At 38.1% G+C, this 227,516-nt stretch overlaps 7 protein-coding genes across 19 annotated transcripts; 6 read left to right on the top strand and 1 right to left on the bottom strand.

The window, feature by feature from the left end:
• Positions 1-10,459: 10,459 nt before the first annotated feature.
• Positions 10,460-24,443, top strand: tspearb (thrombospondin-type laminin G domain and EAR repeats b). Of its 2 annotated transcripts, none has more exons than XM_079881679.1 (13): positions 10,460-10,565; positions 11,841-12,023; positions 14,245-14,465; positions 14,591-14,817; positions 14,966-15,056; positions 15,150-15,306; positions 17,516-17,647; positions 18,001-18,233; positions 19,715-19,904; positions 20,442-20,674; positions 21,286-21,464; positions 21,562-21,663; positions 23,798-24,443. In XM_079881679.1, the coding sequence occupies exons 2-13, from the start codon at positions 11,942-11,944 to the stop codon at positions 23,949-23,951; spliced, it is 2,001 nt and encodes a 666-aa protein (XP_079737805.1). In that variant the 5' UTR covers positions 10,460-10,565; positions 11,841-11,941; the 3' UTR covers positions 23,952-24,443. The 2 variants fall into 2 exon arrangements, with proteins under 2 accessions (XP_079737805.1, XP_079737804.1); XM_079881678.1 differs by having other exon boundaries at positions 21,535-21,663.
• Positions 24,444-26,109: 1,666 nt separating this feature from the next.
• tra2b (transformer 2 beta homolog) lies at positions 26,110-32,020 on the top strand. 10 transcript variants are annotated; one of them, XM_079882350.1, is made up of 10 exons: positions 26,166-26,223; positions 26,300-26,353; positions 27,132-27,391; positions 27,733-27,878; positions 29,964-30,132; positions 30,237-30,425; positions 30,777-30,892; positions 31,100-31,210; positions 31,456-31,532; positions 31,679-32,020. In XM_079882350.1, exons 5-10 carry the CDS (start codon positions 30,100-30,102, stop codon positions 31,687-31,689), a joined length of 537 nt encoding a protein of 178 aa, XP_079738476.1. In that variant the 5' UTR covers positions 26,166-26,223; positions 26,300-26,353; positions 27,132-27,391; positions 27,733-27,878; positions 29,964-30,099; the 3' UTR covers positions 31,690-32,020. The 10 variants fall into 10 exon arrangements, with proteins under 10 accessions (XP_079738477.1, XP_079738482.1, XP_079738480.1 ...); XM_079882351.1 differs by lacking the exon at positions 27,132-27,391 and having other exon boundaries at positions 26,110-26,223; positions 29,964-30,144; positions 31,100-31,219; XM_079882356.1 differs by lacking the exon at positions 27,132-27,391 and having other exon boundaries at positions 26,149-26,223.
• Positions 32,021-33,647: 1,627 nt separating this feature from the next.
• On the top strand, positions 33,648-103,687 carry igf2bp2a (insulin-like growth factor 2 mRNA binding protein 2a). 2 transcript variants are annotated; one of them, XM_079882096.1, is made up of 16 exons: positions 33,648-34,080; positions 35,114-35,174; positions 71,209-71,257; positions 72,424-72,475; positions 76,934-76,997; positions 77,757-78,044; positions 79,407-79,541; positions 79,633-79,755; positions 82,984-83,119; positions 84,108-84,242; positions 86,884-86,952; positions 88,553-88,669; positions 89,673-89,747; positions 89,946-90,077; positions 98,726-98,839; positions 99,893-103,687. In XM_079882096.1, the coding sequence occupies exons 1-16, from the start codon at positions 33,906-33,908 to the stop codon at positions 99,986-99,988; spliced, it is 1,821 nt and encodes a 606-aa protein (XP_079738222.1). In that variant the 5' UTR covers positions 33,648-33,905; the 3' UTR covers positions 99,989-103,687. The 2 variants fall into 2 exon arrangements, with proteins under 2 accessions (XP_079738222.1, XP_079738223.1); XM_079882097.1 differs by lacking the exon at positions 33,648-34,080 and adding an exon at positions 34,213-34,516.
• Positions 102,318-112,121, bottom strand: tmem41aa (transmembrane protein 41aa). The gene is made up of 5 exons (XM_079882098.1): positions 111,840-112,121; positions 106,591-106,741; positions 105,707-105,868; positions 105,478-105,616; positions 102,318-105,400 (listed from the first exon to the last, which is right to left on the bottom strand). Exons 1-5 carry the CDS (start codon positions 112,010-112,012, stop codon positions 105,180-105,182), a joined length of 846 nt encoding a protein of 281 aa, XP_079738224.1. The 5' UTR covers positions 112,013-112,121; the 3' UTR covers positions 102,318-105,179.
• Positions 112,122-112,476: 355 nt separating this feature from the next.
• On the top strand, positions 112,477-121,338 carry ehhadh (enoyl-CoA, hydratase/3-hydroxyacyl CoA dehydrogenase). Its single transcript, XM_079880682.1, has 7 exons — positions 112,477-112,801; positions 113,117-113,220; positions 113,377-113,546; positions 113,752-113,863; positions 114,910-115,014; positions 118,580-118,921; positions 120,000-121,338. The coding sequence occupies exons 1-7, from the start codon at positions 112,728-112,730 to the stop codon at positions 121,250-121,252; spliced, it is 2,160 nt and encodes a 719-aa protein (XP_079736808.1). The 5' UTR covers positions 112,477-112,727; the 3' UTR covers positions 121,253-121,338.
• Positions 121,339-123,830: 2,492 nt separating this feature from the next.
• Positions 123,831-132,515, top strand: LOC307164718 (UPF0524 protein C3orf70 homolog B). The gene is made up of 3 exons (XM_079881778.1): positions 123,831-124,232; positions 124,537-124,725; positions 131,624-132,515. Exons 2-3 carry the CDS (start codon positions 124,542-124,544, stop codon positions 132,211-132,213), a joined length of 774 nt encoding a protein of 257 aa, XP_079737904.1. The 5' UTR covers positions 123,831-124,232; positions 124,537-124,541; the 3' UTR covers positions 132,214-132,515.
• Positions 132,516-190,250: 57,735 nt separating this feature from the next.
• On the top strand, positions 190,251-201,767 carry nup35 (nucleoporin 35). 2 transcript variants are annotated; one of them, XM_079881619.1, is made up of 9 exons: positions 190,251-190,401; positions 190,731-190,892; positions 191,008-191,135; positions 193,299-193,353; positions 193,439-193,574; positions 193,726-193,795; positions 193,881-194,009; positions 194,123-194,278; positions 201,045-201,767. In XM_079881619.1, exons 1-9 carry the CDS (start codon positions 190,389-190,391, stop codon positions 201,120-201,122), a joined length of 927 nt encoding a protein of 308 aa, XP_079737745.1. In that variant the 5' UTR covers positions 190,251-190,388; the 3' UTR covers positions 201,123-201,767. The 2 variants fall into 2 exon arrangements, with proteins under 2 accessions (XP_079737745.1, XP_079737746.1); XM_079881620.1 differs by lacking the exon at positions 201,045-201,767 and adding an exon at positions 198,432-198,734 and having other exon boundaries at positions 190,262-190,401.
• The last annotated feature ends 25,749 nt before the right edge of the window (positions 201,768-227,516 follow it).

Below are 227,516 nucleotides of genomic sequence, written 5' to 3'. Positions count from 1 at the left end.
ATGTTTTATATAAGAAATTTCAATCAGCATTACTGGACTTCAGTTACTGGAATGTGATTTCAGTAACATGCTTTTGAACCCACTGTACATTCTAATGGACAGACACATTTGAAAAAATCCTGATTTAAAACTTGCAATTCTACAATCGATTTTTAACTTTAATTAATAAGTTATATCTTTCTATTTTACATGCAAACTATGAAATACTAGAAAACATATAAAAAAATGTAAATAAAACCATAGAAAATGTTGCTGGCTTCTGTGTTTGGAGTGAAGTGCTGCCATGCTTCTCTTCAATGAAGTGTTTTTTAATAATTACTACATGCAGAGCTTTACTGCCATTTGATTGGATGACAAACGTCCAATCTCGTGGACTGCAGGCTTTAAACGAGGTGAAATGCTCCAGAAGAAAAAAAAAAAGGGGGTTGACATGTGATGTCCATTGTAATGGACGCAGGGTCCGAAAGGGTTAAGCCTCTGTTATACTCCAGTTTGGACGCGCGTAGGCTACACGACAGCTGCGCACAGCTCGGACGCGGACTACTTGTAACTTTCTGCTGAGGTCCGCTCGGCGAACGCATTCAACGCATGCGCAGTAGATCGGTCTGGACGGTATCATCGATAATATTTTTTATATTTATAGTTTATATTTGCATTTATGTCAAAACCTAGACACTTTAAAACATCAAAATGACATTTATTAATATGTATTCGTGTCAAAATGACATATAAACATCTTTTCCTATTCTATTTGGCCTGGAAACGCTTCCAACAGGCTTCCAACAGGCTTGCGTGAAAAATAGGCATTGGTTCTATTTCTAGCATGCACGCGTTTTCCGTTTTTTAAAATCGGCGTCCATGTTATTTCCATCTCTTTCCTAATGAACGCGCGCCCTTTTGTCCGCGTTTTTACGTCACGCGGACCCTCGCGCCCTCGCGGTCGCGGAAAGTAGAACAGAGGCTTTAATTACTCACCCTCATGTCTTTTCAAACCCATAAGACTTTCGTTCATCTTCGGAGCACAAATTAAGATCTTTTTAATGAAATCTGCGAGATTTCTGTCCCTCCAGTGACGCAACTACAACTTTCAAGCCCCAGAAAGGTAGTTGATACATCATTCATTAATCCATGTGATTGTGACCCCAGTGGTTTAACCTCAGCTACCACGCGTCAACAAAACACGCATGCCGTTTTGTAAATAACGGCAAACAATCGCGTCACTTCATAAAATTTAGGTTAAACCCCTAGAGTCACATGGATTACTTTTATGTCTTTACTAGCTTTCTGGGGCTTGAAAGTGGTAGTTGCATTGGCTGTCAATGGAGGGACAGAAAGCTTTAAGTCAGATGTCATAAAAAAAGATCTTCATTTGTGTTCCGAAGATGAATTTTCATTTTTTTGGGTGAACTAACCCCTTAATGTTAACAAAGATCATTAAATGTTGTAACAAATGTATTGCTCATCGTTAATATTAGATAATGCACAAACTAACATCAAATAATGTGTAATGCCATATGTAGATCTTAATTTAAAATTCCATAAGTATGGGATGAAATTAAACTAGTTCCAGTAGTTATGAATGATGTTTTCTTATATCAGTCACTGAATCTCGCTGAAGCTAATGTTGCAAGTGAAGTGAGATGGCAGTCTTTTTGGTTGCATCCACTCAGTATTGTCTATAGGTTTCTTAATATAAACTCAGAAAAAAAGAGAATCACCCTCTCACTTTCAACTGCTTTTATTTCCAGCAAATATTAAAGTGTAAACATCTGAATGAACATAAAAATATTTAAGTGATACAAACTGAACAAGTTATACAGACATTTGATGAACATAAATGAAATAATGAGCCTCTAAACAAAGGGGGTGTCAATATCAAAGTGTAGAAAACATTGTTTAAACTCTTCCCAATAAAGATGTATATATGTTTGACTAAGGAAATAACAGCCCAGAATGAATAGATCTATATAAAGAGATCTTTGTCTTCATTATGAATCTCTAAAAGTCGGACCCCGGAAGCATTATTATGAAACAAGTGAGATATAACTGGTTGAGTTACAGACTGTCATTTTCAGCCCTCGAGGTGAAAGTGTTTACATTTTATATATCAGATATGAATTTGTTTAAGCTTTGAAACCTGACTGAGAAATGAGGAAGATTGATAACACTGTTAAGGAAATAAGATAGGAGGGATTATTTCCATCAGCATGTTTCTCTCCCTTTGTGAAAAACAGAATAGCAGCTTTGCATGGCCTGATTTGATAATTCAGCAATTAAATAATGTTATAACCACACAATTAACATGGTTCGGCTGTGAACTAAAAAAAGCAATATTTGCATTTCAATTTGCACTCATCTTCTGGATGGCATTTTAATACCAAAGCTCCATTTGTTTATTGGTATCAGTGTGTTTACCTTCGGTCTGTGTGGGGATTCAAACAGAGAAGTCCCACTGTGCTAATGAGTGAGTTCACAGCAAGCTGCAAAATACCTCCCTCGTACACTGCAACACATTTTGCAACAGAGAGATCAGAGAGCGGGAGCAGAGAAGTGTGTTTATCCCAAGCGTTTAACTTGAAGCACTCAGTAATCCCCTCTAAAGGCAGATGAATTACCTCCTGACCTGCCCGTACATGTGGAGAGTCAATGAGGGTACAAAGGGACATTTACCATCCCAAACATTCAGTGGGAATGTCGTGGTTTGGAAACATCACGCATTTCTTTTATTGAAAGATTTCACAAACATTGTAAAGCGAAGATTTTTCATAATAATCCCTACTCAAAAATTTTCCATCTTCATTGTGTCTCCACAATCCCATGTTGACATTTTGCCTACATGATTGTTTCTCAATCCCGCTCTTGATCCGCAACATGACGGCTAACAGTAATGGTGATGGATAAAATGACTATTTGGGTTACAATGAAGTACACAAAGTCACTTTCATTGCCGGTCTGTTGTAGCAGTATGACAGTGAAATCCCTACGATATTACAAAATTTGTTTTAGATTTTTAGCTAGCTGGAGACAAATTGTTCCTTATTCTTATTCCAAACCAAATGCTTGCTTCAAAGGATTTTTCCTTCTTTGCCCTTAAAGGGATAGTTCACCCAAAACTCAAAATTCTCTCATCATTTACTCACCCTCATGCCATCCCTGATGTACATGACTTTCTTTCTTCAGATAAACACAAATTAAGATTTTTAGGAGTACCATACCATACCATACCATACCATACCATACCATACCATCTACTTCCGCTTATCCGGGGCCGGGTCGTGGGGGCAGCAGTCTAAGCAGAGATGCCCAGACTTCCCTCTCCCTAGACACTTCCTCCAGCTCTTCCGGGGGGACACCGAGGCGTTCCCAGGCCAGCCGGGAGACATAGCCCATCCAGCGTGTCCTAGGTCTTCCCCGGGGTCTCCTCCCAGTGGGACGCGCCCGGAACACCTTCCCGGGAAGGCGTCCAGGAGGCATCCAGAACAGATGCCCGAGCCACCTCAGCTGACCCCTCTCGATGTGGAGGAGCAGCGGCTCTACTCTGAGCTCCTCCCGAGTGACCGAGCTTCTCACCCTATCTCTCACCCTATCTAAGGGATCGCCCAGCCACCCTGCGGAGAAAGCTCATTTCGGCCGCCTGTATCCGGAATCTTGTCCTTTCGGTCATGAGCTGTGGGTGAGAGTATAGGAACGTAGATTGACCGGTAAATCAAGATTTTTAGGAGTGATTCCATATAATGCAAGTGAATGGCTGGCGCTCGGTTGGCGCTTGAAAAACCTCACACAGCGATCGTAGCGGCAATCCATACGACCCTAGTAGATGAATCAATGTCTTCTGAATTTAAATGATAGGTGTGTGAGAGAAAAATACTATTATTTTAAACTCTTTTAACTATAAACAATCACTTACGGCTTGCTGTACTAGGTGTGTTCAGCTTGACATAAATGTAAGTGCGTTGTAAAGTGCGCGCGAGAAGTAGTGCGGAAGCACAGAGGACCGAGCAAACTTCACGACGCACTTACGTCACGTGTCACAATATCCCTCTCGTATGACAGTAGACCGGAAGCAATGATTTATAGTTTAAATAGTACTTTTCTTACACACACCTATCATTTCGCTCCAGAAGACAATGGTTCATCCACTGGGGTCGTATGGATTAACGTCATGATCACCAATTCGCCATGTGTGGCTTTTCAAGCGTCAACCAAGTGGCACCCATTCAATGGCATTATATTGACTCAAAAAGATGGATTATTTTACACATTTTTTTCGTTTATGTTTATCTGAAGAAAGATAGGTAAACGATAAGAGAATTTAAATTTCTGGGTGAACTGTCCCTTTAATTGTCACAAGGTCAGTCCCTGTTGTATCTAATTCCTTGGATTTGAGATCAGAGTTCAAATCTATTCACATATTCTGAGGTCTTTCAGTCTTCGTGCTGTCTGCTGGCTTCTGACAAAGGCCATGTGATGAACCGCATTAGATAAAAGTTGTCTTCAATGGCAGCAGGTGAAGGGCTGCAAACCTCTTACAGCCCACATCAAGGCCTAATAGGATATTGACTCACATTAAAGGGCTGAAGAGCGTGTTGGAAAATGCCACGGTATTCTTCATCCCTTCATCTGAATGATGGTGTTATTTGATATGTGCAGGTGTTTGTTACACTTATAAAGATTAAAACTTTAATGATACATGCTGGTCTTGTGCAAAGCATCAGCTAGCGTAAACAGAATTCTTGCAATGGATTCAAATCGAATTCTTAAACGTTCGAGAACGTTGCTTAAACCTTTCTCTATTCACACATTATTGACTGTACAGATGGATATGATTACAGGGTTGTCACTGTCCGTGTGTGTTTGGGTCTCTAAAGGAATGCCCTCACCACCAGAGTCTCTGGTGCTGCTGCTGTAAATTGAAGAGTAACCTCACGGTCTGATCTCACTGGGGAATGCTGTTGTGTGAGCTGATGAGCGGTTGGTTGGTCTGATTAAAGGATCCCGCCGCTCTGATGTTTCTCTCGTGTCATGTAGACAACCATCAGTCTGGACACAGACATAAACACGCTGACCTTATTTCAGCTATTGTGTCATGCATTCAGCAAGACATTTGAGACAAGACAAGTGTGAGAAAACAGCAGTGTATGTGGACGTGCTTTGTGCGAGACTGAAACTAACTTGAATAACTGCGTTTTTATTGAGTTTAAAAACTAACTCTGTTTTGAATGTCTTTAAAACATTTTATTGGATGAGGGGTGAGAACAGTGAGGCGATTACAGATTCGAAGAAATGCTTTAGTGGGAATTTCTTGTGAACGAATAAGCGTAAAGTATAGGCATACACATTTCATATTTTTTTTTTTATGATTTAATGATTTAACGGTGCAGTCGGTAAAAGTATCACTGGCTCTTATTTGCTACATATATGTAGAAAACAAATAAGCAGGGACACGTCTATGATTACAAAAATGATATTTTTAATAACATTATATATTAATAATGATTTTAGAAACACATTACACTAAAGTTCACTCCCTTCTGTTGTTGGTAAGATGATTTAATATTTTTGAATTTCTTTCAAAAGAAGTCTTTTATGCTCAGCAAGGCACAACAGATTTAAAAAAAATATACTGTATTATTACAATTTTAAATAACATTTTTCTATTTTAATATTTAAAAAGTGACATGAATGCCCCTTTTGCAAATGTATAGTAGGGAAGAATGCGATTTCAGATGCAGCCATAGAGATGCAGAATCCTTGCATTGTTGACCCGCTGCAGTCACGCGATTAGCCGCTGCTGTAAAACAGAAGAGCGATTGGCCACTATTGTAGTCAAACGAACGCGCGAACAGTGAACGAAATCCCCCATTCTTTGAAATGTCATCTGTGATGCGCAATGAATACTGGGATAGACAAGGCAGCGAAGGATCCATCTGTTGTATCCTTAATTTCAAGGGAAATGAAGGATGCTTTTGGAGGCCGCATTTGAAGGAACCTTCGAATTGGGACCTTCGTTGTTCTGCGGTGACGCAATCTTCGAAGGATGCAGCCTCTGAATTGGGATGCAGCATTCATGTGCCGTGCCATGCCGTACCAGGCTCAAGTGGAAATATAACTGGAACCGTTCCTTACCATTCTTAGAACCGTTCGGCCTGACAGTGGAAAAGCAGCTTTCATTGGTGTCTATGCAGTCTCAGACCTCATTCAGCATTATGCAACACTTCATTATACACATGTATCATTCCAGCGATTATACCAGCCAATCATGTCCCCCATGTGCTTCATGTTCTGCCCAAAACACCTCAGGGCTTTGATAGAGCATCACGGAGCTGCTGGTGGTTATCTGCTACTGTAACTCTTTGGCTTCAATGCGCTGAGGGGCCCTTGCGATGTGAAGAGCTGTGGGATCAGGGAAACGGTGAGTCTGATAAAGTGTTTCCTGAGTGGAGCGCATTATCTGCCCTGTTGGCTCTGACACAGAGAGCTGGAGGAGTTATCAGATGGTCTCAGCCTCTAGATTCAGAGCCTGGGCACTGGAGTGGCAGATAGCATCTATGGTATAACTGCAGTCCATGCTATGGGTATGTAGAGGCTTTGAAATGTCCTGACGTAGGTTGGTGTCTGAATGGATTTGGATCTTTGACTTGCGTAGAAGTAGAGAATATGGTATGATTCGACCCTGAAGTTAGCATCACTCTGGTTCCTTCAACAAAAATCCAATAGGCTTTTGGATTATTGCAGAAAATAAGCTCTGATGCTTACACGTTGTTTTTTTTCATCCTGATAATCTTCACAAATGATCACAACTTTTATGAATTTTGAAGCCTAAATACATTCGGCAGAAGCCAAAAGCTAAACGTAGGCTATAAACAAACTACAATGCGGTCGCATGACTTCAACCAACCAACACCAATCTTCCATTAACTCTTTCAGTCTTTATTTAAGGAACATTTTGCTTGAAAGTTTGAGTTAGAATAGTTTGCAAGAGTGCGATCATAAACACAACAAGGCTGTGAAAGCGGACTAGTGAGTAAAGTAGTTTACCTGTTCAGTGTGATGATGTTTAATGTCACTTACCATTTAGCCTTTTGACACTATAGCAAACACCAAGTAAAAGCTTTAATAAAATCACAAGAAGGTATTACTGATGTCGTAGAATAAAACATGAGAACATCTTTAGCTTGTGTCAAACGCAGACCTGATTTCAGGCATTTAACCAAAAGCCAGTTCAAAAAACCCATTGACATTGGAACCGGAAGTGCTGAAATGATGACTTTTTCCCAGGAGGTCTCCCATCCAGGTACTGACCAGGCTCAACCCTGCTTAGCTTCAGTGTGCAACCAGTCTTAGGCTACAGGGCTCTCAGTCTCATTCATGCTTGCGTGAGTCTGTGTTGAGTTTGGTAACAAGGCACATGAGAACATTTCACATCACCTTTGTTATATTGTAGAGGGTTCTTGTATTGCTGTTTGGCTCTTTGGTGATTACAATTATATTGATGTTACATTATCCACCATATTTTTCAGTGCCAAAGTAAGCTATTTTGTGTGAAGGTGTAAGACTTTTGATTCATTAGCCACTATAGGTAAATAACTAAAAGAGTAACAAAGTGCAATAAATGGTAAAACTATTTGCGCTACTTACCCATCTTTATCTCTCCTAAGGCTTTGGGCTATAGGGCTGATAGTTTGTGACTGTTCATGGCTCTTTGGATCAGATGACACTTAAGCTCAGAATAACAAAAGAACTGATCACACAATGAAGCCACTGACAGAGATGTGATACATTTCCCCTCCATCTGTATACTGAACACTATATGTGAATATGTATGTTATAGACAAAGGACACACCTTGTGCCAAAAAAATAAAATAAAAAATGTATTTGAAGAATTAAACTAGAAGTGACTAAACGTTTGTAAAGTCTAATGTCATGTGTTCTCGTTTTAAATAGTTAAATAACTGTGCACATAATTGCAATGCCTAACATCTACAGTATCTCTCACTGTTAAAAAAATCCAACTTCCAACTTTTGTTAGACCCTGCTCGGCTTTGTGCCCCTTAGCTGTTCTGAAATCACTGTAAGCCTGGACTTTTTGTGGATTATTGAACCACATCTGCCTGCGAACAACATCTACTTTAATCTTCCTATAATTTTACAATATAAAAAAGTTTAGTTCATGTTCATGTTGTGCATACTATCACATTGAAAAGATGTTTTAAAGAACTATAAGTAACTTTGCAGCCTCATGTTAACTAACTGTCATTAGAGTATTAGTAGACTGATATATCACGATGCCATCCTTACTGTTTGTATACAAGTGCTGAGGAAGCCTCTGGAGATGAAATTCAGAAATGGTAATAGGAGTTTTGTTTCCAACACGCAATCTATCTATCTATCTATCTATCTATCTATCTATCTATCTATCTATCTATCTATCTATCTATCTATCTATCTATCTATCTATCTATCTATCTATCTATCTATCTATCTATCTATCTCTGTCTGTCTGTACTGGTAGAATATCATGCATATGAATATAAATGTTTCTCTGCTGTCATTAGATCTGCCGTGTCTCATGCCATCATCATGTAGTGGGGTCAGGCTCGGGTAGTTGCGTGTGGAGCTCCTGAGGTCAGGTGGTCAGTTGGAGGGTTAATGAGTAGGTGAGATGCAGTGATTGAGGCAGAGAGCTATGAGGAGCATGTCCCTCAGTAATGACTGGGGCTGCTTCCCTTCCTGATTACAGGCTTACTGCAAGTGTCAATGTTGCCGCCCAACTATTAGCTGCCCCTTTACAATGTATTAGAGTGAAATATCACAGCCACCTGACCTCACACAGCCCTCAGGCTGAACAATAAACACAGATGTTTGCTTTTAATAGTTTTGTCACTGCAAAGAAAAATGTATGGTTGAGGACTTGTAACTAACTATATTTAACTAAAGTTCCCATCATGTTATGCTTGAATGTTCTCTGAACGTTTTAAACTTCCATTTTTTAGGAACATTCCATTTTATTATTTTGCAACCAGTGGTAACATTTTCAGATAACAAATACCGTTTTATAACTTGATGGCAACATATTTTTTGTTAGCTTGTCACAAGTCCTCCCCCATATATTTTTCTTTGCATAAACGCTGTAAAAGCATAACATAAAAAAATAATAATAATACAAATAAAAAAGTAGCCTACAACTAAATTCCAGAAAGAACGCTATGTTAACGTTACTGGAAGAACGTTCGTTCCTAACTTTGAGAGAACCTTGTCAGAGCGTCATCTAAAGTTCTGAAAATGTATTCTTGAACATTGGTTGGAAGTTTTTTTTTTTTTTTTTTAAGACTGCTTGAAAGAGACACATTTATTTTATTTTATACAGGACAGTTTTTAGAATGTGTGTCAATGCCAAAACTGTTGACTGGTTTCTATCACATTTCCCACATGACACATTTTAATCAGGTAGCCTATGGGAATCTCATAGAGTTAAAAATGTAACAGTCCAATCTGTGTAAAATAAGAATAAAATGATGGGTTTATATTGTGGATGTCACAGTTGTAGGTTATTTCCCTCCAAAGGGAACTTCAAATGCAAACAGTAGCTGTCATTTCTCTCATGCACTGATCGGATATTCTCCTGCCCAAACACGCCAGGATTCTTCCTCAAGCTGATAATGAAACAAAAACAGAAACGTATAAGAGCCGCTACTTCCATAGAAAATAAGAAATGAGCTTCAATACTGCTGCTTTTTTTGTAGTCTCTTATGTTTTTAGTCTCCTGTCAGGAAGAAATTAGGATTTAACTGCTGTGACTGAACACTATTTGACATCTGTTTACATGGCAGAGTTTCATCCATTATGCTGGATTTAACTGAAATTATCTTTGGCATCGCTGCACAAAATCAGTGAGGATTTTGAGCAGAGAGAACAGATAAATGTCGATCTTGAAAGATCATTTTCCCTCGTGTTGTAGTTTCTGTTTTATTCTCCTTTAAACGTAGTCAAATTTTAACACTACCAAACATTTGACAAGGTCTTTGATATAATCTTGCAGTTTTGTTTTATGTAATATTTTGTCATTCCAATCTCCTCTTGTTTCCTTAAAGTGTAATCTATGTTTTTTTTTCTTCACACCTTCAGAATCCATGACAGATTTTCAGATAAGCTGGAGCAGCTTTGATGAAGGAAATTGAAGACAAAATATGAGTATGTTCTTATTATTGCCTCAGTTCTTTGATGTACAATTTTTTTTAATCGTTTTTATTGTCAAAATGAAATCGTTTGAATTAATTGAAAGGTTGAAATGCATGGTGAACATTATTTTATTAAATTCATGTAAGACTTAATTAGTTTAATATACTCGGATGAATATATTTTAGAAAAAAATGATTTGACACATTAAACATGAATCATTTAAGATAATTATGTCCCACTTAGACAGTGGCTGCATCCGAAATCGCATACTTCTCTCCTACTCTCCGGCGAGATTCTGAAGTGTGCATACGATGGACACTTTACTATCCCATGAGGCCACGGGAGAGGATTTATGAACGGCAGTGAAGCGACGCAACTGACGCTGGTAGGTCACATGATAATGACAACATGGCGAATGTAGTAGAACATAGTTTTTTAGGGCTCGCAAGGTAGGCTAAGTACTTATTCAGCCATTAGCTTTATAACACATTATTCCTGACAAAAGAATTATCACCATATAATGGCAATAAATAAATAAAGGTTCCAATGCAGTTATTGTGACAGTTTAACTTCATATATTACATTAAATATGATAAACTCTTTGTCAGTGTCAGAGTTTTTATGATACTGCTGACATGTTAATACATCTCTTATATCAAAAGATGGTAGATTTTAAGTAGTCTGAGACTTATGAATGAAGGATAATGTAAAGTAGAGTATTTTAATGTTATTTTACAGTTTTTGTTTTCTGACTAACAAAATATCCACGTCTTGCTTCAGGCAAAATTACACAACTCCCCTTTTACTCACACACAGTGTGATATGAACATTACATCAGAGTCCCAGTGCTGCTGAACTTTATACCAGCACTATTGCACCATTAATCAACTATTATTAACGATGACCAGAGCTTTATTTGTCAAATTAGAAGAGTTAAGTTTTTTTTTTCTTCTAAACATTTGTAAATGTTGTTTCCCCTCCAGCCAGTCGCATGGGGTGTTGTTCAAGACATGGGTTGATGGGTTGAGATGCAGGTGAGGAAACGATTGATTGAAGGGAGATTTCCTTGACAAAGAGTCCTCGGGGTATCGCACTCATCACACCGATCGAAAAGAGCCATGCAGTTTAGAACAAGAGCAACCTGACACACACATGTACAACAGTGGGGAATTCCTCATGAACCTTTAAGACATGAGATAAGAGCTGGAAAAAGCCTCCCTCTCCTGTGTGCTTCATTCGCCCCACCTTTCTCTCTCTTTAACGTCAACCCCTCCTTTCTACAGCTGACTTATTCTCATTTAAATGTCTGCGGGGTAAAACACCTCTCCCTGCTCATAACTCACAGGTGGAGTTTACACTCCCCTTCACAGCACACTGACATGTACAGCAAAGCAGAGCGACCTCAGCCGGACACCATTTAAGGAGGACGTTCTTCACAGTTATGAAGTTTTGATAGACTCTCAAGAGATTTTTGAAAATGTATTTTGTGAGAAAAGTGCATTGTATTTTATTTTGTTTGATCACATATTAAGATTGCAACGCTCATTAAGATTAAAACAGGACATCAGAGGACCACAGCCTCTACAAGAGGAAATGAGATGCCAGTTTAATTAAGAGTGACACTCTTCTCATCCTCAACATTGATTTGTTGTGTTTTAAGCTCTGTGAGCCGTGCGGATGTAAGGATGGTCTCTGGGCTTTGAGAATGGGTTTGTTTCAGTCTGTCCGTGTGTGAATGGAGCTGAGCGAGTGGAGAGCCTGATGTCGGAGCTGCTGCTGCTGGCCTGTGCGCTCCTCTCCTGGATCATCACCTGCCAGTCTGGACCATGGAGACCATGCACAGGTCAGACCTACTCGCTGATTTCACATTTGCAGCTATAAACAGACACATTCTAGTAGCATTTGATGGAAGAATAATCAGTGGGAATCATTTAAAATGAGCTTTTTTTTTAATCAGATTTGATTTGGGAAAAAGTCCAGTCTCAGTCACAACTTGTCCTAGTTGTTAAAGACACTATCTGAGTCATGTTATTCTTAGTAATTATTGCAGACTTTCTACTGAATTGCCATTGGATTATGGGCTTTATGTTCAGTAAACCATTTCGGAAAAATAATTAAAGGCAGATGTTCGTGATCATTCAGAAGAATGAAAAATCCAGACACAAATGTCAATCAATTGTAATTGTCACATTACTATATTGTCAGCCTGTTTTTGGTTTATTTAATCGGTCAGGAAAAGCCGCTCTGAATATCTCAGTTTCCAGGGGAATCAGGTGTATAAGAAGACACAGATTAGATGTGGTTGCCAGGTGCTGATGTAAACCATTCTATGAAAACCTCTGGTGTTGCACAGTGGTTTCATCTGAAAGACGTCATGCACCATAGAATGATAATTAGGGAGCAATTCCATACCATGTATATTTGCTCACTGTTTGTAGCAACTGTTGCTTGAATTAAATGTCTTCACTTGTTAGTGACACTGTGAAAATGGGACATTTTTACTACCGTTCATCACTGTCTTGCATGCTTTTATTTGAATAAACTCTTTGAGAACATAAAGGGGCTTATAATAGATTGTTTCCCACTGGGCAAACTAAGTCTGCTAACATGTTGATGCAGATCTATTAACAGATCTATTTATATTTAAATAGAATTATGATGTTATTTTATCCCACTGAATATGCTGAAGAATAATAAATGGCAAAGATTTTGACGGATTTTCGCACAAACTGACTTAAGCTGTGATCCTGTTTGTCCTAAAAATTCTTCAAGCGGAACATCATGCAGAATTTTAATTCATATAGAAATAAGAGTTATGAGAGTCATATACCTTTATACACGTTTTATTATGAAGCATTACAGGCCCATTGAATCTCAGGTGTAGTCTACCAGAACACAGCTGTATATGTGAATGTGAGATATTTTGTTTGCTCTCCAAAATGTGTTTTTTGCTTTGCTGAAGTCTTTGAAATATGATCCATAAAGTGTTCTTCACTCTAACCATTTCCCTCTTTGATGCACTGAAGTGGGTCAAAACAAAACAAGAACACTTGCCCTTTGAATGTTTCATTTATAGTATTAAATTACTATTTAATACTATATATTACAAATTTTTAAGAAATTATTCTATTGCATGAATATTCCTGTGCAAAGCTGATTTTCAGCATCATTACTCCAGTCTTCAGTGTCACATGATCCTTCAGAAATCATTTTAATATGCTGATTTGCTGCTCAAGAAACATTTCTTATTATTGTCAATGTTGAAATCAGTTGCGCTGCTTAATATTTTTGTGGAAACATGATACATTTTTGTTCACGATTCTTTGATGAATGAACAGTTCAAAAGAACAGCATTTATTTGAAATAGAAATTTTTGTAACATTATACATTTGTTTACTGTGACTTTTATTCAGCAAGGATGCATTAAAAAGGCAAGCAAGGAAAGTGCTATATAAATGCCTCATTCATTCATTCATTAAATTGATCAAAAGTATTATTTAAAAAAAATCTTTGAAACAATTTAGTGAGCCCAAACTTTTGAACTATCCAAAATGTGGTTTACCTTCATTTATCTTTTATGTGACTCTTTCATTGAGTGGTTTCATATAATTTTGCTGTCTTCAAAGTGTCATAAAAGTCACATTTTTACAATATTCATGGCTTTGTCTTAAAATCTGTTACGTTTAGTGATTTTCTATTTAAAATTTTTACTTTAGGGCTGATCAGGATAGGATTACTGAAGTCTTCATTTGTCATAAAGCCAATATTATGTGGCTCTCCAGAATACTAGAATATCAACTAGATATAATTGATATAATATAATAAAATATATAATATTAGAATAATTGTCTCAAATTGTATAGTTGTATTGCCTGTAGTCTCTCTCTGTACAATCTATCTTCTCACATGATTAAATAATTTCAGCTCAAAACAATATTTAATTCCCATTTAATTATTAATTTGGTATTTTATCGCAGCTGACAGTACATAATTCCTTACATATAAAGCAAACAGTATAAAACATGCACATGTTTATGATGAATTTATGTGAATTTCTTTTACAGATCTGTTACAACTGGACTTGCTGTCTCGGGTGCTTCCTGGGACCGTCACGGCGCAAGACGGGATACATATAGTCCAGTCCAGAGGTTCTCGAGGATTCCAGTTTTCTGGATCTCCACAGCTGTTCAGCTTCCCTGCTTCTCAGCTCTTCGTTAATTGTAACTTCTTTCCTGCCGAGTTCTCCATCGTTGTCACATTGAAAATCCCACAAATTACTCCTGAGGTGAGAACAAAAAAAGATTAAGATATTGTATAGCTTGAGTTTGAAAACATCAAAGATTCTTCAGAAGCCTTTTCCTTTAGAATATGTTTTAGTGATAGTGATAGCGATCACTGTTTGATGTGCAGAAGAGTGAATACATCTTCACGCTGTTGGACGGAGATTCAGATGAGCTGCTCCTCGGCCTGCGACTTTCCCAAAACAATCTTCACTTCCTGCAGAAGGGCCATGGTCGCAAGAAGCGCACCACTTTCAAGGCAGTAGGACTGGATGATAACCGTTGGCACACTGTGATCTTGGCAGTGACGGGACACTACACAATTCTCACTGTAGACTGTGGCAGACCCCTCGAGCTGTAAGACTCTTTGGGAATACTGTAGATGTCAGGTTGTATCATTTTAAATGATATATGATCCAAAATGGCAATGAAATCTGTGTTTATGTGTTGAAATATATCATTTAGTTGCATAAACTTATAAATGATTCTGTTTGGTCTCAAACAGAGTGCTTGAAAGCCCCTTCACCGATGATCTCGATACAACTGGTTCCTCATTCTTCATTGCTAGCAGACGGAGATGGAATGGCTTATTTTCTGTACGTATCTCATTTCAGTGCTCTTTATTATTTTAGTAAGATTTTAAATATACTTAGAAGTCTAAATGTAATGGTTCATTCCACTGTTGACAGGGTTTGATTCGGCAGCTAGTTCTGTTACCTGGTTCAGATGCTACCTCACGAATATGTCCCTCATCTGAGCCCCGGCTGTCTGCACTCTCTGTTCCTCAGGCTCTCTTACACCTGCCAATCAAACCATCATCCACTGACCTTCCCCTTCACCCTTATGGTGAGACTGCTAAAAACATCAACACTACTATCATCGGCTGCATGTCAATATGCATTCTAATCACTAAAAGTATATACTTCGCTGGTGATGGAAAATTACATATTTTGAGTATGTAGTAAGAACGGACACACTATCATATTTCATCAAGTCTTTGCTCAGTAGCTTGAAGATGACTAACGACTAAATGTAAGCTAATCTTGAAGAGATGCAGGTAGTATAGTTGTTTTATAATGTCCACTATGTACTGTCTTGAAGTCCTACAGGAATGCGGTGTGTTTTAGCTGTAAACACAGGTCTGTGATTGTATGGGGATGTGAGTAACTCTATCTCACAGGTCTGTTACTGATCCGCTGACATTGACTGACAGCCTTGAGCTTTGAGTTTCTCTCTGGCTCAGATGAAGTGCTGGTGTTTGAAAGCAGGGTGTAGTTGTGCAGAGATCACTGTTATACTGCATACTGTGGGCCTGTTGAGAGACATGTCACAGGGCAGTGAGAGGCCATGTTTGCTTTATTTCCCCTTATGTAATGTAGTCTACAGATAGATTTAGGATGGAATATCTACTATCTATCTATCTATCTATCTATCTATCTATCTATCTATCTATCTATCTATCTATCTATCTATCTATCTATCTATCTATCTATCTATCTATCTATCTATCTATCTATCTATCTGTCTGTCTGTCTGTCTGTCTGTCTGTCTGTCTGTCTGTCTGTCTGTCTGTCTGTCTGTCTATCTATCTATCTATCTATCTATCTATCTATCTACCTACCTACCTATCTGTCTGTCTGTCTGTCTGTCTGTCTGTCTGTCTGTCTGTCTATCTATCTATCTATCTATCTATCTATCTATAGACTACATGTCAGTAGCTACTCAACCACACCCATACGAAAAAGAAGTTTATTCAAGTGTTCTATTAGTATACTTCTTTTACTGTAAACTAAAAATAAGCAAGTATACTTTCAGTCTACATTTTATATACTTCTAAAAAATATACTATATGTACTTCTCAGAAATATTCTTAAAATTGCACGTAAAATTTCACTGTATAGGTCCTTTCAAGTATAAAAAATAATATCTACATTTGAACATAGTAGTATACTGCAAGTGCAAAAATAATATATAAATAGTAAACTATTAGTATAATGTTATGTTCACTTAAAGAAAACTTACAAGCATACTTGCAGTATAAACTACTAAACTAGTAGTTTACTGAGAGTACACTTCAGTGTGTACTTTCATAAACTAAAAAATATACTACTTTTATTAAAATAGTAAACTACTACACTTATAAGTTCACTTGTAGTATAGATGCATTACAAATGAGAAACCTAGTTGTGTACTTAAAGTTTACTACTCTTACACTTATAGTACACTTAAATGTATACTTTTATATACTAAAAGTGGGCCAATTTAGTCCCAAGCAGTATTGAAATAGTACATTTACAAGTTTACTACAACTACACATTGATATTAGTATACTTGCTACATAAAGTATACTTAAAAATATACTTGAACATTACTTAAGTATACTTCATAAAATTAACTTGAAGTATACTTCTTTTTCGTAAGGGCAGTAAAACGAGGGAGCTGAAGAGATGACAGGCGAGAAACAGATCTAAAGAAGATCTAGAGAATCATCTGTTTTATTAAACAAACATAAACATAAGCGAGAACCAGTAAACCCAAGGAACATGAAGAACCAAGAAACATAGGGAACAGCCATCTACAACTTACAGCAAACATTGACTGACAAAAACAAGGGAAACACAAGGGCTATACACAGTGGATAATAAACTATCAAAACACACCTGGGAACAATAAGACTAATCTACAGGGAAGACTACAAAAGACTACATACAATACATGGCACTAGAAACGGGAAGTACAACAAAAGTCCTGACAAGACACAGGGAACATATAGTGTAACAACCACCTTACTAGGCCTATTATTTATTGGATATTAAAACTTTTTTTTTAAAAATGTGTTTTTTTCCTTTCATTTTTTATTTTGATTACAGGTTATATATTACAATCATATAATGTAAAACTAACAAGAAGGATAGGCTAATTCTTCTAAAAATTACATGCAATAAATGGTGAAAACTAAGCTCCCTATGCCATCCATCTGTGGAAGGTGTCATCAACATTATTTATTCAGATGATATAATTTCTTAAACCGAACATCTCTGTTTATTTTGCACAGAGGCAGAGGTTCGAGTGACTGCGGGTGTGAGTCCTCCCTGTGGACACTCTGAGGAGGGACAGCTGTGGTTCAGCACACTGAAGAAAGGACTGTTTCTCTGTGATGGCATTGTGTGGCTCACTATGCTGCAAGGTGATTTTCTAACAGTAATTTGCAACTGCAGTTTGTAGCAGTACAGCTACTATTTATAGTTTGAAATAGGTATTTTCAGTCTTTATGATTTGCGGGTTCGATTCACAATACGGGAAATGACTGAGGTTCCCTTGAGCAAGGCACCTAACCCCCAATCACTCCCCGGGTGCCGGTGTGAATGGCTGTCCACTGCTCCACGGTTTGCAATGTGTGTGTGTGTGTGTTTTCACCACTCACTACTCCTAAGGTGTGTGCACTAACTTGGATGGGTTAAATGCAGAGGACAAATTCCGAGTCATGTCACTTTCACTTTTCACTGTATGGTATCTGACTATCACATTGCATCTCTGCAGTGAAAGAGAAGCTGGATTACGTGGAGGATCACCAGGATTTATTCACCAGTTCTGAGACATTTGACATCGAAGTTTTCCACATCCCTTCTGTAGGGCTTTTCATTGCGACCGCCAACCGTGATTCCAACCTCGGTTCAGGAATATACAAATGGACAGATGGGAAGTTTGAACGATATCAAAACATCAGCACGTACGATGCACAAGCATGGCAATACTTCACAGTGGGCAAAAAGGTGTGTGTGGACTTTATGCTACCAACAGAATGTGATCCCAGCTAACACAAATATGTTCTAAGAACTTTTAGCTAACATTCCCATTTAGTTATGTAATGTTAGTTGTGTTAGTAAATGTTTTTGGTTATAAAAACTAACGTTTAAGGGAACATTCCATTGTATCATTCTTCAAACATTATAGGAATGTTTCCTTTGAATTTTCATGTTCTCTGAACATTCTGAAACAAGTAGTAACATTTAAATAATTAGACAAAAAGGTTTTTTGAGAACATTATTAAATAGCAGATCAATTTGAATGAACATTCTATTAACGTTACTGGAAGAATATTTGTTCATAACTTTGAAAGAACCTTGCCAGAGCATTCTGAGAATGTTCCCTTTTAGCTGGGTTATTGCTTTTATACAACAGTCAAATAAGCAAATATTGAGTAACTTGCATTTTAGAAAAAAATATTGCTGGACAGGTTACTTTGTCTATTTTTGCTCCGCCAACAAAAACAGTCCCAAATGAATTCACAGCACAATCAACCGTCCTCAAACAACATAGTAGTGTTCTGGATGAATAAGTGTTTTTACACGAGTCGGTTAAGTGAATGATTCAATGACTCATTGTGTGTTTTAATTGGTTTAGTAAATGATTCACTCATTAAAATGAAAGAAATTGTGAAAAATCCCCAACACTAATACACAGTCTGACAGTATATCTGAAACAAACATACACAAGAGGAGTGATACAAACAGTTAGTGCTGTTGGACTGATATATAACGTTTGAGGACTGGAACTAACTGAAAACCTGTGATATTGATTGAGCTGTCAATTGGAACAGCTGCTAGCACTATCAAAAAATGGAGCGGTGTACTGAACGTCTGAATGGGGTGCATCCCCATCTGTTCTTTACACATTAGAGTGATTTTTGATGTGGTTTTGAAGTGGGAGAAGGGATGGAGACCTGGCTCTCAAGTTTTAATGTTGTAAATCACATGTGCATAATAACAGAAATTAATTTTGTCTGATGCTTTACAGCAGACACCTCCTGCTTCTCTTCACCGTAACGTACTGCATAATTACAGTCAAGAGTTGGAAAAGCCGTATGGGACTCTGTTCATACCTGCAGTGCAATTAACCATATGTTTTCTTCTTGAAAGTCTAAGATAATATGATTCATATTAAATTTAAAGTGAGATAGAGGGAGGAAGCCTTTGTAATTGCACCAGTGACCAGTTATTAAAAGATAAATCAATGCACCATTAAACTGAAGTTTTGAGGTAGAGGCAATTCATTAAAATACTCCCATCAGCACAGCCCTTTTCCTCTGTCTTTGAAATCCAGCCTGGATAATTAAAGGCTTGTGAAGATGCAGAAACTACCGAAAATTATGAAGTGCAAAACTCATTACAATTTAATTTTGTTTTTCATCACAGTACCCTTTAACTAACTGAAGCTACCGTTATGATTTCTTACCACCATTTTCCTGTAACAGAAGTTCCTGGTTGTTGCTAACTGCAGAAGTAAGGATGCAGGGGACCAGGAGCAGTCGGTCATATATAAATGGAGCTCAAGGAAGCTGAAATTCATTCACTATCAGACTCTGAACACACACAGCGCACGTGACTGGGAGGCTTTCAACATTCAAGATGAAACTTTCCTCGCCGTGGCCAATCACAGGCAAGGTAATGTTTATCAGAACAGCTCAATGCATGTCTGTCATCTCATGTGGCACTGTTGTTGTCCTGTGTAACTCCACAGCTTTTGTCTGTTGAACAATAACGGGAGGAAGTTCATTTATACCATTTCTAAAAGAAGGTTAAAATTGAATTCCATACAAATCTCATACAAATCTGTGGTCTTTGAGGCACACAATCTGAATAAAAAGACCACCAAGGAGATCTTTTTAAGGCTAAAAGGTCTCCTTGTTTGTGGTTCACTTTGATTCTGCATTTAATTTCTATTTGCTTATGAGTGTGTGTTCATCCGTTCGTGTGAAGTTCTTACGTGTGCCTCTGGCATTGATCAAAGCGGAAACACAAGCATAAAAGTAACCTTTCATAGCACTTTATAACCATACAGGCCCCATCTATACACCTGCATCTGTTGGAATACATCCAAACTGAGCCATGCCAGTCCATGTGGATATCTGTGTTACAATGGGCTATATGACTGATATTTTTTTATATATATGTTTTTTTGTTTTGTTTTTTTGTCCAAAGGGGAGAGAAACCATAATATTGACAGTGTAATCTACAAGTGGAACCCAGTTACCCAGTTTTTTGAGGTCAATCAGACAATCCCGACCGCTGGTGCTTATGATTGGGAGTTTTTCACCATCGGCCCATATTACTTCCTCGTAGTCGCAAATACTTTCAATGGAAGATCAACAGTCATTGATTCTACAATCTATATCTGGCTGGGAGGGATGTTTCAGTCTTATCAGTCCATTACAGTGAGTGAAATTATGTTATTGTATATTCTCTCATCATGATCATGATCACAATTTTTTTTTTAAAAAGGGCACATACTGTCCACATTCACAAACCTTTTCCTGATTGACATACGCTTACGTTCAAAAGTTTGGGGTCGGTAAGATTTTTAATGTTTTTGAAAGAAGTCTCTTTTTTATTAAATTTTAAGCAGCTCAACTGTTTTAAACATTTATAATATTAACATATATATATATATATATATATATATATATATATACATCTTGAGCAGCAAATCAGCATATTAGAATGATTTCTGAATGATCATGTGACACTGAAGACTGGAGTAATGATGCTAAAAAATCAGCTTTGCCATCACATAAATTAATTACATTTTCAGAGAGTATATAACAGATTAAAATAGAAAAAGGTTCATTTAAATTACAATAATATTTCACATTATATTACTGTTTTTACTAAGTTTTTGATCAAATAAATGCAGCCTTGGAGAGCGTAAGAGACTCATTACTTTTTTAATCTTATTGTCCCCAAACTTTTGAATGATAGTGTATAGTGTATGTGTATGTGAAAGAATTCTGGGGTTTGTCATTTAATTCTCTCATTGTCCTTTCAGACATTTGGGGCAATAGACTGGGAGATGTTCCAGATTGAAAACAGGGTGTTCCTGGCTGTTGCCAACAGTCAGATGCTAACGGAAGAAGGCAAGATTCAGTACTCCATCAACTCCACCATCTATGAGCTCAGCATGGCATCTCAGACCTTCATCAAGTTTCAGGATATTGAAACGAACAGGTGAATTGTGAACTAGCCTTCATAAGAAAAAAAAAACTCTTACTTTCTAGCTGTCACATTTTTATTTAAGGGACACTTTGTTGTCTGGATCTTTCAGTGCTTTGGACTGGGAGTATTTTACTGTGGGAGATGACAAGTTCCTGGTGGTCGCCAACTCCTATGATGGAACCTCATACTCTCTTAACAGTGTTATATACAGGTACAGCTCTCATCCAGTATACACTAAAATAACAGTGTCCATTTACACCAAGTGCAAATAGCCCGCCTTGTTGGCAAAGGCTATTTACAGTTACTCCGTCCATCGTTGTCTGATCGAGCCAGTCAAAATTACAAAAGACATCCCGCTGATAATCATTGATGTGGAGAGTAAGATGGGTGTCGTCGACTTTTTCATTTTAGTAAGGGTTAGTGTGTTTTTAATAAATATAATCATATACACTGAATATGTTGTTATAATTGCATACTGTTTTATTGTACAGTATACTGAAATACACTGAGGTGCAAATAGTATCTCCCACTATTTGCGCGTAGTATAAATAGCAGAATCTAACACTTAGTGCAAAGAAAATAGGTTTTGTTGTTGTCTTAAAAAGGGAAGAGATAAAATGAAGCTGAGAAAAATTACAACTTTCATGTCATTTTCACTTCCAATTTAGCCTAGAAATCGAGACGCACCCTAGCGGCAGCAAAAATGTATTTTGCAGCCAGGGTAGTCTAGCAACTCTCCATTGACTTTCGGAGCTGTAAAAACCTAAATTGGGTCAGGCCAATAACATCGTGTAGAGAGTAGGCGGGGCGGGCTTAACATAATGACGACGGTTCCCTGCTACTTGAAAACAAAGAAGAGTTGCTGCTGCTGGAGAACAGTCTTTCGAATCGGCTTTGGCCGTGACTCTGGAGGACTTGGAGTTAAGTTTTTCTTTGAGAAAAGAGCAAAGAACGGCACTTAAGTCATTCTTAAAAAAGGAAGATGTGTTCGTAGTTTTGCAGGCCAGATTCAAAAGTTGAATCTATCAACTAACGTTAGCTCCGCTGTTGGGAAAACGCTCTGGTTGGTTGAAGCGCTGTCCTATTGCGAGCAGAGGGAATTTGAAAGACAGCCGTTTATCCCGCCCCTCGGATTGAGCCGTGTCTATGGTGAGTTGCCAGACCTAACATCTTGATCTACTTCCAATTCACAACGGAACACAAAAAGAGATCTGCAGGTCCATTAAGATGACAGGAGTCATAGACATTTCTTAAAAGACATTAAAATATGCCATATATTATTTCAAAATGTCATTCTCAAAGTCTTTAATTTGTACTAAAGTTTCATTATAAAAAATGGTCAAAAGAAACAACCTCTTATATCATGTTTGGTTGATTTGGATGATTCTACAGAGAATAAACTAATGTAAATGTCTTTCTGTCAGACATGGTTAAAGATGCAAAGGCAAAGGTTTCCTAAACAGATAGTCCTGCACCAAACAGCCCGATTGCAATTCTGTTTGTTACCACTTGTGTGCCTTAAATTACACACTGTAGCTTTAAAGGGGCGATATAATGCCCCTTTTTACAAGTATGTGTATGTGAAGTTTTAGCTCAAAATACCCCACAGATCATTTTTTTATAGCATGTTAAAATTGTCCCTTTTTGAGGGTGAGCAAAAACTGGGGAAGTTGCTATAGTCTTTTCTTTCCTATTGTGGCACATATCAAAAGGCTTGTTCGATCGCACATGACATCACAGTACATCAGGCGTTAATGCTTCTCATTTACTTTGAATGGGTAACGTTATGCATTGCCGAACTGAATTGTGGGTTCCATTGCGTCGCGTCACTTGCGATGCTTGCAGCAGAAGTTGACAAATTTTCAACTTTTCAATCGCCAATGCAGGCGTCAGCCAATCAGATCGCCTTATGCAAATACCCTAGCGTAGATGCTTGCCAATTTCGTTCATGCAACACCGGAATGTAATGTGATTGGCTGTTGTCACTATGCACCCAGCTTCAGACACGCCCTCCGTCAAACATTGACGCCGACGACCCGTGTGAATCTAACGTAAAGTGAAATGGGTTATCGAACAAGAATTTTTTTTGGGCGGGGCTTGATTTTGTCCAACGGGAATTGATTGGATGGTTGTGGTTTGGTACTGCTGTGATGTCACGTGAGTGACAAGTTGTCTCGCCTTTGTGCCAGTAGACACATCATCAGAGAGGAGAAGATACTAGTATAAGTAGTAAATCCTGCAATATTATATGAAAAAAAGAATCGTCGTAAGAGTAAACTGATGATCTGACAATGCAATGCATTCTTGCAAATGTTTTAATATCTTCATAAATGTGTATTTTGCAGGTGGCAGGGTTATGAGGGCTTTGTCCCTGTGCACAGACTCCGCACCAATGGTTGCAGAGACTGGGAATTTTTTAACACAACCGATGGCTCCTACCTCATCTACTCCAGTGCTAGAGCTGCTCTCTCTAAAGTCCTTAAATTAAGGACCATATAGTGACACTGGACATATGGACTGTATATGGGACAGATCTGCTGGGAGGGAGACTAGTTAACCAAAACGATAACTCAGATCATTAACTGGAAAACAAATGAACCCCTAAAATGAGATACAAAACTTGAATCCAAAATCGAAATCCACTTCATGTCTTGAAACCCGCTGAAGGATGAACCTCCACACTAACACTCAAATCAGTCCACTGACCTCCTGAACGACAACAGCACAACAAGACGCTCCCAACATGCAAAATAACACATTTCTGAAGACCCAAACCTGCACTTACTTGCACACACTTCATCAACATGCTTTGTTGATTAAAATGTCATTATGTCCTTTGGTTATGCATCATTACTCTGCACATGAAGGCAGCTAACTATTCTACTACCACAATTTATGAACGACTGGAAAAATAGCTTTTATCTGCCATCAAAGACACTATTTAACTGTACTGTACTGTTTGTAAGCTACTGATTTACACTGTTTTATTAGAAGGCCTTTACATGAAATGGAAGTATGTTCAAGTATATGCAATTAATAAATAAAATCTTCATAATATTTATAATAGATAAATAATAATGAAAAATACACAGACTATTTTCTTTTTATATTACAACTATAACTTATTTTAGAACTTAATTGTGTTGTTGGCCATCTTATGGACAATGTGTTATCTGTTTTGTTTTGATTCTCTGTCATAATTATAAACCAGCTGTGCCATTTAAGCTATTATATTGATATATTAGTGACTAGTGATTATTAGTCATTTACTGATGTTCCAGAACAGCGTCATTTTGGTTGAATTAAACTTTTTTTTTTTTTAATTTTAGTACGTTTTTCGTATTTTGAGTTTGTAATGAACTGCAGGCCATATTCATCTTGTCTTGGAAGCAAAGGCTGAAGGGCGAAATGATTGTCAAATCAAAATGATTTGTCTTGTGCTACAATATTGATGTGTTGTTGGTATAGTTTATAGACCACATGTGTTTATTTATTGTGTTATTGGATATTTATGAGTGGAAAGTCTTTGGAAGATGTTTAAATCTACAATAATGTTAAGGGGATGACATAAATGACCTATGCCACTCATTACAATGAATTACACAAAAATGGAGAGGCCTCTCACTGCAGGCCTAATGGGTGGAGCATGACATGCAGCTCCCCCTCTCTGAATATAATCTGGGCGTAATGGGTGGAGCTAACCCTAACCTTACCCTGCTGCACAATGTAAAGCTCCACCCGTGACGTCCAGAGAAGGGAGCTGGACGTCATTTGGCTCTGCAGTGAGCACCGCTTTTGAAAAATGCAATTTTGTATCGTATAGGCGCCATCTACTGGAACTTCTGTGGTATGACAAAACTGGACGGTGAAAAACAGTGAATTCAGGTCAATTGGGTCACTTTTGAGATTAACTGCAAAAAGTTGTCCAGTTTACCTGAATTTGCCATATAGTTTTTCTTTCTTTCTTTTCTTTCTTTCTTTCTTTATTTGCTCAGTAGGGGTTTCTTAATCTGTGGTTATATAATCAGTACAGTTTTCATAATCTGTGTGTGCTAAATACATTTTGTGTATTGCGTTCTTCAGGCAGGGTTAGAAGGTTAAGAGTTGCAGAGAAGAAATTATACATTATTCTCATCATCCCTATTATCCGGTGGAAATCATATTACAAGGCATTATTTGTATTATCTATACGCGCACTTCTACTTGTCAAATGTAGCTACTTGTGCTCTGTTGGCTTCAAACGAAACAATACAAATGCAACAAAACTGGCATTTAAATACGAGAAAATAAATAAGTGTTTAATTGTTCAGGGTATCTCATCTCAAAACAAAGTCAAGTGAAGAAAATCGCGGAAATACAATTTAAACTCTGCTATGCGGCAGTATCTCCCATTCATATTTTCGAGTGTAGTGAACTTGGGAAGAATCACTATCAGCGCCGTCCAATTGCTGTCTTGCACAAGATAACAGCCACTATTTATCGACCAATCAGCTCTTTGCTTACTGAGTAGTAAAGAATCTTTCTATAAGAAAAACAGCCACTCCGTGTTTTGGTTAACCTTAGCATTAAATTTCTATGTGATCAAAATTAATTTATAAATGTTTGTTTGTGTACGTCTACTATAAACGTATAAATAGTGTACATGCTTTGCCAAAATAGCATTTATCTGTGAGTAGTATTTTTGACGCCCTCTTGCGGATGTTGGTTGGGAGTGGAAACGCTAGTTTCTAAATAAAGCCTCTACGACCGAGACAGGCGTTCATTAACAGAGGTCCGATTTTTGTGTGTGTTTGGGCGCTTTATTTGTATTGTTATCTGCAATTTCTCATATAGTGTTACAATTGCAGGATAATATATATTAAACCACAATGAGTGACGCCGAGAAGGAATTCGTGAAGCGGGTATGTAGTGTTTTTAACGTACCGTTTTCTCTTTTTGCACGCGCCATGTTTCTTCTAGAAATGGCCTCCATATTGTATGTTAGCCAGCCAGACAGGCTTCATTCATTTTTTTAATTTTATTTGAAAGCCGATTATGTACAAATGCAATGACTCAAACGCCTTTACTCCTTAACATTTCTAAAAATAACTCTGTAAAATGGCGTAGCTACACGTAACAAGGATTTGTACCGAAATCCAAGTATCCAGTTAACGTTAGCCACCTTCAGTGCTAGCAGACAGACAACGTGCTTTCATACTAGAAATGCATTTATCTGCTTTTCAGTGCTCGCTTTTCTCTAGTAAGCCAAATGTTTTACAGTCCTTACTAAGTGTTGTTTTCTCATTGCATGTTTAATTAAACAGATATAACTTGTATGAGTAATATTTTTATGCTAATACATGATAGAAGGTCATCCTGAGCCTTAAAGCAAAAAAAAAAATGCAAGTTAGATTCAAAATCACATGCATTTTTATTGAACAGTAAGCTAGAAATGTATATTGTAATTGTAAATGTTCTTGTAACATTACAAGAAATGCAAATATGTACATTTGTTTTTGCATGAATAAGGCTCAGGATGCATCTGAAAGAATCTAATTGTTTGTCATAATGGAAATTAAAGCTCACTTTACATTTCTGTTGGTTCATCTATAATGTTTTTCCCACACTAATATATCAATAGGATTCTTGGTTGTAATGTCCAGTGTTTACACATTCTTCATCCTTTTCTTTTTTGTTAAGGTTAAGGTTGGAAGAAGAGAAATCTGGACGAAGTCAAATGTCAAGTTGTTAATGCGAATAATTTGAAGCTGAATTTTCAGTGCATGCTAATATTGCGGAGCAAAAGAAGTTCCCATATAGCATTTATGGGCAGTGAGAGAAATGGGGGAAGAGGAATGAAGTCAGAAATGAAATTGAAACTGAAGAAAGAAGAAAAGATGTGTAATGAAGTTAAGATCAGAAGTTATCTGGGATAAGATCGCAGCGCTAAGTAACTCTTAGTATGTTTGTCCCATGCGTGCATGCATAAATATTCTGTTCATTTTGTATTGCAGTAATAACTATTGTCCTGTAGCATGAGAGATTTACAACTAGTTATTTTCATACATAATTTGATGCATTACATGTCAAACTACAAATTCTTATATTGTAAGTGTATTAAAGTAAATTGCTTTTACACTAGTTCATATGCCTGCGATGAAAAGGCCATCATCGCTGCATATTATCCTAGTCTAGATTGGTCTCAAACTCATTTCTATATATATACACAATTATTAGTTTAACATTCTTAGTATGGCCATGTTCTCTGGCTCTTAACGTGATTTGGATGTGGTTGGTTTAGGAGTCCCGTTCGGCCTCTAGGAGCGCAAGTCCTAGAGGATCTGCTAAGTCGGCCAGTCACTCACCGGATCGCTCCCCTGCTCAGTCAAAAGAGGGGTCCCACCACACTCGCTCAAAGTCTCGTTCACGCTCCAGGTCCAAGACTCGGTGAGTATTTCTTGTCTTTTGAGGTATTCTGTTTTCTATTGGTAGGTCAAGAGAGAGCAAACTTTATTATTTGTATGAATCTATCATACAAGGTAAGCAGTGTTTTACAATAAAAAAAGCATTAACATAAGTAACAAGTAATTCACATGAATGAAAAGGAAAAATGCCATAATCTTAATAACATAAAAAAGGGTTAGTACTGTATACAAATTATGGAATTAATTATTAGCCCTCTGCTGCGCTTCAGTCACTTTTGACACAATCTTTTCTATTACTTAAATTAGAATGTTTTTTTTTTTTTTTTTTTACTTCAGATTTTTTTTCTAGTGAATTTTTGCCCCCCTTTATAGTCACTTTTACTCCTCACAAGTCAAAAATGGCTAGCATAGAAATTAATGTGAAAAAAAACTAAAATGCAGATTTTTTTTTTGTGGGTACAATCTATAAATCAGCTAAAAAAATGATCAATAAATGTTACAATAATTATGATCCATTTGTTTCCACAATTTTATAAATATTACTTGTTATTAAGGGATGTGCACGAGTACTTGGATATGACAGCGAATATCAGTCTTGAAAAGGATGATCACTGTGAAAATATATATATATTTATATATATATACCTCAACCACCACCAATGTGCAGCATCCACCTGGATGATGCGACGGCAGCCATATTGCGCCAGAACGCCCACCACACACCAGCTTACTGGTGGAGAGCAGACAGAGTGATGAAGCCAATCAGTATATAGGGTTGATTAGGAGGCCATGATGGACAGGGGCCACTGGCCAAATTTGGGATTTATTTTGTGGCCACAGAGAGTCAGGACATCGGTTTAACGTCTCATCCGAAGGACGGTGCTCTTTGACAGTATAGTGTCCCCGTCACTACACTGGGGCATTAGGACCCACACAGACCACAGGGTGAGCACCCCACACTCTAACACATCTTCCAGCAGCAACCTGGTTTTCCCAGGAGGTCTCCCATCCAGATACTAACCAGGCTCAGCCCTGCTTAGCTTCAGTGGGCAACCAGTCTTGGGCTACAGGGTGATATGGCTGCTGGCTATAGATGCCCGTGTTTCAGCGCGTTTCACTGGATGAGCACATCCACAACAGGAGTAACAGATTCTGGCTAGTAGCATGTAACTTCATTTAAGTTCACTTGCATTTTGTCCTTTTTTGCTGATGCTAGTTGTAATGTTGCGCTCTTTGTGTATGTAAGGATATCTGATTAATCTCATAGGATATGTCATAGAATGGGTGTTCATTCACTCATTTCTTTTAGATGTTTCTTTTTCGAAAACAGATGCATTATTGATAATGTAGTAGTGTTATTTTTCTAGTCATATTTTATTTTCATATTTTAATAGACATAATGTTAATGTCATATTCTTATGTCAACATTAATTTTCATAACAGTGATTTAATTAAAATATTATACCCCGCCCACAACTCGCAAGTTGTTGTTTTTTTGAGACCAATCAGTGCTCGCAAATGAAAAATTGACAAAATGCCCATCCATGCTTGATACCATACAATTCCATCAAAATATTAAATAAAAACACATTATTGAACAAAAATATATTATTTTACTGAAAAATGGCCACTTTTGACTGGAAGGATTACGAGTGTGACTCGTGAATGAGGAGCACCAGAGGGTTAAAAATAATTCTTAAAAGCAATTGTTTATTTTACATTAATGTTAATGGATTTGTTTGCCAAAGTTTTTTGTGATGAGGATGCAGTATTGTTTCCAAAATTGCATGTCATTTAAAACTGTTGAAATGGCCATGTGACTCATCTGCAACTGGAATTCACAGTACACTGTCACACCTGCTGCTTTCCAGTTACAAGTTGAAATGATATTTGGGCCAGATTTAAAAAAAAAAAATTCTCTCACCCTGGACTGATTTTATGCACTCTACAGTTGATCATTTGACGTGTTGGTAGCAACTTGATATATAATGAAATTGAAGCTGGAGGTTGTGGTCTGTCTAAGGAGTTTAAGACAGGACTTATCAGTTGGTAACTTGATAGATTGCATGTCTGTTGCTCTTTTTCACTCAACTCCATCCTTACACAGGTCTCGTTCCCATCGGAGCTCTCGCAGACATTACAGTCGTTCCCGTTCACGCTCCCATTCTCGCCGTAGACGTTCACGCAGCCGTTCATACAGCAGCGAATACCAACGCCGCCGCAGTAGTCACAGTCACTCTCCCATGTCCAACCGTAGGCGACATGTTGGTGACCGGGTGAGACAAAGAGTCAGTTCCATACGTGCCAATTTCTTCAAATTTTTTGCATGAGGTTTTTTGTACTGCTGTCTTCTAATCTGTATTGTTTTATTTACCTTTAGGCTAACCCAGACCCAAACTGCTGCCTGGGAGTGTTTGGGCTGAGCCTGTACACCACAGAGCGAGACCTGAGGGAGGTCTTCTCCAAGTACGGCCCTCTGAGTGATGTCTCCATCGTGTATGACCAGCAGTCTCGGCGCTCCAGGGGGTTTGCTTTCGTCTACTTTGAGAACAGAGAAGATTCAAAAGAGGTGAATTCTCCAGTTGAATGGATTGTATGGATTTACTTCAAATGAAAGGCTGTTTTGTTTACTGAAATTGCAAATTGACAAGTTTATGCAGGTTTTTCCAAATTGTTTAATTCCGAAGGTTAAGTTATTTGTAATTTCCTGTGTATTGATTCTAGTATGCTGCATATTTGACAATACTGTGGTTTGTCAGTAGTTGCATTATGCAGTTTATTTGATTGAAGTACTGTACAGAATGTACTGTTTGCTCCAGCTATTTTATGGCCAGCAATACAGACACCTGGGATTAATGGCCTTAAGCAGAAGGAATATTGAATGCTCAGTATGGGTTATTCTGGTCTGTTTTGGTTCTAGGCTAAAGAGCGTGCAAATGGTATGGAACTAGACGGCCGCAGAATTCGAGTCGACTACTCGATTACAAAGAGGCCTCACACACCTACTCCTGGAATATATATGGGCAGACCAACATAGTGAGTCTGATTTCAGTTCTGTGATTCTCACTCTTGTCAAATGATTCATCTGAATGTTGTTGATCAGGGGTGCAAAACTCCCCTGGAACTGAGTTTTGCACTACTGTTCTAGATTACACTGATCATTGTGAATATCAATTGATCTCTCTCTCTCTCATGAAGATTTAATCAATGTTGAGCCCAAATAACTTTTTCCCTCATGTGCAGTGGCGGAGGCCCGAGTGTAAGTCGTCGTCGGGATTCCTATGACCGAGGCTACGAGCGTGGATATGATCGTTACGATGACCGTGACTACTACAACAACAACAACAACAACAGGTCATACAGGTGATCCCCTACTCTTCAGCTATCTGTGTGATGTGTTTGTATCGACCATTCTTCATGGTACAACACTGAGATTTCCTCTCTGCTGGCCCAGTAGCTCAGATATGTGCTTACCTGGCTGATATTGTCACTTGTTCTGCTACTATAAATGGTTCAGTATGCTACAGTTTGAATGTCACCTCTTTGTTATGAGCTGTAAATGCTGGTGTTTTCATTAAATCCCAGCTTTCTGTTCACAGGAGAAGATCCCCTTCTCCATACTACAGCCGAGGAGGACCATACAGGTCACGATCACGCTCTCGTTCCTACTCTCCTCGTAAGTACTGCACAAAGCCAACCACAATAAACCTGAATGAAAGTCCTTTGTATTGTCTACCTGGCTTTATGTTTTGAGAGTGTTTAATCTCAAAGCAGTGTAAACGCATGTGAAGGCAAACAAATCCTTTATATTTTTTTTTACAGGTCATTACTGAAGTGAAGTTCAACTCTTTTCACCCTTCCTGAAGACTATGATGACAGTGACATTGTTGATGACGTAGATGTTTATTTCTGGTGGCATGAGTTTGGATGTACTTTAAACTCAATCCCTTCGATTTCTTGCCTAAAGGTTTCATGTGTCTTTGACCGGTCTGGACGTTTCAATAGTTGGATGAATATTTTTGCAGTGTTGTTATTTTCTTTCATTTCTGATCTGATGCAGAATTTGTTTATTTTATAATATGATAGTGTCCGGCTCACACCTCCTTGTTTTTATGCATTTTAAGATTAGCGGTGGTCTTGCAATAAAATGCTTTATACCTCCCACCTGGTGTGAGTTTATGCTTGAATCACTCAAAACATGAAATATGTATGATTTTATACCTAAAGGATTGGATTTAAATTCTTGAGAAAAGCTACAAGCCATTGTCTTGGAGTTCAGAATCAGAAAAGGGAGGTGATTTCATTGCGGAGTTATGGACAGCATATTTATGTAATGCATACAAATATTCTCTTGAGGCGTTTGCCTTAAACTGTTGAGAAATGAATAGGTTTATTGAATAGGAACGCTAGAACACCAGTGCCTGAAAGAGCACTGTTCCAATTTAAGTCTAGTTACCTCAGAGAATATATTGTTAATAATAGTATCAACTGAAATACTTCTCCAGCATGTGTAAAAAAATTAGTTTTGAGTACTTATGGATTTAGCATTAATTTGGACACGGTGTGGGTGTCTGCATTAGCTTACCAATCTGGGATTCCCTTCCTTTACCGCACCTGGCTGTTGGAGGGATTTGAATGTCGTCTTTCTGAAGATCTGGAATCAGTGTCACTAACATACTCTGTGTTTTAAGCACACCAAACTCAGTAACTGTTGTCAATTTGGTTATAGATTATGCTACAGTATTAGTAAAGATAAAGCTGCTCTAAGACACTTGCTATATGGCACTGCTGCATTTGGACACAATTATATTGTTGCAGGGTCTGATTTGGAGATCTGATAAGTGTTGTATGAAACACTGATCGCTGATGTATAGACATACAGAAAAAAGCAAAAATATACAGGGCTAACAATTCAATTCAACATTGCCAGATTGACTTTAAACACTTTTAATTAATGAAATCTAGACATTGCATATTAAATGGTTATCTTTGGGTGTATGTGTGTGTGTGTGTATGTATATATGTGTGTGTATATATATATATATATATATATATATATATATATATATATATATATATTTTTTTTTTTTTATATATATAATACAATACACACACACACACGGGTATGGCATGATGAAAAGATTCTGCTCAAATATTAGAATCATTTGTGATAGGCGTTTACCAAAATCTACATAAGTGGAATCAATGCATTGCTTTCATATATAACGAGCATGCTCCTCCTAAAACTTAATTCCATAAGGTTTCTTCACATTCCTGTTTCTTTTCCATTGACGTGGGCGTTCCCATTTTCCAGCTGCTATTCTCTTTGGAGTCTGTGTTTACGATTTTACAGCCCTAATTATTAATCGTAGATCGTAGAAATTTAGAATCAAACTCGAAAAGTGTAAAGCAATATTTAACAAACGAGTTATTCTCTCAAGGGACCCAGGAAAACGCCCATCAATCCACAACACCCTAAAGATGTCAATCAATCAAGCTGCCAATCACGACTGTAAATGAAAGCAGCCTCTGAGAATAATACACATAACCTACATTCGTTTATTAACACAAGCTTAAGGGCTGTATATTACTTGTCACTTACAATATACTTACTGACTTGAACAGACATTCTCATTCTGTAAGTGGATGTAAATTGACCAAACCATCCTGTGTTGCTCATTGAGTCTCATCTTTATGCCTTATCCAATGATTTATGCTGGCAAATTGAACACTAGAAAGTCAATAAACACCTCAAAAGTAATTTTGTGATATTTAAGAGCGCTTTTATTTAGAGGCGGCGCTTGTTGCCAACAGAGTAACGTCGCAACGACACTTTTTTTTCAATCCCTGTAAAAGAGTTTGAGCAGGAACATAGTTGTGTATATGTAGCAGGGGGGTCCGGCTGCATCTGGGGGGTGACTGCTGATTTTCAGCACATTTATTTTATTTTTTTTCTATTTTATTTAATCCTTGTTTTCCTTACTTCGAGCAATCCATTGCACGCCCGCACACGCCGATATATTTGGACGTTAATATTTTCGTATAGACCATGAACAAACTCTATGTGGGGAATCTGAGTCCTTCGGTGACCGTGGAGGACCTGAAGCAGCTCTTCGACGAGAGGAAGCTTCCCGTGACCGACCAGGTCCTGCTCAAATCCGGCTATGCCTTCGTGGATTTCCCCGACCAGAACTGGGCGATTAAAGCCATCGAGACTCTGTCCGGTAAGTGCGTTTTTCACATCGCGGAAAGTCACGGGTATATATATCTGGGACTGACACCGTAAAATACTTTCTTGGAAGAGAAAAGAAAAAGTATCGCTCGCGCATCAGCCGCGCGCTGCTCCCAGTTCTTCACGCGAGCGGACCAGTGCGCGAATGAACGCCCGCGAGCTCAATCACACTCGCGCGCGCTTCCAATACGCGATACAAGTTGGATTTATGATATAATTCTTCAAAATGCACGCTCGTTTCGACAAGCCGGGGTACTAAACGTGGGCTATTTCTCAGTCATCGGCCCATAGGAATGTATCGGATGGGTCTGATGCTCGGGTGGTAGGGATAATTATTTTTCAGTTATTTTTTGTCTTGATTTTATTGAAAAGAAGCGAGCGAACTGAGCGAGGAGAAGGCGTCACATGCATGTTCCTATGGTGTCCAGGTATGTTTTTACGAGGTGTCTTGAAGGTGGGTGATGGGGGTCTGGAGGAAAGTGCTAATAAACAGGTAGCTGGGGGGGACGGAGGTGAGATGCCAATTTTTGTGCTGCGCCAGGCCACTAACAGATGCACAACACCTCTATATTCTCTTTGCACGCTCGTGAGTCTTCGTGAATGCAACATAAAAGTACACATCTAAGCCTACTTGAAGAAACAGGACAAATTTAGGCAGAAAAGTCTTATCCTTAAACCTCCCATTCTTCAAACTCTCCTCTTTGCTTGTATGTGGTTAGTGGGAGTGGAAAGCATGGCTGCCCCTTCTTTATATCGTATCGGCTCATCAAGCATTTCGCATTAATATCATCAGGCATAATAGGAAATGTGGTTAAGACATTACACCTTACATGTAGACATGATAAAACTCACTTACGTCGCCGACGAAAGCACTTGCACGTGTGATTGTATCTCACGTATTTACGTTTCACGCACGGTTGTTTGTTTTACAAATATAATAAAAAAGCTGAAATATATCAGCTGTGTCGATAATGCACTGGAGGATTGTAATTGTGATTGTTCTTTCTTTCTTTTTTTGCTCGCAGGGAAAGTTGAATTACATGGGAAAGTGATCGAGGTCGACTACTCAGTTCCTAAAAAACTAAGGTAATAATTTGACTTTATTTATATTCTTTTGCAATGCAAAGCATGAAGTCTGCTATATTTGGAAGTTGGTGGTGAAGCTGTGATGTGTATGGCGAAATTGAAATTTAATTTGAGAAGCTTTTTGTAGGCTATATTTTCTCCTCAAGTATCCTATTTACTACTATTTTTTTCTTGCCTGTTTATACTATCTTAATTCATATATTTCTTGGCAGGGTTAATGAGCTCGTGATTTTTTTGCATTTCATTTTAAACACTAGTTGTGACTATCACACTTGACTCAAACAATATACGCTGTCTTTAAGTGCTTTAACTGTAAAGCACTCTCTGAATGTATGTCAGGCATAAAAAAAAAGGAATATTGATATTGGGTGTTTCTTTGCGTTATCTAGCACAGACTGCTATCATTTTCCCCCTCACAAAAAGCTTAAAAACACAGTGCGATAGATCCAGGGTGAGAAAGCAAACATGGCAATGAAGTTATAACCAACACATAACCGAAATCAGAAATGACTCTCTTTTTTCTGATGCTTGAATTGTACTATAGCAAGATCATTGTGCATGACCTCATGGCGCGTGTTTAGGCCCTTCCGTGGCCCACGTGATTTCCCCTATAGGCCCTGCGTGTGTGTTCCACGGGAGGGCGGCATAGAAATGCCTAGAACAGCCCAACCTTGAGATTTAGGGCTTACGTAAAATTACATGTAGCCTACAGACTTTAAGTTTACATCAAATGCACGCTTGTTGCGGCGTTTTCTCGTCAGACGAGTCGTCAAACACAACGTTTAAATCGAAAAATAAGTATTGCTGTAAAGGTGTGAGTGAGTTATTTCGTAAACCACAATCATACTGGTATCTGGCGCCTCATAGGCATGTAAATTCGGGGTGTGTGTTGCATAAAGTCCGCAGTCAATATGCACAGTCTTTGATTTGGAAGAGTCGGCCATGCTGCTGCTAGACTCAACCTAACATGACTGAAAGCAGCATGCACGAGCGTACGTGTGTGTGTGTGTGTGTGTGTGTGAAGCTCGTTCTGGAACGTTTCACGCAGTTCTAGAGTGCTTCTAGAATCCGAGGCGTAATCTGAAGCGAACTGGAGCAGCTCATGTTACATTTGAGCGATATCTGGACATATTTATGTCGGGATATAATCCTCACACACAAGGCGCATGTGCGTTTTAGGTTCATTAGTCTCCCATGCCCAGTGTTTGTAGGTATTTCAGTTAATATTTACGTCAGTGTTCATTTTAGTTCGTACGTATGGAGTAATGCTAATAAATACATTACGCACGTGACGTAGTTATTCAGTGGAGCAGCACATATGTTTGCTGTTGCTATTGTGATTTGTATTAACTCGGATAGTGTAATAACGAGACGTGTGATATCAATATTTCACTAAAAAATTTGTGATTATCAACACAGATGTTGTTTTAATATACATGTATCAGTTTTATATTCATACTCTGGTTAAATACCTTATGATAGCCAACTTGTGAGTTTTCGTGTCTTTTTCATTAGGCCTAAAGAAAGTGGCATTTTGGAGTATGAGTCAATATTTTACATAGGCCTAAACATTATTATTATTCAGATTTTTCATACCCTGACTTGCTTGTTTACAGAATTGTTGGCTTAATAACTAGTTTTGTTGTTTGGCAATTGGTTTACATTGGGATGCTTTTTTTTCTGGAAGATTTTACAAAAAAGATATACACTAAATAATTTTTTTGTTTACTAAACTGGCTTCTCTTAGAAGAGACTAAAATGATCAAACTAAATCAAAGAGTCTAAATTAGCCTACATAAATGAATATTGTAATTGGATTTGTTTATTATGGTATATTGCATTTGCTGAACAGACTTGACAATTTACAGAAATAATTAAAAGTAAACATGCTTTTTACAGGGTTGAATTCTTTGTGAAATATTTTAAGTAGTTATATTATGTCTGTTCTTTTAATTAAATTATATTACATGTATGTGCAATTTAATATAGCATGTACAGCAATGTTCAAATATTTTCACGTAGCATATGGTGAAATAGATAGACAAATTACATTTTAAGTGAGTATTGTTTTTGCCATATTGCCATATTGATCTGTAAGTGACTAACTATTGTTTCAGTGGCCCATTGCGTTTTTATTTTTTTCACAAATCAAGCTGTAAAACAAGTCAGACCAGGATTTTAACTTGAATCTTTTTACCTGAATGTTGAGTCAGCTTTCTCTAAACATTATATATAATTTTAATAATTCAATCTAACAAAATAGATTTGTGAGAATTATCAGTTTGTACAATGGTCTAACTTGAATAATCAGAATGAGAATTTGTAAGATAGAATTATTTAAAATGATATTTTTGGGAATTGGTTTTGGATATCTATTTAGATCAGAAATGTTCCAGTAATTTTTTTTCCTGTGTATTTTGTGAAAGATCTATTGCAGTGGTTTTGTTGGTTTACAAAACCTTTTGGAATAGCAGCTGTGCTTTCCATTGATGTATGTTACTTTTGGATTGTTAAATTTGTGGCTTGCAATAAGCAGTGCTTTCAGGATTCTCCCTGTTTTCCTGTGATGTTTTATTTTGGAGTGGAGTCCTGTATTTGCAGTAAGGGAGTGGAAGCATGAGAATATATAGGGAAGAGCAGAGCTGCACTTATGCAACAGATAACATTTAATGCTGTAAAAAGTTTTTGCTGTAAAATGTCATTTGAATCTGTTTTAAATGACACATTTTACAGTGCATTGATAATGTTTTAAAATGGATCTGAAATGTGTCCAAAATATATAGATTCACATCAATGTGCTCACAGTTAAAATGTATAGCTTGTTTTATGGCTGTGCAATTAGTTGTCAGCTAACAGTAATTAACCAGATATATCTTTACTTCATACTCTTGTTATTGAAGTGTCTGTTTTTGTGAATTTATTAAACAATCTAGTTTTTCAACCTCCAGGGAAGGTTAGACATATTTCCTATTTTCATTTGTCATATCTTGATGCTGTGCTTGTGTGGTGGCAAGTCTGATGTTTTAATTATCTAGTTTGTTAGGAATGATTCTTTTTTTTTTATTGATCTGATAAAATGGTTGTTATTTAGCCAAATGAGTTTAAATCTTGCAGTACAAACATTCATATTTAAATTCTAGTGTGTTATTTAACAGACACAAATTGATAATAGAAAACATGGTTAAATTAAAAATAATAATGCATTTAATTTAGTTGTTAATGGTTTTTAAATTGAGTGAAATTGTTCCTTTATTATACTGATGCTCAGTAAGTTTTCCATGATTATAGTTCTTACAATCAAATAATTTGTTATGTAAGTGTTTTTAATCTGTTGATCATGATTTTATTGGCTTGAAAGGCAGTTTAAATTAACTTGTTACCCCCTATTTTTTAATTCTCAATAACCCTGCTTATCTGTTTTCAATTTAAATATTTAGTTATGTCACATTTATCTCAGAATGTCTGTAAAAGGATAGACTGTAGATTTGATGGGTATATCTGGATGGCTAAAAATGATCCACCCAGTTCAGATGATTTTTCTCCATTTGTTCATGAGTTGAAGAGATTGAGATGATGAAGGCTAAGAACAGAACTGTAAAGTGGAAGCTGGAAAAGTGGGTTATGAAGTTGAACTCTCAATAGAGAACTAGTCACAAAGCCCAGGGGCATTAGGATCTCAGAGATGAGGTTGATTCAGTAATACCCCCCACCACCCCCCCCCCCCCCCCAAATCACAGCTTCATTTATTGTCACTTTATATTGCAAACAAATGACCTGAGTATTTGTGCAAAATCATAAAAGATCATGAAAACGACTCATGCTTGCTTGATTGTTTCTTTTCTAAGAGTAGTATGCAACGAATGTTATACTAAAAATCATATTCATTTCAGTTTTGAATGAATACTTTAGGTCCTTTTAGGTTTAAGGCATCAGTCCTGACATAATTTGTTTTCATAAACGCATCAGTAATCATTTTTAAACTCTCTGTGAATTCATTGCCTCGTCTTCTTTCACACGTTCAAGATGTGTCTGTAAGAACGTGCTCAAATAGAATATCAAATGATTTGTTCTCTGTGAACTGTGAGTATTTGAGTTTCAATTTGCAGAGGTTTACAACAGGCACTTCAAAATCCCCATATTGGTTTGTCAGTACATTCTTACCTTACGAAAGCAACCGGGAATTATTCATTTTGTTCCTCTAAATCTTTTAAGCCTAAACAAGATATTATAGAAAACGAGGTTTCCCTATTGTGGATGTTATGTGATGTGCAGCTCCTTTCATGGAGCTCAGCAAATCTATTTTACCATTCATTGTTTGTTATTGAACTGTTACTGTACTTTGTTGTCTTCTAAGCGCTCTGTAACCTCGCCTCCCTTGAGATTAAAATACTGTAACGCATATTTCCTCGTTTGTTAATCCCTTTATCGTTATAAAGGGGGCAGAGGAAAGAAAGGGATTTTATCATAAAGAATGTGAGAAAGATTGTCGTATGCTGTAATCTCCTCTGAAGCAGCTTTGGCTGCTCTCTTCACTCGCTCTTATCAAGTGTTTGTTTGTAGACTAGTGGGCTAATGATGATGTTTCTCATTTGTTAAGTATTATTAAAGTTTGAGTTTGAGCCATTGTTGAACCTGTAAACCGGTGTAATGTTTTATTTTGTTCAGTGGAGAGGACTCTGTCCTTCAAGTGGCAAAGGGGTGAAAGTTAATGGTTTTGTTGCTGCTTATTTGTATGTTTACTTTAGCAGATTATTGTGTGTAATTGTCCATATGGTGACAGGAAGTACATGAAAGGTGCGGGACTATAATCTCAAACTGTACTCCGACTCTGTTCCAGTACGTACACTTAATCGTCAGATTAATCTTGGTCTGTCTGTATGTTTCACTGCGATGAGGAAAAAGGCTGATGGGGTTAGTATGAAATGGACACGATTGAAAGAAATTACAATCATTTCCTGCTATAAATTTGGATGGATTAAGATTTAAAGTCTATTTTCTAAAAGCACATTATTGTGAACGATATATTTCAAAAAAATATTTGACCTTGTAATGTTTAATAAAAATATCATAATAACTCAATCTTCTGGTGAAATGACAGACTTCTCTCTGCTGATGTATGCCGGACTTCTCCTATCATTTAGTCCTTTTAAACTCTGTCTCTTTCTTACAATCAACTACAGCTTGCATTCAGATCTGCCTCCATTCAATCAACAACTGATGGATAGAACCGAGTCCCTGCCCGACATTTTCTTTTTCGATAATGTGTTTCACTTAGATGTACACCACAATGAAACAAGATCTGTCCATTATATCTGCTTCTTTATCCTGTATTCACACTAAAAAAATTGTGGTTAGGCAAGGCAAGGCAAGTTTATTTATATAGCACATTGGTTAGATGTTCCCTATCTTTTCTGATAATGTAAACATTTACCAGTGCAAATATAAAATGATCATACGTTTTTTTGTTGTTGTCAAGCATGCCGTAAACTAATACTGTTTCTGTTACATTATTTGCAAAAAACTTGGATGAAAAGCTTTCGAACCAGTACTAAATTCGGATGTCTCGTTTTATATCCACTAATATTTCTCCACTAGATGCACATCAACTGTAGCCTTGGCTTGAGGGAAGCCTACCTTTGCAGAAGAGGACTGTGGGATATCTCAGCTGAGCAGGGTGCTGCTGAGCGGCCGCAGCGTGAGCGTTCGTACATGGCGCAGTGGCACTGCTTTGGGGTTTGTCATGCTCTTGGGTGGCATCGCAGGCGGGGGAAACGGGCAGCTGAGATCCCAGCAGGTGCCACGTCTTGCACTTTGCTCACTCTGACTGAACGCTGTGTGAGTGTGTGTGTTGGAGCAGTTGTTCGCCCCCAGTGTCAGGCTTGGTCAGTACCATCTGTCCAGTACAACCTCTTCTTCTAATCTCCATTCATGGTTGTGCTACTACGAGGCTTCATTTGTTGTCCTCTGGCGATGCCAGTCTGCTGAACTCGATGGCATTCATCTTGTCCTTCTGTGCAACTGTCACAAGAAATATGTGTAATATAGAAGGAGCTGTAAATATTTCATTGCAGCTGCATCAAGGGCACGCTGCCTCGTCTTACAGCGTTCAGAACAGAAGAGTGTGCGCCATACCCTTAAAGGGAGCTTTTCCTTACCCAGCGGTGTTTGCAAATATTATCAGTTCTCCAACTGTTCTGTTCTCCCAACAGTGAGAATAATCCTATGGTTACTATGGCAACCGAATAGGAGTATTTCTTTCTTTTTTCTTGAGAGGTCAAAGATGGATGGATCGGATCCTGCATTATACATTGCATTTTGTAAAAGTGCCCGAAGGAAATTTTATTGCTCAGAGGTTGTTCAGTTATGTTTTATTTAAATATCAGCTTTTTTGTCTCAGAAGGTTCTGCTAAAACTCCCTAGGAGGAATCAAAACAGACAAATAAGAGTATAGCATTTCAATGCAAAGTCATGGGTTTGATTCCCAGGGAATGCATGGACCGATAAAATGTGTTCCTTGAATGCAATGTAAGTTGCTTTGGATAAAAACACCAAATGCATACATGTACAATGCAAATAAAATGTTAAATGGGACTAATTTTTGTCTTCTGTACTGAGCATGTTTGTTTTAGTTTTGAAATAAATTCATTTAGATATTTGTTTGGCATAAACTCAACAAAAGTTAGAGTGATACAACTGTCCGGAGATCATAATGAAAAAAAAGGCTCATTAAATGAGCAAAATTGTTTGGCATAATCTTTTATTATTTATCAGAAAAAAATATTTTAATTAAACCGCTTCGCTGCGACAGTTTCCCGCCAAATCGAAGTCATGTGTTGAAAATAAAGAAAAAGATGTGCAACTTCACATGTCATGTATTGAAGGCATTCAAAGGAAACAAGTTTACTTTATGGTCCCACCACATGACATTTTTAGAGTCATTAAATTTAAACTTGTTGAATTTTTTATTTTTTATTATTTGAAACCAACATGAACTTCTCACATGCTTAACTCGATTTTTAAGACTTTCACTTAGACACTCTTATATGCCATTGACCCCAAATTAATGTAGAAAACACATCTTAAATAATTGGCAAATCTGAGCACAGTTTGTGACATTATTGAGATCTTTTTTTAAAAGACTTGGTTGAGATTATCTTTTTCTCAGAAGAAAAGAGTATACTTACACATACTGTCTCTATTTGCTCTTCATTTAATCTCATTGCTCTCTAGGAGAAACAGTTGTATTAAATGGATGTTATTTGTGATTTTTCTTGCCAGTATCTATTATTCAGAAAGATTGTGGATTTTGTATTGTCGCTTGTTAAATTTCATGATTCGTTTTCATCCTTTTAAAACTTGCTAATATTGAAATTGTCACTGTCCATCCCTCATGATCCATCTGCATTTGGCATTTAAAGCACAATGTGTCTGGTGTTTGTGGGATCTGCCCCTACGTAACTGTGAAACTTTGCCAGTGAGATTTTTATTCATGAATCCCACTCGTGCATCGTCCATTTACATTTTGTCTCTCCATATGTATGATTGAGAGGGCATCAACAACATGTCCTCAGAAACCTCTGAGCACCCACCAGCTCCCTGTGCACAACTCTGAGTATTGTTTTGCTCAGTTTGATTAGTTATGAATGTCCTGTGTCAGTGGACTAGAATGATGGAGGGATCACATCCATCCACAGGCCTTGAGAACATTACTAATGAGTTTTGATGGAATTTGAATGATTAATTCAGCGTGTCTGTGAAATGGGTGCTTTATTTGATGGACCTGGAATTTTTTTTATACATAATGTATATACGCTGCTGTTAGAGAAACATTTTTTGGATATATCTACCAAAGAGTGTTTGTTATACCTTGAGAAATCTGTTTGCGTGTCCATTCATCTCAGTGGCAGTTATTTTACATTATAAAGTACACCTTATAATGTAAAAGTAATGTAAATGTTATATGCTAGCCTACCGTTAAAAGGTTTGGGGTCGGAGTTTGTAAATGTAATGTATTGTGAAACAGTTTTATTTTCTATTGTTTTCTAACTGTTTTTAGAAAGCAATATTATCTATTTTAATATATTTTAAAATGTAATTTATTCCTGTGACGGCAAAGCTGAATTTTCAGCATCATTGCAGTCTTCAGTGTCACATGATCCTTCAGAAATCATTCTAATATGATGATTTGATGCTCAAGAAACATGTCTAATTATGAACAATGTTGTGCTTTTTTAGGATTATTTGATGAATGGAAAGATTTCTATTTGAAATATAAATCAGTTTGAAACGTAAATGTCTTTACTGTCACTCTTGATCAATTTAATGTGCCCTTTCGGAATAAAACGATTAAACCCAAATATACTCATTTTAACAAACAGATTTTAATTGATTAAAAGTTATTAAATGACAAACATTTTGCATTGTATAAAGAAAGGCTCTTCTGTTACAGCAGGTAGATATTATAAATATGCTATAATGAAGCAGAATTCTGCTCTTTGTATATTATTGTTAGCAATATGGCAACAAAAAGCGTTATCAAATGTTAAGCATCATCATACAACCTCACACTTGGTACTAGTCAATTGATGTCAACATTTTGTTCCCTACAAAATGAAAAGTGATATTTAATTACTGCTGTTGATGTAAAAATTCATTGAGTCATATTAGGAGAACCATTAGCTGTTGTCTACGGGTCTCTGAGAGTCGCTGACAGAGGGCAGTGTTTCAGAGGTGACAAACAGTCTACCTGCTACAGTATGGGCTTGTGGCATACGTAAAGGCATTAGTAAGCCAAGAAGCTCAGTCAAGTGCACAGAAGGCCTCTATGCCCTGTGGTCTACTTATAGATAGGCTGTTGTGGATGCAGTTTGACAACGGACGAAACAATGTCAGCCACGTCTTTCAGTTGCACCATTTTTGGACAGTGTCTCTTTGTCACCCTCTTACTGAGGGAAACGCCTCTGCCTCAGCCTTCATTGTGGGAATCGGTGAATGAGTACATTGAATGAAACTCTCCCTGATAAATATTTAGCCTGTTTGACACAGACTCTGCAGGCCAGGCACAGAGAAAGAACCCCTTGAAATCATCATGCTAGCGAGAGGCAGTTTGCGATCATTGGTAGATTTAACAGGCTCATCATAAATCATTTTTAAACAGGCTTATCATCCCGACCACCTTTCACTACCGTGAGACCCTAAAGAATCCGTTAGATTTTCCCCCAAATCCGGTTAAAAAAGCCTAATCAAATGAATGTGTTAACAATAATAGGTTACGTGTACAGCCTTACTTTTGGTTTATTCATCCAAATTTTTGTCAAATTCTGTGACATTCCACGATATACAGTAAATTCCATTTCAATGACTGGATTGGATTCAGAGATTCCATCTGTGTTTACCACATTGCAGAAATCATAGGGCCCTAATTATGTCTGCCGAAATATACCTGTTATTAGGGGTTGATGTGCTGCCTTTGAACAGAACAAACCCAGTGTGTTTAAGGTAAAGAGCTTGTGTCTTTTTCAAAAATGCTAGACGTCACTCACTCTCCATCTCTAGTACTTTGAGAAGGGACAGGACATATGCTGGTGGTATATCGAACCATGGTAAAGGCTTTGGGTTAGGGTTACATAACATTTGTAGGTAGCTTTATTTGTGCGGCTGTGGGCAGAACTGCTTTATTTACTACATTTAGAAACATGTAATGCAACAGTAAGGAGGGACGTGTCCCAGACAAGTCAAAATGAGGAATAACTTGTTACTAAGCGGTGTTTGCAACAGCAGGAAACAATTTTAGTTTATGATGAGCAACATCACAAACTTGTTTCACTAATATAGAATTTTTGTGGTGTGTTGACACAGGTGCATATATTGGATATTTTTCAACAGCTTCAAATGTGACTCATCCAAACAGAATTTTGATTAATAATTACCCCTTTTATGCTAGCTTTAGCATTTTGAGTCTTGTTTTTAACCCATGTTAGGTACACTACCATTCAAATGTTTTGGGTCAGTAAGGTTTTAATACTTACAAAGATGCATTAAATTGATCAAAAGTGACAGTAAAGACATGTTTTAATGTTACAGAAATATTTATATTTCAAATAAATGCTGTTCTTTTGAATTTTCTAAATATTAAAAAATCCTGATTTTTTTTTTATCATGGTTTCCAAAAAAATATTAAGGAGCACAACTGTTTTCAACATTGATAATAATAATACATGATACTTGAGGATCACATCAGTATATAAAATATTAGCCACAAACGTTGACAAAGAATTCCTCTGAAATTCCCCTGTACTGACTTGTGGCTCATCAGAATATATTGGGTTACGCTGTTGAATCAGTCCCCTGAGGAAAAAATAGTGGACTTGTGTGATGGCCTTGACGACAGACTGAAGAAGTGAATTTGTTGAAACTGAAATCTGAAAAGACATTTAGATTTATTTGACCCATTTGTGCCTTCGTTAAAGCCTCTCTTTTGCTGGTGCAAATGGCGCTAACTGTCTCAGCGATATTGTTCACTAACAGACATGTTGCTAGGATACAAAATTACTTCAGTTGTTACTGAGTATCAGTGCTTTGAATATGACCATGGTGAGTGGTTTGTGTCTTTCAAACTTACTAAAAGCGTATTTAGAAAGAAATGCAATATTTGCTGCCATCTTTCACTTCTTGTTTACTATAATAGGACATTTTATAAGACATTTGTTTGTCACTTCCTGTAAATGTGACATACAGCAAAACACTGTTTCAATGTGCCACTCTCTTTTCTTCTCTTTCCTTACTTATCAAAGGAACATAACCTTTTCTAAGATGACACAGTATTTTTAATGTTTATCTCACGATGAGATTTGACACCTGAAAGCTTTCCAGAGATGTTCACGGGTCTTTAATCTGAAGTCCAAGTCAAGCTTGATGTACTGGAGTACGAGCCCACCGGCAACTATAGTTGCCGCAGTGTATTGTCATTTTCATGTTACTAATAAGTATTTTTTGTTGACATATATATATATATATATAATCATGAAGGTCTCTAGAATCATCTAAACAAAACAAATCTTACAAGAGATCTATAGTTTTTTGTATATTTAGTCAAAAGTCCAAGTGGCAACTATAGTTGCCGGTGGGCAAATGCCTTGTAAGTACATATATCATGTGAAAATGGGGTATACTGTGTTAATAGGAAAAATAAATCAAGGTTATTGGTCTTGTTTAGTGCATAAACATAACTTAACCCTTTAAATGACATCTCTACTGTATAGTTATTTTTTGTTGATTTAATTTTTTTTGTTATATAGATGTACTTTTTTTCTTCATTCTATTTATTTTTATTTAATTTCATTTAACTTTTTGATACACAATGCCCTGGTATGGCTGCACCTTGTTCTGCACTATGTTCCACCACTTAAACCCTTGTGCGCTGTTCATTTGCGGTTTACAGTTGGGTAACTGCACAAAAAGTAATTTTACTCAGTTTATTAATGTTTTAACTCCACATTTGGACATTTTTACTCCACAAAATATAAATAAATAAATATTTTTTAAATAGGTTTTTATATAAAGCCTCTGAGTGAGTTCACGTTGTGTAACAGAAGAAAAAGCTTACCCACACAGAAGAAAATGAATAGTTGAATAAAGTCGTTATTTTTGCAAACAAAAATTATTCTTGTCGCTTGATAAACTTATGGTTGAGCCACTGTAGTCACTTGGACTATTTTAAACATTGTCTTTACTAACTTTCTGGGCCGGCAAGTTTCTATAACATAGAAGCCTATGGAGGAGTGAGACAGCCCTCAGATTTAATCTAAAACATCTTAATTTGTGTTCCGAAGATGAATGAAAGTCTTACGGGGTTGGAACAACATGAGGGTGAGTAATTACTGACAGAATTTTATTTTTTGAGTGAACTAACCCTTTAAACCTCAGTCCAAAGTGTGTCTGCATGTGATCAGCGATTAGAATTTAAAGCTTACAAAATGTTTATCATAAACTAGCGCTAAGACCCAGAATCTGCCCAACCTACATTTATGGCCAGGAGCCGCTTCTGGTTAATGTGCTGGTAGTTCTGGCATCATAACAGTGTTTCAGTCTGAGCTTATATTCCATAGGCTGGGTAAAGCTTTGAATTGTAAACATTGGAGTGTGTGTACGTTGTAGAACTAGGTATTTTCTGTAACTGCTCATAACAATCCAGGACAAAGTATTTTCCCTCCTTTTGCAGGCTGTCAAACTGTTATATGGTATTCAGAGAGATTTATTTTTCAAATTCGGAGGCCTGTAACTCTCTGTGCACAGGTGGATTGTGATGGATGTCACTTTATGGAGTGGAGAAACTGGTTTCTCTGTGGCAGAGCAGGCTCAGAAAAAGGGTGGGGGTGGGGGGGAGAATGTAAGCACTTTTTATTTTACTATATCTCTTTACATAAATATTTTTTTCTACTTAAACTATAATTTCGTTATTTTACTAACCCAACTAATTACTCATCCAGGCTTTCCAATAGGTTGCACGTAAGGGGGAAAAAATTAGCACGATTCTTTCTGCCAGTCGGACTGCAGCAGAGAAACTGTATACAGCTTTGCAAGAATCGCCGACAATTCCGCGATGGGCCCACGGAAGAATTCCGTGAAATGAACACGGCCCCTTAAGTTAAGGAATAGGTCGTGGGTGGGCTTACGTTTCCATGACACACGGGACAACAACGGGACGGTTGGGTTTAGGAAAAGAAGAACGGGACGGTTGGGTTTAGGAAAAGAAGAACGGGACGGTTGGGTTTATTAAAAAACAACGGGACAGTTGAGTTTAGGAAACTTGACTCGCGGGACACGATCCCCGGTCTCCTGGGTGAAAGTCCTGTGTTGTTTGACCCATCCACCACCCCAACCAACCGGATTTTCGGCCTTTCATACTACTCGCTACTGTAGTCGTTCTTAATGCTACGGAATCGTGCTGACCATCACGAAAAAACAAACAAACAGATAAACGTGTCCGTGTACACGAATCAATAGATTAAATTACGTGACGATGATATCGTCCATAGGCACAACCCTATACTTAATAAACTTCCAGAAGCACAGAAACTTTTAGCTTCGCTACTGAATCACTACATTATATTTCTCAGGAAATCAAAACATCCCTGGTTTTGAAGTAAATAAACTCACAACTTCATTGTTAGTAGAATTCAAATAAATGTTATAAATCATAAATTCAAATAAATGTAAGTGTGACGGAGTTAAAGGATCAGGGACATTTCACTGTTTCACACACTACAATAAATAAATAAACACAAAACGAAAGTAAAAGCGGCAGCCCCTCATGGACGACTGCCGCACACATAAACAAAACATAACGTAAAACAGTCCAGGGCTGGTCCTTCACTGACCATGCTCCTCCTTTTATGCTTCTGAACCTCCTTTTGTGAGAAACTCTAGAACGGTGCGTCGCACAGGTGACGCTCATTATCAATCACGCCAGCGGCCTCGCCCCGTTCACACGGCCCTCGGCCCCGTCCTGCTTGCCACAGTAACCTTACCACGCTACTTCATCACTCTGGCTGATTTATAGTGATGGGTCGGTCATGAACGATTTGTTCATTTTGAATGAATCTTTAATATGACTCGGGACTACCGAGTTGTCTCAGAGAGTGATTCGTTCATTTTGTGTTGACCGTGCAAGCGCAGCATCCTATTGGTTCTGTACTGGAAACAGAAATGATTAGTTCATCTCTCGAGTCTTCGGGTTCGGGTCAGAGTCTTTTGTTCTTCCCATCAGTCCCATAGCGGCTATACTGTCAGTACCGGAAAGAGAAATGATTAGTTCACCTCTCGAGTCTTCGGGTCTTTCGTTCTTTTGTCACGTGACGTGATGTGACAGCGCTGGACACATAAATGAGTTAATAATTCCCCAACTCACTCATAAACAAGCGCGTAGTCAGTTTTTTTTACTGCGGTTTTGGTCTAAAATTAAAGCTTTTTTATTTCTTTCAATTTATAATTTTTTTAAATTTCTGTCATGATGGTTCTTTTCCATATGAGTGTGGTACTAAAGAGTTGGTAATGCTTTAAACTTTATCTTTGATGGGGAAAATCACTTTGATAAAGATACCTATATATATAGCCTAATAACAACATGCAGTTACGTGACATAAAAACGAACGACTCGAGAGATTAACTAATCAATTCTGTATCCGATACCGACAGCATAGCTTCACCAAATGGGACTGTCACGTGATGAACGAACGACTCAAACCCGAAGTCGATAGACTCGAAACGTGAACTAACCAATTCTGTATCCGGTACTACAGACTGCAAAGCTCGGTTTATGAGGATGTCACGGGATGAACGAACGGCTTCAGGAGGTGAGGTTAACTAACAGACTGCATAGCCTTAAGACCCAGATAAATTAATGAATCGTTTCTTTTTCTCATAATTTGGCCTTTTCCTTGCATTGCAATTTTTTTTGATCAACATTTCATGTGTTTTTAAATACATTCTGCTGAAATGAACGAAATGACTCGAAAAAAGATTTGTTCATTTTGAAGAACGAGATTCAAAGATCCGAGTCAGTAAAATGATCCGAACTTCCCACTACAACTGATTTAAAGCTGGCAGAATTCTAGATCCAACGAATCTTAACCAACAAAACGAACCGTCATTTTTACCCTTGAGGCCAAATATTGCCTCAAACATCAATAACAGCTTTAACTTGTCAAACCTGGCAAATGACCATGGTAAAAGCGGGATGATCCATAGCTAGCTGTGCTTCGTGTCGGGTGGTTCTTTGCCTTCATGTCAAGCGTTAGAATTGTTAATGTTTAATATATTTCAAATAATAATACAAAACTATATTAGCTATATAAAACCAAATAAACTAAACATAAGCTTTGAACCTAAATCTTAATTAAAAAAAATCTCTTTAAGCTTCTTTTTGTGAAAGAAATACAAAATATTTGTACATTATTTTATGTAATTTTTTAAAATTATTTGTTTAATTATAAACTGAATTTGCACTGAAAGTGAAATATAATAAAAACTAAAATTACTGAAGTTAATTTTAACAAAAGCTTTTAGCTCAAATGAGATGATAATACATCAGTGAATCTAACAGAATTCAGAGTTTTGTTAAATTCTGGAATATTCAAGTCAAGTCAAGTCAAGTATATTTGTATAGCGCTTTTCACAATACAAATTGTATCAAAGCAGCTTCACAGTATTAAATTAAAATAATACAACAAGGTTTGTTTCTAGTGGAATTTATTGATTGATAAAAATAAATTAATATTCCCAAAATATCCCCAACTGAGCAAGCCAAAGGCAACAGTGGCAAGGAACCGAAAAACTCCATCAAGTGACCTGACGGTGACCTAAAACTCCATCAGGTGACCCAATGGAGAAACAAAACCTTGGGAGAACCCAGGCTCAGTCGGGGGCCAGTTCTCCTCTGGCGTTTATGAACTAGAGACCGGATTTAAAGGGACACTATGCAAGTCTGAGTGTTTTTTCTCTACGAGCTCCCCCTAGTGTCTGGTAGTATAATGCTTTCAAACACTCTGTCGTAAAAACGAACTGTTGTCCCTCCCCCCTTGCCACGAGCAACCCAGCTGATCAGCTGTCAACCCAGCTGAGCAGAGGAACCGGCTATTTCAAAACCAGTTATGTCTACCGACCGAGGCAAGTAAAGCAATACTTTCTTTCCAACTGATGGCGATTTTTTTATTTATTGTGTTGTCATGCATACTAGTATTTTTACCGGGAACGAACGATATGAACGAGGCGAACTACTGCTTTCGTGTTTGTTTGTTTTTGGGAGAATGGGCATGAGCATAAAAAAAATATATATATCGGAGGCTAATATTTGTCTAAAGTTATATTAGCAAGGTCTATAAGTTCATCTGGTAGAATGATGGTTTACCTTTGCTTGTCTAAGAAAACATCAGAACGTTTTTTCTAGCTCGATCATGATATGTGCAACATTTTGCGCGTCTGATATTGCCTACTATCAGACGCGTTGACTTAGTGACATAAAATAAAAGTGTAAGTTACACAAATAAAACCGACAGAGGAACGGCCAAACAACTACAGAAATCAAACGTGTTTGCTATGACAATGCCTAACATCAAAGTTATAGTATCTAGCGTACTAGTAAGCCCCTAACAGACAGCGATCATAATAAAAACCTTTACAGACAATAGCAAACATCCTGAGGTCGCAATTACTTGAAATTTAAATATTAAACACAGTTTATTCCAAAGATACTTAACTTACAAGTGCAACAGCAGGATCAGCATCCGTTTTGCAGGCTTCTGTTTCTCTCAGTTCTCACCATTCTGAAAAAGCCGGTCCGATATATTTACTCGAGTCTGACTTCTTGCTCGGTCAGTCTCCCGTTTCCTCTTTCGTTGGTCCTCCGACAAAGATTTCCTAGCTTTCTGCTTCTTTTTTACAGGCTCAGCCTCAGCCATAACTCAATCTATCGTTGCCCTTTGCTTATAGCTAGCCCGCCGGTGCTTGAATGGGGGCGTGTAATTACGTGTGCAGTGCCGTCAAGCAATTCGTTACATCGCGAGACCTGATATCACGCGATACTTCCTGACACCGACCCGCGTCCCAAAGTTGCAAGTGAGTTTTTTCCGCTCTCGGGCACCAGGGGGGTGCGAAACCACCACCATTCAACCCGAAATAAGTAATATAACCATTCCACTGACTCCGAAGCTGTTCAGTTAAGGTTAAAAAGTTACCTAGAGCACCTTTAACTGTAAGATTAAAAATATTATATGAATGCTTGACTGAAGAGATGCGTCTTTAATCTAGTTTTAAACTGGGAGAGCGAGTCTGAGCAACGAACAGTATCAGGAAGGCTATTCCATAGTTTTGGAGCTAAATATGAAAACGCCCTCCCTCCTTTGGTGGATCTGGATATCCTAGGTATGACCAGAAGCCTCGAATTTAGTGATCTTAAAGAGCGCGATGGATTGTAGGGCGATAGAAGATCCGTTAAATAGACTGGAGCTAAGCCGTTTAGGGCTTTATAAGTCAGTAGCAATACCTTGTAATTAATACGGGACTTTATAGGTAACCAATGTAGTGATGTTAAAATCGGTGTTATATGATCATATTTTCTTGATCTAGTAAGAACTCTAGCGGCTGCATTTTGGACTAACTGTAGCTTGTTTATTGAGGATGCAGGACAACCAGCTACTAAAGCATTACAGTAATCTAGTCTCGAGGTCATAAATGCATGAACTAACTTTTCTGCATCAGAAACTGATAGGATATTACCTAGCTTAGCAATGTTTCTTAGCAATGTTTCTAATGTTTCTTTCTTATTAAAGAAAATTGGTGTCCTTAAAGGTTGGATTTTTCCTAATTTTTTAAATTAAGGCATTAAGTTCAATTTCCAAAAGATGATTTTTTATTCCTCTTTTTAGTCAACTTTGGCATGGGTGTCTAAACTTATGCATAGCACTGTATGATCGATTTTTCTCCATTTAAATAGACAAAATGGTAGCGGTCAGATAGGTATGATCTGAACCAGCTTAATGCTTGTCCTTGAACACCAGTATAATTTTGTAGTCGATCTAAGAGTATTGTGTGATCTATAGTATCGAACGCAGCACTAAGATCAAGTAAAACTAGTATTGAGATACAGCCTTGGTCAGAAGCTAAGAGTAAATCATTTGTGATTTTAACAAGCGCAGTTTCAGTGCTATGGTGCGGCCTGAATCCAGACTGAAACTTTTCATAGATATCATTTTCTTGCAGGAAAGAGCCTAGTTGAGCGGACACAACTTTTTCTAGTATTTTAGACATAAAAGGAAGATTTGAAATGGGTCTATAATTTGCTAGGTTATTTGGGTCTAATTGTTGTTTCTTAATGAGAGGTTTTATAACTGCCAGTTTAAATGTTCTTGGAACATGACCTAAAGATAAAGATGAGTTAATAATATTGAGAAGAGGCTCTTCCAGTATCGGTAGCACTTCTTTCAGTAGTTTAGTGGGTATAGGATCTAATGAACATGTTGTTGTTTAGATGAAGTGATAAGTTTATTTAACTCTATTTGTTCTATAGTTGTAAAGCATTGTAATTGTTCTTGCGGGGTGATATTGAGGCTGAATTATAAGGCGCGATCGAAGATTGAACTTTTACAATTGTGGTTCTGATGTTTTCTATTTTCTCAGTGAAAAACTTCATGAAATCATTACTACTAAACTGTAACGGAATATTTTGTTCAGGTGACATGTGTTTATTTGTTAGTCTAGCCATGGTGTTAAATAAAAACCTAGGATTGTTTTGGTTGTTTTCTATTAGACATTCTATTGTTTTCTATTTGCGGAGGTGCTCAGCCCTGGCCGCTTTTAGGGCCTTTTTATAACGTGACATACTGTCTTTCCACGCGATTCTAAAGACCTCTAAATTAGTTTGTTTCCATTTATGCTCTAAATTACGGGTTTCTCTCTTTAAAACACGCGTAGTATTGTTGTACCATGGTGCTTTACTTTTCTATATTCTACAGTAGGTGAAAATGAAAGTAAAACTCAAAACAGACCATTTGAATAGCAGTTGGTGCTGCCATATGGTGATGTGATGGATTCAGATATGCATGTGTAATTCAGGTAATTATCTTACTTTAAGTACATCTTCATCGGTAGGTACACCTCCTTGAGTTGAAAATAGTTTTCTTACCGTAGATGTGTGTCATTACTCCTATTGTTAAATGTTGACACATTTCCTGGCATGTTTTCTTGAGAAATAGAGTATCATACGGATGTATCTGTAGTGTCATATTGAGGTCTGTTCTTCTGTCACTTATGATGTGTCAGCTTATAGTGCAGTGAGTGATTGAATATGAAGATTTTTGGTGCTTTTCACAGGCTGAAGTTTGTGAATCAGTATGTCAGTGATGTTCTCCTAATGCCTGAATTTATCTATTAATATTTGATGGAATATAGCCTACTGTATGCTAATCATGAGATAAAACATGTTATAAGGCTATTAATTAGGAAAACAACATATAAAAAGACTTCGTTTTGTTGCTTCATTCCATGAATATTATCCATTCATTATTTTGTCTTTTTACTGAATAACACTGTTATTCAGTCCTATGGGATGTTCTTAAAAAAAGCTTGTAATAATCCAAGGGAGCGAAGCATAGTGAAGGATCAATTGCTGTTCATAAATAAATGTAGGCAGGTATACAGTGGGGAGAACAAGCCTGATACACTGCCGATTTAGCAGGTTTTCCCACTTACAAAGCATGTAGAAGTCTGTAATTTTTTATCATAGGTAGTACTCTTCAACTGTGAGTGACGGAATCTAAAACAAAAATCCAGAAAATCACATTGTATGATTTTTAAGTACTGTAATTAATTTGCATTTTATTGCATGACATAAGTATTTGATACATCAGAAAAGCAGAACTTAATATTTGGTACAGAAACCTTTGTTTGCAATTACAGAGATCATACGTTTCCTGTAGTTCTTGACCAGGTTTGCACACACTGCACCAGGGATTTTGGCCCACTCCTCCACACAGACCTTCTCCAGATTCCTCAGGTTTCGGAGCTGTCGCTGGGCAATACAGACTTTCAGCTCCCTCCAAAGATTTTCTATTGGGTTCAGGTCTGGAGACTGGCTAGGCCACTCCAAGACCTTGAGATGCTTCTTACGGAGCCACTCCTTAGTTGCCCTGGCTGTGTGTTTCGGGTCGTTGTCATGCTGGAAGGCCACGACCCATCTTCAATGCTCTTACTGAGGTAAGGAGGATGTTGGCCAAGATCTTGCGATACATGGCAGAAAAGCATCCCCAAAGAATGATGTTTCCACCTCCATGCTTCACGGTTGGGATGGTGTTCTTTGGGTTGTACTCATCCTTCTTCTTCCTCCAAACACGGCGAGTGAAGTTTAGACCAAAAAGCTCTATTTTTGTCTCATCAGACCACATGACCTTCTCCCATTCCTCCTCTGGATCATCCAGATGGTCATTGGCAAACTTCAGACGGGCCTGGACAAATTAATTATTTAAAAATCATACAATGTGATTTTCTGGATTTTTGTTTTAGATTCCGTCACTCACAGTTGAAGAGTACCTATGATAAAAATTACAGACTTCTACATGCTTTGTAAGTGGGAAAACCTGCAAAATCGGCAGTGTATCAAATACTTGTTCTCCCCACTGTATGTTCATGTCAGCCACGGCTCATCTGCAAGGGCAGGTGGGGCAAAGCCCAATTTTCCAATGTAAAACGATGTGGAATGTGGAACTGTAGTGCACTCTAATTGAGAGCCATTGAGGCAGTTTACCTAATGTAAACCTCGCTCCAAACCAAGACGATATCAATCCGCTTAAGCACATCAGGCCAGTAACTAGTTGACATGTCTGTTCTTCCTATCAATAGCCTAGTGAATAGCCTTTATATAGTTCTGTTGTGTTTGATTGATGTTTGTTCTGAGAATAGAACTCGGAACTTGTAACATTCTAAAACAACATTCTGAGGCAATAAATACTACATTAAGGCAATACTAAGATAGCGTTCTATGGGTGTGTTTTGTGTACGCCTGTCAATCAACATTAGACCGACACCCTCAGACTGAATAATGCAAGGACATTAAACCTCAGCCCAAAGTGTGTCTGCATGTGATCAGCGATTAGAATTTAAAGCTTACAAAATGTTTATCATAAACTGAGAAGACCCAGAATATGCCCAACCTACATTTATGGCCAGGAGCCGTTTCTGGTTAATGTGCTGGTAGTTCTGGCATCATAACAGTGTTTCAGTCTGAGCTTATATTCCATAGGCTGGGTAAAGCTTTGAATTGTAAACATTGGAGTGTGTGTACGTTGTAGAACTAGGTATTTTCTGTAACTGCTCATAACAATCCAGGACTTTCCCTCCTTTTGCAGGCTGTCAAACTGTTATATGGTATTCAGAGAGATTTATTTTTCGAATTCAGAGGCCTGTAACTCTCTGTGCACAGGTGGATTGTGATGGACGTCACTTTATGGTGTGGAGAAACTGGTCTCTGTGTGCCAGAGCAGGCTCAGAAAAACGACTAGCCTGCCAAGGGCAGTTCATGCTATCATCAGCCCGTTGAATGAGCCAACTGGGTTTCAGATGAGATACAGTCTCTCTCACACATCCCTGTTTTGTCAACACTAACATTTTAAAATGTCCTCTACAACTTCCTTGTTGTCTTATTAAAATACTGTTGATGTTCTCAGCTGCCGTTTGGTTCTATTTCTTTTGCTGTTGGCCTTTTGACTAGAGCTGCATAATTAATCGAATAAATAATCAAGGATACTATTGTGCAATATTATGTTGACTACAGTGTACAGTATTGCATTTAGGTCTACTCCCATTGCATCAACCTTCACTGTTGGCAGTGTGTTTTTTGTCAGTGGTTGAGCTTTGTAAACAATCACAGACATTTCTGTTGTTTGTACTTAATTTTATGTAAATTCTATTCATCAAAATAATGATAATTACAGTATCAGGGAAAACAGTCAACATTAATGATTTTTGCCATTATACATCATTTGCTGTAGACTTGTAGTATCAAATCAGAAGATTCCCTAAGTCAGATTTGTAATGAATTACAGCTGTATAAATGATGGGGTAAATTAGTATATAAATGAATGTTGTGGTGTATATAATTCATTGAATGTGTGAAAAGCTGCATAAGATTACTTTTGTTTCTCTCTCCATCACGGTGATGCATGATTCTGAGTTTTATTTACACTCCTATCAAACCCAATAGAAAATAAATCTTCCTGAAGAACAATACATGCTTCTTGTAAGCAATAAGAGTCTAAGGCACTGGCTTCCTCATTACATTAGGTAACTCAACCTCATGAACTCGTTACATGAAGTCACATTAATGTAAACCATAACAGAAATTAATTTAGTATTTTCCACAGGCCTGTTTGATTCTAGGCTGCTTCCTTTTGCTGGATGAGTATTAAAGAGACATAAAAACATAGGCTAAACTAGGGCTGTCAATTTAACGTGTTTAGTAAACATTGAAACAGCTAACTTGAAACCTGAAGTACCAACTTTGTTTTTGTGAATCTGCAGTTAGTTTTAGCTGTTTTAGCTGGTGGTTAGCGAGCTGGTCTCCCAGCCTACCCAAAACCAGTTTAAAACCGGCCAACAGACAGGTCTGACAAGCTAAGACCAGCAAATCCGATTAGGCTAGCTTAAGCAGTTTTTCTTCAGCAGGGATCAATTTACTTCTAAACTCACTTTTCATAACGTCTATGCATTTTTTTTTTTTTTTGTCTGCAACAATATATGACTTTTGAATCATATATTGATTTCTCTTTCATATTTTGGATGTAATTAAAGCACATTGTAACGCTTGCTCTGGAAAGGTGCTATATAAATTAAAATGACTTAATACTAAAAGGATGTTTGTTTGGGGTTAATTTTATTCATTTTGACTTGAGGCATATTGTGCAATTAATTCAGCAAAAACATTTGAATACTTTTAGAGCTGTAATGTAGACTGAAAAATAATAAACGTGTATTGTTCAAGCTCTAACCAAAGCTTTGGGAAGGACTCTATTAGCAGTTTTAGAGATGCAGTGAGGAATCCTCATGTAAACACTCCTTCCTGTCTCTTGCTGTCTCAACCATTAATATCCTGGAGCAAAGTGGACAAGCTCCTTACCAGAAGTACTCTGTGTTTCTCTAATGGGGCTGCTGTTTAGAGCATGTATTTCTCAAAGAGTAAAACAAGCAGCTCACTGTCGCCCATGGGAGATGAAAGCACAAAATAACTGATAAATACTTGCAGATTCGTGTTGACGTGTTTTTGTGCGTGTGTGTGTGTGTGTGTGTGTGGCTGACCCATAAAATGGAGCAGGACTGGAAACAGCTGGCAGACTGTACCTTTATTTACCAAACAACAACTCTGCACCATGCTTTGAAAGCAAACTCCCAGCATGCTGATTACTTAATGCATCAGTGGACTAACAGTGCCCTCCTCCAAATCCTGTGATCTCTTCAGCTGAACATTTAAGCAAACAGTGAACTCAATGTACCTGCAGGGTACAGTGTTCTGTTATGTAGCATGGTGCAGTAGTAATTTCTCTCTTGCTTCCTGGCTTAATTTATACTTTATATAGAAACATCCTAGTATTTTTCACAATTAAAGAAGTTGTTAGAAACACTACTAAAAAGTAGCGAGTTTGTGTGTTACGAAATCTTTTGTAGAATAATATGCTTCAGTTTAGTAATTCCCTCAGTTCTCTTGTCACTGTTTTGCCTCATTGGATGAGAGTGTAGTGCTCTCTGATAGGCTGTGCTGGTCAGGGGGCGGGGCTTTCTCAAAGAGTGCTGCTGTGTGATCTCTGTGTGTGTGCGTGTGTTAGTGAGCTGCAGTGCAGCTGCTCGAGTGGTAGTTACGCCTGCAGCAGTGAGCACTGCATTGTAAATTGTAGTAAACACAACATAATCTTGTGTATATATGTAAAGCAGTAGCACGATTGTCTGACTGAATTGTTTACCTTATGGGCCCTATCATAAATCCGGCGCAATGCGGCGCCAGGCGCGGCGCAAGTGTTTTTTGCTAGTTTCAGCCCGACGCAGTTATCATTTTCACGTCCTGCGCCAATGTTATTTAAATAGCAAATGCATTTGCGCCCATTTGTGCGAGAAGGGTTGTACTTGCACTCTCAGACTTGCACTCTCAGACTACATAATAACATGTACTTACCATAGCAATAACAGTAAATTATGCATAATTACATGCAACTAACCCTAAACCAAATCCTAATCCTACCCTAAACCAAATCCTAATCCTACCCTAATCCTATAGTATTGTGACGTCACTTGCAGAGGAAGCGCAGGTGACTGAGAGTGCAAGTCTGCTAGTGCAAGTGTAAGTCTGCAGCCAGACACTATTGATTTGTGCGCCCATGGGCGTGCTGGTCTGAAAACAAGGCGTGCACAGCAGCACACAAACTAGCCAAATATTAAAAATAAAAGGATTACAATGTAAGAGATTATTATTGTGTACATAAAGGTATGGTGGAATCTGGCTTGTCCCGTAGATGGTCTGCTCACACGCTTTAACCTCGCGCACGAGCAGATCTGTTCCCTCTCAGAAGACGTGTTCAGTCTTTCCACTATCAAATTCCGCCATGTAAATAGCGAATCAGCTTTGGCGCAAGTGCAACTGACTTTTAAAGGGAATGGGAGATGAGACTCTGATTGGTTTATTTGCACGTTAAGCCCAAAACACACCCATTACTCATTAAGAGAATAGGGACAACCCTTTTAGACCATGCGCAACTAGCAAAAGTGGATTCGGACACGCCCTAAGTGCACCTGCACCGTGCACTTTAGACCATGCGCTTAGATCGTTAAAATAGGGCCCTATATGTTTGTATCTGCTGTTTTTTACCCCTCTTTTTAAAACACTTCAGTTGTATCAGCTAGCTGCAAAGAGCATGATTAGACGCATAGGATTGTAATTGTAGTGAATATACTGCTCACAGAGATCTGTCTCGCTTCTCTGTGGTTGAGTGTAGCTAGATGCATTTTATGGGAGATATGTTATGTGTATTAATATTAATAATTTCTGCAAACCTGTTGGGTATACAGATACATGTATACTGTAAAGATACACTGTCAGTGACATCTGTTACTGCTGCTACTTGCTACATATTATATTAATTTATTTAATTGTTGAGTGTCAGTTTTGCCTGCAGGGAGGACTATAAATGGGGGAGATGGTAATTAACAAAAACACTATTACAAGGGCACTCTTTTAAACAACTTCACAATCACTAATTCTACAAATATACAAACATTTAAAAAAACAGTCCTGAAAAATTAAGCAAAAACATTTCAACCGCCTCCTGGTGGCTGGCTGCAATATAGGTCATAAACTCCGTCCTCTCAACAAAAAAAAAATCCAATTGCACTTCAAATAATTTTTTTTCCGAAGATGCTTTCTGTCATTTCATGTAGTTCTTATCACACTGACGTATGTTAAAGTGTTCGTTTTTCCAGTAAGTTTGGTTTTAGTTAGTCATTTGATGCTATACAAACAGGGTGTAACAATGATTGACAGCTGTGTTGTGCAATTGAGTCTGGGTATGGGCGGGACCATGATGCCACGGCTCCACCTCAGGATCACTACTGAGCAGACTGGGCTCCTAATGACATAATTGGAAATGACCATTTTTGGGATATTTTGGCTTCATTTTTCTACAGTGGAAGGAAGTGGAGACATCTTTTTTTTTTTTTACAGTCTATGGTGCACTTCATTACGCACCACTCTGTTCAGGGCTCAATGTTAAGGATTTTTTCTACTGGCCCGTTTGGGCCAGGGGTTGAAATTTTTACTTGCCCTGCCAAAATTTTCACTGGCCCCAACACAAAAAGTAATAAATAAATGAAATAAAATAAAATAAAATAAAACAGGCTTAGTTATTGTTTTAGTTGTTTTTGATCCATGTAACCTTAATAAATAAGGTTATGACACCAAAAACTACTAGCCTAACTCATAAATTTTAAATATTCGTGAGCTTAGAATTATAAGGTTCTATCTCCGTTTAGGGTAGTTCCGAGATATTGAGCATCAAAGTTTTTACATCCCAGCTGGCAAAACTGAGATGGAACCTTTTTATTTTATTAATAACTACTAACAAAATATTTTTTTTTACAAAAATAACACCACACAGGCATTAATAAACACCTAATGGATCAGATTATGTCAAAAACTCAATTTCGATAGATAGAACCTTATAATTCTAAGCTCACGTATTGTTAAAGACAAGTCAGTATTAAAATAAGTACAAATTACAAGTAGTATATTATGTGCAAAAATGGGTTAAAATCACATTACATTCTAACATTGTAACATTATAATCTAAAAACAAAAATAAAGATTTTATTTTTAAATTTACAAAACTAAAAATTCAAATAAATACAAACAAACGCACAAACTAATTAACCTACATTTGATGAGGTCTACCCTATTACAATAGTCACTTTACAGTTACTGCTATCATAAAAATACACTTACTTGTTTAGTTTAAAATTCTACATATGGCACATTTATTGTTCAACAAAAAATATTTTAGCAATATGTATATTTTAATCAGAATTATTGCACTCCGTCTGTTTTTTGAGTTTGGCGAAGATTCACTCCTGACCGGAGTGGAAATGGAAATATGGAAATATTTGCACGAATTTCTAACATTTACTGATGAAGAATATATACATGTGAAATGTAGGTTATGCACTGTGGAAAGCACAACATCTCAAACACTGCATTACACTGTGACTGCAGCGCAAGTAGGCTATCTGTCAGTCAGTCAGCACATGTATCTGTGGAAATGATTGAGATGTCAATTAAATCAAAGAAGGCTGGCCTTACTGTTCACAGAAGCCGATCGTGAATTACAGTAACACTTCAGTTTTAATTGTGAAAGAGTGGAATAAGATGTAAGTAGCTAAATATCTGACAATTGTTTTACGATAGAAATGTTAAGGACGACATGTGTGACGACATTCAGTGACTTTTTTCCCGGATATTTCTGTTTTTAATTGAAAACGGCAGCTTATGAATAATTCTTACCCTTTCTTTAATTCTTAAATAAAACCCCTTTTCGGACGTAATACGTTTTTTTACTTCCTCAAAACTTTAAGTCATAGAACTAAGGATTCCTAACTGCATATAGTTCTCTTTCTTAAACCGAGTTTGGGAGTTCATGAGTGGCTCTTAAGAGCACGTCTCTCTGACTAGTGACTACTGGTTTCAGTGAGTGAATACTGACAGCAGCAGAGGGCCTGTCAGGGAACTGCTGCCTCCATTTACCCGTGAGGAGCTTCTCCCTTCTGCAGGATCTCAGCCAGGCAGGTGAACACTCTGCATTCTCATTAGCCTTCGCCCTGAGAGTGAGAGCGACAGCAAACAAGAGAGAGAGAGAGGGAAAGTGTGTATATGGTGGTGTTGTTCTCCTAAGGTCTTTGTATGTCTAAGGCAGAGCACAGAAGGCAGTTTAGATCAGTATGGTTAGATGGTTTCTGCACTGATGAATCCCTGAGCATTAGCTATATACGTCACTGTCACATGCGGCACATTCATCATGTTGAATTTCTTTGGTGTCGTTTGAGCACATTGTATAAAACATTGCCTTTCCCTGTGATGTTTATTTGGCGGGAGATCTGTTGTCTCTCGTCTGGTTGCCTCCTTACACCCTGAGACTGAGTATTGACACATTTCTTCTTCTGGGATTTTAAAATGTAAATTGTTTTTATACTAAAAAGATGACTAGTAACTACAAAACAAATGTGTTTGAATTTATTCGTGAAATACAGTGACTGTGAGAGGAAACATTTTCAAGGTGGCATGATCTTCTTTTCTTTTTTTGCAAGTGTCTGTTCTGTTGCCTTTAGGGAAGTACAGAGTGTTCCAGTGACACTTGGACAGTTCCGAGTTTTAGTTCCTGTCGTGAGAAGTTCTGTAGTGACTTCAGGAAACACTGAAAGCTCAGTCAGTTGTAACAGCGGAAGTCATTTGTGTTGATCTCAAGACAGACAAAACATTTGTGCAAAAGTTCTCACAGCACCATCTTCAGTAACTTATCTGACAAGAAGACTTACCCTCTAGTTTAGGTGTTAACCTCAGTTTTTAGTGCGACCTGAATGCTGATAGTGTTATAGTATTACTGTCCAATTTTAACTGATTCTGTGTATTTGACTTTGGTGAGGGGGAAATGGTGAACCTGATTTCACATCTTTGTTGATCCAGGAACAACATTCCAATACACCAATCACATTTGAGGAACAAGTTAACAGTTTATTTCAAGTTTAGGCGTACAACCAAGGCAAGGCAATTGCCTCTGATTTTAGGGCTAATATTTTATGGATAGGGTTAGGTTTAAGGGTAGGGACAGGTTAGGGCTACATTTTCAGACTGGAATGTTGGTCCAGGATCAACAAAACATGTTTATCCTGGAACATGTCTTACTTGGTAAAATCACGGTGACCAGGTGGAGATAGTGTGGCACTCTCTATTATATTTTTTCTTCCCATCTGATAGATGTACTCTACCCTTCAAAAGTTTGGAGTCAGTAATATGTTTTTGAATTAAGTCTCTTGAATTATTTTATCAAAAATATGGTAAAATACTCACTAAAATGACTAAAACTCACTGAAAGTTACTAAAAAACTTTTTTTAAATTATTATTTTTAAAAAACAAATCTTATTGAGCCCAAAATGGTAGAGTATAAACCTGAAAAACAAAAAACAAACAAACATAAAACTATGATTGTCTATATTTTTATTATTAGTAGTGTTTTTTGGGGGGGTAGTAATTTTTTTTTTTTTTTGCCAAACCCCCTAACAATCTCTTGCAACTTCATTGTTGAACGCAGCTGGTTTAGGAGACTGTGTTTCCAAAGAAATTTGTGTTATGTTGTTTTTGAATATGGGAATATTTTTATTCCCCTAAAAATATGGACTTTATTGTTTGACACTTTGATAAAACAGCCATTTTTGTTGCATTTATTTTGTTTATTCTCAGTACAGGCTACTGTATTTTCCTACAAACCAGTAATCCACCCAAATCTTTAATCACGTCACCACACCATCATTCAGCATTTCAGTTGTAGAAGTGAGCACTGCCACACACTGACATTTTCATCAAGAAGAGCAAAGTGAGTTCTGATATTCCTGTCATGTGACTTTCAAGAACTAAATTAAAGTAAAATAAATTCCACATTCGTCCTGACATTTCCAAAATACCCTCTATGAATCTGTGAAATTCTCAGAATCCAGGATATTCGCAAGCATAGATGCTTATTTATCACAGGGCTCCTGAGACTGAGGGAAACCCATTGTGGCTTTTAAAGTTCCTGTGCATCCAAAACTATTAAAGCCAGGAATGTGGAGTGTCTGGGTAGATTCACAGCCCAAGACAAGACATTTGAAGTAGGATTGCATTTCATGCATCTGAGGAGGGAGCAAACCATTCCTAAAACTGTAAACTTAGCTCTTCTTCGTTGACTCTTTATGAGGCCACACTGTGGGACGTATAGGACAGACATGGAACATTGGCTGTCTGTGGCTTGCGAGCTGCCGCCTGGTGTCAGTTCTGCACACCCTCATGAGTGTGTGAGTCTATGTGTCCTGCCACCCATATGGAGTGGAGCCACTATGTCTCATCTCTGCATGAGTGCATTTTTTGTTCCTGTGGATGTTACACATCATAACGTTTGCTCCTTTCATGAGACTAGTATGTTTAGTTTAAAAGATGCCACAATAAATGGTAGGGCTGGGTATTGATACAAATTTGATTCGATTTTGATATGGTATATCAGGTACAGTTCATGTCTCTCTCAACTAAAGCTGCAAACCTTACAAACACTACAATAACATTAAAGGTTAAAATTGACCTAAGTCAGTTATTAGCTTTTTTTTTTTTAATCAAAACTGTGAATTCATAACATGACACTGTAACCAAAGTGCCAGTCACTTTTTGATTGGCTTTCTGTGCTCATTTCCTGTGCATTGATCCAGATAAGAGTCCGCTTCCTGTCTTTGTTGTGTCCACCACGGCCAGGGCATTAGAGAGAAGTGAGGTCCACCTCTTTCTCATTCTCCAATGAGGAACGCCTGAATGTTTGTTCTCTGTTTGCACACGTGTGACTCCCAATTATCCGCCCCTGCTCACGTGCCCGCGTTGTGGCTGAGTGATTTATGTATGGTGAATAACATTTCGTCTGGCTGACAGGGATGATCAGATGGTGGTCGTTAGCAGGTCTGAGAGGTCCTGGCCCAAGGTGAATAGTCCTATTCTGACCCGTCTGCTGCACGCCGCTTCCAGTGGCGAACGTTCCTTCGCACCATCCACGCGGATGTGAGGATCTGTATGCCAACATGGTTTTCTAGCTTGTGCGCTGCATCTGGCTGCTGTAAATATTAGCTTTTCAACTGAACGTGGCCACCCTCAGATATTCAAAGGCAGAAATTGAGAAGCGTGTTTTTTTATTTAGTTGTCTGGCACCCTTTTCTAAACCAGCAGCAGACAACTTGGTTACGTTCAACAAACATACGGTAAGCAGTGCATTCAGTCTGCATCTTCTAGTGCTGGTGGTTTTGGACTGGGGTGAAGGGGTCTGTGAGACCGATTTCAAAAGTGCATTGGGTTCAGCTCCATTACACATAAATATAAACAAATACTCACTGAAGAGATTCGAAAATAACAAGCTAATAAACCTGCCCCCTCCTAATGGCACATCATAAATTGATCCTTAGAGATCCAGATCCTGCCTCTCAGTGTTTGTGTGTGAACTTAGAGTTTTGTTTCTCTGTGCATGTGTCTTTTCAGTGTTTTTTTAGGGATACACCAATGGAAAAAATTTGGACTGATACTGATAAACTGATCATTTTTTCATGTTATGGCCGATAACCGATAAATAGTTTAAAGCGGTAATGACATGTGAAATCAAATTTGCCTCGATCTTTTGAAAGCAGTCACAAGGGTAAATTTTTTGAATTTGAGATGTATACATCATCTGAAAGCTGCATAAATAAGCTTTCAATTGATGTATGGATGTTAGGATAGAATAATATTTGGCCGAGATTTGAAAACTATTTGAAAATCTGGAATCTAAGGGTGCAAATAAATCTAAACATTGAGAAAATCGCCTGTAAAGTTTTTTAAAGTTAATGTTCGCGATTTTGCTGCATCCACTCACAAAAATATTTTTCTTTATACATTTACGGTAGGATATTTACAAAATATCTTCATGGAACATGATCTTTACTTAACATATAATGATTTTTGATATATATATAAAAAAAAAAACGATAATTTTGACCCATACAATGTATTGTTGGCTATCGCCACAAATATACTCGTGCGACTTGTGACTGGTTTTGTGGTCCAGGGTCACATATAAGAGGTAATTTGTACCATGAAAACATCCTTTAAGTTTCATAGCTTAAAACATTAAAACATAATTTTAAATGCAACAAATGCTACGAATTTGGGCATCAAAACATATAATGTACAGTGTAAAAAAATAAAATGCATTTTGTTAGTCAAATCAAACTATGCGAAATGAGCATGCACAGCTAAGTATCTACTCTACGATACTGAAACATTAAAAATACATTTCTAAAAATTTGCCAGATAACCAATTTTTTGGGACTTTTTTTTGGCACATTATTCATAGGAACGGTGAGAAAATAAATACATTTGGAAATGGGATTATGACGCAAGTTGGACTTAGGGATGGGACGGTATGAAAATTTCATATCACGATAATAGTGACCAAAATTATCGTGATTATCAATATTATCACGGTTTTGTTAAAACGAGATGAAAGTGTTCAAAATTAACTGATGCTCACACTGAAAACATTTCAACAAGTTTTATATTTGAAAATCAACAAACAACAAATAAAACAAGCAGCTCTATGCACTTTTTTAAGCAAGATTATATTCTGTGGCATTTCTGACCGTCGTCAATAACAACGCATTATAACCATAGACTGATTATAACACAGCGCACATGTATCACAACGGACGTGCACGCGCTCTCTCGTTTCATTCAAATACAACTTGCCGTCTTGCGTCTCCATTTTCGATTGTATTGAAAATGAAATCAGAGTTGATTTATTGTTTACTGAGTTTGATAATATTTTTGTGATCATCTTGTCTGGATGATTGTTTTGTACGCTGTACAAAATTAATTTATAAACGGATAAGATTGAAAGATTTAAAGATTTAAAACATTAATCTGCCTTCCGCCATTCCTTCTCGAATAAAGAAACAACAACATTGCGCGCTGCGCCTGCGTCAGCCTGTTGCTGGCTGAACATGATTTACAGTGAGTTATTAAAATCGCGATAATCAAACACGCTTTTAATGATAATTCAATTTTAAACGATAATACTAACCGTCAGTACATTTTATCGTGGTTTATAGTGAAACCGGTAATCGTCCCATCCTTGTTTACTAACTAAAAAAAAGTTGCTGCCTTAAATTTTTAAGTACAATCAACTGATGTTTAAGTCATTTCAACTTAAATAACATTAAACTGTAAAAACATATGTTCTCATAACTTATTGATCATGTAATTTTTTACTGTCTTGCGGTAAGCACCACTGTGCTAGAGACTGAGCGCATGCAAACAAAGAGGACAGCTTAAAGTCCTTATGTACATGTCTTTTGTGAGTGTGAATGTGTAGAAGATAGGCAGAGAGATGCTCATGCTGAGGTTTGCCAGGATCCTCCTGTGATGGGCAGGGCGTGTGCATCTGAGCCTGTGCACGTCTAGGAAGAGCTCAGTAATCCAGTGCTGCCACAGGCATGCTGAAAATGAGGAGCCCCTGAAGAGTTGTGGAGAGCACTGTCACTTTTTCCACCCCAGCAGGGTGGAGGAGAGATGGAGGAAAAGAGAGGGAAAGAACATGGATGGTTATGGTGGTTAGAAAGAGAGAGAGAGTGAGCAGACAGAAAAAAAAGAAGCCGTCGTCCACTTGTTGTGTCGTTGGCATTTGAACCTCAACACAAGGCATGACAGAGAAATTAACAGTTGCTGCTATTCTTTCCTTTCCTCTGATCCAGCTTTCTCATTTTTTGTACTAGGGGGGACAGCTGACCGCTTTTTTCCCCTTCATAACTCACAGACCTAAACAAATCTACCTTCCATCTTTTGGTATTAGAAACAGTTCTATGTGCCTAAAGTAAATGAACCATCAAAGGGATAGTTTACCCAAAAATAAAAATTCTGCCATTCTTTATTCACCCTTATTCATTTCCGAACCTGTATGACTTTATTTGCTCTCTGAAGCACAAAAGAAGATACTTTGAAGAATGTTGGTAACCAAACAGCTTTGGTTACAATTGACTTCCACTGTATGGGCAAAAAACATTTAACCATTTCTCTAAATATCTTCTATATGTTCCACAGTCATACAGTAGAGATGCACGATTCGGAATAAATTGAGATCACGATTCTGAAAAGACAACTAAACAATATAACGTGTAATTTACTAGAGGTTCTGACAAATCTTTTTAAGTCTCTTGTCGCCACCTACTGGTGTAACAATTTAATTGATACAATCTTTATTTGAAGTGCCAATTTACTTTCAAAAGTTGATTCATTTTATTTTGATCACTAGACAGCTGTGTTTTATATTCGAACTATAAACTTTTATAAATTAAATAATGATACTAAGACTGTTTGTGAATGTGTTTCATACCTAAACATGACAACTGCTGTCTGGCTCAGTGGCAGCGCCAACGCAGATCTGAATGTTCGCTGTGATTTCGTCAGAGGTTTAATAGTCACAGACGAATCGTTGTCATTTAGGAATAAAATCGAGTGGGTGTTTGAATCGAGATCCATCATACAGGGGTTGGAACGATATGAAAGGGAGTAAATTATGACAGAATATTCATTTTTATACATTAGGTATACAGTTCATAAATAATAATACATTAGGGGTGGACAATATTTGAGATTAAAATTCATCAGGATCAGACAATATTTACTAGAGACCAACAATTTATGGCAATATATGTACAATATATGTAACTAAGTAAAAGCTGTTTATTTGTTGACAGACGGGGATAATAGTGTGACTGGAGTAGCCCTCACAAGTGCATCGTGAATGGAAACAGCACGTCTGCCAATTGAAGGTGTCACAACTTGCTAGAGTGGACTCTTCCATTGATTATAATGAGAGCAATTTAGCTCATCAAGAGGTGCTGCTCATGTCCGCTGTAGAGACGGTGTTACTGTTGAACCCTCTAATTTGACGGTCAGGATGAGGAGGTGTAGGTTTGAGCTAGCTGAACTGCCACGCTGAAATGGGAAATTGCCCCTTCTCAGGAAGCATAGAGGGATTGACAGTTAGCAGGCCACAGCATTAGCCGAAGCTGAAGGGATGGGCTAAGACTGAGGCAGTTAGGAGGTTTGAGGGGCGTGGAGGAAGTGTCACGGTTTGCAGAGCTGTGTGTGTGTCGATTCCACGTAGAGCACAGCTCTCTCACTAGAGTATTGCAAAGAGTGAGGAAATGTGTAAAAACAGTCAGGGCAGCTTTACTGTGTATTCAGTGCACTCTGGATGAATGAGATTAATCTCTTACTTTCGGGCACGGTGAAAGATGATGCTCGGCACATCTTTGTAAGCCTCTTGCGTTTCACTGTTATCCGTTTGTCTTATCAAAGTCTACCTGCAGAAGAGCCCTAATGAACGGAGTGTGAAAGTGCCTCTGCAGATCTCGTTCTGCCTCTCTCTCACTGCTCTTTTAAATCTCTTTCCTCTGGCTAGCTCGATTCCACTCATTTTAATGTAGTTGTTAACAGCTTGTGGTGGAGCGGTTTGTGTGGCTTTGGTGTCGGTACAGAACTCTCAGAAGTAGTTGGGTAGCGTCGGACTCGACGAATGATGGAGCACAGACACAGACAAGTCGCTCTGGTACAAAGTTGTGAATGAGGGACCTGCTCACTCTTAACTAAGCCATTTCTCTCTCTCTCTCTCTCTCTCTCTCTCTCTCTCTCTCTCTGTCTCTCTCTCTTCTGAGCATGTGTCATTGCACAGTTGCCCACAATGAATCATAGAGCTTTTGATTTGAGCCAATTTTACGTTGGTGCAGAAAGACTTTGGTAATGACTTCATATGTATCAAAATACTGCAATCTATATTAAAAATGCTCCCAAAAAAATAAAAATAAAAAATGCTCCGAGAGGGATGCACAATATATCGGTGACCATATCGATATGGGCCAGGTTTTTTGTTTTTTTATTGTTTTATATATATATATATATACAGTACCTGTCAAAAGTTTGGAAACATTACAATTTGTAATGTTTTTGAAATGCTCACCAAAGCTGCGTTTCTTTCATCAACAATACAGTAAAATAAGTAATATTGTGAAATATTACAATTTTAAATATATAATTTTTTTTCTATTTTAATACATTTAAAAATTGAATTTATTCCTGTGATGGCAAATGAATTTTCAGCATCATTACTCCAGTCTTCAGTGTCACATGATCCTTCAGATATTATTCTAATATGATGATTTGATGCAGTTGAAGTTTTTTAAGCAGTTTTTGCTGCTTAACATTTTTGTGGAAACAATGATACCATTCAAATATTTGTGTTAAGATTTAAAAAAGAGCAAAAAATGCTTTTATTCATCAAGGATGCAATAAATTGATCAAAATTGACAGTGAAGACATTTATAATGTTACAAAAGCTTTCTGTTTAATGAATGCTTTACTAAATTTATTAAATGATTTTAATAAATGCAAAGAAATGCTGTTCATTGAACTTTCTATTCATCAAAGAATCCTGAAAAAAGTATCACCATCTTGCAAAAATGTTAAGCAACATAAACAGTTTTCAACATTGATAATAATCAATGTTTCTTGAGCATCAAATCAGCATATTAAAATGATTTCTGAAGGATCATGTGACACTGAAGACTGGAGTAATGATGCTGAAAATTCTTTGCCGTCACAGGAATAAATTACATTTTAAAATGTATTCAAATAGAAAACTGTTATTTTAATTTGTAATAATATTTTAGAATAGGCTATTACATAAATGAAGCATTTGTGAGCAAAATAGACTGTTTTCAAACTATGACAGTAAAATCCTTAGCATATTCACAATATTTTTCAATTTTATATTGCTAGCAATATCAAAAATATTTCAAGAATAAATACTGAATAAGAATTTCAGTTGTCCAAGAATAAGGACAACTGAAAAGGAATGACTTCTGCTTGCTTTAGTTGTAAATCTCTGTCAGTGCACACACACCACTTTAGAGATGATCATGATTTTCATTGGCATCACTTTGATGCTCGAGCTTTATAAGTGTTTTGTTTCACTCTGTTTCTTTAGTCCCTGTTGGATCTGATTGGCAAGCCTGTATGTTTTAACACTGTAGCACTCATACGCTGAATAGAGCTTCGCTTCTGTTTTCTGTTTTCTCCTTTCTCTCTTTCACTTTCTTTTTTGTCTCATTGTCTCTCTCGCTTTCTTTCTGTGTCTGCAGGAGTCGGAAGATTCAGATCCGGAACATTCCTCCTCATCTCCAGTGGGAGGTGAGTGTGTAACTGCTCAGGCAGAGAGAATAGTGTGTGTGTGTGTGTGTGTGTGTGTGGTCAGGACTCGGTCTGTCTTCTCTGGGCTGCAGCGCTTTCTTTCTCTAACTGACGATGCATTAGAGAAGCTCCGCCCATACACACAAATACACTTCCTCTTCAGTCCGTGTGAATCTGTCTGGAGAGTGTTCAGCCCTGGTGACCCGATTGTAAATCCTGATGACATCATCACAGTGAGCTCTGGCCCACTTACACGCTCTTACACACTTCGTTTGTGTATTTGGACACTGTGCCTCTGTATTCTGCATTGCTTTCTTGAGTTTAGTGGCTCACTGTGTAAAAACGATGTGTTCATTCTATAACAAAGCCATTTTTTTGTGACATTTGCACACCTCTTTTGAATCTGGACAAGCTTTGGTAGAACTGCAGAATATCAGTGAATAATAAAAATTCTGTCTTTTTCTCAAACAAAACTATGAAATGGCAAGAGCTACATTACCATTGTTTGGTAGTTACCATTAATTACCAAGTTTGGGTTCAGTAAGATCTTTTTAAATACTTTTATTCAGCAAGGATGCATTAAATGAAACAAACGTGACAATAAAGAAATTGATAATGATACACAACATTTCTGTTTCAAATAAATGCTGTCCTTTTTAACTTTATATTCATCAAAAAAGAAAAAAAAAAGAAAAGAAGAAGATGTATCATAGGTTCCACAAAAATTAAGCATGATTTATAACTGATTTCAACATTGATAATAATAAGAAATGTTTAAGATGAGTAATGAATCTGCAAATTCAAATTTACCTTTACAGGAATATATTTTTAAAATATATTAAAACAGAAAAGTTATTTTTGATTTCATTTCACCTTGTTGTTGTTGATCAAATAAATACAGCCTTGGTGAGCATAAGAGAATTCTTTCAAAAACATTATAAATCTTACCTACCCCAAACGTTTGAACAGCAGTCTATGTACAGGTATTCTTAATTAAAAGCATACAGATTTTGATATTTGACATAATAGTGAATATTTTAATTTTGGGGTGAAGCATTCCTTTTATTTTCCAACTCTCCTATTTTCTAATATTCTATCTAAAAACAGTTTATGTGTTTATATGTTTTGCTGATTGTGTTTAACTTATTGTGCTCTTCTCGTTGCAGGTTTTGGACAGCTTGTTAGCACAGTATGGTACTGTAGAAAATGTGGAACAAGGTAAAGTCTTGCCATGGTATTTTCTATTTGGTTAGTTGACATTTCAAGCAGTGCCTCATGGTATGACATGCTATATTTCTATTTAAAAAATATTTAAATTATTTTGTAATTACCATGCTTGCTGCTTGTATGATCTACTATTAATTGAAAGACTGCATTAAATATTTGCAAATTAAATATTTTTTTATCTATCACACTGCAGAACCATTTAAATGAGCTAGTGAAGACAAAATAGTTTTTAAAAAATAGTGAAGAACTTAGGAAAGAAAATTGTGACTATTAAGGTTGTCAAATTTGATATATTATGCAATTGAACACGTTCCCTTAATTATTTAATATTAATGTAAATATTTCATTAAAACAGTGGCATGTGCAGAGTTTTTTTCTCATTTGTTTTATTAATCTAAAATGTTGTATATATAAAATGATAATAGAAAATGGCAGGTCTGTTCATTTACTTACATTCACTCAAAAAAAGGTGAATTTGAAAAGCTGCATTACCATGAAGCTTAAGCAGAGCATGCACACAAATTATTTGATTAAGTATTGACTTTTGACATCCCTACTAATTAGTTACAGCATATAAAAATGCACTTTGTTTTATACATTCATATCATCGTTGTTGAGCGGAAACCTGATATGTTCAAACCCGTTACTTTTCAGGAAAAAAACACTATTTTTTAAAAATAATTAAAGACTGTGTTGTCAAAGTTGATATTGTGGCTTTGTATATGGTCAGACAGACATTTGCATGTTTCATTATTTTATTAACATTTGTGACCCTGGATCACAAAACCAGTCAGAAGTCGCACGGGTATATTTGTGGCAATAGCCAACAATACATTGTGTGGGTCAAAATTATCGATTTTTCTTTTATGCCTAAAATCATTAGGCTATTAAGTAAAGATCATGTTCCATGAAGATATTTTTTACATTTCCTACCGTAATTATTGAAAAACATTAATTTTTTAGAGTGAATGCAGCACAATCACAAACATAAATGGACAACTTTAAAGGCGATTTTCTCAATGTTTTGATTTTTTTACACCCTCAGTTTCCAGATTTTCAAATAGTTGTATCTCGGCCAAATATTGTCCTATCCTAACAAACCATACATCAGTGGAAAAAATTGACCCATGTGACTGGTTTTGTGGTCCAGGGTCACATTTTACCAAAATCAAGTTTAAATTGCGAGGTTACAAGTTTACATTTTTGACCAGCAAATTTCGGAGAATTTGGACATACATGTTTTGTCTGTCATTAGAACGGCTGCATCTGAACCATTAAGTGCATCACATTAACTTACAGTTATAAAGTTTATTGTAGTTGTGTAAGCGCTCAGTTTTTCTGTCATTTGGACAAAATGATGAAGTGCTACTCACAGGCTATTTAGGACTGCGTTGGCTATGACTAGACGACAAATGCTAAGACACTCTTCCCTGCTCATAAAACATTAGCCTTTATATATATATATATATATATATATATATATATATATATATATATATATATATGTAGTCTTTTCTATTGGGGACTTTGTCAAATAGCACATTTGCTGATGTACCCGTGTGTGGATGAATTTAAATTGCTAACAGACTATGGACTACAGAGACAATGTGTGCATTTAGATCACACATTATCCAAACTTAAATCCCATCAACACATGCTGCCAGTGGAGACGTCTCAGTTGTGAGGTTCTGTAATTGTCTTTCCCAAAAGAGAAAGGGAGGGAGGGGGGAGGGGGGGGGATTGCTCTTGAGACTGTGTGTGAATGAGAGGAAGTCTCAGACAGACAGTGCATGAGAGAGGGATGAACACTATGGCTGAAATGAGCAGTGTGATGGCGCAGCAGTGTGTGGATTGAAGTGGGAGAGTGTGGCGAGGCTCCAGCTGTAATGTGTGTGTTTTCAGGGAGGAGCAGCATGGTAGTAGGGAGGTAAATGTAGGCGCCTGTGGTCTCTCTCTCTCTCTCTCTCTCTCTCTCTCTCTCTCTCTCTCTCTCTCTCTCTCTCTCTCTCTTTCTCTCTCACTCACTCACTCACTCACTCAGAGACCGATTGCGTTCACACCTGGTTTTAACATGCGTCTCCTGTGACCTCTTGTAATTCATGACACACATCACTTACTTTATCAGTGTGTTAACTTAATGTTGGTACAGTGGTGCTTTACATGATCTGTCATATTATGTTGATATCAGATGCAGACACCTGTCCAAATGCAAAGGGCTCTCAGAAGTTTCTGTTCACTTCAAATGTTCACTGAGCAATGTTTTGGACTCTGTTTACACCTTTTATGTAGTTCATGATCAAGACAATAACTCTCTCATCTTAGGAAATGTGTCAGTGATATCCAGAGAGAGAGTCCACAATAAAGAAAAGAGAAATATTTTTAAAATCTAGTTTAAAACGCATGTCCAGAGTTCTTAGAAATGCACTCTTTGTATTTTTGTTGGTTTCAGTAGTTTTGAATGGTTTTCAAGTAAAAGTTTATATTTATATTATATCTTAATGACTCTAAAACTGTCATGGGGTGTAACAGTCAAGTACAAATCTTATCCTAAAACATTGAATACATGTGAATGACATTTTTACTAATTCAAAAATAATATTATGTTTTTTTGGGGGGATATGTTACAACTGAACTGATTTTGCCTAGTAAAAAGTTAAATGATCTGAGAGTTTGTCATATTTTATATAATAATTAGGGCTGTCAAATGATTAATCGCGATTAATCGCATCCAAAATAAAAGTTTGTTTTTACATAATATATGTGTGTGTATGGTGTATAATTATTTTCTATATATAAATACACACACATGCATGTATATATTTAAGAAATATTTGCATGTATATACTGTGTATATATATTTATATTATATATAATTTATATTATATATAAATATTTTATATATAAATAACACATTTTTCTTAAATATGCATGTGTGTGTATTTATATATAGAAAATAATTATACACCATACACACACATATATTATGTAAAAACAAACTTTTATTTTGGATGCGATTAATCGTTTGACAGCCCTAATAATAATCAAATATTAATAAGCAGTAAATATCAGGTTTAATTTCTGAGTTTATCAGAAATTAAAAATGCTTGTAATAGAAGAGGTATATTCAAGCTATTCAATTTTTTCTTCTATTCTATTTTTGAACAAGTCAATAGATCTAAAACAATGATCTTGTCATTATCCTAAATAATAATTGTAACTCCAGCATTGTTTAGAAAAGGAAATCTCATCTTATGAAATAAATATAACATAACATGAGGACACATAGTTCTCGTCATTCTTTCTCAGGGCCTATTGATGTGTCTTCATTGGTGACACTCATTGGTTCTGAGATTGATCGCTTGAGCTGCATTATAGTGAGGCTTTGTGGTTCTCTTCATGTGTGAAGCTCTGGATTTCTGCCCAGCCATCCCACTTCCTTCAGACAGACTGTCTAGTTCTCTAGACACACAACTCCATCTAATCAATAAAGAGGCAGGCTTTCCTCTTAAAAATACCATACACATACACATACACATACACATTGTCTCTGCAGTGGCTTCTGTCTGTAATTATTGCAATGATCTAAGAGGAATTCTTGTAATGTGGAAAAGCTTTCATTTAGTCCCATTTCACAGTCTTCAGAAAGTATAATACAGCTTGACCTTTTAACACAGCGTTTCTCAACTGGTGGGTGGCAGAGTGTGCAGTCTAAGAAACAACATGTTTTTCCTGAATCAAGACTTATTTTTTAAAGATTTCATTTTGGCAATTTTTGCCTTTATTATGATAAGATAGTATTGAGTGGACAGGAAGTGAGGTGGGAGAGAGAGAGGGACGGTATCGGGAAAGGTCAGTGAGCCGGGACTTGCGGTGTGCGCTTTATATAACTTCACTATATATAAAGAGCATAAGAAATTACGAGCATGCAATGTCATAGTTACGTTGTCAATTAGTAAGTCATGAAATTACCAGAAAGTACCAGTCAATTACATAACTTGTACTTAGTGTGTTAGCTGGGAAGGATTTGCATGCAGGTATGATGCTCATTCTATTCATCAGGATCATAAGGTCCTGAGTTGTACGTGTATAGTTGTACGTGCTATAGTTGGCAGTTGAATGTGTATAGCAGCATACACTCTTGAAGTGTAGGGTCTTGCCCTCATTGTGTCTGTATTTAGATGATGCACAGAGCTTTGATCCATGAACGTCAGGGTTGCTTTGTGCTTCTCTTGTGAAGTACACATGTGGCCATGGCACAGTAATCCTCATTTAATATGCAGACACACACAAGTGGCTCTTCACAGCACTAATGCAAAACTGCATTTGTTTGTCTGTATGCATCTCTTACAAAAGCTTGCAGTCTCATATGCTTATGAATATTACCGAGTTCTTTGTTTCTAAATATTGACTTCTCACTCCCTCTCTCACCTGATTTCATTTTTTTTGCAGTTAACACTGATACAGAAACAGCAGTGGTGAATGTGACGTACTCAACAAAAGAGGAGGCTAAAATGTAAGAATTTAAGAATAAAGTTTTCTAGTTTTTTATTTATTATTGATAGGGATATGACCAAAATCATATGTAAGAGCATAAATAAATGTATCATGGTAATGGTATGTCAAAAACCTTATGTTGTAATATTTGCTAATTTTGTTTAATAATATTTAAATATGTAATATTTTTAATATAAAATATTTATAATTGTATAAATTTCAAGCTTAAACACATATTAATGTCATCTTAATGTAATGGACATATTTAAGGAACTTAAAGTACTCAGCAAAATAACTATATCCTCATAACATACACCACCATCGTGATATAAAATTACTCAAAATTAAATATTTAGTCACATTAATGGTGCATATATAAACTTTTTTCCTAAAAAATGTTATCCCAAAATGTTTTATATATTACATAATCAATTAATTTTGTGGCATTTATACTAAAATTAAAAAGACTTCATCTGTTTTCTTTTGTTTGTTTTTTTGTAAAAAAAAAATGACTTTAAAACACTCAAAACTGTGATAGATTATAAATGATGAGCCATTTTTGACACCATTGTAAAATAGCAGCTAAATATACATGCATATCAGCTGATATTGATGAAGTGAAGTTGTCTGCATTGAACCTCCACTGGTTGACACAACTGTCACTGGGTATTTACCATCACACTGCCAGCCCTGATTTTTTATTTAAAAAATGACAAAACTCTCCACCTTTACACTGTCATTGTATTCCACTGATAATTTTCTCTGTCCTTGTCTTCAGCGCTGTAGAGAAGTTAACAGGACAGACGTTTGAGGATTACTCCTTTAAAGTGTCTTATATTTTGGATATGGATGCTGCTCCACCATTGCCTGCAACCCGGAATCGCCGGGGTGGAAGGACATCACGAGAACAGGACTCCCAGCCCGGGACCTCTGGAGGCTCCCTGGGGCTCCGACAGAAACAGCCAGACTTCCCCCTGCGCATGCTGGTGCCCACACAGTTTGTGGGAGCCATCATTGGCAAGGAGGGTCTCACAATCAAAAACATCACCAAACAGACACAGTCTAAGTGAGTGTGATGTATTGATGTGGTTAATAAGAGTTCATTTTGTGGACCTCAATTCATATAAATACAATTCTTATTTTTATAATTATATAATACATTTATTAATTACAAATGTGATATACACTACCGTTCACAAGTTTGGGTTCGGTACTATTGTTTTTTTATATATACAGTATATTTTTGATAGGAGCCTCCAAGGCTGCATTTATTTGACCTAAAACAGTGAAAAATTTTACAATTTAATTGAACTGTTTTTTATTTTAAACTATAATTTATTCCTGTGATGGCAAATGAATGTTCAGCATCATTACTCTAGTCTTTAGTGTCACATGATCCTTCAGAAATCATTCTAATATGCTGATTTGCCGCTAAAGAAGCATTTCTTATTATCCATGTTGAAAACAGTTTTGCTGCTTAATATTTTTGTGGATTTTTTTTTTTCCAAGTCTCTGTGTCCAATTTTTTTTTAAGTTAAAAGGAACTACATTTATAATGTTACAAAAGATTTCTATTTCAAATAAATGCTGTTGCTCTCACATTTGATCAGTTTAATGCTTCTTGGATTTATAAAAGTATTTGGGCCAGATTTACTTAACAGGGCAATTAGCATGAGAGCGCAATTACATAAAAGCGCAGATGGGAGTGGAAAGTTCTGCGCGTGATCTACTTATGACACACATATTACAGAACACAGACGCAGCTGGATCATTTCCCTAATGACTAACGCAATTTACCAAAAGCAGCTCAAATTAGCGTAGAGTCGCAAACAAGCAAGGCGGGTGAAGTACTAACAACACAGGTGCAAAATGGGTTAAGACATGTTTTTTTTGAGCGATAGAAAATGGTGCAAATACCAGTAAATTGACTAGCGTAAACCTTAGTAAATCACCTTGCGTGATTCATTTAAATACTCTCCTCTCATAAATTTTGTGTCTGAAAGAGAAACTCCTACAAATGCATATACGATACGCAAAAATGACTGTCCGTGCCTTTTTAGCAAAATTTTTTCACTGCTTGTCTTTAGTAAATCCTGACAGTATTATTTTTTTAATGCCAAAAGTGTTTGCGCTGGCGCAAGCTGTTAGTAAATCTAGCCCTTAATTTATTTCAAACTGTACATATAATTGCTTAAATACAAATTTACATAATATATGATATTAGTACACAGAAAATGTGTACTATCCATTGATAAGATCATCGGTATATTTTGGACATGAAATATCCTGAAAATGTCACATTTATTAATCAAATCTGGCTGTGACCATCAATTCACGTTGATTATAAATACCTGCTTGATTTACAGTGACAACTTTTCACAGAGCTTAGTTTGATCGCTGCTGAATGGTCATGTTCCCGTCCTGTTAGGGTGGACATCCATCGTAAGGAGAACGCGGGAGCGGCAGAGAAGCCCATCACCATCCACTCAACTCCTGAGGGCTGCTCTGCCGCGTGCCGTATGATCATGGACATCATGCAGAAAGAGGCTGATGACACAAAAGTGTAAGTCTGATTCTTCCGAAGTCTGTTTTTATTTTGCGATGTTCTTTAAATGCATCTATGTAATTGTTAACTTGTGTTTTTGCTTCTGTAGAACTGAGGATATTCCTATGAAGATCCTGGCCCACAACAGTCTGGTTGGAAGACTGATCGGGAAGGAGGGCAGAAACCTGAAGAAGATTGAAGAAGAGACAGAGACCAAGATAACCATCTCCTCGTGAGTGTCTGTTACGTTTGATGGCTTTCAGCAGGTGAAAACAATGGAAGCTCATAATTATTTTGTTTTGTGGCTGTTATTTTTAAATCTATTATGTTTTGTATTTTTAAATTAAAGCTGTAGCTCTTGTTTTGATAGGTAATGCTGTTTTGTTGTCAAGATATTGATCATAACATGACCTGAACATGTGATGTGACCTTGTAATGGGCTGCTGAGTGCTAGGATCTGGTGCAGAGCATCAGTGTACAGGTGGTTTTAAGTATTTCCCAGAAATAAAGTGTGTGCTGGTCACACAGATCGCTTAGGAAGTGAGTCACCCAATTAAACCCTAACCAGCACTCCTGACGTCATTGCTTAGCTGTCCCTCTAAAAACAGCCTTATTTACTAATGCTCATCAATACAGATTCAAATAACTTGCTTTCTACATAGAGTCCCACTTCCTTCCAGGTGGAATCAGAGAATAATGCATTAGAATATTCAGCACAAGAACAACACAGCAACAATACAGTGCAAACATCTATGCAATGTGACATGACATCAAATTCTATGACGTGGCGCAGATCTCTCGTATTCTGTGCTCCAGTTAACTCATGCTTTATGGTTAGAGTCCTCACCATATTTTGAAGATGTGGTTGTTGTGCTTACATTGTGCATTCAGCGAGATCAGACATTATACCTCTGTATAATAAATTATTATACACAATCAATTGAAATTAAATGGAAAATGTAATAATATTAATAATAATATTTTTTTAATTAAAAACATGATGAATGATGTTGACATGATGTTGATACGGTAATAATAATGATAATAATAAATGTCCCCCTAAATATTTCCCCCTTTTTCAAATCAAGTAGTGGGTCACCAAACAATGAACTCTGGAAACACAGGGCTTAGATAACATGGAGAGCTAATAAGATAATTAAAAGATCAGGTGAATGGAATCGTTAATCAAACACACTGGGAAACTAGGTCAAATGACAGGACATGCAGGCAAACAGGAACAAAACCAAAACACGTCCTCGCGCAGTAAAAAGGTCCATCTGAGGAGGAGGATGTGGAGCTGGAGAGGGGTGTAAACAAACAGAGACAGTCAATATGGGGGAGTGGAAGGGTGGGAGGAGCCAGGAGCAGGAGTAGCCAGGCAGGGACCCAGGAAACAGCCAGCACAATGATCCAATGCGGAGTCACGGGAGAAAGGAGCCATGGTGGAGGCCTGGGAGGAGGGACCAGTGATGCAATCTCCTGTGACAGAGCCGGTCGTGGTGGAGACCCAGATGGAGCCGAGGAGACACGGAGTCAGGGTGACACCGCAGGTCTGGAGGGCCAAGGTGGAGCTGACGGCTCTTGGGAGCGAGCAGAGGCGTGGAGCCGGAGCGACCGGAAATGGTGACGGATGAATGGTGACGTGTGGATGACAATGATCCCCTGGCGGCAATGACGGAGATAGGTCAATGGTGCGGACCTAGAGCCTGGCAGTGACGACAGCCCACTGTGGAGTCGAGGGAGGGAGGACGACATCTGGGGGACGACCGATGGAGGTCGGAGACCCTCTCCAGAGACCCTCCCCCCTACAGAAACCCACTGTAGCTGTAGGGGTGGAGAGACAGAGCACAGCGGACGGCTGGGATTTCCGTGACGGAAGCAGAGTGATGACTGACCAACGGGGAGCCGGTGGGATGAGGAAACCCGGTGAAGCCACAAGGCCGAGGGTCTCTGGTGGAGCTGAAGGTGGTAGGAGCCAAGGCGGGGCCAACAGGTTGACGGGCCGATATGGAGCGAAGGGATCCGAGGCAGAGCCACAGGATCCTCTCGCTCAGGCGAGGCTGGTGTTTGCACAACCTGAGGATTCACGTCACAGTAAGGTGTATCCAGAGAAGTCGAAAGGCTGCAAGTATCCAGAAGAAGCGGGGCTGGAGGACTGGCTGAGTTCTGCGGTGATGGTGATAACAGGAAACTTGACGGGATCAATGTAGGTAAGACACAGTCCATACAATTCTCAATGTTGTCTTTAAACAGCAATGGTAAAGAAAAAACAGATAAATTACAGTCCATAACGATCTCAATGTCTTTAGGCAGCGATGATGTAGAGTACTATACTGGGTGGGATAGGTTTGGAAGCAATACCTCCGTACTGAGAACGATCAGGCAGTCCTCAGAGTCCACTTTTACTGGCATTCCCTCAGCCGCTGGTGTTGGGGCTCACACCCCTGGTCAGATTCACTCTGGGGCCCCTGTTCTGGGGTGATGGTCAGCGCTGTCCTCCTTTCCTCCAGCTCTGGCTCACTCACCACGGTAAATCTCCGTCTGCGGGGGGCTCACACAAATTCTCCGCGGTCGAAGGTGGTGAACCGGACTCTGGGTCCAGCTGTGTTCTGGATCGGGAGTAGACACTCTCCAGTTCTACTGGATGGTGGTAATTTGCCCTTATCCAGAACAATGACTTCAGGGTTTCGTTGTCGCAAGGGCAGGTGATGGCAAGACGACAAAAGTCAACTGAAAAGTCCAAAAAATGAAGGCTTCGGCAGGCTAAAGCAGTGAATTGAGCTGCACAGTCCATATTTAGTTGTGGTCCGGTCATCTGTTGCACAAGCTCTAAGATAAACGTGACTGGACACCAGAGAACTGAAAAGACTGCAACTAAATACAAAGTAAATGAGGGTTATGATGAACACGTGACTGAAAATAAACCAAAAGTCCATGAAAACAGAAACTAACTGAGCATAACTGTGACATGAGCAATATATTTTTACAGCATTTATTAACCTTTGTAAATGTTAATGATTAAAAATAAAATTGTTCATTGTTTGTTTGTCAGTTCATTAACTAATGTTAAGATACGATTTAATTCTAAAAATGTATTAGTAAATGCAGAAATTAAGATTAAGAAATGCTTTAGAAGTATTTTTCATTGTTAGTTCATGTTAAATAATGTAGTTTACTAATGGTAACAAATGAAACCTTATTTTAAAGTGTTACCATAATAATAATAATAATAATAGAAAAGATATTGACACATTCAGACTGAAGTAATATTTTTAAAAACATTCTAATATTAGTCAATACAAATATGGTCACATCATATGCACAATATAATAATTAATCATCAAAAATGCCCTCAATTCAAACACTGCTCCAATCTGACAGGATAAATTTGTGTGTTTCTTAAATACGTACCAGTAATTTTACTCTGCTTTTTCTCTTTCTTGGTCCATTCTTCCCACAGTTTACAGGATTTAACTATTTATAATCCAGAGAGAACCATTATAGTGAAAGGGAGTATCGAAGCCTGTTGTAGGGCTGAAGTGGAGATCACGAGGAAGCTGAGGGAAGCCTATGAGAATGACATTGCTGCTATTAACGTAAGTGTTTGCGGTTTTGATGACAGGATTTTCACACTTCATTTTAATCCACTGTCTTTGATGTTATAATCAATATGACATTTTTCAGATTTAACTTAAAGAAACACTGATATGTTCTACATAAAAATGCTGTTTATTGTGTGTCAAACGTGGTCTGCCTTGAGTCAGAGTCCTGTAGACGACAAGGCTTTTAGACTGTTTGCTTGTGTTCAGTTATTGACTGTGTTTATAGGAAACAGCCTTGAGTCAGTTCATCCCCTGCCGTGCATAAGGAGAACGCATCCTGTCAACAGCCATTCACGCAGACATGCACACACATGTACACCATTCTCCCTGTTTACACACATGACGTCACTGCCTGTGCCTGAGGGAGGTGAAGCCATAGACAGAGCAAATACTGTAACAATAGCATCATCGTTCTAGTTTACACCGTCGCATTATCCGAGGACTCCTTTCATCTTTAGTGAGTCATTTATTTTGCGGTAGAGGCCTATATCAACTACACAGATCAAATTAATGCAGTTTCATTTATAGTCACACATTAGTCAGTCCTCAGTCAGGCATACGGTAAATTATTCATGCTTGGATCAAGTGTTTTTGCGACAGTTTCATGTGTAACTGTCTGTTAGTTGAACCGTGTAAACTTAATTCCGTTTTGAATGAAAGAGGCACAGCAGATGAATCAGGCAGAAAATGAAAAATCAAGTATATCTCTGTCAAGACTAAACAGCATACAAACTTATCTAAAAGCGCTTACCACATAAAATGATGCACCGGGTCGATGGAGCCACCTAGCGTGACAGGAACGATATTACAAGATGTTATAACAAATTTTCACACTGTTAAGACTGTTCATACAGCTCAGAAATACATGGAAACTGAGAAATCTAATCTCAAATTAGAGTTATTATCAAGACAAACATGATAGCTTGTGTTCATGAACTGAGTAATCATTCATAATCCATGATGTTATTTCTCTGTCTTGCAGCAACAAACCAACCTTATCCCCGGGTTAAGCCTGAGTGCACTGGGCATCTTTTCAACCGGTCTGTCAGTATTGCCACCAGCTGCTGGGCCCAGAGGCGTCCCACCCATGCCCCCAACTGGCTACAACCCTTTTCTTGTGAGTGCAAACAAACCACAGTTTTATAACTACAACATATTTGGATGTTTCAGCCTCAGGAATGCATTACATTTAGCTTGGCAAAATTCAGATTTTAACAATTGTACTCACACCACAGAATGTTCAAAATTAAATTTGAATGGGAATAACAGGAAAAATGTACTGAATTGTAATTCACAGAAATGCAATGTAGTCACACAAAGAATTTCATTATTCCAACACACATTTTGTAACAAAATGTAAATAATTATATAATTAATTAGTACTAATTATTTATAATTATTTAAGTAATTAGACACTCATAAATTATCAAAATGGTTCAAACATCAAAACAGATTTTAAATCAATACAAATTTGTGTAGGTTACACTTTAAAACAGTTGTTATAAATTTCATGAATTTCTGGAAATACCCTTATGTTGTGTATAATAACATTTTTAATGGGGAATTTATACTGAAAAATTATATTTTTAAAAACTATTCTTGCAGAAACAACGAATTTCAGTCCATTAACATTCTTAAATTTTAAGGACTACATCATGTTTTCTACCTCAGTTCAATTTCAGCAATTAAATGGGACTTTAAACAGAATTCTAATCTAAATGGTGAACTATCCTGACATTTAGCCTCCCGATCACATTGTACACATCGTCTCTTTCTCAGTGAGTACTCACCTTAGAACGCATCTACTCATTGTCGAGTTGTGTAATCCTTCCGTTCGGTTAGCGTGCTGCAGGATTCCCCTTCATATTTAGTGATGAGTCAGACAGGACAGCTTATGGCTCACGGATGAACTAATGAAGGTAGAATGAGTGTGTGGGTGTGTGAGAAGGCACTCATTGAATGAGTGTTAGCTGGTTTTTATCATCCTCAGTAGGACTGTAAAACTTGATTATTACAACAGTTTTTTTGGTGCAGTTCGTTCTTTGCTTACGGTAAATCAAGCTCTCTACATAATATTACAAACTTTGGCATTTACTGTCAATAAGTTACAAAGCTTGCTTGCAAACTGTTGTTGAAAATCAAATGCTAGTAGAATGCTAGTATCCTCATCAGCCAGCTAGTTACTGGTTATGCTAGTCAGCCAGCTTTTCTTAAACCTTCATTACTAACTGAAATTAAAATGGAAATGTAAAATATTGTCAAAACATCTCATTCAAAATTAGATATTAATAAAAACTATAAGAGTATTTTAATGATACTAAAAAATATATAAAATACTAAATACTAGCACCCTTGGTAAATATGAGAAAAACTGACTATGAAAATTAGTTTTTGCAATTTCTCCTCTTAGTCTTTTATTCAGTCTAATCTTTTAATTAAAGTCACATTGTTGTAGGAAAACAATTCTTATAATAAAATAGATTTTTCCACAATTATTGGCACCCCTTCATTTAATACTTAGTGCAGCCTCCCTTTGCCAAGATAACAGCTCTGGATCTTTTCCTATAATGCTTAATAAGGTTGATGAACATATGACGAGAGATCTGAGACCATTCCTCCATACAGAATCTCTCCAGATCCTTCAGAATCAGAGGTCCATGCTTGTGCACTCTTTTCTTCAGCTCATCCCACAGGTTTTTTATGGGGTTTGGATTTGAGTTGTGCTGTGGATCATTGTCATGCTGGAAGATCCAACCACTGCCCAGTTTAAGCTTCTTGACAGGGTCGATAAGGTGTTGATTTAATATCTGCTGGTACTTGATGGAGTTTATGATACTATGTAGTATGTATCCTAACAAGTTGTCCAGGGACTTTGGAAAAGAAATTAGCATTAAAGATCCCCCACTATACTTCACAGTGGGGATGAAGTACTTTTATAAATGGCTATGCGTCTGTCTATGTCAGACCCGCCTCTGGTGTTTTTTATTTTATTTTAACCTCCCCAAACAAGTTGTGGTTAAATAGGTGAGGTCTGATCATAGTTTTGAAGACTTTCTAACCCCAAGACTCAACTAGCATATGCAATTCTCCAAATCTTTACAATTTGTTACAAAACCTCTTCTAGGTAGATTGTTACCATCACCAGTTGATTTAAAATTCTTAATTATTGCCCAGATAGTGACAATTGAGTATTCTTATATCAAGTAAACTGTTATGTTATAGCCATTTCATGAATTGTGCAGCTCAACAACCTTTTTGTCACACATCATTACTGTATTCTCAGGTGATGGATGACTATAGGAATTTGGCCTGTGTGTCACGTCATATTTAGAGCCAAGTGAAACAGGAAGTCATGATGACTTATCATTTAAGTGTTCCTGATCACTGAGGTGAACTTAAAAACATACCATATGAATTGGAATATACTTCAGTTAGATTCTTACTCATTAGTTAGGGGTGCCAATAATTGTGGTATACATACATTTCAGAAAACAAATATGGTAAGACTTTTTTTTCTTTCAGCTATTTGACTTTCATTAAAGGTTAGGTTTTTGTGAAAATCTTGAATGAAAGACCAAGAAATTGCAAAAACAATTTTTGATCTAATCATGTAAAGTTGAGAGCAAAAAAACAAACTTAATAAGAGTGACTTATGAACTTCTTAGTATTTCAGTATTTGCATGTGTAATAAAGGAGAGCCAGTGAAATATTCTTGAGATATAAACCATTTGTAAATTGACCTATCTCATCCGTTCCAGGGTCACTCATCACAGCTGGGTGGGCTGTACGGTGTTCCGCCTGCTAGTGCCGTCTCTCACCAGCACACAGTGAGTATTGGAACTGAAACTGTCCTGTAAAAAAGATAGTTCTGCTTCTAGATTATAATTAGTGGATAGTGTTCCAGCCACAAAAAAAATACTGCCAACAAATTTTGTTTTTATAATTGCATATATTGATACTGTATCTAGAGAGTGGGGTGGCCAATATAATTCTGATATATAATGCAGATATATATTGTATTTTATGTGCAATACAATTTAATGATGGCAAATATGATGTCCCCAAAATGATTTAAATGATTATTTAAATAAACACCTATTTTACACAATATATACTCAAAATTCTCCGAAATACTTAAACGCAGAAAATGTTTCCTATCCATTGACAGTGTGTTAGTAGATTCTGTAACTGACACAAAATGGAGTGACTAAATCTGTTAGTGAACCAATTGAACAATGGACAGATTTATCAGCTTTACTGTGATCCAGTGCAACAGCAATGTCTCATGTCATTTGAATAAATAACTTGGTAGTTATTCACCAAATAACAACCTCTTTCTCCATCCGACAGTACTAAGCACCACAAGCTAATGCTGTTAACTTATGAATGAAAAATCTCTGAGACCTCTTCAATGTATCACTGTCACCCATGCTAAGAGTCTGAACAATGAGTCATCGGTTTCGTACGGTTCACACTGGGGTGCCAGGCAGGTCAGGTCCTTTAGGCCATGTTTACACCTGGTATTAAGATGCGTTTTGGTTGATCGGATCACAAGTAGACGAGGGACACTCTCCCGTTTACACCTGGTGTTTTAATCCGTCTCTTTTGTCCACTTTCACCACTTCTGTCCTGATTTCTTCTAGGAGAGGGTCTATGGGTGGATAAATATATGGGTTTTTTTCAGATCTTTCGATCTAATGGACAAAATAATCTCACGCAATTTATATTTGAACGCAGCCAGAAACAACGGAAAAACAAACGGAGAGTAGCTTTCGTTTCTGCACTGACAACCGCAAGACCATGCTGAATGCGGTGAGTGTGTGTTAGAAATCAGGAATGTCGAGAGAACATTGCTTGGTATGTTTTTCGTCATCAAACTAAAGTTAGGTCTTCAGGCGAAAAAGTTTGAATCCTGTCTGTCTGGCTAGTGCTCTTCCCATAATGTTTATGCATCAGGTCAGTAGGCAGAGAGTAGGTGGTCTTTTGTGGCTGTTCGACCACAAGAGTGTTTACTCTACGAAAGCAATGCCTTTTCGACTACCTCTGGAAGTGGTCGAAAGTGAACAAGCTCAAAATGTTTTAGACCCTGTTTACACCTGTATTTAGAGTTGTCCACTTGTGATCCAATCGACCAAAACACATCTTAATACCAGGTGTAAAAAGGGCCTTAGAAACAGATAAGTGGTTTGTGTTCTCACTTTCGTGATAAATGGAGAATTCAGGGCTCAACCTCCAGCCTGTGCTGAACTGAGCCGTATCAGGTACAGTTCAGTAACTGGAGTAAACAGACTCATGGACATTTTTACGAACCACTTTTGTAAAAGGATCACATACTCGGGTGGATTTTAGAGGAATCCCTGATTTACAGCATCAAACTGAATTAGAGGTGTAATATTTTGCATGTTTCTTCTGCCCTCTCCACTGCAGGCTCCTGAACAGGAGGTGGTCTACCTCTTTATCCCAACTCAGGCTGTCGGTGCTATTATTGGCAAGAAGGGTCAACATATTAAACAACTGGCACGATTCGCAGGAGCCTCTATTAAGGTAGGAGTTCCTGCCTACTAAAATGCCTGCGCTGTCATGTCACATCTGTAAAATGAAGGTTCCTTGTATGTTTTTGTTACGCAAAGCACAATTATCCGTCTAGTTTTCTGTGTCCCATTGCTGAGATCCTTGATTTGAATCTAACAAGATTTGGCCTGGTGCCAAATAGTGTGGGTGAGCCAATCATCTGTAACCTCCTCACTGTTGATTCAGCCAGTCCTGTAGGTTGTTGGGTAATCAGTAGGGTTCCGCAACCCATATTTCAGTATGTGTTTGTGCCTCGGTTCATTTCATGTCGAATGGCATGTAAACTATTACACTACCGTTCTAAAGTTTGGGGTTGGTCAGATTTAAAAAAAAAAAAAAAAGTTTTTGAAAGAAGTCTCTTATGCTCACCAAGGCTGCATTAATTTGATCAACAATACTTACAGTAATTCTTAATATCATTGAAACAGTGTACACTGTACACTGTCAGTGACCTTTTGACTGTAGCAACAGAACTGTTCATAGATGTTTCCTATATATTTCAATAAATGCTGACTTTTCACAAAGTGTGAGTTGTTGTATGTAATTTTACAGTGTGGTGCATTTTACTGCAGCATATGGTTTAATGACATTAAATATTTTACCAAACTGAATTCTTGACCACAGAGTCATAATACAAACCGAACATTGATAAATTGAAACTGTTATACCTCTATTAATTTGGAAAAGGTCCCTCTGGTGGTTGTGTGATGTGACTTCAAGAGAAAGAGCTGAATGAACGGTTCACACTTCAGATGTAGCTCTAGAAATAAAAGGAATATTCTTTAAAGCAAATTAATCTATGTCAACAGCATTTGTGGCATGTTGTTGATTATCTTAGAAAATAGTGTTTGTTCATATCTTGAATTCATATCTTGAACAAAAACGTGTGTACAGAAACACACTCATAGTGGAACTCTCCTCTGAGCTCATCTGTTGAAGGTATGTTGTTCTTTTTCCTGTTGTTGTTCATGTTCAGATCGCACCTGCAGAGAGTCCTGACGTCACTCAGAGGATGGTCATCATCACTGGCCCACCAGAAGCTCAGTTTAAGGTAAAGGAATATAATACACACTTAAAAGCCCAGTACAGTTAGTTACATTCAGTCTAAGTGCAATGGAATGAATGAATGATTGAAAATGTGAGTTTGGTCCCAAAAGTATATGACGGTTGATAAGAAATGTAAAGGCCTTTAGCACTGTTGTACCCTATCATGCCCCTGAAAAATAGTGTCTTTGCTTCTGCATTTCAGGCCCAGGGCAGGATATTTGGGAAGCTGAAAGAAGAGAATTTCTTTACTGCAAAAGAGGAAGTGAAGCTGGAGACTCATATAAAAGTGCCCTCTTCAGCAGCTGGGAGGGTCATCGGGAAAGGCGGCAAAACGGTGAGAATACAGTCAAATATAAAGGTATTAAGTAAGATCAGAAACTTTCAGTGATGCGCCATACATAACATAGTAGGACTCCTTCATGTATCTGGATTGTGTTCTGTTCAGTGTGTTTTAGATCTGTTTTCCTGTGACCTAGTTTCTCCGTCTGTGTCAGTTTCATTCTGTTCACCTGGGGCCAGTTGTATAAACATAGCCCTTATGTTGACTGTGTCTTAAATACTAGTATGACCAACAAGTGTTGAGTCAACGGGCAATCAGTCTTACTTTCTAGTATCAAATTATACCAATCTAAGTTTTTATATAACTGTTGCGGCAAACCGCCCGTCACCCCGCATTCCCTCATTAGTACCAGGTGAAACTAATCTGCAATCCGTTGCGTGTGCCCAGGCCGGATAAGGCAACGCACCGTTGCTATTGTTTGTGTGCACCGGGAGCTGACGCTACGGCAGACAGCAGCGCTGGTTCGAGTATTAGAGCTTGATGTCTGTTTTAAACACTGTGCGGGATCGGGTACTCACCAAAGAACTCTGAAGTGACAGCCGGTAAGCTCTGAAGCTCTGCTGGTTAAGAACGCATTACTTTGTCATGCTTGCTAGTTGCTGTTACCAGCGTGTGAAATATAGCGTTCAATGACATTCTGTAAATCGCGCCATTGTTCTTAAGTAGCGTATTTTTTACTTATAAGGTGTTTATTGGTGTAGTGTGTTGAAATATGCCTACTCATATATATGTTTATACTTCGTTTAACAATTAGAGTTTTTAACATTTATTTAAATTTAATTTACTTAGTTTGCCTAATTTGCTTGGTTTAATTTGGTAACTCATGATTTGGACAGCTGTTTAAATACTTTAAATACTATGAAATACTGCTTAAAACCTGTTTGATATAAATAAAAATAATAACTTAAGTGATTTGACTATATAATTAAATATAGATTGTTTAATTATTAAAATAGCAATTAATTTATAAATATGGTTAAAAGCATAGGTTGTTTCATAGACTTTATGGTTAAAATCCAGTCAATTAAACTATACAAATGTGTAAAAGCTATTAAAATGCATTTATTTTGTACTTTAAATATAAAATAATTTATTGTTATTGGGCTGTATAATACCTACCAGCTTTAACTGAATGTGTAATATTTACCAACTCAGACCTATGTGAAATATATTTTAGGCTTGGTGAAATATTCATGTTTTAAATGGTTCATTAACTTAAGGTACTGATGTATTTGATGTAGTCTGTGCAAAAGTTAAAATTAAGTCATGTTAAACCTGTCAATTTATGCACTTTATTGGGTTTGCTGGTGATTAACACTGTATGTATGTATGTTTATTTCTTTAAAGGTTTTTCACCTACATGAATGCTATAATAAATAAATGGATGGAAATAATTCACAAGGCCTAATCATTGAGTGGAATCCAGTTTACAACTTCAAATAGTGAGAACCTATCTTTATCAAGTGTGGGAAAGCGCACAGTTAGAAAAGCCACTTGACAGTGAAAAACCGCAGCCAGGATTGGAGGACCTTGAAACTCACCTGGAGGCCTGGAAGAAAAAAGGCTGTGGTGTCATCCCAAAGAGTGCTTTATTATTCCGTTGCTCCAACCAGAGGGTATGGCGGAGACAAAGTCGTTGGAGCAGCTTAAAGCTGAAAGAACCAGCGCAAAAAGACTCTTTTCTCAGCTCCTCAATTCCGTTTCTAGGACCCATAGGGGTATGTGTGAGGAAGAGCTCAAAGAAAGCTTCAAAAATCTTTCACTACAAGCCACAAAAGTCATGGAAGCCAAAGAGGATGGAGGCTGATTTCATCGCAGAGGTTGAGGCTGAGCTGGATGCAGAGGACGTGCCAGCATTAAGTCTTTTCTGTTCAACCTTGTGCGACCCTGGAAGCATACGATTTCATGCTGAGCCACCTGGGAGGATTGGTTAAAGCTGCTAGAGAAGCGCATGTCCGGTGGAATCGTTGGGCCCCTTCTGCTGAGCAAAAAAGACTTTAAAAGCCATCTGAGGGAGCTTGAGATCTGTCTCCCCAAGCTGGTTTCCAGAAAGACTGAATTTATTCAAGCAAAAATCGAGCAGGATTCCGAGAGAGCAGTTACAGCCAATAGTTCTCCAAGGCCAGCCATCAAGTTGAAGCCTACTTCCCTTCCCAAGTTTGCTGGAAGTAAACGTGATTTTCATCGCTGGAGAAAGGAGTGGGAAGCTCTGCAGAAGCAAGGCAAACCAACCGGATCAAAAGAGGTGAAGAAATTTCAGCTGCTGGACAGTCTCGATGATAAAGAGAGTTTCGACTTACAGTTTATAATACAGCAGAAGAAATATTCCATGTTCTGGAGAATCGCTTTGGGAATAGAGCTGCTATTGCCCTTGAAATTGTGGAAGTTGCAAGCAATGCTGGCAGTAAGAGGTCACCAAGCCAGGAAAATAGTGGAGCTGATTCAAACGATTGACAAAGCCCTGCACGACTTTGGTGAGCTTGGAGACACCGGCGGCATGAATAATCCCTTGGTGACAATCCATTGAGAGCAAACTCCCGGAGTCACTGAAGAAGGAATGGCTGATTTATATTGCTGATGAGAAAAATGCTGTTGCACCACAAACTCGTTTTGACAAGCTCCTCGAATTCCTCAAAGAGCAGGAGGCAATATATGAGCAGCTGGAACAGTTAAGAGAAGATGAACCCAGCAGGAAGGAGGCCAGGTCTGACCCAAGGCATGCCATAACAAGAGCCACCAAATTGAGCAGTGACCCAGCAGGTTGTATTGTCTGTGGAGACAGACATATGTCAAAAACTCATTTTGCATACTCAAAGAGGACTGCGGCAGTCAAGTACGAAGAATTCACCTGTAAAAGTCCAGCTACTCGTCAGTCTCCTGTGTATCCTGCCGCTCAATCTAGCACCGCAGCCCTCAAGCGAGACTTCCTGGAATGGTGGAAGTGGGACAGCATTGGAGCCGCCTGTGAGCCCAAGTGTGGAGGTTGTCGCTGCGGGAATTGCCAGCCAGGGGGTAAATAAATTACACTCGCTGAAGAAAGGGAATGGTGAAAAATGGCTTAACATGTAAATGGAGATGAGCACTGTGAGGAACCACACTGGCATGCTAAGTACCCATGGACAGAGGATCCAGTTTCCCTGCCAAACAACAGAAGGGCTGTCGAAGCAACATTCCTCAGGACAGAAAAACAGCTGACAAAGGAACCAGAATGGAAAGTTGCCTACGCAGCGAAAGTGCATGACATGGTCCATCGCAAAGCTGCAGTAAAGTTGTCAAATTAGGTGATTGAGAGCTGGACCGGGCCAGTGTGGTACATCAGTCACCTAATCGCTCCAAATCCTCACTCTGTCACAACCCCAGTGAGGCTCGTCTGGAACAGCAGCCAAAAGTTTAGAGGCTTGAGCTTGAAAGACCTGCTGTTCAAAGGTCCCGACGTGCTCAACCCCATTCGTGCTGTCCTGTTGAGGTTCTGAGCTGGAGTCTTCGCTGCCTTGGGCGACATACGGAAAATGTATAACTCCATCTTGCTGGAAGACCGAGAAGTCCATCTGCACAGATTCTTCTGGCGCGATTCTGGAGGAGATGAAATTGAAGAATATGCCATAACAAGGGTAAATATTGGAGACAAACCAGCAGGCTGCATTGCTCAACTGGCCATGCGAGAGACCCGCAAACCTACCCATATTCAATCACCTTAAGAATGCTGCAAGAAGATGCTTATGTCGACGACATCCTGACTTCCCACGACAGCATGGGTTAACTGAATGTCATCACATCGAATGTTGAGCAGATCCTAAAAGCTGGCAGATTCCACATAAAGCCCTGGGTCTACTCAGATCAAAGTGGGAGGAAAGAGTCCGGAGACAAGATGAAGACTGGGCCAAAGACTATGATCTTACCAAATCAGCTGACAAAAGATGATAATAAAGCCCTTGGCCTTGGATACACGGTACAAGATGACAAACTCCACGTCATGATTTCCTTAAATTTCTCAAAGTACTCAAATCCACTCACCAGAAGAGAACTTCTAAGTCAAGTCTCAGGGCTGTATGATCCACTAGGTCTGGTGACACTAGGTTTTTGCCTTCCAAGAGGCCAAAGTTGACTACGGCCCAACCGAGAATACCTGGGATGCAGCTTTGTCGGAAGGGCTCCGGGAGGATGCAGTCAATCTTCTGGAAGAGTATGTTGAGCTGGGACAAGTAAAATTTATCAGACCCCTGTCACCCCCAGATTCTGCCGTCGAACCTGTTGGTGTCACCTTCTCTGATGGCAGTGAACATGCATACGGAGCAGTGTTGTATCTGCATTGGAGCTGCAGTCAAGGCATAACCGTGAGGCTTGTTAAATCCAAGGCCAAACTGACCCCCCTCGACCATAAGGGCGATGCCGTAAAAGTGGAGGTGTGCGGAGCTGTCTTTGCTGCCCAGTTAAAAAAGTACTTCCAAAGACATTGCAGGGTCCAAATTGAGAAGTGGTATCATCTCGTTGACAGTCAGAACGTCTTAGGAGCAGTACAGCGTGAAAGTTATGGCTACCAAACCTTTGCGAATCGAATTGGAGAGATTCAAAGCAGCACCAACGTCCAGGATTGGTGGTGGGTTCCAGGGCAAATGCACATTGCAGACATCATCACAAGAGGAGCTGGCCCGAAAGATTTGGATGAAGACTCTGAGTGGTAGTCAGGTCCAAATTTCCTCAAGTCTACCAGGGAATGAGTGGCCAGTTAAATATGCTAAAGATGTTGCTGCTGCAGCCAAAGAAAACATCACCAAGATCCAGAAAAAAAAACGTTTGTCGCCGCACTTATCAGAGCTCAGTTGAAGAAACAAGAGGCGGAAGAAAATCGGAGTTCAACCCAGATGGGACCAAGTAGACCACCTGGTGGAAGAGCAGTTCAAGAGCTAATTGATGTGAAGAGATTCAGCAATCTAACACGGCGGCATTGGTCTGGAGAGCTGCAAAAAAGTTCATTCAAGTCAAGACAATGGACAAACTAAAGTGGGAGGTGGTATCATCAGCTGGTATTATCACTCTCAAAGAAAGAGAAGATGCATTCAGAGACCTCTGCTTAGCAGTGCAAAAAGGTGTGATCTTCTCAAACACCACAATAGATCGACTGGTTGTCTACAGAGACATGGCAACTGGACTTTTGGTGTGGTGGCAGAGTTCAAGTCTTTCATGAGGACCTCAAAACTGTTCCCCTCTTGTCCTTTGATGCCTGGATCGCAACCTTGTTGGTTTGTGAAGCTCATGACAAGGGACATGATGGAGTGGCGGGGACCTTGTTGAGGATGAGAAGGAAAGCATGGGTTTTAGGAGGAAGAAGAGTTTCTCAAAAAGTCGTTGACCTATGCATCTCCTGCAAAAAAGCAAAAGCCAGAGTATGTCAACAAGTAAACTACTTGAAAAGACCTGCTGCACCATTTGAGTTCACTGCCATCGATCTGTTCGGACCCTACCAAGTAAAGGACAATGTCAAGAGAAGAGCGTCAATGAAAGTTTGGGGAATCTTTTGCTGTATGGCAAGTAGAGCTATTCATGCAGAGCTGGCCAACACTCTTTCTACAGAGAGCTTCCTATTGGCATACCAGAGGTTTACTGCAATTAGAGGTCATCCCCGACAGGTCTGGTCAGACCCAGGAACCAATTTCATTGGTGCAAAACCTGTACTGAAGGATCTGAATACTTTCCTGGAAAGTCAAGATTATGGAACCATGGAGGAGTATGCAGTTAAGAATGGAACACAGTTTGACTGGAGAGTGTATCCAGCCGATTCACCACACCGAAATGGAGCTGTGGAAGCTGTAGTGCGTGTTACAAAGAGAGCTCTCCAAAGTCTTGGAAAAGGGTCAGACCTCACTTTCAGCGAGTTCTTAACAGCACTTCAACTAGCAGCCAATCTTGCAAACGAACGTCCCATTGATGCAAGAGTTCAGAGCTGGGAAGGCTGCATACAATAGGGTGAATTCAGGTTGATTGGGACTCTTTTTGCCATTGAGATGACTGGAAAAAAGTATTAAGTATAGTAAATTATTAAAATAGCAATTCATTTATAAATATGGTTAAAAGCATAGGTTGTTTCATAGCCTTTGTGGTTAAAATCCAGTCAATTAAACTATACAAATGTGTAAAAGCTATTAAAATGCATTTATTTTGTACTTTAAATGTAAAATAAATTGCGCATGTAATTTATTGTTATTGGGCTGTATAATACCTACCAGCTTTAACTGAATGTGTAATATTCACATATTCACGATATTCACAATATTCAATGTGTAATTACCAACTCAGACCTATGTGAAATATATTTTAGGCTTGGTGAAATATTCATGTTTTAAATGGTTCATTAATTTAAGGTACTAATGTATTTGATGTAGTTCTGTGCAAAAGTTAAAATTAAGTCATGTTAAACCTGCCAATTTATGCACTTTACTGGGTTTGCTGGTGATTAACACTATGTATGTATGTTTAATTCTTTAAAGGTTTTTCACCTACATGAATGATATAATAAATAAATGGATGGAAATAATTCACAATAATTCACATTGATCCAGTTTACATCTTCATATAGTGAGAACCTATATTTTTCAAGTGTGGGAAAGTGCACAGTTAGAAAAGACACTTGACAATAACTGACTTGAAACAGTTTTGAACAGTCTTAAAGAAAAAAATGTGATGACTAAGTTGTAAGACTAGTCTTGACTGTTTATGCAACCGGCCCCTGGTGTTCCCTCATTTAGTCTGATATATATATATATATATATATATTCTGTTTTGTTCAGTTCTTGGTCCTGTCTCGTCAGTGTTTTACGTGGTTGTACTATTGTTTCCTGAGTTTCCTTGCCTGTTGAATTTATTGGATTAAATAAAAAGTTTTTGCTGATCTCCTTCATCTTCTTGCAGAATCGATAGTTTATTTAGGTTTTTTTTTTTTTTTTTTTACACCCTATTTTCCCCCTTCCTCCTTTCACCATGGACTTTGCAGTTTGCCATTTGTGGGTGGAGTCACACACCAGGGACTTTTTGGAGTTGGCATGCCTAAATCACTATCCAGACTGCTCGCTCTGCGTTTTTTACATTGCCAGTCTGAGCCGTGTCAGTGAGCCCTACTGAGTCTTATTCCGCCCCGAAGCCTGAGCCCCACGACACGTCTGACCAGGTGCGCGAGACTGCAGCAAAGGCCATCCCAGAGAGAATGCTTGCGGAACTTGAAGGTATGGATCTACACCTTGGTCAGACGTCACCCTGGCTCCACCGCAGGGTTCCTGGCTCTTGGTTGCACTTCTGCCCTCCATCCCTTTGGCTTCACTGGGCTCTGCCTTCCCGTCGGCTCCACCTTTGTCCTCGGTCGCACTGGCTCCACTGCGGTCTTCTGGATTCCCGCTTCTGCCTCGGCCCCATGAGCCGTCAGCTTCGTCTTGGCCCCCTGGCTCCGTGTCTCCTCGGCTCCATCTGGGTCTCCACCATGGCCGGCTCCATCACAGGAGATCCCATCCCTGGTTCCATCGCACAGGCCTCCACCATGGCTCCTCCCTCCTGTAACTCCGCCTTGGAAAATCCCACTGGCTGTGGCCTGGGACATCATCTGGCTCCTGCCTCCCTGGTTTTTGCTAATCTCCTTCATCTTTGTACAGCCACCCGTTTTTGTGACAGGGTGAGCAAACACAGACGATGTGGCCTCAACCCTCAGTGTGGAATTTTTTTTTTTTTTTTTTTTTACAATGGGGGAAACAGAGTGTTCAATAGGGTTTATTTATTTATTTATTTCAGAGTCTGAATGTCCTATTCACTCTGAGCTTGAGTAATATGCCAGACCTAACATAGGATTCTGATTCACAATAAAATATGTTTACATCGTTTCAATAGCACATACCATCACAGCTGTTTGCTGTCATCACCAGTCAATATTCCTTTCATTATGCACCATTATAAATGATTGAGTCAAAATGTGTTTGCAGTAGTAAACAGTGATTCTGAGAATCCATAAAACATTTAAAATAGCTTTCCCAAAAACAATGAAATGTTCACTGTTAAAGAATGGGAACATTGTTGATTAATCAAAGTTAATGTGGTGTGAATAGTTCCTGAGAGAGCACATATATGCCACCAGAGCAAATTTTGAATATGTTATTGTTTTGATAATTGTTTTATATGTACCTGACTGATTTTTCCATGTAATTTGCTGTGCAAAAGGACTGAAAAAAATCTATGAAAGCTTTTTTCAAGCTATTTAAAGAAAAAAAAAAAACTTGATTAAGTTTGGTTATGTTATATAACTGTTACGTTTCGGTCTAAGGCTTTGAAGAGAGCAGGCTGATCCAAATCACTGTGACCAGTGATGGTTATGTGTTTCAGGAACTGTACTATTTGCTTCTTGTAAATATGTGTCTCTATTCATGGGTACTTCAGCCACCAGGGCATCATTTGTAGAGTAGATAGATGTTGCAATTGGGACCCAAGGCAAGGGCATAACAGCAGATTGGTCTTGATGTATGTCATGTACCTATGAGCAACTGGATATGTGCTGCTTGTTCTTTTATAAATCTGATTGACACATAACATTGGCACACTTTGACCCAACTTGCATTATGACTGTTAGGTAGTGATGTCATCAGCTTGTTTCTCTGAACCTCTTTCAGGTTAACGAGCTGCAGAACCTAACCAGTGCAGAGGTCATAGTGCCACGGGACCAAACGCCAGACGAGAACGATGAGGTCTTTGTCAAAATCAGTGGGCATTTCTTTGCCAGCCAGGTAAATTATACATGATATTTCTCAGAAACCTTCTGTGTTGTTTTGTTCTTAAGGACTGAAATTTACAGATCTAGTATGTACTGCTTTAGTAATGGATCTTAAATCTGAAAACACGCTATGCTCTATTCCAAGGGTTTTCAAAGTGTGGGACGTGTCAGGGGAGGCGCAGAGTAGGGCTGACCGATATGACTGTGTCAGTCAATAGAGATTTATCTGTATGTAAATGTATCTGTGCAGTGCAGGACTGCTTAAAGAAACATGGATGAATGGCTTTATTTATTTCAAGCTGGGTGGCCCCATCTACACTCATTGGTCCAAAATAATGCTCACCTTAACTGTGCACAACATTTCATTTCAAAATGTAATTGAAATCTGCAACATCAAGTGTTATACACTAACATTTAAAAGTTTGGGGTTATAATTGTATTCATCAAGGACAGATTCAATTTATTAAAAGTCAGAGTAAACACATTTTTAATTATTTAATTTATTTAAAATAAAGGCTTCTTTATATTCATAAAAGAGTCCTGATTTTTTTTTTTACAAATATTAATCTGCACAACTGCTTTCATCATTGATAATAATAAGAAATGTTTCTTGAGCAGCAGATCAGCATATTATGATCATTTCTGAAGGATCATGTGACACTAAAGACTGGAGTAATGATGCTGAAAATTCAGCTTTGCCATCACAGGAATAAATTGCATTTTAAAATATACTAAAATAGATAACAGTTTATATAAATTGTAATAATATTTCACAATTTTACTTTAATTTTTATTTTAATTTTTGATCAAATAAATGCAGCCTTGGTGATCAGAAGAGACTTCAGAAAAAATCTTACTGACCCCAAACTTTTGAATGATAGTGTATTTTACTTAATTTTGTTCCTTGACCATGTAAAGCGAAACGCTGTTGAATTGGGTGTAAAAAAACAAACATGAAATCATAATGTCTTATGGTGCCGCCTTCAAGCAGTCGCCTCTCTCCTATTGAAACCGAAGTGGAACCAAACATTTAGCACAATAAACATGCTCTCCTCTGGTCCCACAGACTGCACAGAGGAAAATCAGGGAGATCATCCAGCAGGTGAAACAACAGGAACAGAAGCACCAGCAAGGCACCCCCGTGACACATCGCTCCAAGTGACCATCAGGGCAGCCCCAGCGGGCACCTGCCAATGAATGTAGCCCTCCCAACTGGAATCAGACCAGACCGGATGCAGGGGACCGGCCGGGCAGACCAGCAGCCGCGGGATCAAAACCAAAGAACTTCTTTCTAGGGGAGATGAAGGAGCCACAGGCAGAAGGGCTCTGAGTGCACTGCCAGCTTGGGGAGGGAGGGGGGGGGGGGAAGGAAGGAAGAAAGTGCAAGGAAGACAAGTGTTCCTTTTATTGTTCAAACACACCCTGACTGAGAGACGAATAGGTATGGGGCGTCTGCTATCAGGACGGGACACATCACGGTCGCCCCAAGTAACAATTTCTTTAGAAACTTCTTAATTTAGGCTTAACATAGGGTTAACAAAGATAAGACGCTCCATTAACACGTGTACACTGATGCATTTTGACTGAGTTGTGTTGCTGTTTTTTTGGGTAGGTAAGTGTGGGTGTGCACTAGTTGGCAGTTGGCGACTGATTTTTTTTTTTTTTTAATTTTTTTTTTATGCTCAGATTGCGATTTCAGTGATCCTCAGCAGTATTGTCACCAGTACACTAGAACAAATATACAGTTTTTTGAAGCAGAAGTATAATTCTTCTTGTTTTGCACAAGCCAGCAAGCGGGCGATTAGTGCACATACGCGGTTGCGTACGCATAACATTATGTTTTTCTAATTTCTGCGATGATGGGATGAGAATGTTTGGAAATGTAAAGGACAGAACGTTTACTCATATCTTAGCCTGTTTGCATTTCAGGACACATCATCCAACGCAACGGATCCTTGTTACTTAAGCCTGTGTGTGCCAACGGATGCAAACATTGAAATATTTCTTACTGTGCATATCTTTCATTTTTTAGCTTTTCGTTTATTCTTATTTCTATCCAGCTCTTACACTCCATTTTTATTTTAACGCCAGTGTTTTTGCAGCCTCTGCATTTTGTTATTTCATCACTGCCACACTCTTGTGGCGGCAGTCATTACGAGACGACGTAGGTATGTAGTAGATGTGGATTGGGAGTCACCACCCCTTGTTTGCTTTTTAGGGGGTATGAAAAAAATCTGAAGCAAGCACCAGCGCCTGAAAGACAGCGCACCTTTACTGGCTTGGCATTGGGCAGAAGCGAAATCGAATGTGCACCAAGAACTCTGCCTTAATCTATGCTGAAAGCAAACGAAAAGATGGGTGACTCAAAATGTGATGGAGTTGTCAGGTTGATTGTGGGACGAGGAGGCACCTGTGGTACACACACACGACCGCGTTTGGCTTTAAATCTCTTTGTCAGGGAGCTTTCTAAACGGCATGACAGCTGTGAATGTACAATAAGCAGCCTTTTAGAGAGAGCACCTCCCTGTCATGTTCAGTGAGCTGGTTGGTCAGCGATGTTGTTTTTGTTTTGATTTTATCTTCTTTCTTTTTTTTTACAATACTCGAGCTGTTTTTGGGAAACTGATCGACAGGATGGATATCACTTTGTGCTTTATTTTCTTCTTCTTTTTGACTATGGAAGCTCGTGGCCTTAACGTCACCAGTCTATGACATCACAGACAGCTCCCTCGCTCAATGAGAGCTAAGCCTCACCTTCCAGACGCAAGGTTTATGCCAATACGCACAGCTTCCATTTGTGTGTATGCGTGTGTGTATATAGATATATATATAAAGAGAGAGAAATATTTATGAATCTATTTTTTTCCTATTTTGTGACGAGAGCTATTAATCAGAAACAAACAGAAAAGGTCTCTTTTTTTTGGTGGAACACTGCCATGTTATTCTGAAGGGAAGTGTTTATTTTCTTGGAAGTAGACTATGAATATTGGTAGTAAACTAACAGTAAGAACAGTAATGAATCAACGCAACACTTTGATCAGAATGTGATTGGCGCGCATGTCAGTATTGTGATCTACCTCAGGCGTCAGGGTACCTCAGTCCAATCTTAATTTCCCTTTTTTTCTCCCAACATTTTGTATGCCTTGTAAACTGAAAGTTTTGAACGTTTTCTTTTTTTATGATAATCATAAAAGTTCAAGAAAAAAACTAGTCTGAAGTCTTCAGGTCCATCTGACAAAGAAGAGTGGATCTTAAAGCTTTCAAAACTGTATCTGAATTTACTGCGTTCTTTTACCGATCACAACCTCGTGATTTATAGAATGTGTATCTGAGGTGTACTTAGCTGCCCGAAAGGGGTTCTAAATGTGGATACTGTGTACTGATGTCTAGATCAATGACAAATGGTTGAAAAAGACTATGAATATCAAGTAGAATGGCTTAATTCAAAGCATTCTCCTGGAGTAGTTACGTTGTCTGAAGCGTAAGCCAGCTTTCATTTTATAAAAAAATGAGTCCAAATTCAGGAATTACCGTAAGACCAATTTTTTTTAATTGAGGTTTTTCTATCAGGGCCTTTCACAAAACAAACCTGGTTTGATATGAAGAAAAAAAAATAAAAAAATAAAAATAAAACAGCTCTGTTAACTTGATATAATAATCACAGAGTCACTGTGTTTGTTTGTTGTAATCACACAGAAATCACAAATGCAGGTATTTTTGTCGCCTCAGATCTGCTCTGACTTCAGTGGATCTGTTGCTGGTCTACTGTACATGCGTGTTATCTCTCAAAGACCGAGGCCTATGTCAAATCGAGATGGAAGACAGTACACGGTCAGGTCCAAGTGTTTGTACTTGCAAAGCTGGTTTGCATTCATACAGTAATTCACATGATTTGTCTGTGGACTGAACTGCAAGAAGTCCCGCTCCATAGTTTTAGTAACCGTTTTCGGAAGGGGTGCGTTACCGTAGACTTGTGTAAATTGTTTTATACCCACTGAAGCAACTTGTCCACACTTATCCACAAAGAGTAGCACAGATGCCAGGTGCCGATGCTGTTTCTGTTTGTTAAGGCTTGAGGCTTCTGGTAGATCAAGTGACTTCTAACAAGTTTTCACTTGAGAAGCTGAACATGGTTCTTACGGTTCTTGTCTCTGTGAAGGCTCGTAGCCAAATGAGGGCGTTATTTCCCCTGAATTATTGACTTTCTGCTTAATCTCAGGTGTTTGCTCATTGATGGAGTTCAGGTTGTGTAGCAGTATGGTAACTCGGTTCACTTTTAAGTGTTATTGTAACTGTAACGCACCACGCTGTCGGTAGACACCTATCTAACGTTCTACAGTGGTTCTTAACTTTTCTTAAAGAGTTTGTATTTCGAAGCTTTGTCAGGTGTGCATCAGTCGTGCATCAGTATTTAACTTTACAGAAGCATTAGTCGATACATGCATTAACTAACATCACACTGTTTTATTGTCTCTGTAATCTGGTAATCACGCTGTCTCGCTATCCATTACGATATCCTGTAACATAACGCTAGGGATAATTGAGGTCTTTGCATTATCTTTAGGCCATAAGTCATAGCTAATATAAGTCGAACGAATCAGGTCAGTTTTAGGGGTAGCTGTTGTTTGTAGTCTTGGCATGAAATTTCATTGTTGTTTGCTTTTGGGACACCCTTTTAGGGTGAACGGAGACTTAAAGTAGGTGCTGTTCTATGTTTTTTTGATATTCGAATGATATTAGAATAGACCACAAACACAGTTATAGTTGCTCACAGTATGAAGACACCGTTCTAGTTGCGTTTAACTTGGGATGAGAGCAGGAAATCAGAGCGATGCATGAGAAATCAACGCAAATCATAGGCTGTGAAAACTTCTTTGCGCCTTTTCCACGGCAGATCCATTCCTACGCAGCTCTCTAGCTTCTCACGTTAGTTCATTTCGAGCGATGTGAAACAGAGACTGGGCTTGCTGCACTGCCTGCCGTCTCCCCTTAGCTGGATTGTGGGTAGTGGGGCGGGGGGGGAGGGGGACTGAGAGCTGATCTTTTTTTTTTTTTTCTTTGCTAACAACCATGTTGTTTTGAAATGTAGGCGAACTGTACTGCTGATCAACATGGATTTGAGCAATAAAATTCTTTATACGATTCTTGTGTCCGAAGCTCATCTTGTTGACCAGGGGTGTACAGCCCTTCTCTTGGAGGGCCACTGTCCTGCAGAGTTTAGCTTCAGTCTTAATTAGACACAACTGAACTTGCGAGACTCTTTCCCAAAATCATGTAGCCCTAGCACTATAAAAGGGGTGACTGTTTCGGACACAGCCCTAGAAAATTCCAGGCAAGGGTGTTGGGGCAGGCCGGAGCTTAATGTTGCAGGACAATGGCCCTGCTGGAGCAGGATTGGACACCCCTGTTATTGGGTATGAATGATTGGGTCAAACAAATGCACTAATCATAATGTGATGAAATTTTCCCTTTCATTTTAAAACAGCATTCATTATATTCATCAATTGTGCATATGAATGCTTGCTTGGAATGAACACCATGCAGGTGTGATTAAATGTTCTGACAGAAGCTAATGGAATGAGTTTATTGTCAGATGATTGATCACATCATAAACAGCTTTACTCACATGAATGGGGTGTTTGGTGAATGAAAATACTGCATTCTGCTCACAGCGTTGCTAATGGTACATACCATTTAAACACTACCATGTTAGATGGGCTTTCAGTGACCAGGCATGACTTCACATATTGAATTTCTGCCTTTCCAAATAGAAAAAAACCCATAGTGAATATTTACAGCTTGATGTTCCATTTTAATATTTACAAGTACTCCAACATGTTAAAATATTAAATACTTTCCCACTCAGTGAGGTAGTTCACTTTTTAAGGCTAATGTGAAATTTTCACAACAGTAACCCACAACCACAATCCACAATGTCCATATTACAGTCTGCATTAAATACATCAAATACATATATTTTGCTGCAAGATTCCATGTCTTTTAAACCACAAAAGACTGTTATGGACAGCTGAATTGGAATAAATGCACAGTATGTATTTTAAACTCTGTGATTTGAACAATGACTTTGAATTGAATTCAAGACCAACATAGGCTAATTACAAATAGACCCAACAGAACATCCCAAAATGGCACCAAAAAGGTATTTTCTCTCACAAACATTACCACCTGTGCCAAAAAAGACACAGCAGCTTTCCAAGTAAAGAATATGTAAAAATTGCACTTCCATTAAAAAAAATGTTAGGCCACAAAAAACAAAAACACACTTTGAATCCAAACAGTAGCCACCCACAAAGTGACTTAGTAGGATCAGATCACTGACCCCACACTGTCCCTTATCTGTTCTTCTTGTCTTGCCTGAGTCCATTTGTTTCAAGGCCGTCCAGGTGGAGATGCCGAGTGCTGTATTTACGAATCAGAGCTCCAGGCAGCAGGGCGACACAAGCAATAAGGAGCAGTTTCAACAACACACTCCAGGAGAACAAGTCATCCAGAGAGGAGATACGAGACAGCATTGATCCCGTCTGGACGCAGATGAAGTTGTATGGCATCAGGCCTGAAAGACAAACAAACATGTTTCAAATAAATGCTACAAATATTAAGGGAAATGTTCCTTCATTTAACAGTGTTTACCAATGAAGACAGCCATGAAGAAAAGAGTGACAGGAATATTAAGTATTGGGGAGGTCATGTTTAAGAACCAGTTTGGACTCATGGGAAAGAATCTCAGGAACAGTAGAAAAAAGAACAAGCTACTTCGGTTTTCCTCGACCTGGAAAAAAGTAAAAATTAGGAAAGTTATAAATGAAATCGAATACATTGTGCTTTCAGACTTCTTAGAAGACAAGATGACTAGATGTACCTTCTTCTGCAGCATGGCCACCTTGTCAGGGAACAGTCTCACAATGTGCTCCTTGCCAAACGCCTGGGACAGGAGGAAGCAGAGAGTGGCACCTACTGTGGTGAGGACACAGGCGAGAAGAAGACCATACCACGTCCCAAACAAGGCCCCAGCCAAGATGTTCTGGGGGGGGGGGGGGGGGGATAAAGTCATTTAATGTAGAAGTCAAGATAAAAGGATATGAAGGTGCATGTTGTACATAACCCTCCAGCTGTGTCCATAATATGGGAACACCGTTAGTGTGGGGGGGTCGAATTAACCCCATGCAATTCGCTGAAAATAGCCAGTACGAAAAACTAACTGCAGCTTGTCAGAGACAACAAACAAAAACAAAAAAGTTTTAGTTATGACTACTTGCAGTGACTATTTGCAGGAGGTGAAAATTATTACAACTAAGCATAAATAGCATCTAACATTATTTGTGCTTTGTGTAAATGGAATTTATTGCTATCTATACTTGGTGTAAATAAATAGCCTCTGCCTTTTTGTTATGTCTGGTTCTCAGAGCCTTTTCAGGGTAAAATAGGTTTCTCAGGGTAAAATTTCCTGTTAGTGCTGCAACAGTCTAGTATTTAAGATCCAAAAATTGTGATTGAAAACTCAAGTAGATGAAGAAACAGAATTATTGGATGATTCAGAAGATGAGTCACCAAAATTTGTACAGCCTTTCAAAAACATATCTGCGTAGAAACTTTGAATGAACATTCATAACTCTATATAAGAAACATTTCCAGAAGAAATTAACAGTTTAACCACAATGCGGGTTAAATTAATCCGCAACATAATAGGAAGGATAAATGTGTACATTCAAATATGATGTTTTTGTGTAAAAGTTGTGCTCTTACTAAAAAAGAGGAACCGGGTATGGCAAAAGCCTGCTTGTAGAGGTAGGCACTGCAAAAGAGTAACAGCACATATCCTGTGTACTCAGTTTTATAAAACTGCAACAGCTCTGCCATCTCTTTCAGCTCATCCAGGTCTGATGGGAACTTCAACCTGGACCAAAATAAAGTCATATGACATTGGTAAACTTGCAAGGACAGTATCTGGACATTATCTATCAGATTCAAATACGTTATGGTAATACCTCAAATATCGCCCTTTTGCAATGTTTACAGCCCATTGGTTACCAGCCTTAAAGGGTGGGTTAACCCAAAAATGAAATTTCTGTAATTAATTACTCCCTCGTGTCGTTCCAAACTCTTAAGACCTTCGTTCATCTTTTGAACACAAATTAAGATATTTTTGATGAGATCCGAGAGGTTTCTGAACCAGCCATAGGCAGCAACTTCATTGCAACTTTCAAGGCCCAGAAAGGTAATAAAGACATTGTTAAAATAGTCCGTGTGACTACAGTGGTTCAACCTTGATGTTATGAAGTGACAATAATACTTTTTGTGTGCAAAAAAACAAACAAAAATAACAACTTTATTCAACAATTTCTTATCTTCTGTGTCCGTCTCCTACGCTGTTGATGTAATAAAGTCAGTGCAGCGCTTCCGGGTTCTAAGTCAGAACGCCGGCATTCTGACATAGAACATGGAAGCACTGCACTGTGTTTACTACAACTATTTTAACAATGTCTTTACTACCTTTCTGGGCCTTGAAAGTTGCAATGACATTGCTGCCTATGGCTGGTTCAGAAACCTCGGATTTCATAAAAAACATCTTAATTTGTGTTTCGAAGATGAACGAAGGGGTGAGTAATTAATGAGGGTAAATAATGAGGGTGAGTAATTAATGACAGAAATTCACTTTTTGGGTGAACTAACCCTTTAAACCACCTCATCAGAGATGAGGAAAATAAATCATATGTGGTTCCCTTCTGATATTGTTCACTCGCATTGAGTTAGTTGATAACGCTATGGGGAAACTCAGTTTCTCCGAAATACTGAAGCCTGATTGAATCACGTTTGTGCACCTGCACGAACAAATGACGTTTCAGCCTGGCAATACGGGCAGGGCCATTCGCCTATATAAGTCGGCTCGGTATACTTTTTTACTCATAATCTTTCTCCTTCAGTGCGAAGATCATCTCCTCGCTGACTCTGAAGAAGACTGCGAGGGAAAAGAAGCGGATTAACCAGTGCCGATGAGCTCTGCTGCTCCCCTGCTGCCATCCAGCGAATCTTGAGAGCAAATTTCATGCCTGAAAGAGCAAATTTCAGCGGCATTTAGTTCAAAATGTCGAGCCACGAGTGCTCTATACACCTTGGGGCAAGCACAGTGAGTGCTTCACTTGTGCCACAACCTGGCAAAGACTGAGCTTCTCATCTTCCCTGCCAATCTGACTCTACAGCACGATTTCATCATCCAGGTAGGTTCATCATCAATTACCCCTTCAAGGTCGACCAGAAATCTTGGAGTAATCTTTGAGGACCTTCAAAGACCACATTGTAAAGACAGCTCATTAATGCATGTTTGCACTGCATAACATCAGGAAGATCAGGCCTTTCCTAACTGAGCATGCAACACAACTTCTCATCCAGGCCCTGGTCATTTCCAGGCTTGATTACTACAATGCTCTTCTGGCTGGACTTACATCATGTGCAATCAAACCTCTACAAATGATTCAGAATGCTGCAGCACGTCTTGTCTTCAAAGAACCCAAAGGGCCCACCTCACACCTCTCTTCGTCTCTTTGCACTGACTACCACTTGCTGCTCGCATCAACTTCAAGGTATTGACGCTTGCTTACAGATTTACCACAGGTTCAGAACCCTCCTACTTCCACTCAGTCTTATGCTGCGTTCACACCAAACGTGAATAGAGTGTCTGGCGCGAGTGATTTCCATGTTAAGTCAATGTAAAGACGTATATATGTGCGTCTGGAGGTCCTGCGGCGCCGCGTTAACCAATCAGGAGCCTGCTTGCTGCTGTCACGTGGTGAAGTAAAAACAAAGCAAATCTTTTATCACATAAAAACTTGATTTCAATATACAAGACAAATTCATTTTGTATTGAATGCTATTTATTCCATATCTAAATTTAGATTATATGAAACATAATTATTCAATGTAAAGACAACCAACATACTTTAGTGTATAAGAACATAGTTCATAGTCTGGACAGTGTTGTGTGAGAAAAGAAAAAAAAAATTCACAGGACAGGTTAATTACTTTTGGAGGCTGGCTCCATTTATCATCAAAACAAAAATAAATTACAGATTAGGTGGGTGAGGGCGAGGGTGATCCTCGCTCCGATGCGGGTCAATAGGTCATCAAACTGGCGCGGGACAGGCGGAAGTACTGCTGAAAGCGGCCGTCATCCAGGCAATCCTGGAGCAAGTAGTGAAACTCGCCAAACTGGGTACGCGGATCTGGTGGACCCAAGTACGGCGACGATGACCCCTACGCCGCTGTTCTGCTCTCCAGAGCAAATACGAGCGGTGATCTCTCGACAAATGCTCGATCAACATCAGCCATCTTGCAAACAGACAACCGCCTAGCACTTGCCCCTCCCACAAGAAGCAGATTTCGCCTCGGACGCACATCAATTTCGCTTCAAACGCTTGCTTTATACGCGCATCCTATTCACTTTGGACGTGCGAATGGATGCAAAATGTTCAAGCGTCCAACTAGACGCGATAGGCGCGAATTTGACGTGCTATTCGCATCTGGTGTGAACGCAGCATTACGAGTCTACATCCCCACCAGAACGGCCTATGGTCGGTAAATGATAAATGTCGGTGGCACAAAATCACTCTCTAGAACATTTTCGAGGAAGCCGTCGCCGTGCATCTCTGCGTGTCCTGCACAGCTCTGATTTGGAAAGCCAAGGCTGTTCATCCCTCCAAGCCATGCAGGACCACGTCCACCCTAGCGGCCATAGCCTACTCTGCGGCTGGCCAAGCTGAATCTGTTCTACATACAATGGCGGTCCTCCAGGCCTTTCAGGCCAAACTCCGCTTTACTGCGGCCCAGAAATCATCGCAAGCCATCCGCCACTTTCTGCTGAAACGGTCCAGTTTGGCTGTGCTAGGTTGCCAAAAACCTTTGTCAACCTGGCAGCCTACCAAACCAGCCCGACACCTGCTCAGCCTCAACCAGAGCCTAAGGTCAGACAGCGCCCCTGTAGCTGCAAGTGCTACCCCCTTCCTAAATACCAGGGTCACTGCCAGAATATAGCGCTGGATACTGAGCCAAAGATGAAGCAGCGCTGATGCGTTTGCCATAAAAAGGGGAAGGCAAGGTCCCACCGAGGCCAGACCACATCCCAAGAGAATTTGTTCCCGCCTCCCAAGCTTGTTCAGTACCGGCCGCTGGCGACAATGTGTTTGTTGTCAGTAATGGGTCTGTCTGACCCACAACAAATGCGTGCACGCATCCAGGCAGTTCACCGCTGTTATAGCGAGCCAAATAATAAAACACAAACACCTTCACATTCACTTTTCCTCTTCACGCTTGCAAAAACACGAGCGCTGGCTCCCTGCCCCAGTGCGAGTGTCAGGATGGGTCCTGAAGATGATCAGATAAGGTTACTTGCTCCAGTTCGTTGCAGATTGTTCAGATGGCTTTGTTTGTCCCTAGGCAATCCTGCCCCAGGTAAGGCCTTTTTGCAGTTTATCTATTTTTGAGTGCTTATAGGCTGGGCTCGCAGGATGGTTTTCTTCGTTCTGCGCTAGTAGCACGGTGCTATTGGATTGCGTTCCCATCGCGTTAGCAACTAGCCTAACGCAATGTGAGTGAACCATATCAAAAGGGAACGTCTCAGTTACTAGTGTAACATTGGTTCCTTGAGATAACAGGAATAAGCATTGCGTAGCTGGCCGGGCTACCGTGCCTGCACAAAGGGTGTTGCTTGCCGCTCTTCAGTCAAAAGATTCTGAGAAAAATGGTATTCTTAGCTGGCTTATATAGAGCTGGTAAGTCCCGCCCCCTCCGCTAACCCCGCTGGACCTCTAGGTTGAAAAATCGTCAATGCAAGTGAATGGGAGAAAATAATTATTTTCTGGTCCCGTTTGAATTGTGCCATGAATGTGAACATATGTTGTCTGTGAATTTTTTATATAATCTTTCGTGTGAAGAATGCTACAATTTAGCGGGTAGAAGTTTGATACGGTTAGACTTTGTGTGAGAGCACTTTGTGGACTACAACTCTTCGCTGCTTTCGACGCGTTTGAAACGTCACCACCACTCGCACACGGACACTAGCTCACGGATCCCGCTAAACATGGCTGTGTCTTTGGTGCACTTCACCGCCTTCTTTCAGGGAGAGGACAAAATCATTGAGGTTGGCGAAAACCACGGGTAAGTCAACTTTATGGGGTGACGTCACATAGGCGACATGTAGTCTTTCTCGTTATGTCTTTTCCACAACTGGTAGCCAAAGAATCATACCATATACTGTCAAACTCGTAACATGAAAGATTATATAAAAAATTCACAGACAACATATGTTCACATTCATGGCACAATTCAAACGGGATCAGAAAATAATTATTTTCTCCCATTCACTTGCATTGACGATTTTTCAACCTAGAGGTCCAGCGGGGTTTTACGGAAGGGGCGGGACTTACCAGCTCTATAGGCGAATGGCCCTGCCCATTTAAGCAGGCTGAAATGCCATTTGTTCGTGCAGGTGTACGAAACATCTGGGCTGCGTTCAGCCCCTACAGAAAGTTGCAAAACGTTTTTTTAAACGAAACGGTGGTGCGTTGAACACCCAGCAAGATTCTCTATGCTTGCATAGAAAAAAAAAACAGTAAGATAAAAATAAAAACATAAAGAGAGTAAAAAGCAAACAAAAGCTATCCGAGAAATATGTCAAGATAATAGATAGATTAGTATGCTAATATGAGTAAGTAGAGTATTGCAGATAATAGTAGTGGATGGTCACGAGTAAACTTCTGCATTATGAACATGGCAGCAACAGAACAGATCTAATTTCACTCCAGAAGGACAAATGACAGCTGGAGACAAGGACAAGATAGAGATCATCCATTTTAATAATGCTTACGTTTTCTACACTATGCAAGCTACATCCTCAGAATGTTTTGCACAAGACTGGTAAATCACGATTCCAGCTGCGAGAGCTATCGTTATATAGCGAAAGACAGACCGTAGATCATCACACAGACATTAGAGAGGCACACCTGGAGGCTGCAGTCTCCATTTCATTTTGGTTGTCTTCATCATTAGATTTTGCCGTGTCTCCTTCGTGGTCCTGTTTAGGCAGCTGGGGTCCGGGGGGGAGATAAGAGGAGAGTAAATAAAGGTAAAATGTAGCCGTTACTATTACAGCGATCAGTCCAGCAAGCGAGCGCATGACGAAGTCACTAGAGAGCGCAGATACTGCATGTCCATTCACTGCGGATAACTTCCGGGAGCGAAAGTACGAATCCTACGTAGGCGAAGGCCATGCTTATGAATATTAATTAGTCTATGTGACCGCTGATTGGTAACCTTCTTGGCGTGCATGGCCACGCGATCTATTTAATATTCATAAGTCCCTCGCTTTAGTGGAATTCGCATAGACAGTAGGGAATTCGTTGATTTGCCAGCTTACCAAGCAGACAATATCAACATTGCCTTTTTGAAAATAAAAATATGCTACAGTGTAATAAAATAAATACATGAAAAGTTGAATATTTTGTGTTCAAAAAGCTTTTATACGTACAAATTTTAAGGATAAAACTAATATTTAAAATGTGTGTGTGTCCAAAACTTATGTGACGTTTGATTAATATTCTGTCAGTCCTTGACCATAGTAGAATTTGTAAATTCACTTCCGGGAATGGAAGCCTACTCCTGCGGTGACCAGATGTGATTTGAATAACGTTAGCTTTTTTGGAAAAGCAATGTGTTTATACTATCGCATTAAAAATTAATCATCACGAAAGACACCTAGGAGATGTGACGTGACAAATAATAAATCAGAGAGTGGGTGTGATTGCATTGACGCACTGAGTTTGCAGGTCACAAGTTCCAAAGTCCTGCAGTTCTTTCAACTCAAAACAAAACATACAGTTTAGCTCAACACAATGGCTCGATATGAACTTGTTAAACGATCAGTTGCTCTGATCACTCTTACCAACCCACCAGTCAATTCCTTAAGGTGAGTAAAAACCGTTTATATACTGTCTATGGTAAAAACCTACTAAAAAATAATGCATTTACATATTTTCAAATCCATTTGTACTTGTTCTTATTAAAGCAAGACCAAAGTATAGGAATTTTTTGCATATATTTTTCTATTTTTATGTACTACATTAGTTAAAAAAAGTAGTTAAAAAAACTTTTATAAATAAGATTGTTACACATGATCTTCCACATAGATGAAGACAAAGTGTCCTTGAAAGTGTTTTCAAGTGCATTAATACAAACCCATTTAAGTCAATGAACAATAGTGATTTTAACATGCCCATCTTAGTTCTGCTGTGCGTCATGGCATTGCAAAGACCATGGATCGAGCCCTGAGTGACCCGAAGGTCACGGCCGTGGTGATCTGTGGAGAGAATGGAAGATTCTGTGGAGGTTAGAATATCACAGTCAAACATCCACCAAAAATAAAAATGACATTTTCAGGTTAAACATGCTGGCACATGTACGTTGCACAAGTCTTTCACTGATTTGCTTGTTCTGGCTGAGTTATGTAAGAAGACCATCTGATGATAATGCATTTTTCTCCAGGTGCAGACATCCGTGAGTTTGCTGGGCCTTTGAGAGGACCTCCTCTGCTACCCTTGTTGGATTCCATAGAGGCCGGAGAGAAGCCTGTGGTTGCTGCCATAGAGGGGGTGGCTCTAGGTGGGGGCCTTGAATTAGCCCTCGTGTGTCACTACCGTATTGCACACTCAAAGGTAAAAAATTTTATACTGCTGTGTATTCTTATGAACATGCATGCTTACATGCTTGAATATTGTGCAATACTGTCTAGTGCTGCTATGTTGTAAGTTAATGGGTTGAACTTTGATATCAATATTTGAAGTTTATTAAGAGAAGGAAAGGTTGTTGGTTTGTGGTTTATGCACTATGTAATGTACTATGATGTATTATGCGTTCCAGGCACGTCTTGGACTTCCAGAGGTGACTTTGGGCCTCCTGCCAGCTGCTGGGGGAACTCAGCGTCTTCCCAGGCTCATTGGCATTCCTGCTGCCCTAGAACTAATCACCACGGGTAAATCATACACTTAGCCTATTGGCACACCCACAATTCACCCCAACAGATTTCAACCTCTTTGCTAATTTCAGCCACATGCCCTACTCTGTAAATCCCAGCTCCGCAAAAAAACATAACTGTCAAAGTCAAGTGACTGAAATATGTCCTGTAGAGATTGTTTCTGAATTTCCTGATTGGCTCAAAATTGTGTGAGCTGAGCCCCTCGCATATTTATTTTCTCGCATAAGAGATTTCATAAATAATTCACTAATTCTTCACTGTAAGAAGTGCTACAGTTAATCTGATCATCCAATGTACTTTATGATAAAAATGAAAACAGTAGGGGGGGGGACTACATTTTGTTTTCAGTAATAAATCAAACTTTTCCCACCAGGTGTCAGCATTGCACACTGTTTCTGATTGATTTGCTTTATGGCTTATATAGCAACAAGTCAAATCCTCACCTTTATTTATAGAGCGCTTTATCCAATACAGATTTATATAGCGCTTTATACAATACAGATTGTTTCAAAGCAGCTTTACAGGGATAAACAGGAAAATAATGATTCAGTGATGCAAGCAGTGTTCAGTTCTGCTGTAAAACACCTCTAAAAAGAAAATCGTGTCAGCAACAGTTCATCCAAAAATGAAAATTGTGTCATTATTTACACATCCTCATGTCATTCCAAATGTATGTATTATAATTATTATTATTATTATTATTATTTTGGTGGAATGCAAAAAGAGGAATTTTTTTCTGTACATTACATGATAACCACATATATCTTCTTTTTTTAAGAGCTGTAAAGAACATTCTTTAAAAAGTCTTATTTGTTTTCCACTGGTAAAATAACAGCATATGGGATTGAAACGCTGTGAGGGTGAGTCATTTAATTTCATTTCTGGGTGAACTAATCCTTTAAAAATGCACAGTGAGATTTCATTTGTTTTTAATGGTTATGATGGGATTTTCCTCACCCATTGTCATAATGTATAAAGCAAAAAAATAATCACGTCAAGCACCCCCACATCGCTCAGTTTCTCCTTTACCATTCATATTGCAGGCCGCCATGTCTCTTCCCAGGAGGCTCTGAAGCTGGGCATCGTTGACCAGGTCACAGAGCACAATGCTTGTGAGGTGGCTGTGGAGTTTGCCCTGAGAGCTGTAGGTATGTCAGCATGAGCATGAGCTTGCAAAGCAGAAATGCGGATATTAAAAGACTGAACAGTAAAGCGAAGCCGAGTCTTTGGCAGGCTTTCAGAGTCAGGGTTCCAGATAAATCCTTTGTCACAGCAAATGGAATTAATGTTTCATATCCTTGTCAACGAGTTTCAGAGTGCTTTTGATCTATTTTTCAAGAAGTGAAAAGGAACAGACATTATTAGAATATTAATTGTGACCCTTCTGAGCATTGGAGAACAATTTAAACAAATGGCATGTTTTTTATTTATTTTTTATTTTATTTGTAAAAACAGCTCTCATTATTACAGATCTTGTATTCGCTTTTGATGATAAGATGGTCTTTAAATCCCCTCGAACTGGTTTAAAAACATGCAAAATGTTAATGGTTATATTTGTACTGACTTTCAGTACAGCCGTCTTAACTATATACGGGGCAAGTGAAGTCAAAAATCTTTGTTTATACTGTCGCTTGGAGCGTGTTAAATTGTGCTCTCTCTGAAAAATAATTAGAGATTCTCTGCAGCTTCTGAAAAATGAATGCCAATTCTTCACCTCCTGCTTGACCCCCATTTCCTCCAGTAATGAAAAATCACATGAGAGCAATTAAATCATTGAAACGATTGCCGGGCTCTCTGAAGTATTTCTGTCAAATTATTCGGCTTTTCTAGGTCTACAGTAAGTGCAGCTGTTTATTATGCTCTACAGAGAGTGAGGGAGCCAGATCTCTTGTAATGTGAATGTTGTGAGTGACACTCTTACGGAGAGATCAGGGTTCATCTAGAGTCAGGATAAGCTGTGGAGGGAGATTAAAGATTGGCCACAAAAGCTAATGCTCTCAGTGTAATCACACGCTGAGCGAAGATCAACCCGGCAAAATCCTTGCAATAGTCAACTAAATGGAATTGAGGAGCAAACGTGGCACAGGTATGGTGGACAACAGCCAAATGTGCCTGATTTACTGACTAATGGTAAATTGCAAATGGTCCAAATTTGTCCGAATGTAAACGGGTTGATTCCATCTCAAATTGTGGCCACACAGAATTTGTTTAAAGAGAATGGCTGAGAATTAGCCTGGATGATGATAGATCTTAATATCTATTGTGAGACAGTCCCAGAGGTAAGAAATCCCATTAATTTTCTCCATTGATAGAGCTCAGCAGAGACCTCCCACTCCAATAAAGCATTTCAGCGCATATGTATTATTCAACAGTTTCAGAGACTTTTACATTGTTTCAAAAGATTTCAATTTCAAGTATCCCTTACAGAAAACACATGTAAAATTCCATTGAAACCCATGAGCTCACATGTGAAACGTAAAATTCCCATGTGAAACCTATAATCACATGTGATTATATGAATATACGCTGTTCTTATCACAGTTTCCACAAAACATTTTTTCAGCATTATTAATAATAATAAGTGTTTCTTGACCAGCAAATCAACGTATTAGAATGATGTATGAAGGATCATGTAAATTACATTTTAAAATCTATTAAAACAGAAAGTTGTTTTAAATTTATGATAATATTTGTGACCCTGGACCACAAAACCAGTCACATGGGTACATTTTTTGAAATTGAGATGTATACATCATAAGCTGAATAAATAAGTTTTCCATTGATGTGTGGTTTGTTAGGATATGACAATATTTGGTCGAGATACAACTATTTTATAATCTGGAATCTGAGGGTGCAAACATTGAGAAAATCTCTTTTAAAGTTGTCCATTTATGTTCGCGATTGTGCTGCATTCACTCACAAAAATAAACTTTTTATATATTTACGGTAGTAAATTTACACAATATCTTCATGGAACATGATCTTTACTTAATATCCTAATGATTTTTGGCATAAAAGAAAAATCGATAATTTTGACCCATACAATATATTGTTGGCTATTGCCACAAATATACCCGTGCGACATGTGACTGGTTTTGTGATCCAGGGTCAAATTTCATAATATTACTGTTTTTACTGTTATTAAACAAATGCATCCTTACGGACTCCACACTTTTTAATGGCATTCTTACTTCATAATTACTATACTGTAAGTCAATAGTTTTATATTGTATCATTGATTTCACCTCAGTAACATCTTTCACAGTGCTTCATGGGATGAGTAGTTTATTTACTCATCATTAATGTCTTTTTTGTTGTTGCCTAAAATCAAATGTTGAAGTGGTGCGATTAATCTTGTAGCTGGTTCGTTTAGTTCTTGGATTACAACTCTTTACCTGAAGAATTTGTTTCAAATCATTTTTTACAATGAATGGGAAAAATACTCTGAACCAAGATTGTTGTGTTTGCTCTGTTTTATTCATTTACTTATTTAACAGAAAACCATGTAAAAAGTAATCAAAAGTGCCACGCTCATATTCCCTCAACACTTTTTGTAGAATCTCTCTCTCGGCACTCATAGCTACAGAGATTTATCTTGTTTTCCAGTCGCTGAAACATCTGCCACATGCACCTATCAGGATCTGACCCAGCCCTACTTACAATAAATCACAGCATTAGTGATTCAAGTCCTTCCCACAGCACCACAGATTAACCACAGCAACATCTGTATTGTGCACTATAACACAGCACACTAGACATCAAACTGGACACTCATGCTTCTATGTGTTACTTGAAAGGAACAACACTGTTTTGAAATGCTAATTCCTGTCAATATACTTTCTATTGATTGCTCAAAACAGGACAGAGCAGAAAACAGACAAAACTGTTGGTTTCTGGTCCCGATGGCCCTTTAAGGCTCATCAGAGTGACCCAGATTCCAAAGAGAAAGATGAATCTAATGCAGTTAAAAGCTATATTGAATCAGGTACCGCCCTGCGTAATCCTTTTAGTGAGGCAGGAAGTCAAAACACTAAAAATGCAGTTTTGATGGGCTGTTGTGTAATGTGTGTGTGTGTGTGTGTGTCTATCTATCTTTCTTTCGGACTGGTTTGAGTTTTAGACCATCGGAGTGAGGACAAAGAGAGTAAAGTGAAGACATTTTGGCCGGTCCTGACACCCCCTTTAAAGGCCTGTTTGAGGATCGAGACTTGGTTATAATTAGGTTAATTATGATTCCTGGGAAATCCGAAATCCTTGTATTTGTGGGGACATTTTTTGGTCCCCATGAGTAAAACAGCTTATAAATCATACTAAATGATGTTTTTTGAAAATGTACTAAACTACAAATGCAGAAAAATGTTTCTGTGATGGCTAGGATAGAATATAAAAATCATTATGTCTTATGTCATACTGTGTGTGCGTGCGTGCCAAGAGATGCAGATGACTCAAGTCAGGTCTAGTGTCCAAGGTTTGTGTATTTTGAATGCTATAATTATACACTTTCAGAAATCCAACATATTTTAGAAACTGATTACCATAAGTATTTTTGAATTTCTTCTTGACCGTTCCATTTCTACTGATTCGGAGTAATTGCCATGTTTGTTATAAAATGACCATAAATACCACACAAGGTTCAGTACTATCCGCTTAGCATTGCCTTTGTTTGTCACATTAGGTCATATTTTGATATCATGTCCATTATATATTTCACAGCCAAACCGCTGTCTTCCCGAAGACTGAGCGCGCTGACCGTGCCCTGCCCTCCAGATCTGGATGCCCTATTAGAAGCGGTCACTATGCAGATTCAGAAGAAGGCTCGGGGAGTGATGGCACCTTTGGCTTGTGTTCAGGCAGTGCGGGCAGCCGCTACAATGCCTTACAGCCAGGGAATAAAGCGGGAGAGTGAACTGATGGCCACTCTCTTCAACTCTGGCCAGGCCCGGGCTCTTCAGTACTGCTTCTTTGCTGAGAGGACTGCTGGGAAATGGACTCTACCTAGTGGAGCGCAATGGAATGACACCAAACCCAAAGAGATCCGGAGTGCAGCCGTTATAGGTACCAAAAGAGAATGTCTTTATGTGCATGAACTAGACCTGGGGATGGTAGCAGGGTTATTTGGTTAACTAAAACTATTAAAATTTTTTATGAATTGGATACATTTTTTTTATAATTATAAGTATTACATTTAGGCATTTGGCAGACACTTTTATCCAAAGCGGTTTGCATTGCATTCAAGATGCACATTTACAGTTTTTGCTTTCGAATCAAACTTATGACCTTGGCATTGCTAGAGTCGTGCTCTGCTGTTTGAGCTGTTTGAAACTAAACAAAAATTAGAAATGTTGCCTTGGCAACTAAATGAAATAAGTTGAAGCACTCAAAATTACTAAATGGAAATAAATAAAAAGTAAATCTTAATAAGTTTAGTAAAAAAAAGTAACATTAAAAAAAAACGTGTAAAAATGACAAAAGCATGTAACACATTTACTAAACACATTCACTAAAAATTCTACTAAAATAACTATTAAATAAGAACATAAAAGCTAATTAAATAAAAACTATAATGGTTTTTATAATGGTAACTTTACTCACCCTCATGGTGTTTCAAACATATATGACTTTCCTTCCTCTGTGCAACACAAAAGAAGATATTTTGAAATAGAGAAGAACAACATTGGACCCCATTGACTTTCATTGAATGGACAAAAAAAAGTATTTTTCAAAATATATTATTTTATGTTCCACAAAAGAAAAAAAGTACAGATTTGGAATGACTGATGAATAAATTACGACAGAACTGAACATTTTCTGTATCCCTTTAATATTCCAAAGAAACTGTACTTCCATTTATTAAACCCGACTTAAGCGACTTAAACCATACATTTGAAATTGTAAAAATACATTTAAAAAAAAAACTTGTTTCTGTTCAATATTCTTATATTGGACAGCTTTATGCACACATATAGGTTGTCAGTGTGCCAATGTTGTTTTTCAGAAGTGTTGAAACATCTGTTTGCTTTACATCAGATCAGTTTCACCATCTGCCAATTAACAAGTCTAATTGTGCCTATGTTGTTTTAAATTGGTGGTTTTGTTTTACTCCATATTGACCATTAATTTGTCTCCCTTTTAGGTCTGGGCACTATGGGAAGGGGCATTGCTGTGTCTCTTGCACGTGTGGGAATTTCTGTCATTGCTGTAGAGTCAGACAAGAAACTCATGGAGACTGGCAGGCAGATGGTGATTGGCATGCTGGAGAGAGATGCCAAAAGACGGGGAGTGAGTGCCTCTCTCAATCTCCTCAAATTCACCCTCAGCTTACAGGACCTGAAGGATGTGGACCTTGTTATTGAAGCGGTCTTTGAAGACATGGCACTTAAGAAGCGTGTTTTCCAAGAATTATCCAAGGTGTGTAGACCAACCACTCTACTCTGCTCCAACACCTCTGGTCTGGATGTGGATGTGCTGGCCGGTGTGACGGATAGACCGCAGCTGGTGATTGGGATGCACTTCTTCTCACCGGCACATGTCATGAAGCTCTTAGAAGTTGTCTGTGGGCCTCGCTCCTCAAGTGAAACCATCGCTACAGCGATGAGCCTTGGGAAGAGGATGGGAAAGGTGAGTGTTGCTGTTGGAAACTGCCCTGGTTTTGTCGGAAACCGTATGCTGAAGCCTTACTCGGATCAAGCCACCTTCCTGCTGGAGGAAGGGGCCACACCTGAACAAATCGACAAGGTTCTGGAGGACTTTGGTTTCGTGATGGGTGTCTTTAGGATGTCTGACCTTGCAGGTCTTGATGTTGGTTGGAGAGTCCGGAAGGAATCCGGGTTGACCGGGCCTGAAGTTGACCCGAAAAATCCCCCACGTAGGCGCCAAGGGCGTAAGTACTGTCCCATTCCAGACATGGTCTGTGAGCAAGGCAGGTTTGGCCAGAAGACCGGTCGCGGCTGGTACATGTACGACAAACCTGGGGGCACAAACGCAAAGCCTGACCCACTGATCCAGAACCTCCTTGAGACGTACAGGAGCAGGTACGGCATTAAACCGCGCAATATTACAGATCAGGAAATAATCGAGCGATGCCTTTTCGCCCTGGCCAACGAGGGCTTTCGTATTCTGGAGGATGGCATAGCTGCCCGACCGGAGGATATTGACGTCATCTATCAGTTCGGTTATGGCTTTCCAAGGCACCGAGGTGGGCCCATGTTCTACGCCAGCATGGTGGGCCTGGAAAGAGTCCTGGAGAGGTTGGAGCATTACCACCAAGCCCATCCTGATGTGTCTCATTTAGAGCCCAGTCCTCTTCTGAAAAAACTTGTGGCTTGTGGCAGTCCTCCTATCCAAAAATGGAGAGAGCATATCAAAACAATGCACAGCCATCTCTAAGAGCGCCATGAACAACATGCTATATGTTAAGTTTAAAACTCTACATAAAGCCAGTTATTAATAAAGAATCGACTTTCTCAACTCTTATCTATGTCGTATCGGCTTATTATTTCACCATGAATAGGTTTTAATGTCCCGTGTCTGTGTATTTTTGCATTTCTTAAAAACAGATATATATATATATACAGTAGTTTTGGCAGAAAGGACTATGGTGATAAATTCCTGTTAGTAATGTGGTTTATTACCATGGTTCATTTTTTGCACAGCACTGGTCTCATGCCCATTGGTGCCATTACTCCAGTCTTTAGTGTCACATGATCCTTCATTATAATGCTGATTTGTTGCTCAAGAAACATTTTTTATCAATATATTAAAATGGCTTAATATTTTTGTGGAACCATGATCAATGTTTTTAGGATTATTTGATGAAAAGAAATATCTGTAACGTTTGATCAATTCAATGAATTACCTGTTTGGATGTTTTTTTATTAGGCCTATTTATGGCTGTGCATTCAGTTTAAGGAAAACTTTTAATTAATTTGGCTCTTGATGATCTATGTGGAATAGTTGGTTTGTTAGGTGTATGTGTATGATGTGATTTGTGCTTAGCTGCAAGGGATAAGTTAATTGCTATTGCTTCTCTGCTGTGTGGCTGTGTGTGTGTGTGTGTGTGTGTGTGTGTGTGTGGCCTGGTAAACCCTATGGGGACAAAAAGTGGCATTATTGCCACAAAGATGGCAATTTCCAAAATCCTTGTCCTTGTGGGGACATATTTTAGTCGCCATGAGGAAAACAGCGTAGGCTACAATTCATACTAAGTGATGTTCTTTGAAAATGTAAAAATACATAAAATTTTCTGTGATGGGTTGGTTTAGGGGTAGGGTTAGTGTAGGGATAGTACGGTGGCCCAGTAGTGCACAACACTACGACATTTAAAAAGCAAACATAAGTTCACAACACAACAAAATGAATCCACAACACAACGGAAATGAGCCACAACACAATGGAAAATGTACAACACAATGAAATAAAGCCGCAACACAACGGTAAATGTACAGCACAACGGAAATGAGCCACAGCACAACGGAAAATGTAGCCTGGAAATCCAGACCTAAATCTAAAAGATTAATGGTCTGGCGTCGACTAATGAAAATCGCCCAGCTCGAGGGGCGGCACCAAGCATGCATTTGAAAATCTCACTGCACGCAATAGGATAACACTACAACCAATCACAACAATAAACCCCATACGCTTAACCAGCTAACTAATAGATTAGAAAACAGCAAAAACGTCCTTCTTGCAAAGGAACGATTCGAGCGGCTTCTTCTGTTCCTGTTTTAGATAAAAAGCCAAGTCTAACTCGTTCATTGTAGCGGCCAAAGCTGTTTCAAACAACTGGTATTCATCTATAGCCATCTTGCAATCTTTACTAATGACTTCGACGTCACAGCGTTGTCGTCATCTCGCCTCTGGCCCGCCTATATCAGATAACCCAATGTGATTGGCGCAGCTCAGATCGAGGGGCATATTTAATGAGCACCATTACTCGACAACAAAGTAACTCACTGAGCAAATTCAACTTGTGCTCTCGCGAGAACTCTGGATTACCAGGGTACGGAAAATGTACAACACAACTAAATAAAGCCGCAACACAACGGAAAATGTACAACACAACTAAATAAAGCCGCAACACAACGGAAATGCTCCCTGACCTGACCACTAGAGGGCTCTCGGAGCCCGAGTTAGTTTTCCATGCCATGCACTGTTCTACATTTTCCATTGTGTTGTGGCTCATTTCCGTTATTCTGTACATTTTCTGTTGTGGCTCATTTCCGTTATGCTGTACATTTTCCGTTGTGGCACATTTCCGTTGTACATTTTCCATTGTGTTGTGGCTCATTTCCTTTGTGTTGTGGATTAATTTCGTTGTGTCGTGAACTTATGTTTGCTTTTTAAATTTAGTAGTAAGGAATATAAAGTTTGTAAAATGTTAAAATGATTATGTCTATGGAAAGTCCTCAACTGTGTTTTTTTTTATAAAAATATTTTTATATTTTACAAACTTTAGAAAGAGAAAGAGATCAGAAGTTTGCATTAATACTCAGATTCAAAAATCTTTTAAATGTTCGTTGAAAACTCAAATATGAATTTTTAATTCAAAATGTCTTTTATAGTGATTCGTCAAATAATCAATGTCTTTCTCCCACTGCAATAATTAAAGATTGGTAGTCAAATTAAGACAATTATTAATAATAACAATAATAAAACATTCATATGTTACATGTAGGCCTACTTACCATAGCAATAACAGTAAATTGTGCAATTACATGCAATTACTAAACCTCAACCAAATCCTAATCCTACTCTAACCCTAGAGTAAGTACATGATGTAGTTAATTAATATTACTCAGTACTTAAATATATAATTACACTGTAACAATGACACCTTAAAATATAGTGTAACTGTCTTTCCTTATGTAGGCTACTATACAATTAAATCATGTGAATGAGAAACCCTTTGTAGTGACTCTGAGCGCCGTCCTCTGGTCAAGTGTTGTCACTGCAGCTGTGTGTGTGCAGTATATTTCCCATCAGTGTGCGATCAGCGCTCAGTCAGTCCCGCAGCAGCATCCACTGCGACTGCAACACGAGGAGCCCATGTGAAACATAAGTTTCAATCTGCGCTGCTTTGCTGAGCTTTTCTCGCTCTCTCTCTCCTTAAATAGCGAGCGCTCCAGGACCTTTTACATGCATGATTGTTCCTCAGTACGGATCTGGCAGATTCCGTTATTTTAACTCAGCTGATAATTCTCTGGAAATCTATGAAGGATTATCCTCATCGAAAGCCATTTCAGTTTAATATGGAAAAATGTAATTCTTCATATTCAGTACGGCTACAGGGATGTTAATGCTGTTGTTGTGGGAAGTTTAATGCAGATGTTGTGTGATGGTGGGATATCATCAGCTGTAAGTGAATGAGGTAAGCAAATACTTTTATAGTTCGTGTTATTTGAGACTAACACTCTGCTGTTCATCATTTGTTTTTAATACAGTAGCCTAATATTTGACAACACATTATAGTACGTGTATTACATGATAATATTATATAATACAATCAATTATTAATAAACGTTTCATATACCGTAAAGTCTGACATAAATACATTTCATTCCTCAAGCAGTTCTTATTATTTTAGACTAAAACCTTCCTATTTGTAATGTATCTTAAATCAGGTGACCCACTGTTTGACAGTGTATCTTCATTGCATGTCTCTTCTCTTACAGTAACCATGGCTTACACCGGAGTGCAGAAGGCTTTGAAGAGCGATAAGTTAGATGAAGCTCAAGCTCTGGCCAAAAGCTGTGCAGGCAGACCAGACTTTCTTCCTTGTGATGGACTGTCCATCTGTGCGACACACAGCCACGGAAAGTGCTTCAAACTGCACTGGTGCTGCCATTTAGGCTGGTGTCACTGTAAGTAACCAACTTCTGACATGCATATACATTCTATTCTATTCTATTCTATTATACATTATGATACATTAGTAAGTGTGCACTGTTCTAAAATGAGAAGTGGTACAAAATATCATTCACTTCACACAATAATGCAGCTGATAGTATGATTAAAGATCACTACCCAAAAATTCTATATAGCGGAAAGTAATCTACTGTCCATCATCTTGCAGAAAAAATAGGTTATGTAGTTAATACATAATTTTCCATTTCCTTTTACTATTTATTTGAATCTCCTCTCTTGTAAGACAAGGTTCTATAAAAGCGTTCTGTCAGGAGATTCATGTATTCCCTTAGTATGTTTACAAGTTGTTTAATTCATAAAATTGAATTCAAATTAAAACCAAAATGAATTAAAACTAAATCCATGACATGATGCCATGATGGATTTTATTGATTTAGTTTTAATTCATTTTTTAATTAAATGTCATGAATTAAACATACTTCATGACTTAGATTTTTTTTAATAACCCATTAAACATGAAATTATTACGCAAGCTTTTAAAACATTTCTCCTTATATAGAACCTTTTGGGCACAAAGGGTTCTTTAAAATTGAGTCAAGAACCTTAAGGATCAATTAACCCAAATGAGTGTAGTGTTTCAAATATGACATTTATTTGAACAACATTATGCATTGCATCTATGATCACGCAACCTGTTTTGGGAACACTTATGAGCTTGTGATGTTATCAGTAACTGCACACGGATGCTTTTTCAGCGTTATATGTCTTCAGCTGTGCCTGAGCACAAGCTTGACAATTTCTTAATAAGCAAGATGTGTAGATCTCCCCAGACATATCTCAGAAGCAAATCCATTGTGAGAGTTCAAACCTCTATAGCTGACTTTATCAGAGCTTCCTGAACCTTGGCGTCACCTCTGTATTCTCCAGTCGTTAGCTGGACATGACCCTGAATCCACCAGTCATGAGCACGAATACACACAGGAAGCGTCTGCTCGGATCCTTGAGCAGGATGTTCACTTCCTCTAGTTCACGTCACTCTGACTGAGTTCAGGTCCCGAGTGATTGGAAAAGCTTTCATTGAGTTTTAAGGGAGGTAAATGTCAGTACGAACCCTTTAGAACTGTGTGAACAGATCAAACCGAATTTAATACCCTCTCATGACACTTCTGCCAAGGGAGCTGAACTTTATTAAGTTCAGCCATCAAATAATAAAAGATTATTATCCTCAACGGCCATCACAGTAGTTTTTGATTTCCTCTATATTTTCCTCTATATATTTTATTAGGCTACTGGTCAGTCCTATGTTTGTGATTACTTTTACAACACAGATAGGGTTACTCTGTTTATTTATTTATCTGATCAATAAAAGCATGTCTGTAATCAACATAAATTCTAATGTAACACTGGTCTACAAATGCAATCTCTTTGCATGCAGTTTTATCATTTTGTATGGTCGCATACATCCACAGTGTGAGATATGAGGTTGCAAAATAATGAATTTGGATTGTGGGATGGGAGTAGACACTCAGTGTTTTTTTTAATGTGTGTATTTCCTTTATCAGTTTGTACTCATGATGACAGCTGTAATCTGCCATTATTGCAAGAGAGACAGAGCATTATGTTAATGTGTGCTCGTGCTTTATCAGCCGGCACACTTGCCCTGTGAGAACTTCTGACTGGTGTGCCATTGTGAAAAGCATTAAATGTACCATAAAATTACAAACACAACAAGCTCACCCTGATATGTATTGTTTAGTAAGCCGGATCTGTTAAATAATTCATGGCTGGAAATCCTGGAGCTTTGTTGCGTAGTTGTAGAAACTAAGTCTTTTGAAATGACACCTTGCACAATTGACGACTGCTATTCACGATTCCATGCGTGGCTTATCATCAGGGGAAGAACTTTTCATTTTATGACTGATCTACAGATCTTTTGGTTTAGTGGAGATGTACACTTAAAGGGATAGTTCACCCAAAAATGAAAATTTTGTCATCAGTCAATCATTTACTAACCCTCAAGTTGTTCCAAACCTGTATGCATTTCTTTCTTCTGCTGAACACAAAAGAAGATATTTTGAAGAATGTTGATGGACAAACAGGTGATGTGCCCCATTGACTTTCATTGTATTTTATTTTATTTTTCAAATATGGAAGTCAATGGATCCCATCAACTGTTTGATTACCCATATTCTTCAAAATATCTTCTTTTGAGGGGGAGTTAATGATGTCAGAATTTTCATTTTTGGGTGAAATATCCCTTTAAGTTCGGGGTCAGAACTTTTTTTTTTGAAAGAAAGAAAGAAAGAAAGAAAGAAAGAAAGAAAGAAAGAAAGAAAGAAAGAAAAGAAAGAAAGAAAGAAAGAAAGTAATGAACACTTTTATTCAGCAAGGATGCATCAGTAAAGACTATTTTGAATCTATTTCAAGTAAATACCGTGGTTACACTTTACTGTGACGCATTGTGCTTAGTATGTAATTACAATAGATATACGGTTAGTGTTAGGGTTTAGTTTAGGGTTAGTTACTTGTAATAAGTATGCATAATTTACTGTTATTACTATAGTACGTAAATGTAGTAATGTGTAACTACGTCATCTTAAAGGAACACTCCACCGTTTTTTCATATTAAACTATGTTATTCCCTTAACTAAGACGAGTTGATACATACCTCTCTCGTCTCAGTGCGTGCACTCAATCGCTCTGGCGCGCGGCGACACTTTGATAGCATTTTGTTAGCTTAGCCCAGTTCATTCATTAGGATCCAAACAGAGATGAAGCTAGAAGCGACCAAACACCTCCACGTTTTCCCTATTTAAATACAGTTACACGAGTAGTTACACGACCAAGTATGGTGACACAAAATAAAACGTGGCGCTTTTCTAAGCGGGTAAAAAGGATAACTATAATGTTTGGCGGAATAGCACTTGGGAGCACTTCGACTCGGCGCAGTAAAAAGTCACGTTGGTTCTAGTGAGAGGGAGAGTTTTCAGGAGTGATGATATTACTGCGCCGAGTCGAAAACGTGGAGGTGTTTGGTCGCTTCTAGCTTCATGTCTGTCTGGATCCTAATGAATGAACTGGGCTAAGCTAAGTGCTATCAAAGTGTCGCCGCGCGCCAGAGCGATTGAGTGCACGCACTGAGACGAGAGAGGTATGTATCAACTCGTCTTAGTTAAGGTAATATGAAAAATATTAGTTAAGGGAATATGAAAAATATTATATTTTTTAATTTTTTTATTATATATATAATAATATTAATATGAAAAAAAACGGTGGAGTGTTCCTTTAAATTAAAGTTACCAATACTACTCTCTTGAAATTTCTATTTATCAAAAGAATATGAAAAAAGTTTCCACAAAAATGTTAAGCAGTACAACTGTTTTCAACATTAATAATAATAATAATAATAATAATAATAATAATAATAAAGTTTTCTTGAGCAGCAAATCAGCATATTAGAAGACTGAAGTAATGATTCTGAAAATCCAGCTTTACCATAACAGGATTTCCAAATAGATCACCTTTATTTTGAATTGTAATAATATTTCACGATATTTTTGTTTTTACTGTATTTTTTATCATACATTCAGCCTCGGTGAGCATCAGAGATTTCTTGTAAAAACATTTTTAAAAAATCTTACTGACCCCAAATCCCCAAAATTCTTTCTAATGCATTTCTGTTTCCATTCTAGACAAACAGTCTTTATTGTGTTGTTGTCTTGACTGTTCTTAGGGTGCAACGAGTGCCCCAACGGGACACCGCTGTGTTATGGTGTACATTGTGATGATTTATTAACATTGCTCTTGCACAGCACCATGATAACGACAGGTTTGCTGTGCTGTGCTGTGCTGTGTTTGGGTTTGACTGTACCCAGTCATCCTCTGAGCAAATCCAGGGCTGTGGTGAGAGAGCAGAAGCTGTGAGAGTGGCGTCTGCGCTCCAGGCGTGTACGTGCTGCTTAGTGATGTTATGTGGCCATGTGTGAAACGTCAAGAAGGAAGCCTCCTGTTTCTGGCTCTGTGCCTGCAGCTGCAGCTGTCAAACATTGATTTCCTCTCTGAGCTCCGTTCTGGCTTGGAGATCCGGTCCTTGTCCAACAGATTTATAAAACAAAGAACCGACAGAAGTCTGTAAATGAATGCCAAACCGTACAAGTGGAACCTCTATTGTTGATTGCACAGGAGAAAAGTGCGGTGAAATAATTGTGTTCCGCTCAGTTGAGATAGTCGGCACCCCCGTGCATTTTGGAGTCTCATTAGAATGTAATGAGTTTGTTTTGCTTTTGTGATTCTTTTGTTGTCTTTGCTTTTCTTGGCCAGATATGTTTATTAAGTTCCTCTCATGAATTTGATAAAGAAATCATATCAAATCTTGGGGCTGCAGGAATTGTTTGCTAGAACTATTATTATTTTCAACATTTAAATACCATTTATTAATAATATACTGTATTAGTATCTGTTTCATTACACTACCCAGATATTGTATGATTTCATTCAATTATTGCAGTATATATTATTATTTTGTATATCAGTACAAAAAGAGGATGTAAAATGCAGCACAAATAAATTGACAATTTTGTTTTTGAACGTTTTGAATCTGAATGAATATCTATCCACTAAAATTGATCAAACTCCCTGTAGTGCTTGATATGAGAGAGTCGTTACACTTTTTACTACTTTTAGTTAGTTAAACCCTGGAATAGTCATCTGTTTACAGCACCAAACACAAGATATTTGACAGTTGCTGTCCAATGCATTCTTAAGTGACCTGTATAAATCCGTTTTGGGGAAGTGAATGGGATGGATGGGGCTACTGTCATATTTTATCTCTGTAGAGCTGACTCTTGTATAATTCAGGGGATGCTTTCAAGAAAGAGAAAGACAGAGGGTGTGCATGTGAGAAAGACCTTTAGACAGAGAGATATGAGACAAGAGACTTACTGTCAAAGGCCATGAGCGAGTGAGTGGATGTGGATCTGGGCCTTAGATAACAGGGGATTAGTGTTGTCATAGATGTCCTGATCACACCCCGGCTGGATTCTGCAGATATGTGGAACGAAACGGAAATTAACTGTATGGTGCTTCCACCCCAAGAAAAAAAAAAAAAAAACATTACTGGTGTGCATCTTGAGACAAAACAATGGCAGTGACATATTTTAAGATATCTCAGTGTAAGTTGCTTTCAGTCTGTTTTCAATCTTTTTTAGTCTGGGAATACGTTTTAGCTTTGTCTGTGCAATCGGGGGATAGTAGCCTATTTTAACAAAGCTGCAAACAAGAGTTAGATCAGAAATCATCATATTATTGACACCAAAGCCATAAGCACATTCACGCGGGGGACTTACATGGATTCACGTGGGACACAGAATAAAATGGCATAAAAAAAAAAACTGCTTCATATTTTTTAAACGTGGGGTCAAAAATGGCCATTTGTTGAATTTTATTTAAACATATTATAAAATAAAAGCTAAAATGTCTATCTTGTTATCAGTACAACCTTTAAAACGTGTTTTTATTTGATATCACATGTGGTTTCAGTTCATTATATTCTATTCTAGGCCAAACTGGTTTAGTATGGGTTTACAGTCTGCAGACACCACAGTGACCTATTAGCTGTCTGATTAGATCTGTATTACAGTGAATGTTGTTAAATGTGTAGCTGTTGTAAGTAGTTTTTGGTGATTTTTTTCAAATCAGCTCTTAAAATGTGAAGAAAACACTTCCAAATCCAAAGTTTGGAACAGAGATTCCATTTAAAATGTACTGTGATGGCAAACAATAGAAAGCTATAATATAATATAATATAATATAATATAATATAATATAATATAATATAATATAATATAATATAATATAATATAATATAATATAATATAATATAATACTATAAGAGGCAGTCCAATTATGTAAAAGAGTGTTTATTCTATTATATGATATGATATATGTACATTTGTATTTATTGCTATTTTTGTATTTCATTTTGATTTGATTTTATAATTAACAGCCAACAGATTAATCATTTATTTCACATATTTGATCATTTGAAGTATTTGACGTGAATGGCCCTTAATTAAAGAGTAAATAAGAAACAACCAGGTGTACATATCAAAGCCTATGTAACATTCAGCATCTTGGCAGTTGCACTTTAATTTAAAAGCCAATCAAAACAGAAGTCATTTACAGTATACAGACGTTTAAAGCTACAGTAACAAAGGAAGGGTGGAAAATGATCATGTAAAACTCTTTTGGGGGCAAGAAACATTGACCTTAACATAGACTATGCAAAAAAGAAAAGAAAAAGGAAATGCTACAATGTTTTGAATAAGCATTAATTCATTCTGTGAAAGTAGTGCTGCAGCACTGTAATACAACCATTTTTTAAATCTCTCTTAAATTATTATTATGTAATGAAATATGTTTCAATGAATTACACTTGACTATTTTAGATTTTGATCTCTTTTCTGACAGCAAGTCCAAAGATGAACTAAACTGGTGTGCTGCAGTAGTTTTCATTAGCATGTAAATAGACGCCACAGGTTTTTGGATTACTGTCTCCATGTGAGATATTGATGTATTATGCTTTAATGAAAACAAAAATAAATGTATTTGTAAATGATGATGACTTTCAGACCAGAGGCTGCTGGCATTAATACTGCAGTGCACTGCAAGAGATTATACATAATGAAGCATCCTGGGAGTTTTAATGCAGTGCATATCTCCTTTTTTTTGTTTTAGTTACACTTAAAGTTTTGCTGGCTAAATATTCTCAAAGCCTTAGTTTGAATTTACTGCTTGCTTCAGCCTTGTTGAGGTAATAAAATTTTAGTACACGAATTAGTATGTGCTTTCTGATAGATATTCAGGTAACGATCTCCTTTTACTCTGTCTGTACAGGTAAATATGTGTACCAACCCATGACCAATGTGGCTCAGCTACCCAGCACACCTGTGCCGGTCGCTCCATCTGACTGTACCAACACCATTGATCTGTCCATCTCTCTGACTGAACGCTTCCTCCGCATCTCCCCCTGTTTCCTGCCACCGCCTTGTCCCGAGTCCCCGAAATACTGCAACATTGCCGAACTGTTTATCGATGACTACATTGTCAAACGCATCAACGGCAAGATGTGCTATGTTCAGCGGCCCCCAGTTCACACGGAGGCTCCTCTTAGCCCACCCCAGATAAACCCTGCTTGTCTGGTAGCACAGAAACAGCACACTGAAGACAAGCAGACAATTGAGGAGACCGTTAAAGGACCAAAAATGGGCCACTGCTCTTCGCCCTCCAGCTCTGAGGACTCGGGAATCAATGCTTTGGGAGGTCACTATCTGGAGTCCTATGAGGAAGAGTCTGAGGAAGAGGACGAACTTAGCATGGATGGACACTCCAGTCCGGGAAGTCTATGGGACCAGGATGAATGCACCCTACTGTCTCCTTCCAAATCCATTGTGGAGATTATTGAAAATATCGAAACTACTGTGTGATATTTCCAGACTGCATATTTTCTTTTTCTGTTCATTTCACATCTCTCTCTCTCTTTGTCTGACAAAAATTAACTCATTGTGTTAAAATAAATATTGTATGTAGAGGAAAATACTACACCCATAAAGACTTTGCTACACTTTACATTCGTCTCTAATCTATATTTCTGTTCTCATTTTGTCATATGATCCTATGTTTGAAGTTTAACAGCTCAGTTCTTGACTTTAAATCTGCACTACAGAAGACTTTTTTGAAAAAAAAAAGAAAAAAAAAAGATCCAAATACCATTATTGAGTGAGTACATAAAAAAAAAAAAAAAAACCTTTTCAGAATTGGGTTCTTGCCTTACCCCAATTCACTAAGCCATGGTGAATTATAGTTCTGTCATGACAACTCTCTGAGTGTTGGCATGGTAATGGATATGACAATGTTGATATATTTGATCTTGGCTGAATAGATGTGCTATGCTGCTGCTGCTTCTGTTGGGTATTTCTGCTGCTGCAGAGCAAGAACGGGACTTGCTACTGCCAATACATACACACGACACCCTGCTGTAGGCAAGTAGGACATGCTGTTGCTGTACAATATAGCGTACAAATTACCCATAGCGTATCTATACAGGTGGAGCTGGGGAAGTTGGAGGGTTTCTTAAAGCGCTCTGCAATGCTAAGGCAAATGTAAACCAAGTATTTGAAGGTTGAGCACTTGAGCTCATTGGCTACTGATACAGCAGGAACCAATCAGCTGTGCCCTATAGAGAATGGTGTGATTGCAAGCAGATTGAGTTAAGGACCTATTAGCCTGCACCATCTAGAGCAGGGTTCACCAATCTCGGTCCTGGAGGGCCACTGTCCTGCAGAGTTTAGCTCCAACCCCAATTAAACACACCTGAACCAGCTAATCAGGGTCTCATTAGGCATACTAGAAACTTTCAAACAGGTGTGTTGGAGCTGGTTGGAGCTAAACTCTGCAGGACAGCGGCCCTCCAGGACCGAGATTGGTGAACCCTGATCTAGAGTATCATGACATAACTTTGTATTAGTTTAGCAATTCATTCAAAATGAGAGCAACATGGGGTCATTTTTTTGAGTGGACAGGTGTTTGTGGGATATTTTTACGTCATTCGTCCTTCCATTTTTAAGTCATGTCAGTAAACCAAGCAAAGATGGTCGGGCTACTATTGTGGCAGACATGCTACTTGCTCAATTGACATATTTTCATCTTGTTGGACTTTCTTTTTACTATTAGTAAATTGTGGTGTAGCTAGTAAGATATGGTGATCACATGCAACCATGCAGATGACCATCAAACCTTCAAACCATCAGATTCATTTGCGCAGAAGACCAGTGTTGACTCACCACCAACATAAAAAGATAGTGTGTTCTACTTGAAGCGGCGAGTCTTTTCACGTAGTGTTTAAGCGTAGCGCGTCTGTGCACGTCACCACGTATCACACACATGACCAGCGTCGGCCAATAGTGAGCCTACGTGGTGACGTGCTACGCTTAAACACTAACAGTTACGTGAAAAGACTCGAGGCCCAGAGAGAAGGAAATGAAAAGTGGAATAAAGTCGTTATTTTTGTTTGTTTTAGCGCACAAAAAGTATTCTCTTCGCTTGATAAACTTAAGATTAAGCCACTGTAGTCACTTGGACTATATTAACGATCTCTTTAATAACTTCTCTGGGCCAGCAAGTTTCAGTCCCTTAGAAGCCTATGGAGGAGTGAGACAGCGCTCAGATTTAATCAAAAATATCTTAATTTGTGTTCCGAAGATGAACGAAGGTCTTACGGGGTTGGAACAACATGAGGGTGAGTAATTACTGACAGAATTATCATTTTTGGGTGAACTATCCCTTTAAGACATTTAGGCATTTCTTTATCAGGTTCACCATTCCTAATAGTTTGGGAGAGGAAAAGGGTTTGTTGGTATTTGATCATTTAACAGTCTAACTCTAAGTGCTGAAGATGACTGGCTTTTCGATTGACTTATGCAAGACCAATCAAAGCCCTCTACAGTGCTGACATAATGCATTTTCATCATGGTTAATCCTATTCCAATACACAGAACAAGAATAGGGCACATTGTGAACATTGGGTGCAAATTATATTCTTGCCGTTATAATTGATATTAGTCATAAATGTTCCCAGCAATTATGGCCATGATCGTCAAATTCTTTCCGTCAGTTCTCTTGGTCTAACAAAAAGGTGCAGGTGTCTTGATATAAAAGTTTCTTCTAGTTCTAGAGTCATTATCTTTAATATTATGGTGCTCACTCACTGAAAAGCTTTTTCTAAGGTCTTATTATTGTAATTTTCATGATTACACACCTAAAATGTTTTTCTTTTGCCTTAGTCATTTTAAGATGTCATAGCCTTTATATGTAAAATGTTCTTTAAATCCACAGAAAACCCTTAGATTCACATGCTCTGTTTCAGGATACAGCCTTTATGATAAATAATAATAATAAAATAAAAAAGGTGCCCAGATTAAGATACCAGCCAGATGGCACACTGCATTCAACTAGATATAGTCTAAACAGAGACAGGAGATTATGTTTATGTTCACTCTCAGTTTGATTGGTCAGTTTTTCCTGAGTTCAGATTAAACAATGGACATGTCAAATCTGATGAAATTTGCAAAGGTCATGATATTTTAGTGCATCTAGCAAATCAGCTTAGCCTGCTTGAAAAAAATATCTTTCCCCAAAAATGTTGTTTTAAAATGAAGTGCTATTTGAGTCTATCAGTGGATGATGGAAAAAAAAAAACCTTAAAGGGATAGTTCACCAAAAAATGAAAATTCTTTCATTAATTACTCACCCTCATATCTATCCAAATCTCTAAGACTTTCGCTCATCTTCGTAACACAAATGAAGATCTTTTTTATTTGATTTTTAACCTCCATTAAGAGCTACGCAATTTTGACGCTTCAAAAAGTTCATAAAGAGATCATAAAACCAATCCATATGGTTGGATTCCATTGGACTAATGGTTTAGTCCAAATTTTCTGAAGAGACACAATCACTTTATATGATGAACCAACACAGTCTCACCCCCAAACGTCACATACTGACGCGTCTTGACCAAACGGCAATATACGACGAAAAGGGTACCCCTAAAACGTCCGTATGTGACTATTCGGGTTATGGGTAGGTTTAGGTATGCGTTAGGGTACTGCTAAGAGGCGCTGCTGGTGCGCTTATGTCTTCGTCTCATATGGACGTTTTAGGGGTACCTTTTCGTCGTATATTGCCGTTTGGTCAAGACGCGTCAGTATGTGACGTTTTGGGGTGAGACCGGGCTGGATGAACAGATGGAAATTTAGGCTTTTATTCACATGTTGGAAACGGAAGCTCAAGCATGTTTGCTTGATGTGCGAGAACCACATTCATTCTTGTGTTACGCAGCACATTTGAGCTTCAGCAAGAACCAATGAGGTTCATTCGCGTGTTACGCAGCACATTTGAGCTTCCGAAAACCAATGAGATTTATTCTTGTGTTACGCAGTACGTTTGAGCTTCAACAAGAACCAATGAGGATTGTTCTCGCGCATCAAGCACATTTGGTTGAGCTGGTTGCTAAGGCATTGATGGGTGGTTATTTTCCTCTAAATGTGATTGTGAAAAGTAATAGCACACATTTTTTTTCATTTGAGGAATCAATCATATTCAAATCACAAACAGGATGAGGTATGTGCTGAAGTTATTACTAAAGGTGCATTTTTACCATTGTTCAGCAAATTTTAATGTGCAAAATCCAGTAATTTCAATAGGAATCCATGTGAACCAGGTGAAGTCAAAAGATTTCCAAACGCAGATTTCGCAACGGGTTCAATCTGGTCACACAAATTTACCACATTAAGCAACAGAAAACTGCTTGGTTTCAAAGGGACTTCTGTGTGAGCTATGCCTCTTACATTGCTATACCATTAACAATAGAGAATGGACCTTTTTTGCTGGCAAAATTTCACAGAAAGGTAAAGTTACAGATTAGTATGAGTGATAATAGTGATATTTGCCTTAATATTATCAAATTCTTACAATTCTTTCCCAAGTCACCATCAGAAACAGGTTTGTAGGTATGCAAAAACCTCACAAGCAACAGTCATATTGCACTGCATGCAGGCTGCTATATCAAAAACAGGGCATGCAATGTGCTTTAGTCATTCTTCAGTGGCTGGCCGGATGCAAACATCACCTGCAGTAGATACTGATTGATTTCTTCTCTGTGTGGTGTCATATTTGTTGGCACACTGTCTCTTACACTGCATTTTAATACAGCACTTATGTCTGACCATCTTTTGTTTTATAAACAAATAGTTCCTTTAAGTACTGTAATAGTTGCAAACAGAATGACATTAAAGGCACAGTTATCCCCCAAAATGAAAACTTTTTCAATGAAATTTTTTTTCAAACCCCTTTTTCCAGTGGAACACAAAAGGAAATATTTTGAAGAATGTTGATGGTGCTCTTTTCCATACAACAAAAGCATATAGTCACCAGTCACTTCTTGCACCTTAAAAACTTTTCCTTTTGCGTTCCATGTAAGAAAGAAAGTCATTCAGGTCTAAAACGACATGAAGGCAAGTAAATAATGACAAAATTTACATTTGAGGGTGAATTATCCATTTAATTACACAGAGAAAACACAAGCAATCTTAAAGGGGGGGGGGGGTGAAATGCTATTTCATGCATACTGAGTTTTTTACACTGGTAAAGAGTTGGATTCCCATGCTAAACATGGACAAAGTTTCAAAAACTAAGTTGTACGTTGGAACAAAAATACTCCTTCCGGTTTGTCACAAGTTTCGGAAAGTTTTTTTCGAGTATGGCTCTGTCTTACGTAAGATAGGGCGGAATTTCCTTATATGGGTCCTAAGGGCACTTCTCCGGTAAGATCGCGGCCGCGCGCGCACTCGTAGACTAGAGCAAGAGAGTGAAAGCAGTTCGCCATCAAAGCGCCCTGCCCGGCTTTTGGGAAGTCAATGTCACCAAAGAAGTGTGTTTTTGGTTGCCAGGGCAAGACAACCCTGCACAGATTCCCAAAGAACCCAGCGTTAAGGAACCCGTGGATGGAGTTTGTTTTCCTGAGCATAAACGGAGTTGTGTAAGACTGTTGTTCCCTGCATTTCGACGATGATTGTTTTATAAACAAAGCCCAGATCCACGGATTTGCAGATCGTCAGACACGGCCCGCCCCCAGCCGCTCGGTTTTTTCCGGAAAGACTCGGTACAGCCTATCTTTCTGTTAAAAATTTAATAAAACAAAAGACTTTTTGGAGATATGAAGGATGCAATATTACTCTATAGGTACTCAAGATTAACAGGAGATTGAGTGAAAATGAGCATTTCACCCTCCCTTTAATTATAATTTGACATTTATTGCCCTCATTATAAATGCACGCTGCATAAAGAATTTTAAAAAATCAGAACATCAAATGGCAGGTTCATCCTTTTGGTTTTCCAACATCGCTTTGCATGTGTCCTTTTCAGAGATGACATATTCCTCTGAAATTATGAATATTTTAATACATAAGCCCACACCAGACTGAGCACACACACACACACTGAGTCAGCTCAATGAAATCACACACACGCAAGCGCATGTGCCGAATGATGTGCAATCTCATGGGCAGAGAGAACATCCCCCCCCCCCCCCACACCCCACACACCACACACAGAACATTCTTATTTTCAGGACAATCTTTTTTCTCTCCTTCGTTGCAGGAATAATTTCCCTCTGATTGAGGTAAATCAAGCCACTACTGGATCGGGAACTCACCAATAGTTCACCTGATAAACAGCTGCCACAGTCTGTGTTCCGTATGCAGACCTCTGTGGGAGATCTGGGTTTGATAAGCTCCATAAATGTCTCTGAGTCACCCGCCGAGCCCTCAGTTGCACTTCCCCTGTAAAATATTCATTGCTTTTCTCTTCTCCTCAAAGATTGTTTTTTTGGGGGTTGTTGTTTTTCTTCAACATGGCCCTGACTCCACAGTCCGCAGTCTATTCAAACATTCACTACACTAACCGTGCACAAACAGAGATTTTTCAAGGAAAACCAATGCTGATGAGACAGGGTCAAATTCATTTATACCTTATGAATTGACAGTAGCACAGATGTTTATTGTTCTGAGTGTGTTATTAGCCCTCCCGGGTAAGAATACATTCATAATAGTGTGAGTCGGTGTCTTCTTGAAAACGATTTCAGCGGTCAGATGATACTATGAATCTGATTAAGGTAATAGTTTTGAAGTGTCTCTCTGTTCATTGAAGTCTGAAGACTTCTGACCCTGAAGCATTAGATAACCGGCTGTGAAAGGAAAGATCATCTTACTGATGCTTTTATCTCCAACGGTTTTAATAATCCACTCCGAACATTTAGAATCTTACATACTGCAATTTTTTTTTTAAACAAAAATAAAAAATGAGACTACACATAATTCCTTTCAAAACTAAATTTTATTTATTTATAAACAGCTAAAGCATCGGCATTCATGCCCAAAGGTTCTTAAATGGGGCAAATTATTTTGGTTATTATCCTCACTTGTAACTTATACTCATTATTATGAAGTGCTTATTAATTATTCATGAAAATATGAATAATTCATATTCATGAGTGTTTTTTCCTGACAAAATCTGTAATCAGTCTATATTCAAATTATAGCACAAGTGTTTTACTCCATTTTATTGAAGCACTTGTGACAAATGAGCCACTCAATCTATGAGAGAATAGCACAATAGCAGCTTTTCAGATTTTCATTGTTCTAAATGCTTAAACAAAATGATACCCAAAAAAGAGTGCTGAAAGTAGGATAAATATTGGGTATGTTTATGTTCAAAATGTTTTCAGTATGCTTTTATGTCTAGAAACCATCTCTTGCACGTAGTACATATTGCATTATAGGAGAACAAATGTAGTGTTTACTGTCATTGTGCAGTCTTCCCTTGGTGTAGTCACACTTAGAAAGTCGTATGCATGTATATGTTGCTGTGATTGTATATTTTCCAAAAATTTGAGCAGTATGTGTTTAGAAGGCTACTGTCCAGGAAAAAAAGATAATTGAACACATACACTTTTTGTGTTCCCTTTATATGGAGTGATTTGTCACAATGGAACCTGCCATTACACAACCTACTATTGACTTTTCAACTACATTTAAACACAAAAGTAAAAATGTTATAAATGTGTGCCATACCAGTGTGGTTTCATTGTGTTCACTTATCTAACCAACATTTATTTGTCATTTTATTTAATTCTTTAAAAAAAATCTAATTTAAGAGGGTTTTAAACAAGGTGTAATTGGTGTTTGGCTCAGATCCTTACTGTTAAGATAAAGCTGTTTTTGACTTCACTGACAATCCCAGGTCTTCCCAATTCTGTGCATATACTTATAGTTCATGTATTCGTAAAAACACGTTGCAAATACTCTTCGAAGCTGCACACCAAACCGTTAAAGGTAGAGCCAGCCATAAAGTATGCTAATGTAGAGCAGCCTATTTCACAGGTACATCTGGACTCCCTCTCCCCCTCTCATTTCCTCTCATATCCAAAACTGAGCAATTTTCTCCTCCATTCAATATATGGAAATGAAATGGTAACAAAACCCGGCGGCCGTCGTCAAATTCTCGAGGGAGTTGAATATGGCAGACTCATTTGTGTTTGAATGGCCGAGTGCAGTGGGGAAACCGTGAGGGAAGGGCTGGGCTGGCAAACACAACTCTGCTGATGAAGTACCATGTAAATGGGGCTGTAGACTGTGCAGATGGGGGCTCAGCAGATGGTTTTCCACATCACAGGGACGTGTGCCACGTTGACCTGGAGTACGGCACGCTGGCGGTTTTCCCCTCTCATCACCTCTCCACCCCCAGTCTATTATCATGAGAAAGAGCAGCATGCTCGCTGGCGGTGAATACTGATGGGCTTTGTGATGATAAGTGGAAGGCCATTGTGGCTGGATTATGTTTAATGACAGATGTGCTAAGTGCTTGTTTTGGTGATTTGGTTTGTGTGCTTTTATAGATTGTCTGATGTGGGCTCAATCTATGCTGTTGTTCTTAAATGCCAAGCATTTTATCAATGTACAGGCCAGCAAAAGGTTTTTTTGTTGGGGTTTTTTTTCAGAGAAAGGTTTATCAATAGAAAGCAGTGACACTCTGTGAGCTTTTGTAATGAGCGGTTATTTTAGTCCAACCATTTTTCAGCATCTCAGCAGTTCTCTCCACTCTTAATTTTCACCATTTTCCCTCCAGAAAACATGAGAAATAAAGCCCATGGTAAAAAAAACATATTCGGTGGTGTTGTTGTTGTTGTTTTTTTTGTTTTTTTTACTATTGTTGTTGTTTAACAAAATAGTACAAAACAGTATATTAGATATTTAAGTATGAAATAAAAAAAATAAAAAAATTGCATACATGTTGCATGCAAATGACAAAAATAAATAAATAAATAAATAATGCACCATGACTTATTAGTGTTAACAATTTGGTATTACAATGGCATAATTTCTTTTAAATACCTAAAAACAATTTTTTTAAATATTATAATTTAAAAATTATTATACACCTGTGAAAAATAATAGTAAAATATATGAAATATGTATTGAAATATCATTATTGTGTAAATAAGTCTATAATTTATTATAAAGTTTGCATATCTATTGCATGACAAAAAAAAAAAAAAATATTGCAACATAACTGTCCAGACTCATTGCCTTGCCGTTTTGCATTAGAAAATTTGTTTTATTCTCTCCGAGCGTTGGTAAATCCAACTCTAATCAGTAAACCTTCCCATGGGACAGAGACAAATTGCTCTCTTGAATCCTGTCGAACATCTGCAAAGCTCCAGATTCAGTGGACACAAGCCTATTTGAGCCGTCACTGTTAATCCCTCTGTTTCAGGAAGAATCCTAATCAACACTGAAAGTGAGTGATGGATGATCACTGTCAACCTCTCTATCGCTCCTCTCTCATTTCTGCCTCAGCCTGTCTCCTTAGACCCTGAATAATAACTTTCTAAACAGACAACAGTTCATAAGTTCATCTGTTCAGAAGCTCAAGTACCTCATGCCAGCCCTCTGAACATTTTAATGTATTTAGGAGCCATTACCTCTGATGCTTAGATGTGTTAGGCTCCTATAATCTTTGTTAGTTTTATATCCCTCTAGGGCAATAAAAAAGTTTTTTATTCTTCTGGGGCAATAAAAAGACTGATTATACTCAGTCTCAATATTTCTGGTGCCAGTTTTGATCTCTCAAACACTCTAGCATCACCATTTGCATTTAGTGGATGATGGCATGCATCATTGAAACTGATGGCAAGAATGCCATACAGACAGGAAGGCATGTTTATTCATAATGCTTTTACTTAATGAAATAACTTTTTGTCATTAGCCATTTGTCATGTAACCATACCCTAAGCCAGGGATGGGCAACTTCGGTCCTGGAGGGCCACTATCCTACAGAGTTTAGCTCCAACCCTGAAAAAATCACCTGCCTGTAACTTTCTAATAATCCTGAGGACCTTGATTAGCTTGTTCAGGTGTGTTTGATTAGGGTTGAAGCTAAACTCTGTAGGACATTGGCCCTCCAGGACCGAAGTTGCCCATCCCTGCCCTAAGCGCACCTGGTTTTGTCATTCTGCAATTGTTTTTTAAACAAATTTGAGTTACGCCCAGTTTTTAACAAAATTAGCTCAGTTCATATTTAGATGAAGTCTCACTAATTCGATTTTTGAAGCGTAAAACCATTTGACTAAACATTGTAAAAACTAAAGTTGCCTCAAATATACTCACGGAACTTCAAAATGTATTTTAAGTGCCCTAGGGTGACCGGTGGAACCATTGACAGTTGTTGCGGTTCTTACAGGTTATTGTAAGATCTGTAAATATTTTAAGTGGTTCCTGGAGGATCCCTTTCATAAAAGCCAGCATCTGGAGGAACCCGAAGGTTCTTAAACCTTAAACATTTATTATTAGCCTATTATTATTATTATACTTAAAGGGTTAGTTCACCCAAAATTGAAAATTCTGTCAGTAATTACTCACTCTCATGTTGTTCCAACCCTGTAAGACTTTTGTTCATCTTTGGAACACAAATTAAGATATTTTTGATGAAATCTGAGAGCTGGCTCACTCCTTCATAGGCTGCAATGTAATTGCATCTGCCAGCCCAGAAAAGTTAGTAAAGAGATCGTTAATATAGTCCAAGTGACTACAGTGGCTCAACCTCAAGTTTATCAAGCGACGAGAATACTTTTTGTGCGCAAAAGAAACGAAAATAACGACTTTATTTAACTATTCATTTTCTTCCGTATGGGCCTCTGACGTGAGTTCACGAGGGCGCCACGTCGCATGCGCGAGAACTTAGAAGATGACGCCGATGGGTCTCGATAGTGTTTAAAATGGTTCTAAAGTGTGCATTTCCTGGATGTCCGAATCGATAAGTGCCTTATCAGTGCCGCAAAATGAATGGCTTACCTTTCACACTTTCCCATCAAATGATCGTGAGTGTTATCTTCTCATGCGTTGTGGTGCTCTCGTGAACTCACATCAGAGGCCCATACAGAAGAAAATGAATAGTCAAATAAAGTCGTTATTTTATTTTTTATTTTTTTTGGCGCACAAAAAATATTCTTGTCACTTGATAAACTTAAGGTTGAGCCACTGTAATCACTTGGACTATTTTAAACATTGTCTTTACTAACTTTATGGGCCGGCAGATGAAATTACCAGCCGGAGGAGTGAGCCAGCTCTCAGATTTCATCAAAAATATCTTCATTTGTGTTCTGAAGATGAACCAAAGTCTTACGGGGTTGGAACAACATGAGGGTGAGTAATTACTGACAGAATTTTCATTTTTGGGTGAACTAACCCTTTAAGTTTATAGATTCATATTTTTCATATACCCATGTTTTATAGATTCATTTAAACCTTAAACAACAACAATAAGAAGAAGAAGCAGGAGAAAAGTTTTATGCTTTGGGAGGCACCCAAAGCAGGTCCACACAGTGCTTCATATAAGAGTTCCTCAGGAAACCTGTGTGGCTCCTCAGAGAACACTGTAAAAAGTGAACAGTAGATCAACCTAAAAAAATTACTTCAATTGGTAACACCTAAAGAAATTAAGTTTTCTCAACTTAAATTATCACGTTTTTCACAATAAAACGTGATAATTTAAGTTGAGAAAACTTAATTTCTTTAGGTGTTACCAATTGAAGTAATTGTTTTAAGTTGATCCAACTATTCACTTTTTACAGTAAACCGCCCCTTTTGAAATGGTGCTTAGAGGATCTACAGACGGTTCCGCCGGTGTGGCAAAGTGAAGAACCCCAAAATGTTCCTCTAGGCACCTTTTGTTTTTACAGGAAAGAAAGGTTGTACATTTTAAATGTGCTTATCTGTTCAAAGCTACATATATTCTCACCGAGGCTGCATTTATTTGATCAAAAGAGCAATATTGTGAAATATTATTACAATTTAGAATAACTGTTTTCTGTTTTAATATATTTTAAAATGTGATGTCAGAGCTGAATTTTCAGCATCATTACTCCAGTCTTCAGTCACATGATCATTCAGAAATCATTCTAATTATTCTCAATTATTATTGGTGCTCAATTATTAATAATGGTTCTTATCATTATCAATGTTGAAAACAGTTTTTGCTGCTTATTTTTGTGGAAACTGTAAAATATATTTTTCTGGGTTCTTTGATGAATATAAAGATCAAATGAACAGCATTTATTTAAAATAGAAATCTTTTGTGACATTATACATGTCTATATTGTCACTTGAATCAATGTAATGCATCCTTGTTGAATAAAAGTATTAATTTCTATTTTTCAACATTGATAATCGTAAATGTCATCAAATCAGCATATTAGAATGATTTCTGAAGAATCATGTGACACTGAAGACCGGAGTAATGATGCTGAAAATTCAGCTTTACCATCACAGGAATGAATTTTAAAATGTATTCAAATAGAAAAATGTCATATTAAATTTGAATAATATTTCACAATATTATAGTTTTTATTGTTTTTGATCAAATAAATGCAGCCTTGGTGAGCATGAGAGACTTCTTTCATAAACATGAAACAAATCTTAATTGTTCAAAACTTCTGACCACCACTGTACATCATGAATATTTTAAATTCATACTCCAATAACAGACTGCAGTTCAACTCTATCACTCAGCACTTTTGTGTTGTCTGAATATTGATCATATTTGATGTAAATCTCTCTCTTTTATAATCAGCAGTAGCCACTTTGAAGGTTGGACCACTTGGGTGAACATCGCTTGCATGCTAAATAAGCCTGACTGCTTATTGAAATTTTCATATGGTTTCTTGTTTGTCAGCAATTGTGGGTTTGATGCTGAAGAGAGATCTGGTTAGGCTTTGGATAGCCTGTTTGAGGAAAGAAGATGTGTGTTTTCAGCACAGATAGCTGAAGTTGCAGGTCAGTTGAGTGAATTTAATGAGGTGGATGTGCAATAAAACTCATGACACAGTGCTTGGCACTACATTTCCCCTCTGCTCCCTTCACGCCCAAATCCCGGCCCACCTAACTAATGATTTAGAAAGTAAACGGGAGAATATATGACGTGTATGTGTGAGTGAGTGTGGAGGGCTGAATACAGAAGAGAATAGGTGAATTATCATAATCTTCAAAATGAAGAATCTTTGGGGAAAAAGAAACAGGCCTCTAAAAAATGTTAAATGTGAGAGTGAAAGATGTTTAATTCTTGTTACAAGATGCTTGGAAAACCTAAATAATGGAGGGAATGATAAAGGCTAAAGAATTAGCTTTCATAACTTTTTTTGTGTCCTGTCAGCTCATTTTGTCTGGGTTTCTCTTATCTTTGTTGATTGTCTAGGTCTTAAAAAATGCCGTCTTTCCCCACAGTATTTAACAACATTCATACTCCATTATGTTCTGTTGTCTAAGCATGGTATTTTGCTGTGTGTCAGATCTGTAGAAGTACATCTAATTAAGACCAAACTGCTTGCTTGCATTTTTTCCACTGTCTTGGATCTAGAAAATCTCAAAAACATTCTCAATGTTAAGTTATCCGCTCCTTCTCCTAAAACTTTAACATTTAGTTTATATGAAATGACATTAAATTTGCATGTTATTGAGTAATGGAATGTCAATTAACAATGCTGAACCTTGGGGTATCACATGACATAGATAAACTTACCTCATCAAATGATCAACTTGTTGAAATGGTATTTCATTACTGTGTATGTTCATATAATGGGTGATTAGACTGTTTAATATGCAGTTGATAAAGTATCCATTACATCAAGCAGTGTTTCTTGTCAAATTCTCCCAAAAACGTCCCAAATGGTGCATATAACTGCATGATCCATTTCTGTGAGACATTTGAAGCACAACTCAAATATATTTGAAAACCCACTACCGGATGTTTTGAATGTGTTGAATCGCTTTCCGAGAAGAGGGAGAAAATGGCTGCCTAAGGGGCTTCAACATGCTGTCTGTCAGAGACGCTAATGTACGTAATACATAATGCATGTGAGTATAAATGTGTTCTTTACTCACTGAAATTGAATCGGAATGATCAGGGACCTGAATGAAATACTTCACACTGCATGCTAAGGAGAATAAACGCCAGTTAAATTGAAAAACTTCGCCGGGTTAGTGTACGTCATTCAACATGGTTTGGTTGTGATGGATATTTTTTTATGCAAAAACTCTTTCTGATTCTGGCATTCCTGATTTGAATATTTTTTATAATTTTCTATTTTTGACTAATCTTTTTTCTCATAATTTCAGCAAAAACTGTTAAATGCATGATTTGATGAGTCCCTGTAAGCGTCCAAGTAGTATTAGGGTTATACTTCAACTTTGCATTTACTGATTTAACTCCCCATCACTGGCTATTCACACATTGTTACACAATCTCATTTATCATCAAATTCTATGTCAGAAGCAGGAGATTATCACCAATCAGAAAGTCTGATCTATTTCTGAATACAATCACAGTAATCTCGCTGAGATATTCTGATGTTGTGTCAACTGGCCAAAGACTGTTTGCGCTTCACAGATTCCAAATGGATGTCGCTGTGCTGGTTAGACTCTGGAGGATCAGAGAGATTTAGGAGAGAGTCATTACTTTAACCGAACAAAACTGCATGTCAAGCTGTAGTGAGGCTGATTTTTAGCTCATACTCAAAAGGAAATGGATTTTCAAGAGTTTTTATTTGATTCTCTCAAATTTTTGCCTTTCTTTTAATGATATATCAGTATGAAGGACGTACTAGAACAAAACTGCATGTCAAGTTGTAATAAGGAAGATGTTAGGACACTGTAAATCTTTTAGATGCCAGCATGAAGCATTTTTAAAATATTAATTTGAACTCTTTTTAAATGAAATGTGCAATTTCTGCACCATTAACTGTGCCAAAACGCTTTCCTGAAGACTCTGCCATTGGTCTGTCAAACAGATAATCTGCCTCCAAACACATACTAGAGTGCAACAGTCGTGTTACGGAAGTAAAAATCCTATTCATTTTCTCCATGGGGGAATTGATTTTTCTTATAAATTATAATAAACCTTTAAAGACAGCCTTACTGTGAGCTATGATATTGTTAATCGATGGTATATACTTTTGTTGAAGCCATTCATTATTTCAACTTATTTTTTAATAATTCATAGTGAAAAACTACATTACCCATGATTCTGCAAAGACATCTCCAGCCATCAAATAATCGAAAAAGGCAAATCACGTCAATAAAACTCTTCACCAATTCCAATGATGCACTGTAAATGACATAGAATCAGTTTTCCAATACGCTTAAATATTTGCATATATCAATAGCCTCAATAGTTTGCTATTTCTCCTTTGTTTTTAATTCAGTTAAGTAATCAGGTATTTTGCCATTCTTTCTCTGAATAAAGCCGTTGAGTATACAGCGATGCACCTTTGTTTTTGGTCAGATTTTCAAATACTTTTTTGCTTCAAATCTAAGTTTGTAATGTTGTGATTTACCTTAGCTTTGTTTGGTCCATGGCTTATAACTTGTTAACCAAGACTTTTTTTAAAAAACCCTATCGGGAAAATGGATAGAAAGGAATTCTTTCTGAAACCAAGGACACTGAAAAAGTGGGTGAGCATTGTTGCACTCGGTTAATACAAAGTTACAAAGTTCGGACTGATGCTCAAACAAACACAGCAATGTTTGGGGATGTCAACCTACAACTGACTTAGCCTACTTGTGCATATTAAGATAGGAAAGACAATTCTAACATCTCCAAAATTACACACTTCATCTTTAAAGAAAGAGAGATGTCTCTCCTCTCTTAATCTGTTCAAAATGGGGCTTAGCTAAAAATGGCTTTTGCACATCCACAGCACGCACTAGATATGAGCTGTAAATTAATGAAATTGGGATTTTTTATGTGTTTATTGAAACACAAAATGCCCATTCAAGATATGCTATAAAACGTCCTTTTATTGGCACACATAATTCATATATTTTGTTCAAACTTCAGCTTGACATCTGCATGGACATCTGTTTCAGCATATGCACCTTAATTCAGTCAATAACTCAGGGAATACATCATGTTTTGATTGCTCTAACTGTGTGTCCAGAGAGAACTTCTAGATTTGAAGTTTACAGTTTACGTCAAGTTAAGGTTTATATCACTATATCAGTGTTATTCACCTATCATTTCCTTCTGATTCTAGGGATAACTTATGGGTAGGGTTAGGTTTAGGGGTATGGTTATGATAAAATTTTCAGACAGGAATGTTGTTCCAGGATCAACAAAATCAGGACGTGCCTGGGTTAACAAAAGTGCATTAAATTGATATATACTTGGACATTCAGAAATAAAGTTTTAAACTAATAAAAACCGAATTTGTTCATGCTAAATTCAATGAGACCCAATATTCAGACACATCACAAAAATAGCAGACATCTGGTGTTTTGGGTGCTACTGAGATTCTTTAAGTCATTAAAAGTCACCAAAGCTCAGAACAGCAGTTTTACATGCAAGTGTGAGAGGAAATAAAGGCTCACGCTGGTTGTTAAAGTATTGTGGGCCGGATGTTATTTGGCAGATGAAAGCCCAGAGGACCACTGGATCCCTGCTAGTTCAACCCTATCAAACGGTTCTGTTGCACACATCTTTCCAATTGCAGGCAGCTTCCCCAAATGAGACCCATGGGGAGGAGAGCAGACCAATGAAGCAGCATGAAGACATGTAAGAGGGCTGTTGTGCTGCAGAAAGGACATTTTCACAAAAGTGAACAAAGAAGTGAACCCAAAGCTCTCAGTTTCACAGTGGGTGAGCAGTGGTGGCATAAAGAGGCACATTCTGTTTGTTTGTTTTTTCCTGACAAATCAATGCTGACACTGACCTGGATACAGGTAAACGACAGAAATGAATGACGAGCACGACCTTCCATGGCTAAACCCTGCAGCATCCTTTTGGAAGCATTTGGTTCAGGATCTTTAGTCTTTTGTGAGCCCTTCTCAGCTAATCAATGGGAAAAGCTTGTGCGCTGGACTCAGAAATATCCCCAAAGTGCTTCTAATGGAACGTTTGTTCAATGTGGTATAAGAACAGTTTGTATTGTTTGTAAGGCCTCTGTATACTTATTAAACGCATTTTGTTTTTATAGCTTGATACAATCTTTTCATGTTGTATATGAAAAGCCAGTCTGTTTTAGCTTCATTCAGGACGGTTGATACAAAAATTGTTACACCTGCTCCCCTCTGCCCCAGGCACACTGCCATGAAAGCCTCACACTCGATAAAGACACACACACACTTAGAAAGAACATTTCCAAAGTGTTTCTTAGCTATAAGAGTGTTTCAGCACCTCACCTGTTCAACACCTTTGTGAGTTGAGTCTATCAGCGTCTTTTCTGATGATACATTGTATAATGAGCTCAATGAAGAACAGCTAAAGGCTATGAGAGAGAGAGAGAGAGAGAGAGAGAGAGCTGGCAGGAGAGGCCATTTCTGGAGCTGTGAGACTGAAGCAGATGGGCTCTCATCTCTGCATGTTCTTTTGATGATATTCTCCATCTTGTGAGATTTGTTGAGATTCAACCAAGTCAAATCCCTTCTAAATGGTCAGGCAGATGGCTTTTTGCTCTATTTATCGGTCTCTTGTAGTGCGTGTGTGTGCATTTACTCAGTTATACTTTTGGGACAATTTTGTCTCCAGAAGTTAGATAAAGTAGACAAAACCTCCATTTGAGGACAGATGGAAAAATGTGCCTCTACCTACATTTTTGCAAAACTCCCAAAATATGTATTCATACAATTCACTGCAGTTTCCAGCTGAAATGAACACGAGTGGGAGTCAAAAAAACGTTTAAAAAAAACTTTTCACACAAATTATGATTACAACAGGAGCAGATTACTAAAGAATTATGTTGTTATGATTCTAACCTGTGTTCCCGTCTTGTTTGTTCCTGAACTTTTATGTTATTTCCTGTCTTGCTCCACGTTTTGCAGTTCTTTGTAGGTTTAACGTTGATTAGTCTCCCCAGGTGTTTCTTATTAGTCACGCCCCCTTGATATCTTGTCTGCCTGTGTGTGTATATATAGCCCTTTGTTTCACTTGATCTCTGTCAGTTGTGGAACCCTGCGCGTGGATCCTCTTCCCAGCCTGCTTCTTTGCCTGTCTCAAATGTTAAATATGTACTGTATGTGTGATTCTTACTGTTTTGGGGAAAGTTACTTTTAAAAGTAATACATTACAATATTGCATTACTCCCTAAAAAAGTAACTAATTGCGTTACTTTTCATGGAAAGTATGCTTACATCACTTTAGTTTGCTTTACTTTTTCTCAGATGGGCTGGGCTTGCTTGTTTGTTTTTAATAACAAAAATCAAAAGTTGTAGTTTTGGCAAATGTCAAGGCCCATTACATCCAAAAGTGAAATGAGGCAGGAGAAGAAAGTTCGGTTCCACTTTATTTCGATGGTCCACTTTAGACATTCTACTAACTATAAATAACTTTGCAACTACATGTCAATTAACTCTCATTAGAGTATTAGTAGAGTGTTGTAGACTGTCAGTAGACTTAGGTTATGGTTAGGGTTCGGGTTAGGAGAATAAGTTGACTTGTAGTTGCCAAGTTACTTATAGTCAGTTGAATATCTGTTGGGGGACCATTAAAATAAAGTGTTGCAACACATTCTCACCCCAAAGCGTCACTTTCAAACAAGCTTCAATATCTGACGCTCAAAGCACCCTTTAGCGTCCATATGTGACGCTTCGGTTATGGGTAGGTTTAGGCGTCATGTAACTGACGCTTTCGAAAGTTCGTCAATATCCGACGCACAAAGCACCCTTAGCGTCAATATGAGACGCTTCGTTTATGGGTAGGTTTAGGTCTGTGGTAGGGTTATGCGTCTCATATGGACGCTAAAGGGTGCTTTGAGCGTCAGATATTGAAGCATTTTTGAAAGCGTCAGTATATGACGACTTACCAGATATTAAGCAGATAGTCTACTAATACTCTAGTGACAGTTAGTTGACATGTAGTTGCAAAGTTACTGATAGTTAAAAGAATGTTTAAAGTGGACTATCGAAATAAAGTGTTACCGAAAGTTCAACAGTCTTACTTCAGCAAAACAGAAAAAAGAAAAAGAAGGAGAGGTGTCAGTTAACAAATGGGAAAACAAAGTAACTTGCATTACTTATTTGAAAAATAACTCAGATATTTTTTTTGGTAAATTTAAAAGTAATGCATTACATAATACTTGCAAAAAGTAATCTGATTATGTAACTTGTGATACTTTGTATCATAAGATGTAAGCTGGGCAAGGCCCCGGGTCCCAATGGCATCTCGGCACAGGTGCTGAAGAATTGCGTTCAGGAGCTCTCATCTATTTTTTACTTTTCAGTGAGGCTTATTTCACTGCCACTGCCTTCCATATGGAAAATGTCCATTATAATCCCTGTCCCCAAAACGCCACGGCCCACGGAGCTTAACCACTACCGACCTGTTGCTCTTACATCTATAATTGTGAAATGCCTGGAGAGGCTGTTGCTGAAAACCATATTGCCAGCTGTTAATCCACAACTGGAACTCCTTCAATTTGCCTATAAGGCTAAAAGAGGACGCGGTAGCCTGTTTGCTGCATCTCCTCCTTCAGCACCTGGATTCCCCTGGCAACTTTGCCTGGATACTTTTTGTGGACTTCAGCTCTGCTTTTCATTCCATCCAAAGACATCTGATGATTCAGAAGTTGTATCACCTCAATATCTCCATTCGGCTGATTCATCTTATAAACAATTTCCTTAGCAGCAGGCAGCAGGTTGTACGGATGGCCTCAATTACATCTTCTGCTCTCATCATCAATCTTTTTTGTATACACTTTACACAAACGACAACATCAGTCCATTATCCAGCATAAAATATTTAAAATATATTCAGATGACACAGCTATTCTTGCCCTGCTCAAATATAACAACTCCATTATGGATTCCCATACCACTGTCATGAACTGTGCCCAGTGGTGTGAGGATAACCACCTGAATCTTAATATTAGCAAGACAAAAGAGCTGATAGTCGGTCCCCCTTCACCCAAGCATCCTATTGTTATTCATAATCAAACAGTTGAAATAGTGGACAGTTTCAAATATCTTGGAGTAACATTGGATAACACACTTTCCTTTGATCAGCATATTACGGACATTCAGAAAAGAAGTCACCAAAGAATGTCAGTCATTTGAAAACTCAAAGGACTTAACGTTGCTCCTCGATTATTATTGCTACTTTATCAAAGCATCATTCAGTATATTGTATTGTATTATATTGTTCTGTCTGTTTTTTTAGCATGCTTTCTGTTAAAAACTGGACCAAACTTACAAAGGTGTCTAATGTTGCTGCGAAAGTTATAGGTCTTCCAACACTCAAACTCATAGAACTTAATAACAGAGCTATCACACACATTACAATTTCAATAGAACAGGACTCCACACATACATTTTAAAATAGCAAATAGCGTTTAGCTTCTATCACAGCTCGGCCAAAGCTGTTGAGCTTGGTAAAGCCGCAGTTTCCTCCTAATCTCTAACTGTTTCTATATAGCGTTCTGTGCAGAATTCAAAAGATCTGATACGTTTTGTGGTTTGCGCCGACTCCTGCATGATCCGCTCTGTGTTATCGTGTCTCTTGACCGGAGCAGACTGTGAGTGCGCTGCGGCAGTTCGCGTCGCGTGACTCTAACGTGAAACCAGACTTCATTCGCCCAAATGAAAAGCATATTTACACTGTCTGAATAGTTCCTTATACCCTAAAAAGTGCACTGTGCCATTCACCATTTAGAAAACAGTAAATGTGTGAACAAGTGACCAATTTCAGCTGCAGCTTATTTATAATGTATAGGGGGCGGGACGCTTTAGATTCCAGAAAATAGTTCAACGGTATATCCTCATTTAGATAGAAAGAAGTAAAGAGAGAGAGAGAGAGAGAGAGAGAGAGAGAGAGAGAGAGAGAGAGAGAGAGAGAGAGAGAGAGCCAAAGGGTGAGAATATTTGTGCATTTGCATTTCTCTCTGTGACAAGAACATAGGATTACACATGACAGCGCAGCTGCTCTCCGGGTCTTTCCAAGCTCAATTAAATTGAGACGGATCCCCATGTTAAATTGGATTTTGCTTGGTAATTAGCATACAATCACTCATTTGCTTAATGAAGAGACTACACATTCAAGCCTCTTAATGATGCAAAGGTCATACACATATTTCAATTCATGGCTGATGTTAGTGCATTTTCATGCTTTATCTTATGTCACATAAACCTCCTGTGACTACAGTACCCGACATTGCCATTTATCACACACTACATAACAAAACCACTGGTGAGTTTAAAGGTGAGCTGTGTTGCTTCTGCTCTACAAATGGCACCAAAGGGAATTGAAAAATTAATGACAGTTTGCATTGAGGGTATGCATTTTGTGCATTCCCTGAATCTAGACCCATGTTAATATTACACCATAACATCAATGTGTCACTTACATTCACATCCACTATATCATTTTAAGCTCCACAGCAGTAAGAAAGGTATACAAGTTTGGAAAAATGTGAGGGTGAGTTAATCATGATATAATAAAAAAAAAAAAAAAAAAAAAAAAAATTGGGTTCTGTTGGGAACTGTTCCTTTGAAATGGAATAATTTAATAATAAAAGAAAAATAACTCCCTTTACCACCTTTAAATTTGAACTACTGATGGTGAATTTACTTGCATGTCAAGCCTGCTGCTATTGCTGAAATAACTTAAACTTACTTAAAACTGGGAATAATTGTTTTTGTTTCAACAAAATAACAATAATGAAACAGAAGCGCTCATTTGCTTTTTTCTTCCTAAAATATGGATCCCTGCTTCAATGAGAGGAGGGCTTTTATTTTTCGGTCACATTTGGTCAAGGGCAGTGTATGTGATGACAGGCAATTACTGTAGCTTTTCATCTAATAGGACGGCAAGGGCAGCAAGCGATGTGACTGGAGGCAATTCTGCTCTGAAAAAGACTAAGGAAAGAAAAAGACCGACAGCACAGAGAGACCCCTTAAACCCTGCCCTGCTGTGACTGAATGCTTTACTCATATATCAATCAGTCAAGCATGGCATCGTGTTGTGTTCCTATAATGACTTTTTGGCAGTAACCATGGCGAATGCACAACACTGACAGCGAAGTTCTTAACGGCCTGAAACGGGTGTTATAAAACAGTTAAATTTGCGTTTTCATCTTTATTTGTCACCTGCGGGATGCATATATGGGAGTTGTTGGTCTTTTGTAGATCTGTATTTCTGCAGTGTGCAGCCCATGTCTCATGTGGCCAGTTCTTTAACTAAATGGCATAAAGTGGCATTAACGGATCTATTAATGCAATTCAAACATATGATTAATCGAATATAGGCCTACCTTTTCTATGATCTGCAGTTTTTATTTCATAATTTAAATTTATTTTGGGGGTCAGGGTGATACAATTGTCCTGACATCATAATGAAGAAAAAAGAACATGCAGAAACATGACACAGGAAATTACGTTATAGGGAGAACGTCTGAAGACCCACATGACAGTGTGGATCTCAGGAAAATAAAATATCAGATAATTTGATCTTTGTGTGAGAGTTCAGGTTGTAAGAATATTTATGAAATAAATGTACACATTTATGATATTTTGTAAAATACTAATATTTGAACTTTTTACTATTTGATCGTTATTTTGCTGTTTATTACTATGAAGCTGCAACAATCTGTAGCTGTATAATATACTTTTATTTATTTTTTAAATGATGATTAAGCAGTCTTGTAATGGTGTGGTGGTAGCTGAAGGCACAAGACAAAGATCCGGGTTAAACAAAAACTTTACTTGATGAGTTCAGGCAGGACATACACAACCACATCTAACATTAATGAGAACCGACAAGGGACTGAACAGAACAGGGAGGAAACTAACTAGACGCAGGTGGAGGAAGATTGACTAATCAGGGATTAACAAGAACAGGTGCAGACAAGACAGAACATAATTGTGACAGGTCTACGCTTAAATTGTAAGGGAAATACAATATTCCTTTTTTACTTTGTGGCTACACCACATGACATTAGTTATTAAATTAAAACTCTTCTTGAAAATGGTATACAATTTTTTCCAAAACCACATAAAACCAACATGAATACAAAGAGTACAATTCTAAGATCTTAGCACACATAACTAGATTTTTTGGTAACACTTTACGGTAAGGGTACATGAATTATCATGAATTCATGTATAAATTCATGCATGAAATATGCATTCATTCATGCATTAATATCTCATGAATCATCAGGAACTAACACGAGTTCAACGTTTTTCATTCATGACTTCATGAATGAACAACACCTTAATTAAAACATTAACTAAGATGAGTACATCATCATGAATTATGATGTATTACGCATGATCATGATGTTTTCTTTGTTTACACAAAAAATTGGTCTTTACCACCCATTGTGGATACAGCTATGGTTATGGTACATGAATCATCATGAATTCATGCATAAAAAAGTATTAATTAATGCATGCAAGACTACTCTTCGAATTATTAAAGGAATGTACAAAAATCCACATTATCTAATGCATGCATACAGGCTAGAACAGTATATCAATTAATGTGGGAACTTTTTTTCTGAATTATGATCTGAGTTTCCAAGCATGTTCATGTCTTCTTCATAGCCTGCAAGTAAATGGACAGACCCCAAAATTGGCCAATCACAGCACATATTATACAAATTCTGTTGGCGTTCAAATACTAGTCATCATTAACTAAGCATTATTTATCTATGACTTCATCATGTGTGTGGCCCCTCAACTAAAGTGGTGACTCTGTGCTTTGAAACACTGATGAACAATGTGGCATAACTGTGAAATGACATGAATATGAACATGAAAGTTCAAGCCTGTGCAAACAATGTACTGTGAACACAAATGGACTTAATTTTAACTGTACTGCTTTATTCTTAAACGGTATAAACCAGTTAAAAACCATAAAGCTGTTTAAAAAAAATGTTTCACAAACAGCTTGATCTCTTTTTGGGTAAAGAGTCACCTTTTAACGTATAAAGCAACTGATGTGACTCCTCCATATCATGAAATTGTAAAACAGCTTTATGGTTTTGTAAAGAGTTTTCATAAAGTTCATGGTGTATGTACTGAATTCCTTCTCAGCTCTTTCCAGCTGTTGATTTAACTGGTTTATACCGTTTGGTTTCAGAATAAAGCAGTAAAGTTACATAACATTATTACGATTTTACAGCTAAAAAATGTACGTTAAGCTATTTACGAATATTTCATATTATAAAGATATCTGTATAATTTCCCTTTTACCATTTTATAGATTATAAGATCCCTTAGCTGCTAACCCTACTCCCACACCTAAACATAACGTTACCCATTTTATAGACTATATTAAAAGGAAAAAACGTAATGGACAGATATGTGTAGGGAAATGGCAGTTTTATTAACAATATAGCATTAAAATATAGTTTGAGCCACTAATCCTACCCCTATCACTAAACCCAACAATTTCTTAAAACTAGGCAATTATAAATTAAAACAACAGACAGACAATCACAATCATTTATTTATTGAGAAAATGTCAAAACCGGTACCAAAAGTCGTTCACATGACGATGTGTCGCAGTCCTCTCTGGCAGTAACGTAATAGTTTTGTATGAGGTAACGTTACAGAGCAGAATTTAAGTTATTAATCCATGAAAATGTTGATTCGGTTTCGGTTCGCTTCGCTCTGTGAAGGCGCGCGCGCTTCTCCATTTCAAATGTAGTACACAACTTAAACACGGCATGTCGCAATCTGTGACGAAGCATGCGAGAGCCAATGAGCGTTTGATATCACTGCCGTAAAACATGTCGTAACGTTTCGGGCGCAATTTTTGAATTTGAATTCACCACGAGCGCGGGATTTGACGTTGACGGTCTCCGCTGAGAAATGGAGAGATGAAGATCACTGGATAAAGGGCTGCATTTTTGGATCTTGCAAACAACGTATGGATTCTAAAGATTTGGATGACATTAAGCTAATAAAATTGATTTCTTTTGTAAAAGAAAATAGTTTTTGTCTATTATGAGTCTATAGGAGAAAACGCCTTTTGTATCTCACGGTAAATAAACCAAATATTACCAAATTGTTAAACGATTAAAAGAGGTATTTTTAATGTGTATTCTTGTTTAACACCATGTAGGCTATAACGTTAATCCTCCGAAACGAGTTTGCAGCAGAAGGCACTAACAGAGAGAAATGTTATTATTTATGAGTAGCCTAACGTTATTATAACGTTAAACTGTATTAATAAATGCGACTGAAAATGTAATTGATAAGACAATTAAATGCAATAGAGTCAAAACATTAATGCCACGATTTTAATATGCATAATTTAAATAGGAATACGCCCAACTTTGTACGTCGTCGTCGTTGTTGTTTATACGTAAATAAATTATGTTTTTGTGCTGTCAATGCGTAAATGTTATACGTTTTAATGCTGTAAATACGTCAGTATTATACGTTTCTGTGTATAAAACGTAAATAAATGTACATATGGTAGAACTACACTTTTAAAAATACACACGTATTCTCATGAGATCACGTTGCAAGTTAAGATCAAAGTCCATTTGTGTCCACACAGTACATTGGCTTGAACTTTCATGTTCATATTCATGTCATTTCACAGTTATGCCACATTGTTCATCAGTGTTTCAAAGCACCGAGTCACCACTTTAGTTGAGGGGCCACACACATGATGAAGTCATAGATAATGCTTAGTTAATGATTACTACTGTATTTGAACGGCAACAGAATTTGTATAATATGTGCTGTGATTGGCCAATTTTGGGCTCTGTCCATTTACCTGCAGGCTATGAAGAAGACATGAACATGCTTGGAAACTCAGATCATAATTCAGAAAAAAAGTTCTCACATTAATTGATATACTGTTCTAGCCTGTATGCATGCATTAGATAATGTGGATTTTTGTACATTCCTTTAATAATTCGAAGAGTAGTCTTGCATGCATTAATTAATACTTTTTTATGCATGAATTCATGATGATTCATGTACCATAACCATAACTGTATCTACAATGGGCGGTAAAGACCAATTTTTTGTGTGAACAAAGAAAACATCATGATCATGCGTAATAAATCATAATTCATGATGATGTACTCATCTTAGTTAATGTTTTAATTAAGGTGTTGTTCATCCATGAAGTCATGAATGAAAAACGTTGAACTCGTGTTAGTTCCTGATGATTCATGAGATATTAATGCATGAATGAATGCATATTTCATGCATGAATTTATACATGAATTCATGATAATTCATGTACCCTTACCGTAAAGTGTTACCGATTTTTTTTTTTTTTATCTTATATGTCATTGACCCATAACATCTGAGTCAAGCCAATTCACCTTAATTTCTAGAGTGCTTTATACAGTAGCCCACAGATTGTTGCAGCTTCATAAAAAGCAGGAAAATAACGATGCAAACTTCATCAAACATGAGACAAATACAAATTCTGCTGTAAATCTCTACAGAACACAATGGTGTCATTTTGCAGCTGAAGTCAGTTCAGTGTTGATTCAGTTCAGTTCAATAACTGTTTAAACTTAATCAGTTGTGACCATGGACCTCAAATCCAGTCACATGGGTCACAATTTTGAAATTGAGACGTCATATGAAAGCTGAATAAATAAGCTTTCCATTGATATGGTTTGTTAGGATAGGATAATATTTGGTTGAGATACAACTATTTGAAAATCTGGAATCTGAGGGTGCCAAAAAATCGAAACATTGAGAAAATCGGCTTTAAAGTTGTTCATTTATGTTCACGATTGTGCTGCATTCACTCACAAAAATAAATGTTTTATATATTTACGGTAGGAAATTCACAAAATATCTTCATGGAACATGATCTTTACTTAATATCCTAATGATTTTTGGCATAAAAGAAAAATCGATAATTTTGACCCATACAATGTATTGTTGGCTATTGCCACAAATATACCCGTGCGACTTATGACTGGTTTTGTGATCCAGGGTCACAATTATGAAATTAGTTGAATTCAACTATAAACAACTCTACAGAAGGCCAACCGTGTCGTTATTCAGTTCAATTCAGTTCAATGTTAATTCAAAGTTCAATAACAGTGTCAATGTTGCAAAATGTTGTCAATTATGAAACCGTTGAATCAGCTTTAAAGCATCTCAATAAACAGTGGTGTCATCATCGTTCAAGTTCGGTTCTCATCCAATAGTGTCAGTGCATCCAATAGCAATAGATACAGTATATTGAAAATAATATTTTACAAGCATAACTCATGAAACTATACATAGATTACATTTAATGGTGTTCTATTTAGCTACTTCTGTGATATTCAGATATACACTGAGCATATTTCAAAGATTTAATTCCACCAATAGCTTTTTTCTTACAATGTATTTTTCACAAACTGAAATGTGCACGATTTCAGAAGTATGTGCCTATTTTCCCTTTATTCACAGATGTTATTATTTTAATGATCTTTTATTCTGCATGAAGGGCCAGGCAGAGCTGAATGCTTTTTGACCAACAACGCTGATGGCTGCAGAGAGCAGATGGGTCATTTCAGCTACTAAAAGCTACTCAAGTCCCTGTTAAAGGCAAAAAAAAAACTGCAGTTGCCACAGCGGACATGCTGAAGACAGAGAACAAGCAGTCCCTGAACTGTATATTTAGAGTCTTGCGTAATAAGCTTTTATAAAAAAAAAGAAAGAAAAAAAAAACTGGATGCATTTTTAATGCCGAAGGGCAAGGGGAAAAAATGAATAGAGTTAAGTATTTAATCTTCAACGCTGCTGCTGGATGCTGTTTTGTTTATCAGAGACACGCACAATAATCATGGGCTTGGATGAATGGCAATAAAAAAGAGAAATTTAATTGAAAACAATTTCTGTAGGGTTATGGTACAGTGCTGACGGAAGCAAGAGAAGAAGTGCGGATATTCTGTCTAGATGGTTAAGGAAAGCAGAAAATGTTGGAATGATATTTCTGAGGAAAGCCTTTTAGTGTGTGATGAGAAAGAAGCCTCATCTACTGTATCATATTCCATATGGTCCATATTTTATTCTTAAGGTTATTGAAACTGTAAACAAACCAAACTATTTCGAATGAATCTGATGGCATGCTATAATTGTCAGCCAAACTGATGTTGACTTCAAAGTCAAATGTCTCTGGAGCTGACAGCAATGCAAGGAGCTTAACAGCGTCCCTGTTTGGGTACATAAAAGAAATATACTTATGCAAAACTGACTGCGGATTTTCTCGGGCTTATCGGCGAGATACTGTTAAATGTCCTGGGAGATGAGGGCCATGTGGAGAAAATTAAATGATGCTTTTAGAGGCAGTTTTAGTGCTGATGCATATGATTAGCCTTGGCCGTCACCCTGGCAACGTTTTTTTTATGGGAAGCACTACAGCTAGAGACCACTATTTCCCTTGGGACTTTTCTAATAACAAAAGATTCATTAAACGTATTAACAAATATGTCTTTGGTCAGGTATGCAGATGCATCTGATTTCAAAACGTTTTAAAGCACTTGATGAATGAATGGCAGCCTTCACCTATTTGTTTGTATTGCCGAGGCTTAGACAACATGATGTTAATCAAGTACTATTAAAGTCAAGCATCAAGCAGGGTTATAGTTAACTAAATCTAAAACCATCAAAAACAAACTGAAATAAAATAACCTTAAACTTATTTTATTTGAGCTTTTTACCAAAGCCTAAAACTAAAACTGAAATAAAAATTGTAGACAACTACAATTAAAAGCAGTACATAGACCTATTTTACAAAACCATAACAACAAATTACAAGAACACTACATAATAACTTTTTTAAATGTTTTTTAAAATTAAAATGAAAACAGAAAATACAAAAATAAAAAGATTCAAAATACTTAAAAAAAACTATAAAAGTATATTAGTGATACTAAAACAACTAAATTCAATTTAATGTTAATATATTCATATTACTATTAACTTCATAAGCCAAATAATATGTAAAAATTATTAACAAGGCAATATGGGATGGGATATGTCCATGTGGCTGCTATCTGCTGTTTGCTCTAAGATTTTGGGCCAATTGCTTGAGCTAAGTTTTCATGAGTTGTATATGAAAAAATAAAAGTTGTCCCTTTACAGGTAAAATTATGTCTGACCCTTCTCATATTTTGTATGAGGAATATCATTATCAACTTTTTCCATCAAACAGAAGATTTAGAGTAGCATATGCTAGAATAAACAGATTACGGAAATCTTTTGATCATCAGTCTGTAAAATTAATAAATCAAGAATTGTGGGTATAAGTAGGCCTCAGGGTTCTGGAAAAAAATAGAAGGAATAAATCAATGCACTGCAGCTGGTTGTGTATTTACATAATTATATGGTTTTTTTTATCAAGTGGTGTTTATTATATTGTGTTTTATTACTTGGTGTGGATATGTATTGATGTGAACTGATGTGAGACAGTAAATACTGTGCATGGGATGCGAGAAATGTTTTGGAAGAGATTCCAACAATAAAGTGAAAATTGAATTGAAGTGCAATCATTTTTTGGGTCGCAAACCACCTGTTGAGAACCACTGCAGGAAACCACCGCAACCAAGGGCACTTGTCTCAATACACGCACATAGTGATGATTAGCCTCAGGTCTTTTTCGGTCAGGATCAGAATCCAGCTGGTAAAAATGACATTCTGTGAATAACATTTAATGTGCGAATGCTCATGGTCTTTGGCTTGTGGAAGTTCCAATCAAGGCAGTCTGGGGTCATGCAGTGCATCTACTTGCAGCCGTTATGATAAGTGATTGTGTTTCTTGCTGAGGCATGCAGAACTTGTAAGCTCTCTGCTTGGTTTCCTTCACTTTGAGTACAATCTGTAGTCATTTGTGAATCACGGCAGGATGTAATCTGACAGGTAAGAACCGCCCCAACAGACTGATGGGAATATGATTAACTAGAGATGTCTATAACTAGCAGTTAAAAAAAAAAGGCAAAGGGTAAAGATGACAGTGACTGTCCACACTGTAAAATCTAATTAGACTTACTTAAAAAAGCATGCAAACCGATTGATATATATGAAGACTTCAGATGCAAAAGCCTCTAAGTGCCATCTGAAATTTCCTTCTAGAATGATCATTTTTATCAAGCTTGTATGTTTGTGTTCACTTATTTCACTTTAATGGCAATGAAAATGACCTATTAATTGTCATTAAAGTGAAATTACTGAACTTGAAGATAAAATTACTCATTTTAGAAGAAAATTGCAGATGGCACTTAGAGGCTTTTGCATCTGAAGTCTTCATATATTACTTCTCTTCCTTTGAAACCAATTAACTGATTTCTTGTTGCATCGCTGCACCAATCAAGAGAATTACAATAAAATAAATGAAGTTCCAAGTGCCCAACCAAAGGTAAAGCTAATCGACATAATGGTGACATTATAACATTTTTGGAAAATCAACATCAATTTATGAAGTCAGCTTTTGTGATGTTCTCTTGTGATGGTTGAAAAACCAAATTCAAACCATCAATTAATCTTTACTTGGGTTTTCTGAGCAAACAAAGCATGTGAATAATACAGATTACTAGATTTTTTACAATTAATTTAAGACATTAAGTAAAGTTAACTAAAAATTGTTAGTTAGAATCACTGTTGGATTTTTTTTTTAAATGTAAATCAGAAGGAGGGACATTGTAGGTTTACTCAAGAAATTATCCGTGATACTGACGTATTGTGAGGATCAAACCTCACATAAAAATATAGATAAAATGTTTTACCAGTAATTTTATTATTACTTATACAAAATAAACTTTAAGGTGTGGAAAAAAAAATAAACCGCCAGAGAGAGCTGATTGACAGACCATTGACAGCAGTAAATACACAAGGCAACGCTAAATGCGACATTCATTATAATGGGGTTTATGTGAATATTCTTTGCTTAAACTTTACTTAAAGTAAAAGTTAAAATATTTTTAATGCCTTTATGCATTATATTAGTAATAACTTCCCTGAAGTTGAAAAAAATATATAGAGGCATCAGTGTTGATGTCTGTGATCCTAACCTTCATTAGTACTACATTAGTAAATATGCCATATATAATGTGAAGAGAGAGTGTAAAGAAAGATTCAAAGTGAAATTTGTTTATGATTACATGTTAATATATTTTTATGTATTTGCATTTTGAAGAACTAAAATGTGCATGCAATGCAAGTAGCCACTGCTCATTTTACCTCTCTTTAAACAGTTGCCTGTATGATTGTACTGGTGAATTATCTCAATGGATGCAGAAATTCAAAGCCATTCATCATTCAACCCAAAGTGCAGTGACAAGGAAATAACCTTGCACTGGCTAGCTTGATCTATTGTTGAGATCAGAGGTTATTACGAATACTGAAAAAGTACCTTTCAGGTTTTGAATAAAATTCTGCATAGAAACCTTGTCAAAGCACAGCATAGAGAATAGTGTGTGTGAATATATGAATTTCATCCATATGGCTTTAACGCTTTTTAATCTTTCAGCTTTTAGGAGAAGCTCAATGATGAAACAAATAACAGTCTTCTTATTTCAATGCATGTTTGCAATTACAACCATTGAGGAATTTGTGAAATCCAAACCCAGACACCTGCATCTGTAAGTTTTCCATCTGCTCTCCCACTTTTCATCACACCAGGACCGAACTGCTGATGGTAACTTTGACATTAGGCGATGAAGCGTTATTCTGAAAGAAACAGGAATGCAGCTGTTTCAAGCACATCAAACAAAGCTCAGCTGAAATAATGATGGTGAATTAACAAACACAGGGCCTGAGCATCATGCTGATGTTATGCACTTTTGGCTTGTTTTTCAGCTCAGCCCTGTGCCGTTAGTCTCATGTAGTGCTGTGAATGTGGTGGTTGTCATGTCAATGTGCACCAGAGTCATCATCCCATCCTTCCCATCCCATCAAAATCCCACATGACCACTGCCATCTTAAAACATGTCCATAAGTCCTCAATGCTCATGTTTTACAGACACCCAGTGGGAAGCATTTCAACATTCCAGCAAATGTCGTGATCTCTGTGTTTGTTTTTGGACTTTTGTTTCACTTCCTGTCTCATGTCCCATAGTTTTTCTCCTTGATTTGTTCCTTGATTATTTCTACAGGTGTTTCGTGTTTCCTTGTTAGCCTCTTGTGTGTAGCTATCAGTGATGCGCGGGTTGATCCAAAATGAGCGGGTGCCTGCGGTCACCCGCGGTTACCCGCGGTTACGAGTCATCCAAAAATATTTTTAAAGATATTCGGGTCGCGGTCGGTCGGGTCGTTTGAAATAAAGATGCCAATTAAACCTTTGTAATTTATATAGTACTAGACACAATTTTCTATGAACTACATAGGCCTACACTTTTAAGACGCACGAGCTCAGTCTGCAGGTGAAGATGGAGGCAAGTGAAAAGGTGAAGACTGGGAAGTGGAAGCTCCGCAAATACACAAATGTTGTGCTTGTGAGAGCTTCAATTGGGCATCCACGTGGCGAAATAGCCTAAGCCTACTAATACAAGTGGGAAATCCTTATTTACCTTTTGAATGTTGAGCATTATTAACTTTTGAATAAATCCTGACATGGGACAAAATGCCCGATTTCCCAACACGTTGAACTGAGCAATGCCATTGTACCATTTTTATAGGCTACTTTTAAACGCATATAGCTCAGTAATGTCAGTTTTATGTATTTTCTGAGAGGGGGCGGGATTTTTGTTGGGAAAGTCGGGGGAGAGACGCACACTTCGATTAGACTGGATAAACACATGCAGCATCTTAATTGTTACGAAAATGAAACAAAATAAATGAATAAATCAAGCCTTTATTACATAACACTAGGCTATATCATACAGCACCCCTAGTTCCTACGTATATGGCCCAATGACGCTACGATGAGCATTTACTACTTTAAAAAAATGCGGGTCAGGAAGCGGGTCGGGTACAATATTTTCTCCTTTTTTTTGCGGTCCGAGTTGCGGGCGGGTTAGTTGAAAACGTCGGTCGGGTGCGGGTTGTTTATACATTGACCCGCGCATCACTGGTAGCTATATATACAGTAGCCCTTGTGTTTCTCCTGTTCTTTGTTAGCCGTTGTTTTGGCCTGTTTTGATATGGTTGGTTGTGTTGGATCTCCCTCATGGTTCCAGTGTTCTGTTTCTCCCAGTCCTTTGTTTTCATTTTGTTTAAAATAATGCATCTCATTACCTTGTACTCAAGTTATCAGATTAAATGCACATGATTAGCCTATCTTTGCTTAATGTTATGAACAGCAGCAATGCTAACTATTTTCCATTTGCTTTTCTGTTTTATTTTGAGATGCCCATCCTGAGGTAACTAGAATACGTCAACTCGTTTGGATTTAGCCCCTTACGAAGACTTAAGATGCCCCAGCACCTGTGAAGAGATGGTGCCAACTCCAAATCAACATACACCAATGCTAAATTTCTATATATTGTAATCATTGTTCACAAGTTGTAATAATGACTTAAATGAGCTTGTTGTTTCTGCCCTAAAATAATACATTGTTAGCTCACTTCTTGATCTGTATTATGTTCTCTGATAACAGATCACTCTAAATTGTAATGTAGACACATGCATTTTCTTTAAAGCTGCTTTGAAACAATATGTATTGTGAAAAGCACTATACAAATACATGTGAATTGAAAATGTGAATTGTTTGTTCATTAAACAGTTTTTTTCATTTGTATTCTCGCCTCTCCTGTCATCTTTATCCTTCATCGTAACACCATACACAAGAGCAGTTGAAAATGACATTAGCATAACTGTTAGGTTTCATCTGATTACATCATTTAGGTGGTGCTGATTTCCGAAAAAAACAAAAACAACAACAACAAAAAAAAACAGTTTGAGTTCAAATTTATTGGGGAAAATAATCAAAGATGCTATCAAAAGGATAGAGCTTGGCAATATGTTGCATTTCATATTCTTGTCGCCGTAAAAAGAATAGCATCACTTGCAGTCTATCCATGACGATAATAGATCCATTAGTTTTGATTAACTTTATTTTCAGACAACAATCAAGGACTTTCCCATGATACTTTGTTTCCTTGGTGATGGATAATGCCTGAGAGTGTGAATAAGTGTGTGTGTGTGTGTGTATAATCATTGATTGCTGTCATTAGCCCAGTCACAGCTGCCTGTTGGGATTCCCTGGCAAACATGGAGGTGATTCAAACAGTATTTAGCTCAGAAATCATCACAATCATTCAATGATTTCCTCTAACTCATTTATTCTCAAGAGGTTTTGAGTACCCAGGGTTTACCATGCCTATGTGGTGACCCAACAGAAGTAAATGTAAAATAAAATGCGTCACACTTTAGGTGTCTTTAAGCCTATATCTTCTGTTGGCTTCATGGTTTCAGGTTTTTTTTTTTGTTTTTTTTTTGTTTTTTTGTGACAATGACAAAAGTCAAAAGTACTGAGTTGTTGTGTTGCTTTGTGCAGAGATGATGCTGAACTGGAGGGTTGTCTTGAGTGGAATTACTTGACTAAGAAGTTTTTAGCCACTCTTGTATTGAAGAGGATAATGGGCAAAGCAGAAGCTCACTGAGTAATGAGAGCAACTGTTTGGGATGCAGTCGTTGGGTTAGAGAGCACCAATAAGTGTCACAAAGTTTACTTCTCAGCAAACTCCATTATCACTAAATAGGCATGTGCCCAAGTAATTGGCTGTGATATAATGACTGATCTGCAGAATTCAGAAAAATAGAAGTGTTTTCAGAGAGGAGAGGCGATGCAATCAGACTGCAACCTTACCTTACTTCAAAGTAATGTCTTTACAAGAAATTGGATGCAAAGAACCATGCGTAATAAATTGTCTTTTTTATTCGGTCAACTAGTCTTGTTGTCTTAGTGTTTTACGTGTGATCAAAAAATTAACTATAAAATGTACTGGTCGTTATTTGCCCTTTCATTCTAAATGACTTCAGTATTCCCCACTGAGAGGGACCACATGTTCTTATCTGTCAAACGCACCTCCACACCAGCTCTAATCCTTCTTTAAGATTCCCAGCACTAAGAGCAGCTTTTACCCACATCATGCCCTGGGACTAGATTTTGTATGTTTACATTTTTTTTTATTGCCTTAGAATATCAGGTCAGTGAAAAATGATGGTTTGTTCATAGTGTGAATGACTGATGGTGAAATGGGGAAAAAAGAGATCACAACAACAATAGGTTGAGAATATAAGTCCTCACATATTGCTGTGTGAGTTTAGGTAAATTGAACCACTATTTATACCTTAAGCCCTATATCTATTTAATCAATTTTGACTTCTGAACAATTAACCAGACTAGTAGACAAGCATCTGCTTTTTGGTTGACAAAATATCCAATACTTCTTGTTAGCATCTTTAATGATGGTTTAAATAAGGTGCCAAAATTTTTAATAAAACAGTAACAACAATTAGTATTATTACTACTATTATTATTATAATTTCTTAACAATAGTCTTTCTACAAGTCACATCAGTACGACTGATCAGTAATTGGGATCACTTCAGGGAGCCCTATCAACTTCGAGTGTCTACAGAATGAGCCAATGAACGTTGGTGTGCGTGAAACGCGTCACGCGCCCCGCCCCGCAGCGCGGGTATAAACAGGAAGCGGGCGCACGCACACATTGTTTTTCGCTGAGGAGCCGAGATAGTGACGGCCATAGCAGCGATGGTCAGCAACCGTTCCTTCAGGGAACGAGGGTTACATTAGTAACTGAGACGTTCCCTTTCAGTAAGCGTAATTGGGATCCCTTGGAAAACGCCACGGTTGCTGCCACATCCAGCGCCCTACGCAGACTCTCAGACCCCCAACTGGCTGGGGCGGAAGACCTGCGTAGAGGGAGTTCAACTGCTGTTCCGTTATACCCCACACAGTGGAACTCTTGGATAACACTGGGAAAGCATGCCTTCCAGGGGAGAGGGACGCTGCGGAGCCACATCCTGCCCGAAGGGAGGTACCATGTGGAGAAAACACATATGGACTGGCCGGACAGGGGCAGTGCAACATATGGAATGTCACTGGGGTGGCTCCACCTAGAAGGGGGGGCGGGGGTGGGGGGTGACGGCAGTGACGGCAGAGCGGACTCTGCCAAGAGAAGACACGGGCTCACCGCAGGGAGCTGGTCGTGGAGAATACGCATATGGGATCGCCGCAGGGATCACCATATATGGAACTCAGCCTAGCACAAGTTACACAAGCATACGCGGGTATAAACAGGACTCTAGGGCTCTAGGCCTGGCGTCGGACGCTCCGCAACATCCGACTGCCGAGGGGGTGTGGAGGAACTCACAGGGTTCGCCTAAGTGGGGAACTCGACTGGAGCAAGAACCGCACGTATCCGTTCTAAAGAAGGGAGTGGCGCAGCAAGCCGACACTAGAGCGGGAACTTCAGTGTTACCGGCTGGTTGAAGCAAGCACACAGGAAGAAACCGGCTCAACACATAGGCTGTAAAACCTAGCGAACGTGTTAGGTGTCGCCCAGCCCGCAGCTCTACAGATGTCTGTCAGCGAGGTGCCGTGTGCCAGCGCCCAAGAAGAAGCAACACCCCAAGTGGAGTGGGCTTTCAACCCGGATGGGCAGGGCACGCCTTGGGCTTCGTAAGCCAAGGCGATGGCATCCACTATTCAGTGGGCCATCCTCTGCTTCGAGACAGCCTTCGCCTTCTGCTGGCCTCCGTAACAGACGAAGAGCTGATCTGAGGTCCTAAGCTTTGCGTTCTGTCCACGTACAGACACAGAGCGCGAACGGGACAGAGAAAAGCCAGGGCTGGGTCTGCCTCCTCCGAAGGCAGCGCTTGCAGGTTCACTACCTGGTCCCGGAAGGGAGTGGTAGGAACCTTGGCCACGTATCCGGGCCGGAGAATCGAGACAAGAAAGTACGCGTCCTTCAGGTCGATCGCTACAAACCAATCTTGGGGATGGATGCATTTGAAAATGCGTTTCTGCGTAAGCATCTTAAACGGCAGCCTGTGAAGGGACCGGTTCAGGACGCGCGGGTCCAAGATTTGTCGTAACCCACCGCCTTTCTTGGGTACAATGAAGAACGGGCTGTAGAAGCCAGTCTTCATATCGGCTGGAGGGACCGGCTCGATCGCGTCCTTCGCCAGTAGTCCTTCGCGTCCTTCTCTGCCCTGAGCACAGGGGCATTGTCCGCCAGAACACGGGTGAACAAAATGCCCTTGAAAACGGGGCGCCGGGCGAACTGAATCGCATAGCCGAGTCTGTTAGTACGGATGAGCCAGCGAAACGGGCTGGGAAGCGCTAGCCAGGCTCCCAGACACCGTACAAGTGGGACCAGCGGCACCACAGACGTACCCGGGGTGGGGCAGCGCGGCGGAATGCAGGGACCCGACTTGGACGGCATGGCGGCCTGCTTACCACGTACCTGCTTTCGTCGAAGGGCAGAGTGAGTGTGCGGAGGCGTGAGAGTGTCCGGAACACAGCCACTGCTGCTCGCTGGCGATGAAAGAGGGGCTTGGGGGTGACAAGGCATAGCGTCGTCGACCCCCAAGCGCGCCCTCTTGGGACCCAGAGGTTTCAGAAATTGCTCTTTTGTTGAAAATGTGGGTACAACTGACCCGTGGGTCAGTGGTGGAACATAAAGAAAAGGAAACAAAAGATTCTCCACCCGGCCCTCCATCGGGGGAAGGAGTGGCGCGGTCACCATCTCCTGAAGAGCAACTTGATCCACCTCTGGGTCACCCGTCTCAGGTTCGTTTGCACCGTCGCTTGCCTCCTGGTTTGGCAGCGGCCTGGACGGGCGGGGTCGACTTCCTGCAGCTTGCCCCGTGCTGAGCCATAGATGGTTGCTGCTGCTGGGGCTTAGCGGGAGTGGAGGATGCCGACCTCGGCGACGAGTAGACAGAGGGTCTGCGGCCGGCGGACAGGGCCGCAGCAGGGGTGGAAGCAGCTGGAAGCAGCAGGGGTCCGCCGGGGCAGGATGTGTCAGGTGGCCGAGAACTGTTGGGCGAAGCTCTCGACTGCGTCGCCGAATAACCCAACCTGGGACAGAGGGGCATCCAGGAACCAATATTTATCGGTGTCCCTCATGTCGGCCAGGTTGAGCCAGAGGTAGCGCTCCTGTACCACCAAAGTGGACATCGCCTGACCAACTGAACGTGTGGTTTCCTTCGTCGCCCGGAGGGCAAGGTCGGTTGCCACACGGAGCTCCCGAAGGAGCTCTGGGTCAGAACCACCCTCGTTCATGTCCATGAGCACCTGGGCCTGGTGGACCTGTAAGAGCGCCATGGCATGGAGGGCGGAAGCAGCCTGTCCACAGGCCTTGTAAGCCTTCGCCATTAGACCGGACGAAAACTTACAGGCCTTGGATGGGAGGCATGGATTACCCCGCCAAGAGGAGGCGGACGCTGGACACAACTGCATCGCAACACCCCGCTCCACTGGGGGGATATGCACATACCCCTTAGCTGCCCCGCCGTCGAGGGTGATGAGGGGAGAGGAGCCACTAGAACGGCTTCTGGCACTATAGGGTGCCGTCCACGTCCTAGAAAGCTCCTCATGCACCTCCGGAAAGAAAGGTACCGCGCCCAGAAACCAATCGTCCAACCAAGAAGGTTCGGGACGTGGTGGAGGGTTCCACACAAGCCCGACCTTCTCGGCGGCCCGGGAAAGCATAGCCACCCATTCTGGATCTGTCTTGGACAACGCTACACGTAACGCAGCCGAGTCTTCATCTCCAGAGGATTGAAGCTCCCCCTCCGATGCTGTGATCGGCATCTGATCGTCAGCTGGAGCCCCAAAGGAAACGGTTGGTCATCCAGGAGGAGGACCAAGACGTTCACCAAGGGGCTTCGATGGCAGCAGCGCTTGTGAGGCGTGAGGGGCCCACGGAGATTGTCTCGGCGGGGAAGCCCTCACGGTAATCCTCAGATCACCCTGGTCATGCATAGAAGTAGGTCTATTCTGTGGGGCAGAATGGACGCTAGATCGGGGCATAGGCGAGGGGACTGCACCTCCCTTTAGGAAGGCGAGTCTTGATCTCAGCGCTGTGATAGTCATATTCCTGCAATGGGAACATGAACTATCCACAAAAGCTGCCTCAGGGTGTTGAATGCCCAAACACGAGAGGCAACTACTGAGCCCATCTGCTGGTGCCAGGGAACGACGGCATCCAGAAACGTACAAGCGGAATGACATCCTGAAAAGGACGCAGGGTCATGCTTGTGTTGCTCTTTTTGCCTACTCTTTTACGCGTAGATACGGTGAATTCGGACATACTTCTTTTGTCACATACTGTTTTTCACCTACTATATATTAGGGAAGTATATGATTTCCGATGCAGCCACTGTCTTTATGAGTGAGTAATTTAATCCTTCACTCAACAAATTCATTCAAAAACACAGATTCGGTCAGTAAAGAATCAACAATGCTTTATTGTTTGGACATGCAATGGCTAATTCTTCAGTGGCTTCCTTTGGTGCATGGAGCAAAAATAGGCAAAGTAACAGCATTGTGTCTACAATATAAGTAACACACTATTTGCCTCTTGTTGGATAAAAACATGTGTCTAAGTATGTGTGTTTATTTTAAAATGTAATGTGTTGCTTACATCGGGTAGTTTTAGCTGAGCAGTGGCTCTCCTGAGGGGGCAGATTTGTGGTAAATTTTTTCCTTCCTTTAAGAGGGTCCGCCGGCACAGAAGCACTTCAATTCCCTCCAACTCTTCTCCATTATGCAAGTTAACCCAGAGAGTCTAATGATGATAAATAATTTTAAGACCAGATTGAGACTTACACTGTGTTTTATTAGTTCTATACCATATTCTGCAATTTAATACATCTCTTGACCCACAGCTAAGATAAATGTGTGATCTAAAGACGTGGACTTTTAAGCATATCCCTCTGTAATCCTCTAGGTTGAAATTGGAGCCACGGCGGATTTCACTGAACTGTGAAATAGGATATGGGAGAGCAGCAAACTGTAGCAAATAGGGCGATTAGATCTTATTTTGATTTTTAGTCCATAGCCACAGCACACCTGGAGCACAGTTTCAGAGTCTGTTCCTTTCAGTGACATAGAAGCATATTCATAGGTTGAGGACAGAGAACCTTCCCTATCATGTGAGGAGAACAGCTTTTAGTCATGTCATGTTAAATATATGTGCCCTTAATGTCAGCCTTATACCTAATGGTGCTTTGCTTTAGAGAGACTCTAGGGAAGCTTAAAAGGCTAGCTATAGCTTTTAAGTGATTTTGAGTGAACTGGACTGAACTTTTTTAAAGCTTTAACCCTGCCCTCACTTGTATGGAGGGCACAATTTCACCAAATTAAATCATTAAATACATATTTCTATATGTAATAAATCGTTAAATAATAATTGAATAGCAGCTGCATGGTGTCCATGTTGATCAGGAAGTTTATACTGTGAGGTCATTGGAGGACATTGTTGTAAACACATTGCTGAGCTGTTAGTGTGCCTTATTGTAGCATTATGCCTTTTACTACTCTTCCAGACAGATGACCTCCGTTTTGTGAGATTAAATCAAACAAGGTCACGCAGGGATGCACATATTCCAGAAATTAAGATGTGTCAATATGTTTCATAAAACCAGTGATATAATTTTATGACATGGTCGCAAGCTGGACGTCTTTGCAGCAACAACAATACAGCAGTCTCTTCTCAGCATACCCAGACTAAATAAAAAAGAAAGGAGGTTGACAAAAGGTTACCTTTTTAAACTTTAAAACTGGTTTTGTTATCATTATAGTTAACATTCTTGGTGTGAAAGTTAAATCAGCGTACTTCATTGTTTAATTACAATTGATGCTACAGGCTCTTTGATTGTTTATTAAAGTTACATACTATACTACCTGCAGATCTGTCAATTACTAAATTAGAATTTAATAAAACAATTTTTAATATAGAATTTTATAAAGAATAAAGTGTAGTTAACTTTCACTTTATTAGCTATGTCGGCCTATTGTTGGACCTCAGTTTGCCTTCAGAACTGCCTTAATTCTTTGTGGCATAGATTCAATGAGATACTTGAAACATTTGTCAGAGATATTGGTCCATATTGACATGATAGCATCACCAAGTTGCTGCAGATTTTAAATTCACCTTACTGAGCATGCGTAAAACCTCACAAAAGCTCACTGAGATGATACAGATGGAAAAATAAATAATAAAGTTATTGCGCAATTCTTCTGACAGTATCATTTTATTTAGCAAAATATCTCATTCACTGATGCGTCCAGGTCGCCCTCACACACCATATGTTTGGTTTAAAACGCAACTGCTCTCATGTATTGCCGCAGGACAGCAAATGTGAGGAAATTTTCTGTCATCTTTGCAGGACAATGATATTAAGAGTGTGCAAGTGCAAAGTAACATATTTTAGCAACTGTGTGTAAGTGAATGTGTAAATGAATTTGTGCTATTCAGGTCTATTGTGAGGTATAAACATGAATATTTATTAGTACAATATGCGTCACATCATGACTAAACTTATGTCATCGTTTTTAAATATCTCCATTTCGACAGCCCACACTACAACGCGAAAACCGCGCTTTCAAATTGATCCACTTTGGAGAGCGTTTTCAAAAAGGTTTGTTTTCATTAATAAAAACGCCGTCTCAGTGTGGATGGAAGGCAAAAAATGGAGAGAAAAAGAAAATGCGTTTTTTTAAATGAAAATGTATAAGTGTGGATATGGCCTAAGGGTATAAATACACAGAGATTACAAGCTAAATAAGCAAGAGGTGAATGAAATCCAATCCGAAATCATAGACACTAACTAGCAAACAGAACTCAGGAAAGCACCACAGGGAACAGAATGAACGAAACCAAATCAGAATGAAATCATTACAGTAGCTCCCCCTCCCGGAAGGCACGTCCTCGTGCTGTAATGAGCCCAACTGAGAAGGGAGGGAGGGGACTTTAGATGAGGACGAGAGGTTGACAAATGGCAGGAAAACAGAGGAGATTATGGTGCGAGAAACCAGGGTGGCGATGATGGTGAGAAGAGCCAGGGAAGAAACGAGAGCAGGATGAGCCTGGTAGGAAACCAGAGCATAGCCAGGACGAAGGCCCACGGCAGAGTCGAGGGAGGAAGGAGCCATGGTGCCGGAGACAGAGCCGGAGCCCAAGGAGGTAGAGACCCAGGCAGAGACAAAGCCATAGAGACCACACGACACAGATGGATCTGGAGACCAAGGCAGAGTTGCAGAGATGAACGTCCGAGGTGGAGCCAGGATATCAGAGGACTGAGACGGAGCCAGTGGAACTGAGGACCAAGGCGAAGCTGGAGGGAAGGCGGAGCCTGACAGAGCCAAAGGGGTGGAGGGACGAAGTGCAGCTGACTGCCCTCAAGTCCATAACTCAGGCAGAGAAACGTCTGACCAAGGTGGAGCCGGACTGACGAGGGAGCCTAATGGAGCTGTAAGGACGATGGTCCCAGGTGGAGCCGAGGTAGGGAGGAGCCATGGTGGAGCTGACAAGTCGACGAGCTGAGGTGGAGTGATGGGAGGCGAAGCTGGGGGATCCTCTTAAAAAAAGTCGGAGCTGGAGACCGGGAGACCCGAGGCATATCCACACAGCAGAGTGGAGTCAGAAGAGGAGCTGAGGGACTGAAGAGAACCATTGGAGGAGGGGCTGATAATCTGGCTGTTATGGGCAGAGGAGGTGAGAGATGGAGGCTGGGCAGGATCCTTGGAGACACAGGTGACTTGGAGCTGGGTGGGACCAGTGGGGACGGTAGACCCAGGGAAATATCCTCTTTCATTTCCTCATAATAGGCCAGCAGTAGCTCACCCTCAGAGGTGGATTGTGGGCGGGGCTTACCTCCATACCCTCGTACTCCACTAGCACACCCACTGGTACTGACAATGTTGCCGGCTCTCACAACTGGTCAGACACTTTGTCGGGCTCGGGCTCCTGGGTGATGATCACCTCAGTCTATTTCTGTTGCTGGCATTGTGGCAGGTTCAGGCACGGCGTCTGCGGTGGGCTCAGACGTTTCTTCTGTTAGAGGCATGGGAGGTGGCTGGCTGGCTTTTGGGTCTGGATTGGAGCTGGTGATGTCCTCCTCAGGACATGGTGAACGTGGACCCATTGTTCATCAGCACCCACTCCACTAACGAGGTGAATGTCCCTAAAGACCATCACCGGGCAGACGTGCCTTAGCTTATTTATGCTTTTCCGAAAAAACACATACAGGGAGCGGTCAGGGAAGTTGGTAAGGCACGCCAGGTCTAAGAAGTCCTTGAGATTTCGTTGCCCCTGCTCCATACAGAGCAGGCGGACAGCTGGTAAGTCCATTATTTTTCTTTAAGGTTACGTGTTCTGTCACGCTTGGTTCCACAAATCACACAATTAATTAGTTAGAATTACTAGAAAAAGTTTTTAATCACAAAATTCAAGAAACGCAGGAGAACACAGGAATGCACAACCAAGTAAAACATATTTTGTAATAAATTCACCCATCATTTCTATTAATTCATCGATGTCCCTCTACATTTGTTTAATAATAATAATAATTTATAATAATAGTTTGAATTATATTAATCTAAATTATATTAATAATTACAGAATTATTAAAAATAGACTAAATTGTACTTGTCTGCTGCCTTTCACATCATGGCTCAGGATAGTTGCTACCAAAGGAATGTTTGGGAATGCTAAATGATAGCATTCTCCAGGTATTATATATCTCCTTGGCAACATTGGGCCTGACAGCTTCCAAAGCTGTACTTTATTCAGTAAATTTAACTTTACTAGCTATGTGGGCAGGGAGGTGACTTTGCCCTGAAGTGGTTAGACAGGGACTGATCACTGGGCAGTCATGTGAGTGAATGCCATCTGCTGTTAATGGGCCATACACATACAAATTTACCTTGGTTTATCCAAAAATAGAGTGTTATTTACACACATTGTGTGATTGTAAGCAATGGCTTTGAATGTGGAATTTCATCATTATTACCTTAAACACTCAATGAATGCTGTAGGTACACTGGTTTTACAAAATAAAAGTTCATTATATTTTTGTTTTACCCTTTCATTGTCAGTGCTTTCAAATGAATCTGCATAAAAACTAGAAACAGATGACTCTGGATTGAGACACCAGGTCCTGCCATTTATTGCTTAAACTACTATTTGCTTCAATCAGCAGATGAAATTACTGTTTTCTCAGTGGAAATATTGGCATATCACAAGTGAAGTGTATATATCAGCTAATGTACTGCATGGTTCATTCAGTCAGGTTTTAGAGTTGAAATCTCCATTTTATATTATTCTATCCTTGTGTGTACTGGCCCTTCCCGGCTTCATGGGTGTCAATTCTGTCTTACATGGAGAATGAAGGCAGGAAGTTGGTGATTTGTCTGAGTTGGTGGTATAATGTGAATTATAGATAAGAGTAATTATAAATATATATATAGCCTAATATAGCTCAAATGTGAACCATATGGGCCCCTCAAATTAACAATAATTGGCAACCAAACTGGGGGCCACAACTTTAAACAAGCTGGCCCATATGAAAAAAACCTGCATGCTTCATAGGCTATACAGCAACCATATATCTTCCTTACTTAAATCGGCCAGAATTACCTTCTGTGTTTCATGTAAGGCCAATACATGTCCTATGAAAAATCAGACCGATTATGGCCACTTTCATACTAAATAGCACACATACAACTTGTAGGATTTTTGCGTTATATATGAATACTGTAAAAAGTCTTATATGAGTTTTACATGACAAAAGTATGCAAATGTGTATGGTATTAGTAGAAAATAACTGATATTCATATATAAATCATTTAAAGTTCTTATATTGAATCATATGCTAGTCAAATTAAAGTCATATAGAATTTATACACATTATGTGTCATTTGTTTATGTGTTTCATACAGATTTCATGACCAACATCTGATTCACTTATATGCAGTTGGCAAATTTTGAAATTGTACAGTGCAGAAGCTGGTTTGAGGATTACTGTCAAAATATCACTGACCTTTATGAGGACTGTTCATTTTCCTACAGGATTTGAAAGGGCAGTTGAAAAGCAATGACACTGTAAGACCGTGTATTTACATTAATTGTGAACTGTCTGGGCCTGTTGTTTATGAACAAATCATAACATATTATTGCAAATGAACAAAGTTGAGTCAAATATGTTTCTAGAACAGTGATTAAAATGTTGAAAAATGGCTGGAATATATTTTTGTATAGCCTATGTGACATGAACTCTAAAAACTTTTAATATGATTTACAAAATTTTTTTGGTTAAACATTTTTACACTTAGAATATTGATACAATTTTTAAGCAGTGAAATCAATTACATACACTGTAATGACTGTATTAAAGGTTGTATCAGCGATTGTGGGTGACGTCACTTCTGTTTGTGTTTGAAGCGAGATCCCAAACAAACCAAGTTACCTCGCCCCTCCCTCCCGTTTCGTGCATCATGAAAAAAACGATCATGCACGCACATTTCATATTTTTTCAAGAAGGATATTTTCACACACAGTTCACATCCAAACAAGTCAGCACTAGCAGCTACTCACCTGTCCAGAAGAAACAGTGCAACCTCGGCGTCCGATTAAAAATTTTTCAGTTCTTTAAGTTCTCTCCACCTTTCAAAAGCCTTCCCGATAACTATTCGTGTCTTGGAATAAACACGATGGTATTCCCTCGCCCTAATCCTCCTCCTCCTCTTCCTCCTCCTCCTCCTCTTCCTCCTCCTCTTGGGGATTGACTCAGCCATGTTCAATTTCTCTTGTTCGTTGATAGATGCTGGCTTCTTCTTCAGCTCCAACTTTGCGTGCAGCCGTGCATGAGCGCAAAACCTCACAACACCCACCCCCTGTCGGTGATTGGTTGGAACTCTATTTATTTTGGTTTTGAGTGGTTGGTGAAACCAATTGTTTTTGTGTGCAGATCTCAGAGCCTAGGCTGCCTACAGAGACGCAGTTTTTGACGGCCTGCTTATGGGGCGGGCAGCTAGCGGATCGTTAGGAAAGATTAGATGAATGTGATAATTTATGTTTGGGCCTTTTTTGGGCCTGAAATCGCTGATACAACCTTTAACTGAGTAAATGTAACTTAAGTAAAACAAATTAAATAGATCTGAGTAACTGCATTTTGTACATTAACAAATAAAATTGAGTAGACATAATTGGGGGGAAAACATTTAAAAACAAATATTTATGAGTATTAACTGTGTTTATATGTGAGTAATATTAACTTTTTGATTTCCTCTAAACTTTTGTAAAAATATTCCATACAACCACCAGTATAACTACATGACATTGGCCTTTATTGTCGATGAGTAGCCTACAGCAATACAGCATATTTTATACAATTTTTAACACATATACAATATTGCCTACATTTAAACTCATGTAACAAACATTTTCGAAGTAAAAATTAAACATTTAGGCCTAAACATTCAAGTAATTCAAGTGTAATCAACCGGTCTGTTATCCAGTATCCACCGGATCAGCGCTGGTTCCCGTGCCGGAGATGGACTCGCCTCTGCGGGTGAACTTCTAACTTTAGACCGCCGTCCTGCGTTTCACTCATAGCCGAAATATGCTGCAACGCGACTGACTCCATAACCTGCCAATAAACAAACGTTGCACAGTTCTGAGGACATTTTTTCATCCAAATTAGTTATATTCATTATCTTTAGGAATATAGTCGTTATAGTTTTGTATGCAAGGCGTTACAATCACGCGAAAAGACAGGCGCGAGTCGACACTTGTTTAACTCATTTAAGGTGAGTAACATTGCGTCTCTGTATGTTCTTTCACATTAAATAAAATGATTTAAAGCACATTAATGATTATACAGATAAAATAAAACATACACACACCTGAATTTCACAGAGGAAATGCACCAATACTGCGACGCTGAGAAGAGGAGAACTGTTCTGGAGACTGGACAGAGTTCAAACAGCGCGCGCTCACTCAACCGTTGAGTTGTTGTCACGTCAAAGGGTGGGGGAGGGGTGCATTGTTTTAATTGAGTAGCCTAAACTTAATCAATTTCTTATGCTTGTTAAATATTAATAATATTGATTTTATTTTTATGTGGTTCTTGAAACAGATCAGTTTAATTATCCATTCTCAAATATTGTGATGGAAATTTCACAAATATATTAGCTAAGTGTATTTTAAATAAATAATTGGTTAGTCAAATACTAAATTTTATACTAAATTCAAATACTACTTATTTTAGTGAAAATATAACTGTAAATTTCAGACAAAATTAATTGTTGGAGTTTTAGTCAATTATTTCAGTATGTTCAACTCAAACTATCAAGTAAATGATATTCAGAGATTTTATTAAGTTAATAAAGTTAATTATTACTGTGATATTTACTAAGCCACTGAATTATTTTTTAGCATGATAAGCATAAGAATCACTTCGACATTTAGGAAAGTTTTATGTTTGTAGGTTAAGAATAGAACTGTTGTATACCATAGTAGTACTGTGATAAAGTTTAGAGAAATTGTCACAAATGAAAATGAAATCTGGTGATGCAGGATTTAAAATGAAAACTATTTATATGTGAAATATGCAACTGTATCTTGTAGAATACACTCTAATAAATAATTTTGTAATTAAAATGTGTGCTTGTGTGTGTAGTTTAAATGTTGTGCTTCATCTAAGGCTGATTATACAGTATATAACCATGATTGACTACAGGCATAGGGCTCGACTTAGGACAAGATAAGAACAAGCATGAGTGAAGTACAGCCTTATACTGATTGGTAAACTGCACTGTGTTTTATACACGTCCATGCTGGACATTCATATTAAATTAGCATTATTTTCCTATGTTTTTAAATCATGAAAATCTGTATGTAGGACATATATGACATAATATGATTCAAAATACATTAATATTATGCAATTTATGTGGTTTTTGCAGCATATACTGTATGTCCCTTACAATATTCTGTTGGAACTTATAATAAGAATCACAGGTGTTTTTAGCAAACCTTTTTCATATGGGTGGTCCCACATTCAGCCCATTAAAGTGCCCACTCTGACCCCATGCCCAGATGATGCCCATATACCCCAGATAAAAGCCATTTGAGACCCACATTCTCATGTTGGCTGGGACAGTCTTTACAATGACACACACTGTATAAAAGTCCTAGATCATGTAATTTTCACAACTGTTAAAACTGTTTTATGTAAGTTTTGTCTACTTATTTTTTTTTTCCAGAAAGATGTTTCGTCAGCTAAACAATCAGAGTGTTGTTAAATAACAGTACAATCCATTGAATGCACTGTATTCTATCTCTCACAGTCTTGTTTTCATTCCTGTCAAAAATTAAATATGGCTCTACCCTGACTATATTCACAAAATCCTTGTATGCCAACAGGCTATTACCCAATACGAGATTCAAACACTTTCTTATTACATAAATAGAGCCATTATGACAAACATCAGACCACTACTTATTAGTGGAAAGCTATATTCCCATCACTAGTGGTCACCACAGGAGCAAGCCCGAAAATCAGCCCACTTACCCAGCATGCCAATTGTACCCTCGTTAACAAACATATTACAGGAGGAGGTCTCATTAACGCACCTCTGACTGTGCAGCTGAGCTGATCTTTGAAATCTGGGCTAGCAGCCGAAGGATACCCCTGTGGTATTTCCAGCATCTACACATTACTCATAACTTAATCAGGGTAAAGACATCTGTATGAAATGGCAGAGAAAAACATTCCCTATCAAAATCACTGACCTCTATTAAATAATGAATACTGTAGATGGTAAATCCAAGATTAGAAAGGTTTACCCTTTAAGGGAGAATGTTATAGTGCTGAAGTCACATCTTCTCTTTTGCTGTGTTGTGACGAGTCAGTATATCAGGAAACATTGTGATGTCAAGCACCCTGAGTTATCCTTTTTTGGTCAGCTTAAATCCAGTGGACGAATGTAATATTTCAAGATGAAAGGGCGTGTCAGTAATAAACTAAAACTGCAGTTTCCTTTTTATTTAAATCTAAGAATGGTATCTCGTTGAGGGCAATGAAACCTCGTCATCAAAAGGGTCCTATTTTTCAACTTTATTTAGTGTGTAATGTTGCTGGTTGTACAAGAAAAGAGTCTGCAAAGTTACAAAGCACAAAGTCCACTCCAAAAGGAGTTATTCTCTATATCAGTGTGCACTGTTTCTGAACTCCCTGCAATTGTAGTCTTGAGTTATCTGCCAGCATACTTCACAAGATATACATCATAATATATCATGATATATACAAGGCATACACAAAATAACGACAAGGCTGAGTTGGTGTTTTGAAACTTGCGGTTATGGTAAGGGTGTGACATTTCCAAAACATGCTCGAAAAGGTTGACCAATCACAACACACTGGTCCAGCCAACCGATCAGAGCTCATTGCGCTTTTTTGAAGAAGGGGCTTTACAGGAACTTAAAGGGTTAGTTCACCCAAAAATGAAAATTCTGTCAGTAATTACTCACCCTCATGTTGTTCCAACCCCGTAAGACCTTCGTTCATCGTCGGAACACAAATTAAGATGTTTTTGATTAAATCTGAGAGCTGATCACTCCTCCATAGGCTTCTAAGGCATTATAACTTGCTGGCCCAGAAAAGTTATTAAAGAGATCGTTAATATAGTCCAAGTGACTACAGTGGCTTAATCTTAAGTTTATCAAGCGACGAGAATACTTTTTGTGCGCAAAAACAAACAAAAATAACGACTTTATTCTACTATTCATTTCCTTCTCTCTGGGCCTCGAGTTAGTTTACGTATTAAGCGTAGCGCGTCTGTGTTGCACGTCACCACCTAGGCTCACTATTGGCCGACGCTTGTCATGTGTGTGATGCGTGATGACGTGCAACACAGACGCGCTACGCAAAAACACTACGTGAACCAACTCGAGGCTCAGAGAGAAGGAAATGAATAGTAGAATAAAGTCGTTATTTTTGTTTTTTTTGCGCACAAAAAGTGTTCTTGTCGCTTGATAAACTTAAGATTGAGCCACTGGAGTCACTTGGACTATATTAACGATCTCTTTAATAACTTTTCTGGGCCAGCAAGTTTCAATCACTTAGAAGCCTATGGAGGAGTGATCAGCTCTCAGATTTAATCAAAAACATCTTAATTTGTGTTTCGAAGATGAACGAAGGTCTTATGGGGTTGGAACAACATGAGGGTGAGTAATTACTGATAGAACTTTCATTTTTGGGTGAACTAACCCTTTAACAGAGGCTGACAGAGTGGGAAAGAGGTTCTGCAACAATGTAAAATATATGTGTTTTTTGAACAAATATTTTAGCATTATTTGGATCTGTCAAAAGGTGATGCGCATTCAAAAGCGGACATTCTCATCTGTTGCAGGGTTAGTTTACCTGAAAATGACAATTCGGTCAGCATTTTCTCACCCTCATGTTGTCCCAAAACATGAACTGAACATAAAAAAAGATATTTTGAGAAATTTCTCAGTGCTTTTTTTGTTCATCCAATGAAAATGAATGGTACCCAAAACTGTTTGGTTTACTAACTTTGATCAAAATATCTTTATGTTCTGCAGAAGAATGAAAGTCAGACAGGTTTAGAAAATCATGAGCATGAGTAAAATATATAATTTTCATCTTTGGGTGAACTTTCTCTTGAAGGTTAGATTTTAACATTTCATTTTAATTTATGCAGGATCACATTTTAAAAGTAACAATCAATTATGGAACACCTACTGTAGTTCTGGCCTCTGTGTTTCCAGCATTGCCTTTAAAAGAATGGCATTTGTGAGAGGGGAAATGCATTATAGATAATGCTGTATTTCATTTCAGAGAAAGCTATCAGGTTATTCCAATGGGATGCACAATACGTATTGCTAACAAAAACCATTGTATGTGAGTAAGACTGCAACATAATCTACCAAAACAAATCAACAAATCCAGGGACAGTGACCCGTCTGAGCTTTTTTATATACAATTTATAACTGAGCCAGTGTGTGCAGACAATGTTTATGATGTATGAAATGATCTAACATTATTCAGGATATGTGCAGAGCTGCATACTGAATGTTGTTTGTTCTGGAATATTTGAAGGATAAGACAGTAACAGTGGAATCATATGTCATTAGGTTAGAGGAAAAACAATAATCTAATATAATTATATTAGATTTAGTCTCTAATAAAACATTAATATTCACTAGACTTGTGAAATTGGAGCATATCTGAGCTGAGCTGTAACAGCCAAGGTTTAATTATATTAACACTCAGGGTCCATCACATATTTTCCACTCACTGAGTCATGGTAGTCAAATCTCTCTAGACAGGTTTTTAATTTTTTTATAGTTTCAAAAGAATTCAAAGCAGAATCAACTTCAGAGCAACACAGTAGAATCTAGTGTTTCAGCCCTACATTAATCAGTAGGCTACTTTGAAATGCCAAATGCTTTGCCTTGAAAGTAGTTGACAGTAGGTGGCTGCAGACAGGAGAGGAGAGCAGCCAAGTTGGACACTTTTCACTTCTCATATGATACTCCCAAATTGGAGTTTGCAAACAACAACAACAACAACAACAAAAAAGCAAAACAATCTTTCATCCTTAAAAAAATAAAGGTTCTTTATTGGCATTGATGGTTCCATGAAGAACCTTAAACATCCATCGGACATAGATTATTCTAGATTATTAAAATGTTCTTCACACTTCGAAAAACAAAATGCTTCTTTTAAGAACTGTTCACTGAAAGGTTCTTTGGGAACAAAAAATGGTTCTTCTATGGCATCACTGCAAAACCCCCCTTTTGGAATATGAAATGTCATAGCATAGCATTGACCTTCTTTGGTGAAGTACACTCATCTCTAGGGCCTATCTGCCCTTCTTCATAACCTGGAACATTTGAGAAAGAAGCTTCACTGATTCGGTTTCTCTTGAGTGGAGCCTCTTGACTCCTCAAGCTCATCAGTGCATTAAAGTGCAGAATGAAATTCCTACAATTACCATGTAATATTTGACTATTTAGGTTTTTTTTTTTTTTTTTTTTGAGAAACAGTGGCTGATTAATGAAAGCACTTGAACCAGATGGGCCATTATGTCTCGGGTCCAGAAAGATGGGAGTGAAATGTAACCAGGAAAGCTGGAAAGACCACCACTAGGGCAACAGAATGCTCTTCTGACTCTTACACAAACACTAGACCCAAAGACAATTAAACACAACTGGTCTGATTCTGAAACTGCACTCTAAAAAATGCTGGGTTGTTTCAAATATGGACAAACCCAACTGTAATCAAAATATTTAAACTAACTTATTGGGTTTGTCCATATTTGACCCAACCATTGGTTGGAACAAACCAGCATTTTTTAGAGTGTTCCCTCATATTTGTTTTTAGTGTGTTGCTATGTGGTTGCTATGGAGTTTTGGTTGTTGGGTCCGGTCCTAAATGGAAACCTATAAGCTCTCGCAATCTTGGATCTGCACTTTCGTTACCGAATGCTGCTTTGACTGTTGGTTTTGAGTCTGCTGTGGAGTTCACCTCAGTGCGGTCTAGGCAAAAGTGCACATCGAGGGTGCAAATTGGCCGCAAATGGACTTACCGTTTGAAAATGACAAGCGGGAGACCCTACGATCACTTGGAATTCACCTTTACGTGCACACAGCAGCCACTGTAAGTCCACAAGACCGTAAGTGCAAATGAAGTGTGCCATTTGGGACACTATAGATGAGTGCAATAGAGTTGATATGGTTAAGTCTACCCTTACAAAAGATGTGGCAACTGATTTTACTTCAGTGTTGTGATGGATTTCCAAGTGAAATGGAATATTGAATTGAGGGCATGGTTTTATTTTACCGCACTTCCTCTCCATCTATCGCTCATAGCAAACTGTTGGAGGGGAGTGGTTAAGAGTTTTCAACCCAAGCCGTCAAACTGACGTCATCGGAAAGCCATTCCAGACCGGAATAAGTTTTCTGATTTTGATTAAAGATTAACATGACAAACAATTACATTATTAACTTGCACAAATTAATTGTTCACCTTAAGACCAGTAATGTGTGCTAACAAAGTAAATATGGTCAATTTTGATTTCAAGAGGACTTTAAGTTAATTTTATTAAGTAAACTTAAGTAAATAATATTTTCCAAGAAGGCTACTTTGCATTGTAAGTATACTAATATCAATGTACTTGTACTGTTTTTTTTATACTGCAAGTATAGTTGTAAGTTTTTTGAAGTGAAGTTAGCATCACATATATTTAATATTTATATATTTTAGTATTTTAAGTACACTGAAAAAAATCAGTATAAGACAAGTATACTTAAAGCTGCAATCCGTAGTTTTTCCTCTTTGTCGCCATCTCTGTTCGAAATCTGCAATTGCAGTTATTCGCGGAACTATTAACTTTACGTGGGTTGTGCCACCATGAAAATTATACTTTGTTCTCAAATTGTTAATGTTAACAACATCAGCATTGTGTGACTATATTTAATGCCCTTTCAGTCTCTTTTTTTCTGTAGCCACTCCGAAGTCTTTTGCATTTTACAAAGAGTGAATCTTGTCACTGGTGTTTGTCGTCTGAACCTTTCTGGATCCGCCATCAAATTTAACGTATTTGTTTGAATCAAATTTCAAGTTTAATTGTATCAAGTGCTGTGAGAAAAGGCTATAAATCTCCACCTCCAACATCCTCACACACAATATAGCCTACTAGCTGAGACACCTTTATGTGTACAGATGTGACATAATGATGCAAAGACATTAAAAACATTATTACAAGCTTACCGTTTTGAATCGAGCTAAGGCAAGCAGATAGTTTTGAACACTGGCTGGTTATGTACTTGTTCAAAAATTTATTTTGGATCATTTTTAACCCCAAAAAGTTATGGACTGCAGCTTTAAGTATATCTGAAAAAAAAGTAGATTGAATGTATAGCTCAATGTATAGTCTTAGCTTAATAGAAGTACTAATAGCACACTTGAATAAACATTTTTTAGTAAATACTTGGCTAGCATTTGCCTTAGCAGTGCAGCGAGCTTTCAGAAACCCTCCACCTTCCCCAGCTCCACCAGTAAAGATCTGCTAATTCATGCACATGCTATTATACAGCAGCAGCAGCATGACTTGCTCACAGCAGAGTGTTTTTTATGCATTTGCAGTAGCAAGTCCCATACTTGCTCTGCAGCACCAGCATTAATAACCAACAGCAGCAGCAGCAGCAATAACATAGAGCAGCAGCAGAGTAACATATCTATTCCGCCAATACCAAAAATATCAACATTTTCATACCCATTACCGTGCCAAACACTCAGAGAGTTGTTTTTATATCTCCAATAACCTTGCAGCTAAAATCCCAGCTCCCTCTTGAAACTCCCTCTTAAATACTTTATTTCAATGAATTGAAAAAGCTTGTCAGTGGAGATAACTGAAGTTACTTTTATACCTCCACCACAGTCCAATGCACAGTCTCAGACTCCACATATGAAATGCAAACAGTCATATTACTGCACCAAATGCAAGCTATTATTGACCATGCAGAATGTAGAACAATGTCTGTATATTTAACCTATGCATTGAGCAGCATTCAATATTTGTCCCCTCTCAATGTTAAATGCAGTTATCATGCAGTAAATGATGGCTTTTTGAAAGGTAAAGCTGTGTAGCTCAGCTCTGTCAGGGTCCTGGAAATGTTCTGTGCCAGGCTGCTGAATAATACATGTTTAAATGCTTCACGCAGAAGGACGACCCTGGTGTCCCTTCATCACGAGCCTCCTACAACCACATAATTACAAAGTGCCTATCACAGCAGCTGGGTCCAGCATAATAAAATGTTGTGCAGCACTAAACTGTGAGCAATTGTCTTTCCTGAGGAAAATATACTTTGGTTTAGCATTATCTCTGTGTATTTCTACCAAGAAAACAAAAGGAGAAGAATTTGATTTTGCTTACTGTGTTCAATGTAAGACCTACTCTATACTGTCATTTCAAATATGCAAGACTTTCTTCTGAGGAACACAAAAGAAGATTTAGATTTTAAATCTTTTTAGGTTTAGAGGTTAAGACATTGATTGGATCACAGCACGCTCAAAACAGTCTCTTCTTCACTCCAATTAATACATTTTCTATCATTGTCTGACATTTGAATTTTTTGCTCAAGCGGGAACAATAAACAGCACATGAAAGACGTACATGAACATTTAATGAGGAAAACACTGTTCAGTTTATGATTGGTTCACTGTTGCTAAAAACCTGGCCATTCTAATACCGCATTGTTTCACACTATTGTGCAACAGTCGGGCTCGGATGTAAATCACATTAATTTTCTCCTTAGCGGAATTGATTTTGAACAATAACTTATGAACCTTTAAAGACAGTCCTACTGTATGGCTGTTAATCGATGGTATGCTTTTGTTCAAGTGAAAACATTTTAAATTAATATTTTTTAACAATCGTTTTTTTTTTTTTATAATTTTTTATTCGATTATGTCATTCACAATGCTTCTTAGTTTGCAGTCCCTCACTAAAGCCGTCATGCACACAGTTTTGTACCTGTCTTTTTGTCCGACATTCATAATGTTGTGATTCACCTCGTAGCTGGTTTGTTTGGTTCACGGCTTAACTCTTAAATGGAGACTTAAAATATGCATGGGAAAAATAACCCTTTAAAGCAGTGCTAAACCCCTTTTTTAAATTGCAAGTGTGAAACGTTTACCCAAGTTCAAAAGCTGGGTTTAAAAGAAACCGTCGAAAACTTTTTCACTGTCGTATGCATTCAAAACAAAAGAGGATATGCACAGAAGAGTAGGGTTCTTAAAAAGTGCACATAGCATGGCTATTATAATTCGTCACTCAAAGCACATTGACTTTTTCAGTTGTTTGCACATGGCAACCGTTGTGGAAAATCATTGCAGGTTTCCTCTTGCAGGAGTCTCAAATATCTCCCCATCAGCAAAGATTACTTCGCAGCACATTTGGGTGCTGTTCACTCTGCTGACTTTATGAGGATCAGCAAGCTGACCTTGACATCTGTTTTGTTGTCAGTTTCATTGTCAGAAGTAAAATGGGGCATTTCATGCAATCACTGGACTCATGACTCAGCAAGTACTGAGGAAGATGTTGTTGTCAATAAGCTTTATTGCAAAACTCTCAGATGAGCAAACCACTGGAAGTGACCACTTATATAATTTAAATTAGATGTAAAAAGTAAAGTAAAAACTTTATACTGAGAATTCTGTTCATCTTGTTTATAACAATACAGATGAATATCATCTACACAGGATTTGCTGATATTTTTGGTTATCTAATACTCAATCAGACCTTTCCTGTCAGAATATGTGCTCGTCCAAGGCAAGCGCTTGTAAGTTTCAAGACTGGACTACTGCAATTCCCTTCCCACCAGTAAGACTAAGCCTTTGCAGATGATCCAGAATGTGGACTCTCGTATAGTCTTCAATCAGGCTAAGAGAACCCATGTCACACACCAGCTTATCTCACTCCACTGGCTCCCAGTTGTGGCCCGAATCAAATTTAAAGTTTTAACGCTGGCTTTCTGGACTACCACTGGAACAGCTCCACCTCAACTCACTAAATGCATGCAAATGACTAAATGAGCAACGCCTTGTTGTTCCCTCACAACAGGGGCAAAAAGAAGCAGCTGAAAACACACCTTTTCCACAGGACATTAGACACAATGTTTTTTTTATATTGTACAAACTGTATATTCTATCCCCTAACCCTAAACCTATCACAGAAAATGTTCTGCTATTTTACATTTTTAAAAAACATCACTCAGTATGATTTATAAGCTGTTTTCCTCATGGGGACCAAAAAATGTCCTCACAAGGACAAGGATTTCGGATATCGCCATCTTTGTGGGGACATTTTGTCCCCATAATGTAGTTCTTCTGCATTTCTTCTCTTCTCAGCTTGTTTCCTAATCAAGTTGTCTAATACACCTGGCATTTTGATGAATGCTTTGTTCCTCTTTTGTAAGTCTCTATGGATAAAATGCTGCATGTAAATGTAATAGCCCATGCGCATCATATTTCACAAGTATGAGACATTTTAACTATTGCAATGAACCTCTTTGCTCTTTTTAAACTTTGAGAAGGTAAACAATAAGCAACCAGTTTCACAGTTTACTGAGGTCAATAGTGCTTATTATGGTGACAGTCCATGAAATACAGCAGAGTAATAAAGGCAAGGCTGCCACTGACTGGTATAGTCACAGAGAGCAAGCTGTTTGCATTCTTATTATCAGACAGTTTCATCAACACCTCAACTTTATCTCGCTCCTTGATAACAGACTCTTTCCCGGGGAAGAATGCAGTGTGGCACGTAGTTCAAAACTACTGAAGATGATTACCTTGTCAAAATGAATGAAAGTCATAATGTGCCCTGAACAGATGTGAAATAACTGATTTGAGCCAAATGAAGTTCTACAGCACTGTGAGCAACAAATGCTTTATTACATGAGTTGAGTTTTAGATTATGCATTTGTTTAACTCTGCAAATATAATGCTGTTCTGAAACATCACTCAACATCTTGGGATTTTTAAAAGAAAGGAGCCCTCTGGGTGTTGATTTGTTTAAATAAATCAAAATAAACAGACAAATGCATTTATCAAATATGGCAATTTGCTTAATGTGTTTAGACAGAGCTGGTGTTTCTCTCTTTATTTGGATGCAAATGACTGGCAGCATCATATATTCAGTGTTGCTCCAGGATATGAGCTCAGTCATTTTACAGGAAACCCCTACTCTCTCTGTCTCTTTGTTCTGGAGAGACATGATTACTGATGATATAAATCACTGAGCACTAATGAATACGTAGCACTGCTTTCAAATCCATTTTATTGTTTATTGCACAGTGCACACACTTCTTTGGAAAGGATATAGTCCAATGATGTGCACTGATTGGAATAGCAGTTCTCCAGATCATTGAAGCTTGAATAAAACATTTGTTTTAAATCATATAAACCATATTAATCATTGATTTTGTAATACAGCTAGTAACTGAATACGTTAATTGATCTTTATGAGAATTTTTTTTTTTTTTTTTACCAAACCATTATACAACACAACTCTGTATCATCCTTAGCATATGTCAGAAACCTCTCGCCCAAAAAAAAAAATCAACATCTACTATATTGTATTAGATGAAATGCATGCATAACTAGCCTCTGTGGAACAACAGTGTCATCTACAGATGAGTTAGTGTAAGAACATTTTACCTGAAAATTTTAAATTCAGTAATACAATTTGAATACACAGGTTCATCTTTTTATCTGTGTTCGTTTACAACATGACATATGCACGCATAAAATGAAGACAAAATGAGATAAAAATTAATACAGTGACTAAAGAGAGTTACATTTAAAACAGGTCTTCGTTTTATGTTTTAAAAGTGCGAAACAAAAAATCAGTTTCACGTCTTTGCCTGCAGGGGCGCGCGCTGGTCTCGTGAAAGCGGAAGTTGGTGTCGGCTGATTTGAACACGCGCAACTTCCGTTCCGTGTGGTTCAAAAAATATTTGCACTCTTTTTTAATCTGGTAAAGCAGGGCTAATCTTTTGTCCGAGGCGGCCGTGTTAGTGACCCGGTATGGACATCCAGAGTAAGTTTTCATGCTTTACTCGAGTCCTGTGTTTGTATGTTGATGTCTTTGATACGTTTGTAGAAACGTGCGTAATTGTGGCTGTGCTAATATGATCAGCTAAAGTCATGTGGTTTATCAGCATTATAACAACTAATGCGATATCTGTATATGCGGGTATTTCATATTTATTGTAAAGTTACAAACCTTTGAAAGTACCTCGAGTGATTTACGTTTATTTGTTTATGTGCCCGATTTTCCGCATTTTGCAGTTTCTTGCAAATATGGGTTCTAGATAGTAGTTTGCAGGAAGTTTTTTTTTAAACACAGTTTCTGATGTCTCATAACAGGTATTGAACCAATGACACTTGGCTCCCCAACCTCCCCCAAGCCTGGTGCTCAGTTTTTACCTGGGTTTCTGATGGGAGACCTGCCTGCTCCTGTCACTCCTCAACCCAGGTCTTTTGGGTTGACAGGAGGTGGGGCAGAAACAAGGTCTCCTCTACTGGCTGGTAAACACCTATTATTCTTCGTTATGTTTTGCTAATACCATAAGGAATTCCTGCTCCCCTTTTATGCATGGCATAGAAGTTACTTGGTAAGAGATTTGTTCCTCTCTTCCATCAGGTGGGTCTCCTCCACAGCCAGTGGTCCCAACACCTAAAGACAAGAGCGGAGCCCCTCCAGTCAGAAGCATCTACGATGACCTCAACGGCTCCTGTGTGGGAATGTCACCTCTTGCTGCTCGCAAACAAGTGAGAAGTGCATACAAACTTATAAATTTTAATTTAAGACTGCAGCACATGTCCTTACAGAAGAACATGGAGAGACATTCAAATGTATTTATCCTACATATATATTTTTAAAGGGGTGGTTGATTATGATTTCACTTTTCTAACTTTAGTTATTGTGTAATGTTGCCTCCGGGGATGCGATTTATAGCTTATCATGACAGAATATGCTAATCAGTGACTAGAAGATCACTACACATAAGCTACATAACATCACCAACTAACCATTCAGAAATGTTGTCTACATGTTGTCACCCCTTACCACCCCTTTAATTGAGTAAATATACAAATTAAAAATGTTTGACTTTCAAAGTCAGTAGTGAGTACTGATATAGTATTAGCTATAGGAATTTAATTATTGAATGAACAATATTGAAAATAAATAAGCCCTAATCAGATATATCATGACAATTTGAAAATGTTATTTAAGAAATTTGGTAGTTAAAAGATACTGGGTTGGATTCACTAATAATTGCATGGATTATTCATATTTATACGTACAGGAAAACTCATAAGTTCACAACACGTGCATATGCATTGCACATGAACTTGTTCTTAACATCGTTCTAATGTTAATTAATTTGCAAATTTGCCCCGGCTTCACCCATTCACAGGAGCTCAGAATACCTGATCACTCGGTCAACTTTACTGTAGTTAACGCTAGCCTACACAATGGCAAGTGGAAATCCTGGTTTACTTCAGCCATATATGTTTGAACCAGAAACTGATTCAGAAGTAGAAGTGGAAGAGTTAATTATACAGGCTCGTCTACTAGTCGATGTTTCAGAATGGTAATGCGTTTTATGTATCGCTCTCTACAACGTCTGACACATAACAGTAATTAATATGATTATCTTTTTGCTTGACTACATTATCAAATAGCTAATATAATTTGTTGCTAACGTTACACAAACCATGTTCCAATTCACCACCTCAGAGTCAGACAGCTGCCTTCTAAAAATCAGCATCCTTAGAAACACTTTGAATAACTTAGAACGTCAGTGGAGAAAAACATATAGTTAATCATAACATCGTAATATACATATATAATTCACCTGCTATATTGCTAAATGTACCTGATTTTACATATCAATAGAAAAATATAGCCCACTGGGATAAACTGGCTTCTCTTGAGACTCCCCACATAGTAATGATAGGCTAAAGCCTATATGTATATTGGTTACAAGGTAGTTTGTGACATAAGAAACTGGCGATTTCAAACCGCGTTTTTGGTTCACTGCAGTTTTAAGGTAGCCTGGGTTTCCCCATGCTGCCTTGCATTTTATTCCTCAAAAAGGGAACCAATCACAGAACGGGGAGGGAGCAGCAAGACGATGACGACGTCAATGCGACACACCGAAGCAGTTTGTTTAAATCTATGGATTCAACATGGCATCAGACGCGAAGTTACCTTTCGATGCAGCCTTAGATAGTGTTCTAAGTAGTTTAGAACGCAAGTTTATTTCGTCTTCTTCCTCGTCGAATTTCTGTCACTCTACATACTTCATCTGGTATAATTGAAACGATTGGCTATGAGCTACGTACAGGCGCATTTGATAGACATTCGTAGCGCCCAATAAACGGCTCTGGGAATTCGTAAACCACGCCTCAAATACGAGAAAATGAACATATGGTTCCCAGACCACGTCTCAATGAGAAAGAGGTCTGACGTTAGCCAGGCTAGTTTTAAGGAGAAAATATTCAGCAATGCTGTTGACTTATGAATTTGCTCATGGATTGTCTTAAAGCATATTAAAAACACCACATAGACATTTAAACAACATTTAAAAACTTGGCTTTAAAAACTTTAAGATTCTATGTAGAAAATGTCATCTTAACGGTTATTACACGTTATAAAGCCATCCAGAGTATGTAATTTTCACATGTGTAGTTCCCCCCCCCCATAAACTTAGAATAAATTTCAGTACGAAAGTTATTAGTGAATAATATTTTTTCAGTAAAAACGTTCATACACTGATTTCACACACAAATATGCACGGTTAGTGAATAAGACCCAATTTTTTTAATATTAATTGCACAGATTTAGCAATTACACTCTGAGAAAAGGATTGAAAGCATTTTGTTAAGCAGAGTTTTTCCTTGGCTTTAATATTTTGCTTTTCACAGCCATTTGCTGGAGTGCACACCCCATTGTCTGGTCTACCAGGGACACCAGGAACAGGTAAACATCATATGTAATTTGATTTCTTACTAAATTAAGTTCTCTGCAAAGAAAATAGATTCTTAGTAACTTTCTTGTTCTATAGTCTCTAGTTTGTTTAGCCCTGCGGGGCAGCAGATGAAAACAACACTTTCCCCAGCTCAAGTAGATCCGTTCTTCACACAAGGAGATGCTCTGTCCTCTGACGACCAGCTAGATGACACCTGGGTCACAGTGTTTGGGTGTGTGGGTTTAAAAATATATATTTTTTTATTGTACCCCCCCCCCCCATAGTACTATTAAGTAATTCATCCTAGAACAAATATGATGTCAGGGTTTATGGCATCGTTGTTGTCTACATATGGCATACAATTCTTGTCTGTTTGTACACAGGTTCCCTCCAGCATCTGCTTCATACATCCTTTTACAGTTTGCACAGTATGGAAACATATTAAAACATGTAGTAAGTACAGGCCAGGTTTCATCATTGTAGTTGGGTTTATATATGATTGTAATCTGTAAAAATGTATGTTTCTTTTAATTTACAGATGTCTAATACTGGAAACTGGATGCATGTTCAGTATCAGTCTAAACTGCAGGCACGGAAAGCTCTCAGTAAAGATGGAAAGATATTTGGAGAAGCCATTATGATTGGTGTCAAACCATGTATTGATAAGGTAAAAGCACACAAGAAATAATTTCCTCGTGAAAATTAGCAGTGGATGGAAGTGTCCCTGCATGCATGTAATAATTGTAACAGTAATAATGTTATGTTGTATTCTTTTGGCAGAGTGTAATGGAAACCTCAGAAAAGGGCAGTACTTCCAGTTCTGTGTTCACGCCCCCGGTGAAGGCTCATGGGACCCCCAGTCACCCTGTATCAACTCCCCGATCTGTCATGAGACCCCTCAGTGCGGCTTACAAAGCATCCAGCAGTGACTACCAGGTATAGTTGAACAAATTCATTAATATAAATCTATTAAAAGCAGCTTTTAAGAAAATAAATGCATTTAATAATACAAGGGTTTTGTGGAAAGAGGAGCATTTGGGAGCAAAGGAGCATATTAAACTACTCTGAGTAACTCGAAAGTTTTTACTAAATTGAATGTTTGTAAATTAGTTAGGGCATAAATATTAATAAAATGGTAACACTTTGGCTTTTCTGTTGTTCAAACAGTAGAGTGTTGGCGCTTGCAACGCCAAGGTCATGTGTTCGATTCATGCAAGAACTGATAAGACTGCAAATGTGTACCTTGAAATGCAATGCAAGTCGCTTTGGATAAAAGCGTCTGCCAAATGCGTAAATGTAAAATGTAAATCAACTTTACAGTAAGGTCTCATTAGTTAACATTAGTTAATGCATTAACTAACATCAACTACAAATGAGCAGTACTTTTGTTACTAGGGGTGTGCAGCGGAGACAATGTTTGTAACTGTAATAATTAGAGCCCGACCGATATGGATTTTTGGGGGCCAATACCGATATTAGGGAGTAAAAAAAGATGTGTATATTATAGTACAGTACCAGTCAAAAGTTTGGACACACTTTCCCATTTGTGTGTCCAAACTTTTGACTGGTACTGTATATAGAATACAGTATACATAAACAGAATATATATATATATATATATATATATATATATATATATATATATATATATATATAAACACATAAACACATTTTTTGCAATGATCACTCAAATGTGGTGATCAAACACTTTGATGTGACAAAGTAAATCTAATAGAGGCAGAGTATTTACCAATTTAACAAACTTTATTATCCAAAACAAGTCTGACATCAGTGCACTGAACAGTAAACTTTACTTCACTTATTATTATACATAACTTATAAAAAAACGTACAAAATATATATAACTTGAATTAAGAAAATAAAATGTAACTGTGTTGGGCAAGCAAGCTACTGCCAATCCAACAGGGGCAGGTTTATGCAGGAAGCACAGCTTTTCTCTAAAATTAATAAATACTAATAATGAAATATAAATGAATAAACTCTAACTGCAAATAATTTGGTGATGTAGTGTGTGGGGCAAGCCTATGTAAATGAACAATTGAATAAACAACACTTTTTTTTTCTTTTCACAAGCCCCTTTTGGTCCTACAGTCCTTAAAACTGCCAATCCAACAGGGGCAGGTTATAATGCAGAAAGCACAGCTTTTCTGCATTCTCTCCTTTGAGGGAGCTTTGCTTCTCTTCATAAATGTTGCTTATAGTGCTGAACACCCTCTCACTTGGCACAGAGGAGGGTGGACAGGAGAGGAATCTCCTGGCCTGGCCTGATAGCCTCTTGAACCGGCTAGTGTTGTGCTTCCACCACTCCAGTGGGTTGCCTCTTTTTCTGTCTATGACTGGCTCCATCATGTACCTCTCGAGCTCTTCAAGGATCCCCTCAGGTGCCTCTGAGCATGGTGTCATACAGACTGCCTAGAATGTGGGCCTGGTCCTCCACTCTCTGCCTTTTGGGGTCTCCCTCATCACCGGTACTATCTGCTGGTGTTGGGTCTGGTGGAGTCTTCTCTGCCTCTTCCCTCATCCAGGCTTTGGCTTGGGTTAGTGTCTCTGGTGACAAGGGTCGCTCCTTGTCCTTGTAGCGTGGGTGGAGCAGGCATGCAAGCACCACCTCTTTTGACTCTTTTACTAGTTTGGAAAACCTTTTCTCCAGGCTCTCCAGCATAGTCTTCCTCAGAGTCTGGATTCCTTTACTGGTGGGTCCCTGTGACTCCAGCAGACACCTCAGCACCGCTGCACATGGTATAATGCAGGAGGCAGAGGAGTCTGCTTTGCTCATTTCCTGTGTTACCTCCTCCAGTGGTGTCAGGGTCTCCGCCAGGTTGGCTGCCACATCCCACTCGTCCGCAGTTGGACAAGTGAAATGCCCATGGTCACTTGAATTGGCTGTGATTGCTCTCTTTTGCTCCAGCATCCTCAGGAGCATGTGTAGTGTGGAGTTCCACCTGGTTGGCACAGCCTGGAGTATGGAATGCTGAGGGACACCAATCTCCTTCTGAATTACAGAGAGCCGTTGCTGTGCAATAATTGAGTGGTTAAAGTGGGTGGCTATTCTTTTTAGTTTGGCCAGTATGTCCCCCACCACCCTTTGGGAGCTGAGGCCATCATTAATGATCAGCTGAAGTGTATGGGCACTGCAGCTCAGGTCAGGCATCGCCGCAAGTCTCATGCCTTTTACCATATTCACGCCACTGTCCCTTAGCACCAGGAGGACACGCTGTGCGTTGATGTTCCATTCCTTAAGCATGGTCGGGAAGATCTGCCTGATGTATTCCCCTCTGTGGGACCCAGACATGGCCTTCACATTCAACACAATTTGGACCCTATTCTAGTTCCTGTCGATTAAATGAGCAGTCAAGCTCATGAGGGCTTCAGTAGATCCAGACCAACAGTCAGTCATAAAGGCAATGCTATTTACAGCATTTTCCGCAGAGAGAAGTTGATTTATTTGGGTTACAACTTTTGAGTGAATTTGGCCCATTAGCGGAAATACTTCTCACTTTTCAAAGGGTACCTGGGCTCTGCCTTGGCTAGTAATCTTTTAAAACCAGCACCCTCCACAATTGCATAAGGCAGGATATCAGTTGCGATCATTTCCATGATCAACTTGTCCAGCTCCTTTGATATTTTATTGTCTGTGGTCCACTTTGTGGTCTTATCAAACACTTGTTTGATTGTGGACTCTGATGGAGCTCTGTTTTCTTTAGGCTGTGCTGCTTTATCATGAGCCTCATGATAGGCTTCTTTATGTTTTACTTTAAGATGTGCCCACACCTTACTACTTCCACCCTCAGCCATCTGTAAAAAAATAAATAAAAAATTATATATATATATTTTTTATTAATATATATTTTTTATTAATATTTTTATTTATAAAAACAAACATGAGGAGTGACTGTGTCTGCCGAAATATTTTTTCTATTCGTTAGAATTTGTTAGTCGTTTTCAAGCCGTTATCCGTGCCTTTCCAAATACGGTATTCGGCATGGGCACATCCCTATTTGTAACAGTATTTATTCATCTTGTTAATGTTAGTTAACTGTTCATTGTTAGTTTGTTAGCTCAGGTCCATTAAATAATATTAGTCGCTTTCCGACCGGAGGAACCTTTTCACAGTTCCTAGAACTATTGGCTAAAGTAACCCGGATGTCGGCGTGTTCGCACCGCAGGAACTAGGAACGATTTTAGTTCTAGGAACTCCATTTGTAGGAACTAATTTAGGTCCTACTTCAGAGTAGGGTCTAAACCAGCACTATAGGAACTACCCGTGACGTTAGTGTACGCTGATTGACCGAACGCACGCGGAACACCAGCACCCGCCATTTTTAAAACAGCTAGAATGTAAACACACAGATTATAGCCTATATATTTACTCCATAAACTAACTATACAAACATGGAAAACAGTGATAGATGGGTCTCTAAACCTTTATGCTGAAGAGAAAATCCAACGCAACTTTGAGGGGACCAAGCCAAACATGATTGTTTATCTGCCCAGCTAGCAACACTGGACATCAACCACACGGCATAGGCTAATAACCTTTTTTCATATACTGTCTACTTTCTATAACAGTTCTATCTAATAAGATATTAAACAGTACTGTTAGACAGATCGCTAACTAATAAACACAGAGAATGTGAGCATTGTTTGCTCTGGCGTTCTCAGCGCCGCCAAAATAAAGGTCAGCGTGCTTGCGTCACTCCCTTACCCCTCCTACCAGTTCCTATGGCCACTTGGCCAGTGCGAACGCAAACAGCAAAACCGAGTTTGGGGGAGAGTAGTTCCTAGAACTGTTTAGAAGTGGACAGTTCCTAGAACTAAGTTCCTATAACTACTTGGTCAGAAAGCGGCTATTAACAGCAGGACTGGGAAGAGTATTGAAAAAGTAAAAGTACTAAGACTGCATTTTTTGGAAAGTAATGGTAGAGTAAAAAAAAACTATTTGAGTAAAAGTACTCATGAGTAGCGAGTACTGAGCTGTGGATTCTACCCCTTTATAATAAACACTTTACACTGCTATTTTTAAATGTAGAAAATACTGTAATTGACATTCTCTTTTGCTGTTTTTCAGAAAGAATGAAGAATATCTAGATCCATCAACAGTTTTAATATTGTCTTTTAAAAAATAAATCCCTTATCACTGATAAAACATATCCCAAATGTACTTCCAAAACAATAGGAAAATGCTGTTACAAATGTAAAGATGAAAGTAACTTTCAGTACACTCATCACCATTTTAAATGGGTTTAAAATCCTTAGTAAGGCCTTAACGCTGAGCCATGTATTGTTGTACATAAAATATCAATGTTCAGAACAGTACAAAGAATACATTTTTTTTTGCTGATTGTATGAAATGGATTAAAAAAAACTTTATAAATGAGCTGTAGTTTTATTGCATCGCGCTGACAGAGATACAGTATAACGTGCATGGGTTATTCAATAGGTGCATACTGAATTTGATCCTCCAATTTCAGTACATTTATCCATGGTAAGCTTTTTTCCACATTAAGCATTTTAGAATGTCCCCAACAAACCTTTTCACATACTAAACTCAATGAGCTGCCCACTGCTGCAGGACACGCGTGAGGGAGAGGTGTGGCAGTGCAGATTGCACGTCTCTATGTTCAAGTAAATAAATGGGAGTGGGAATTCCCCACATTATGAACGTGCTACTTGCAGGAGTTATAAATATTGTAAACACCTGCAACCTCGTGCCAAATTTTATGCCCTGTATATATACAGATCACCTAGTAAGCCGAAATCCTATATTTGCCGTAACACTTTTTTTTTTTTAATTAGAGGAAGAATTAAATGCTGATATCTTCAATTGAATCTATTGGTGCAATCTACTGCTGTGGTTGAAGTTTTCTGTGCAATTTAATTTACTCTTGATGCATAATTTAATTTAAACAAGCATGTAATGACCACGAATTATAATTTTTATTACAAATCTTTTTTGAGCTACATTCATGTGATTTGAAATCCTGTTCAAATCGCATTTCTGGAAATGATTCAGTCTGACTGCTCTTGCTGTTGTTATAGGAAACATGCTGAAAATCACTGCAGGAACAAGACTGTGATGTTGCAAAGTGCCGGTCGAGCAGAAAATTACAATATAATTGAGATTTAGAATTTCTGCCGCTGCATCAGAAGACGTAGTAGCCCAGTGCGGCGGCTACACATTGTCATGTTGTAAATAAGACAACATCTGTATTGCAAACATGTTGCTGTTGTTTTGGGCATATCCTTACCAACACATCATCGTGCTTTGGAGGCCTACAGTCACGGAATCACTGCCAAAAAATGAGGAAAAATGTCAAATGCTGACAGAAAACGCGACAACTTGAGTGAAGAAGAGACAGTTTCATTCTTACCTTTTATTGTCCGGAATATCCATAAGCTCGATTGTACAGTTGGATGCGCAATGCTAGAGCTTTTATGTAAACAGGTTGTATGCTGCATTCATCCAATCAATGACTCGCAAATAAGAACATTAACCTAGGGTTTAGGAATGTACAGTAGGCACGCTTCCATTACAGATTTTCTAAATGTCGAGAAAAAACTATTGCGAAATGACGGCGTTTCCATTAACCGATATTATGCGACTAAAACTTTATACTTGTGAGAGGCTCGTATGAGGTGTTTCTCCCTCATATCTGCTTCGGGGTCTTGATTGTGGCATTTATTTGCGGTTTAGAATCCATTATTCCTGTAATTCTTTTGTCTTTTATGAATTTAATGAAGAACTCTGTCTCGTCTTCTGTCCAAACATACTGTACCGCATTTGCGAAATATTTATTTTTTGAATTGCCTGAAAAACCACCTCATACGAGCGTTTTTTTGTTTGTTTTTTTTTCGATAAATGGGAGTTTTTGCAAAAAATGCGTGTTTCCATTGGGCGTGTTTTCAATTCGCAATTTCAATTTGCGCAATTTGAAGGGTAAATGAAACGCGACTAATGTGAAACGTCTACTTATAAATACCCGGGATTAAATGTTAATCATGGGTAAGTTATTAGCAGTGTGAAACGTGAAGCAAGATAACCCAGGATTCCGTTTACCCGGGGTTTAGAATGACCCAGGATCAACTACTTCAAGTGTGAAAAGCCCTTGTGTGGACAGTCAATATTTTATATCATATTCCTATCAGACACACAAATAATTGGATTTGTACTGACAGTGTGAACAACCTAAGATTAGTAAATGCTTAAAGTGTTTGTCATTGTTAGTTCATGTTGACTAATGTAGTTAACTAAGGCTAACAAATTGAACCTTATTGTAAAGTGTAGCCAATAAAATTTACATTAAAGTCTGAATAACACCCTGTCGGCAGCAGAACCTGACGTAATTTGGGAATAATGTGCATCTTTCTATTTTGTAGTTTTCACACACCCGGGTGAACATGAGCTAATATATTTTTTTTTTATTTTTTTTTATTTTATGCCTTTGTTCTTGCAGTTTTAATATCTCAAAAGCAATTTGCAAAAACACATTTTTCATATGATTTTGAATGACAGGAGTGGGTCAGATGATGATGATAATAATATTTGGCGTATTATAATCTAGATTTACAAATGTTATTTAAATGGCTAGTTACTGGATGAAACTGATTTGTGCTGTAAGGAACAACATTTTAAAAGCATAATTTGTGAAATACCTCCTTTTTGTTTTGTTCTGATTTATAGGTTGTGTCAGATCAACAGACACCAAAAAAGGATGACAGTTTTGTATCGAAAGCAATGGAGTATATGTTTGGATGGTAATCTTTCACTCACGGGGTCCTGATGAAAAAGCTCTGAGACCATCAACAGGCTCTGATGTGTTGACATTGCTCTAAAAAACTAACATTGGGTTTTTCTGAGCACAATCATTGAGTGAATACAAAAGCACTTTATCTCTACGTTTGCCGACTGTTTGACATTGCGTGCTCTTTTGCTGAAGATGGACTCTTGAGTGTTTCACTTGGACTGCTTTCAGCTGCTGGGTTTGGAGTTGGTCCCTCAAGTCTGTCCTCAAAAAACTTAATTGTGTGCATTAAGTGTTTTAGGTCTTAAACATGCCAAAAGAGGGTTCTGCTGGCAATTTAAGGAGCATATCATGACATTCTCACGGGACCCTATTGTACAAAATCTGAAATTTTTACTTGACAGTTTGTGGTTATGGTCTGCTTTATTGATCTCTTAAGAATATCATTGATTACATTCAGAATTTTGATACCAAGACCTTATTCTACGATTTAACTACATTTTCATGGGTTATATACATCTGTTTTTAGGTTATTGTGGGTTTTCACTAACTTTATCAATTATTTTAACGGAACAGAAAAAACTTTTTTTTTTTTTTTTTTAAATGTCTGATTTTGAAAATGCCTTTTCCCTTTAATAAACATTGTCTGACTAGAAACTGCAGTTTGTTTTCTGTTATTTTTTTAAACGTACACTAGGTAACTTTTTTTTCTTGTTCAAAATTACCAAGAAACAAAATTTAAATGAGAAAATGCATCATAATTCCTTTGTCCATACACACACTACCTTTCAAAAGTGCGCTGTATCCCGTGTGCTTGAAGGTTTCAGCTGCATTCAGCGCTGTTCTTCTGCAGACCTCGGTATTAATAAGTGGTTATTTAAGTTACGGATGCCTTTCTATCACTTTCAGTCAGTCTGTCCATTCTCCTCTGACCTCTGGCAGATCTTTTAAACTTCAGCAGATCATCTTGACCATGTCTACATCCTAAAAGAGTGGCTGTCATGTGATTGGCTGATGAGATATTTGCATTAACGATCAGTTCAAAAGGTGTGATGAAGTGGCTGGTTAGAATATATGTGCGTAAGATCTATAGAACCATTTCAAGTTTAATTTCAAACAATTTGAGAATTGTAATTCAGTTAATTGCTTATTGAACTTTTGCATTTCTTTACATTACATTAAAACATATATTTAAACATTCTCTGTTCAACTCTGAATGCCGCTGAATAGTATGCGGTAGTTAAAGAAAAGCGTGTTGCTATTAAATGGAATTATAGACAAAAACCCTGTTGCAATGTGACAGCGACCTGAAGACAGCATTGTGAATGCCTTTATAAGGATATGTGAGTTGTGCACATGTAGAAGGCTGGTAAGATTGGCAACTATAGAATGACATGCTTGCTCTGGGCATATCATTCTCCTGATGACAAACAAATGAAGCTGCAGCATTTACTTCAACAAAAATTAAATCAAATTAATTTCATTTGGAGTGGGATGTGCTAATGAGAACAAATTGACATGCGTTGCCTTCATTCCTTAAACCCATTCACAGCTCAGCATATTTATTGAATTATTGATTTTGTGTGCTTGCCTCATTTGTACAATATTCATATTTTTTTTCCCCTCAAATCTGTCAAGTGTAATGAAATCCAATATGTAATTTGTGGCTGCTAGCAAGATTGTAACTTGACCCAGATTTTCCATTATTTCTTGAGATTTGATTGGAGACTCAAAGGATAAGACTTGTAGATGAAGCAATTCTTGTATTTTTCTGCACTGGACTCTTTCAGTGATCTTCCAGATGACCCTGAGACTTGTTTGAGGTGTATGAAGCTCGCTCTGATCAGGCAGGGTAGCCAGCTGGATGCCCAAATCAGACACATGGCTGAGTGCTTGCTGAAGGTGACACAGAGCGGGTCTCTGGAGGTGAGGCTGACCCTTGCTGTCAGTGCACAGCTCAGGTGATACGCTCAGAGATGCACGCTACCCCCGGGCCTGCTTGAGATATTAATCCATCCTGATTACCGCTGTTTTTACACCGGAGGCATGATTTAACTAACCTTGAAACAGGCTTATTTTTGTGGCTCATGCATAAATGAAGTAAAGTCTAGTGGTTGGTAAACTGTTGAAGCATTCAGGGTTTTATTGACCTCACAAGACATCAGGGGCCGATCGCGATGCAAAATAAGATTTAATTTCTCAGTGTCAATGTTTCCTGAGTAATAAGAACTGCAAATTGTACAGTTTCTCTCTTTTACACTGAAATGTTACTGCATGAACAATTTTTCTTTAGAAATCACAAGAAACGCCACACATTGAATCAAACATGAAATTCTGAAGGGAGAAAATTTGTTTTCTTGTAAAACACTCAAATAACATTGAAAAGTAGTTTTGATTATGTGCAAGAGTCATTTTAAAGTATTTTAAAAATGAATGTTACCTACTCAAATTTTTGAAAATGAACACACTGTTTTTGTTTTGGATCCACTGCAATGCAAGAAAGCAGCCACACTTTTCATGCATTTTACAGTTCAAACCTATGTTGAACTCAGATGAGATGGGATGTTAACCACTAGATGGCAGCGTGTTCATTTACTGCTTTTTTAAAGCAGAAATAACTTTGTTGTAGCGCCTTTATTTGAGTTTGAACCTTAAGTTCATGCATGCTTCTTTCTGATGTTTTAAATCCAACTTGCAAGCAAAAGTTCAGTGATAACTGTGAGCCAATCATTTGATGCAAAGTTACAATTAATTAAGACATGCTAGATGAGCTACAAAATGTGTCATTTAAATCAGCTCATTCTAATTTGACCAATTGCAACAATGTAAGTATTTGATTATCATGGACTAATTTTTTGGAGACTTTATTTTTTCTCCATTTTATATGAGATTGTTTTAAAAAAGCTGTTTGTTAATAATATATTGTTGACATGTCCAGGCTTTTGGATTTGAATTAGACAATTATTTGTGCCTAAAGATGTGATAGATGCAAATATGAAATTTGGGCGTTATTATAGAGCATCCAGTACGATGGTGCTATTTTAAACGTGATCAGTTGTTATAGATGCAGTGGCAGGTAAAAGATGACTCTGTCGCCGTAAAATGCAGCCTAATTCAAAACACGTCAGGATGCAGGTCCTCTTAGTCACTGTGTAATCGTGTATTAAAGAGATCAGGAAGGAATTAAATGAGACCTTGGCTGTGCAACAGGATTTATGCAGGTCCTATTAGACTTATTCATTTATAGTTTTAATTAAATTCTGGAAATGCAGCACTGCAGAAAAGTAACCTGTTATTGGATAATCTGGGTGTGTAGGCTCTCAGGGCAGGGTGCATATCAATAATGCCTCCAGTGAAAAGGCCACAGCTGTATGGACTATTTAATGAGAGGATGTGAATTAACTCGGGAGTCGGATAGGGAAAGAGGAGAGCCACCTTGCAATGAAATGCTTTTTTATTTGGCTCACAATGGAATAAGGGCCGGAAAAATCAATGATAATATCTCCCGATTACAATCATCAAGGTTTACTTCTCTTTCAGAATGATACTTATCAATTCCCTTAAGAGCAACAGCCTGTGTGAAGGATCAATACTATGCTGGTGGTGCTGTGGTTTTACCTAATGCGTGCAAGCCCTGGGCGTTTGGTGCGTGTGTGTGTGTATTAGAATGCGTGTGTGTGTCTGCCACATTAGAATAGCCTTGCTTTCATTTGGCTCTAAAGGAGATCAGAATAAGAGGGGTTTTCATGTGAAGCATTCTCATTCCAGATCACATTCAGACATGATCTAATTCTTCAAGAGGTTCTCCGTGATTGTTGATGGTGGTAATGAGGACTCCCTCCTCATCTTCCCATGTGGAGAGGGAGTGAGGGATAAGAACATAGCAAAACATCTTTGTCTTAATCTGTGTTTTCTAGTAAAAAAATGTCTGAACAAGATACATTTACTTTAGAATCAAACTTTTAAAAGATAATAATAATAATAATAATAATAATAATAATAAAAAACTTAATGATAAGGATAATTGAGACTTAATTGACATTCATATTAAAATACATCTTCCACACTGTAAAAAAATATTTTCATGATTTGTTATCTTAACTTTTAATCTTTTTTCAAAACAACTTAGATAATTAATGTGGTTCAGATAACATATATTTTGAAGTTCTATTTATTAAACCATAATCTTTTGTCAAATCAACTTAGATAATGTTGTTCAGATAACATATATTTTGAGTTTCTATTTATTAAACCAATCTCTTTGTTGCATTAACTCAATTTTTTAATTTCAATGAACTCAAAATTTTAAGGCAACCAGGTAACTTACATTTTTAAGTTAAAGGTTTAACTTAAAAATGTAAGTTACCTGGTTGCCTTAAAATTTTGAGTTCATTGAAATAAAAAAATTGAGTTAATGCAACAAAGAGATTGGTTTAATAAATAGAAACTCAAAATATATGTTATCTGAACAACATTATCTAAGTTGATTTGACAAAAGATTATGGTTTAATAAAGAGAACTTCAAAATATATGCTATCTGAACCACATTAATTATCTAAGTTGATTTGACAAAAGATTAAAAGTTGTGATAACAAATCATGAAAATATTTTTTACAGTGCACATGTTCCCATGTGGAGAGGGAATGAGGGATAATAATACTGCAGAAAATTTGTATTAAGCAGGATTTTTTCCTTGTTTTCCAGTAAAAAACAAAAAAAACCTAAATAAATATACTTGAGAACCAAACATTGATAAGATATTAAACTTGTTTTCATGGAAAGCTTTTTTTAAAATAATAATAACAATAATTACAATTATAATATAACAATTATTTAAATAATTATAATAACAACTATTATTATATTATTAATTATCATAGAATATATTATAATATTATGAACAATTATTAATTATAATAACAACCATAATAATACGTGTTATTAATACTGAGGCTTGTCTTTTAATCCTCAATAATAATAATAATAATTTTTATGACGATAATGAAGATACATTATAATAATAATTACAATTGTAATATTATTATAATGATAATAACTGTTATTATTATAATTATTATTTTGACATTATGAATGATATAATATAGTATATTGTTAACAATTAATATAATAATATTATTGTTATTGAGGAATAATTGTTATCATTATTGTTAATGTTATTTTGACATTGACTTTTTTATAATATATTACAATTAGGGCTGTCAAACGATTAATCGCGATTAATCGCATCCAAAATAAAAGTTTGTGTTTACATAATACGTGTGTGTACAGTGTATAATTATTTTCTATATATAAATACACACACATGCATGTATATATTTAAGAAATATTTGCATGTATATACTGTGTATATATATTTATATTATATATAATTTATATTATATATAAATAACACATTTTTCTTAAATATATATGCATGTGTGTGTATTTATATATAGAAAATAATTATACTCCATACACACACATATATTATGTAAACACAAACTTTTATTTTGGATGCGATTAATCGCGATTAATCGTTTGACAGCCCTAATTACAATATTATTTATTTATTTTATTTTTCTAAAATGAATCATTTTATAATTTTGTTATTATTAAATGTATTCTTAGTGTATTAAATGTATTCTCAGTGCATAAGAAAAATACATTTAGATGTGTTGTTGGGGTTTCTGGGCTGATAACACACATCACACACAGGAGGTGAGAGAGTTTGAATCACAGCTCACAGAACCTCTGTGTCCCTGTCAGCCCTGCTCAGAGTCCTCTGAATGATACAGCATGATGTCTTTAAAAAAATGGCCTGACCACCGCATGCAGGTTAAGCCATGCGTAAACATCAGCGGACTTTATCAGTGCACGCATTGGCTGCTGATGAACCGGGGTCCGTGCACAGAGATTTCTCTCAGGTGTTTGCAGGGACCATGATATGATGGGACTGGAATGTGAATGAAGCGTCACGTAGAGTCTATGCTCTTGTCAAGCAGGATTACGCTCTGATGTTGACAGCCGCGGATACAGAGAGCATTGTTATTTTGAGAGAAGATAGTGCCAAACTTGGCTGCAGGTCGTTGACTTAGTTATAGGAAAGTCGAATTCACTTTAAATAGTTAACCTACATTATTACACAGATCTGGCCTGAATGCTTGATTCAGTTGCAGCACTTTATAACTGACTGAAACTATTTTATACTGTACATTGTCTTTACAAGTAACTAATACTTTATCAATAATAAGAAATATTTAATTAATTATTTTATTTTGTAAATAGCCACATTATAAACAGGATTATGTATAGTCAGCTGGTCATTTTTGCAAAATCAACCCCTTCAATATTTTGTTAATGTTATCCCAGTAATACTCAATGTTGCATAAAACATCTTTCTCCATTCATGGCCATTCAAAATTAGCTCTGTTTTTTATTTTTGACAGAAACATTTATTCGGCTCATATTTCATAATCATTTTTGAATACATTTGTGTTCTTAATTATGTATATTATCAGATGTAGGAATTTTTTTTTTTCTGGAATTATAGTAGATGTTTTACTACTGACTTGATTCTTTTATTTGGACTTTTCTGTGGAACACATTTGGAAAAAAAAAATTCTGAACAACTGAGCGCCAAAGAGCAAAGATGGCAGGTTTGAAATCACATCCTGTATTTTCTATAGGGTTCCTGCGCCTTCAGAACTGGCATTGAGATGAATGGGAATGCAAACAGATGGCTCTCTCCAGGTATTACAGGCCACCCTGGCACCGTTTATTTCTTTGTGTAAAACTTTTCAAATAGGAAAGAAATTACAGAGTGCAAATTAAATGAAATCTCTGACAGCACAATTTTCCCTACCAACTGAAATACTTTTGTTTCGGTCTCATTCTACTGAATTATGCTAATCTATTTATTTTATAATTATGCTCTAGTTCAATGTTCTGTCTCTCTAGTGCGTTATTAGTTTAAGTAGCATTCAAACATCTGATAATATGAAGGTGATGATGGAGCTCGAAGTTCTGAGTCATTTACACTCCACACATTAAAACTCCATATTCTCAGCCACATTAATGAGTGAAAGTACCAAACAAGTTGAGTCAGAAAAGCTGATCCCTTCTTAATGTCAAAAGCTTCAAATGTCAACGCTCACCCCTCCTGAGCTTCCCCATTTATCTCCATCTCAGCAGCCTCCTGTTCCTGTCACAGGAATGGCTGCAAGATACTGCTGAGTCCCGTTCGTCTTTATCCTGTGGAAAAAGTCAGAGAGGATAAAAGAATGAGAGGAAAAAGTGAGCAAGAACAGAAATAAACAAGTGGAAAATAGAGAGTTAGACTTAGAAGGAAATTCAGAGAAGGACAATAAAAAAAAGAGAGATTATCGAAAAAAGAGAGAGAAGGCGAGAAAAAGATGAGCAGTGTTTGTCTATTTGAGATTCCTGGGTCTCTGAGTCCTGTAACAATAAGTGGGACACCACTGAGTCCTGCACTTTTTAGGAAGAGACAAGAAATGAGACGCTATTTTCTTGGTCGCGAGAACTCACGCTGTCATTGTGCTCAAATTCTACATGCTGAGAGAAAGTATACAAAAGGAGAGAAAAGTGATAACCACAGGTTGCCTGAATAAAAAGCAAAAATATCAATGGATCTGCAAAGGAAAAGCAATAGGATGGTTTTCCAATTGCATTCACTCCAGCATTCATCTCTATCTGAGTTTATGTAATTCCCATTCAGTGTTGGACACTGAACTGATTATGTGCATTACGACCTCAGAGAAAACAGACACGTTTTTGTCCACAGCTTTAAAATCCTAAAGGGGTTTCCTAAATATTCCAGAATTTTTGTAACATTTTACTTACAATTTTATTCATTGTTTCTTGCTCCAGGGTGCAGGGGTTTCTTGTTATCATTTACTATATTTTATTTAGTATAACTAAACTTCAGTTGCTCATGTCTAATTTTTGGATATTTGGAAAGATATTCATGAATTTGAACTGAAGTTGAACTAAAATATACACAGACACTACCATTCAAAAGTTGAGGGTCAGTAAGATTTTTATTACAATTTCAAATGGCTGTTTTATATCTTCATTCATGTGGCTGAAAGACTTCAGAAAGTTACTTCAGTCTTCAGTGTCACATGATTCTAATGCTGATTTGGTGCTCAAGGTATTTTCTTTTATTGTTATCAGTGTTGAAAACACTGTGCTGCTTAATCATTTTTTTTGGAAACCTTGATACATTTGTTTTATTAAGGAATTTATAAAGTTCAAAAGAACAGCATTTATTTGACATGGACATCTTTTGTAGCATTACACTCTGTCACTTTTGAGCAATTTAATGTGTCCTTGCTAAATAAAAGTATTAATTTCTTTCTAAATAAATAAATCTTGCTGACCCCCAAACTTTTAAACAGAAAAGTGTGTTTATAATATGTACTGCGATTCTGAATCCTGATTGTTACCTCAAGGCCAAGTTGCTGATAACTGAATAGTTGTATTATGTTAATGAGGTCAGTCATATGTTAATATATTTATGGGTTAGTTTCCATATATTATCTTGGTGGACTGGAGAGGGGATTTTATAGCCTATCTACATGCTACATCAAATGTTTTCCATTATATGGCTTTAAAGCAACACTAAGGAACTTTTCCTCTTCGGTCGCCCTACAGGTTGGAAGCGGAATTGTCCATTACCGCTGTCGTAAATCATTTCGCCGCCCACAGCCGACTGTCGCACGCACGCACACTCGCTGTTTATCCAGCACCGGCTTTGGAATGAACGATGTCCACAGACAAGGTAGAGTATGTTGCATGATTTCATGAAAGTATGATGTATTGTGACATCAAAAACGAAGAAAAACTAAATAATGACTATTGTAACGCTTGATGTAAAGCAAGTCAAATTTGTAGTTTTCTTATGTCTCATTCAAACTACAGAAACGCGACCCGGTTTGGCAAACTTGCATAGTGCGGTTATAGCAGATATAGGGCTGCAAAGCGAATCCAGAAGTGCCTTTCACCCTGTTACGACTTGATGAACCACTGATACGATTTTGGAAACATTATTTTAAGGTAAAAAATGTTCCTTATTGTTGCTTTAAAGGAGCTGTATGTAAGATTGTGGCCAAAACTGGTACTGCAATCACTTTCAAATTACTGTAGAGCGGTGTATCCCCTCCCCTTCCCCCCTGACTCGAGGTTGCCAGATAGGCTGCAGGATCCAGCACAAACGTTTATAGCTGCAGCTGTGGTAACTAGAGCTGAGCTGGCAACCCGGATGCCGAAACACAACTGACTTTGTGATTGGTAGATAGGTGGAGGGTGGGGCATCAGACCAAAACACAACATGACAACATCAACATCAGTTGAGGGCTGCAACTTCACTTTTAAATGACAATATCCTGGCCGGACTACTGTTGTCAGTGATATAAGTATTTGAAATGAACATGATTTCTTAACGTCTAGTGACATATCAGGGCCATTTTATGATTAATTGAAATACATTTCTTACATACAGCTCCTTTAATATACATGTTTTTCACCATCGTCATTGAAATAGGTAATAGCACTATGTGGGTCCCTGATTCTGTGCTGGATGCAGGCAGCTGTACCCTCTTACCAACCAGCTGCTGTCTCTAGTCCCTCTGCTGCTCATGGAGAAGGTCATAGTCCTCTACATTCCACATCTACAAGCACTCCGAGCCTCCCTTAGCCTGCATTTACATCCTTAGAGAAAGACCATGTGATGCCTCAATGGTTTTTAGAGATGTTTTTCCATTACAAACCCTGAAAACATTTTTGTAATGCTTCTTTCGTCTGATAATTGTTCAGGTCAGTGCTACAAGAAACCACCATGCACTGACAGCAGATGCTAATGTTTATCAGATGAGCTGAGAGGAAGTCTAAAAGAGTTTGTGAGCTGATTTATAGGCTGACTTCAGATACGACATTATCTTTTCCCCTGTCTGATCACCTGAATGACAAGTGGCACTGACTCAGGGGAATGTGGACTCGTAGACTTCGCCCCAAAGTGTGCGCACCTGCCAGAACCCTATCTGTAGCCAATCAGTCATATGTTCATTCAGCCATAGTCGTCCTCACTAAGGGCCCAGACTCCTTCACAGAGGTGGGGAAGGGTGTTATGAAACTGATATATCCAATTGATTTGGAGCAACAAGGATGAGAGGAGGAGAATTCAACACAAACGCTGCCGGCTTTTGCCGATTGGGTGGGTGGTGGGACGTTACGCTCCGAAATAAAATGTTTCTCTACAATTGAGTATGATTAAATGGTCTTTGTCCTGCAGCGTTATAATTCATGTGTGATTTCATAGACCTAGTTGTATGTTGGCTAGACATATGGCTCACATTTTTCATCTCTGTCTTCTGTGAGGATCACAAATGAATGCACTTTTGATAAGATCAAAGAAAAATGTTTGTATGCCATGAACGCATTATAAACTAAGGCAATATAAATATGAAGCCGAACTAAAAGCAAGGGTGTCCTCAGTGACTCGTCCACAATGGCCCATTGTTCACACAGTATTTACTGGTCGGTCTCGGTCATCCATCTTGTGTACATCTCCCAGCTCTCAGCATGAGATGGCCTTCAGCCAGTGCTATGGGCCTCTTGTTATAAATCTAACAGGATTGTTTGCTATGATGCTCAGCCTCCAGCAGTCTGTCATCACAAGGATGCACGCTTGGCTTGAGGAGAGATTTCCCCCCGACCACCTTGTCTCGCCCTGTTTCTCTTTCGATAATGTTGAGAAGAACAGATGGAAGTGGAAGTTTGCAGGCTCGAGAGCCTGCGGCAGCCATGTTGCCGCGTATGTGCTTTTGGAGGGAATGGTCTTACCGTCTTTGCTCTCACTGCTTAGAGGTCACCGGTAATCACCGCTTTTTACAGACGGGCCATCAAGATAACGGAGGTCACGCGGCTTTTGTAGTGCAAGAACACCCTTGGGGCCTTGGTTGCTTCAGATCTAGCCTAGAAGATGGCAGCTAGAGGACCAATCAATGTATATTTGCAGTTCCCCTTCTTTCATAATTGTTATAGATATACATTTTGGTTGACCTCCTGTCAGTTTGTATGCTACACACTGCTGAAACCCTCCAAGGAGCTTGTTAGCATTTTTAGCCTCTTTTTCTTTTTGCTGTTTCCATGCAAACAGATGCAAAGATGAGTGGCTCTGTACGACCTTAGTTAAGGTAGGTGCATCCTACGAGACTCACGGCATCTGCGAAGGTGGGCTGACGCTGAGTGATTGCTTTCCCACTGAGAGCGCTGGTAAGTGGGAGATTTACCCTGAAGGTTCTCTTGGAGGGGGCACTGCGATCGAGAATAGATTTTCACCAATGGTAGATAATGGCAGTCAGCAGAAAATAATGCTGCAGAAACAACAAAAAAAAGAGAGAGAGAGAGAGAGAGAGAGAGAAAGAAAGGAGCACATTATCATGAGTCCGGAGCAAGGCCGTCTCCACCCCGCCCTGAGTAGGCGTGGGAGAGTAGCTAATGGCATTTATTCTTCTCTCGGAAACAGGATAACTATAACATGTCAGTAGTGTCTTGTGAATTAATCCATATTGTCTGGCTCCTTAAATATTCAAGGAGTTTTTTTTTACTCACAGGTCCTGTTAACACAGTATTTGTTCCCCAGCAATGTGGCAGCCTATTTTTCCTCAGTAATTTGCTGTATGCTTTGTAAACATACACTCAAGTCAATGTTTGAATTCATTCTCCATAGCAAATGTATCTTATTAGCACTCTTGGGAATGGCTAGAGAAAATGAGCAAAAGCAGTAAAACACAATCCATTTGCTGTATGAAATCCTGTTCATTTCCTTTATGTAATTGGTATAGCTGGGTTGTAGAAAATTCAGGATTGAAAAATTAGCTAGTTTTTAATTCACGAGTTGCAATTTGCAATGAATTTGTCAACACAGGAAGTTCACTGTCTGTTTATCTATCTATCCATCCATCCATCTATCTATCTATCTATCTATCCATCTATCCATCTATCCATCCATCCATCCATCCATCCATCCATCCATCCATCCATCCATCCATCCATCCATCCATCCATCCATCCATCCATCCATCCATCCATCCATCCATCCATCCATCCATCCATCCATCCATCCAACCATCACCTTTCAAGCATCAAGGCGTTTAAATGATAAAACAAACCTTTGTTAAGGTAATATTTACAGTTTGTCTTGTACATCTTGCTTTTCAAAAAAACTTGTTTGAAATTCTTTTAATTTAAATTAATTTACAATTTATTTATAAGTGCATTGCTATCTCAATTATAATTCGATTAAAAAAAGAACTAAACTTCAAAAGGCATTTGTCGTTGATAACGTTTTTTTTTTATCAGAACTTTTTTTTTTTTTTTTTTTTTACAGACATTTGTCCTGTATGACATCTCAGTAAAAAAAAAAATAATAATTACTCCTTAGAACTCTGATTTTATTCCAGGGATGCTGCAGGTTTCCCACTATCTAAGAAATTGCTGTTTCAAACACCTGTGGCCCCAAAATACAGCACACTAATAAAAACCTTGTTTATCCCTGTTCTAGGAGAGCCTACGGCATCAGAGACCCTACCAGGGAAAAAAAAAATTATCACACTGTGCCAGTAATACCTGCTTTAGTGAGTACAGGATACGTCTACAGGAGGGATTAGCCCTATTGATCCCAGCTGGCAGACAGAACTATTTGAAAGTCAGAACAATCACATCGGGAACAGACTCTGTGGGCATGTGGACCAAAGGAAATGGTAGATGTAAGATATAGTGACAGAAGTGTGTATAGAGCAACAGGGGTAAATGCTCAACAGATAACTGAGAACTGACACAACTATTGACAACAACAGCTTCTCCCATTCTCCTCACAAATCATTTCACCCTTCTTCCTTAAAAAGGTGAAATGTGACATTTATACTATGCTTTCTCCTTTTCCAGTTATGTGCGGAAACATAACTGTCGTTTGTGCATTTTTTATTCCAATTCCGATTGAGGTGTTTAGATGAAGCATTTTTATTCGATTTTAATGTGTTGTAAGTTTATTTTAAAGGGATGGTTCGGAGTAATTTCAACCTAGGGTCATTTGCACCATGACCTCGAGCCAAACACCCCCCCAGAAGCTTTTTTTCCCTTGGCCGAACATTATTAAAATGAGAGCTTATTTAGAGATATCAGCCGAATGGCTTAGTGCAGCCGCTAATGGATCCAAGGTTGTATCTCGCAAATTACCCCACTAATAATGCCCAGAATGGTACCAAACTTCTACAGTAGTACAAAGAGGTTCTGTACTAATAAAACGAGGCATTGGAAAGTTTGTAAGTACATCAGGAGTTTATTTAAATAACACTTGCCTGACGGCTCATGCCAATGCTAACCCGGACATCGAGGTCACTTCATTGATTTGGGAAAAGCACGTAAAAAGTCCTGGCAGAAAGCAATGCATAAGGATGTAGTGTAACGACGCCCAGTTCCAGGAATCCACTAATATTTTGTTGGTAGTACCAGTTTACAACAATTATTAGTTAACACTAAGTTGTCAACAGTTCGGAAAAAGTAATATTTGCCGTTACACTACATCCTTATGCATCGCATTCTGCCAGGACTTTTACATGCTTTTCCCAAATCACAGAAGTGACCTCGACGTCCGGGTTAGCAGTAGCATAAGCCGTCAGGCAAGAGTTATTTAAATAAATTCCTGATGTACTTGCAAACTTTCCAATGCCTCGTTTTATGAGTACAGAACCTACTACTGTAGAAGTTTGGTACCATTCTGGGCATTATTAGTGGGGTAATGTATGAGATACAACCTTGGATCCATTAGAGCCTGCACTAAGCCATTCGGCTGATATCTCTAAATAAGCTCTAACTTTAATAATGTTCGACCAAGGGATAAAAAGCTTCTGGGGGGGGGGGGGGGGGGGGGGGGGGGGGGTGTTTGGCTCGAGGTCATGGTGCAAGGCACCTAGGATGAAATTACTCCGAACCATCCCTTTAAAAGAAAGGAGATTGTGATAGATTTTTCTGTAGTTTTGTATGATGTGAATAATTAACAGGAGAAATCTGAAGAGACCAAAAGCTGAAGTTGTATGTCCAAATGTTGAACTGTATACATTATGAATTATTGATTAGATTTTCTGTAGATTTGCATTCTGCCTGGAAGTGGTAATCTGCAGTCATGGATATTAATTCCATCACGTAACAGATTTGAGATCCCACATCTGGTATCTTTGATTTAATCGGATAGTAACAGTGAATTTGATCATATGAGTAAGCACTTTGTATTGCGCAGTGTTTTTATGTGTATAACCTCTATCAGAGTGATGACGTTGGATGATCAAATGGAAAGTCAGCAGATTCCCATAATCTCAGAGCACGTCACACAGGGGAGTGCAGCTGTGCATCCAGAATGCAAAAGCATTGCATGGAAACAGATACAGAAATTCCAACACACTCAATACTTTAAATCATTTCAGGCAAGAAACATGTTTATCCATTGACAGCAATGCAAAATGTATCACAAAACAATTCATATTAATATATTGTGGTTGTTTTGCCATTGGTCATTTTTCACAGTATGAAGTAGACTTATATTGAATTTTTGATAAATTGTTGAACTATTTAGAACATACTGTACAATTGTTTTTTCAACTATCACTATTGCATCAATGAGGCATTGACCCCAGGTTACTCCAGTAAGATTGTTCCTGTAATAACTGTAAGCAGTGTTGGGTAAGTTACTTTAAAAAAAGGAATTAATTACTAGCTAATCTTCAACAGTGTATTACTGTACTAATCACTCTCTAAAAAGTATTGCATTACTTATTACTATAATTACTTTTTTAGAAAAAACATTTTTGCTTATCCAAATAACCTTTCTATAAACAGTTCTTGAAAGAACAATTTTTTTTTTTTCAATTTCATTGGTTAAAATTAAGGTGTAGGGTGGGGTTTGGATTTAGTGTTTGTTGTAGCATCGTGTTGGCAGTTAGCACTGTGTTTGACATGACCAATGAAATCTTTAGAATCGACTGCAGGGTGGAAATGTGCTGTGCTGAACTGGTTTGGGGGGAAATTATTCGTCCTTGGTATTCATTAAGCAGTCTGTTGTTCTTCTGTACAGCTTTATTGGGTGTTGCACATTGATTCAAGATTCCCACAATGCACACAATGAGTGATCACACTTTAATTTCTGAACATAGTGATGTTTATGTAAAGGCATTAGAAATGATCTGGCCTTTCCTGAGAGAAACCCACAGCTCTAAGGGGTACTTCATTTGATATTCCAATGAAATCTCTGCTTTCTTCGAAATCCAACGATTTTGAATAGGTTTCATAAGAATGTAAAAACACACCATTCCTCTCAAGGGATGAGAATTAATTAGCCTCACCATCTGGTAATTACGGTAAAAAACAGTAGGTGAGATTGTAGATAATCGTTGACAAGCGTAGCGTTTCAACTCTCTCTCGTTTTATGGGGCTTGTATCAGAATATAGCTTGCTGCTCTGTTTACACTGAACGAGATCATCTGTGTGAGTGCTCACTGTACCACAGCAGAACACTTCTTATCCACAGTCTAATAACTTACTTCTTCACAACCTCAGGTAAGTAATATCTCTGAGTCTGAGTTAGCATTCTACCCGCTTATCCCATTTTGCAGTCCATTTTCAATGTGCCTATAGGGTTGCTGACCCGCCATTATAATATGGATGAACTAGTTTATCATTTTTGTGTGTGTGTCTTAAGCCCAAATAACTGAAAACACTTAAGTTTTAATGCAGTTGAATCAGAATACGTGTCAATATTAAAAATAATGTAGAAGTAGTTCTTTCTAGCAGAAGTTGTAGCAGAAGTTCTTTGTTTAGTGTGAAAAACACATTGTGTATGAATGTATGAATGTGAAGCAGACACACACACACTGAGAATGCGTTGCACATACACATACACACTGTGTGTAAGTTGTGTGAGGGGCTGTAAAATTACACCAATGTTACTCTTGACACTGGCAGAAGTATCAAGGGTTGCACTTTAGTTCCAATGGAGAGTAGCAAGTAGCTGTTGACTTTTTTTCTTTTTTGGTAAAAGGGAAAAGATAAAGTCAGTCAGTCCATTTTTAATCAGTTTATTGCTTTTTTTGGTGCACATGGATTTAGCGAATCATCCATGTATATAACACATACATTTTTGTATGTTTGCACACACTGAAATGTATACATTAAGGTATTGACGGCATATAAAACAATAAGCATTTCACCTATGAACAACTTTAAAGACACTTATACTTTTTAAAAATATATATTTTAGATGCTGCCATTATGTCCATATTTTCTGAATGTTTCAATGTATATATCTGAACAAAACGTGAAAATGTTATGTAGAAATACCTTAAAACAATAATGAAATCAGTCTGAATATGTGTACAGACTTCAAAACTCTCTAGTGTTATTATTTGCACTAGCAAAGGTAGAAGCCAAACTGACATGTATGCGATGATGCGTGACAGTTCGGGTTGACATTTGTCAGTGAGCCAAAATCAAAGTGATTGCATCTCAAATGCATTTTAGCACCTAATTCAGTCGAGCACATTTTTATAGACATATACTGTAGGCATTTCTTTTTTCATTTCATTCATCAATTGTCTCCTGCCACCAATGGTTTACTTAAATCTCTAATGCCATATGTGATATTAAGAAAGAGCTTATTTTCCTAAAAATGACTAGCAGTGACACTTCTTTTCCTCTGCTGAAGTTGGCAACCCTAAATGTGACCCTTAGAAAGATGGATAGCTCTTCCCTTCAGCACCTCAGCAATAACTTTTCTATATATGGTGGGTGCGTTACAGAACAAAATACTCCCTGGCGATGCGTCAACCACCCCACCCCAGACAACCCGAAAGTCAATGGTGTAGTAAGAGTCACAACCCGTTCTGTCCTCTCAAGCCGCGATGTCTCTAAAAGGAACCTCTGTGCACTTAAAAGATGTCACTCACTGGTCCTGAGTCAGCAATTGCTGCACTTTAGCCATATCTGTGTTTGCTGATGTCAGGGGTCTTCAATTCCCCAACTCGCACTTGAACACACTAACCTGCTCTTCAGGTGAAAGGGAGACGAAAAGTAACCATTCTTAAGTTCCCTTTCTTGTCCTCCGCCCGTCAAAAGCTGCTGAGAGGTTGAAGTGAATGGCCAGGCATATGTGCTGAAACGGTGAGGACAATAATCGTCTGAAGCAAACAGTAATTTCTCAATGGCCATTTGATTCCACTCAGGATTCATTTCCCACCTTACATTTCTCCAGAGCATTTTCTTTTATTGTGAGAGAGTGATTTATACCCTCTCACTCTGAATAATAGACCTCTGCCACCAATTAGATGATGGCAGTTGTCTGTCAGGCTGTCTGGGTAGTCAGCCTTGTTCAAATTTATTGTTCCTTGATTGAAGAGAGAAACTCATTCAAATGCGTGTGTGAAGCGGGTACCAAGCCCTCTGTAAAACTGCTCACACTCTATCTCTTGCCAGACCGTCTAATAATGCGTTTAACTTTTTTCTAAGATGCACCTATGCTTCTTAATGAGATGACGAGGGACCTGAGCAATTAGGTTTTTCAACTGTCAGACACATTTTAAAAACGATGAAAGAGTCCTCTGAAGCATTGCCCCATCAGTGAGAGAGATACGATAACAGTTTGGCTGGGATTTATTTTGCATGCGCACTTCATATTTTAAGCATATTAAAAGCATGTTGTATTTCACAATTGGCTGAATGATTGAAGAGCCGTCATCGAGAGAAGAACAAGGGAAAGGTGATGGAGACAGTCACCCCAAATCATAATAAATGCATTAAACATTTGTCTAAGACTTTCATTCCAGATTGAAGCCTCACACAAGAATCCGCCAAACCTTCAGATGCAGTTTGGGCTCGTTTCCATTTCATTGAGGTCGTCTGCACTCCCACGGCTTCATCTCATAAAAAAATAAACCTCCTCCTCGAACATCACATGCAAAATCAGGGTAAATTCCTTTTGAGGGTTGAGTATTTGTTTAGAGAACTGAAGCTTAAAGAGATTAAGATGACATTTCAGTGTTCACAGTGTTTACGGTTCTGCTTTTATTTGTGTCTCAATGTCTTGCATTTTAAACACATTGGGCATTTCCTGCTAAAATGTGGATCATCTGCTCTCTCCTGGATACGGATTTAGAAATAATACAGAACAATCTCCAGCTCCTCAAGTGCTGGGGTATTTTGACAGTTTGAAGTTGAGCCGAGTTTCAAACAGAAGCGTCTACAGCAAGCTCTGGGAATCAAATTCAGGTCAAACTCTATGATCCAAAGCAGATTGCTTTTATTTTCTACATCACAAACACAATTGCCTTTTGCAAACCTTGCAACGAAGAGAAAACTTTAGGCAAGATCCGTTTCAATAGAAGTCAGGCTCGTGGCCTCCGTATAGAGCACCGACCCATCGGAAGTGACAGAATCGATGCCCGCTTGCCTTAAGGCTGAGAATTCGAATATTGATGCTTTTGTGATTTTCTTAATGGCTTACTGGCAGGCTGACCACTTAATTATCTTAAAATGGTTGAGAAATATACTCAGCTAGATTATGCTACATTGAAACGCGGTGTGAAATTACAGAGAATGTATGCAGAACGTGTACAGCTGCTCAAGTTGAAGACAGAAAAACATAAGCATCCCTCGTACGATGGCTATTATAATTGTCGTTGCTGCAGCAACCAAACCTACTCGTCAAATAAGTGCATGCCAAGACGCACGCTTTGATTTTTAAGCTCATTCCACAGAGGTTAGTAAAGAATAGATTATTGAAGAGATCTAATGCATTTGGAGATACGTCTTTTGTTTTTCATTTATGTTTAACTACTGAATCGATTTGGAGATATGTCTGTGGCATGTTGGGATTTTTAAGAGAATCATCATTCTCCTAACTTCTTATTGTTTGTGCAAATTAATTACAATTTGACTTCTTGCATAAAGTGGCCCAAAAAGTTTTTGGACACGCAAGCAGCTATGAATTTCATTTTATCATAGATAACAAAATATCAAGCCATGTTGCAATTACTTTTAAGCAACTGGTTTTAAGGTAATTTTTTAGTTGATTCAATTAAGTGTACGAGCAGAGTTTTTGTTGTCTGAAAATGACTTTTTTTTTCTGCTCACCAAAGCTGCATTTATTAGATCAATAATACAGTAATAGCAGTACTATTGTGAAATATGAATAGAATTTAAGTTGAGTTTTCTACTTTAACATATTTTAAAATGTAATTTATTCATGTGGTGGCAAAGCCAAAGTTTTCACCAGTCTTTATGATCCTTCATTCTATGTCATTCTGTGTCAATTGATCAAATAATTCATGCTGATTTGTTGCTCAGGAAACATTTCTTATTAGTATCAATGTTGAAAACAGTTGTGCTGATTACTTTTGTGTGATACATTTTCTTCAGAATCTTTATTGAATAGAAAGTTCAAAAGTACAGCATTTATTTGAAACAGAATTTTTTGTTACAATATTTGGTAACACTTAAGAATAATGCTGTCATTAATAGGTAACTATGAGGAACTAATGCAGGACAAGTGAGTAGTACTATATTAACACTTAAGCTACTACTATTAACAATATGGAAACAAGCTTAACTAATTATTTAGTAATAGCAGATTTAGGAGAAAGATAGTTGCTTATCAATGATTACTGAATGAGGAGAATTTGAGGAGAGATCCCTGATGTGATTGTAAAGCACTTTTGGTGAACAGTAGTACATAAGTGCTATGTAAATGCGTAATTCCTTCATTGAACTATTTTTTGCATCAAATTATAAAGAATTACCAATTAATTACTAATCACAACATTAACGTGTGTCTCAGACACAATCAACTGTCTTTTTTTATGTTTAACATGGTCATACAATGTATCAATTACTCAAGTGTTACCTCACTGTACTAACTGCTGTAATCTGGACCATTGTTTGAAAGTAATTTTTTTTTTTTTCAGATTACTAGTACTTTCTGCAGAGTGATAGGCAACACTTGAGTAAATATGATGCGATTTATGACCATGTTCTGAGCAAAAAAGACAATCTTCAAGAACTAGTGGTAGTTACCTATAATGCAGACCATTATTCTAAAGTGTTACCCATTATTTTGAACTGTAGTGTATGACCATATACACTTCATTTCAAAAAGCTTTCAATCTTTTTTATTCAAAACTGAGTTTTCCTCATTGAAAACTATACTGACTCATGTCAAAGGTATAGCAAATATTTTATTAATTTCTTTGACATCACAACATGTTTAAGATTCTTAAAAATATTTAAAAGCAGAAGTTTTTTATGGAGTTTTATAACTGGTTTGAAATCCATGCAAAGTCAGTCCTTACCTTTTCCCCTGCATGGTGGTCTCGCCAAATGGAGCCAAACATGGATTTGAGATGCAATTCCCTTCCCAGGCCTTCCTTTCTGGGAGAGTGTAGTCACACTCTAAGCCAGACCTGGAAGCTGTCAGTGTAATTGTGCCATCAGAATGTGTAGTTTCAAGCCTGTCACTTGTGAGAGATTTGAAGAGAGGCTAAAAATGCATTTTAGTGCATTGTTAACCACCATTTTTCTTGCTCCAGATGAGATGTCTCACAAGAACCGTGAGGGACCTCAGCCCTAATTTTTACCTCTTGTCTCTTTCTTTACATTCTTCTCTCTCTTTCTTTGCATTTCTTACCTACATGAGCTGATGGTTGTTTGTGTGGATAAGCACCAATGAACTGCAAAAACGAAATGGAAACCTATTTGCCGACATGTGAAGTTGGGCTGTTATCAGCAGAGACCGACTTCCCGTACACCTCTGTATTCTGTCAGGCCTCGGCAGGTAGAGATTGAGAGAGAGAGAAAGATATTTCTGCTTTCTCCTTCCTGATAAGTGAAAGACATCTCCACAGGCCAGGTCACTGCGTGTGAGGCACGACAAGATACTTCTGATTGGAGCTGCGCATTTAGCTCTTATCTGTCCCTGCTGAGTCTGTGTGGGTACAAAGGTAGAAAATGGTCAAAACAGAAGAAAATACAATCATTCAGGAGACCTAAATGATGTATGGCAAACAGACAGTGTCTTCCCTGAGCTCACAGAGCCATGATAATTCTCGGGAATGGTAGAAGTGCCCTTGTTGTGTAGCTGGTATAATGACTCATGTTTAATGCTTATCATTGTGATACTCTCGCTCCTCTACTCCTTCGTACATTGCACTTTATTTTGTAGGTGTAACTACTGCAAGGTACAAGCTCAAATCCCATCTGGACACTTTCTGTAAAATTTTCCGTTAAATATATTAGTTATGAACTTTTTGTGCACATCCTGCCCTTGTGCTAAATCTGCTGAGAGGCATCAGCAAAGCTTTTAAAGAAGTAAAATGTGAACACTGAGAAATAACAATGAAGAGTTTATTGGTTTCTCTTTATAGCTCTGTAAGTCGTGAGACTATGAGGTAGATGTTGCCATGGATAATTATGTTCTAAATTCAAACTGCATGCTGAATGTTTGTGGTCTATAATCAAAATAGATGAGGATTGATAACTTTCACATTACTGACCTCTGAAATGTCTGTGTAGAAAGGATATCAGACATAAAGTCTCAAAATACATCCGTATTATACCTTAATAAAAGCTTAAATATATGATTTTTTAAAATAAATTGATGTTTTAATCTGTTATGATAATAATAAAGGTTTCCTGAGCACCAAATATTAAATTATTTCTGAAGGATCATGTGACATGATGCTGAAAATTCAGTTTCAAAATATATATTAAAGTGCCCCCTAATGCTATTTTAAAGTTTCCTAAATTTGTTTTGAAGGTCTTCTAAAAGACATTTTCATTTTCTCATAATGTACTGTACATTGAACATTTTTCAATGATTCTCAAATGACTGAATGAATGAATCAGTCTCTCTAAATCCCTCATTTCCGTGAGCCTGCTATGCTCTGATTGGCCAGATGGCCCAGTCTGTTGTGATTGGTCTACCGCTTACAGCGCTTGTCGGAAGCTAAATGACCATTACCATAACTGAACTTCAGCTCAGGAGGCGTCCTCAGCGATTGTACACACTGTTAAGACAGTAACGAAGACGTTGATTTAACCATATCAATCCAAGTATGAGTCCGATGATGGAACATTTTAAGAGCTAGTTATTCAACCCGAACCTCCATTGCAAGAACGACTTGAGAAGGATGTTTTTTCAGTGATACGCTACTCATTTTGAGGTACACTATGAGATGTTGCAACAGTAATTTCTCACCATCAGCATTAACATGTGTATGTCCATCAACAAACCGATGTGTATATTTCTAATTTATTGCAGTGCACATGTGGGAACACTAGGATGCACCGATATCACTTTTTCCAGAATGAGTCTGATACCAATACTTTCATTTTGGTACTTGCCGATACCGATACCTGTATTTTCACTGAATTTGGAATTTTTTAATAGATTGGGTTAAAATAATGAATCATATTATTTTGCTTAATTTGTTTTGTAAATATATATTTCCTTCAGTTATTTTTATGCTTAAGCATGTTAAAATGTATTGTATGAGATGAGCTTCTGTTACTTTCACTGTTTATTCTATTTCTCTATCATACTTTATCTTTCATTTAATAGCATAGCGCATATTTAAAGCTGCTCCAGCAGGGCTCAGTGCTAAGGATTGGGTCATTGGTTCAGATGTTTAGATACCAGTGAAATATCAAAATTCTCTATTCCAATTTTGATACTACAGCAAAAACTACTAGCTTAATGTACATATAAAACATTCTTAAAGACAAGTTTACAGTCAGAAATAAAATAAGAACAAATAATCAAATTACAAATAGCACAATTAAATACAATAGAACAAAGAAAGGCTATAAATGAAATAAACAGTTTTTTTTAACAATAGTTTTCAGGTACAGAACTTTGAAAAAAGCAATCAAATGTGGAATAGCACTGCATAATTATTCATCACTGTATAAATTAAATATAGATGGATAAAGTTGCAAAAGTAATTCAGTCATTAGCAGTGAGTGATTTCTTTGTCTTTTGTTGTTGATTAACAGTAAAAAACACAGCAGCAGGTTTATTAGGCTGCTGTCCCTTTAAGACCAAATGGACTGATCCAATATAGCCTGCCCAACTGTTCATGCATTTTCTTTGTTTACGTTCATTAAGATATAACCGACTATGTTTACTAGGATACTCGTCAAGACAGACGTTTTACATAATTTTGTGAGAAGACGTGAAAGGAGAATTCAATTCAATTAATGCGCTGTCTGAGGCAGCTTTCAGGGCGCGCGCTGCTGATATTTGCATTCATGAAATTTCTTGACCTGCAAACGTCCTGTGATTATGGAGGGAACCACTCGTTATACATACATATTTATTGCTTTGGCCTCGCTTTGGTGGGGTAGGCCTACTATGATATTAGACTACATAGCCTATAATAAAAGATAATGAATTTCAAACCTGAACCAAACATATTTTTATTCAAAGATCTGCAGTCTGTCATTAGTCTTTATAGTCTGCCGCAAAAAAACAACATTAAAATCATGAACTGAAATGTCATTGTGAAAAAAAAAAAAAAAAAAAAAATGACTGTTAACAGTGCGTAAATCAGACCTTTCAGGCTATAGCCTAACGCTAATAAGACTTATGCCAAAATTATTATTACGACAAAATTGTCGGTCATTAAATAAGAAAACTAAATAATTGTGTAGATGATTTGCTTTGTGTAACCCGACATCAGACATTAGACCAAAGTATTTTTTTGCACACAGTGCACGACCAATCAATCACTCCTTTACGACTGGCTGCCTGCACATTCACTGTCCTTCGCGACTGCGGCAACTCGCGCTCGCTTATCAATGCATATAAATTCGCGCCTACGGTATCTTTGTAGAACTTCAAAAAAAAGAAAAAAAGATGCTGCAAGTAATGAGCTCACGACTCAACCTCCACAGATAGTTTTTAATGTTTATCAGACAATAACTCAATATTCACAATATTCATATAAACACTCAATATTTTGCTTTAGTATAATTCTCGGGACAATTAGGCCCGGATTCGGGATTCGGGACAACAGCTTAGATTTCGGGACTGTCCCGAATTTTTCTGGGCGTCTGGTCACCCTAGCGGGCAGACAACGTACAACATTGGCGGCCATTATGCAAATGTATTTTCTAGTGAATAAGAATCGTAACGCAGTGGGATTCGAATTACAAATGCCTTGTATATGTTGATTCTTTATTTTTGGAGCCAATAACTTTATTTATCGAGCACTTTCGACTTTTCAATGTCATTGAATGTTCACATTCATAAACAGCTAAATTACACACTGCATGAAAGGGAATATAAAAAAACAAACATAATAGGGGCACTTTAAAATACAAAAGTTAATATTTCACAATATTGCTTTTTTTACTTTATTTTTGACCAAATAATGCAGCCTTGGTGAGCATAAAAGAGTTCTTTCGAAAACATTTTAAAAAATCTTACCGACCCCAAACCTTTTTTTAAAGAGTAATTTCTGTCATAACTTGTATTTAAGAAGGACATACCAAAAGCAATTAATGTGTCAAAAGCATCTCATTTGAGTCTTTTGTGCTGATATGTATTGCCACCCATCTAATCTTCAGTTGAATTGGAGGAGGCAAGGCAGTACTTTCATTTCTAGTCCGGGGGTTAACACCACCACCTTTTCTCACACTCTCTCAGTCACTCTCTCTCTCTCGCATTATGTGTGTGAGTATGTGCAAGCATGCATACACAAAAAGTGCCTAGAAATGTCTATGTTATTTTGGTTGTTTGCTTTTTTTTTTTTTTTTTTTCGCGCTCAGTATGCAGTTTGCAGCTCAAAGCCTTGGGGTAAACGTAGGTTAAGGCTTCCTGTGGCATTTCAACTTTGCATAATTTGTTTGCTGAGATCCTCCAGCGATGGCTGTTCTACTTTAACCAGCTACACAAACTGGAGAGGTTTATCAAAATCGCATGTAGCTAATGACGAGTTGGCGCATGATTTATTTGCATGTCCCTATGCATAGTGGAAGTGTGAGCCAGTAACATAAAGGTTATTTTGTTTGTACTTTAAGTGGATGTATTACTCTGAGAATGCCTTATTTCCACACCTTTAATTAAGATATATTTGGTATGTAGTGTCTGTAAGGTCATAGCTTCGGGCTGAAGTGCCTGAGTAGTGCTGTTTTTCGAGCATGCCATTTTGTAGTCTGGCTTGTGGAAAAGCGGGCTTTCATCACAAGGTCAATGACCACACTCTCAGAGTACAATCGCTTGTATATAGCTCAGAGATCATGCACCTTCTGTGGTTTCATTGTCAGGTATAAGTTCACAGAGGCTTCCTCTAAAGCCATTTCCAAGTGTTTGTCTCTATAGCAACAGAAGGAAAGTTTGAGAGTGTTAAAAATGTCCTTGTAGTTAAGAAACTCAGATATCCACACAGCAAGTCAAGACAGATTAGCATAGAGGCTCTCTTTCTCTCTCTCTCTCTTCATCAAATAACTTCTTTGCATAATATACTTCTCAGCATTGCATTTTCTCCTCTCTCTGCAGATAATTCCCCACCACTCATCATTAGATTAATTCCAATGGCGATTTCACGTCTTTGAAAGTTAAGTCATTTAGGGATTTCCCTACACCTAACTGGAGACATCTTTCACAAACACAGAAAGGGAAAGAGAGAGTTTCACACATACTGAGAGATTAACTAAATACATAAATGCAAAGACATTTCCATATACTGTACGAGTGTTTCTTCATCTCCAGGCACTTTTGGCACCCTAAACTTTTTAAAAACACTTTTCAAACTCTCACTGTGTAATTTGTCCTCTCTATACATTTCCACCACATCCCAAATAGTGTAACCACAAACCTTCCACACAAAAACTGCACTGAATAATGTGAAATGCAAATGCCTTTTACAGTTAGCACTCATTGATTAACTTACAGCAGTTCAGACTAAGAGGGTTAAAAATGGGGGCGAATAAATTAACCCTTTAATCATCATTAATCCTTCAACCCAAGACATTCAAAGCAGACTTGTCCATCAGTAATTGCATCTGAGCTGTGCATTTGCTAGAAGGAGAGTGAGTCTCCTGAGTAGATTCTCAATCCTGTTTACCTGCACACAACTGCTAATTAGTTTTCCTTATAATTGCCACTTCTGGTATGGGTTGTGCTTTAGTGGTTCTAATCACTTTGTCCTTAAAATTCAAACTGACAAACGGCGATGTAAATCACACATTTGTATGCTGGTCTGAAGTATATGCACTCATGCATCTAGATTTGTGTGTGTGTGTTTGATGAGAAGGTAAGCCTCTTAAACTCTCTAGCAGTTCTTTGGCAC

This window comes from Squalius cephalus (assembly GCF_949319135.1).
Source record: "Squalius cephalus genome assembly, chromosome: 9".
Lineage (NCBI taxonomy): Eukaryota > Metazoa > Chordata > Actinopteri > Cypriniformes > Leuciscidae > Squalius > Squalius cephalus.
The sequence above is the reverse complement of the archived record's forward strand: the minus strand, read 5'-3'. Positions and strand labels throughout refer to the sequence as shown.

Coding starts and splice junctions, on each gene's coding strand:
- tspearb (XM_079881678.1), top strand. CDS start 11,942: ATGTCGGAGCTGCTGCTGCTGGCCTGTGCGCTCCTCTCCTGGATCATC. Junction 12,024..14,244: donor ACCATGGAGACCATGCACAG/GTCAGACCTACT, acceptor TTTCTTTTACAG/ATCTGTTACAACTGGACTTG. Junction 14,818..14,965: donor TGTGGCAGACCCCTCGAGCT/GTAAGACTCTTT, acceptor GGTCTCAAACAG/AGTGCTTGAAAGCCCCTTCA.
- tra2b (XM_079882351.1), top strand. CDS start 26,321: ATGAGTGACGCCGAGAAGGAATTCGTGAAGCGG. Junction 30,426..30,776: donor ACAGAGAAGATTCAAAAGAG/GTGAATTCTCCA, acceptor TTTTGGTTCTAG/GCTAAAGAGCGTGCAAATGG. Junction 30,893..31,099: donor TATATGGGCAGACCAACATA/GTGAGTCTGATT, acceptor CCTCATGTGCAG/TGGCGGAGGCCCGAGTGTAA.
- igf2bp2a (XM_079882096.1), top strand. CDS start 33,906: ATGAACAAACTCTATGTGGGGAATCTGAGTCCTTCGGTGACCGTGGAG. Junction 76,998..77,756: donor ACAAAAGAGGAGGCTAAAAT/GTAAGAATTTAA, acceptor CCTTGTCTTCAG/CGCTGTAGAGAAGTTAACAG. Junction 86,953..88,552: donor CCGTCTCTCACCAGCACACA/GTGAGTATTGGA, acceptor TCTCCACTGCAG/GCTCCTGAACAGGAGGTGGT.
- tmem41aa (XM_079882098.1), bottom strand. CDS start 112,012: ATGCGCTCGCTTGCTGGACTGATCGCTGTAATAGTAACGGCTACATTT. Junction 106,742..111,839: donor ATGGAGACTGCAGCCTCCAG/GTGTGCCTCTCT, acceptor ATTTTGGTCCAG/GTTGAAGTTCCCATCAGACC. Junction 105,401..105,477: donor CTTCATGGCTGTCTTCATTG/GTAAACACTGTT, acceptor TTTGTCTTTCAG/GCCTGATGCCATACAACTTC.
- ehhadh (XM_079880682.1), top strand. CDS start 112,728: ATGGCTCGATATGAACTTGTTAAACGATCAGTTGCTCTGATCACTCTT. Junction 113,547..113,751: donor ACCGTATTGCACACTCAAAG/GTAAAAAATTTT, acceptor TATGCGTTCCAG/GCACGTCTTGGACTTCCAGA. Junction 115,015..118,579: donor GTTTGCCCTGAGAGCTGTAG/GTATGTCAGCAT, acceptor TATATTTCACAG/CCAAACCGCTGTCTTCCCGA.
- LOC307164718 (XM_079881778.1), top strand. CDS start 124,542: ATGGCTTACACCGGAGTGCAGAAGGCTTTGAAGAGCGATAAGTTAGAT. Junction 124,726..131,623: donor CCATTTAGGCTGGTGTCACT/GTAAGTAACCAA, acceptor CTGTCTGTACAG/GTAAATATGTGTACCAACCC.
- nup35 (XM_079881619.1), top strand. Junction 191,136..193,298: donor CTCTTGCTGCTCGCAAACAA/GTGAGAAGTGCA, acceptor TGCTTTTCACAG/CCATTTGCTGGAGTGCACAC. Junction 193,575..193,725: donor ACCTGGGTCACAGTGTTTGG/GTGTGTGGGTTT, acceptor GTTTGTACACAG/GTTCCCTCCAGCATCTGCTT.